The sequence below is a fragment of the Myxine glutinosa genome, chromosome 1 (genome assembly GCF_964187855.1).
Source record: "Myxine glutinosa chromosome 1, kmMyxGlut1.1, whole genome shotgun sequence".
NCBI classification, from domain to species: Eukaryota; Metazoa; Chordata; class Myxini; order Myxiniformes; family Myxinidae; genus Myxine; species Myxine glutinosa.
This window is the reverse complement of record NC_136261.1, coordinates 216,210,954-216,499,311: the sequence shown is the minus strand read 5'-3', so window position 1 is coordinate 216,499,311 and position 288,358 is coordinate 216,210,954. Positions and strand designations below refer to the sequence as shown.

General features: G+C 43.9%; 1 protein-coding gene across 1 annotated transcript; it reads right to left on the bottom strand.

Moving 5' to 3' along the window:
- Positions 1-51,462: 51,462 nt before the first annotated feature.
- LOC137435261 (contactin-associated protein-like 2) lies at positions 51,463-227,249 on the bottom strand. Its single transcript, XM_078773729.1, has 14 exons — positions 227,084-227,249; positions 226,819-226,969; positions 165,371-165,477; positions 162,640-162,759; positions 159,991-160,194; positions 130,569-130,725; positions 129,969-130,096; positions 123,062-123,232; positions 121,843-122,061; positions 92,068-92,307; positions 78,898-79,014; positions 78,694-78,807; positions 51,656-51,789; positions 51,463-51,549 (listed from the first exon to the last, which is right to left on the bottom strand). Exons 1-14 carry the CDS (start codon positions 227,247-227,249, stop codon positions 51,463-51,465), a joined length of 2,115 nt encoding a protein of 704 aa, XP_078629855.1.
- Positions 227,250-288,358: the final 61,109 nt, after the last annotated feature.

The following is a 288,358-nucleotide window of genomic DNA, read 5'->3' as shown; positions in this document are numbered from 1 at the left end:
GAGATATAGTGGTGCAAATTTTTCCCGTTTTTCCAAGATGGCGGCCGAACCACATGACCGATTGCATCATCATTAACATATTTTATTCCACATGGAGAGTTCTTTACAATGAGCCACGTCTCAATTTTTTCTGTTCAGCACTTTTGGAGATATAGTGGTGCAAAGTTTTGCCGTTTTTCCAAGATGGCGGCCGACCACGTGACATATGACGTCATCATTAACATATTTTATTCCCCACGGAGAGTTCTTTACAATGAGCCATGTCTCAATTTTTTCTGTTCAGCACTTTCGGAGATATCAAGGTGCAAAGTTTTTCCAAGATGGCGCCGAACCACGTGAGATATGACGTCATCATTAACAAATTTTATTCCCCATGGAGAGTTCTTTACAATGAGCCATGTCTCAATTTTTTCTGTTCAGCACTTTTGGAGATATAGTGGCGCAACGTTTTGCCGTTTTTCCAAGATGGCGACCGAACCACGTGACTGATGACGTCATCATTTACATATTTTATTCCCCATGGAGAGTTCTTTACTATGAGCCATGTCTCAATTTTTTCTGTTCAGTACTTTCGGAGATATAGAGGTGCAAAGTTTTTCGGTTTTTCCAAGATGGCGGCCGAACCACGTCACCGATGACTTCATCAATTGGGCACAGTCTATTCCAGGGCAAGACCAATATGTGTGCAAAGTTTGGCGATTCTACGTGCAACGGTGTAGACGCAGTGCTGCAAACAGACAGACAGACAGACAGACAAACAGACAGACAGACAAACAGACAGACAAATGAAAAATCGGTCAGAGACCGAGGACTTGCCGGAATGTACTTTTTTATCGGTCATTTAGGACAAATATGGAGGCCGAACCACGTGACCGATGACGTCATCATTAACATATTTTATTCCCCATGGAGAGTTCTTTACAATGAGCCATGCCTCAATTTTTCTATTCAGGACTTTTGGAGATGTGGAGGTGCAGAGTTTTTCGGTTTTTCCAAGATGGCGGCCGAACCACGTGACATCTGACGTCATCATTAACATATTTTATTCCCCATGGACATTTCTTTCCAATGAGCCATGTCTCAATTTTTTCTGTTCAGCACTTTCGGAGATATAGAGGTGCAAAGCTTTTCCAAGATGGCGGCCGAACCACGTGACCTATGACGTCATCATTAACATATTTTATTTCCCATGGACATTTCTTTCCAATGAGCCATGTCTCAATTTTTTCTGTTCAGCACTTTCGGAGATATGGAGGTGCAAAGCTTTTCCAAGATGGCGGCCGAACCACGTGACCGATGACGTCATCATTAACATTTTTTATTCCACATGGAGAGTTCTTTACAATGAGCCATGCCTCAATTTTTTCTATTCAGGACTTTTGGAGATGTGGAGGTGCAGAGTTTTTCGGTTTTTCCAAGATGGCGGCTGAACCACGTGACCGATGACGTCATCATTAACATATTTTATTCCCCATGGAGGATTCTTTACAATGAGCCATGTCTCAATTTTTTCTATTCAGCACTTTTGGACACATAGAGGTGCTAAGTTTTTCGGTTTTTCCAAGATGGCGGCCGAACCACGTGACCGATGATATCATCATTAACATATTTTATTCCCCATGGAGAGTTCTTTACAATGAGCCATGTCTCAATTTTTTCTATTCAGCACTTTCGGAGATATGGAGGTGCAAAGTTTTTCGGTTTTTCCAAGATGGCGGCCGAACCACGTGACTGATGACGTCATCAGTAACATATTTTATTCCCCATGGAGAGATATTTACAATGAGCCATGTCTCAATTTTTTCTGTTCAGCACTTTCGGAGATATGGAGGTGTAAAGTTTTTCGGTTTTTCCAAGATGGCGGCCGAACCACGTGACCTATGACGTCATCATTAACATATTTTATGCCCCATGGACATTTCTTTCCAATGAGCCATGTCTCAATTTTTTCTGTTCAGCACTTTCGGAGATATAGAGGTGCAAAGCTTTTCCAAGATGGCGGCCGAACCACGTGACCGATGACGTCATCATTAACATTTTTTATTCCACATGGAGAGTTCTTTACAATGAGCCATGTCTCAATTTTTCTATTCAGTACTTTCAGAGATATGGAGGTGCAAAGTTTTGCCGTTTTTCCAAGATGGCGGCCGAACCACGTGACATATGACATCATCATTAACATATTTTATTCCCCATGGGGAGTTCTTTACAATGAGCCATGTCTCAATTTTTTCTGTTCAGCACTTTTGGAGATTTCGTGGTGCAAAGTTTTGCCGTTTTTCCAAGATGGCAGCCCACCACGTGACCGGCGACGTCATCATTAACATATTTTATTCCCCATGGAGAGTTCATTACAATGAGCCGTGTCTCAATTTTTTCTATTCAGTACTTTCAGAGATATGGAGGTGCAAAGTTTTGCCGTTTTTCCAAGATGGCGGCCGACCACGTGACATATGACGTCATCATTAACCTATTTTATTCTGCATGGAGAGTTCTTTACAATGAGCCATGTCTCAATTTTTTCTGTTCAGCACTTTTGGAGATTTCGTGGTGCAAAGTTTTGCCGTTTTTCCAAGATGGCGGCCGACCACGTGACTGATGATGTCATCATTAACATATTTTATTCCCCATGGAGAGTTCTTTACAATGAGCCATGTCTCAATTTTTTCTGTTCAGCACTTTTGGAGATATAGTGGCGCAACGTTTTGCCGTTTTTCCAAGATGGCGACCGAACCACGTGACTGATGGCGTCATCATTTACTTATTTTATTCCCCATGGAGAGTTCTTTACAATGAGCCATGTAGCAATTTTTTCTGTTCAGTACTTTCGGAGATATAGAGGTGCAATTTTTTTTCGGTTTTTCCAAGATGGCCGCCGAACCACGTGACTGATGACGTCATCATTAACATATTTTATTCCCCATGGACAGTTCTTTACAATGAGCCATGTCTCAATTTTTTCTATTCAGCACTTTCGGAGATATGGAGGTGCAAATTTTTTCAAAGATGGCGGCCGAACCACGTGACCGATGACGTCATCATTTGGGCACAGTATATTAGAGGGCAAGCCAAATAAGTGTGCAAAGTTTGGCTATTCTACGTATAGAAAGATTCTACATATAGAAAGTTTTGCGGTTTTTCCAAGATGGCGGCCGAACCACGTGACCAATGACGTCATCATTAACATATTTTATTCCCCATGGAGAGTTCTTTACAATGAGCCATGTCTCAATTTTTTCTGTTCAGTACTTTCGGAGATATAGAAGTGCAAAGTTTTTCGGTTTTTCCAAGATGGCGGCCGAACCACGTCACCGATGACGTCATCAATTGGGCACAGTCTATTCCAGGGCAAGACCAATATGTGTGCAAAGTTTGGCGATTCTCCGTGCAACGGTGTAGACGCAGTGCTGCAAACAGACAGACAAACAGACAGACAAACAGACAAACAGATGAAAAATCGGTCAGAGACCGAGGACTTGCCGGAATGTACTTTTTTATCGGCCATTTAGGACAAATAGGGTGGCCGAACCATGTGACCGATGACGTCATCATTAACATATTTTATTCCCCATGGAGAGTTCTTTACAATGAGCCATACCTCAATTTTTTCTATTCAGGACTTTTGGAGATGTGGAGGTGCAGAGTTTTTCGGTTTTTCCAAGATGGCGGCCGAACCACGTGACCGATGACATCATCATTAACATATTTTGTTCCCCATGGAGAGTTCTTTACAATGAGCCATGTCTCAATTTTTTCTATTCAGCACTTTCGGAGATATGGAGGTGCTAAGTTTTTCGGTTTTTCCAAGATGGCGGCCGACCACGTGACTGATGACGTCATCATTAACATATTTTATTCCCCATGGAGAGTTCTTTACAATGAGCCATGTCTCAATTTTTTCTGTTCAGCACTTTTGGAGATATAGTGGTGCAAATTTTTGCCGTTTTTCCAAGATGGCGGCCGACCACGTGACATATGACGTCATCATTAACATATTTTATTCCCCATGGAGAGTTCTTTACAATGAGCCATGTCTCAATTTTTTCTATTCAGCACTTTCGGAGATATGGAGGTGCAAAGTTTTTCGGATTTTCCAAGATGGCGGCCGAATCACGTGAACGATGACGTCATCATTAACATATTTTATTCCCCATGGTGAGTTCTTTACAATGAGCCATGTCTCAATTTTTTCTGTTCAGGACTTTCGGAGATATGGAGGTGCAAAAATTTTCGTTTTTTCCAAGATGGCGGCCGAACCACGTGACCGATGACGTCATCATTAACATATTTTATTCCCCATGGAGAGTTCTTTACAATGAGCCATGTCTCAATTTTTTCTGTTCAGCACTTTGAGATATCGAGGTGCAAAATTTTTCGGTTTTTCCAAGATGGCGGCCGAACCACGTGACCGATGACGTCATCATTTGGGCACAGTATATTAGAGGGCAAGACAAATACGTGTGCAAAGTTTGGTGATTCTACGTGCAACGGTGTAGACGTAGTGCTGCAAACAGACAAACAGACAAACAGACAAACAGACAAACAGACAAATGAAAAATCGGTCAGAGACCGAGGACTTGCCGGAATGTACTCTTTTATCGGCCATTTAAGACAAATATGGCGTCCGAACCACGTGATAGATGACGTCATCATTAACATATATTATTCCCCATGGAGAGTACTTTACAAAGAGCCATGTCTCAACTTTTTCTATTCAGCACTTTTGGAGATATGGAGGTGCTACGTTTTTCGGTTTTTCCAAGATGGCAGCCGAACCACGTGACCTATGATGTCATCATTAACATATTTTATTCCCCATGGAGAGTTCTTTACAATGAGCCATGTCTCAATTTTTTCTATTCAGCACTTTCAGAGATATGGAGGTGCACAATTTTTCGGTTTTTCCAAGATGGCGGCCGAACCACGTGACATATGACGTCATCATTAACATATTTTATTCCCCATTGAGAGTTCTTTACAATGAGCCATGTCGCAATTTTTTCCATTCTGCACTTTTGGAGATATAGTGGTGCAAAGTTTTCCCATTTTTCCAAGATGGCGGCCGAACCACGTGACCGATGGCGTCATCATTAACATATTTTATTCCCCATGGAGAGTTCTTTACAATGAGCCATGTCTCAATTTTTTCTGTTCAGCACTTTTGGAGATTTCGTGGTGCAAAGTTTTGCCGTTTTTCCAAGATGGCGGCCGACCACGTGACATATGACGTCATCATTAACATATTTTATTCCCCATGGAGAGTTCTTTACAATGAGCCATGTCTCAATTTTTTCTGTTCAGTACTTTCGGAGATATGGAGGCGCAAAAATTTTCGGTTTTTCCAAGATGGCGGCCGAACCACGTGACTGATGACGTCATCATTATCATATTTTATTCCCCATGGAGAGTTCTTTACAATGAGCCATGTCTCAATTTTTTCTGTCAGCACTTTGAGATATCGAGGTGCAAAAATTTTCGGTTTTTCCAAGATGGCGGCCGAACCACGTGACCAATGACGTCATCATTTGGGCACAGTCTATTCCAGTGCAAGACCAATATGTGTGCAAAGTTTGGCGATTCTCCGTGCAACGGTGTAGACACAGTGCTGCAAACAGACAGACAAACAGACAAACAGACAGACAGATGAAAAATCGGTCAGAGACCGAGGACTTGCCGGAATGTACTTTTTTATCGGCCATTTAGGACAAATATGGCGGCTGAACCACGTGACCGATTACGTCATCATTAACATATTTTATTCCCCATGGAGAGTTCTTTACAATGAGCCATGCCTCAATTTTTTCTATTCAGGACTTTTGGAGATGTGGAGGTGCAGAGTTTTTCGGTTTTTCCAAGATGGCGGCCGAACCACGTGACATATGACGTCATCATTAACAAATTTTATTCCCCATGGAGAGTTCTTTACAATGAGCCATGTCTCAATTTTTTCTGTTCAGCACTTTTGGAAATATAGTGGTGCAAAGTTTTGCCGTTTTTCCAAGATGGCGGCCGACCACATGACATATGACATCATCATTAACATATTTTATTCCCCATGGAGAGTTCTTTACAATGAGCCATGTCTCAATTTTTTCTGTTCAGCACTTTTGGAGATATAGTGGTGCAAATTTTTGCCGTTTTTCCAAGATGGCGGCCGACCACGTGACTGATGACGTCATCATTAACATATTTTATTCCCCATGGAGGGTTCTTTACAATGAGCCATGTCTCAATTTTTTCTGTTCAGTACTTTCGGAGATATAGAGGTGCAAAGTTTTTCGGTTTTTCCAAGATGGCGGCCGAACCACGTCACCGATGACGTCATCAATTGGGCACAGTCTATTCCAGGGCAAGACCAATATGTGTGCAAAGTTTGGCGATTCTACGTGCAACGGTGTAGACGCAGTGCTGCAAACAGACAGACAGACAGACAAACAGACAAACAGACAAACAGACAAACAAACGAACAGATCAACATACTTGCCGGAATCTTTTCCGGCAAGTAACAAACGAACAGATCAACATACTTGCCGGAATCTTTTCCGGCAAGTAATGAAAAATCGGTCAGAGACCGAGGACTTGCCGGAGTGTACTTTTTTATCGGCCATTTAGAACAAATATGGCGGCTGAACCACGTGATAGATGATGTCATCATTAACATATTTTATTCCCCATGGAGAGTTCTTTACAATGAGCCATGTCTCAATTTTTTCTGCTCAGCACTTTTGGAGATATAGAGGTGCAAAGTTTTGCCGTTTTTCCAAGATGGCGGCCGAACCACGTGACATCTGACGTCATCATTAACATATTTTATTCCCCATGGACATTTCTTTCCAATGAGCCATGTCTCAATTTTTTCTGTTCAGCACTTTCGGAGATATAGAGGTGCAAAGCTTTTCCAAGATGGCGGCCGAACCACGTGACCTATGACGTCATCATTAACATATTTTATTTCCCATGGACATTTCTTTCCAATGAGCCATGTCTCAATTTTTTCTGTTCAGCACTTTCGGAGATATGGAGGTGCAAAGCTTTTCCAAGATGGCGGCCGAACCACGTGACCGATGACGTCATCATTAACATTTTTTATTCCACATGGAGAGTTCTTTACAATGAGCCATGCCTCAATTTTTTCTATTCAGGACTTTTGGAGATGTGGAGGTGCAGAGTTTTTCGGTTTTTCCAAGATGGCGGCTGAACCACGTGACCGATGACGTCATCATTAACATATTTTATTCCCCATGGAGGATTCTTTACAATGAGCCATGTCTCAATTTTTTCTATTCAGCACTTTTGGACACATAGAGGTGCTAAGTTTTTCGGTTTTTCCAAGATGGCGGCCGAACCACGTGACCGATGATATCATCATTAACATATTTTATTCCCCATGGAGAGTTCTTTACAATGAGCCATGTCTCAATTTTTTCTATTCAGCACTTTCGGAGATATGGAGGTGCAAAGTTTTTCGGTTTTTCCAAGATGGCGGCCGAACCACGTGACTGATGACGTCATCAGTAACATATTTTATTCCCCATGGAGAGATATTTACAATGAGCCATGTCTCAATTTTTTCTGTTCAGCACTTTCGGAGATATGGAGGTGTAAAGTTTTTCGGTTTTTCCAAGATGGCGGCCGAACCACGTGACCTATGACGTCATCATTAACATATTTTATGCCCCATGGACATTTCTTTCCAATGAGCCATGTCTCAATTTTTTCTGTTCAGCACTTTCGGAGATATAGAGGTGCAAAGCTTTTCCAAGATGGCGGCCGAACCACGTGACCGATGACGTCATCATTAACATTTTTTATTCCACATGGAGAGTTCTTTACAATGAGCCATGTCTCAATTTTTCTATTCAGTACTTTCAGAGATATGGAGGTGCAAAGTTTTGCCGTTTTTCCAAGATGGCGGCCGAACCACGTGACATATGACATCATCATTAACATATTTTATTCCCCATGGGGAGTTCTTTACAATGAGCCATGTCTCAATTTTTTCTGTTCAGCACTTTTGGAGATTTCGTGGTGCAAAGTTTTGCCGTTTTTCCAAGATGGCAGCCCACCACGTGACCGGTGACGTCATCATTAACATATTTTATTCCCCATGGAGAGTTCATTACAATGAGCCGTGTCTCAATTTTTTCTATTCAGTACTTTCAGAGATATGGAGGTGCAAAGTTTTGCCGTTTTTCCAAGATGGCGGCCGACCACGTGACATATGACGTCATCATTAACCTATTTTATTCTGCATGGAGAGTTCTTTACAATGAGCCATGTCTCAATTTTTTCTGTTCAGCACTTTTGGAGATTTCGTGGTGCAAAGTTTTGCCGTTTTTCCAAGATGGCGGCCGACCACGTGACTGATGATGTCATCATTAACATATTTTATTCCCCATGGAGAGTTCTTTACAATGAGCCATGTCTCAATTTTTTCTGTTCAGCACTTTTGGAGATATAGTGGCGCAACGTTTTGCCGTTTTTCCAAGATGGCGACCGAACCACGTGACTGATGGCGTCATCATTTACTTATTTTATTCCCCATGGAGAGTTCTTTACAATGAGCCATGTAGCAATTTTTTCTGTTCAGTACTTTCGGAGATATAGAGGTGCAATTTTTTTTCGGTTTTTCCAAGATGGCCGCCGAACCACGTGACTGATGACGTCATCATTAACATATTTTATTCCCCATGGACAGTTCTTTACAATGAGCCATGTCTCAATTTTTTCTATTCAGCACTTTCGGAGATATGGAGGTGCAAATTTTTTCAAAGATGGCGGCCGAACCACGTGACCGATGACGTCATCATTTGGGCACAGTATATTAGAGGGCAAGCCAAATAAGTGTGCAAAGTTTGGCTATTCTACGTATAGAAAGATTCTACATATAGAAAGTTTTGCGGTTTTTCCAAGATGGCGGCCGAACCACGTGACCAATGACGTCATCATTAACATATTTTATTCCCCATGGAGAGTTCTTTACAATGAGCCATGTCTCAATTTTTTCTGTTCAGTACTTTCGGAGATATAGAAGTGCAAAGTTTTTCGGTTTTTCCAAGATGGCGGCCGAACCACGTCACCGATGACGTCATCAATTGGGCACAGTCTATTCCAGGGCAAGACCAATATGTGTGCAAAGTTTGGCGATTCTCCGTGCAACGGTGTAGACGCAGTGCTGCAAACAGACAGACAAACAGACAGACAAACAGACAAACAGATGAAAAATCGGTCAGAGACCGAGGACTTGCCGGAATGTACTTTTTTATCGGCCATTTAGGACAAATAGGGTGGCCGAACCATGTGACCGATGACGTCATCATTAACATATTTTATTCCCCATGGAGAGTTCTTTACAATGAGCCATACCTCAATTTTTTCTATTCAGGACTTTTGGAGATGTGGAGGTGCAGAGTTTTTCGGTTTTTCCAAGATGGCGGCCGAACCACGTGACCGATGACATCATCATTAACATATTTTGTTCCCCATGGAGAGTTCTTTACAATGAGCCATGTCTCAATTTTTTCTATTCAGCACTTTCGGAGATATGGAGGTGCTAAGTTTTTCGGTTTTTCCAAGATGGCGGCCGACCACGTGACTGATGACGTCATCATTAACATATTTTATTCCCCATGGAGAGTTCTTTACAATGAGCCATGTCTCAATTTTTTCTGTTCAGCACTTTTGGAGATATAGTGGTGCAAATTTTTGCCGTTTTTCCAAGATGGCGGCCGACCACGTGACATATGACGTCATCATTAACATATTTTATTCCCCATGGAGAGTTCTTTACAATGAGCCATGTCTCAATTTTTTCTATTCAGCACTTTCGGAGATATGGAGGTGCAAAGTTTTTCGGATTTTCCAAGATGGCGGCCGAATCACGTGAACGATGACGTCATCATTAACATATTTTATTCCCCATGGTGAGTTCTTTACAATGAGCCATGTCTCAATTTTTTCTGTTCAGGACTTTCGGAGATATGGAGGTGCAAAAATTTTCGTTTTTTCCAAGATGGCGGCCGAACCACGTGACCGATGACGTCATCATTAACATATTTTATTCCCCATGGAGAGTTCTTTACAATGAGCCATGTCTCAATTTTTTCTGTTCAGCACTTTGAGATATCGAGGTGCAAAATTTTTCGGTTTTTCCAAGATGGCGGCCGAACCACGTGACCGATGACGTCATCATTTGGGCACAGTATATTAGAGGGCAAGACAAATACGTGTGCAAAGTTTGGTGATTCTACGTGCAACGGTGTAGACGTAGTGCTGCAAACAGACAAACAGACAAACAGACAAACAGACAAACAGACAAATGAAAAATCGGTCAGAGACCGAGGACTTGCCGGAATGTACTCTTTTATCGGCCATTTAAGACAAATATGGCGTCCGAACCACGTGATAGATGACGTCATCATTAACATATATTATTCCCCATGGAGAGTACTTTACAAAGAGCCATGTCTCAACTTTTTCTATTCAGCACTTTTGGAGATATGGAGGTGCTACGTTTTTCGGTTTTTCCAAGATGGCAGCCGAACCACGTGACCTATGATGTCATCATTAACATATTTTATTCCCCATGGAGAGTTCTTTACAATGAGCCATGTCTCAATTTTTTCTATTCAGCACTTTCAGAGATATGGAGGTGCACAATTTTTCGGTTTTTCCAAGATGGCGGCCGAACCACGTGACATATGACGTCATCATTAACATATTTTATTCCCCATTGAGAGTTCTTTACAATGAGCCATGTCGCAATTTTTTCCATTCTGCACTTTTGGAGATATAGTGGTGCAAAGTTTTCCCATTTTTCCAAGATGGCGGCCGAACCACGTGACCGATGGCGTCATCATTAACATATTTTATTCCCCATGGAGAGTTCTTTACAATGAGCCATGTCTCAATTTTTTCTGTTCAGCACTTTTGGAGATTTTGTGGTGCAAAGTTTTGCCGTTTTTCCAAGATGGCGGCCGACCACGTGACTGATGACGTCATCATTAACATATTTTATTCCCCATGGAGAGTTCTTTACAATGAGCCATGTCTCAATTATTTCTGTTCAGCACTTTTGGAGATATAGTGGTGCAAAGTTTTGCCGTTTTTCCAAGATGGCGGCCGACCACGTGACATATGATGGCATCATTAACATATTTTATTCCCCATGGAGAGTTCTTTCCAATGAGCCATGTCTCAATTTTTTCTGTTCAGCACTTTTGGAGATATAGTGGCGCAACGTTTTGCCGTTTTTCCAAGATGGCGACCGAACCACGTGACTGATGACGTCATCATTTACATATTTTATTCCCCATGGAGAGTTCTTTCCAATGAGCCATGTCTCAATTTTTTCTGTTCAGCACTTTTGGAGATATAGTGGCGCAACCTTTTTGCCGTTTTTCCAAGATGGCGACCGAACCACGTGACTGATGACGTCATCATTTACATATTTTATTCCGCATGGAGAGTTCTTTCCAATGAGCCATGTCTCAATTTTTTCTGTTCAGTACTTTCGGAGATATAGAGGTGCAAATTTATTCGGTTTTTCCAAGATGGCGGCCGAACCACGTCACCGATGACGTCATCATTGAGGCACAGTATATTAGAGGGCAAGACCATTATGTGTGCAAAGTTTGGCGATTCTCCGTGCAACGGTGTAGACGCAGTGCTGCAAACAGACAAACAGACAGACAAACAGACAGACAGACAAACAAACGAACAGATCAACATACTTGCCGGAAAATTTTTCCGGCAAGTAACAAACGAACAGATCAACATACTTGCCGGAATCTTTTCCGGCAAGTAACAAACAGACAAACAGACAAACAAACGAACAGATCAACATACTTGCCGGAAAATTTTTCCGGCAAGTAATGAAAAATCGGTCAGAGACCGAGGACTTGCCGGAATGTACTTTTTTATCGGCCATTTAGGACAAATATGGCGGCTGAACCACGTGACCGATGACGTCATAATTAACATATTTTATTCCCCATGGAGAGTTCTTTACAATGAGCCATGTCTCAATTTTTTCTGTTCAGCACTTTTGGAAATATAGTGGTGCAAAGTTTTTCCGTTTTTCCAAGATGGCGGCCGACCACGTGACATATGACATCATCATTAACATATTTTATTCCCCATGGAGAGTTCTTTACAATGAGGCATGTCTCAATTTTTTCTGTTCAGCACTTTTGGAGATATAGTGGTGCAACGTTTTGCTGTTTTTCCAAGATGGCGGCCGACCACGTGACTGATGACGTCATCATTAACATATTTTATTCCCCATGGAGAGTTCTTTACAATGAGCCATGTCTCAATTTTTTCTGTTCAGTACTTTCGGAGATATAGAGGTGCAAAGTTTTTCGGTTTTTCCAAGATGGCGGCCGAACCACGTCACCGATGACGTCATCAATTGGGCACAGTCTATTCCAGGGCAAGACCAATATGTGTGCAAAGTTTGGCGATTCTACGTGCAACGGTGTGGACGCAGTGCTGCAAACAGACAGACAGACAAACAGACAAACAGACAAACAGACAAACAGACAAACAGATGAAAAATCGGTCAGAGACCGAGGACTTGCCGGAATGTACTTTTTTATCGGCCATTTAGGACAAATATGGCGGCCGAACCACGTGACCGATGACGTCATCATTAACATATTTTATTCCCCATGGAGAGTTCTTTTCAATGAGCCATGTCTCAATTTTTTCTATTCAGCACTTTCAGAGATATGGAGGTGCAATTTTTTCCAAGATGGCGGCCGAACCACGTGACCGATGACGTCATCATTTACATATTTTATTCCCCGTGGAGAGTTCTTTACAATGAGCCATGTCTCAATTTTTTCTGTTCAGTACTTTCGGAGATATAGAGGTGCAAAGTTTTTCGGTTTTTCCAAGATGGCGGCCGAACCACGTCACCGATGACGTCATCAATTGGGCACAGTCTATTCCAGGCCAAGACGAATATGTGTGCAAAGTTTGGCGATTCTCCGTGCAACGGTGTAGACGCAGTGCTGCAAACAGACAGACAGACAAACAGACAAACAGACAGACAGACAAATGAAAAATCGGTCAGAGACCGAGGACTTGCCGGAATGTACTCTTTTATCGGCCATTTAAGACAAATATGGCGTCCGAACCACGTGATAGATGACGTCATCATTAACATATATTATTCCCCATGGAGAGTTCTTCACAAAGAGCCATGTCTCAACTTTTTCTATTCAGCACTTTTGGAGATATGGAGGTGCTACGTTTTTCGGTTTTTCCAAGATGGCAGCCGAACCACGTGACCTATGATGTCATCATTAACATATTTTATTCCCCATGGAGAGTTCTTTACAATGAGCCATGTCTCAATTTTTTCTATTCAGCACTTTCAGAGATATGGAGGTGCACAATTTTTCGGTTTTTCCAAGATGGCGGCCGAACCACGTGACATATGACGTCATCATTAACATATTTTATTCCCCATTGAGAGTTCTTTACAATGAGCCATGTCTCAATTTTTTCCATTCTGCACTTTTGGAGATATAGTGGTGCAAAGTTTTCCCATTTTTCCAAGATGGCGGCCGAACCACGTGACCGATGGCGTCATCATTAACATATTTTATTCCCCATGGAGAGTTCTTTACAATGAGCCATGTCTCAATTTTTTCTGTTCAGCACTTTTGGAGATTTTGTGGTGCAAAGTTTTGCCGTTTTTCCAAGATGGCGGCCGACCACGTGACTGATGACGTCATCATTAACATATTTTATTCCCCATGGAGAGTTCTTTACAATGAGCCATGTCTCAATTATTCTGTTCAGCACTTTTGGAGATATAGTGGTGCAAAGTTTTGCCGTTTTTCCAAGATGGCGGCCGACCACGTGACATATGACGTCATCATTAACATATTTTATTCCCCATGGAGAGTTCTTTCCAATGAGCCATGTCTCAATTTTTTCTGTTCAGCACTTTTGGAGATATAGTGGCGCAACGATTTGCCGTTTTTCCAAGATGGCGACCGAACCACGTGACTGATGACGTCATCATTTACATATTTTATTCCCCATGGAGAGTTCTTTACAATGAGCCATGTCTCAATTTTTTCTGTTCAGCACTTTTGGAGATATAGTGGTGCAAATTTTTGCCGTTTTTCCAAGATGGCGGCCGACCACGTGACATATGACGTCATCATTAACATATTTTATTCCCCATGGAGAGTTCTTTACAATGAGCCATGTCTCAATTTTTTCTGTTCAGTACTTTCGGAGATATAGAGGTGCAAATTTATTCGGTTTTTCCAAGATGGCGGCCGAACCACGTCACTGATGACGTCATCATTGAGGCACAGTATATTAGAGGGCAAGACCATTATGTGTGCAAAGTTTGGCGATTCTCCGTGCAACGGTGTAGACGCAGTGCTGCAAACAGACAAACAGACAGACAAACAGACAGACAAACAGACAGACAGACAAATGAAAAATCGGTCAGAGACCGAGGACTTGCCGGAATGTACTCTTTTATCGGCCATTTAAGACAAATATGGCGTCCGAACCACGTGATAGATGACGTCATCATTAACATATATTATTCCCCATGGAGAGTTCTTCACAAAGAGCCATGTCTCAACTTTTTCTATTCAGCACTTTTGGAGATATGGAGGTGCTACGTTTTTCGGTTTTTCCAAGATGGCAGCCGAACCACGTGACCTATGATGTCATCATTAACATATTTTATTCCCCATGGAGAGTTCTTTACAATGAGCCATGTCTCAATTTTTTCTATTCAGCACTTTCAGAGATATGGAGGTGCACAATTTTTCGGTTTTTCCAAGATGGCGGCCGAACCACGTGACATATGACGTCATCATTAACATATTTTATTCCCCATTGAGAGTTCTTTACAATGAGCCATGTCTCAATTTTTTCCATTCTGCACTTTTGGAGATATAGTGGTGCAAAGTTTTCCCATTTTTCCAAGATGGCGGCCGAACCACGTGACCGATGGCGTCATCATTAACATATTTTATTCCCCATGGAGAGTTCTTTACAATGAGCCATGTCTCAATTTTTTCTGTTCAGCACTTTTGGAGATTTTGTGGTGCAAAGTTTTGCCGTTTTTCCAAGATGGCGGCCGACCACGTGACTGATGACGTCATCATTAACATATTTTATTCCCCATGGAGAGTTCTTTACAATGAGCCATGTCTCAATTTTTTCTGTTCAGCACTTTTGGAGATATAGTGGTGCAAAGTTTTGCCGTTTTTCCAAGATGGCGGCCGACCACGTGACATATGACGTCATCATTAACATATTTTATTCCCCATGGAGAGTTCTTTACAATGAGCCATGTCTCAATTTTTTCTGTTCAGTACTTTCGGAGATATAGAGGTGCAAATTTATTCGGTTTTTCCAAGATGGCGGCCGAACCACGTCACTGATGACGTCATCATTGAGGCACAGTATATTAGAGGGCAAGACCATTATGTGTGCAAAGTTTGGCGATTCTCCGTGCAACGGTGTAGACGCAGTGCTGCAAACAGACAAACAGACAGACAAACAGACAGACAAACAGACAGACAGACAAACAAACGAACAGATCAACATACTTGCCGGAAAATTTTTCCGGCAAGTAACAAACGAACAGATCAACATACTTGCCGGAAAATTTTTCCGGCAAGTAACGAACAGATCAACATACTTGCCGGGAAAATTTTTCCGGCAAGTAATGAAAAATCGGTCAGAGACCTAGGACTTGCCGGAATGTACTTTTTTATCGGCCATTTTGGACAAATATGGCGGTCGAAACACGTGAACGATGACGTCATCAATAACATATTTTATTCCCCATGGAGAGTTCTTTACAATGAGCCATGTCTCAATTTTTTCTATTCCGCACTTTTGGAGATATGGTGGTGCAACGTTTTGCCGTTTTTCCAAGATGGCGGCCGAAACACGTGAACGATGACGTCATCATTAACATATTTTATTCCCCATGGAGAGTTCTTTCCAATGAGCCATGTCTCAATTTTTTCTATTCAGCACTTTTGGAGATATGGTGGTGCAACGTTTTGCCGTTTTTCCAAAATGGCGGCCGAAGCACGTGACTGATGACGTCATCAATTGGGCACAGTCTATTCCAGGGCAAGACCAATATGTGTGCAAAGTTTGGCGATTCTCCGTGCAACGGTGTAGACGCAGTGCTGCAAACAGACAAACAGACAGACAGATGAAAAATCGGTCAGAGACCGAGGACTTGCCGGAATGTACTTTTATATCGGCCATTTAGGACAAATATGGCGGCCGAACCACGTGACCGATGACGTCATCATTAACATATTTTATTCCCCATGGAGAGTTCTTTACAATGAGCCATGCCTCAATTTTTTCTATTCAGGACTTTTGGAGATGTGGAGGTGCAGAGTTTTTCGGTTTTTCCAAGATGGCGGCCGAACCACGTGACCGATGACATCATCATTAACATATTTTATTCCCCATGGAGAGTTCTTTACAATGAGCCATGTCTCAATTTTTTCTATTCAGCACTTTCGGAGATATGGAGGTGCTAAGTTTTTCGGTTTTTCCAAGATGGCGGCCGACCACGTGACTGATGACGTCATCATTAACATATTTTATTCCCCATGGAGAGTTCTTTGCAATGAGCCATGTCTCAATTTTTTCTGTTCAGCACTTTTGGAGATATAGTGGTGCAAATTTTTGCCGTTTTTCCAAGATGGCGGCCGACCACGTGACATATGACGTCATCATTAACATATTTTATTCCCCATGGAGAGTTCTTTACAATGAGCCATGTCTCAATTTTTTCTGTTCAGCACTTTTGGAGATATAGTGGCGCAACGTTTTGCCGTTTTTCCAAGATGGCGACCGAACCACGTGACCGATGACGTCATCATTTACATATTTTATTCCCCATGGAGTGTTCTTTACAATGAGCCATGTCTCAATTTTTTCCATTCTGCACTTTTGGAGATATAGTGGTGCAAAGTTTTTGCCGTTTTTCCAAGATGGCGGCCGAACCACGTGACATATGACGTCATTATTAACATGTTTTATTCCCCATGGAGAGTTCTTTACAATGAGCCATGTCTCAATTTTTTCTGTTCAGCACTTTTGGAGATTTCGTGGTGCAAAGTTTTGCCGTTTTTCCAAGATGGCGGCCAACCACGTGACTGATGACGTCATCATTAACAAATTTTATTCCCCATGGAGAGTTCTTTACAATGAGCCATGTCTCAATTTTTTCTGTTCAGCATTTTTGGAGATATAGTGGTACAAAGTTTTGCCGTTTTTCCAAGATGGCGGCCGACCACGTGACATATGACGTCATCATTAACATATTTTATTCCCCATAGAGAGTTCTTTACAATGAGCCATGTCTCAATTTTTTCTGTTCAGCACTTTTGGAGATATAGCGGTGCAAAGTTTTGCCGTTTTTCTAAGATGGCGGCCGACCACGTGACATATGACGTCATCATTAACATATTTTATTCCGCATGGGGAGTTCTTTACAATGAGCCATGTCTCAATTTTTTTTGTTCAGCACTTTTGGCGATATAGTGGTGCAAAGTTTTGCCGTTTTTCCAAGATGGCGGCCGACCACGTGACTGATGATGTCATCATTAACATATTTTATTCCCCATGGAGAGTTCTTTACAATGAGCCATGTCTCAATTTTTTCTGTTCAGTACTTTCGGAGATATAGAGGTGCAACGTTTTTCGGTTTTTCCAAGATGGCGGCCGAACCACGTCACCGATGACGTCATCAATTGGGCACAGTCTATTCCAGGGCAAGACCAATATGTGTGCAAAGTTTGGCGATTCTCTGTGCAACGGTGTAGACGCAGTGCTGCAAACAGACAGACAGACAAACAGACAGACAAACAGAAAAAATCGGTCAGAGACCGAGGACTTGCCGGAATGTACGTTTTTTATCGGCCATTTAGAACAAATATGGCGGCTGAACCACGTGATAGATGACGTCATCATTAACTTATTTTATTCCCCATGGAGAGTTCTTTTCAATGAGCCATGTCTCAATTTTTTCTATTCAGCACTTTCAGAGATATGGAGGTGCAATTATTTTCCAAGATGGCGGCCGAACCACGTGACATATGACGTCATCATTAACATATTTTATTCCCCATGGAGAGTTCTTTCCAATGAGCCATGTCTCAATTTTTTCTGTTCAGCACTTTTGGAGATATAGTGGTGCAAAGTTTTGCCGTTTTTCCAAGATGGCGGCCGACCACGTGACTGATGACATCATCATTAACATATTTTATTCCCCATGGAGAGTTCTTTACAATGAGCCATGTCTCAATATTTTCTGTTCAGGACTTTTGGAGATATGGAGGTGCAAAATTTTTTGGTTTTTCCAAGATGGCGGCCGAACCACGTGACCGATGACGTCATCATTTGGGCACAGTATATTAGAGGGCAAGACAAATACGTGTGCAAAGTTTGGTGATTCTACGTGCAACGGTGTAGACGTAGTGCTGCAAACAGACAAACAGACAAACAGACAAACAGACAAACAGACAAATGAAAAATCGGTCAGAGACCGAGGACTTGCCGGAATGTACTTTTTTATCGGCCATTTAGGACAAATAGGGCGGCCGAACCACGTGACCGATGACGTCATAATTAACATATTTTATTCCCCATGGAGAGTTCTTTACAATGAGCCATACCTCAATTTTTTCTATTCAGGACTTTTGGAGATGTGGAGGTGCAGAGTTTTTCGGTTTTTCCAAGATGGCGGCCGAACCACGTGACTGATGACATCATCATTAACATATTTTGTTCCCCATGGAGAGTTCTTTACAATGAGCCATGTCTCAATTTTTTCTATTCAGCACTTTCGGAGATATGGAGGTGCTAAGTTTTTCGGTTTTTCCAAGATGGCGGCCGACCACGTGACTGATGACGTCATCATTAACATATTTTATTCCCCATGGAGAGTTCTTTACAATGAGCCATGTCTCAATTTTTTCTGTTCAGCACTTTTGGAGATATAGTGGTGCAAATTTTTGCCGTTTTTCCAAGATGGCGGCCGACCACGTGACATATGACGTCATCATTAACATATTTTATTCCCCATGGAGAGTTCTTTACAATGAGCCATGTCTCAATTTTTTCTGTTCAGTACTTTCGGAGATATAGAGGTGCAAATTTATTCGGTTTTTCCAAGATGGCGGCCGAACCACGTCACCGATGACGTCATCATTGAGGCACAGTATATTAGAGGGCAAGACCATTATGTGTGCAAAGTTTGGCGATTCTCCGTGCAACGGTGTAGACGCAGTGCTGCAAACAGACAAACAGACAGACAAACAGACAGACAGACAAACAAATGAAAAATCGGTCAGAGACCGAGGACTTGCCGGAATGTACTTTTTATCAGCCATTTAGAACAAATATGGCGGCCGAACCACGTGACCAATGATATCATCATTAACATATTTTATTCCCCATGGAGAGTTCTTTACAATGAGCCATGTCTCAATTTTTTCTGTTCAGCACTTTTGGAGATATAGTGGTGCAAAGTTTTGCCGTTTTTCCAAGATGGCGGCGGACCACGTGACATATGACATCATCATTAACATATTTTATTCCCCATGGAGAGTTCTTTACAATGAGCCATGTCTCAATTTTTTCTGTTCAGCACTTTTGGAGATTTCGTGGTGCAAAGTTTTGCCGTTTTTCCAAGATGGCGGCCGAACCACGTGACCAATGATATCATCATTAACATATTTTATTCCCCATGGAGAGTTCTTTACAATGAGCCATGTCTCAATTTTTTCTGTTCAGCACTTTTGGAGATATAGTGGTGCAAAGTTTTGCCGTTTTTCCAAGATGGTGGCGGACCACGTGACATATGACATCATCATTAACATATTTTATTCCCCATGGAGAGTTCTTTACAATGAGCCATGTCTCAATTTTTTTCTGTTCAGCACTTTTGGAGATTTTGTGGTGCAAAGTTTTGCCGTTTTTCCAAGATGGCGGCCGACCACGTGACTGATGACGTCATCATTAACATATTTTATTCCCCATGGAGAGTTCTTTACAATGAGCCATGTCTCAATTTTTTCTGTTCAGCACTTTTGGAGATATAGTGGCGCAACGTTTTGCCGTTTTTCCAAGATGGCGACCGAACCACGTGACTGATGACGTCATCATTAACATATTTTATTCCCCATGGAGAGTTCTTTACAATGAGCCATGTCTCAATTTTTTCTGTTCAGCACTTTTGGAGATTTCGTGGTGCAAAGTTTTGCCGTTTTTCCAAGATGGCGGCCGACCACGTGACTGATGACGTCATCATTAACATATTTTATTCCCCATGGAGAGTTCTTTACAATGAGCCATGTCTCAATTTTTTCTGTTCAGCACTTTTGGAGATATAGTGGCGCAACGTTTTGCCGTTTTTCCAAGATGGCGACCGAACCACGTGACTGATGACGTCATCATTTACCTATTTTATTCCCCATGGAGAGTTCTTTACAATGAGCCATGTCTCAATTTTTTCTGTTCAGTACTTTCGGAGATATAGAGGTGCAAAATTTTTCGGTTTTTCCAAGATGGCGGCCGAACCACGTCACCGATGACGTCATCAATTGGGCACAGTCTATTCCAGGGCAAGACCAATATGTGTGCAAAGTTTGGCGATTCTACGTGCAACGGTGTAGACGCAGTGCTACAAACAGACAGACAGACAGACAAACAGACAGACAAACAGACAAACAGACAAACAAACGAACAGATCAACATACTTGCCGGAAAATTTTTTCCGGCAAGTAACGAACAGATCAACATACTTGTCGGAAAATTTTTCCGGCAAGTAACAAACGAACAGATCAACATACTTGCCGGAATCTTTTCCGGCAAGTAACAAACAGATGAAAAATCGGTCAGAGACCGAGGACTTGCCGGAATGTACTCTTTTATCGGCCATTTAAGACAAATATGGCGTCCGAACCACGTGATAGATGACGTCATCATTAACATATATTATTCCCCATGGAGAGTTCTTCACAAAGAGCCATGTCTCAACTTTTTCTATTCAGCACTTTTGGAGATATGGAGGTGCTACGTTTTTCGGTTTTTCCAAGATGGCAGCCGAACCACGTGACCTATGATGTCATCATTAACATATTTTATTCCCCATGGAGAGTTCTTTACAATGAGCCATGTCTCAATTTTTTCTATTCAGCACTTTCAGAGATATGGAGGTGCACAATTTTTCGGTTTTTCCAAGATGGCGGCCGAACCACGTGACATATGACGTCATCATTAACATATTTTATTCCCCATTGAGAGTTCTTTACAATGAGCCATGTCTCAATTTTTTCCATTCTGCACTTTTGGAGATATAGTGGTGCAAAGTTTTCCCATTTTTCCAAGATGGCGGCCGAACCACGTGACCGATGGCGTCATCATTAACATATTTTATTCCCCATGGAGAGTTCTTTACAATGAGCCATGTCTCAATTTTTTCTGTTCAGCACTTTTGGAGATTTTGTGGTGCAAAGTTTTGCCGTTTTTCCAAGATGGCGGCCGACCACGTGACTGATGACGTCATCATTAACATATTTTATTCCCCATGGAGAGTTCTTTACAATGAGCCATGTCTCAATTATTTCTGTTCAGCACTTTTGGAGATATAGTGGTGCAAAGTTTTGCCGTTTTTCCAAGATGGCGGCCGACCACGTGACATATGACGTCATCATTAACATATTTTATTCCCCATGGAGAGGTCTTTCCAATGAGCCATGTCTCAATTTTTTCTGTTCAGCACTTTTGGAGATATAGTGGCGCAACGATTTGCCGTTTTTCCAAGATGGCGACCGAACCACGTGACTGATGACGTCATCATTTACATATTTTATTCCCCATGGAGAGTTCTTTACAATGAGCCATGTGTCAATTTTTTCTGTTCAGTACTTTCGGAGATATAGAGGTGCAAATTTATTCGGTTTTTCCAAGATGGCGGCCGAACCACGTCACCGATGACGTCATCATTGGGGCACAGTATATTAGAGGCCAAGACCATTATGTGTGCAAAGTTTGGCGATTCTCCGTGCAACGGTGTAGACGCAGTGCTGCAAACAGACAAACAGACAGACAGACAAACAGACAAACAGACAAATGAAAAATCGGTCAGAGACCTAGGACTTGCCGGAATGTACTTTTTTATCGGCCATTTTGGACAAATATGGCGGTCGAAACACGTGAACGATGACGTCATCAATAACATATTTTATTCCCCATGGAGAGTTCTTTACAATGAGCCATGTCTCAATTTTTTCTATTCCGCACTTTTGGAGATATGGTGGTGCAACGTTTTGCCGTTTTTCCAAGATGGCGGCCGAAACACGTGAACGATGACGTCATCATTAACATATTTTATTCCCCATGGAGAGTTCTTTCCAATGAGCCATGTCTCAATTTTTTCTATTCAGCACTTTTGGAGATATGGTGGTGCAACGTTTTGCCGTTTTTCCAAAATGGCGGCCGAAGCACGTGACTGATGACGTCATCATTAACATATTTTATTCCCCATGGAGAGTTCTTTCCAATGAGCCATGTCTCAATTTTTTCTATTCAGCACTTTTGGAGATATGGTGGTGCAACGTTTTGCCGTTTTTCCAAAATGGCGGCCGAAGCACGTGACTGATGACGTCATCATTAACATATTTTATTCCCCATGGAGAGTTCTTTCCAATGAGCCATGTCTCAATTTTTTCTATTCAGCACTTCCGGAGATATGGAGGTGCAACGTTTTTCGGTTTTTCCAAGATGGCGGCCGAAACACGTGACCAATGACGTCATCATTAACATATTTAATTCCCCATGGAGAGTTCTTTCCAATGAGCCATGTCTCAATTTTTTCTATTCAGCACTTCCGGAGATATCGAGGTGCAAAGTTTTTCCAAGATGGCGGCCGAACCACGTGACCGATGACGTCATCATTAACATATTTTATTCCCCATGGAGAGTTCTTTACAATGAGCCATGTCTCAATTTTTTCTGTTCAGCACTTTTGGAGATATAGTGGTGCAAATTTTTGCCGTTTTTCCAAGATGGCGGCCGACCACGTGACATATGACGTCATCATTAACATATTTTATTCCCCATGGAGAGTTCTTTACAATGAGCCATGTCTCAATTTTTTCTGTTCAGCACTTTTGGAGATATAGTGGTGAACAGTTTTGCCGTTTTTCCAAGATGGCGGCCGACCATGTGACTGATGACGTCATCATTAACATGTTTTATTCCCCATGGAGAGTTCTTTACAATGAGCCATGTCTCAATTTTTTCTGTTCAGCACTTTTGGAGATATAGTGCTAAACAGTTTTGCCGTTTTTCCAAGATGGCGGCCGACCATGTGACTGATGACGTCATCATTAACATGTTTTATTCCCCATGGAGAGTTCTTTACAATGAGCCATGTCTCAATTTTTTCTGTTCAGCACTTTTGGAGATATAGTGGAGAAAAGTTTTGCCGTTTTTCCAAGATGGCGGCCGACCACGTGACATATGACATCATCATTAACATATTTTATTCCGCATGGAGAGTTCTTTACAATGAGCCATGTCTCAATTTTTTCTGTTCAGCACTTTTGGAGATTTCGTGGTGCAAAGTTTTGCCGTTTTTCCAAGATGGCGGCCGACCACGTGACTGATGATGTCATCATTAACATATTTTATTCCCCATGGAGAGTTCTTTACAATGAGCCATGTCTCAATTTTTTCTGTTCAGTACTTTCGGAGATATAGAAGTGCAAAGTTTTTCGGTTTTTCCAAGATGGCGGCCGAACCACGTCACCGATGACGTCATCAATTGGGCACAGTCTATTCCAGGGCAAGACCAATATGTTTGCAAAGTTTGGCGATTCTCCGTGCAACGGTGTAGACGCAGTGCTGCAAACAGACAAACAGACAGACAAACAGACAGACAGACAAATGAAAAATCGGTCAGAGACCGAGGACTTGCCGGAATGTACTTTTTTATTGGCCATTTAGGACAAATATGGCGGCCGAACCACGTGACTGATGACGTCATCATTACCATATTTTATTCCCCATGGAGATTTCTTTTCAATGAGCCATGTCTCAATTTTTTCTGTTCAGCACTTTTGGAGATATAGTGGCGCAACGATTTGCCGTTTTTCCAAGATGGCGACCGAACCACGTGACTGATGACGTCATCATTTACATATTTTATTCCCCATGGAGAGTTCTTTACAATGAGCCATGTCTCAATTTTTTCTGTTCAGCACTTTTGGAGATATAGTGGCGCAACGATTTGCCGTTTTTCCAAGATGGCGGCCGACCACGTGACATATGACGTCATCATTAACATATTTTATTCCCCATGGAGAGTTCTTTACAATGAGCCATGTCTCAATTTTTTCTGTTCAGTACTTTCGGAGATATAGAGGTGCAAATTTATTCGGTTTATCCAAGATGGCGGCCGAACCACGTCACTGATGACGTCATCATTGAGGCACAGTATATTAGAGGGCAAGACCATTATGTGTGCAAAGTTTGGCGATTCTCCGTGCAACGGTGTAGACGCAGTGCTGCAAACAGACAAACAGACAGACAAACAGACAGACAAACAGACAGACAGACAAACAAACGAACAGATCAACATACTTGCCGGAAAATTTTTCCGGCAAGTAACAAATGAAAAATCGGTCAGAGACCGAGGACTTGCCGGAATGTACTTTTTTATCGGCCATTTAGGACAAATATGGCGGCCAAACCACGTGACCGATGAAGTCATCATTACTTGTTTTCTAAACTAATTTATTCCTTGATGATGCTCAAGAAATTTCATCTTGATCGGATGAAGTTTTGTACTTGGCGAATTATGACGTCATAATGGAGGAACCTATGACATCATCATTAACATATTTTATTCCCCATGGAGAGTTCTTTACAATGAGTCATGTCTCAATTTTTTCTATTCAGGACGTTTGGAGATGTGGAGGTGCAGAGTTTTTCGGTTTTTCCAAGATGGCGGCCGAACCACGTGACCGATGACGTCATCATTAACATATTTTATTCCCCATGGAGAGTTCTTTACAATGAGCCATGTCTCAATTTTTTCTGTTCAGCACTTTTGGAGATATAGTGGTGCAAAGTTTTGCCGTTTTTCCAAGATGGCGGCCGACCACGTGACATATGACATCATCGTTAACATATTTTATTCCCCATGGAGAGTTCTTTACAATGAGCCATGTCTCAATTTTTTCTGTTCAGGACTTTTGGAGATTTCGTGGTGCAAAGTTTTGCCGTTTTTCCAAGATGGCGGCCGACCACGTGACTGATGACGTCATCATTAACATATTTTATTCCCCATGGAGAGTTCTTTACAATGAGCCATGTCTCAATTTTTTCTGTTCAGCACTTTTGGAGATATAGTGGTGCAAAGTTTTGCCGTTTTTCCAAGATGGCGGCCAACCACGTGACATATGACGTCATCATTAACATATTTTATTCCCCATGGAGAGTTCTTTACAATGAGCCATGTCTCAATTTTTTCTGTTCAGCACGTTTGGAGATATAGTGGCGCAACGTTTTGCCGTTTTTCCAAGATGGCAACCGAACCACGTGACTGATGACGTCATAATTTACATATTTTATTCCCCATGGAGAGTTCTTTACAATGAGCCATGTCTCAATTTTTTCTGTTCAGTACTTTCGGAGATATAGAGGTGCAAAGTTTTTCGGTTTTTCCAAGATGGCGGCCGAACCACGTCACCGATGACGTCATCAATTGGGCACAGTCTATTCCAGGGCAAGACCAATATGTGTGCAAAGTTTGGCGATTCTACGTGCAACGGTGTAGACGCAGTGCTGCAAACAGACAGACAAACAGACAGACAGACAGACAGACAGACAAACAAACGAACAGATCAACATACTTGCCGGAAAATTTTTCCGGCAAGTAATGAAAAATCGGTCAGAGACCGAGGACTTGCCGGAATGTACTTTTTTATCGGCCATTTAGAACAAATATGGCGGCCGAACTACGTGATACATGACGTCATCATTAACATATTTTATTCCCCATGGAGAGTTCTTTACAATGAGCCATCTCTCAATTTTTTCCATTCTGCACTTTTGGAGATATAGTGGTTCAAAGTTTTCCCGTTTTTCCAAGATGGCGGCCGACCACGTGACATATGACGTCATCATTAAGATATTTTATTCCCCATGGAGAGTTCTTTACAATGAGCCATGTCTCAATTTTTTCAATTCAGCACTTTCAGAGATATAGTGGTGCAAAGTTTTTCGGTTTTTCCAAGATGGCGGCCGACCACGTGACTGATGACGTCATCATTAACATATTTTATTCCCCATGGAGAGTTCTTTACAATGAGCCATGTCTCAATTTTTTCTGTTCAGCACGTTTGGAGATATAGTGGTGCAAAGTTTTGCCGTTTTTCCAAGATGGCGGCCGACCACGTGACATATGACGTCATCATTAACATATTTTATTCCCCATGGAGAGTTCTTTACAATGAGCCATGTCTCAATTTTTTCTGTTCAGCACTTTTGGAGATATAGTGGCGCAACGTTTTGCCGTTTTTCCAAGATGGCGACCGAACCACGTGACTGATGACGTCATCATTTACATATTTTATTCCCCATGGAGAGTTCTTTACAATGAGCCATGTCTCAATTTTTTCTGTTCAGTACTTTCGGAGATATAGAGGTGCAAAGTTTTTCGGTTTTTCCAAGATGGCGGCCGAACCACGTCACCGATGACGTCATCAATTGGGCACAGTCTATTCCAGGGCAAGACCAATATGTGTGCAAAGTTTGGCGATTCTACGTGCAACGGTGTAGACGCAGTGCTGCAAACAGACAGACAGACAGACAGACAAACAGATGAAAAATCGGTCAGAGACCGAGGACTTGCCGGAATGTACTTTTTTATCGGCCATTTAGGACAAATATGGCGGCCGAACCACGTGACCGATGACGTCATCATTAACATATTTTATTCCCCATGGAGAGTTCTTTACAATGAGCCATGTCTCAATTTTTTCTGTTCAGCACTTTTGGAGATATAGTGGTGCAAAGCTTTGCCGTTTTTCAAAGATGGCGGCCGACCACGTGACTGATGACGTCATCATTAACATATTTTATTCCACATGGAGAGTTCTTTACAATGAGCCATGTCTCAATTTTTTCTGTTCAGTACTTTCGGAGATATAGTGGTGCAAATTTTTCCCGTTTTTCCAAGATGGCGGCCGAACCACATGACCGATTGCATCATCATTAACATATTTTATTCCACATGGAGAGTTCTTTACAATGAGCCACGTCTCAATTTTTTCTGTTCAGCACTTTTGGAGATATAGTGGTGCAAAGTTTTGCCGTTTTTCCAAGATGGCGGCCGACCACGTGACATATGACGTCATCATTAACATATTTTATTCCCCACGGAGAGTTCTTTACAATGAGCCATGTCTCAATTTTTTCTGTTCAGCACTTTCGGAGATATCAAGGTGCAAAGTTTTTCCAAGATGGCGCCGAACCACGTGAGATATGACGTCATCATTAACAAATTTTATTCCCCATGGAGAGTTCTTTACAATGAGCCATGTCTCAATTTTTTCTGTTCAGCACTTTTGGAGATATAGTGGCGCAACGTTTTGCCGTTTTTCCAAGATGGCGACCGAACCACGTGACTGATGACGTCATCATTTACATATTTTATTCCCCATGGAGAGTTCTTTACTATGAGCCATGTCTCAATTTTTTCTGTTCAGTACTTTCGGAGATATAGAGGTGCAAAGTTTTTCGGTTTTTCCAAGATGGCGGCCGAACCACGTCACCGATGACTTCATCAATTGGGCACAGTCTATTCCAGGGCAAGACCAATATGTGTGCAAAGTTTGGCGATTCTACGTGCAACGGTGTAGACGCAGTGCTGCAAACAGACAGACAGACAGACAGACAAACAGACAGACAGACAAACAGACAGACAAATGAAAAATCGGTCAGAGACCGAGGACTTGCCGGAATGTACTTTTTTATCGGCCATTTAGGACAAATATGGAGGCCGAACCACGTGACCGATGACGTCATCATTAACATATTTTATTCCCCATGGAGAGTTCTTTACAATGAGCCATGCCTCAATTTTTCTATTCAGGACTTTTGGAGATGTGGAGGTGCAGAGTTTTTCGGTTTTTCCAAGATGGCGGCCGAACCACGTGACCAATGACATCATCATTAACATATTGTATTCCCCATGGAGAGTTCTTTACAATGAGCCATGTCTCAATTTTTTCTATTCAGCACTTTCGGAGATATGGAGGTGCTAGGTTTTTCGGTTTTTCCAAGATGGCGGCCGACCACGTGACTGATGACGTCATCATTAACATATTTTATTCCCCACGGCGAGTTCTTTACAATGAGCCATGTCTCAATTTTTTCTGTTCAGCACTTTTGGAGATATAGTGGTGCAAAGTTTGGCCGTTTTTCCAAGATGGCGGCCGACCACGTGACCGATGGCATCATCATTAACATATTTTATTCCCCATGGAGAGTTCTTTACAATGAGCCATGTCTCAATTTTTTCTATTCAGCACATTCAGAGATATGGAGGTGCAAAATTTTTCGGTTTTTCCAAGATGGCGGCCGAACCACCTGACATATGACGTCATCATTAACAAATTTTATTCCCCATGGAGAGTTCTTTACAATGAGCCATGTCTCAATTTTTTCTGTTCAGCACTTTTGGAGATTTCGTGGTGCAAAGTTTTGCCGTTTTTCCAAGATGGCGGCCGACCACGTGACTGATGATGTCATCATTAACATATTTTATTCCCCATCGAGAGTTCTTTACAATGAGCCATGTCTCAATTTTTTCTGTTCAGCACTTTTGGAGATTTCGTGGTGCAAAGTTTTGCCGTTTTTCCAAGATGGCGGCCGACCACGTGACATATGACGTCATCATTAACAAATTTTATTCCCCATGGAGAGTTCTTTACAATGAGCCATGTCTCAATTTTTTCTGTTCAGCACTTTTGGAGATTTCGTGGTGCAAAGTTTTGCCGTTTTTCCAAGATGGCGGCCGACCACGTGACTGATGATGTCATCATTAACATATTTTATTCCCCATCGAGAGTTCTTTACAATGAGCCATGTCTCAATTTTTTCTGTTCAGTACTTTCGGAGATATAGAAGTGCAAAGTTTTTAGGTTTTTCCAAGATGGCGGCCGAACCACGTCACCGATGACGTCATCAATTGGGCACAGTCTATTCCAGTGCAAGACCAATATGTGTGCAAAGTTTGGCGATTCTACGTGCAACGGTGTAGACGCAGTGCTGCAAACAGACAGACAGACAGACAGACAGACAGACAGATGAAAAATCGGTCAGAGACCGAGGACTTGCCGGAATGTACTTTTTATCGGCCATTTAGAACAAATATGGCGGCCGAACCACGTGACCAATGATATCATCATTAACATATTTTATTCCCCATGGAGAGTTCTTTACAATGAGCCATGTCTCAATTTTTTCTGTTCAGCACTTTTGGAGATATAGTGGTGCAAAGTTTTGCCGTTTTTCCAAGATGGCGGCCGACCACGTGACATATGACATCATCATTAACATATTTTATTCCCCATGGAGAGTTCTTTACAATGAGCCATGTCTCAATTTTTTCTGTTCAGCACTTTTGGAGATTTCGTGGTGCAAAGTTTTGCCGTTTTTCCAAGATGGCGGCCGACCACGTGACTGATGACGTCATCATTAACATATTATATTCCCCATGGAGTGTTCTTTACAATGAGCCATGTCTCAATTTTTTCTGTTCAGCACTTTTGGAGATATAGTGGTGCAAAGTTTTGCCGTTTTTCCAAAATGGCGGCCGACCACGTGACGTGACATGACATCATCATTAACATATTTTATTCCCCATGGAGAGTTCTTTACAATGAGCCATGTCTCAATTTTTTCTGTTCAGCACTTTTGGAGATATAGTGGTGCAAAGTTTTGCTGTTTTTCCAAGATGGCGGCCGACCACGTGACTGATGACGTCATCATTAACATATTTTATTCCCCATGGAGAGTTCTTTACAATGAGCCATGTCTCAATTTTTTCTGTTCAGTACTTTCGGAGATATAGAGGTGCAAAGTTTTTCGGTTTTTCCAAGATGGCGGCCGAACCACGTCACCGATGACGTCATCAATTGGGCACAGTCTATTCCAGGGCAAGACCAATATGTGTGCAAAGTTTGGCGATTCTACGTGCAACGGTGTAGACGCAGTGCTGCAAACAGACAGACAAACAGACAAACAGACAAACAGATGAAAAATCGGTCAGAGACCGAGGACTTGCCGGAATGTACTTTTTTATTGGCCATTTAGGACAAATATGGCGGCCGAACCACGTGACTGATGACGTCATCATTAACATATTTTATTCCCCATGGAGAGTTCTTTACATTGAGCCACGTCCCAAGTTTTTCTATTCAGGACTTTCGGAGATATGGAGGTGTAACGTTTTCCGGTTTTTCCAAGATGGCGACCGAACCACGTGACATATGACGTCATCATTAACATATTTTATTCCCCCATGGAGAGTTCTTTACAATGAGCCATGTCTCAATTGTTTCTGTTCAGCACTTTTGGAGATATAGTGGTGCAAAGTTTTGCCGTTTTTCCAAGATGGCGGCCGAACCACGTGACCTATGACGTCATCATTAACATATTTTATTCCCCATGGAGAGTTCTTTACAATGAGCCATGTCTCAATTTTTTCTGTTCAGCACTTTTGGAGATTTCGTGGTGCAAAGTTTTGCCGTTTTTCCAAGATGGCGGCCGAACCACGTGACCTATGACGTCATCATTAACATGTTTTATTCCCAATGGAGAGTTCTTTACAATGAGCCATGGCTCAATTTTTTCTGTTCAGCACATTGAGATATCGAGGTGCAAAATTTTTCGGTTTTTCCAAGATGGCGGCCGAACCACGTGACTGATGACGTCATCATTTGGGCACAGTATATTAGAGGGCAAGACCAATATGTGTGCCAAGTTTGGCGATTCTACGTGCAACGGTGTAGACGTAGTGCTGCAAACAGACAAACAGACAAACAGACAAACAGACAAACGAACAGATCAACATACTTGCCGGAAAAATTTTTCCGGCAAGTAACAAACAGACAAATGAAAAATCGGTCAGAGACCGAGGACTTGCCGGAATGTACTTTTTTATCGGCCATTTAGGACAAATATGGCGGCCGAACCACGTGACCGATGACGTCATCATTAACATATTTTATTCACCATGGAGAGTTCTTTACAATGAGCCATGTATCAATTTTTTATGTTCAGGACTTTCGGAGATATGGAGGTGCAAAAATTTTCGGTTTTTCCAAGATGGCGGCCGAACCACGTGACCGATGACGTCATCATTAACATATTTTATTCCCCATGGAGAGTTCTTTACAATGAGCCATGCCTCAATTTTTTCTATTCAGGACTTTTGGAGATGTGGAGGTGCAGTTTTTCGGTTTTTCCAAGATGGCGGCCAAACCACGTGACCGATGACATCATCATTAACATATTTTATTCCCCATGGAGAGTTCTTTACAATGAGCCATGTCTCAATTTTTTCTATTCAGCACTTTCGGAGATATGGAGGTGCTAAGTTTTTCGGTTTTTCCAAGATGGCGGCCGACTACGTGACTGATGACGTCATCATTAACATATTTTATTCCCCATGGAGAGTTCTTTACAATGAGCCATGTCTCAATTTTTTCTGTTCAGCACTTTTGGAGATATAGTGGTGCAAATTTTTGCCGTTTTCCCAAGATGGCGGCCGACCACGTGACATATGACGTCATCATTAACATATTTTATTCCCCATGGAGAGTTCTTTACAATGAGCCATGTCTCAATTTTTTCTGTTCAGCACTTTTGGAGATATAGTGGCGCAACGTTTTGCCGTTTTTCCAAGATGGCGCCCGAACCACGTGACTGATGACGGCATCATTTACATATTTTATTCCCCATGGAGAGTTCTTTACAATGAGCCATGTCTCAATTTTTTCTGTACAGTACTTTCAGAGATATAGAGGTGCAAAGTTTTTCGGTTTTTCCAAGATGGCGGCCGAACCACGTCACCGATGACGTCATCAATTGGGCACAGTCTATTCCAGGGCAAGACCAATATGTGTGCAAAGTTTGGCGATTCTACGTGCAACGGTGTAGACGCAGTGCTGCAAACAGACAGACAGACAGACAAACAGACAAACAGACAAACAGACAAACAAACGAACAGATCAACATACTTGCCGGAATCTTTTCCGGCAAGTAACAAACGAACAGATCAACATACTTGCCGGAATCTTTTCCGGCAAGTAATGAAAAATCGGTCAGAGACCGAGGACTTGCCGGAGTGTACTTTTTTATCGGCCATTTAGAACAAATATGGCGGCTGAACCACGTGATAGATGATGTCATCATTAACATATTTTATTCCCCATGGAGAGTTCTTTACAATGAGCCATGTCTCAATTTTTTCTGTTCAGCACTTTTGGAGATATAGTGGTGCAAAGTTTTGCCGTTTTTCCAAGATGGCGGCCGACCACGTGACATATGACATCATCATTAACATATTTTATTCCCCATGGAGAGTTCTTTACAATGAGCCATGTCTCAATTTTTTCTGTTCAGCACTTTTGGAGATTTCGTGGTGCAAAGTTTTGCCGTTTTTCCAAGATGGCGGCCGACCACGTGACTGATGACGTCATCATTAACATATTATATTCCCCATGGAGTGTTCTTTACAATGAGCCATGTCTCAATTTTTTCTGTTCAGCACTTTTGGAGATATAGTGGTGCAAAGTTTTGCCGTTTTTCCAAAATGGCGGCCGACCACGTGACGTGACATGACATCATCATTAACATATTTTATTCCCCATGGAGAGTTCTTTACAATGAGCCATGTCTCAATTTTTTCTGTTCAGCACTTTTGGAGATATAGTGGTGCAAAGTTTTGCTGTTTTTCCAAGATGGCGGCCGACCACGTGACTGATGACGTCATCATTAACATATTTTATTCCCCATGGAGAGTTCTTTACAATGAGCCATGTCTCAATTTTTTCTGTTCAGTACTTTCGGAGATATAGAGGTGCAAAGTTTTTCGGTTTTTCCAAGATGGCGGCCGAACCACGTCACCGATGACGTCATCAATTGGGCACAGTCTATTCCAGGGCAAGACCAATATGTGTGCAAAGTTTGGCGATTCTACGTGCAACGGTGTAGACGCAGTGCTGCAAACAGACAGACAAACAGACAAACAGACAAACAGATGAAAAATCGGTCAGAGACCGAGGACTTGCCGGAATGTACTTTTTTATTGGCCATTTAGGACAAATATGGCGGCCGAACCACGTGACTGATGACGTCATCATTAACATATTTTATTCCCCATGGAGAGTTCTTTACATTGAGCCACGTCCCAAGTTTTTCTATTCAGGACTTTCGGAGATATGGAGGTGTAACGTTTTCCGGTTTTTCCAAGATGGCGACCGAACCACGTGACATATGACGTCATCATTAACATATTTTATTCCCCCATGGAGAGTTCTTTACAATGAGCCATGTCTCAATTGTTTCTGTTCAGCACTTTTGGAGATATAGTGGTGCAAAGTTTTGCCGTTTTTCCAAGATGGCGGCCGAACCACGTGACCTATGACGTCATCATTAACATATTTTATTCCCCATGGAGAGTTCTTTACAATGAGCCATGTCTCAATTTTTTCTGTTCAGCACTTTTGGAGATTTCGTGGTGCAAAGTTTTGCCGTTTTTCCAAGATGGCGGCCGAACCACGTGACCTATGACGTCATCATTAACATGTTTTATTCCCAATGGAGAGTTCTTTACAATGAGCCATGGCTCAATTTTTTCTGTTCAGCACATTGAGATATCGAGGTGCAAAATTTTTCGGTTTTTCCAAGATGGCGGCCGAACCACGTGACTGATGACGTCATCATTTGGGCACAGTATATTAGAGGGCAAGACCAATATGTGTGCCAAGTTTGGCGATTCTACGTGCAACGGTGTAGACGTAGTGCTGCAAACAGACAAACAGACAAACAGACAAACAGACAAACGAACAGATCAACATACTTGCCGGAAAAATTTTTCCGGCAAGTAACAAACAGACAAATGAAAAATCGGTCAGAGACCGAGGACTTGCCGGAATGTACTTTTTTATCGGCCATTTAGGACAAATATGGCGGCCGAACCACGTGACCGATGACGTCATCATTAACATATTTTATTCACCATGGAGAGTTCTTTACAATGAGCCATGTATCAATTTTTTATGTTCAGGACTTTCGGAGATATGGAGGTGCAAAAATTTTCGGTTTTTCCAAGATGGCGGCCGAACCACGTGACCGATGACGTCATCATTAACATATTTTATTCCCCATGGAGAGTTCTTTACAATGAGCCATGCCTCAATTTTTTCTATTCAGGACTTTTGGAGATGTGGAGGTGCAGTTTTTCGGTTTTTCCAAGATGGCGGCCAAACCACGTGACCGATGACATCATCATTAACATATTTTATTCCCCATGGAGAGTTCTTTACAATGAGCCATGTCTCAATTTTTTCTATTCAGCACTTTCGGAGATATGGAGGTGCTAAGTTTTTCGGTTTTTCCAAGATGGCGGCCGACTACGTGACTGATGACGTCATCATTAACATATTTTATTCCCCATGGAGAGTTCTTTACAATGAGCCATGTCTCAATTTTTTCTGTTCAGCACTTTTGGAGATATAGTGGTGCAAATTTTTGCCGTTTTCCCAAGATGGCGGCCGACCACGTGACATATGACGTCATCATTAACATATTTTATTCCCCATGGAGAGTTCTTTACAATGAGCCATGTCTCAATTTTTTCTGTTCAGCACTTTTGGAGATATAGTGGCGCAACGTTTTGCCGTTTTTCCAAGATGGCGCCCGAACCACGTGACTGATGACGGCATCATTTACATATTTTATTCCCCATGGAGAGTTCTTTACAATGAGCCATGTCTCAATTTTTTCTGTACAGTACTTTCAGAGATATAGAGGTGCAAAGTTTTTCGGTTTTTCCAAGATGGCGGCCGAACCACGTCACCGATGACGTCATCAATTGGGCACAGTCTATTCCAGGGCAAGACCAATATGTGTGCAAAGTTTGGCGATTCTCCGTGCAACGGTGTAGACGCAGTGCTGCAAACAGACAGACAAACAGACAGACAGACAGACAAACAGACAAATGAAAAATCGGTCAGAGACCGAGGACTTGCCGGAATGTACTTTTTTATCGGCCATTTAGAACAAATATGGCGGCCGAACCACGTGATAGATGACGTCATCATTAACATATTTTATTCCCCATGGGGAGTTCTTTACAATGAGGCATGTCTTAATTTTTTCTGTTCAGCACTTTTGGAGATATAGTGGTGCAAAGTTTTGCCGTTTTTCCAAGATGGCGGCCGACCACGTGACTGATGACATCATCATTAACATATTTTATTCCCCATCGGGAGTTCTTTACAATGAGCCATGTCTCAATTTTTTCTGTTCAGCACTTTTGGAGATATAGTGGCGCAACGTTTTGCCGTTTTTCCAAGATGGCGGCCGAACCACGTGACTGATGACGTCATCATTAACACATTTTATTCCCCATGGAGAGTTCTTTACAATGAGCCATGTCTCAATTTTTTCTGTTCAGCACTTTTGGAGATATAGTGGTGCAAATTTTTGCCGTTTTTCCAAGATGGCGGCCGACCACGTGACATATGACGTCATTATTAACATATTTTATTCCCCATGGAGAGTTCTTTACAATGAGCCATGTCTCAATTTTTTCTGTTCAGCACTTTTGGAGATATAGTGGTGCAAAGTTTTGCCGTTTTTCCAAGATGGCGGCCGACCACGTGACTGATGACATCATCATTAACATATTTTATTCCCCATGGAGAGTTCTTTACAATGAGCCATGTCTCAATTTTTTCTGTTCAGCACTTTTGGAGATAGAGGTGCAACGTTTTTCGGATTTTCCAAGATGGCGGCCGAACCACGTGACCGATGACGTCATCATTAACATATTTTTATTCCCCCTGGAGAGTTCTTTCCAATGAGCCATGTCTCAATTTTTTCTATTCAGCACTTTCGGAGATATGGAGGTGATTTTTTTTCCCGTTTTTCCAAGATGGCGGCCGCACCACGTGACCGATGACGTCATCATTAACATATTTTATTCCACATGGAGAGTTCTTGACAATGAGCCATGTCTCAATTTTTTCTATTCAGCACTTTCGGAGATATGGAGGTGCTAGGTTTTTCGGTTTTTCCAAGATGGCGGCCGACCACGCGACTGATGACGTCATCATTAACATATTTTATTCCCCATGGAGAGTTCTTTACAATGAGCCATGTCTCAATTTTTTCTGTTCAGCACTTTTGGAGATATAGTGGTGCAAAGTTTTGCCGTTTTTCCAAGATGGCGGCCGACCACGTGACATATGACGTCATCATTAACATATTTTATTCCCCATGGAGAGTTCTTTACAATGAGCCATGTCTCAATTTTTTCTGTTCAGCACTTTTGGAGATATAGTGGCGCAACGTTTTGCCGTTTTTCCAAGATGGCGACCGAACCACGTGACTGATGACGTCATCATTAACATATTTTATTCCCCATGGAGAGTTCTTTACAATGAGCCATGTCTCAATTTTTTCTGTTCAGCACTTTGAGATATCGAGGTGCAAAATTTTTCGGTTTTTCCAAGATGGCGGCCGAACCACGTCACCGATGACGTCATCAATTGGGCACAGTCTATTCCAGGGCAAGACGAATATGTGTGCAAAGTTTGGCGATTCTCCGTGCAACGGTGTAGACGCAGTGCTGCAAACAGACAGACAAACAGACAAACAGACAGACAAACGAACAGCTCAACATACTTGCCGGAAAATTTTTTCCGGCAAGTAATGAAAAATCGGTCAGAGACCGAGGACTTGCCGGAATGTACTTTTTTATCGGCCATTTAGGACAAATATGGCGGCCGAACCACGTGACCAATGACATCATCATTAACATATTTTATTCCCCATGGAGAGTTCTTTACAATGAGCCATGTCTCAATTTTTTCTGTTCAGTACATTCAGAGATATAGTGGTGCAAAGTTTTGCCGTTTTTCCAAGATGGCGGCCGAACCACGTGACCTATGACGTCATCATTAACATGTTTTATTCCCAATGGAGAGTTCTTTACAATGAGCCATGGCTCAATTTTTTCTGTTCAGCACTTTTGGAGATATAGTGGTGCAACGTTTTTCGGTTTTCCCAAGATGGCGGCCGAACCACGTGACTGATGACGTCATCATTAACATATTTTATTCCACATGGAGAGTTCTTCACAATGAGCCATGTCTCCATTTTTTCTGTTCAGCACTTTTGGAGATATGGAGGTGCAACGTTTTTCGGTTTTCCCAAGATGGCGGCCGAACCACGTGACTGATGACGTCATCATTAACATATTTTATTCCCCATGGAGAGTTCTTTACAATGAGCCATGTCTCAATTTTTTCTGTTCAGCACTTTGAGATATCGAGGTGCAAAATTTTTCGGTTTTTCCAAGATGGCGGCCGAACCACGTGACCGATGACGTCATCATTTGGGCACAGTATATTAGAGGGCAAGACAAATACGTGTGCAAAGTTTGGTGATTCTACGTGCAACGGTGTAGACGTAGTGCTGCAAACAGACAAACAGACAGACAGACAAACAGACAAACGAACAGATCAACATACTTGCCGGAATCTTTTCCGGCAAGTAATGAAAAATCGGTCAGAGACCGAGGACTTGCCGGAATGTACTTTTTTATCGGCCATTTAGGACAAATATGGCGGCCGAAACACGTGATAGATGACGTCATCATTAACTTATTTTATTCCCCATGGAGAGTTCTTTTCAATGAGCGATGTCTCAATTTTTTCTATTCAGCACTTTCAGAGATATGGAGGTGCAATTTTTTTCCAAGATGGCGGCCGAACCACGTGACATATGACGTCATCATTAACATATTTTATTCCCCACGGAGAGTTCTTTACAATGAGCCATGTCTCAATTTTTTCTGTTCAGCACTTTTGGAGATAGAGGTGCAACGTTTTTCGGATTTTCCAAGATGGCGGCCGAACCACGTGACATATGACGTCATCATTAACATATTTTATTCCCCACGGAGAGTTCTTTACAATGAGCCATGTCTCAATTTTTTCTGTTCAGCACTTTTGGAGATATAGTGGTGCAAATTTTTGCCGTTTTCCCAAGATGGCGGCCGACCACGTGACATATGACGTCATCATTAACATATTTTATTCCCCATGGAGAGTTCTTTACAATGAGCCATGTCTCAATTTTTTCTGTTCAGCACTTTTGGAGATATAGTGGCGCAACGTTTTGCCGTTTTTCCAAGATGGCGCCCGAACCACGTGACTGATGACGGCATCATTTACATATTTTATTCCCCATGGAGAGTTCTTTACAATGAGCCATGTCTCAATTTTTTCTGTACAGTACTTTCGGAGATATAGAGGTGCAAAGTTTTTCGGTTTTTCCAAGATGGCGGCCGAACCACGTCACCGATGACGTCATCAATTGGGCACAGTCTATTCCAGGGCAAGACCAATATGTGTGCAAAGTTTGGCGATTCTCCGTGCAACGGTGTAGACGCAGTGCTGCAAACAGACAGACAAACAGACAGACAGACAGACAAACAGATGAAAAATCGGTCAGAGACCGAGGACTTGCCGGAGTGTACTTTTTTATCGGCCATTTAGAACAAATATGGCGGCTGAACCACGTGATAGATGATGTCATCATTAACATATTTTATTCCCCATGGAGAGTTCTTTACAATGAGCCATGTCTCAATTTTTTCTGCTCAGCACTTTTGGAGATATAGAGGTGCAAAGTTTTGCCGTTTTTCCAAGATGGCGGCCGAACCACGTGACATCTGACGTCATCATTAACATATTTTATTCCCCATGGACATTTCTTTCCAATGAGCCATGTCTCAATTTTTTCTGTTCAGCACTTTCGGAGATATAGAGGTGCAAAGCTTTTCCAAGATGGCGGCCGAACCACGTGACCTATGACGTCATCATTAACATATTTTATTTCCCATGGACATTTCTTTCCAATGAGCCATGTCTCAATTTTGTCTGTTCAGCACTTTCGGAGATATAGAGGTGCAAAGCTTTTCCAAGATGGCGGCCGAACCACGTGACCGATGACGTCATCATTAACATTTTTTATTCCACATGGAGAGTTCTTTACAATGAGCCATGCCTCAATTTTTTCTATTCAGGACTTTTGGAGATGTGGAGGTGCAGAGTTTTTCGGTTTTTCCAAGATGGCGGCTGAACCACGTGACCGATGACGTCATCATTAACATATTTTATTCCCCATGGAGGATTCTTTACAATGAGCCATGTCTCAATTTTTTCTATTCAGCACTTTTGGACACATAGAGGTGCTAAGTTTTTCGGTTTTTCCAAGATGGCGGCCGAACCACGTGACCGATGATATCATCATTAACATATTTTATTCCCCATGGAGAGTTCTTTACAATGAGCCATGTCTCAATTTTTTCTATTCAGCACTTTCGGAGATATGGAGGTGCAAAGTTTTTCGGTTTTTCCAAGATGGCGGCCGAACCACGTGACTGATGACGTCATCAGTAACATATTTTATTCCCCATGGAGAGATATTTACAATGAGCCATGTCTCAATTTTTTCTGTTCAGCACTTTCGGAGATATGGAGGTGTAAAGTTTTTCGGTTTTTCCAAGATGGCGGCCGAACCACGTGACCTATGACGTCATCATTAACATATTTTATGCCCCATGGACATTTCTTTCCAATGAGCCATGTCTCAATTTTTTCTGTTCAGCACTTTCGGAGATATAGAGGTGCAAAGCTTTTCCAAGATGGCGGCCGAACCACGTGACCGATGACGTCATCATTAACATTTTTTATTCCACATGGAGAGTTCTTTACAATGAGCCATGTCTCAATTTTTTCTATTCAGTACTTTCAGAGATATGGAGGTGCAAAGTTTTGCCGTTTTTCCAAGATGGCGGCCGAACCACGTGACATATGACATCATCATTAACATATTTTATTCCCCATGGGGAGTTCTTTACAATGAGCCATGTCTCAATTTTTTCTGTTCAGCACTTTTGGAGATTTCGTGGTGCAAAGTTTTGCCGTTTTTCCAAGATGGCAGCCCACCACGTGACCGGTGACGTCATCATTAACATATTTTATTCCCCATGGAGAGTTCATTACAATGAGCCGTGTCTCAATTTTTTCTATTCAGTACTTTCAGAGATATGGAGGTGCAAAGTTTTGCCGTTTTTCCAAGATGGCGGCCGACCACGTGACATATGACGTCATCATTAACCTATTTTATTCTGCATGGAGAGTTCTTTACAATGAGCCATGTCTCAATTTTTTCTGTTCAGCACTTTTGGAGATTTCGTGGTGCAAAGTTTTGCCGTTTTTCCAAGATGGCGGCCGACCACGTGACTGATGATGTCATCATTAACATATTTTATTCCCCATGGAGAGTTCTTTACAATGAGCCATGTCTCAATTTTTTCTGTTCAGCACTTTTGGAGATATAGTGGCGCAACGTTTTGCCGTTTTTCCAAGATGGCGACCGAACCACGTGACTGATGACGTCATCATTTACTTATTTTATTCCCCATGGAGAGTTCTTTACAATGAGCCATGTAGCAATTTTTTCTGTTCAGTACTTTCGGAGATATAGAGGTGCAATTTTTTTTCGGTTTTTCCAAGATGGCCGCCGAACCACGTGACTGATGACGTCATTATTAACATATTTTATTCCCCATGGACAGTTCTTTACAATGAGCCATGTCTCAATTTTTTCTATTCAGCACTTTCGGAGATATGGAGGTGCAAATTTTTTCAAAGATGGCGGCCGAACCACGTGACCGATGACGTCATCATTTGGGCACAGTATATTAGAGGGCAAGCCAAATAAGTGTGCAAAGTTTGGCTATTCTACGTATAGAAAGATTCTACATATAGAAAGTTTTGCGGTTTTTCCAAGATGGCGGCCGAACCACGTGACCAATGACGTCATCATTAACATATTTTATTCCCCATCTAGAGTTCTTTACAATGAGCCATGTCTCAATTTTTTCTGTTCAGTACTTTCGGAGATATAGAAGTGCAAAGTTTTTCGGTTTTTCCAAGATGGCGGCCGAACCACGTCACCGATGACGTCATCAATTGGGCACAGTCTATTCCAGGGCAAGACCAATATGTGTGCAAAGTTTGGCGATTCTCCGTGCAACGGTGTAGACGCAGTGCTGCAAACAGACAGACAAACAGACAGACAAACAGACAAACAGACAAACAGACAAACAGACAAACAAACGAACAGATCAACATACTTGCCGGAAAATTTTTCCGGCAAGTAACAAACGAACAGATCAACATACTTGCCGGAAAATTTTTCCGGCAAGTAACAAACGAACAGATCAACATACTTGCCGGAAATTTTTCCGGCAAGTAATGAAAAATCGGTCAGAGACCGAGGACTTGCCGGAATGTACTTTTTTGTTGTCCATTTCGGACAAATATGGCGGCCGAACCACGTGACCGATGACGTCATCATTAACATATTTTATTCCCCATGGAGAGTTCTTTCCAATGAGCCATGTCTCAATTTTTTCTATTCAGCACTTTCGGAGATATGGAGGTGCAAAATTTTTCCGTTTTTCCAAGATGGCGGCCGCACCACGTGACCAATGACGTCATCATTAACATGTTTTATTCCCCATGGAGAGTTCTTTACAATGAGCCATGTCTCAATTTTTTCTGTTCAGCACTTTTGGAGATATAGTGGTGCAAAGTTTTGCCGTTTTTCCAAGATGGCGGCCGACCACGTGACATATGACGTCATCATTAACATATTTTATTCCCCAAGGAGAGTTCTTTACAATAAGCCATGTCTCAATTTTTTCTGTTCAGTACTTTCGTAGATATGGCGGTGCAAATATTTTCGGTTTTTCCAAGATGGCGGCCGAACCACGTGACTGATGACGTCATCATTAACATATTTTATTCCCCATGGAGAGTTCTTTCCAATGAGCCATGTCTCAATTTTTTCTATTCAGCACTTCCGGAGATATTGAGGAGCAAAGTTTTTCGGTTTTTCCAAGATGGCGGTCGAAACACGTGACCGATGACGTCATAAATTGGGCACAGTCTATTCCAGGGCAAGACGAATATGTGTGCAAAGTTTGGCGATTCTCCGTGCAACGGTGTAGACGCAGTGCTGCAAACAGACAGACAGACAAACAGACAGACAAACAAACGAACAGATCAACATACTTGCCGGAATCTTTTCCGGCAAGTAACAAATGAAAAATCGGTCAGAGACCGAGGACTTGCCGGAATGTACTTTTTTATCGGCCATTTAGAACAAATATGGCGGCCGAACCACGTGATAGATGACGTCATCATTAACATATTTTATTCCCCATGGGGAGTTCTTTACAATGAGGCATGTCTTAATTTTTTCTGTTCAGCACTTTTGGAGATATAGTGGTGCAAAGTTTTGCCGTTTTTCCAAGATGGCGGCCGACCACGTGACTGATGACATCATCATTAACATATTTTATTCCCCATCGGGAGTTCTTTACAATGAGCCATGTCTCAATTTTTTCTGTTCAGCACTTTTGGAGATATAGTGGCGCAACGTTTTGCCGTTTTTCCAAGATGGCGGCCGAACCACGTGACTGATGACGTCATCATTAACACATTTTATTCCCCATGGAGAGTTCTTTACAATGAGCCATGTCTCAATTTTTTCTGTTCAGCACTTTTGGAGATATAGTGGTGCAAATTTTTGCCGTTTTTCCAAGATGGCGGCCGACCACGTGACATATGACGTCATTATTAACATATTTTATTCCCCATGGAGAGTTCTTTACAATGAGCCATGTCTCAATTTTTTCTGTTCAGCACTTTTGGAGATAGAGGTGCAACGTTTTTCGGATTTTCCAAGATGGCGGCCGAACCACGTGACCGATGACGTCATCATTAACATATTTTATTCCCCCTGGAGAGTTCTTTCCAATGAGCCATGTCTCAATTTTTTCTATTCAGCACTTTTGGAGATATGGAGGTGATTTTTTTTCCCGTTTTTCCAAGATGGCGGCCGCACCACGTGACCGATGACGTCATCATTAACATATTTTATTCCACATGGAGAGTTCTTGACAATGAGCCATGTCTCAATTTTTTCTATTCAGCACTTTCGGAGATATGGAGGTGCTAGGTTTTTCGGTTTTTCCAAGATGGCGGCCGACCACGCGACTGATGACGTCATCATTAACATATTTTATTCCCCATGGAGAGTTCTTTACAATGAGCCATGTCTCAATTTTTTCTGTTCAGCACTTTTGGAGATATAGTGGTGCAAAGTTTTGCCGTTTTTCCAAGATGGCGGCCGACCACGTGACATATGACGTCATCATTAACATATTTTATTCCCCATGGAGAGTTCTTTACAATGAGCCATGTCTCAATTTTTTCTGTTCAGCACTTTTGGAGATATAGTGGCGCAACGTTTTGCCGTTTTTCCAAGATGGCGACCGAACCACGTGACTGATGACGTCATCATTAACATATTTTATTCCCCATGGAGAGTTCTTTACAATGAGCCATGTCTCAATTTTTTCTGTTCAGCACTTTGAGATATCGAGGTGCAAAATTTTTCGGTTTTTCCAAGATGGCGGCCGAACCACGTCACCGATGACGTCATCAATTGGGCACAGTCTATTCCAGGGCAAGACGAATATGTGTGCAAAGTTTGGCGATTCTCCGTGCAACGGTGTAGACGCAGTGCTGCAAACAGACAGACAAACAGACAAACAGACAGACAAACGAACAGCTCAACATACTTGCCGGAAAATTTTTTCCGGCAAGTAACAAACAGATGAAAAATCGGTCAGAGACCGAGGACTTGCCGGAATGTACTTTTTTATCGGCCATTTAGGACAAATATGGCGGCCGAACCACGTGACCGATGACGTCATCATTAACATATTTTATTCCCCATGGAGAGTTCTTTACAATGAGCCATACCTCAATTTTTTCTATTCAGGACTTTTGGAGATGTTGAGGTGCAAAGTTTTCGGTTTTTCCAAGATGGCGGCCGAACCACGTGACCGATGACGTCATCATTAACATATTTTATTCCACATGGAGAGTTCTTTACAATGAGCCATGTCTCAATTTTTTCTGTTCAGCACTTTTGGAGATATAGTGGCGCAACGTTTTTCGGTTTTTCCAAGATGGCGGCCGAACCACGTGACCTATGACGTCATCATTAACATATTTTATTCCCCATGGAGAGTTCTTTACAATGAGCCATGTCTCAATTTTTTCTGTTCAGCACTTTTGGAGATATAGTGGTGCAAAGTTTTGCCGTTTTTCCAAGATGGCGGGCGACCACGTGACATATGACGTCATCATTAACATATTTTATTCCCCATGGAGAGTTCTTTACAATGAGCCATGTCTCAATTTTTTCTGTTCAGCACTTTTGGAGATATAGTGGCGCAACTTTTTGCCGTTTTTCCAAGATGGCGGCCGACCACGTGACATATGACGTCATCATTAACATATTTTATTCCCCATGGAGAGTTCTTTACAATGAGCCATGTCTCAATTTTTTCTGTTCAGTACTTTCGGAGATATAGAGGTGCAAGGTTTTTCGGTTTTTCCAAGATGGCGGCCGAACCACGTCACCGATGACGTCATCAATTGGGCACAGTCTATTCCAGGGCAAGACCAATATGTGTGCAAAGTTTGGCGATTCTACGTGCAACGGTGTAGACGCAGTGCTGCAAACAGACAGACAGACAAACAGACAGACAAACAGACAGACAAACAGACAAACAAACGAACAGATCAACATACTTGCCGGAAAATTTTTCCGGCAAGTAACAAACAGACAGATGAAAAATCGGTCAGAGACCGAGGACTTGCCGGAATGTACTTTTTATTGGCCATTTAGAACAAATATGGCGGCCGAAAATACCGTCTACAAAGCGGAAAATATGGCGGTCTCAATGAGCCATGTCATGTCAACATGAGCAATGTCATGTCAATGTTCAATGAGTGTCAAAGTTTTTCGGTTTTTCCAAGATGGCGGCCGAACCACGTGACCGATGACGTCATCAGTAACATATTTTATTCCCCATGGAGAGTTATTTACAATGAGCCATGTCTCAATTTTTTCTGTTCAGCACTTTTGGAGATATGGAGGTGTAAAGTTTTTCGGTTTTTCCAAGATGGCGGCCGAACCACGTGACTGATGACGTCATCATTAACATATTTTATTCCCCATGGAGAGTTCTCTACAATGAGCCATGTCTCAATTATGTCTATTCAGCACTTTCGGAGATATGGAGGTGTAAAGTTTTTCGGTTTTTCCAAGATGGCGGCCGAACCACGTGACCGATGACGTCATCAGTAACATATTCTATTCCCCATGGAGAGTTATTTACAATGAGCCATGTCTCAATTTTTTCTGTTCAGTACTTTCGGAGATATAGAGGTGCAAAGTTTTTCGGTTTTTCCAAGATGGCGGCCGAACCACGTCACCGATGACGTCATCAATTGGGCACAGTCTATTCCAGGGCAAGACCAATATGTGTGCAAAGTTTGGCGATTCTACGTGCAACGGTGTAGACGCAGTGCTGCAAACAGACAGACAGACAGACAAACAGACAAACAGACAAACAAATGAAAAATCGGTCAGAGACCGAGGACTTGCCGGAATTTACTTTTTTATCGGCCATTTAGGACAAATATGGCGGCTGAACCACCTGACCGATGACATCATCATTAACATATTTTATTCCCCATGGAGAGTTCTTTCCAATGAGCCATGTCTCAATTTTTTCTATTCAGCACCTTCGGAGATATGGAGGTGCAAAGTTTTTCGGATTTTCCAAGATGGCGGCAGAACCACGTGACCGATGACGTCATCATTAACATGTTTTAGTCCCCATGGAGAGTTCTTTACAATGAGCCATGTCTCAATTTTTTCTATTCAGTACTTTCGGAGATATGGAGGTGCAAATTTTTATGTTTTTCCAAGGTGGCGGCGGAACCACATGACTGATGATGTCATCATTAACATATTTTATTCCCCATGGAGAGTTCTTTACAATGAGCCATGTCTCAATTTTTTCTGTTCAGCACTTTCGGAGATATAGAGGTGCAAATTTTTTCCAAGATGGCGGCCGAACCACGTGACCAATGACGTCATCAATTGGGCACAGTCTATTCCAGGGCAAGACCAATATGTGTGCAAAGTTTGGCAATTCTACGTGCAACGGTGTAGACGCAGTGCTGCAAACAGACAGACAAACAGACAGACAGACAGACAGATGAAAAATCGGTCAGAGACCGAGGACTTGCCGGAATTTACTTTATTATCGGCCATTTAGGACAAATATGGCGGCCGAACCACGTGACCGATGATGTCATCATTAACATATTTTATTCCCCGTGGAGAGTTCTTTACAATGAGCCATGTCTCAATTTGTTCTATTCAGCACTTCCGGAGATATGGAGGTGCAAAATTTTTCTGTTTTTCCAAGATGGCGGCCGAACCACGTGACTGATGACATCATCATTAACATATTATATTCCCCATGGAGAGTTCTTTACAATGAGCCATGTCTCAATTTTTTCTGTTCAGCACTTTCGGAGATATAGTGGTGCAAAGTTTTGCCGTTTTTCCAAGATGGCGGCCGACCACGTGACATATGACGTCATCATTAACATATTTTATTCCCCATGGAGAGTTCTTTACAATGAGCCATGTCTCAATTTTTTCTATTAAGTGCATTTTGGAGATATGGAGGTGCAAAAATTTTCGGTTTTTACAAGATGGCGGCCGAACCACGTGACTGATGACGTCATCATTAACATATTTTATTCCCCATGGAGAGTTCTTTACAATGAGCCATACCTCAATTTTTTCTATTCAGGACTTTTGGAGATGTGGAGGTGCAGAGTTTTTCGGTTTTTCCAAGATGGCGGCCGAACCACGTGACCGATGACATCATCATTAACATATTTTATTCCCCATGGAGAGTTCTTTACAATGAGCCATGTCTCAATTTTTTCTATTCAGCACTTTCGGAGATATGGAGGTGCTAATTTTTCGGTTTTTCCAAGATGGCGGCCGACCACGTGACTGATGACGTCATCAACATATTTTATTCCCCATGGAGAGTTCTTTACAATGAGCCATGTCTCAATTTTTCTGTTCAGCACTTTTGGAGATATAGTGGTGCAAATTTTTGCCGTTTTTCCAAGATGGCGGCCGACCACGTGACATATGACGTCATCATTAACATATTTTATTCCCCATGGAGAGTTCTTTACAATGAGCCATGTCTCAATTTTTTCTGTTCAGCACTTTTGGAGATATAGTGGCGCAACGTTTTGCCGTTTTTCCAAGATGGCGCCCGAACCACGTGACTGATGACGTCATCATTTACATATTTTATTCCCCATGGAGAGTTCTTTACAATGAGCCATGTCTCAATTTTTTCTGTTCAGTACTTTCGGAGATATAGAGGTGCAAAGTTTTTCGGTTTTTCCAAGATGGCGGCCGAACCACGTCACCGATGACGTCATCAATTGGGCACAGTCTATTCCAGGGCAAGACCAATATGTGTGCAAAGTCTGGCGATTCTCCGTGCAACGGTGTAGACGCAGTGCTGCAAACAGACAGACAGACAGACAGACAAACAGACAAACGAACAGATCAACATACTTGCCGGAAAAATTTTTTCCGGCAAGTAACAAACAAACGAACAGATCAACATACTTGCCGGAAAATTTTTCCGGCAAGTAACGAACAGATCAACATACTTGCCGGAATCTTTTCCGGCAAGTAACAAACCAACCGATCAACATACTTGCTGGAATCTTTTCCTGCAAGTAATGAAAAATCGGTCAGAGACCGAGGACTTGCCGGAATGTACTTTTTTATCGGCCATTTAGAACAAATATGGCGGCTGAACCACGTGATAGATGACGTCATTATTAACATATTTTATTCCCCATGGAGAGTTCTTTCCAATGGGCCATGTCTCAATTCTTTCTGTTCAGCACTTTTGGAGATATAGTGGTGCAAATTTTTGCCGTTTTTCCAAGATGGCGGCCGACCACGTGACATATGACGTCATCATTAACATATTTTATTCCCCACGGAGAGTTCTTTACAATGAGCCATGTCTCAATTTTTTCTGTTCAGCACTTTTGGAGATAGAGGTGCAACGTTTTTCGGATTTTCCAAGATGGCGGCCAAACCACGTGACCGATGACGTCATCATTAACATATTTTATTCCGCACAGAGAGTTCTTTCCAATGAGCCATGTCTCAATTTTTTCTATTCAACACCTTCGGAGATATGGAGGTGCAAAGTTTTTCGGATTTTCCAAGATGGCGGCAGAACCACGTGACCGATGACGTCATCATTAACATATTTTATTCCCCCTGGAGAGTTCTTTCCAATGAGCCATGTCTCAATTTTTTCTGTTCAGCACTTTTGGAGCTATAGTGGTGCAAATTTTTGCCGTTTTTCCAAGATGGCGGCCGACCACGTGACATATGACGTCATCAGTAACATATTTTATTCCCCATGGAGAGTTCTTTACAATGAGCCATGTCTCAATTTTTTCTGTACAGTACTTTCGGAGATATAGAGGTGCCAAGTTTTTCGGTTTTTCCAAGATGGCGGCCGAACCACGTCACCGATGACGTCATCAATTGGGCACAGTCTATTCCAGGGCAAGACCAATATGTGTGCAAAGTTTGGCGATTCTCCGTGCAACGGTGTAGACGCAGTGCTGCAAACAGACAGACAAACAGACAAACAGATGAAAAATCGGTCAGAGACCGAGGACTTGCCGGAATGTACTTTTTTATCGGCCATTTAGAACAAATATGGCGGCCGAACTATGTGATACATGACGTCATCATTAACATATTTTATTCCCCATGGAGAGTTCTTTACAATGAGCCATACCTCAATTTTTTCTGTTCAGGACTTTTGGAGATGTGGAGGTGCAGAGTTTTTCGGTTTTTCCAAGATGGCGGCCGACCACGTGACTGATGACGTCATCATTAACATATTTTATTCCCCATGGAGAGTTCTTTACAATGAGCCATGTCTCAATTTTTTCTGTTCAGCACTTTTGGAGTTATAGTGGTGAAAATTATTGCCGTTTTTCCAAGATGGCGGCCGACCACGTGACATATGACGTCATCATTAACATATTTTATTCCCCATGGAGAGTTCTTTACAATGAGCCATGTCTCAATTTTTTCTGTTCAGTACTTTCGGAGATATAGAGGTGCAAAGTTTTTCGGTTTTTCCAAGATGGCGGCCGAACCACGTCACCGATGACGTCATCAATTGGGCACAGTCTATTCCAGGGCAAGACCAATATGTGTGCAAAGTTTGGCGATTCTACGTGCAACGGTGTAGACGCAGTGCTGCAAACAGACAGACAGACAGACAGACAGACAGACAGACAGACAAACAGACAGACAAACGAACAGATCAACATACTTGCCGGAAATTTTTTTCCGGCAAGTAACAAACAGATGAAAAATCGGTCAGAGACCGAGGACTTGCCGGAATTTACTTTTTTATCGGCCATTTAGGACAAATATGGTGGCTGAACCACGTGACCGATGACGTCATCATTAACATATTTTATTCCCCGTGGAGAGTTCTTCACAATGAGCCATGTCTCAATTTTTTCTGTTCAGCACTTTCGGAGATATCGAGGTGCAAAGTTTTTCCAAGATGGCGGCCGAACCACGTGACCGATGACGTCATCATTAACATATTTTATTCCCCATGGAGAGTTCTTTACAATGAGCCATGTCTCAATTTTTTCTATTCAGGACTTTTGGAGATGTGGAGGTGCAGAATTTTTCGGTTTTTCCAAGATGGCGGCCGAACCACGTGACCGATGACATCATCATTAACATATTTTATTCCCCATGGAGAGTTCTTTACAATGAGCCATGTCTCAATTTTTTCTGTTCAGCACTTTTGGAGATATAGTGGTGCAAATTTTTGCCTTTTTTCCAAGATGGCGACCGAACCACGTGACTGATGACGTCATCATTAACATATTTTATTCCCCATGGAGAGTTCTTTACAATGAGCCATGTCTCAATTTTTTCTGTTCAGCACTTTTGGAGATATAGTGGCGCAACGTTTTGCCGTTTTTCCAAGATGGCGACCGAACCACGTGACTGATGACGTCATCATTTACATATTTTATTCCCCATGGAGAGTTCTTTACAATGAGCCATGTCTCAATTTTTTCTGTTCAGTACTTTCGGAGATATAGAGGTGCAAGGTTTTTCAGTTTTTCAAAGATGGCGGCCGAACCACGTCACCGATGACGTCATCAATTGGGCACAGTCTATTCCAGGGCAAGACCAATATGTGTGCAAAGTTTGGCGATTCGCCGTGCAACGGTGTAGACGCAGTGCTGCAAACAGACAGACAGACAGACAGACAGACAGACAGACAAACAGACAGACAAACGAACAGATCAATATACTTGCCGGAAAAAATTTTCCGGCAAGTAACAAACGAACAGATCAACATACTTGCCGGAAAAAATTTTCCGGCAAGTAACAAACAGACAAACAGACAGACAAACGAACAGATCAACATACTTGCCGGAAAATTTTTTCCGGCAAGTAACAAACGAACAGATCAACATACTTGCCGGAAAATTTTTTCCGGCAAGTAACAAACAGACAAACGAACAGATCAACATACTTGCCGGAAAATTTTTTCCGGCAAGTAACAAACGAACAGATCAACATACTTGCCGGAATCTTTTCCGGCAAGTAACAAACGAACAGATCAACATACTTGCCGGAATCTTTTCCGGCAAGTAACAAACAGACAAACCAACCGATCAACATACTTGCCAGAAACTTTTCCGGCAAGTAACAAACAGACAGACAGAACGACAAACGCAACCGACCAATATACTTGAAAAATCTTCGATTTTACAAGTAATAAATAAATTTGAGTTCTCTTACAAGGAACTTCCATGCAGGTAATTCGGCCAATGAAGCCTGCACCTATAGTTGTTGTTTGTTGTTGTTGCCAACCAATAGTTGTTTGTTGGTGCTCTATAATTCTTAAATTCTGAGCATCAAGCAAGGAAGCAGCATGCACCATTTTAACGTCTTTGGCAAGACTCGGCCTGGGTTCGAACCGCCGTCCGCCCAGACTCAGAGCAGACGCTCTACCTCCATTTCACCAAGTCTGGTTTTCTTCAGCATGTGGAGATCTCCAAAGACTAGCTCCATGGACCACCACTCAAAAAGTCACATGTCTTTCAAAAAGATTACGTTAACATGGGATAAACAAGATGGTGCTTGCTGAGAATGGTGAATGTTTCCATGTTCCATGTGATTATGGTACCTGCAGGAAGAGCTGGCTGTAGCTGCGAGTAATATTGACTGCATGCGGTTGTCCATTAGCCAGACTCCTGCCCCCTGATCCCACCACCAGCCCCTCGTCGGGCCCACCCAGTTGATATCGCACCTGTAAGCTACCTGCAAACAGGAATTCGATGATAAATCAGGGTGAAGCATTGAGGTGGGGGAGACAAGTTGGGAAAGTAAGCGAAGAAAAGCAAAATTACAATGCAATGGATAGATTTTTAAACTTTGAATAGACTGCAGCACTTTTCTTATCAGTCACCACATATGTGTAAAAATGTCCATCTCCCTTTCTGTCTCCATCTTCTGAGCTATACTTTGGTCTTCCTTTGCTATCTTCTGGGTGCAATGAATGTGACGTGTGAGTGCCTGAATATTCTTCCCTGCCCATTTAATGTACTCTATAAAAAAAACGTTTTCTCTCAAAAAGTTTATCAAAGTCTCATCCTCTCGTCTTACTACAATTCACCAAATGTCTGTCCGTCCGTTCCCAGGTACCGCAAAAATGGCTGAACCGATCGCAACGATATTTTGGGTGGGTAATCCTGGGACCCCCTGGAGTAAAATAGGCAAAGGTGGGCACAGTTAATCAAAAAGTTAACTTTATTAACCGTTAATCCATTAACCAAAAAGTTAAATTCGATAACGTTAATCAGTTAATTCGTTTAAAATGTAACGAAAGTTATCGATAAACCGTTAACATTACTTTTTACGATAAAAAACCCCCGAAAAATCAGTTTTTTTGCTCTAAAACCACCTAAAAAGTGCCAAAACTATAAAATAAGCTTTTTTGGGTCTTTTAAAGGGCTTTAGAACATGGGCCGGCCTTACATGTTAAGGGGCCCGATTAAAAAAAAAAATTGCGGGGCCCACATACCACACTATAGCACAGCACAGAACAGCACATTACAGCACAGTACAGCACAATATGGCACAGCACAGTACAGAACAGCACACTACAGCACAGTACAGCACAGTACAGCACAGTACAGTACAGCACACTATAGCACAGTACAGCACACTATAGCACACCACAGCACAGTACAGAGGCGCGTTCATTACCATTCAGATTGATATCGCTCGCCAAGCCGATCGTTCCGAATCAAACTGTAATGTATGTTTGAAGTGCCTGCACCTGCAATTGAGAAGCAACTACATGGTTGTTGTTCTTGGTTGTTGGTTGTCCCGAGGGACCCAGAAAAATAAACGGAGTTCCGGCACGGACCGGAGACGCTGCCCGTGCTTAGATCCCTCCCACAAGCCGATTCCTCCCACAAGCCGATCCCTCCCACAAGCCGGGTAGACCATGAAATTTTTGGGTTAGCGGACTTGAGGTAACGGAAGTTAGTTAGTCCGATAATGATTTTCAAAGTTAACTTAAAAGTTAAATCGTTAACGAAAAAGTTAACTTCGTTAATTAACGATTAACGGATTAACGGTTTGGTGCCCAGCTTGAAAATAGGCTATATTGTTTTTCCAATTTTCAAAACACGATGGAATAATATTTACCGATATGAACAGTGATGTGGCTTTTATTGAAATTCAACAAATACTGTTTAGATTTTGATGAGAATTATGAACCTGCCGCGAATGCGAAAGTGGACAGATGACGGCAATGAGCGGGTTTGATAATATCCCAATACAACTGTCATTTAAAACAGTATTTTGTTAAAGTATCAATTGATGATTGGAATTGAGTGAATACAATTACGATTTTGAATTCGTAATTGTGTTCACCCAACCGTACGGAACTTCACATCAGGATTTAAATATTTGTTTATGTCACGAATGTTGTTAAAAGTTTATTTTTTTATATTAATGCTATTTAGTTTGTGATTGGAGTTATGCTGTTTGGAATCGCTCGTCGTCGCTCGTATGGAGTCTGATTGGCCAGGGCTCATTGTGAGTTAGTGACAAAGATTAGTGAAGCAGTTTTGATTATCTAAATATATTGATCACCAAAATATAAACCGACAATGTTTTAACTGGGCTATGGTGGTCAGGTTTACAGGTGGGACAGGCATGAGTGAAAATAACAATTGGCGAGCATGTTGTACAATACATAAAAATTGTTCGACTAGATCTATAAACTCAATGAATGAATGCATACACAACGTTAACCTGACATTCTAAGCAAGCTACAAATAATCTATTGCACAGCATTGAAGCTTTTTAAACTAGAATGGCACTCGGTGGAGCACATAGCACCGCCAGGCTGAACAGTTTGCGTTTTGTATCCCAATGATAGGCCGGATCGAGATCTTTACCAACATCAAATCAATTCGTCATTGTCACACACGCAAGCTGTCCACGAAGTTGCATCCAAATCCGTCCATAACTTTTTGAAACATCATGCTATGTATCACTTTTGGCTCTATCTCTCAATGGTGAAAAATCACTTTAAAATTCTTGTATCCGTATCTGGATCCGGATCTCCTCGAAAATCGAAACAATTCGTCCATGTTACACACCAAAACTGTCCACTGCGTTTCATCCAAATCCGTCCATAACATTGAGATTTCCTGCTCACAAATAAACAAACAGACAGACAAGGGTGAAAAACCTCTGCCTACCTTTGGTAGCGGAGGTAATTATTATTGCACAAAAACATAAGAACTAGAACGGCACTCAGTAGAGAGCATACCTCTGCCAGATGAACAGTTTACGTTTTGTATCCCAGAGTAGACCAGAAAATCACAATACAGAATCACATTTAATCAAAATCATCCGTCCACAACTTTTTGAGATTTTCTGCTATGTATAGTTTTTGGCCCGATCTCGCAATGGTGAAGAATCACTTAAAAATTCTAGTAGCCGGATCCGAATCCAGATCTTCACCAAAATTGAATCGTTCTTGTCAGACACCCAACCTCTCCACCAAGTTTCGTCCAAATCCATCCATAACTTTTTGAGATATCCTGCTGTGTATCGTTTTTGGCCCTATCTCGCAATGGTGAAGAATCACTTAAGAAATTAAATAATTCTCATATCCGAATCCATATTCAGATCTTCCCCAAAATTGAATCGATTCTTCCTTGTCACACACACAACCGGTCCACCATGTTTCGTCCAAATCCATCCATAACTTTTTGAGATATCCTGCTATGTATCGTTTTTGGCCCTATCTCGCAATGGTGAAGAATCACTTAAGAAATTAAATACTTCTCATATCCGAATCCATATTCAGATCTTCCCCAAAATTGAATCGATTCTTCCTTGTCACACACACAACCGGTCCACCAAGTTTCGTCCAAATCCGTCCACAACTTTTTGAAATATCCTGCTATGTATCGTTTTTGTTCCTATCTCCCAATGGTGAAGAATCACTTTAAAATTCTAGTAGCCGGATCCGAATCCAGATCTTCACTAAAATCGAAACAAATCGTTCTTGTCACACACCCAACCTCTCCACCAAGTTTCGGCCAAATCCATCCATAACTTTTTGAGATATCCTGCTATGTATCGTTTTTGGCCCGATCTCCCAATGGTGAAGAATCACTTTAAAATTCTAGTAGCCGGATCCGAATCCACATCTTCACTAAAATCTAATCATTTCGTGCTTATGACATATGCTACATCTCTGCCAAATGTTGTCCGAATCCATCCACAACTTTTTGAGATATTTTGTTCACAAACAGACAAAGAGATAGGGCTGAAAACATAACCTCCATCCACCTCTGGTGGTGGAGGTAACAAGAGAGGGCAGTGATTGACCACCACATTGAGTGGGTGGAAAGAAGAGAAAGATTAGATGAATTTGTGGAGGTAGATTTAGAGATGTGAGAAAATATAAATGAGGAACGAAGATTGGGAGATAGACTCATTTGGAAAGGCTAATAACGTGTGGCTCGCTGGATGATTGCATGCAATCTGGCAGGGCTGGGCAGGATGGGCTGGAGGTATGCACATTCACATCTCAGCCATCTAAGCTGGGCCCAGTTATAAACTGTCATTCTGGTGTCTCGTATGCAAGGTGAGGCATCAATGTGTGTGCCGTCCCATCTGCCTCCATTAGCTGATGGACGTTAAAGATTTAGACAAATTCCAAATTCCTGCCCTAAGACACAAGGGGCACTGCATCAGCGCCATGCTCTCAGCAATGGTACAATCAGCAGCCCAGGATAAATATGAAATATGATAATATTTCATAATAAAATGTGTGTATATTATAAATGATATATAAATTAAATAAATAATATTAAATAAATAAATAATTTTATAAATAATATACAAATTAATATATAAATAATATATAAATATATAAATAATAATGTAATAAAAATATATTATGAATAAAATATGAAATGAATCGAACTGACAGGGCAGGTGCTAAATATTATCAAAAATATAACTTGTGATGTCTACAATAAAACAAAACATTTTAAACGTTACAAAAATCAATCAAGTTACAAAAATCAGTTAGCAATATTGACACATTATCATGAAACGCACAATCGTGTGAGGTTAACTTTATGGCATAAATTTAACCTCAAAATTATTTTTATTTATTTATTTACAGGCTTCAGGTCTTGTGAAGGACCTGCGACACAAATCACGCACTCGTGCAGCCAGGTACAGGAGACTAGGAGAGAACGCCAGACAACTTTCACACAAACAGCCGCTGAGATTGGGGGAAGTGATGTCACTTCCCAGAGCACTCTGGGTACCAGTGACGTCATCGTTATGACATTACTCCAAAATGGTACTAAATTTGCTACAATGAATGGAAACGGGGGCAAGTCAGCCATAATTGTAACTTGTCTACCATTTGTGGATGAGCAAACTCGGCAATAATGACAACAACATCAGCATTAAATTACAGTAAGCAGTGATAAGTATCGTGTTGGGATATGAGATGTGATCCCAACAGAAAGTGCGTGTGGGTGAAAGTGCTTGTATATGTGTGCACAGGCTCAGATAAAAGCAATACATTGCCTAATGGACCATTTACATGCACTATCATCATTATTAATCTGAGAGTATGGCCACGAGGGGCATGGCACACTCACCTTCGAGGCTGTTTTTGATTCCCGGCGCAACTGCATAATCGGTCACCTTGGTGCTTCACAGGCCCGTCATTGAATTAATCAGTTATTCTGGAGATTTGTCTGCTGCATTGCACTTTAACGTCCCCAAAGTGTCCTTTTCAGAGTATAGGCCAGGAAGCTGACACTCTGGCAAAATTTAAAATTCTTACCAGAATTATTTCTACAAAGTCCAATCCCAGATTTAGGGTTCCGACACTCCTTCATCCACTATGGACCAATGGTCCAGTGTAGTCTAAACATGGCCAGGAAAAGTAACAACAATGATGTCATCATCATCATCATTTATCTGCCCAATAGGCCATATAGTACAATCAACCATAGCATAGGCCATAGTACAATAACCATATAGTAATATAGTATCCATATAACAATAATAGTAATAGGACAATAATCATAATATACAGTAATAGTAATATAGTAATAAGTACAATCAATCCATATAGTAATATAGTAATCCATGTAGTCATAGTACAATCCACTAAAGAGAACGAGAGCTGTCAAAGCAGAGTCGTGCACCATTGCTTGCGGCATTAGATTAGACGAGATCTAATAGATTTTCTATAGATCATTTAATAATATAATGGATTTTATAATCGAATTCATTTTCTTTAATAATACGGTCTCCACGTTTTTCGAAGTTAAGTCTGTTCACAATTGTATTTTGTCGAAACTGTATTTATCTTTCGGTGTGTGAAGTTATTGTGTGCAACTTTGGTTGTTTCTCGGTGTTTATCTTTCATAAATTGATCGTCTGTTTGCCGTGTCGTGTCTTGAGGCCTTGTACAGTGTGCACTGTACAACCTTGAGGCTTTGTTTTTCTCTCAGCGGTCCGTCTTTTGTGATCCAATAACTTTCGTTCTCTGTATTCCCAGGCTTTTCACCCATAGCCTACTTCCTTGTGTAAATCTCAACTCAACAACAAAAAAAAAAACAAAAAAAAAAAAACAAAAAACATTTTCCTTCTCTGTTATCATTCGTTTATTCATTCTTATTCGTTCGTTCGTTCTTCGACCACGTGTTTCTCCCCCATTTCCCCAGATAGTTTTCACTCATTAACCTTCAATGTTTACACTTTCCCCTCAAGTTATGTATTCCGTCATATTTTATAACACCTTTTTCTTCTTCTTCTTTAAAAGGCTGCTTTCGACTTGCTCACCAAATCAATTCATCCCAAAAAAAATATCCATCTCCTATAGTGCCTTTTTTCTACATTCCCTAAACTCTCCTGCACTCCATCCTCCATCCAGCGTCCTTAAACGTATTTTTAACTCGAAGGTCACAAGCAACTCATTTTGCAATAAATGTTCGTTTCCCATAAATCGTACACTTTCAAAAATCCAATCTCACCCCTCCCCTCCAAATCTTCCCCATAACCCCTCCCCTCCAAATCTTCCCCATCACCCCTCCCCTCCAAATCTTCCCCATCACCCATCCCTTTCAAATCTCCCCCCTTGCCCCCTCCCTCCTAAACGACCCCCTCACCCCTCCCCGCCAAGACGCCCCCTCGCCCCTCCCCTCCTAGACTCCTGCCTCACCCCTCCCCTCCAAATCTCCCCCATATCCCATCCCTTTCAAATCCCTCCCCTTGCCCCTTCCCTCCCAAACTTCCCCCTCACCCCTCCCCTTCAAATCTCCCCACCCTCATTGCTTCTCAATTTCCCCCCTCTCACTCCCCCTCCTCAAAGCGTCCTCCCCGCTTCTTCCCCCTTCAAACTCTCACCTCCATCTCCCCCAACCTTCTGCCTCGCTCTTCCCCCTCCTCAAATAACACCTCATTGTGGCTCACCCAATCACCATCAAACCTTTTGTCCGCCCCATCCTTCCCTTTCTCCGAGCTATTCTGAAATCTCTGACACACCTTCAACAGCTCTCCCTACCTCTTCCACCTCTTCCACATCTTACCCTACCCCTCCTCCCCCCTGTTCTGTATCTGATGCTCCCCCTTCCTCTTCATTAACGGTATGGACCTCAAACATCCGGGGCCTTCGTTCAAACTTAACTGATCTCTCCATACAGGTTGCTTCTGTCAAACCAGACGTGATCTGCTTAACAGAAACTTTCCTCCTTTATGATGTCTCTGATTCCATAGTATCTCTCCCGGGCTACTCCCTCCTCCGGTATGATAGACCTGAGCCTCGTCCTGGAGGCGGGGTTGCTATCTTTATCAAAAACTCTCTTCCTCACTCGCCCTGCACTGCACTCTCTCCACCTCACCCCCAGGAATACCTCTGGCTACGGCTTCCCCTTCGCTCCCACCTCTTGTTCATATGTGTGTTGTACCGTCCACCAAACAGTGATGACTCCATCTACATCTCGCTGTCTGATGATATGGACCAACTTCTATCTACTCATCCCAACTCTCTCTTCCTCATATGTGGTGATTTCAACTGTCATCATGCCAGTTGGCTGGGTGTGGGTACCTCTCTCACCAGCCATGGCTCCTCAGCAAAGGACTTCTGCGACTCACTGGGACTGACACAATCTGTCAATTTCCCGACCCGGATCTCAGTCAACGGAACATCTTCTCTTCTGGACTTGGTTATGACTAACTTCCCTGAAAATGTCTGCTGCTCTTCTTCTGCTCCGATCGGATCATCTGATCATGTCCTTGTTAAAGTGGACATCTCTCTGACCATCCTCAGGGAGCCTGCTCAGCGTCGACGAGTCTGGCATTTCACTCAGGCCAACTGGCACGGTCTTCAAGCAGCCATCAATCATCTGGACTGGTCTCCCATTTCTACCACCTCTGACATCAACTCATCCTGGGAATTCTTCCAAAGTAAATTGCTCTCTCTCATGCACAGATTTATCCCATCTCGTCTTCAGTTGTCTTACCCTTCCTCCCGTCCATGGTACACGGAATCTTGTGGTGAGGCTGTTGCCCAGAAACAACTTGCCTTCGTCTCCTGGAAAGCAAATCCAACGGAAGGAAATCTCATTTCCTTTCACAAAGCCCGAAACAAGTGTGTGTCCACCCTCAGGAGAGCCAGGAAACAATATCTCTCCGTTCTCAAGACCGAACTCTCTTATCTGTCTCCCTCTTCCAAATCCTGGTGGCGTGTGGTCAAATCCGTTTCTGGTGTTTGTTCCCCCTCCATCTCCTCCCTTACCTCAAACGGCTACACAGCTGACTCCGCACGTGAAAAAGCTGAATGCCTCAACTCTGTGTTTGCCTCTAAATCTTGTGTCCCAAACCCATCCCTCTCTGTACCCACCATACCCAGTCGTACCCTGCTGCTCCTGGACTCCGTGTCCTTTCCTCCTGACAAGGTGGAAAAGTTTCTGTCAACCCTCGACTCTGATTCTGCAACTGGACCCGACGGCATCAGCCCACGGGTCCTAAAATCCTGCTCTGCTGCTCTATCTCACCCTCTCTCTGTTCTCTTCACCCTCTCTTTTGCTCAAGGTCAACTGCCATCTGCTTGGAAATCAGCCAACATCACCGCTTTGCACAAAAAAGGTGCAAAAACAGATCCTAGCAACTACAGACCAATCAGCCTTCTCCCAATTATCAGCAAAGTCATGGAATCCATCATTGCTTCGGATATGAAATCTTTCCTCTTCTCCAATGGCTTGATCTCTGATCATCAATTTGGTTTCAGACCAGGTCACTCTACTCTGGACATGCTGCTTCTGCTGTCTCAACAATGGATGGAGGTCCTCAATGCCAAGCAGGAAATTAGAGCTGTCTCCCTCGACATATCACGTGCCTTCGACACGGTCTGGCACCCCGCTCTGCTCACCAAACTCTCCTCCTTTGGTATCCATGGAAATCTCCACGCATGGCTGGCGGACTTCCTCTCTAGTCGTCGTCAACGTGTGGCCCTGAATGGGTTTCTCTCATCTCCTCTTCCTGTTCAGGCTGGAGTTCCCCAAGGCAGTGTTCTGGGCCCCGTGCTTTTTCTGGTCTTCATCAATGATCTCTCTGACTCTCTCGAAAATCCTCTCTATCTCTTTGCTGATGACTCCACTCTCTGCCGATCCATTCCTCTTCCCTCAGATCGGCAGTCTGCTGCCTCCTCACTCTCTGAAGACCTGGACAAAATCACAGACTGGTCAAACAAGTGGAACATGTCTTTCAATCCTGACAAATCTCACACTCTTACTATGTCTCTCCGAAAAGATCGACTGGACAACCCTCCCATCTACTTTCTCAACAATCCTCTCCAAGAAGTTCTGTCGCTCAAGATTTTGGGTCTCACTATCTGCCATGATCTTTCTTGGGAAAACCACATTTCCAAGCTGGCCTCCAAAGCCAGTCGCCGACTGGGCATCCTCCGTCGTGCGAAGTCCTTCCTCGGCACACCTGAGCTCCTCACCACATACAAGGCTTTCATCCGCAGCTCAATGGAATACTGTTCTCCCCTATGGGCCGGTGCTCCTGCCTCACACCTAGCTCGGCTTCACGCTGTTGAAACCAAAGCTTTCAGAATTATTGGAATCTCCCGCGATGAAGCTATCTCTGAGGGCCTTTCACTCACTCACCGCAGGCAGGTAGGTGGTCTTTCTGTCTTCTACCGACTCCTCTCCGGCCTTGCACCCCCAGCTCTCTCTGTGCTCTGTCCCCCAAATATTCCTACAGGTCGCACAAGATCTGCCAGCAACCCTCTGATGGTTAAACTGCCGAAATCTCGGCTCTCTGCTCACCTTCACTCTTTCATTCCTCTTTTCTCCCGCCTCTGGAACAAACTCCCTCACTCCCTTCAATCCCACTCTTCCCTCCAGGTCTTTAAAACAGCTGTTCACCACCATCTCTTATCTTCCCCCATCCAAAACCTTGATCTTTTCTACCCCCGCTAATTCACCCCAGATCCACCTTGTTTGAAATTCCAACTTCTTTCCTGGAAGTCCTGGCAGTGTCCATATGTTTTATACCTCTCCCACCGCCCCCTTCCCACGCCCCCCCCCCCCCCCTAAAGCCCTCGCCCTCTCTCAGATCTCTCGATGTCTCCATGTCTCTCGGTCCCTGCTCTCAAATGTTGTGTTTGTGTCCTTCCCCCTCTCTCCCCATCTTGTCTACCGCTCCCTATGTTATATGTTTTATGTGTCGGTTTGTCTTTCTGTGTGATTAATGTTCGCTCTTTCACGAGCCTCGACCTTGTATACAACAAAAAAAAAAAAAAAAAAAAAAAAATACCCATATAATTTTCATATAATATAATTTTAAATAATTCATATAATATAATAAATAAACCATATAAATCAATCATATATAATCAGATGATAAATTTTCATATAATTATAATTAATAATACAATCGAATTTCATCTAATTCATTTTATAATCGAATTCTAATTTTATAATAATTTTATAATTTTATAATCTATATACAGTATTGAAGTGCGGTGCTACGCACACAACCTGCTTCCCAAAAAGGTAGGCCACAACGCGTTGGATAACCAAAAGAGTCTTTATTAGGAAAGCTCAAACTGTAGCACTGGGCGGGCTCGAGCTTGGAGCCCGCATATATGTGCCGGGGCCACACCTAGTCCCCGGGCGTGACCGATCGGTCGATAGGCGGGGCATGCCTTCCAGTTCCCCGCCTGGACGTTCGCACCACCTGCTGGTGCGTTGAATTCGTGTCCTGTTGCTTGTGTCCGCTACACGCGCCCCCCCAGATTTCCCGTGCACCTGAAGGGTGAGTTTGCGGGGAAGCCGGATGACCCGGCCGAAACGCCCCCTGGCGATGGGTGCCGGTCTGGGGGGTGGCGGGACGGCGGAGCTGGGGGGTGCCGGGGGTCCGACCGCCGGGGGTCCGACCGCCGGGGGGCGGCCTCGAAGCCGAGGAAGAGCTGCTGGCGGGGGTGCCGGGGGTCCGACCGCCGGGGGGCGGCCTCAACGCGGAGGCAGAGCCGCTGGCGGGGGGTGGTCCGGATCGAGGTGGGCCAGCTTGAGGCGGTCCACGGAAATGCGATCCGGGGCACCGCCGATGTCGACCATGAAAAATTTGTCCCCGGTCTCCAACACGCGGAAGGGCCCGTCATACGGGGCCGTAGCGGTGCCCGGTGGGCGTCATGCCGGATGAACACGTACTTGGCCGTGCGAAGCTCCGGGGCGACGTGGGAAGGCGGGCAACCGTGGTGTGCTATTGGCACCGGGGCGAACCTCCGGGCGGTCTCCTGAAGGGCGGAGCGCTGTTGTGCCGCGGACCAAGGAGCCGTGGAGTCGGGGATAAATTCACCCGGTACCCGCAGTGGTTGCCCGAAGACCAGCTCCGCCGAGGATGCGCGCAGGTCGTCCTTGGGCGCCGTCCTGAGGCCCAGCAGGACACAGGGGAGTCTGTCGACCCAGCCGCCGTCGCAGAGGCTGGCCCGGAGCGCGGCCTTCATGGAGCGATGAAAGCGCTCGCACAGGCCATTGGCCTGGGGTTGGTAGGCCGTGGTGCGGTGTTGTTTCACCCCGAGCCCTTGCGCCACCGCGGCCCAGAGCTCCGAGGTGAACTGGGGGCCGCGGTCGGACGAGATGTCCGAGGGGGCACCGAACCGGGCAACCCAAGTGGCGATAAAGGCTTGCGCCACATCAGCCGCAGACGTCGCCGCCAATGGGACGGCCTCCGGCCACCGTGTGGTGCGGTTGACCATGGTGAGGAGGTGGGTGAACCCTCGCGAGGAGGGCAGAGGTCCCACCAAGTCGACGTGCACGTGGTCGAACCGCCGCTCGGGCACCGTGAACGGGGCCAACGGTGCCTGAGTGTGGCGGTGGACCTTTGCGCGCTGGCACGCGAGGCACGTCCTGGCCCAGTCGCGGACGTCCTTCTGGAGGCCATGCCAGACGAACTTTGCCCCGACGAGTTTCTGGGATGCCCTCGCGCCAGGGTGGGACAGGCCGTGGATGGCGTCGTACACTGGGCGCTGCCAGCCAGCGGGCACGATGGGGCGAGGCCGGCCGAGGGAGACGTCGCATAGGAGGGCCGTGCCCGCGACGTCGAACGGCACCTCGGTGACGCGGAGGCCCGTGACGGCGGTCCGTAAGGCCTGGACGCCGGGATCGGCGGTCTGGGCCTCCGCCATCCGGGCATAGTCGACCCCGAGGTGGACCGCATGCACGGCGGACCGGGAAAGGCAATCCGCCACCGGGTTGTCCTTACCCGCCACGTGACGGATGTCCGTCGTGTACTCGGACACGGCAGAGAGGTGGCGCTGCTGCCGTGCCGACCATGGCTCGGCGACCTTGGCCATCGCGAACACAAGGGGCTTGTGGTCAACGAATGCCGTGAACGGGCGGCCCTCCAGCAGATGGCGGAAGTGTCGGACCGCCAGGTGGAGTCCGAGCAACTCGCGGTCTAAGGTGCTGTACCGGCGTTCGTGCGGGCGAAGCTGCCGGCTGAAAAACGCCAGCGGTTGCCAAGCACCACGCACCCATTGCTCATGCACCGCGCCCACCGCGTAATCCGACGCGTCGGTGGTGAGGGCGCCGGGTGCGCCAGCATGGTGGCGTCGGCCAGAGCCAGCTTTGCGCCTGCGAACGCCGCGGCCATCGGCTCCGACCATGCGATGTCACCTTTGCCCGGCTTGCCCCGGAGGGCCTCGTGCAAGGGGCGGAATAGCTGGGTGACGTGGGGCACGAAGCGGTGGTAAAAGTTCACCATGCCCAGGAACTCCTGGAGCCCCTTGACCGTGCGGGGCCACGGGAAATCCCTGACCGCCTCCACCTTGGCCGGTAGCGGGACGGCCCCGTGCTTGGTGATGCGGTGCCCCAAGAAGTCGATGGTGGTGACACCGAAACGGTACTTGGCAGGGTTGATGATGAGGCCATGCTGGCCCAGGCGTTCGAACAGCGTGCGGAGGTGGAGCAGGTGGTCTTCCCGGGATGCGCTCGCGACTAGGATGTCGTCCAAGTAGACGAACAGGAAAGGTAAGTCGCGCAAGACGTTATCCATAAGCCGCTGGAACGCCTGAGCCGCATTCTTCAACCCGAAGGGCATCCTCAGAAATTCGAAGAGGCCGAAAGGAGTGATGACGGCCGTCTTCGGGACGTCGACCGGTTGGACGGGGACCTGATGGTAGCCCCGGATGAGGTCCACCTTCGAAAACACGGTCGTGTTGGCCAACCGGGCGGAAAAGTCCTGAATGTGCGGGACCGGGTAGCGGTCGGGGGTGGTGGCATCGTTGAGCCGGCGGTAGTCCCCGCACGGCCGCCATCCCCCGCCGGGCTTCGGCATGATGTGCAGCGGGGAAGCCCAAGCGCTGTTGGAGGGCCGTACGATCCCTAGCCGCTCCAGTGTGGCGAACTCCGTTTTCGCCACGGCGAGCTTCGTGGGCTCGAGTCGGCATGCCCGGGCATAGACCGGCGGCCCGACCGTGGGGATGTGATGCTCCACCCCGTGTTTCACGGCCACCGCTGAAAAGGTGGGCCGCGTGAGGGCCGGGAAACTAGCGAGGAGGCGGGTAAAGTCGTCCGCTGCCGGAAGCGTGCAAGCTAAACTCGCCGGGACAGAACTCTCCAGCAAGCCGCTTGGCAAGCCGTTCGGTGAGCCGCTCAGTGAGCCGCTCAACGAGCTGCTCAGCGAACAAGCGAGCGAGCTAAAGGTTTCTGCCTGGACGAGCCGTTTGTGCTTTACGTCGACCAACAACCCATTCGCACATATATTCAGGTTCACTATGTTTTTTCGTTCAAAATTTTGGTAGATTAGCAAAACTATACATTTCTGGAATACTCAGAGCATGAGGAATCCAAAAATTAATGTTTGCATTTGCATAGACACGTTTGTGAAAATGACCCTCAGGACAGTGATGAAGATCTGTAAAAGCATATTCCTGAACGGTATAGACCTCGTAGATCCTGTGTATAGGACTTATAGTTCAATCTGATACTAACAAGGCTGCTTTCTTGCTTTATAATCCCATACCTATAACTTCAAAGGACTTGCAATATCATGTATTATGTAATACAGTTATATCACAAATATAAAGACAATGGTTTTCAATTACCTTTGTTTGTTGCTTTTCTATAATCCTGAGCACTATTTTGAGGCCTTTATTGGATTCCTTAACCCAGAAAACATAGGATTAGCATATTTAATTAAGTTTCTAGGTTGACTAGAAGCCGAGATAGCGCAAAATATGTATTTTATGGCGGCCATTTTGAAAATCCAAAATGGCAGCCATGCAGGTGTCTGTGCAAATGCCAACATTGATTTTCGGATTCTCCATGCTCTGATGATTCCAGAAATGTACAGGTTTACTAATCTCCCAAAATTTTGAACGAAATTATATTTGTTAACATTGTGAACCTGACTAATAGGAAGTCCGCACCGAGCAATGCCATCGGCACGCTGGCAGTCATGAACGACCATTGAAAGCGCTGCCCTCCGAACCACAGGGAGAGGCAGTGCTTCCCGAACGTGCGGATGGGTGTACCGTTGGCGGCAAGCAACGCGGGGCCCCGGCCCGCTTGTCGGACGTGTAGGCTGGGATGACGCTTACCTGCGCTCCTGTATCGCAGAGGAAACGGCGCCCGGACAAGGTGTCCGTGATAAAGAGGAGGCTGCCGGAATGGCCGACGCTCAGGGCCGCTACCGAGCGCCGGCTTGGTAGTTTCCCGACTTGTCAAACGAGCACGGCGGGCAACACTTCCTAGCCTTGTGGCCGAAACTGGCGTGGTAAGAGCACCAGGCTTGCGGCGGCGGGGGCTTCGGCGGCCGCGGTTTTCTCGGCGGTGGTGGTGGTGGGCGGGGCGTGGCAGCAGCCACGAGGGACGCAGCAGCATCAGCCTCGGGATCCACGACGGCCGCACCCTAACCCGACCGCGTGTCGCAAGCCGCGAAGAACTTGTCGGCCTCTGTAGCCAGGGCGCGGGGTTCTTTTATTTTGGAACCGGCCAGCGCGAGGCGTACCTGTGCGGGTAGCTGGCGTAGTAAGAGCGCCCGAAATAAGAAATCCGGGGCATGGTCACCCAGCAACGGCAGCATATGATCCATCCGCAAGGATGGTCGTGTGTCGCCGAGTTCGGGAAGGTCCAGGAGGCGGTCGGCCCGTTCGATCTCCGTGAGGCCGAACGTGGCGATGAGGAGACGTTTGAGCGCCCCGTACTTGTGGTCGACCGGCGGGTGCCGCAGGATGGACATGACTCGGGCGGCAGTGTCGGGCCCGAGGGAGGCGACCACGTGGTAGTAACGGGTCTCATCCGCCGTTATGCCTCGAAGCTGAAATTGTGCTTCAGCCTGCACGAACCACACATCGGCCTGTGCTTCCCAAAACTCCGAGAGTTTTACCGTGACGGCGTTGTTGGCCATGGCGCGTTCGGTGGACAGCAACGGCTGAACCAATCGGGGTCACCAGTGAAGTGCGGTGCTACGCACACAACTTGCTTGCCAAAGAGGTAGGCCACAACGCGTTGGATAACCAAAAGAGTCTTTATTAGGAAAGCTCAAACTGTAGCACTGGGCGGGCTCGAGCTTGGAGCCCGCATATATGTGCCGGGGCCACGCCTAGTCCCCGGGCGTGGCCGATCGGTCGATAGGCGGGGCATGCCTTTCAGTTCCCCGCCTGGACGTTCGCGCCACCTGCTGGTGCGTTGAATTAGTGTCCTCTTGCTTGTGTCCGCCACAGTATATTATAATAACAATATAATCTAATTTAATAATACAATTTAATAATATAATTAATTTTTAAAAATATATAGATAATAGATTTAATAGATAATAATAGATCTAATATATTAGATTAGATCAGACGAGAATAGACGAGAGCTATTAGAGTCGAGATTTGAAATGCAAATTACCAGATTGCAATGTAGAAGTGTTTTTGAAAACCAACGCAGAACACCTTTGACATTTATATGTACTTGTAGAGCGGGTGGCATCCCACGGCGATCTTGCTTCAAGCATGCAACATGTTATTCTGACACATTCCTTTATTTGGATGGTGTATGGGCAATTGGCAACTTCCTCAATCGCTCCCGAAAAAGAAATAGCCCAGGTTATGTGCATGAAGCAAAAACAAGCCTCATGCTAGTTATTCAAAACACCTCACTGCACTGGAAAACGTGGGGACAGGAATACTGCACTGCAAAGGATGGGGACTTGCAATACCTTCTCCTGTCTAGAGGTGGCGCCACACGATACACATTTACATAGAGAATTACATACTTCCCCTTACCTCTTCCAAGACCACAGACAAAGACAAAACACTCGTATTATACACTATTTGGGGTCATGCTGATTCTATGTATCAAGTCTGGATGTAATGGGACCAGAACTGCAGGAGTAGCCTGACAAACAAACACCTAAACACACAAACACCAGTCCATGAATTATAGTAAGGATGTATAAAAAAATGTCAAAACATTTAAACCATACAATAAATCTCCCTTTACTATATTTAATTACTCCATGCCCTTCCAACATAATTTTCCTATCCTCCTTCTCATCCCACAGATCCCCTATCTTTTGTCTATATTCTCCATCATTACCTCTGCCATTGAAGGTGGGTGGAGGTTATGTTTTCACCCGTCTGTCTATTTGTCTGCCTGTGAACATGATATCTCAAAAATTTGCAGACTGATTCGGACAAAACTTGATGGACAGGTTGGGTGCATGACAAGCAAGAATTGATTCAATTTTGGTGAAGATTCGAATCCAGATTCGGATCTGAGAATTTTTGAAGTGATTCTTCACCATTGAGAGATGGGTTAAAAAGATATATCGCACGAAATCTCAAAAAGTTGTGGACGGATTCGGACAAAAACTTGGTGGATGAGTTGGGTAGGCAACAAGAACAAACCGATTTCATTTCGGTTCAGGTTTGAATCCAGATCCAATCTATCAGAGGTGTACAAAACATAAACTGTTCAGCCTGGCTGCCGTCCCATCTGCCTCCATTAGTTGGTGGATGTTAAAGATTTAGACAAATTCCAAATTGCAGCCCTAAGCTACAGGGGGCACTGCATCAGTGCCATGCTCCCAGAAATGATACAATCAGCAGAGTATGCCCTCTACCAAGTTTTACCTTTTTCAGCACCGGGTTCCTTAAACCAGCATTGAACCTGTCGCTTCCCTGCCGGTAGTTGAACAACAACAAACAACACAACATGCATTTTAAGGCCATTTTCCCTGCTAGAGCGGGGGTTAGCCTTGCGTTGCCCAGGACAATCTTCTCCATTTTGCCATATTTTCTGCATCTCTCCTTGTTAACCCCCTTGCCCGCATTTCTTCTTCCACCACATTTAGCCAAGGTTTTCTCGGTCTTCCCCGTCCTCTAATTCCTTCTACATTCATTTCCATCACTCTTCTCAACCAGTCACTTTCATCCTTCCTCAACACATGACCAAACCATCTCAACCTGTTCCTCTTCACAGCATCAATCACAGGCTCTATTCCCATCATCTTTCGCAATTCATCATTTGTCTTCCTCTCTCTCAACGATACTCCACACATCCACCGAACCATTCGCATTTCCACCCTTTCCAGCCTTCGTTGCTGCTCTACGTTCATTACCCATGTCTCACTCCCATAAATCATAACACTTCTCACACATGCAGCATACACCTTTCCCTTCAGCTTCAATGACACTCCCCTCCTCATCAGCACACCACTCAGTTCCTGAAACTTCTGCCATGCACATCTCACTCTAGCAACCGTTGCCGAGTCTGATCCACCTTCTCCATTCAGCATGTCTCCGAGGTAGCAAAATGTTTTCACACCTTTCAGCTTCACGCCGTCTCCAAGATCCAACTCAACATTTCCTCCATCTGCAGCTCCCTCTGTGCACACCTTACATTTGAATGTAGCTGCCACACTGGTTAATGACCCTCTCAGACCACTGCATTTTTGATGAACCCACTCAGCGCACATTGTACATTGAATGGAGTTCACTCCGACACCCTTCCTGCACACAGCACATGGCCACTTCCCAGTTCTTTCCACCTCACCACATGCTTTATCACTTGCCATCACCTTCGTCTTTCCGATATTCACTTTCAGACCTTTTGTCTCCATACATTCCTTCCACTTGTTCATCTTTTCCTTCAGTCCATCCATACTTTACGCAATCAACACCAGATCATCTGCATACAACAACTCCCACGGTAAACCCTCCTTTACGTTCTGAGCCAGCACCTCCATCACAGCTACAAATAGTAGTGGTCTTAGTACCGACCCCTGATGCACTCCCACCTTCACCTCAAACTCACCACTGTTCCCGTCCTTCGTCCTTACAGCTGTGCGCGCTCTTTTGTACATTGCCATCACTACTCTGATCAACCATTTCTCCACTCCTAACTTCCTCAATGCCCATGTCAATACTTTGCGTGGAACCCTATCGAATGCTTTCTCCAGATCAACAAACCCAAGAAACAACTTCTTCCTCTTCTCCATGTACTTCTCCTGCAACTGCCTCACAATAAAGAGCGTGTCTGTCATAGTGGTAGTTGAACAACATAACTTGTATATGCTGCAGTAAAGTTTATTGACAGTCAATATTTGCAACTTTTTTTAATTCCAGAAACATTTTGTTTATTGCCAGCAACCCGGTGTTAATTTTAGTAATAGCCGGTGAAGCCGGTGTTGTGAATGAACGCGTACGTATTATGTTGAAAAGCCAGATTTTGCTGGATCCCTTGAGAATTTCGAAGCTTTGACGCACCAAATCGCTCAATGGAGGCCGCCATCTTGCGGATGCGGCAGTATGCATAACAAATTGAAAAAAGTTCAATCGGAGTTTGTTTCCCCCGTCTTTTTTTGATTCACAATCCTATGCACCTCTAATTTGTAATTAAAATACTTTAAGACCAACCTCGTTCCCCGGGCCCACACGGGCCCTGGTTATCTTCAACGAAAATCGTCACCAATTACCGGAACCAATGAGATTCGAGCATTTGAAATAATATTTCAAAAAAGCTTATTACTGCATTTCAGAGGCTGAAAACGGCATCAAATATTCTAAAATTGACGAATAATTATTTATTAGAAATCTCGCGGCCGTAAGGCATAGTTTTTCACGGCCGGAAATATCCGAAGTTGAGACGGAATTCACCGAATTAATCAAGAAGGAAATTTTATAAATTTTAATCTCATCCAGAATGCAAATGGTGTCATTTTGAACTAGGTACGGTACCTACTACACCTACCAACAACCAACTACCTAACCTATTGATGCCATAGTGATGGGTAAAATAGTGGCAAGAGGCTTTGGCTTCGCCGGCTCATTGCGGCTTTGCAGTCGGGTACTAGTATACACACTTATTCGCCAAAACATAACATTACTAGCGGGGTCACCCGTGGGAATCCCACGGGCATGGATGTGTGTGACATTTCGACATATTGAGTTATATGCTGCACATTCATTTTTACAAAATGGTTACTGGCAAGTCATCAGATCCAGAAATGGTGTGAATTTAGTTATTTCACATAATATGTGACCCCTCACTCCTCTCCACCTGACACTCTCCTGTCTCCACCTGACACTCTCCTGTCTCCACCTGACACTCTCCTCTCTCCACCTAGCACTCCTCTCCTCTCCAAACCCTCACATCCCTCTCCTTTCCAATCCCTCACCTCTCCAATCCCTCACACTCCTCTCCTCTCCAATCCTTCACACGCCTCTCCAATCGCGCCTCACACTCCTCTCCAATCGCGCCTCACACTCCTCTCCAATCGCGCCTCACACTCCTCTCCAATCGTGCCTCACACTCCTCTCCAATCGTGCCTCACACTCCCCTCCAATCACTCCTCTCCAATCGTGCCTCACACTCCTCTCCAATCACGCCTCACACTCCTCTCCAATCGTGCCTCACACTCCTCTCCAATCGCGCCTCACACTCCTCTCCAATCGCGCCTCACTCGCCTCTCCAATCGGCTTTCCCCGTCTCGTTTCTCTCCTTTTTCTCCCGTCTCGTTCTTTTTCTTGCTCCAAATCGGCCCGTCGGAATCGGAAATCGGCCCGTCTCGCCCGTCGGCCCGTCGGAATCGGAAATCGGCCCGTCTTGCTTTTGTGCTTGTGCGTAAATAAATTGTGTTCATGACACCATTTCTGGTGTTGGGCTAGCGGCTAGGGTGCCGGCTTAGGATCCTGGGTTCGAATCTCGGTCGATCGCCGAATTAATGCCAGGGGGGTTGACTCAGCCTGTCATCCTTCCGAGGTCGGCTAATTGAGTACCAGTTCACTGGTAATTCCCTGTTTGTCGTTGAAGGCGGCAAAAAGGGTTGGCGTCAGGAAGGGCATCCGGCCGTAAAACATTGCTTCAAAAAGGGGACAAAAAAACAACAACTACCACGGTCCCCGAAAAGGCCAACCCCCGCTTTGCGGGGAAAAATGGCCTCTAAACGGTGGTTTTTACACCATTTCTGGATCTGATGATTTGCCAGTAACCATTTTGTAAAAATGAATGTGCAGCATCTAACTCAATATGTCGAAATGTCACACACATCCATGCCCGTGGGATTCCCACGGGTGACCCCGCAAGTTTGCATTGACGTTCGTCGATGGACTCGTTCGCCCGTCTCATTCGTTTTCTTGCTGCATCCTGTTCAAGTCTGCGTTCTTCATCGATCGTCTCATTCATTTTGGAAATAGAAGTTTCCACGCAGCGCATGAATTGTCACGATCCTCAAGAGGAATTTGTCTCGTAATCATCAAATGATAAATGGCAAGTAAATTATATTGTGGAAAATTAAAGATTTCAAATAAACCTATTTAAAGTGTATTCGCACATAACTAATTTTAAAAAACGAAGAAATATCTCTCGGTAATTTCCTGAAACATATTTTACTTCCGGCTAATAATGTTGAATTAAATAAAAACGAAGAAATATATGTCGGCATCATTGTTGACGTTTTTGTGACGACTGTCATCAAACGAAAAAGTAATATATCTTAACGGAAAAGCAAAAGCGAATTTTTAATATATATCGACACGTTGCCGTCGGTGTCATGTTGGGCGGTGTATGATACACCATGACGCGATTTTTAAAAATATATCTCTGCATTTTCCCGCGTGTGTGGAATGTTCTCAATTATTGCTGACACCGAGTCCAAAACCATCGATAAAAATGAAATCATATGGTGAGTTAGATTGGAGATAAAGGCGTGAGAGAGACTCAATGGCCTTGAAGTTGAAGTTACAGGCGTTTGAGAATTCATTTCGTTCTATAAACGGCAACTTTCATTGGATTTCCTTCCCGTTTTTTTTCAACCGAGTCGAAAACTATGTTAGCGACTGTGAAAAATGAAATGATATATCGAATTTTTAATATGTATCGACACGTTGCCGTCGGTGTCATGTTAGGCGGTGTATGATACACCATGACGCGATTTAAAAAAATATATCTGCATTTTCCTGCGTGTGTGGAATGTTTTCAATTATTGCTGACACCGACTCTAAAACCATCGATAAAAATGAAATCATATGGTGAGTTAGATTGGAGATAAAGGCGTGAGAGAGACTCAATGGCCTTGAAGTTACAGGCATTTGAGAATTCATTTCGTTCTATAAACGGCAACTTTCATCGGATTTTCTTCTCGTTTTTTTTCAACCGAGTCTAAAACTATGTTAGCGACTGTGAAAAATGAAATGATATATCGAATTTAAAATAGATATCGACACATTGCCGTCGGTGTCATGTTGGGCGGTGTATGATACACCATGACGCGATTTTAAAAAATATATCTCTGCATTTTCCCGCGTGTGTGGAATGTTTGTGGAAAATTAAAGATTTCAAATAAACCTATTTAAAGTGTATGCGCACATAACTAATAAAAAAAACGAAGAAATATCTCTCGGTAATTTCCTGAAACATATTTTACTTCCGGCTAATATGTTGAATGAAATAAAAACGAAGAAATATATGTCGGCATCATTGTTGACGTTTTTGTGACGATTGTCATCAAACGAAATAGTAATATATCATAACGGAAAAGCAAAAGCGAATTTTTAATATATATCGACACATTGCCGGCGGTGTCATGTTGGGCGGTGTATGATACACCATGACGCGATTTAAAAAAATATATCTCTGCATTTTCCCGCGTGTGTGGATTGTTCTCAATTATTGCTGACACCGAGTCTAAAAGTAAAACCATCGATAAAAATGAAATCATATGGTGAGTTAGATTGGAGATAAAGGCGTGAGAGAGACTCAATGGCCTTGAAGTTACAGGCCTTTGAGAATTCATTTCGTTCTATAAACGGCAACTTTCATCGGATTTTCTTCCCGTTTTTTTTCAACCGAGTCTAAAACTATGTTAGCGACTGTGAAAAATGAAATGATTTATCGAATTTGATTTGAAATAAAACTGGGGGAGAGCAAGACACCACGGGCCTACAAAACAGGACTCAAAGCTATGCGAGTTAATAAAATGGTGGATATTTGTTTATAGCCACTCCCAGAATGGGTGGAGCTATGGGTGGAGCTACTCTGCAAACCGAGTAAGCCACACCCCGGACAGACACCCAACAGATAGACAGACAGACAGACAGAATCATCTACGGCTATTATAATATAGATTTGTAAAAATGAATGTGCAGCATCTAACTCAATATGTCGAAATGTCACACACATCCAAGCCCGTGGGATTCCCACGGGTGACCCCGCAAGTTTGCATTGACGTTCGTCGATGGACTCGTTCGCCCGTCTCATTCGTTTTCTTGCTGCATCCTGTTCAAGTCTGCGTTCTTCATCGATCGTCTCATTCATTTTGGAAATAGAAGTTTCCACGCAGCGCATGAATTGTCACGATCCTCAAGAGGAATTTGTCTCGTAATCATCAAATGATAAATGGCAAGTAAATTATATTGTGGAAAATTAAAGATTTCAAATAAACCTATTTAAAGTGTATTCGCACATAACTAATTTTAAAAAACGAAGAAATATCTCTCGGTAATTTCCTGAAACATATTTTACTTCCGGCTAATAATGTTGAATTAAATAAAAACGAAGAAATATATGTCGGCATCATTGTTGACGTTTTTGTGACGACTGTCATCAAACGAAAAAGTAATATATCTTAACGGAAAAGCAAAAGCGAATTTTTAATATATATCGACACGTTGCCGTCGGTGTCATGTTGGGCGGTGTATGATACACCATGACGCGATTTTTAAAAATATATCTCTGCATTTTCCCGCGTGTGTGGAATGTTCTCAATTATTGCTGACACCGAGTCCAAAACCATCGATAAAAATGAAATCATATGGTGAGTTAGATTGGAGATAAAGGCGTGAGAGAGACTCAATGGCCTTGAAGTTGAAGTTACAGGCGTTTGAGAATTCATTTCGTTCTATAAACGGCAACTTTCATTGGATTTCCTTCCCGTTTTTTTTCAACCGAGTCGAAAACTATGTTAGCGACTGTGAAAAATGAAATGATATATCGAATTTTTAATATGTATCGACACGTTGCCGTCGGTGTCATGTTAGGCGGTGTATGATACACCATGACGCGATTTAAAAAAAAATATCTGCATTTTCCTGCGTGTGTGGAATGTTCTCAATTATTGCTGACACCGACTCTAAAACCATCGATAAAAATGAAATCATATGGTGAGTTAGATTGGAGATAAAGGCGTGAGAGAGACTCAATGGCCTTGAAGTTACAGGCATTTGAGAATTCATTTCGTTCTATAAACGGCAACTTTCATCGGATTTTCTTCTCGTTTTTTTTCAACCGAGTCTAAAACTATGTTAGCGACTGTGAAAAATGAAATGATATATCGAATTTAAAATAGATATCGACACATTGCCGTCGGTGTCATGTTGGGCGGTGTATGATACACCATGACGCGATTTTAAAAAATATATCTCTGCATTTTCCCGCGTGTGTGGAATGTTTGTGGAAAATTAAAGATTTCAAATAAACCTATTTAAAGTGTATGCGCACATAACTAATAAAAAAAACGAAGAAATATCTCTCGGTAATTTCCTGAAACATATTTTACTTCCGGCTAATATGTTGAATGAAATAAAAACGAAGAAATATATGTCGGCATCATTGTTGACGTTTTTGTGACGATTGTCATCAAACGAAATAGTAATATATCATAACGGAAAAGCAAAAGCGAATTTTTAATATATATCGACACATTGCCGGCGGTGTCATGTTGGGCGGTGTATGATACACCATGACGCGATTTAAAAAAATATATCTCTGCATTTTCCCGCGTGTGTGGATTGTTCTCAATTATTGCTGACACCGAGTCTAAAAGTAAAACCATCGATAAAAATGAAATCATATGGTGAGTTAGATTGGAGATAAAGGCGTGAGAGAGACTCAATGGCCTTGAAGTTACAGGCCTTTGAGAATTCATTTCGTTCTATAAACGGCAACTTTCATCGGATTTTCTTCCCGTTTTTTTTCAACCGAGTCTAAAACTATGTTAGCGACTGTGAAAAATGAAATGATTTATCGAATTTGATTTGAAATAAAACTGGGGGAGAGCAAGACACCACGGGCCTACAAAACAGGACTCAAAGCTATGCGAGTTAATAAAATGGTGGATATTTGTTTATAGCCACTCCCAGAATGGGTGGAGCTATGGGTGGAGCTACTCTGCAAACCGAGTAAGCCACACCCCGGACAGACACCCAACAGATAGACAGACAGACAGACAGAATCATCTACGGCTATTATAATATAGATAAATTTGTTTTATGTTCCCAGGGATCAGACATTACGTGTTTTTTTTTTGTTGTTGTTGCAAAATGCAATTCTCATCGAGTCATGAATTATACACCACCGTACAGGCCTATCGCTAGACATAATGCTGTAATGACATCCCCAGATGTAACGCAATCTCACGACACCGCCATCTTACGACAGCGCCATCTTACGACACCGCCGTCTTACGACACCGCCGTCTTACGACACCGCCGTCTTACGACACCGCCGTCTTACGACACCGCCATCTTACGACACCGCCATCTTACGCCACCGCCATCTTAGGCCACCGCCATCGTACGACACCGCCATCGTACGACACCGCCATCGTACGACACCGCCATCGTACGACACCGCCATCGTACGACACCGCCATCGTACGACACCGCCATCGTACGACACCGCCATCGTACGACACCGCCATCGTACGACACCGCCATCGTACGACACCGCCATCGTACGACACCGCCATCGTACGACACCGCCATCGTACGACACCGCCATCGTACGACGCCGCCATCTTACGACGCCGCCATCTTACGACGCCGCCATCTTACGACGCCGCCATCTTACGCCACCGCCATCTTACGACACCGCCATCTTACGACACCGCCATCTTACGGAACCGCCATCTTACGACACCGCCATCTTACGGAACCGCCATCTTACGGAACCGCCATCTTACGGAACCGCCATCTTATGACACCGCCATCTTACAAAACCACCATCTTACTAAACCACCATCTTACTAAACCGCCATCTTACTAGTACCCGACTGCAAAGCCGCAATGAGCCGGCGAAGCCAAAGCCTCTTGCCACTAGTTTACCCATCACTATGGCATCAATAGGTTAGGTAGTTGGTAGTAGGTAGGTGTAGTAGGTACCATACCTGGTAAGACTTGGTAAAAGAGAGGAGCAGACAGTCCTCCCCAATACCTACATACAATAAATGTCACAAGAAGCTTAAGGAAGTAACTATACAATGTGCTAGCTTAAGGCCTATTTTAAGAAATTTTAACTGGGCTTAACATACGTTTTCACAGTATGTGTGTAGTCTTCTAACTTCAGTCGCTGTCAGGACTGGTTCTCTCTGGGCACTGCGGCTTCCCCCACCAGAAGAAGTTAGCTTGCAGTAAGATCAGTGCCGACAGGTCAGACGATAGCGCCCGTTTCAATGGCAATGTGTGACTGTCGTTAATCAAACCGTGTCGATGGCGCTGATTGGCTGACCTAAGCTGATCGCTGATTGGTCAGCTCACAAAATTTCGCTAATTCAGACCTAAAATGACACCATTTGCATTCTGGATGAGATTAAAATTGATAAAATTTACTTCTTGATTAATTCGGTGAATTCCGTCTCAACTTCGGATATTTCCGGCCGTGAAAAACGATCCCCTACGGCCGCGAGATTTCTAAAAAATAATTCTTCGTCAATTTTAGAATATTTGATGCCGTTTTCACCCTCCGAAATGCGTAATAAGCTTTAAAAATATATTTTTTCAAATGCTCGAATCTCATTGGTTCTGGTGTTTGGTGACGATTTTCGTTGAAGATAACGAGGTTGGTCTTAAATTATTTTAATTACAAATTAGAGGTGCATAAGATTGTGAATCAAACAAAGACGGGTGAAACAAACTCCGATTGAACTTTTTCGCAATTGTTTTATGCATACTTCCGCATCCGGAAGATGGCGGCCTTCATTGAGTGATTTGGTTTCTGAAATATTTTTTCAAATGCTCGCATCTCATTGGTTCCGGTGTTTGGTGACGATTTTCGTTGAAGATAACCAGGCCCGTGCGGGCGGAGGTTGGTCTTAAAGTATTTTAATTACCGTACAAATTAGAGATGCATTAGATTGTGAATCAAACAAAGACGGGTGAAACAAACTCCTATTGAACTTTTTTCAATTTGTTAGGCATACTTCCGCATCCGCAAGATGGCGGCCTCCATTGAGCGATTTGGTGCGTCAAAGCTTCGAAATTCTCAAGCCAAGGGATCCAGCATGATCTGGTTTTCAACATAATACGTACGCGTTTATTCACAACACCGGCTTCGCCGGCTACTAAACACGTCATCCCGATGCCCAGTGTCTTGCATTCAGCCTGTCGCCTACGGACGTCAGACAGTCAGATAGAATCAAATATATGGGTTATTGTGTTCAACTGCCATTGGAGAAGCTTGAGTAAGTTGAGTGCTGAATGCCGGAATAATGTTCACTTCCATTGAGGCCTAGCCTAACGCTGGCGTAACGTCATAATGACGTACCTGTGAAAAGTGTGTGATAGACGGAGACATCCGGCTACTTTAATACTGTATATAGATTATTTCCTTAGCACAAGAATATGGCCTCCAAGCACCTAAAACGTTCAGGTGTACTCACCATTAGTCTGCAGTACAACAGCAATGTAGGAGCCGACACTAGTTGTGACGTAGATCAACACAGAAGGCGCTCTCTTCGTGCTGAAGCTGAAACTTATGCTCTCCGCCAAGCTCCCTCCAGTACGCCACACCTTAATGTTTGACCCGTCTTCATCTGTGAGACCCCAAGATTCATCCCCGAGCCCCGTCATCTGTCCTGGCTGACCGTGCAGTTCCTCCTGGCCCTCGATCAAGACACGGGGCTGAGGTGGAGATGTTGTCGCGTGAAGTGCAGGCAGGGAAAAACGCACCCACGTACCAGCTTCGAAGAATGCACCCACCTCTGAGAGACACACAATTGGGCAAGGAAGGTTATACAGGTGGGAAAAGGTCCATTCCTCATCATCTATCGGGTCAAATTCTAAATACAGTAACCAGGATATGTCAATGATAAATTTCAATTGCAATGGATTCCAAAATGGATTTTACCGGTACAATTCTAATACAACGAGAACGGCACCCGGCACAACTGGAGCGCATAGTCTCGTCTCGCGCACTCATTCTGAACAAAAATACTGAAGGAGCTGCGCTCCAGGCGAGTCGAAGGAATTGACGCGACCAAAGACGGAATTCGTCCGAGTTGCTTTATTGAAACAAAACAGCTCAGGTATTCTGACAAGCCCGTTTATCGGGCAGCAATATATATACACATTTATGCCGGGGCGTTTGCCCGGGAAAACCGAGACCGGGCATGCCCGGGTGTCAAGGGCGAGTCCTGGAAAGGCGAGTCTGGACATGCCCGGGCGTCCTGGACGCGGCCTGGCAAGTCGAGGCTGGGCGTGCCCGAGCGCTCTGGGCGAGCCCTGGAAAGGCGAGAGCGGGCATGCCCGGACGCTCTGGGCGAGCCCTGGAAAGGCGAGTCTGGACATGCCCGGGCGTCCTGGACGCGGCCTGGCAAGTCGAGGCTGGGCGTGCCCGGGCGCTCTGGGCGAGCCCTGGAAAGGCGAGAGAGGGCATGCCCGGGAAAGACGAGACCGGGCGTGCCCGGGAGGTTCGGGCGTGCCCGGGAACAGCGAGTCCGGGCATGCCCAGGAGAGGCGCGTCTGGGCCCGTCCGGACGAGCCCGGCATGGCGATCGCGCCCTGGCCGCGTCCTGGCAGGTGCAAGGCGATTGTGTACATTCAGCGGGAACCGCTACACACGCCCCTCCAGAATCGACCTGCACCGGCAGGGTCAATTTAAGGGGGGTCCGGATGACCCGGCCGAAGCGACCCCTGGAGGGTCGGGGGGGGGGGGGGGTCCGATCCGGTGGTGGGTGGTCGAGCGGGGGGAACTGTAGATGGGGGGCGGCCTCGCCGCGGAGGAAGGGCCAACCGTGGTGGTCGGTCGACGTCCACGTGCGCCGGTTTGAGGCGGTCCACAGAGATCCGGTCCGACCGGCCGCCGACGTCGACGACGAAGGACTTGTCGCCCCGTCGCAGGACCCGGAAGGGCCTGTCGTACGGCGGCCGGAGTGGCCCCCGGTGCGCGTCATGACGCACAAAGACGTACTCCGCTGTGCGAAGCGCCGGGGGGACGTAGGACTGGGGGCCACCGTGGCGGGACGTTGGCACGGGGGCAAATCGTCGGGCGGCCTCCTGGAGGTCCGAGCGCTGGTGTGCGGCGGACCAGGGACTGGTAGCGTCGGGCACGAACTCGCCTGGGACGCGGAGCGGCTGGCCGTAGACGAGCTCGGCGGCGGACGCCCGGAGGTCCTCCTTGGGGGCCGTGCGGAGGCCCAAAAGGACCCACGGCAGCCGGTCGGTCCAACCGTCGTCCTGAAGGCCGGCCATGAGTGCGGCCTTCATGGAGCGGTGAAACCGCTCACACAACCCGTTGGCTTGGGGGTGGTAGGCCGTGGTGCGGTGCAGCATGACCCCCAACGAGCGGGCGACCGCGCCCCAAAGTTTGGACCTGAACTGTGGGTCGCGGTCGGACGAGATGTCCGCCGGTGCGCCGAAGCGCGCGACCCAGGTGGGCGATGAACGCCTGCGCCACGTCGGCGGTGGTGGTGGAGGTGAGGGGCACGGCCTCCGGCCACCTGGTGGTCCTGTCCACCATGGTGAGCAGGTGGGTGAACCCCCGCGATGGGGGCAGGGGACCCACCAGGTCCACGTGGACGTGGTCAAAACGCCGTGCAGGCACGGTGAAAGGTGCTAGCGGGGCCTGGGTGTGGCGGTGGACCTTCGCCCGTTGGCAGGCCGTGCAGGCGTTGGCCCAGTCGCGGACGTTCCGTCGAAGGCCGTGCCAGACGAAACGCACCGACACCAGCTTCTGAGAAGCTTTCCGGCCCGGGTGAGAAAGGCCGTGGATGGAGGCGAAGATGCGGCGCTGCCAGGAAACGGGCACGATGGGGCGAGGCTGGCCCTGGGAGACGTCGCAGAGCAGGCCGGTGCCCGCGAAGGGGATGTCGGCCAGGCGGAGGCCCGTGTCCGCCGCCCGGAGGGCCTGCACCGAGGTGTCGGTGGTCTGGTCGGCCGCCATGAGCGCGAAGTCCACGCCGAGGTGGACCGCGTTCGCGCTGGCCCGAGAAAGACAGTCGGCCACGGCGTTGTCTTTGCCGGCGATGTGCCGGATGTCCGTGGTGAATTCCAACACGGCGGAGAGGTGGCGCTGCTGGCGGGCCGACCACGGCTCCGTGACTTTGGCCATTGCGTAGACCAACGGCTTGTGGTCGACGAAAGCCGTGAACGGGCGGCCCTCCAGGAGGTGTCGGAAATGGCGAACGGCCAGGAATAGACCGAGCAGCTCGCGGTCGAACGTGCTGTATTTTAACTCGTTCGGCCGGAGCTGCCGGCTGAAAAAAGCGAGTGGCTGCCAAACCCCGTCCATCCATTGTTCATGGACGGCGCCCACCGCGTAGTTGGAGGCGTCCGTAGTGAGGGCGATGGGCGCGTTGAGCACCGGGTGAGCCAGCAGCGTTGCGTCGGCGAGGGCCCGTTTTGCGCTCGCAAAGGCCGCGTCCATGGCCGCGGACCAAACGATGTCATGCTTGGCCGGCTTGCCCCGGAGGGCCTCGTAAAGGGGCCGCATGAGCTGAGCAGCGCAGGGCACGAATCGGTGATAAAAATTCACCATGCCGAGGAACTCTTGTAGGGCCTTGATGGAACGGGGACGCGGGAACGTGGTGATGGCCTCGACCTTGGTCGGCAGCGGCACGGCCCCGGTCTTGGTGATGCGGTGGCCCAAAAAGTCAAAGGTCGTCGTGCCGAAGTGGCATTTGGCTGGGTTGACAATTAAGCCGTGCTCGCTGAGGCGACCGAACAGTGTTCGGAGGTGGAGGAGGTGCTCGGCGTGGGACGTGCTGGCGACGAGGATGTCGTCCAGATAGACGAAAAGAAATGGCAGGTCGCGCAGCACGCCGTCCATTAAGCGCTGGAACGCCTGGGCCGCGTTCTTGAGGCCAAACGGCATCCTCAAAAATTCGAACTAGCCGAACGGCGTGATGACGGCCGTCTTCGGGACGTCGGCCGCCCGGACAGGTACCTGGTGGTATCCCTGTATCAGGTCAATTTTGGCAAATATGACCCATCCCGCCAAACGGGCGGAAAAGTCCTGGATGTGCGGGATCGGGTACCTGTCGGGGGTGGTAGCGTAGTTGAGGCGGCGGTCGTCGCCACACGGGTGCCATCCGCCCCCCGGCTTTGGCACGATGTGCAGTGGTGAGGCCCACGCGCTATTGGAGCGCCGCACGATGCCGAGGTGCTCCAACGCGTCGAACTCGGCCTTTGCCACGGCGAGCTTGGCCGGGTCGAGGTGGCGGGCCCTGGCGTAGACCGGCGGGCCCGTAGTGGGTATGTGGTGCTCGATCCCATGCCGCACTGCGACGGCCGAAAACGTCGGCTGCGTGAGGACCGGGAATTCCGCGAGCAGGCGAGCGAACTCGTTCGCCGTCGGGAGGGCGCACGCCAGTTCAGTCGGCGCAGAGCTGCTCATCGTGCACGCCAGGGAGCTGAAGGTCTCGGCGTTGACAAGGCGACGACGTTTGACGTCGACCAGCAGCCCGTGCGCGCAGAGGAAGTCGGCGCCCAGCAAAGCCATGGGGACGCAGGCGGTCACAAAGGTCCACTGAAAGTGCTGGCTGCCGAAGCAGAGGGTGACGTAGCGCGGGCCGAAAGTGCGTATGGCCGAGCCATTAGCAGCGACCAAAGAGGGGCCGCAAACGGCGTCCCGCCTGTCCTGCTCGGAGGCGGGTATGACGCTCAGTTGGGCGCCGGTGTCACAAAGGAAACGCCGCCCGGACGCTTTGTCCCGAATAAAAAGCAAGTTGCCCGAGTGGCCGGCGCTCATGGCTGGGAATGAACGCCGGCCCGGCCGTTTCCCGACTTGCCGAAAGTGCACGGGGGTCGGCACGTCCGAGCCTTGTGTCCGAACCTGGCGTGGTAATAACACCACGCCTGGTCAGGTGGAGGCCCCGGCCGTCGTGTCGGAAGCGGTCGGCGCCGCGTGGCGGCCGCCAGTTGCACCGGCAGTTCGGCCTCCAACCGCGCAGGGCGCTTGGGCGTCGCCTCAGACGGCGGCAGGCTCCAGGTAGCCGCGCCGATGTGTTGGCCCGCCGAGGAGATCTTATCGGCTTCCCTGGCGAGGGCGCGGGGATCGGTGATCGACGTGCCAGCCAGGGCGAGGCGTACCGGGTGAGGCAGCTGGCGAAGGAACAGGTCGCGGAACAGAAAATCCGGAGAGTGCTCACCGAGCAACGAGAGCATATAGTCCATGCGCTCGGACGGGCGCGTGTCGCCGAGCTCGGGCAGGTCGAGGAGGAGCGTCGAGGAGGAGCGTCTTCAGCGCGTCATACTTGTTGGCAGCCGGTGGGTGCTCGAGGAGGCTCAGGGCGCGGGCCGCGGTGGCGGAACCGAGCGCTGCCACGACGTGGTGGAAGCGGGTGTCGTCCGCGGTGATGCCTCGCAGGGCGAACTGGGAGTCCGCCTGGGCGAACCAAACAGCCACGTGAGCCTCCCAGAAGGTAGGCAGTTTAAGAGTCACTGCCGTGTCCATGTCGGTAGGTCACCAGTGAAGGAGCTGCGCTCCAACGCGAGTCGAAAGAATTGACGCGACCAAAGACGGAATTCGTCCGAGTTGCTTTATTGAAACAAAACAGCTCAGGTATTCTGACAAGCCCGTTTATCGGGCAGCAATATATATACACATTTATGCCGGGGCGTTTGCCCGGGAAAACCGAGACCGGGCATGCCCGGGTGTCAAGGGCGAGTCCTGGAAAGGCGAGTCTGGACATGCCCGGGCGTCCTGGACGCGGCCTGGCAAGTCGAGGCTGGGCGTGCCCGAGCGCTCTGGGCGAGCCCTGGAAAGGCGAGAGCGGGCATGCCCGGACGCTCTGGGCGAGCCCTGGAAAGGCGAGTCTGGACATGCCCGGGCGTCTTGGACGCGGCCTGGCAAGTCGAGGCTGGGCGTGCCCGAGCGCTCTGGGCGAGCCCTGGAAAGGCGAGAGCGGGCATGCCCGGACGCTCTGGGCGAGCCCTGGAAAGGCGAGTCTGGACATGCCCGGGCGTCCTGGACGCGGCCTGGCAAGTCGAGGCTGGGCGTGCCCGGGCGCTCTGGGCGAGCCCTGGAAAGGCGAGAGCGGGCATGCCCGGGAAAGACGAGACCGGGCGTGCCCGGGAGGTTCGGGCGTGCCCGGGAGGTTCGGGCGTGCCCGGGAACAGCGAGTCCGGGCATGCCCAGGAGAGGCGCGTCTGGGCCCGTCCGGACGAGCCCGGCATGGCGATCGCGCCCTGGTCGCGTCCTGGCAGGTGCAAGGCGATTGTGTACATTCAGCGGGAACCGCTACAATACCATCATTAACTAAACACGCTACCATTATGACACTGCTATTTTGACCCGTATACCCATATCATCCATGCACCGAATTGTGTCACATAGTTTCTTGGCATGGGTTATGAATGTCATAAATTTAATTCTCCACTCACATTGGGTGATAGATCACATACATGAACTTTCAGATTTTTTGGATAAGGATTTCAATTCAACCAATTATGGCTGGAATACCACTTCACCAATAACGTCATCCTTATCACCCAAAACATATATCCCATGGGGAGTTGATGACATGTTTACATTTTTTTCGTTGAGTGGTTTCAGAGAAAATGATGTCCAAATTTCTTTCTTTAAGCTTATATGGCTGCCATACCATGTGACGTATGACGCCAGAATTAGCAATATAATATTCTCCATGGGGAGTCCATCCAATGTTTAATGTTTCGCATCGATCGGACAAACGGTTACAGAGGAAAACATTTTAAAGGTGAAAATATATGGATGCTCACACACACACAGATAGACAAACACTCAGACAGGGACATTGTATTGCAATAGTCTCGCATCCCCTTCGGGCGAGATAAATTAATGCTAATAATGATTTATAACATATTTACATAATACTTCAAAAATCATTGCAAACACCATACTGCATTACTACCAGATTTATATTAACTAGGGCATGCCCGTACTATATATATATATCTAAAATTATATCCCCCCCCTCTATTTACATGAAATGGTTTGGTCCAAAGCGAACGGCTTGCGAGTGGTGACAATCCCCCCCCTCTATTTACATGAAATGGTTCGGTCCAAAGCGAACGGCTTCCGGAGTTTGGTAAAGAAATCGCCATCGCGTACACAAACGCGCAGGAAAGCGAATGAATCGCAAATTCGTTTTTATTAGTTTTAAAACATCGTTTAACGCCAACATAGCGCCAACATAGTTTGCAAACGTGAAATAAATGAATACGCTCTCAAATGTGCCATCCGAGGCAGAGTGTGTCCGCCATCGCCACGTTCGGCACACGCGATCGTTCGCTGCTCTCTGATTGGTTGAATCGTTTTTTGGACATAGCTCGGTAAGTAATTGTCCGATTAATATGAAACCTTGAAAAGGCACATCCTCGGGTCCCCAGCAATATACCTGGCAAGTTAAAAGTATATCGGACCGGTAGTTGTCGAGAAACAGCGGTCACAGACAAACAAACAAACGTACAGACGTACAGACAGACAGACAGAGATTACTGGAATTATAGATAGATTACCAACAAAATACATTACTATATACAGGGTCCGTCAGGGAGGTGTGACGATTTTCAGAAAACTCATACACAGTTATTTTTAGTCGAATTTCCAATTTTTTTTTATTTAAAGACTACATATATAATGCCATTTAATACACTGTAACAAAGACATTTTAAAAATGTAATTCATGTTTGAAAAATGACATCATCTAAATGGCGGCCGTTCTTGTCCAAGCATTCTTGCAGACGCGCGGAAAAGTTCCAGCATTTCTCAGCACAGCAGCATCCCTCAGCAGTTCCAGCATTCTTTCTGCGAACGTAAACCACCATACGAAATCATTCTGCTGCAGTTCTTGAACCACCATGATTTTGTACGCATGATAATGAAGGTCCAAGTGCAAAATTCGACGAACTGATCTGTCTGACATCCGTAGAGCACGAGCGTGCCGTACCGCTGACCGACGAGGGCTGGCCTCCACAGCTTGTCGAACCCTTTCGATGTTTTCCGGGGTCCTAACGGTTCGATCACCTCCCCGAGCTGCTCCCGGCCTCACAGATCCAGTTGTCCTGAAGTTTTTTACCCACTTCAATATTGTGTTTCGAGACGGAACGGCGCCACGTCGACCAACATTGAAGTGAGTATGAAATCTGCGCTGTGTAAGCACCACCGAACTACCCGTTTGAATAAACGTCTCAACAACAAAGATGCGATGTTCAATCGTCCACAGCTCCATGGCTACTGAAATGGCGCCTAACAACGAGTAACCAACAGCCATCACGCATGCGCGAGACCCCCCACTTGCATTTTTATACCCAATTAAAACATGAATTACATTTTTAAAATGTCTTTGTTACAGTATATTAAATGGCATTATATATGTAGTCTTTAAAAAAAATAAAAATTGAAATTCGACTAAAAATAACTGTGTACGAGTTTTCTGAAAATCGTCACACCTCCCAGCCGGACCCTGTACAATATGCATTCATAGACTTACTAGACAGTAAATAGTTGAAAAGCTTCATGACGTCAGTGGGAAACATAGATGCAAGTATTGATGGTTATGATTGGAATATTTATTCTCACAAGTTCTTCATAATTTATGAAATTATTGCAAAAAGACAATTGACTTGCATCATATTTGGAATGCTTTTCCCAGAAGAAAAGTGTCTTCAGCCACTTCTTAAACTATAGAGTTCACAGAGCACGTTACCCCTGCAGTGTTCAATATACACTTCAATTTAAATAAAATGATGATTTTAAAGATCGTTAAAAAATTCCGGAGGTTTCGCGCAATTGAAGCAGTCTTATACAGCACCATTATACACTGCCCTATTTAACGGAAGGGTTTTGAAAGTGAAAATAAGGCGATTTGTGTATTTGTGTACCATAGTGTTCAAGTATATAATTCAATTTAAATAAAATAAAGATTGTAAAAGTGGTATAAATAAAATAATTCGGGAATTTACCGCCATTGACGCAGTGTCTATTACACCACCCTATCTAACACGTTACATTCATTATTCGTGCCTGTTGTTTGTGTCCTTCATAACGTCCTCTAAAACAGCGAGATTCTTGTTTGGAATGATTTTCAATTTTGTTTTACTGCCAGACAGACAGACAGAATTTTTTTTTTATCTCTCTCCTCTCTGAGCATGTGCAATCGGGACGAATTCAGAGACAACGTACTGTTAAACTGAAGGTTCATTTTCTAATTAATGTTCAAAATAAAACATTCAATTTAAATAAGTTGTTCCTCGATCATAAACTGACATTTTTAAACAGATGGACGGACAGACAGACCTGAACCAATTGCTTAAACCCACTTTTCATGTGTGTGGTGTAATGAATTTATGAAAAGTAATTGACTATTATGATCATTCAGAACAAAAACAAAATGTAATCCAAACGTTTTATTGGCACACACAATCCTCTTCTTTCGTATGCAGCACAAGGCTGCAGGGAAGCATCAGTGGCTGAGGGCGAGGCTGTCCCACTGATGCAAGGCCCCCTGTAGGTTAGGACAGGAATTTGGAATTTGTTCATGGTGCCGGAGATAGCTCGCCTATTCTTTGCAAAGGACACCGAGATATATTTAACGTCCACCAACTAATTCCGGCAGACGGGACGCCAGTTTAACCTCCATCCGAGGGACGGAACACACGATGATGAATCACGCTCCTTGTGAAATACCAGAAAAAATGAATGAATGATCGTTTTGAGGCCATTTTCCCCCGCTATAGCGGGGGTTGGCCTTGCGGGCCCCAAGACAATCATGGTTCCCTGTTTGAGGCAATGTATTTATGGCCGGATGCCCTTCCTGACGCCAACCCTTGGTCGCCTCTTACGATGCGCAGGGATACAGTGTACCTATTCTAAACCGGGGTACACACCGGGATCATTCATCCCAGCAAGCTGGTACTCAATTTGCCGACCTCGGAAGGATGACAGCCTGAGTCAACCCCGCTGGCGTTAATTCAACGATCGATCGGGATTCGAACCCAGGATCCTAGGATCTCAAGCCGGCACCCTAACCGCTAAGCCAACACCATGTGAAATACCAGGAAGACAGTTTATAGCTGTGATGGGATTTTAACCCAGGCTAGACAGCTTATAGAGTTGAGTGTGTGTATCTTTAGGCCAGTGATTCTTAACCTTTTAAAGTGCCCGTACCCCTTGAGTTTTCATAATATTTTACCGTACTCGTTGTCAAAAATGACTTAAAACTACAATAATAGATTAATTCTATATAAAAAGACATAAAAAAGACATAAAATTAAAATTAGCCACACTTATGGTTATTACTTCAGAAAATAATACGTTGTCATTTTTTTTATTGTAAGTGCTCATTCATATCTTTTTATAACATAATATTTGCCTGTAATTGAATAAAAATATATTTAAAAGATAAAATAATTATGAACACCGAAAGTCCTAAATTATTATTTTTTTTAAACCTCAAACCCTTGTAATTTTTGAACAAAAATATTTTAACCCTTGTAATTTTTAAACAAAAACATTTTAACCCTTGTAATTTTAAAATAAAAACATTTTAACCCTTGTATTTTTTAAATAAAAACATTTTAACCCTTGTATTTTAAAATAAAAACATTATAACCCATGTATTTTTTTAAATAAAAACATTTTAACCCTTGTATTTTTTTAAAATAAAAACATTTTAACCCTTGTAATTTTTAAATAAAAATATTTTAACCCTTGTATTTTTTTAACAAACATTTTAACCCTTGTATTTTTAAAATAAAAACATTTTAACCCTTGTAATTTTTAAATAAAAACATTTTAACCCTTGTATTTTTTTAACAAAAACATTTTAACCATTGTATTTTAAAAATAAAAACATTTTATCCCTTGTAATTTTCAAAAATAAAAACATTTTAACCCTTGTAATTTTTAAATAAAAGCATGTTAACCCTTGTATTTTTTTTTAACAAAAACATTTTAACCATTGTGATTTTTAAATAAAAACATTTTAACCCATGTAATTTTTAAATAAAAACATTTTAACCCATGTGATTTTAAAATAAAAACATTTTAACCCTTGTATTTTTTTAACAAAAACATTTTAACCCTTGTATTTTAAAAATAAAAACATTTTAACCCTTGTAATTTTAAAATAAAAACATTTTTATCCCTTGTAATTTTAAAATAAAAACATGTTAACCCTTGTATTTTTTTAACAAAAACATTTTAACCCTTGTGATTTTTAAATAAAAACATTTTAACCCTTGTAATTTTTAAATAAAAACATTTTAACCCTTGCGATTTTTAAATAAAAACATTTTAACCCTTGTAATTTTTAAATAAAAACATTTTAACCCTTGTATTTTTTTAACAAAAAACATTTTAACCCTTGTAATTTTTTAATGAAAACATTTTAACCCTTGTATTTTTTAATAAAAACATTTTGACCCTTGTATTTTTTAAATAAAAACATTTTTCCCCTTGTATTTTTTAAATAAAAACATTTTAACCCTTGTATTTTTTAAACAAAAACATTTTAACCCTTGTATTTTTTAAAATAAAAACATTTTAACCTTTGTAATTTATAAATAAAAACATTTTAACCCTTGTAATATTTAAATAAAAACATTTTAACCCTTATATATTTTTAACAAAAACATTTTAGCCCTTGTGATATTTAAATAAAAACATTTTAACCCTTGTAATTTTTAAATAAAAACATTTTAACCCTTGTAATTTTTAAATAAAAACATTTTAACCCTTGTAATTTTTAAATAAAAACATTTTAACCCTTGTATTTTTTTAACAAAAACATTTTAACCCTTGTATTTTTTTAACAAAAACATTTTAACCCTTGTAATTTTTAAATAAAAACATTTTAACCCTTGTATTTTTTTAACAAAAACATTTTAACCCTTGTGATTTTTAAATAAAAACATTTTAACCCTTGTAATTTTTAAATAAAAACATTTTAACCCTTGTAATTTTTAAATAAAAACATTTTAACCCTTGTAATTTTTAAATAAAAACATTTTAACCCTTGTATTTCTAAAATAAAAACATTTTAACCCTTGTGATTTTTAAATAAAAACATTTTAACCCTTGTAATTTATTAAATAAAAACATTTTGACCCTTGTGATTTCTTAAATAAAAACATTTTAACCCTTGTGATTTTTAAAGAAAAACATTTTAACCCTTGTAATTTTTAAATAAAAACATTTTAACCCTTGTGATTTTTAAATAAAAACATTTTAACCCTTGTAATTTCTTAAATAAAAACATTTTGACCCTTGTGATTTCTTAAATAAAAACATTTTAACCCTTGTGATTTTTAAAGAAAAACATTTTAAACCTTGTAATTTTTAAATAAAAACATTTTAACCCTTGTGATTTTTAAATAAAAACATTTTAACCCTTGTAATTTGTTAAATAAAAACATTTTAACCCTTGTGATTTTAAAATAAAAACATTTTAACCCTTGTAATTTTAAAATAAAAACATTTTAACCCTTGTAATTTTAAAATAAAAACATTTTAACCCTTGTATTTTTTAACAAAAACATTTTAACCCTTGTAATTTTTAAATAAAAATATTTTAACCCTTGTATTTTTTTAACAAACATTTTAACCCTTGTATTTTTAAAATAAAAACATTTTAACCCTTGTAATTTTTAAATAAAAACATTTTAACCCTTGTAGGTTTTAACAAAAACATTTTAACCCTTGTAATTTTTAACAAAAACATTTTAACCCTTGTAATTTTTTAATGAAAACATTTTAACCCTTGTATTTTTTAAATAAAAACATTTTAACCCTTGTATTTTTTAAATAAAAACATTTTAACGCTTGTATTTTTAAAATAAAAACATTTTAACCCTTGTATTTTTTAAAATAAAAACATTTTAACCCTTGTATTTTTTAAATAAAAACATTTTAACCCTTGTAATTTTTAAATAAAAACATTTTAACCCTTGTAATTTTTAAATAAAAACATTTTAACCCTTGTAGGTTTTAACAAAAACATTTTAACCCTTGTGATTTTTTAATAAAAACATTTTAACCCTTGTAATTTTAAAATAAAAACATTTTAACCCTTGTAATTTTAAAATAAAAACATTTTAACCCTTGTATTTTTTAACAAAAACATTTTAACCCTTGTAATTTTAAAATAAAAACATTTTAACCCTTGTAATTTTAAAATAAAAACATTTTAACCCTTGTAATTTTAAAATAAAAACATTTTAACCCTTGTAATTTTTAAATAAAAACATTTTAACCCTTGTAGGTTTTAATAAAAACATTTTAACCCTTGTGATTTTTAAACAAAAACATTTTAACCCTTGTAATTTTAAAATAAAAACATTTTAACCCTTGTATTTTTTAACAAAAACATTTTAACCCTTGTAATTTTTAAATAAAAACATTTTAACCCTTGTAATTTTAAAATAAAAACATTTTAACCCTTGTAATTTTTAAATAAAAACATTTTAACCCTTGTAATTTTTAAATAAAAACATTTTAACCCTTGTATTTTTAAACAAAAACATTTTAACCCTTGTATTTTTTTAAATAAAAACATTTTAACCCTTGTATTTTTTAAATAAAAACATTTAAACCCTTTTTTCTTTAAATACTGTAATACCCTTATTTTTTAATTGAAATTTATTTTGGGCGGCGTGTCTCGTACCCCCAGCTTGGAGGTTTCGTACCCCCATGGGGTGGGTCCAGGTACCCCTGGTTAAGAACCTCTGCTTTAGGCCATCCTGTCAGTCTGACAAACACAACTAACATGTTAGTTCATTAAGATTTATTTAGAAAGCCCAGGAGAGAGGCAGCTCAATGGGAAGGTACACTGCACCTCTTGTACAGAATGGTCCATCATAAGGTGTGTGCTTGCAGTCACAGGCATATCCATCATAACGCTCCATGCAGAGGCCACCGTTCCGACACAAAGAGCCGTAGCTAGAGCAATGACCGGTGCACCCTGGGTGCACCCCAGCCGTGACCTTGGCCTGCCCCTCAAGATCAAGCGCAGCACCATTAAGAGTCAGTGATCGAAGACAGCCCAGGAAACCATCCTGTCCAGATGCCGAGGCACCTGAAAGACACAGGGAGATCTCTACAGTCCACCTCCACAGACCATGAAAGAAGGGTGCTATGAAATAGTTACAACGACTTGTAAAGGTTTACAAACTAATATTAATAATAATAATAATAATAATAATAATAATAATAATCCTTCATTTCAGACACAAAGTTCATACATCAATCCTCACTGTACAGTATTAATATCACACGAAACGGAGGTCGTTCCACCTCTGCACAAGTGATGAGGCACGAAGGCCAACACCAATGATTGAATGATTTCATGACCATGTTGTCAATAGGAATGACACAATTTCTAAAGCTATACACTGACTTCCTGAGAAATTCTTGAAAAGACATCACCTTATGATTCACAAAAGTTTGGGAACACCATGCGGCTAGTAAGGCCCAGCAACCATCGAAAGGCATTATTATAGCAGACAGTGATTTTACGCATGGATGACTGAACAAAATTGCTCCAGAAAGTTGAAAAATACAGGTTGCAACAGTAGGATTTGAACAAATAACACTTAATTTCATCAGAGCAGATGAAAAACATAAAATTCAGCATATTTCCTCGCACACAGAGGGAGCGATATTGTCGCTTAATGTTGGTTGTGATCATCACTCATGTCATTACTGATGATGTGACCAATGTATGTGTATCTGTCAACATACTTCAATAGCTCACCACACAAGTAAAAATCAGGTTAAATGGTCAAACCTAACCTGTGGAGTCTGAAACACCGTACCTTTATTGCCACTGGTAACAAGTAACCCAGTGCTACCCGCCGCAGGGTCGGGTTGTCGGCGACTAAACCAACACCCCTCACTGGCTTTGCTTGTGGGGAGGATGACTGTGACACCTTGTCAGGACGAAAAACAACACCTGGCAAAAGGCGGATGAGCTCCCGTTAGGAGCCAACGGCCATCAAGTAAAGAGGTGGTGCCTCCTAAAAAACACCAATCTGGTTTGCACTGGTTCTAGTCATACCAAACACTTAAAAATGGTACGTGCTGCTTCCTTGCCTAAAAAGGATAGAGCACAGACAATCCTCATCGGTTGGCATCCATGGGGGGGAAGGGAGGAGGGGGAGGAAAATCCTCCTGATGAAATGTCCCGCTGAGTATGAGAAAAGCGGCGCCATTTTTATGACGTTGTCGCTGGTACCCAGAGTATCCCAGGAAGTGAGTGACGGCACTTCCCCCCAAGCTCAGTGGCTGTTACGTGTTTGTCTTGTCAGTATTTCCTTGTTTGTGTGTGTGTGTGTGTGTGTGTGTGTGTGTGTTACCTCTGCCATGAAAGGTGGATGGAGGTTATGTTTTCACCCCTGTCTGTTTGTCTGTCTGTCTGTTTGTCTGTCCGTTTGTGAACAAAATATCTCAAAACGTTGTGGACGGATTCGGACGAAATTTGGCAGGGAGGTAGCTTATGTCACAAGGACGAAATGATTCGATTTTGGTGAAGATCTGGATTCGGATCCGGCTACTAGAATTTTTAAAGTGATTCTTCACCATTGGGAGATAGGGCCAAAAACGATACGTAGCAGGATATCTCAAAAGGTTATGGATGGATTTGGACGAAACTTGTTGGACCGGTTGTGTGTTTGACAAGGAAGAATCGATTCATTTTTGGTGAAGATCCGGATCCGTGAAGATCTTTGCATCTCACCAAAGTCTAATCAATTTGTCCTTGTTACACACCTCACCTGTCCACCAAGTTTCGAACGAATCCGTCCACAACATTTTGAGATATCGTGCTATAGATTGGTTTTAGCCCGATCTCTCAATGGTAACGAATCACTTTGAAAAAATTCCAGAATCCGTATCCGTAATAGGATCTTCACCAAAATTGAATCAATTTGTCGTCGTCACACCCCCAACACCTACATCAAATTTCAGCCAAATCCATCCACAACGTTTTGAGATATCCTGTTCACAGGCAAACAGACAGGGGTGAAAACATAGCTTCCACCCAACTTCAGTGGCGGAAGTTACGAAAGAGTTCATAGAACATGATACCCCGTGCAGTGTTCAGGTCTATACAGGAGGGCTTGCTATTTGTGGGGGTTACATTCTTTAAAAGTCCCGTGAACCAGCGGAAAATAGGGTAAGGGACTTCAAATTAAAAATTTGTCCAAACTATGCCCTTAATTCAAATGTTTTGCATTGTTTTTGTGCTATTTATTTTCATGAATAAGAGAGTTATTAACAACATGAATAAAGTATATTTCTGTGTAATTATTATAATTTAATATGCAGCCTACAGCTGCTGGTTGCATCATTGCTGAGCTGGGAGCATGGGCTGTGCTGCTGATGCAGTGCCCCCGTTTCCAGTAAGCTGGTACCCATTTGCCAACCTCATAAGAATGACAGGCTGAGTCAAACCACCTGATGTTATGTAACAGAATGACAGGGGCTCAAACTCAAGACCCTACCTGAGATCTTAAGCCAGCCCCAAACCATCAAGTCAACACGAAGCTTATACTTTCCTGCACGAAGAGCATAAAAGAAAGTTTCTTTTCTTGAGTTATTAAGGTCATGAAACTTACCTTTAACAAAAATGGTGATAAACCTGATCCCGTAATACGATCGCGATTTTGATGATGGCTAGGATGAAGACGAGTTGATGAAGATGATTGGTACATACTATTATGTCTGTGGGTAGGGCATATATAGATTTAGGTAGATCTGTATAGGTATCATGCTCCGGTTGTCATGGGTAGCTTGAACCATCTCGATGTAAATAAGTAGAGGACCTGTCTAGACCGGATGTCTGATAAGTTGGGTATGTGTAGCTGCCTCTAGGGGGCGGGGCTTGTTAAGTAGCTTAGGGATTATGCTAATTCCATTGTGTGTCGTTCCCTCTGTGAACATCCCGGTGTCCCTTATGGCAATATATCCTGAAGACATTAACTTGGCCCAATAGCGCACCACATTAATTAATTCCCCCGCCGCCATAAGGACTGACCAGAAAGACAAGCAGGAAGCTGCCGAGTACAATGGCGCCATGGCAAGCATACATCGTGCAAGGCAGGCAATAGCCACGCCCAGCAGGACTCTTGATTGACAAGGGGGAGGGGCGAGCAACACCAAGAGCACCGATTGGAGAGTAAAGAAGGACTTGTGATTAGCCACCGACCAATGGCATGGGAGCAGGGCGCCAAGCGCTCGGCCAATGAGAGGTGACCAACGCGATCGGAAGATCCGAGAAGAGAGCTGACGTCAGAAGACGACCAGCAAAACGACTCGCTGACGGACATTTTCTCGCTTCTCCCCTGCCTGTCTTCGCATCCGCTTAGCTCTTCCCTTTGCCCTTCTCGCTTTGGCTTCGTTCCTGCCCGGACCTCCCTTCTGCCCTTGCCTTTCGCCCCGTTTGGATCTTTTTCCTGTGTGAACCGCAAATTACCTGCTGGACGACGGACGTTGGAGCAACGTTGGAGTGCCATCGATTCTCCTCCCTGGCGTTCACGTGCGAGCAAGGCTTGCCACTGGAGCAGGCGAGACCGGGGCGAGCGAGTGGCTCGGTGGCCTAGCAGTGTGCGAACGGGGGCGCATCGAGGCCTTTCTTCCCACCGACCGGAGCTGCGTCGGACGATGTGCTCGAGCCGGACGATTCCTGACAGACGCTACATCCAGACAGATAAGACGCACCACACAACGTTTTCTTTTATTCTCCATTCCCTAGTCTTGTATTTGAAGTGAAGTGTGGGAGCGCTCCATTAGAGGGGGTTAGGTTTTATCATCGCGTCCCATTGTTCTCGGGTTCCGTAATAAATATTTCCATTTTACCTCCGCCTCGGGTCGAGTTAATTTCCACAGGGAGAAGACATCTTCGGACCGACAGGTAAGCCGCGGCACCCTCCCCCTAACCCCCGGCTAGTGTATCGATCCGCCATTGAATTGATTGTCGCCTCGTTAAGCTCGATTCCATCCGTGGACGATCTGTCTTAATAGAGTCGTCCACACGACAATACCTATAACGGCAGAATCTTCACGTCAAAATCCTCGATCGGTACATTCTCAAAAAACATGCCACGTCTTCTAATACTATAGTGTACACCGAAAGTTTGCATCGTACTTGGAAGTACTATGAAGGACATTTGTTGAATAGAGTCTTCAAGTGGATTTTTTTTTTTTTAAATACAAGATCGAGGCTCGTGTAAGGGCTAACATTAATTACAAAAATGACAAAAAACAAACGGACACATGAGACGAAATAAAGGGAGCGGGAGACAAAGACAAGAAGGGGAGAGAGGGGAAGCACACAAGTACAACATTTGAGAGCAGGGACATCAGGAGAACTGTGGGAGGGAGAGGGCTTGGGGGCAGGAGGCATGGGAAAGGGGTGTGGGAGAGGTATAAAATACATGGACACTGCTAGGACTTCCAGGAAAGAAGTCGGTATTTGAAAAAAGTGGATCTGGGGTGAATTAACGGGAGTAGAAAAGATCAAGGTTTTGAATGGGGAAGATAAGAGATGGTGGTGAACAGCTGTTTTAAAGACCTGGAGGGAGGAGTGGAATTGAAGAGAGTGTGGGAGTTGTTCCAGAGGTGGGAGAAAAGAGGAATGAAAGAGTGAAGGTGAGCAGAGAGTCTTGATTTTGGCAGTTTCACCAGAAGAGGGTTGTAGGCAGATCTTGTGTGACCTGTAGGAGTATTTGGGGGACAGAGCACAGACAGGGCTGTGGGGGCTAGGCCAGAGTGGAGTCGGTAGAAGACATAAAGACCACCAACCTGCCTGCGGTGAGTGAGTGAAATAGTGTAGCTGCATAGCAAACCTGTTGTGCATTTTGTGATACAAGCACCAAATTTGGCACAAATGTACATTAATATGTTACGAACATTTTCAGATATTGGGCCACTTGAAATTCCGTAATTTTTTTTTTCAAATTTTTTCAAATTTCGTAATTTCAAATTTTTCGGGTGACACCGTCACAATTTCGGTCTTCGAGGCCGGCCGATATAGTGGGGCGGCTTAGCCCAAATATTCAAAAGAATTGTGCATTTTGTGATACAAGCACCAAATTTGGCACAAATGTACATTAATATGTTGCGAACATTGTGTGGTCAGCAATGAAGACGAGAGTCTGAATTACATGTATGCAAAAGACCTTGTGAACCAGTGAAGCAAATACACGGGTAAGCATGAATTAAATCTAGGGCATGATATAATTTCCATGATGTTTACCTCTACACTCAATGGTGGAAGGAGGTAATGTTTTGATCCCAGCTTGTCTGTATGTCTGTTTGTCTGTTAGTCCACAAAATTCCAGACAAAGCTTGTAGTAGTGGTAGTTGTAGTGGTAGTGGTGATAACAGAAATTGTTATATAGAACTGAACTTATATTATTATTATATGCAGAAAATAACTTCATTTCTATATGCCCTGCAGTGGACAGGTTAATTGGTTTATGCACTGAAGGGGTCACCCTGGTGTGCACTGCTGTGTTCTGCCTCACTGAGTTGTTCAGGTATGATGTACTCAGCACAAGCTTCCGGTCGGCCCGGAGGTGGGGGTGCGGGGCCTGTCACGGAACGTCAAAACAAACGGCCTGCCGGGGCCGCCCAAAAGTCGGGCGTGAGGGGCGCGTCCACTAATGGAACGCCTCTCGCTTCCCAGATCGAGGGCCACGTGGTCAGGAGAACCTCGTCCCTTCCGGTCACACTTTGCCTATCGGCCGGCCTCGAAGACCGAAATTGTGACGGTGTCACCCGAAAAATTTGAAATTACGAAATTTGAAAAAATTTGAAAAAAAAAATTACGGAATTTCAAGTGGCCCAATATCTGAAAATGTTCGCAACATATTAATGTACATTTGTGCCAAATTTGGTGCTTGTTTCACAAAATGCACAATTCTTTTGAATATTTGGGCTAAGCCGCCCCACTAAAAGGCCTTCACAATCAGCTTCATCGCGGGAGATTCCAATGATTCTGAAAGCTTTGGTTTCAACAGCGTGAAGCCGAGCTAGGTCTGAGGCAGGAGCACCAGCCCAGAGGGGAGAACAGTATACTATTGAGTTGCGGATGAAAGCCTTATATGTGGTGAGGAGCTCAGGTGTGCCAAGGAATGACTTCACACGACGGAGAATGCCCAGTCGGCGACTGGCTTTGGAGGCCAGCTTGGAAATGTGTTTTTCCCAGGAAAGATTATGACAGATTGTGAAACCCAAGACATTGAGTGACAGAACTTCTTGGAGAGGATTGTTGAGAAAGTAGATGGGAGGGTTGTCCAGATGGTCTTTTCAACGAGACATAGTGAGAGTGTGAGATTTGTCAGGATTGAAAGACATGTTCCACTTGTTTTACCAGTCTGTGATTTTGTCGAGGTCTGCATAGAGTGAGGAGGCTGCAGACTGCCGATCACAGGAAGGGGAGATTAGAGAAACCCATTCAGGGCCACACGTTGACTACGACCAGAGAGGAAGTCCACAAGCCATGCGTGGAGATTTCCATGGATACCATAGGGCATAGGAGGAGAGTTTGGTGAGCAGAGCTGGGTGCCAGACTGTATCGAAGGCACGTGATATGTCAAGGGAGACAGCCCTAATTTCCTGTTTGACATTGAGGACCTCCATCCATTGTTGAGACAGCAGAAACAGCATGTCCAGAGTCGAGTGACCTGGTTTGAATCCAAATTGATGATCAGAGATCAAGCCATAAGAGTTCATATGCAAAAGCTGATAAACGACATTCCTGTCAAAACTGAACTAAGCATGTCATGAAGAGCACCATCTTTGTGAGACCCAAATCGCTGTTTTGAAAAATTTGATATAACCCTACAGGCTCTCTAGTTTCCAGAAATTATGTTGTACTTTGCAAAATAGCTGCACAACATGTTCCTTTAATCATTTTTCCACCCTAAACTCACCCGAAAATAGTATAGTATCTCCATGAACCTTCAAATTGTTTGATTCTAGTGAGGAGAAATCACAATTGAGCCACATATACAGCTGTTTTCCTGTCGAAAATACCATGTAGAAGTATTCTGTGGCTGTTTTGGGGTTGCATTTATTATCAGGGGGACGGCCATCCCCAAAAAATTACATTTTGGCCCTTTTTCAGATTTTTTTTTGTCAAGAGTTTCCTTCCTGATTAGCTGTAAAAGGGTATAACAACGTGGATGTTGACTTCAAACGGTGTCACTGTTGTCTACTTTCTAGAAAAAAATCAGGCTTGGAATAAAGTTGTAACAATTACCATGACTTTCACCTTTAATTTCCAAAATAACAAAACACCGCGATTGTACACATTTCATCATTTTGTGACTTATTAAATTCGATGGTCGATGGAAAAATCGCACCCGTGTACGAAGGAAGCACACAGACTAGAACAAGTACAAATTTTTTTAATTAAAACAAAAGCCGCGTCGATGTTACACAATGCCTAGATGCAGCTGTGCCTATAACGTCGATGTTATAGGCACAGGACATTCCTATTGATTCGATTACTTGATGTTATTTTTGTGCAAAGTGAAAATATATCTCGGCAATTTCCCGTGTGTAGCGACGAATTTTTAATATATCTCGGCATTTTCCCGTCTGTTATTTCAGGCGGTGTATGACTGACCATGCCGCGATTTAAAAAATATATATCTCGGCAATTTCCCGTGTGTGGCGACACGTGAACGAAGCTATGCTCCTCTCTCCACATTATTGTGACGACGTATAAATTAAATATTTCATCGTGACGATTGTCATCAAATGGACGAATTTTTAATATATCTCGGCATTTTCCTGTCTGTTATTTCGGGCGGTGTATGACTGACCATGCCGTGATTAAAAAAAATAAATCTCAATGGACTTGAAGTTACAGGCCTTTGAGAATTCATTTCGTTCTATAAAGGGCAACTTTCATCCGATTTTCTTCCCGTTTTTTTTCAACCGAGTCTAAAACTATGTTAGCGACTGTGAAAAATGAAATGATATATCGAATTTGATTTGAAATAAAACTGTGAGAGAGGAAGACACCACGGGCCTACAAAACAGGCCTCAAAGCTATGCGAGTTAATAAAATGGTGGATATTTGTTTATATGAAGCCTCTCCCAGAATGGGTGGAGCTATGGTTCCCAGAATGGGTGGAGCTTTGAGGTTTTGTCTTCTCTGCAAGAACAAGAAGAAGAAGAAGAAGAAGAACAACAACAACAACAGCAGAGCGCACTCTATGACCAGCGTCCGCGACACGGCTAAAAATCGCACCCGTGTACGAAGGAAGCACACACAAGAAAAGGGCGGCGGGCTTGGGATCCAAAGGTCGTGAGTTTGAATCCCGTTGAATTAACGCCATGTGGGGTTGATTCAGCCTGTCATCCTTCCGAAGTCGCCAAAAAGAATACCAGACAATAATTGGTTATAGAGAGGCATTGCATCAGCAGCAGACACACCCACTGAAAATGATGCAACCAGCTGCAGGGTGGCTGCACACGAACCACAACCACCACCTCATTTCCGGTCTTGCACCCTCTGTTCTTTCCGTGGTTTACCAAACCCCACCACACTCCCTCTCCTCCCCCCCAACCCCACCACACACCCCCTCCTCCCCCCCCAACCCCACCACACTCCCCCTCCTCCCCCCCCCAAGTTTCTGCAGGGCACACACGGTCCACCAGATGCCTTTTCACCTACACTCATTTCTTCCTCTTTCCCCCACCTGTAGAGCCGGCTTCCACATCTGCTATTGGGGATGCCTCTTCGTAGTGGTTGCACACCCCAATGCAAGTCGGGGGCCAAATCTTCCACAATATTCCCTGCTGCCCGGATGGCGGATTTGTCTGGGCAGCGCGGTCATGGTCAGAGTGCTGATCAGTCCCCATGGACCTTCCAATGCCTCTCTATTTCCCTCTTGTCTCTGTCTCCTTTCTCTCTCCTTCTCTAACTCTGTCGTGCCCTTGACATTGTAAAGATGGGGGTACACCATCCTGGAAGAGGGGGATCTCTGGGTCGCTCCTGGGAGATCAATCGGCGGTCTCCGTGCTGCGGGCTTATTCAAGAGGACTTTCCGCGTCGATACAACAAAACAATGACAACAACAACGTCCACATTTTCAATCTCATTCTTCCCTCCAAGTCATCAAGACAGCTGCTCACCACCATCTCAGATTGTCCCTAATCAAAAACCATGATCTTTTCTACACCAAGCGTCCTCCCCTACCCTTCTTCATTCCTCCGCACACCGCTTATTAGTCCCCTACCGGTGTACACCGGAGGGGACTATAGGTTTGCACTCCGTCCCTCCGTCTGTCAGTCTGTCAGTCTGTCCGTCTGTCCGTCTGTCAGTCCGTCACGCAAAGAACAGTTTTCCGGACTTTTTTCCTAAACTCTTAATGTTAATGATTTCAAACTTGGTACATGGTTTCCTCATGATAAGTTACAGATCAAGTTCGAACTTCACGACGTTTCGATCATTTTTGACAAAGTTATGGCACTTTGAACTTTGGTAATTTACCCAACAGTTTTCCGGACGACAGACTGCCGGTAGGGGACATGTATTGCAGCGCAATACTCAGAATGCTTGTTTGTCCAAGTCTCCAAATATTTTGTCCTTCAACCCTGCTGTTGGTGTTTGCCTCCTTTCTTTCTGTTCTTTTTGTGCTGTTGCATCCTGATCTGTTCTGTATTCTCGCTCTTCCACGAGCCTTAAATTTGTATACAAAACCCCCTAAATTGTAGTGAAATACAAAACGTTTTTGACAAATAAAATACAAAGGGCGTTTATACATATAAATGGCGTCTTTACAATAAGAAACAGCAAGGTAAGTTTTAAATTAAGGTGAAGGTTGATCAAGAAAAGAAATTTTAAAAAACAATCAAAAGTTCTTGTTCTGACCACCCCTTTTCCTTTTTTTTTTGTATACAAGATCGAGGCTCGTGAAAGAGCTAACATTAATCAATAATCACACAAAAAGTCAAACCGACACATAAAACACAAAATAAGGGGAGCGGTAGACAAGATGGGCAGAGAGGGGGAAGGACACAAACACAACATTTGAGAGCAGGGACATCGGGAGATCTGTGGGAGGGAGAGAGCTTGGGGGGAGGTGGGAGGAGTATAAAACATATGGACACTGCAAGGACTTCCAGGAAAGAAGTTGGAATTTCAAAAAAGTGTATCTGGGGTAGAAAAGATCAAGGTTTTGGATGGGGGAAGGTAAGAGATGGTGGTGAACAGCTGTTTTAAAGACCTGGGGGGAGGAGTGGGATTGAAGGGAGTGGGGGAGTTTGTTCCAGAGGCGGGAGAAAAGGGGAATGAAAGAGTGAAGGTTAGCAGAGTCTTGATTTTGGCAGCTTCACCATAAGAGGGTTGCTGGCAGATCTTGTGCGACCTGTAGGAATATTTGGGGGACAGAGCACAGAGAGAGCTGGGGGTGCAAGGCCGGAGAGGTTCCTCGTGGATTGCCTGGTCATGTGTTCCCATGAATGAAAAAGAATAACCTTCCATAAAAGGAATCTTCAATCCAAGGAGACAATACCCCATTCCTTGACAAAAAAAAATCACCCAAAACTGCATAGTGTGAAATGAAGTTGAAAAATAGATGGAATATTCTAATGAGATATGGTATGAAGGTGGCTAACCCATTTATACGAAACTGTTGATGTCTGATAGCAGTTTTTCATAAACAAGTAAATATTAGGCTCAGAATATATGAAATATATCGTGAAATTTATATGCTGAAATTTTTCTTTTTGGCTAGAACTAGGGGCGATAGCATGGAGCAGGAGAAACAGCAGGCAGCGTGGCGATAAGATAGGGTTACTTGAGGCAGTTTCCCATTAATACGCATTTCAAAAAGGTGCCAGGCATGATGGGAAAGATAGAGTGGCGGACTTAAAATGAGAAGCGACTCGACACATTGACGGAGATGGAGTACACAGATGCAATCGAGAAAAGGTATGGTTACAAAGTCACTGCATTAATACACCCTTAATATTTTTTTATAGAGAGGTTGAGATTCCTTAAAGAGTTGACAAACAGAGAGAGGAAGGCCAACAAAATGATAGCAAGTTGGAGATGGACAAGTGATTTGTAAACTACAAAAAACCCAGTGAGTCGGTGAAGCTGATGGTCAATAGACGGGGGCAGGGAAGAATACAATCGAATAGCTCAAGAGTCCCAGCCAACATGAGAGAGCTGATAATATGCTGTCTTGAAAGACTACAGGAAGACTGTGATATATATATATATATATATATATATATTTGGAGAGGGAAACAAAGAACATGTGTGACCTAGTGGGGCTCGGGAGGGAACATAAGCAGAGTGGGTAAGAAAAGAAAGAATGAATGAATGAATGATCGTTTTAAGGCCATTTTCCCCACTAGAGCGGGGGTTAGCCTTGCGGGCCCCATGACAATCATGGTTCCCTTTTTGAGGCAATGTTTTTATGACCGGATGCCCTTCCTGACGCCAACCCTCAGTCACCTCTTACCACGCGCAGGGATACGGTGTACCTATTCTAAACCGGGGCACACACCGTGATCATTCATCCCAGCAAGTTGGTACTCAATTTGCCGACCTCGGAAGGATGACAGGCTGAGTCAACCCCCCTGGCGTTAATTCAGCGATCGACCGGGATTCAAACCCAGGATCCTAGGATCCCAAGCCGGCACCCTAACCGCTAAGCCAACACCAGAACAAAAGCACCAGAAAGCCACCTGTCTACGGAAGAAGTGGAGAAAGTCTTATGCCTCTACATTTAGCAGAGACACAACTATTAAGTGTGATGTTATTGAATTCACAGCCTTTCACAGATTAACATAATGCAGCAGCATATAGGTCCAGTTCGTAGAGGAGAGTGGTTCTCCATAATGTGCTGATAATGACAAAGAGAGGACTTATTTAGGCCGAGTAATGCAAGCAGTGACCAGTCCTGCAGTCCACATTGGTCATTCAATCAACTCATGAGCGGTTGCACCTAATGGTAGGGCCACAGGGAGCTCCAAAAATTGCACCTCTGATAGCATAACAAATTACAGAATCTGCCAATCCTAATGAAAAGGCGGAGTGCGAATATGCGACATGTCAGAGTTGAAAGTCAAGTTTAAAGGGTACACAAGGAATGAGTCTTAGTTCTTCTCCCATTTCCCCCCATTCTCAGAATTTCAAGCCGAGAAGCACCTGCAGCATGCTTGGCATTGAAGTGAGGAACTAATAAAGTAATAGCCAGATTGATTCAGTAGATTTTGGAGAGGAGTAGAGAGGAAATACCTGGATAATTAAATTAGATAGGTCTCACGATGGACGACATCAACCTCGAAGAGGTTGCTTAAGTGCACACAAAGGAGGTTTGCCAAGCAATGAAGGAAAGGAATGACACTGATGGATAGCACGTTAAGCGAGGCTGTGTGCAGACGGTGCTGTTCAAAGCTCAAGATGTCTAATGAGACTGAGAGTCAAATTAATGAGACTGAGAGACAAATGATTGGAATTTCTTTCTTAATGTTCAGAATATCCATCAGTTTCTGAGAGCGCAGATGGAGCAAGTCTAGAGTGGAGGTGCAAGGACAAAAGTAAAAATAGTAATAGAGTGAAAACTCTCAAATCCAAATTCCTTGGGACCAAACATCATTCGGATTACAGAATTTTTCCGATTTGAAAATATGGAACTTTTTTTGTTTACAAAGTCAAGACTGGTGGAAGAGCTATAGTACTGAATTGATCAGGATGCAACAGAACAAAAGGAACAATAGAAAGAGGGGGAAAACACCAATAGCAGGGTTGAAGGACAAAATAGAGGGAGAGTTGGATAAATGAGGAATTTTTGAGGAATGAGGGGTTGGAGAGGATGGCTTTGTGAAGAGGTTAAACTTCCACTTAAAGTTTGATTACAATGCTTTGTTGCCCTCTTACACATTTCCTGAAGAGTCATTTGTTTCATGAAGTTCAGTTTCTCCTTCATTCGTTTCTCTTGTGTAAGGTAAATATTCATTATTTCTTGTTTAGAGATAAAATTCATCCCCTGAAAGAAACATATACTTTTATCCAAGTTTTATTCCCTGATCAAAAGTCATCTTCTACTTTTTTTTTTCTTCACTCTCACTTTCACTGTCGTCATTATTATCTTCATTGGGGTTAATAACCATGTCAACAATCTCCATCTATCATCTGGCAGACCACAGGTGCTTCACTGTCACAATTCATCCACTCCACGATGTCATATTTCAACTTGCAGAATTTCAACTTTGTCTTTAATTGTAAGTTTAACATGCTTCCTTCTTGAACCACTAGAAGGAGCGGATGTGCGGAAGTTGATGCTTTTATCGAAGTTCAAACTTTTGTTCGGATTTTGTGATATTTCTGATTTTGGAATTTTGGATTTGAGCGTTTTCACTGTATATGAGGAAAGAGTTGAAGAAATTGCCTCTGACTTATATTCTTGGAATAAAACGCACTTATTCAAAGGTAAAGGTAGGTTGATCCCTGGTGTTGGGCTAGCGGTTAGGGTGCCGGCTTAGGATCCTAGGATCCTGGGTTCGAATCCCGGTCGATCGCTGAATTAACGCCAGGGGGGTTGACTCAGCCTGTCATCCTTCCGAGGTCGGCAAATTGAGTACCAGTTCACTGGTAATTCCCTGTTTGTCGTAAAAAGGCGACAAAAAGGGTTGGCGTCAGGAAGGGCATCCGGCCGTAAAACATTGCTTCAAAAAGGGGACCAAAAAAAAAACAACATACAGCCATGGTTCCCGAAAAAGGCCAACCCCTGCTTTGCGGGGAAAAATGGCCTCTAAAGGTGGTTTTTTAAATTTTATTTTATTCAAAAGAGCTCCGTCATGACTCCATACTTCATTGGAGACCGTTAAGAAGAGAAGGACTTTCCCATCACAGATTAAACCAGTTGCCAACATGTTTTGGAGGATGAAGATCTGACTTCAGGTGAGCTTGATTTTGAACTCTGGCCCACCTAAGGATGGACACATAATAGTTGTGCGACTTGTGGAGTGATTTTACGTTGGGAAACATTAATTCCCTCAAACTTCTTAACCTTCAGCCAATATGACAGCAATTTCTGAACTATCATCCAAAGTGAGCCATCGATCCTCCTTTTTGCCAAGTTCTTCATTGTTCAATGTAAAACTGTGGTAGGAGTGATGGAAGTCCATAAGAAGGTCTTTGTTCATAGTTCGATGGAACACTGCTTCCCTTGTGGGGCTGGTGTCCCAGATCACACCTGTCAATCCTGTAGAAACCAAAGCGTTGAGCATCATTTGTATCACTCACCAAAAGGATGAAGTACAAGACAGCCTGATCTTGCTCCTTGTGATCTTTCATCCCTCTTCTCCTCCCTTGCCTCTCTCGGTCACATGACTTCGTCTGGTAACACCCTCCTTGTTAACCTTGCAAAGTGCAGGCTTATAACTCGTCTCCACCTCTTTGATCCCCTTTTCTCAAACCTGTGTAATCAGCAATCTGAGTAAGTTTATTCACCCTCTTCCCTCCAGGGATTCAAAAGGCAGCTCACCATCATATATACCATTTTTACATCCTAGCTCCTACATCTACTACTCTTACATGAAAAGTTCCCTCTGTCAGTTCCTGCTCATTCGTGCATCCTCTTATTCTGGGTCTGCTACCTTACCAATGCTGTACCGCATGTCAATGCTTTGTTTTCTGGCCTCTTGCTTTTCCGCAAACCTTCATCGTATTCAGTTTGTGGATGCCCATCATTTACTGGCAGCCTTCATTTAAAAAATATATTAGCAACTGACCCAAAATGACTTTTCACAACAAACAGAATATAAATTTGCCTTTTACCTGCCTTGCTATAAACTCTATGTAATACGTTGAGATGATCCTTGCACATACAGAGCTGCAATTATAAACGTGATCAGATATGACATCGTTCTTCATTGTGAAAAAAAAACATCTAATGAGGATGCCACAACACAAAGCAAATGCTTTAGGTAAGCTGCGTAAGCGACTCAATGGGGCTTTGATACAAAATAATTTGATGACATTAAATATAAAGCTCATGATAGAACTTTAAGGGCACGAAGGAATTGTGGACGAACGCACTTGCATTGCACCGCTTGCTCTTAGAAGCTACGGAGATCAAGGCTTTGAAAATTATTGACATCACCCATAAAGTCTGTCCAGCAGGGCCTACTCCTTTATCAGCGTAGACTGGTTGGTGACTTTTTGATCTTCTGTTTTCTTTCTTCTGGTTTCGCTGCCACTGCCCTTTAAGCTATCTGCTTACGCCTCCCGAGGGCATTACTGGGGCAAGCAAATATATTCATTCAGCAACCCCCTCATTGTCACTATTTCGAATTTCAGGCTTCTTGCTTTCACTTGTCCTTCCATTTTCCCACCTGTGGAATCACCTTCTCGCTGTTTCAAGGTTACAGCTCACCATAATCTCATGTGACCCCCTCACCTCTCCCTCTGCCACCAAGAGGACTAAATAAACAATAACCAAACACATAATTAATATACGGCTACAGAGTGTTAAAGATGCCATACACATGACACAATAATTAAAGGGAACAATCAAATGTACACACAGGTTACTGTGAAACTTCCTCAACCAGAGAGTTCATAGGACACCTTACTCCGTGTAGTGTTCAAGTATATAATTCAGTTGAAATAAAATAAAGATTTTAAAGGTCGTATAAAAAAATTGTATTCTTGAAGTTTACCGCCGTTGACACAGTGTCTATTACACCACCTTATTTAACACGTTACTTTAGTTCTTCATGCCAGTTATTTGTCTCCTTTATGAAGTCTTTAAAAACAGTAATTTTCCTGTTTAGAATGATTTTCAATTGTTTGATTGTCAGGCAGACAGACAAAGGAAAAAATTATCTCGCTCCTCTCTGCCGCAGGTGCAATGGTGACAAATTCAGAGCCAAATTACTCGGAAACTACAGGTTCGTTTTCCCATTAATGTTCAGATTCGTGTTCAAAATATAACATTCAATTGAAATTAAGTTGCGCCTCAATCGTGGACTGACGTTTGTGGATTGACAGACGGATGGACAGGCAGAAGTGAACCATTTGCTTAACCTCATATGCCGCTTCGCATGTGCGGGATTATAACTTCATAGCATGCTGGTATAATATCAATGGTTTATAATGTCAATACAGGAGATAACTAGATGGTATTCATAGAATACTTTACCCTGCGCAGTCAACTTGGTGCGAGCCAACTCTTCTGTATTTGAAGTTTTTTTATATTTGATCCAATATGGCTGCCAGACCACGTGAGCGATGACATCATAAATTTACATTCTCTAATTCTAATATAATTGTTGCGTAAATCACGTTCAATAAATTTCAAACTGATCAGACTAAGCATTGCCCCTGTCAAATTATGACGTCATAATTAAGGCACCAACGACGTTAACATTTATTCCCCATGCGGAGCAATGGGTCACGCTTCAATTTTTTCCATGGAACAGTTTTGGAGATAGAGGTGCAACGTTCTTCGTTTTTTTTCCAAGATGGCGCCTGTACCACATGACCTATGATGTCATAATTATCATTAAAATATTCTACAGAAGGAGGATTTCAATATGGTGAAAATTTTTGTGTCAATCGGACCAACAGTTGTAGAGAAAAAGATTCATACTGATCGAATAAAGCATTGTACTTATCGATTTATGACGTCATAACAAAGGCAGTGATGACATCATCATTAACATATCTTATTCCCCATGGGGAGTACTTCGCAATGGGCCATGGTTCCATTTTTTGTATTGAGCGGTTTCAGAGATATATAGGTGTAACGTTATTCCAAGATGGCGTCCGTATCACATAACCTATGATGTCATAATTATGAATAAAAAAATGTACAGACGGAGGCGCTCCTATGATAAAATTTTTTGTCAATCGGACCAACGATTGCAGAGAAAATGAATTTTAAAAATAAAGACACGCACGTACGCAGCCGATTGGCTAACCCTGCTTTTAGTTTCGCGAGCGCAGGGTAAAACACATGGTAGGTGGCAGTGACATCATGCATCAGTTCTCAAATTTAGAGATAAGCATGACCTTTACAGGCATGAAATCTCGAAATCTCACAGAGCAATACAAAGATTGAGGTAAAAGCCCACTGTATGTGGCAACAGGTTGGCACCGATGTTATGACAGGAAGGTGAGGATGGGCTAAGGGATCCGGGCCCACCCACTTACAGATCCTAAAGTGACATAAAAAAGAAATGACAAATCGTTCAGTCGAAGTTAAGGACAATAATAATGGGAATAATAATAATAACAAGGTTGCATATCCTCATCGAGGATATAACAAGGATGCAAGTCCTCATGGGGCCAATGAATGTCTCATTACTTCTGTAAAATTTCTTGGGTTCTATAATATGAATTAGTACCAGTGGTACTCGTTTAGAACTCCCTTTATAGGGTCTCCTGGGTCCCGGTTTTGCGATGCTGGCCGTGCATTTATAGGGTGGATAGATATTGCCCGCACGTGTTTGGTGAAGATAGGAGACTTTATTTACGTCATTTTAAACCAAGTTTAGTATGAAAAATGGATGTAAGAAAAATGGTTTAAAACGAACGAAAAAATATAGCTGGCACTACTATTTATACTCCAACAGTGGTCACTGAAGAGGCCTAGATATTAATCGCTGAAAGAGTTTTTTTTTAATGAGCAATACCCACACCTAAATAAGTGGATGCCCTCCTTTTCCCCAACCATAGTGTGCATGCTGCCTCCCGGCCTGCAACAAGTTGACACACCATTCCTCAAGCTCTGATACAGGCAGGATTTCTCCAGGTACGAGATCTCACGAAGCAATACGCAGCCCCAAATACAGGCACGGGTTCACGCAAGAAAAACAAACATACAGCCGCTTTACAATGAGATTTGTCCACTGTCCATCATAAGAGTGCCCATGTGTTTTATACCTCTCCCCCCCCCCCCCCCCCCTTCCCATGCCTCCTCCCCCCAAGCCCCCAAGCCCTCTCCCTCCCACAGATCTCCCGATGTCCCTGTTCTCTGCTGTTGTACTTGTGTGCTTCCCTCTCTCTCTCCATCTTGTCTACCGCTCCCTTTATCTTATGTTTCATGTGTCCGTTTTTTTTTTGTGAATAATGCTTTAGCTCTTACACGAGCCTCGATCTTGTATACAAAAAAAAGAAAAAAAAAAAAAAAAAGAGGATAAATCAATCGTGCAATAAAGTGCATGGAACATTGGAACGGGTCACTTTGAAGTGCAGTATAAATGCAGTGCTGGGTAAACCACACCGTTTAATAAGTTGAATATGGCTCCAGATAAAAGTCACACTGCACTGGTACCGGAGTAACATGATAGCAGCACTGCAGCACCACCATGGCGCACAAAAACAAGATCGCTTTCAAGTCTAAAGAGTAATATGATGGCAGCACTTTATAACCACGATGGCGCATCTGCAATGGCATTCCTGTGATCTCTAGACCAGTAACATGACAAACAATGAGCCACTGAATTAATGGAGCCGGCGGGCTTCCATTTAGAGTTGCCATACATGTTCCTATTTGCTGTATGAAGCTTTTACGTAGCCAACATTGCTGTTCTCTTTGTTGTTGCTGTTTGTTGTGTCGAATTGCTTTGGGAGGTGCTGCACATTGTTCATTCTGGGAATACGGTTTGGCACCTTCAATCATGCTGCCTTGCTTTGGCAGTCTATTCAGATTAATTAAAACTAATTCATTTGGGGATTTTGACATCTGCTTCGATGAAGACGATTCCTTAAATAGTGCAGCAGCTCCTAAGTTCTATACCGTATACTGGGTGAGTATGGACAAAAAACTGAAAAGTGCATTTAAAACATCATTTCCTGACATTAACAAATACTTTACAATAACAACTATTCGAGGAAATGATCTGGAATCACATCATGACCTATTAGGTTAAACCTATAGTGTCAAACGGATGCGGTTTGAGTTGAGATTTAATTATTTAGGTTAACATAATTTTTTTTTAATTTCCTCTTTTTATGCCTCCGCCTCCGAGGAGAGGCATTATGTTTTTGGGTTGTCCGTCCGTCCGTATGTCCGTATGGGCTAAACCTCGTTTTTCTCAGCAACCATATGTCCGATTGAGACAAAACTTTCAGGGTAGAAGTGACACCTATGCAGAATGTTTTTGTGATAATTATGACATCATAGGTCATGTGGTATGGCAGCCATCTTGGATTAAAATCAAATAGGAAGTCCTTGGTGTCCTTGTGTTTTATACTTCTCCCTCCCCCCCCCCCCCCCTTCCCACGCCTCCTCCCCCCAAGCCCTCTCCCTTCCACACATCTCCCTGCTCTCAAATGTTGTGTTTGTGTGCTTCCCCTTCTCTCCCCATCTTGTTTTCCACTCCCTCTTTTTATATATTTTGTTTGTCTGGTTGATTTTTGTGAAGTAAATGTTAGCTCTTTCACGAGCCTCGATTCAGTATACAAAAAACAAAAACAAACAAAAATAATAATAATAAAAAAAATATTTTTCGGAAACCGCTGAATGGAAAATTTTTAAACTTGGCACATTGTCAAGTACTCCCAATGGGGAACACAAGCATGATAACGATGACATCATAGGTGAAGTGGTATACCAGCCAAAAATATTTTCATCGAATTCCTTATCCTAAAAATCTGAAATTGCATGCACATGATTTATGACCCATTTGTATTGAAATATTAAATTTATGACATCATAGGTCACATGGTTTGGCAGCCATATTGGATTTAACCTAAACCTTAAAAAAAATCTTCCCCCAAACCACCGAAGTGATCGACTCAACAATTTACATGTGTCATCGACGAGGCATTGGCAATTAAAAGTTGATCATGAAAACGTTATTGGTCACATGGTGTGGCAGCCATATTGGATTCAAGGACATATTAAATAATCATATCTCAGAAACCACTTACCCTATCGAAGCAAACTTTACAAATATCATCTAACACCATTGCTGCAAATAGTTTGAAAATGATGATGTTGTAGGTCACGTGGTTTGGCAGCCATCTTGGATAGAAAAACGAACCTTATCCGATCAACACGAAACTTCACAAACGTGATCCCCTGCCCATACATATGCAGAGTGTACATTTCTGATGTCATATGTCACATGGTTTGGCAGCCATATTAGCTTGAAAGGCGATATTAAAAAAAAAACCTTTTCCAAAACCACTTCACTGATCGATGTGAAACCAGCCCTGTGGTAAAAATGTGATACTTGAGAACAGCTGAAGGGATTTAAATCAAACTTGTTTATTTTTAGAACAGTCAATGAGGGCATCTCCCCATTGTCATGGACAGGGACTACGCGGAGGCATATTGGCGACGCAATCGCATTGCTCTAGTTTTCAGAAAAGCATGTGTCTGAGCCAGGGTCAATTGGGACAAGAAGCTGCAAACTCACAAACCAAATCCAAGTAAAAAAAAAAACAGACAAAAAGTCCAGCAAATATATAATATGAAAAAGGCCGTATCAGCAGTAAAGGAATGAGCTCCAGGAAAACAGAAGAGGATTATGGCATTCCACAAAACGTTATTTACAGACACCACAAGAATCTGGATACCAGACCTCAAGGGTTACAGATGGTTTTGAGTGCAGCGGTGGAGCAGCATGTCAGTAAGAGGATCCAGGCCTGTGCAAGTTGTGGTTTCCCATTCACACAATTGAGCTAAGGTATATTGTGAATAATTACCCAGATAAATGTAGCGTTGAAGAGGGAAAATTTCAAGGAGAACCATGTTATACAAGGATTTACAAGGAACTTTAGTGCAGGAGGACACTATTGGGCCCATCATACCTGCGCTATACATCATACCTGTGCTTGGCATAACTCCCTGTACCAGTGGCGCATCCAGACCTTGGCATCAAGGGGGGCAAAATCCTGCCAAATTGTATATGTCAGCAGGGAAGCATATATCGCATGTTCATTTGGGCAGGTGTTACCCTTATTGTTCTCAAGCATGAACCACCTCGGCTGCGGCAAAATAAAACCGTTAAGGAATCAGTACATTAATGTTGCTGTCTATCTAAATCTTCTATGTCTGAACAATCTAAAGATGTACTATATGGCATTATTTATATGGTAAATACAAATTCAACTTTGAACTGAGCATGACATGAAATCTTTGCACCTTTTGTGTATATTCCAGCAAAGCTGTCGATCACGATGAGTAATCTGCTCTTGATGCAAGATCCTCTTACAGAATAAACAATGTCAGCCCAGAAAGCCATTCTTCAGTCATTGTGGAGCGAAGATGATTCTCGATCAGTTTGACCCTGCTGAATGATCGCTCAGCTGTAGCTGTAGCTGAAGAAATTGGAAATGTCCTTATGATATGATCCAGTCTTGTAAGAGTCCCTATGATATGATCCAGTCTTGTAAGAATCCCTACAATATGATCTAGTCTTGTAAGAGTCCCTACGATATGATCCAGTCTTGTAAGAGTCCCTACAATATGATCCAGTCTTGTAAGAGTCCCTACGATATGATCTAGTCTTGTAAGAGTCCCTACAATATGATCTAGTCTTATAAGAGTCCCTACAATATGATCTAGTCTTGCAAGAGTCCCTACGATATGATCCAGTCTTGTAAGAGTCCCTACGATATTCTCCAGTCTTGTAAGAGTCCTTACGATATGATCCAGTGTTGTAAGAGTCCCTACAATATGATCCAGTCTTGTAAGAGTCCCTACGATATGATCCAGTCTTGTAAGAGTCCCTACGATATGATCCAGTCTTGTAAGAGTCCCTACAATATGATCTAGTCTTGTAAGAGTCCCTACAATATGATCTAGTCTTGTAAGAGTCCCTACGATATGATCCAGTCTTGTAAGAGTCCCTACAATATGATCCAGTCTTGTAAGAGTCCCTACGATATGATCCAGTCTTGTAAGAGTCCCTACAATATGATCCAGTCTTGTAAGAGTCCCTACGATATGATCCAGTCTTGTAAGAGTCCCTACGATATGATCCAGTCTTGTAAGAGTCCCTAGAATATGATCTAGTCTTGTAAGAGTCCCTACGATATGATGCAGTCTTGTAAGAGTCCCTACGATATGATACAGTATTGTAAGAGTCCCTACAATATGATCCAGTCTTGTAAGAGTCCCTACGATATGATCCAGTCTTGTAAGAGTCCCTACAATATGATCCAGTCTTGTAAGAGTCCCTACGATATGATCCAGTCTTGTAAGAGTCCCTACAATATGATCCAGTCTTGTAAGTGTCCCTATGATATGATCCAGTCTTGTAAGAGTCCCTACGATATGATCCAGTCTTGTAAGAGTCCCTACAATATGATCCAGTCTTGTAAGAGTCCCTACGATATGATCCAGTCTTGTAAGAGTCCCTATGATATGATCCAGTCTTGTAAGAGTCCCTACGATATGATCCAGTCTTGTAAGAGTCCGTATGATATGATCCAGTCTTGTAAGAGTCCCTACAATATGATCTAGTCTTGTAAGAGTCCCTACAATATGATCTAGTCTTGTAAGAGTCCCTACGATATGATCCAGTCTTGTAAGAGTCCCTACGATATGATGCAGTCTTGTAAGAGTCCCTACGATATGATCCAGGCTTGTAAGAGTCCCTACGATATGATCCAGTCTTGTAAGAGTCCCTACGATATGATCCAGTCCTGTAAGAGTCCCTACAATATGATCCAGTCTTGTAAGAGTCCCTACGATATGATCCAGTCTTGTAAGAGTCCCTACGATATGATCCAGTCTTGTAAGAGTCCCTACGATATGATCCAGTCTTGTAAGAGTCCCTACGATATGATCCAGTCTTGCAAGTCTCCCTACAATATGATCCAGTCTTGTAAGAGTCCCTACAATATGATCCAGTCTTGTAAGTCTCCCTACAATATGATCCAATCTTGTAAGAGTCCCTACAATATGATCCAGTCTTGTAAGAGTCCCTACGATATGATCCAGTCTTGTAAGAGTCCCTACGATATGATCCAGTCTTGTAAGAGTCCCTACAATATGGTCCAGTCTTGTAAGAGTCCCTACGATATGATCCAGTCTTGTAAGATTGGCATAAGCGCATCTCATGTGTTCTTGATCATGAATGTGAAGAATCCTTGTGGGTTTGTTATTTCAATACTATCGACATCATTCCCTTGTCGGTAAAGGGTTCAAAAGTTTTTGTATTCAGCCAGGAGTTGGCCCACTTCTGCTTCACTAATAATGAAGAAGTGCAAGGCCCGAAACAGCTTCACTTTTATTCATGACGGAGAAATTACCATTTAATGTATTTTCTTTATCAGGAGCAGGCCATGAATTCCAGCAGACAGGACGCCAGTTTAACGTTCATGGGGCACACACATTGATGAATCTCCCTGCCTGTGAAACATCAGGATGACAGTTTATAGCTGGGTCGGGATTCAAACCCAGAGACAAATTAGAGGAGAGGGTGCATACCTTTAGGCCATCCTGTCAGCAGTGAGAATGATCAAGAGCAGTGAGAATGATCAAGAGTAGCGAGAATGACCATGCGTAATGAGATTGAGCAAGTGCAGCGAGAACTAGATGTATATGATCACAAAGAGATAGCTAAAGGTACTTGCCTCTCCCGGCTTACCCTTGGCGATCGCTCGTGACTTATCCTTGGCCCACGATCCAATGATGGCCTATTTTGTTCGGACCGCCATATGACCTTGACCTTCACCATTTATGGATATAGTGTAAATTAAGAAAATTTGTCCTCATCTACAATCTATCCATAAAACTCAAAAGACCATGAAAACTGGGAGGAAAATTATTCAAGTTAAGATCAAAAAGGTATTTTTGAAAAAAAAAATTTTTGGGGATAAAAAGGTAATTGTTACAATCTGTGACAATTCCTCTTGACTTGGTCGAGTGCCTTGGTCGAGGCTATCTAGTGAGGGCAATTTCATTCTGACCAGACACACCTTAGGCAAGTTATGGCGGAAAATGTAAAAATGTCTGTAATTGGGTAATGACCTTAAAAATTAGGTCAAGGTAAAAAAAAAAAAACGATGTCATGCCTCCTTGCTTTTTATTCCCATTATTGATGCAAAATTTCATTGTGAAAGTCCCAGCCGGCTCCGAGCTTAGAAATCGATACAGTTTGGGAATTGGGAGTGTTGGGAGTGCAGGAAGAATTTTTTTCTAAATGGTGGTTTAGCGCTCTTATGGGTCTAAAAAACTGAGGAACCATTAAAATTGGGGGCAAACTCGAAATAAACCCTACAACAGCTATAAGCCTCCCCCTAACCTAAAAGGGAAGGCTTAACTATAACAGCACTCCATAGACCCTGCTATGTTTGCCTACTATGCCCAGTACATAGGCCAGGCTGACAAGTTTACCTTTTGTATCCACTGAAAGGCCAGATCTGAATCCGGACCTGAACCTAATCTAATTGGTTTGTTCTTGTCCCCGAACCAACTCGTCCAATTTGTTTCGTCCGAACCCGTCCACAACGTTTTGAAATATCATGCCAAATATCGTTTTTGGCCTCATCTCTCAATGGTGAAGAATCGTTCAGAAATTAAAAATTCTCAGATCCGGATTCTGATCTTCACCAAAATCGAATCGATTCCACCATGTCACACATCAACCTCTCCACCAAATTTCGCCCTAATCCGTCCACAACTTTTTGTGATATCCTGTTCACAGATGGACAAACAAACAAACAGACGAAAACATAACCCCCGCCCACCTTTGCTGGTGGAGGGAATAACAACAACAGCAACAATAACACAGAAGCTTTCTGCACAGTTTTGACAGAGGAGAATAATATAATTTTGTGCCGACCGAGTAACCTGGGGGCATTTTTCATGTCCTCCATAATGATTTCACCGATTTAAAAAATATATTGTTTTGCTATTTGTTGTATTGAAATGATAATTTGTCATTACGATTTGACAGGTTATTATAATTGCTGTATGTTGTAGTCATCTGGATCTTATATATTAAAAACGTAATAAAAATGTATGTGTATGAAAGCCTTCAAACCCATTGGCTTGACAGCTGGCCTGACTCCACCCACAAATGTCAGCAGGAAAATCATACGCCCACCATTTTAGTGTTCTGATATGTCGAAGACTTTTTTTTTTTTAGGATACAAGATCGAGGCTCGTGTAAGAGCTAAACATTGATCACAAAAAAACAAACGGACACATAAAACATATAATAAAGGGAGCGTGAGACAAGATGTGGAGAGAGTGGGAAGCACACAAGTATGTACAATATTTGAGAGCAGGGACATCGGGAGATCTGTGTGAGGGAGAGGGCTTGCGGGGAGGAGGCGTGGGAAAGGGTGTGGGGGGTGGGAGGGTGGGAGAGGTATAAAAAAAACACATGGACACTGCGAGGACTTCAAGGAAAAAAGTCGGTATTTCAACAAAGTGTATCTGGGGTGAATTAACGGGGGTAGAAAAGATAAAGGTTTTGGAAGGGGGAAGATAAGAGATGGTGGTGAACAGCTGTTTTAAAGACCTGGAGGGATGAGTGGGATTGAAGAGAGTGAGGGAGTTTGTTCCAGAGGCGGGAGAAAAGAGAAATGAAAGAGTGAAGGTGAGCAGAGAATCTTGATTTTGGCAGTTTCACTAGAAGAGGGTTGCTGGCAGATCTTGTGCAGATCTGTAGGAGTATTTGGGGGACAGAGCACAGACAGCGCTGGGGAGCTAGGCCAGAGAGGAGTCGGTAGAAGACAGAAAGACCACCAACCTGCCTGCGGTGAGTGAGTGAAAGGCCTTCAGAATCAGCTTCATCACGGGAGATTCCAATGATTCTGAAAGCTTTGGTTTCAACAGCTTGAAGCCGAGCTAGGTGTGAGGCAGGAGCACCGGCCCAGAGGGGAGAGCAGTATTCCATTGAGCTGCGGATGAAAGCCTTGCATATGGTGAGGAGCTAGGGTGTGCCAAGGAAGGACTTCGCACGATGGAGGATGCCCAGTCGGCGATTGGCTTTGCAGGCCAGCTTGGAAATGTGGTTTTCCCAGGAAAGATCATGGCAGTTAGTGAGACCCAAGAGCTTGAGTGACAGAACTTCTTGGAGAGGATTGTTGAGAAAGTAGATGGGAGGGTTGTCCAGACGGTCTTTTCGGAGAGACATAGTGAGAGTGTGAGATTTGTCAGGATTGAAAGACATGTTCCACTTGTTTGACCAGTCTGTGATTTTGTCCAGGTCTGCAGAGAGTGAGGAGGCTGCAGACTGCCGATCCGAGGGATGAGGTATGGAGCGGCAGAGAGTGGAGTCATCAGCAAAGAGATAGAGAGGATTTTCCAGAGAGTCAGATCATTGATGAAGACCAGAAAAAGCACAGGGCCCAGAACACTGCCTTGGGGAACTCCAGCCTGAACAGGAAGGGGAGATGAGAGAAATCGTTTCAGGGCCAAACGTTGACTATGACCAGAGAGGAAGTCCGCAAGCCATGGGTGGAGATTCCATGGTTACCATTGGAGGAGAGTTTGTTGAGCAGAGCGGGGTGCCAGACCGTATCGAAGGCACGTGATATGTCGAGGGAGACAGCTCTGATTCCTGTTTGGCATTGAGGACCTCCATCCATTGTTGAGACAGCAGAAGCAGCATGTTCAGAGTAGAGTGACCAGGTCTGAAAACAAATTGATGATCGGAGATCAAGCCATTGGAGAAGAGGAAAGATTTGATATCCGAAGCAATGATGGATTCCATGACTTTGCTGATAATTGGGAGCAGGCTGATTGGTCTGCAGTTGCAAGGATCTGTTTTTGAAGCTTTTTTGTGTAAAGCGGTGATGTTGGCTGATTTCCAAGCTGATGGCAGATGACCTTAAGCAAAAGAGAGGGTGAAGAGAACAGAGGGAGGGTGTGAAAGAGTGGCAGAGCAGGATTTTAGGACCCGTGGGCTGATGCCGTCTGGTCCAGTTGCAGAATCAGAGTCGAGGATTGACAGAAACTACTCTACCTTGTCAGGAGAGAAGGACACAGAGGCCAGGAGCAGTTGGGTTCGACTGGGTACAGTGGGTACAGAGAGAGACGGGTTTGGGACACAAGTTTAGGAAGTATCATATTCACAATCGCCATGCCCTATGACTTTTTTGTTCGGTGTAAAACGAAAACGACTGTTAAAAGGATCATCAAATATTGAAAGGTTGGAGCGGATTGGCATCACAGGCCTTGCAAAGTCGATGTAGTTCTCATACTTCAGGCCATAGGCTTCAGGCCTCTGGTGTCAGTTTATGGACCATTGCAATTACAATATATCTGAGCTATATAACCACAATGTATTTTAAATGCACATAAGCAGTAGGCATGTTTTGGTTTCATGTACTTAACCCGGGTTATTTTTATTTTCAGGAGTAATTGAGGCAGCGTTTTGTTGACAATACAACACCTAGATAATGGGATGAGCAATTTTAATAATAATTGAATCTTTTTGAACGTAATTTTGGTTTTTAGCACGAGTTGTCAAGGCTGAATAGTGAAATTGTTGCCTGCAGTAGTCGTTCGTTGATGATGCCGAGCGACCCTTCTGTATCGCACAGAAGGGTCGCTCGGCATCATCAACGAACGACTACATTTCAGGATCACACAAGACAGTGCTAATTCCCAGCATTGCAATGCAGCCAACTGACCAAGTCCTTCCCATTTCCTTGGCACTGACATCAGTTCTCAGTACAGCTTGCATATGGCATGACAATAAATAAGTCTCAAGGTCAAACTTTTTCAAACAGTTGGAGTGCACCTGCATCATCCAATTTTCACACTTCGCCAACTAAATGGTGTTGCTTCCCGCATTTGCCATCTACAAAATAGTTGGTTACTTAGTAACAGCAGAATTCATCCAACAAAACCAAAAACGTTGTATATAAGAGAAGTGCTTAGACTTTTTAGTGAAATCAAATTTTTGGTCGTAAAAATGTTTTAAAATATTTTGCATGCAACGCTGCAAGGAGCAGCCTAGTCTGCACTATAAAAGGAGCCATGCGTGCTTGCAAGTTCCAGACCCCTCTATACCTTGAGTCCTCTTCACACCCCCAAAGACCCTTTAATACCCCAAGACCGTTTAGAACATCACCTCCACTCATTTATTCCTCTCTTTCCCCACCTGTAGAACTGCCTTCCACACTCTCTTCAATCCAATTATCCCCTCCGGGCCTTCAACACAGCTGTTCAACACCATCTTAGGTGTGTGTTCAACACCCCCATCCAAAGCCATGATATTTTCCACACGCATTAAACCACCTCCTGCCCTCAAAATTTTGTTTGCGTACCATAAAGTGGGGTGACTTTGAACACAGCCGGGGTTTTTACGGTAAAAAAAATCATCCGAATGAACCTCGTAACAAGTGTTGAAAGTCACCCCGGCATTGAAAGTCACCCCACTTTACGGTATCTACCTTGTTCACCCCTTTTATTCTCCCCTAACCCTCATCGTTACCTGCATCCCTTGTTCGGCCGTCTCCGTATACCTTCTCCCTCTGCCCTGCTGTTGGCGTTTCCCCTTTCTCCTGCTGTTCCCTGTGTTATGTTGCGTCCTGATCTGTTCTGTGTCCTTGCTCTTCCATGAGCATAAAAAAAAAAAAAAAAACACCTTTAGAGGCCATTTTTCCCCGCAAGCGGCGGTTGGCCTTTTTCGGGGACTGTGGTTGTTGTTGTTTTTCGGTCCCCTTTTGAAGCAATGTTTTACGGCCGGATGCCCTTCCTGACGCCAACCCTTTTTGCCGCCTTTAACGACAAACAGGGAATTACCAGTGAACTGGTGCTCAATTAGCCGACCTCGGAAGGATGACAGGCTGAGTCAACCCCCCTGGTGTTAATTCAGCGATCGACCGAGATTCGAACCCAGGATCCGAGGAATCCTAAGCCGGCACCCGAGCCGCTAGCCCAACACCAGGGTTACTCTTCCATGAGCATAGACAATACATATTTAAAAAATCCTTAAGATCCCTTAAGCCGCACAAGACCCTTAAGACCCCCAAGACCCTTAAGACCCCCAAGACCATTTAAGACCCTTCATGCTCCAACACTCTTTCAAAACCCTTTTAAAACCTTGAGACCCTTTAGACCCGATTTATAACCCTAAGGCCCTGTAGACCCCTAAGATCCCCAATACCCCCAAGTACCCTTTAGACCCTTCAGACCCCTAAAGCCCACCTTTACTGTTAAGCCAACACCAGGCTCGTCTATAAGGTAATCACGTACCATGTGGCATGGCCCATATCATCACTTAACGTTGAATATTCCCGTTTCTACCAATACACACTAAAAAATTGCTCATTTGAGGTGAGACATATACGAACCTGTTGGAGACGGGTACCCTGCTAGTATATACTAATTATACCAGGGCTGTATGGTATTGTAAATGGGCATCTTGAGTAAACCCAGGAGTACCAAACTCGACTTGCAAGTAGAAATTTAGGACAATACGATTTTCTCTCACAAAATTATATTCCTTCAAAGATTAATTCTCAGCACACTATCACATTTGTGTAAAATTAAGGCATCCAAAGAAATTCTACAATTGCTGTGTAATTTGTGAAGAGAGTATTCTTCAATAAGCACACAGGGATAAAGTTAGGAGAGACGAACACGTGACAATTTGTCTTGAGTGCAGAGGTTAAACCCTCCTTTAGCAACTTTTCATCACTCTCCCTCACCTACAAACAGCTGACTACTGAGCAGCAGACGTGTGTGGCCATGGGTTGGAGCAGGTACCACACTGTGTGGCAGGGTGTCCACACGCAGCCAGGCCTCACGTAGGTTGCGCTCAGCACGCACACTGTGCCAGTGGTTGTCAGTGAGCGGATGCGGAGATCTTACCCGCACCTCCACTGGTCCGTTGCCCAAGTCGAACGAAAATGTGACTTCCCATGGAGCTGTTCATCATGTGAAACACCATCAGTCAGAATAACAAGATTCTCAAATAAATACAATTCAAAGACTTAAATCAGAATTCCATCAATATCCCACTCCACTTCTCATTTAAGTTACTAGGGCATGCCCGTACTATATATATATCTAAAATTATATCCCCCCCCCTATTTACATGAAATGGTTTGGTCCAAAGCGAACGGCTTGCGAGTGGTGACAATCCCCCCCCTCTATTTACATGCAATGGTTCGGTCCAAAGCGAACGGCTTCCGGAGTTTGGTAAAGAAATCGCCATCGCGTACACAAACGCGCAGGAAAGCGAATGAATCGCAAATTCGTTTTTATTAGTTGTAAAACATAATGCCCAATTATTCAATTAGCGCCAACGTATTTTGGCTGTTTGCAATTTAATCGCAAGGCAAAGTAGAAAGAGAAGAGGGAAAAAAAGAAAAGCCTTGCCTTGCTGCAAACAGCTGCTGCAAACAACAACAACAGGGAAGGCTGCACTGTCCGGAAGTTGGCATATCGCAGTTACGATTATTTTAGTGTTAATGGCCAATTATTCAATTAGCGCCAACGTATTTTGGCTGTTTGCAATTTAATCGCAAGGAAAAGTAGAAAGAGAAGAGGGAAAAAAAGAAAAGCCTTGCATTAACGCATTAACGCTTGCATTGCATTAACGGTTCGGCACACGTGATAGCTCGCTGCTCTCTGATTGGTTGAAGCGTTTTTTGGACATAGCTCGGTAGGTACTTGTCCGATTAATTTCAAACCTTGAAAAGGCACATCCTCGGGTCCCCAGCAATATACCTGGCAAGTTTCAAGTATATCGGACCCGTGGTTGTCGAGAAACAGCGGTCACAGACAAACACACAGACACACAGACACACAGACACACAGACACACAGACACACAGACACACAGACACACAGAGATTACTGGAATTATAGATAGATTCATCAAAACCCCCTTGATGTTTTACTTCGCAATACTCTACTTCCTTACATGTGAGTTGGAGACGCAGGAAGCTATGCAGACCCAGGCTCTCCAGGTATATCCCACCAGGAGCTGAGGTTTTAAAGTAAAAGGCCACATCGAAGCTGGTCTCCCCTCGGAGTGCCGGGTAGAGCAGATATGCCGAGCGGCTTGTGAACAGGGCCGCGTTCCAAAATACGCCTGCATGCATGATGGGCCAAACACAAGTCAACTGTTTATTTGAAATTGACAGGTTCAAATCCATTTGTCCTGAGTCTCTTTATAAATTAAATAAATACTTTGAGATCAATCAGCAAGTATGCAACATTCCAAAGTAAATGCAGTCCTCTGGTAGCATAATGTGGAAGCAGACTCAGGAAATTAGTCGTATGCCTGCCTATGAGGTGTGTGTTATAGGATTTGATGCCCTCCAGACACAAATTAAACTCCAATATCAGGTGCCTGATTGGATAATGCAGCAGTTATATGAACCCTTTAGGTGTGAGGGTACAAAAGCAGACATAATTGACCAACTGCCACCAGGCTTCGGAGGATGGTGAGAGACTTGAGGGGTTTGACTGTTGGTGAGCTTGATGTTAGACTATGCCTCCTCGAAGGACTAATACACATACGTAGGAACTTTAGGTTTTCTTAAGTTGGCTTGCCTTCGAAGTTGAGAATGCAAGCTGCTTTTTGTACGATTACCGAGCCTAATGCCTCAGTGTCCCAGGGTTGGGATGTTGAATCGCACAATCGAAGGCATGATGCCATGAACAACACTGGTGAAGGACAGAAAGCAGTCTTTTGAGGAAGGACTTTCAGATCTGTTGATATCAGGAACTGACGAGTCTGTGATGCACGAAACTGATTTCAGACCACAACAATCTGCCTTTCTGAACTGTCATAAATGTTGGCACCTTTGCGGCTCTCTGAAATGGCTGAGGAGACAAACACTTATGTAAGCATGTGATCAGAAGAGCTAAGAGAGTAGGAGGACTCTCATGCTATGTCCATATTTTTGTGTACTTTTAAAGGTCTACCAACGAGAACAATGCGAATTGTGTCACCAATATGCCTCCGCATAGTCCCACAACAGGTAGATGCCATCACTCTGCATATGTATGGGTAGGGAATCACGTTTGTGAAGTTTCGTGTTGATTGGATAAGGTTCGTTTTTCTATCCAATATGGCTCCCAAACCATGTGACCTATGACATCATCATTTTCAAACTATATGCAACAGTGCTGTTAGATGATATTTCTAAAATTTCGCATCGAAAGGGTGAGCGGTTTCAGAGATATAATTATTTAATATTTTTCTTCAATCCAATATGGCTGCCAAACCATGTGACCTATGACGTCATAAATTTAATATTTCAATACAAATGGGACATAGATCATGTGCATGCAATTTCAGATTTTTAGGATAAGGAATTCCATTAAAACATTTTTGGCTGGTATACCACTTCACCAATGAAGTCATCATTATCATGCTTTTGTTCCCCATTGGGAGTACTTGACAATGTGCCAAGTTTAAAAATTTTCCATTCAGCGGTTTCCAAGAATTTTTTTATTATTATCTGCTTTTAATCCAAGATGGCTGCCATACCACATGACCTATGATGTCACAATTATCATAAAAACATTCTGCATGGGTGTCACTCCTACCCTGAAAGTTTGGTCTCAATCGGACATGTGGTTCCTGAGAAAAACGAGGTTTAGCCCGTACAGACATACGGACATACGGACGGGCGGAGGCATAAAAACTATTCCAAGCATCATCTATTATTAAAGGTGATGTATCCATCAGTGTGTCCATCACGCTTTATTCGAAATGGTTCCTGCTGTCATATAATTATATATATGGGACCATTGTTAAGCTATTCGTCGATTTACTTTGAACAAAATTATGTGTCTGTTTAATCATAGCAATGCCTGATGTAAAAGCCTGTCTTTCCAGGAGGGAAGAATAAGCAGGAAGGAACTGGATGGAGCTTTACAGTCGTGGCCAAAAATATTGGCACCCTTGCACTTTTTTCAAATAATGCACCATTTCTTCCAGAAACTTGTTGAAATAAAAAAATATTTTGGTATCCACAAATGTATTTCTTTGGATTGCAGTGGAACAAAACAAAAAAGCTAAAAAATTACTAAATCTTAGGTTATTCCACACATAAATCCTACAATGGCCCGGACAATATTATTGGTATCTTTTAGGAGTTGTTAGAAATCATTAGATTTCAGGCAGGTGATTCTCCTTTCCTTTGGAATTGAACTCACCTGTGGTGGGTTGCAAGTGCCCGTAATATAAAAATCACTCATTCAACCAGTTTGAATAGGGAAAAGGAGTCATTCTGCTGTTTTGTGTCATTGTCTGTACCGCAATGAGCATGGAGAAAAGAAAGAAAACCAGAGAATTGTCTGAGGAGGTCAGACACAAGATTATAGCCAAGCATGTACAATCTCAAGGTTACAAGTCCATCTCCAGAGATCTTGATGTTCCTGTGTCCACCGTACGCAATGCTATCAGGAAGTCTAAGGCCATGGCACTGTAGCCAACCTCCCTGGACGTGGGGCAAGAGAAAACTTGATCGAAGATTGCAGCGAAGGATTGTTCGATTGGTGGAGAAAGTACCTCGATCAACTGCCAAATAGATTCAAGCTGACCTTCAGACATAAGGTACGACAGTCTCATCTCGCACCATCCATCGCCACCTCAATTAAGGGGGGTTCTATGGTAGGAGACCCAGGAGGACCCCAGTGCTGAGAGAGAGAGAGAGAGAGACATAAGAAAGCCCGACTGGAGTTTGCCAAAACACACCTGAACAAGCCAAAATGCTTCTGTGGACAGAGGAGACCAAATTAGAGCTTTTTGGTAAAGCACATCATCTCTGTTTACAGAAAACGAAATGAAGCCTTCAAAGAAAAGAACACCTTCCCTACAGTCAAACATGGAGGAGGTTCAGTGATGTTTTGGAGTTGCTGTGCTGCCTCTGGCAATGGGTGCCTTGAATGTGTGCATTAAATCATGAAATCAGGAGATTACCAAGGCATTTTGGAGCGCAATGTTCAACCCAGTGTTAGAAAGCTGGGTCTCTGTCGAAGGTCATGGGTCTTGCAGCAGGACAATGACCCCAAACACACTTCAAAAAGCACCCAGGAATGGTTCAAGACAAAACGCTGGACTGTTCTGAAGTGGCCAGCAAGGAGTCCAGATCTAAATCCCATTGAACACCTGTGGGGAGATCTGAAAACAGCAGTTGGGAGAAGGCACCCTTCAAATCCGGGACAACTGGATCAGTTTGCATAAGAAGAGTGGATCAAACTGCCAGTAGAGAGATGTAGGAAGCTCATTCATGGCTAAAGGAAGCGCTTCACAGTTATTTTGTCCAACGGCCGTGCTACCAAATATTAAGTCTCAGGTGTCAATAATTTTGTCAATGCCATTTCTGTTTATTTTCTGATTTAAAAGGACATATTAAGTTCTGAATCAAAAACAAAGGTTCTGTAACATTAACAGTGAAATAAAGAATTGTGGAGACCAAATGCTTACGTCAATTTAAACTTGTTTTTAGAGAAAATTGTGAGTAATTTGAGAAAATTGCAAGGGTGCCATTATTTTTGGCCACAACTCTAATGTTGCGATTCCAACAGTATCACAGCAGGCACTGTTTAGAAAAAAGTGTGACGGACGGACATGGAGGAGCACGCAGAATTATAGATTGTAATGTTTTTTAAGACATACAACCCCCCCACCCCAATGCAAGTCAGGAGCCAAATCTTTCCCATTCTTACCTGCTGCCCGAACTCGTCAGGGCAGCACAGTCATGGCTAAAGTGCCGATTGGTCCCCATAAACTGGCCCTTTCCCTCGTGTCTCCGGGTCTCTGTCTCTCTCTCCCTCTCCCTCTCCAACTCTAACTCTATCATGGCCTTGACTTCATGAAGGCAGGGGTACACCATCCTGGATGTGGGAGATATCTGGGTCGGTCTTGGGAGATCGATCGGCTCTCTCCTTGCCGCGGGTTTGTTCGAGAGAACGGTCTGGGGCTATACAACAACAACTACGTGTACAACTATTGGGGATGCCTCTTTGTGGTGGTTGTACCCCCCAACGCAAGTTAGGGGCCAAATCTTCCCCATTTTTCCCTGCTGCCCGGATTCGTCGGGACAGCGCAGTCACGGTTAGATTGCTGATCGGTCCCCATGGACTGGCCCTTTCCATCTTGTCACTCTCTCTCGACTCTCTTTCTGTCTGTCTTTGTCTCTCTCTTTCTGTCTCTCTCTGTCTAACTCTGTCATGGCCCTGAATTCATGAAGGCAGGGATACACCATCCTGGATGTGGGGGATCTCTGGGTTCTCCTCTGAGATTGATCGGCTGCCTACGTGCGGCGGGCTTGTTTGAGAGAACTGTCCGGGGCTATACAACAACAACCACAACAACTACAACTACAACAACTATGTGTTGTAAAACATTCTTTTTTCAGGTATTTATCTTCATTTTACATCATCATTGCGACTCACAGATAGACATGCAATAAGTTTGTGAAGTGCAACGTGCTGACTTTTGATTAAACCCAACCACAAAGCAATGGGCAGGTACAGCTAGTAATATAAAAGAGAAAATGTATATTAAATATAATAGGTGAGGTATGTCGTGCTTGTAATCTGGTTATAATTTAATATAATGGAAGACCTTTTACAAAAAGCACGTTTCATCAACCACATTTTATTTGAGGCAGTGGAGTTATTGAGATTCCCTGCCTCGGTTTTAGGCTCTGCTGACACTGCTCTAAAGTGCACCAGTAGGGCCATTACAGAGTGACTGCGAGGCTCAAATATGCCTGTTGAAGCACAATATTTGCCTAACTAATTTATTTCTGGTCCTGCAGTCCAAATCCACGAGTGGTCTCTCATTGCTGAAATAGTCCCAAGATTCCTTTCAAAAGGAAAATAATAATATAAGAGTGTGATTATTGTTTTAGCTTTGCAAAATTGGTGCTGTGGGATATACAAATTGCTATCAGGACATTTTATAACATGAAGGATGGTCATATAAGGAAAGGAAAAGTGCACAAAAATGCATGACATTTCAGATCACACATGAAAATGTTTGCTGAAAAAGTTGAAAAGCAGATATGATGATAACGGATGTCAATCAAGTTCCTAACTTGGAGCATGGAATGAAGGTATTGGAAAGGGTGTTGGAGAGGAGGATAATAATAATAATAATAATAATAATGTATTTATTTTATATAGCGCTTTTCAGGAAGCCCAAAGACGCTTTGACAGAGTGCAAAACATAATGCATAGCAAAACATAAAAACAATTCCTTATCCTTTCAAAGGATAAGGAAGAAAGTGAAGATTGACGAAATGCAGTTTGGATTTATGCCAGGAAGAGGAACGACAGATGCGCTTTTCATTATGAGGCAGTTGCAGAAGTACATGGAGAAGAGGAAGAAGTTTTTTCTTGGGTTTGTTGATCTGGAGAAAGCATTCGATAGGGTTCCCCGTGAAATAGTGACATGGGCATTGAGGAAGTTAGGAGTGGAGGAATGGTTGATCAGAGTAGTGACGGCAATGTACAAAAGAGCGCGCACAGCTGTAAGGACGAAGGACGGGAACAGTGGTGAGTTTGAGGTGAAGGTGGGAGTGCATCAGGGGTCGGTACTAAGTCCACTACTATTTGTAGCTGTGATGGAGGTGCTGGCTCAGAACGGGAAGGAGGGTTTACTGTGGGAGTTGTTGTGTGCAGATGATCTGGTGTTGATTGCAGAAAGTATGGATGGACTAAAGGAGAAGATGAACAAGTGCAAGGAATGTATGGAGACAAAAGGTCTGAAGGTGAATATCGGAAAAACGAAGGTGATGGCAAGTGGTAAAGCATGTGGTGAGGTGGAAAGAACTGGGAAGTGGCCGTGTGCTGTGTGCAGGAAGGGTGTCGGAGTGAATTACATTCAATGTACAATGTGTGCTGAGTGGGTTCATCAAAAATGTAGTGGTTTGAGAGGGTCATTAACCAGTGTGGCAGCTACATTCAAGCGTAAGGTGTGCACAGAGGGAGCTGCAGATGGAGGAAATGTTGAGTTGGATCTTGGAGACGGCGTGAAGCTGGAAGGTGTGAAAACATTTTGTTACCTTGGAGACATGCTGAATGGAGAAGGTGGATCAGACTCGGCAACGGTTGCTAGAGTGAGATGTGCATGGAAGAATTTCGGGAACTGAGTGGCGTGCTGACGAGGAGGGGAGTGTCGTTTAAGCTGAAGGGAAAGGTGTATGCTGCATGTGTGAGAAGTGTTATGATTTATGGGAGCGAGACATGGGTAATGAACGTAGAGCAGCAATGAAGGTTGGAAAGGGTGGAAATGCGAATGGTTCGGTGGATGTGCGGAGTATCGTTGAGAGAGAGGAAGACAAATGATGCATTGTGAAAGATGATGGGAATAGAGCCTGTGATTGATGTTGTGAAGAGGAACAGGTTGAGATGGTTTGGTCATGTGTTGAGGAAGAATGAAAGTGACTGGTTGAGAAGAGTGATGGAAATGAATGTAGAAGGAAGTAGAGGACGGGGAAGACCGAGAAAGACTTGGCTAAAGATGGTGGAAGAAGAAATGCGGGCAAGGGGGTTAACAAGGGGAGATGCAGAAAATAGGGCAAAATGGAGAAAATTGTCATGGGGACCGCAAGGCTAACCCCCGCTCTAGCAGGGAAAATGGCCTTAAAATGCATGTTGTTGTTGTTGTTGTAGTCAAGTTCCTAACCAAACCCAGCTGTAAAATAAAACATCTTGACATTCACTTGCTATTTTTGACATTACAGTATTCTTCAAAAGGATGGTGGATTACAGCATGTTGGATTTCAACTACATATTTGTCAGTTGTGCACCCTCAGACACTGCAATGGTTGTGTTTTGTGAACAACGTAAAAAGCACTCACGGTCGCCATGGCAACGTAGCGGCCCAAGGTTGATGCGCGCCATGGATCTGGGCCTGTTCGTATCCATGGCAACAAGCTGCATCACAGGCAAGTGCTCTTTGTAACTCAACAGGCCATCGTCTTGTTGCCTGGAAACAATCGTTTGCTGGTTAGCAAGACAGCAATACTACAATCATTGTTGGGTTGGGTGGGGAGTGGTTGGGAGGCAAATTGTGGGGGGTTGTTGTGGATGAGACAACAACCTGTCTCACAGCACAGGTGGAAACCGAGAAATAAATTCAATATATTTTCCTATCCATTTCCTCTGCTCTGAATTCCCAATTGCCTTCCTTTGTGTCTGAATTGCTAAATGCCTCTTATCTCACTTTTAGTCACTCCGATTTTCTGTGCCTTCCTCAGTCTCATCATTTAAAACCAACAAAATTCAAATTCTAAATCCCACTGTCCAGATTCTCAACACCCCGCCCACAATCTCTACCATCTCTTTATCCAGAACCTTCCATTCAAAGCTTTCATGACTACAGTTTGTACTTGACCAATTTCCCATCATCCTAAATCTCTGCTACCTCCCAATCCCTCTATCTGTTCGAGTTCACACACCAATCCTGAGAATCCGAATCACAGTTGCATTGGTGGTGCGGCGATGTGCAGTTCCTACGTAGACCACACGCACACCGTTGGACCCCAGGAGGGGAACCTCCCCAATAGAATTGCCGCTCTCCTCCTCGTCCAACCCACCATGCAAATGGCAGACCATCTAGAAGGAAAGAAAGAGGATAAAGACACCAGAGTTATCTATGCAGTGATGAAAAAAATCGCACCTGTATCCAAAGGAAGCGGTGCAGTTTGGAAGCATGTGTGCAATCCATGCAAGTTACAGGACTTCCAGATGCTGAAAACTTTAGAACCCTTTAGAATGCTTTCGAATTACTCTTTAGAACCCTTGAGAGAATTACCCTTTAGAAGCCTTTGGAATGACCCTTTAAAACCAAACCCTTTAGAATTACCCTTTAGAACCCTCTAGAATTACCCTTTAGAACCCTCTAGAATTACCCTTTAGAACCCTCTAGAATTACCCTTTGGAACCCCCTAGAATTATCCTCTAGAATTACCCTTTAGAACCCCCTTGAATTACATTTTAGAACCCTCTAGAATCACCCTTTAGAACCCTCGAGAATTACCCTTCAGAAGCCTTTGGAATGGCCCTTTGAAACCAAACCCGTTAGAATTACCCTTTAGAACCCTCTAGAATTACCCTTTAGAACCCTCTAGAATTACCCTTTAGAACCCCCTCGAATTATCCTTTAGAACCCCCTCGAATTATCCTTTAGAACCCCCTCGAATTATCCTCTAGAATTACCCTTTAGAACCCCCTAGAATTACATTTTAGAACCCTCTAGAATTACCCTTTATAACCCTCTAGAATGACCCTTTAGAACCTCTAGAATTACCCTTTAGAACCCCCTCGAATTATCCTCTAGAATTACCCTTTAGAACCCTCTAGAATTACCCTTTAAAACCCTCTAGAATTACCCTTTAGAAGCTCTAGAATTATCCTCTAGAATTACCCTTTAGAACCCTCTAGAATTACCCATTAGAACCCTCTAGAATTACCCTTTAGAACCCTCTAGAATTACCCTTTAGAATCCCCTAGAATTATCCTCTAGAATTACCCTTTAGAACCCTCTAGAATTACCCTTAAGAACCCTCTAGAATTACCCTTTAGAATCCCCTCGAATTATCCTCTAGAATTACCCTTTAGAATACTTTAGAATTAGACATGGTGGGTTACAAAGGTTCTTCTTCATTTTCGATGGATCTATGGACGTATGGAAGGAAGGACATAGCCAAATATTGAAGCAGCTTCCACGCTTAAAAAACATTGAAATTAAATTTGTGCAAATACTCCAGTCATCCTCATGAATTGCTGAAAAAGGTATTTGAATTTCTAAGTTATTGTGTGGTGAAGACAGGGAGGCATACGAGAGGCAATGGAGTGCAAGATACTTAACTAGAACCGCACGGCAGTATGGCACGGTCAAGGCCTAAGAGGGAAAAGGGCAGGTAGAGGTCGCACTGGCAGGGCAACAAGAGCGTTAATGAGGCTTTTATGGCAGCATTGACAGCCCGAAAAGAGAGAGAACTCGGAAACGATGACAGGTGAAGCAACAAAGGTTCAAAACTAGAACGGGCACTCGGTAGAGCGCATACCTTCGCCGCAGCTACTGTTCTGTACTTGGTAAAAATACGATTTTGACCTTTTCGTGACCTTGACCTTGACCTTTGACCCGATTGCTCCCAAAATCTAATCAAATGTGTCCCGTATAATAACCAATCATCCCACCAAATTTCATGCAATTCGGTTGAATACTTTTTGAGTTATGCGAATAACATACACACACACACACAGACATACAAATAAATACACAGCGATCAAAACATAACCTTCCGCTTTTGCGAAGGTAACCAAACAATTTGGAAGAATTTGAGCTATATTTGACGAGAAAAATAGAGCCTTGCCAACAAGAGCTAATACATCGCAGCATACACCGGCACTCCCTCCGCCAGTAGCATGGTAAAGTCAAAGACCAGCGATTATGAAAAATTCTGGCAAGGTTCAGGCTGGGCAGGTATGGGATTATCTGACAGCTTGGCATCTATGTCTGATCGTGCCACATGGCTCTTTTCTGCCTGGCAGAGATGATTGATCAAACTGGAAAGGCTACGAGAGCCGCTGAAGGGCATTTTAAAGGGCATTCTAGTTATTTTTGCCTTAATGGCTCTTTATCACGATGCTCACATTTCCCTCCTAGAATGCCAGACCTCGAAAATACATGAGGAAATTATTTTCAGCCATTTCAATTGATTTAACGGGATATGTTGCAGAAAGAAAACCTTGACATCCAAAGCAAGCAGTCTATATGTGACCTGATATTTTATCTTACACCTTGTATTTTTCATGTACCTTGTTTAAAGTTGAAGGTAAATTCTGGAATACAAAGGTACGACTCACATCAGACACAGGTACTTCCCATCTAACCTCTACAACCTACCCCCACACCACAAACCATCCTTGTGAAACCCCATCCTTTAAGCTATCCACCAAATCGATTCTCTTTCTGCCTCAAAGACAGCTCAGCAGACTCGAAAGATTAGTTGTTTGATGCGGTCGATTTTCACATCATTTTAGTTTCTGGTCGCTGAAGTGTCTTACAATGGACTTTCGCAAAACGCATTCTGTTGTTATTATTCTTCAATACGTATCAGCATCTTGTAATGCAGTTGCAGAATCTATTTCTTAAAAGCGTAATCATGTAAGAATGGTATCTTGCACAAGGCTTCACATCGACGAAGGTTGGAACGAATTTGGATTTTGGCAACGGCGTCGATGATATAGAAAGTCAGGAAAGGAAATGGCAAATTTGGTAGAATGTATAAGTTCTATATCTTATGAACACTTCAAAAACACTTTTCACTGCAAGGCGTCATGGGGACACACTTCGGAGCTCATGAAACCGACATATAGTATCTGGCTTTCAGTATACAGAGTGTGCTTTCGCTTTTCATTTTGATAGTACATCACAAACAGGTTATAGCAAGTGAAAATCAGAAGCATTACCATCAATGGATCAATGCGTAAACATCAAAGTGAAGCATTTTGGGTATAATCACATTTACACTGATGTCACTGATACCTGACAAGTCAAACTCTTGCTTGATGTTACCAATGACGAACAAAAGTACAATTGAACACTTAGGCTCATTCGACTTCAGAAAAGGTTCTAAAGAATTGGCAGAGAATGATAAAAACTATTATGTGAAGTAACAATAATGTGAAACGTGTAATTGATACAATAAATTAAGATATTTGGACAAATTTTCAAGATTCTGGACTGCTCGAAGAAGTTCACAAAATATAAGAGTTGTTTTAAAAGTTTGATAAGTTTAGAAAGTGTAGGACTTGTTGAAAAGGGTTTATAAATTGCAGCACTTTCTCAACAGTTTAATGAGTTTATAGAGTGTAAGACTTCCTTGAAAAATGCAATGCTATTTCCAAAGGAAGCAGCATCGTTTGGTTAATGAAAGGAGAAACAAGTAGAGATACATTCAAATTACACCGCCCCATGCCAAATATATAAACAACATATCCTCCAGCTCACGGCATTGCCGGGGCACCTTCGGCACCGAGCAATTTATTCAAATTACACCGCCCCATGCCAAATAAATAAACAACATATCCTCCAGCTCACGGCATTGCCGGGGCACCTTCGGCACCGAGCGATTTATTCAAATTACACCGCCCCATGCCAAATAAATAAACAACGTATCCTCAAGCTCACGGCATTGCCGGGGCACCTACGGCACCGAGCGATGCCGCAGTGCAGCACATGAAGACGGAATTGGGAGGGAGCGGTGTACAATAATCGTTTGATTAATTGCGTAATGAATAAAAATAAATAATAATCATAAAATAATTAATTTCTTAATCAATTGGCTAAAAGCATACCCCAACCACCACCGTTTCTTCCAAATCTGCAGCTTTTTGAAACTTAATTAATAAATCTAAAAATTAAATAATTAATCGATTAATTGATTAATCAATAAATCCAAAATACACTTTACAGCCAAATCACTTGGTCATCGTCATGTCCAAATATCAGCTGCCTAGATCAAAACGTGCCTGAGATATTGCCCAGATGAGAGAGAAAATAAATAAATACTCAATAAATTGATAATAATTAAGTAATTAAACAATTAGCTGATTAATTAACTATTGCTCACTATTGCGCCCAAATTTCAGCTTCGTAGCTCAAAGGATGGCTGAGATATCATCCGGAAAAACAAACAAAAAAGAAAACAAACAAACGGAGTGAAAACGGAGTACTCCCTTTAAGTGCGTGTCATCGCCGGGCCCCCACTAGGCGCCTGGCGATGACGTCATGCAGCGCCGGGAGATGGAATAGGAAAGGAGCATCAGAGCAGTCAGTGTACAATATAAATTTGGTACATATGGAGTTTCAGAGAGTTTTTAAAAGCCAGCACATTGAAAGTTATGGAGCACGTTGAAGGTGAAGGCCCAGGCATACTATGACGAGAACAGCTGATGACGATAGTTTCAATCACATCGCAGTGGTATTACGAGAGACGACGCTGACCAAACTAGGTGTGCCTTGACAATGGGGAAGAGGAAAATCAACATTTTAAATGACAGGGGAGAGGCTGATACCCAGAACTTAAGAACTTAAGGTAGGCCAAAGAAACCACGGATTGCTGTTTTGGAGATGCAGCAGAGCAGGACAGAAGCTACATAGCCGGCAGTAACATGTTGCTTCACTCAATGCTCCCAAGAACATAACAGATGGAAAATAAAAACAAGATTCTGAATGAGAGGGATAATACCTCACTGTGCAATTACTCCACGCAAAACAGATATGTTGTAAATTTGGAACAGCATTGTGGATCGCTGCTTTATGATAATTTGATAGGTTAAAAAGTGCTTCTCATCTCTGCCATTCCTAAGATTGATTCTTCACTGTCTCACTGCTTAATTATCTCTGAATACAATAGATAAAATATAGACCTCAATAAATACGCTTTGAATATCCACGTTAATATCGTTGTAAATGATTTGCATATCAGCAGCTGTTATGTCAATAAATACATCACTACTGCCGCAATATCTTAATATGACGATGATACAGAGATAATGGTGTTCTCAACTCCTTGAAACTCACATGTCGAAAATAATTTCGCATTTAACAGAAGCCACAAAATGAGCAAATGAGTAAATCAACTTATAGCTTGGAGGATTCATACTAAAGTGTGAAAGCACATGAAGGAATTGTTTAAGTCAGCGGTGTTCTCACTTTTAAGAATAAGTCAAGATTTATGGAATTGATTAATTGTTCCGTATCCATAATGACGACAATTAATCTATTTATTATGAACACAAAATCGTAAAAGTTCTGCAAATTAAGCACACACTGTATTATGGATGAAATGTATGAGTGCGATGCAAATTCACACACAGACCTCAGTGTGCATTCACCCAATTGGCAAACAGCAATGAAGCACTGCCTTCTCCAATGGGCAGCTCTCTGTAGCATCAAATACAGGCCATAAAAGCCTAATTATGTGCCACTAGCAAAGCCAGAAAAGAGAGAAGACAATCGTTGTATACATTCTTGTGTATATATATATATATATATATATATATATATAGGCTTCATCAGAGGGAATGGTTTTGTGGATGGTTCTGTGCAGAAGGCAGGTATACCAGGAACACCACGATGCATTGAACACTCGGCAATGGTCTGGCAAGTGTTACAGGAGGCAAAGAGGCAAAGGAAGGATGTGGCGGTGGTATGGCTGGATTTGGAGAATGCATATGGGTCAGTGCCGCATGCCTTGATCAGGTATGCCATGGATTTCTTTTGGGTGCCACGGAGATTTAGGGATTTTTTGATGGCATATTATGATCAGTTTTGGATGCGGTTTGCGACACAGTCCTATGTAACAGAGCGGCAGAAGTTGGAAGTGGGGATCCCGATGGGATGTACCATCTCCCCTATTTTGTTTGTGCTGGTTATGGAGTTGTTGATACGTGCGGTGAGTGGGCATGGGAAAGAAATGGAGCTTGCCCCTGGTCAGAGGTTGCCAGCAATGTTTGCTTTCATGGATGACCTGACAATTGTCCAACAGTCCGCTGATGCAGCAGTAGAGGTACTGGGACGACTGGAAAGGTTGATGCGGTGGGCAAGAATGGGATTTAAAGCAAGCAAGTCGAGGAGTGTGGTAGTGAGACGAGGAGTGGTGGATAACATGCACAGGTTTGAGCTCGGAGGGGAGGTGGTTCCATCATTGGTGGAGGCCCCTGTGAAGAGTTTGGGAAGATGGTATACAGTGGAGTTGAATGATGTGGGAAGAGTGGAGGAGGTCAGAAACAAGCTTTTGAGAGGTTTGAAGAGGATTGATGGATGTGGTTTGCCAGGTAAGTTGAAGGTATGGTGTTTGAAGTTTGGATTGATGCCACGAGTATTGTGGCCATTGATGATGTATGATATTGCGATTTGGCATGTAGAGAGGATGGAGGTTGTGGTGAGCGGGTTTGTGAGGAGGTGGTTGGGAGTGCCACGCTGTTTGACGAACATTGCCTTTTATGGTCAGGGTGGAAAACTCCAGTTTCCCTTGACATCATTAACCGAGGAGTTTAAGGTGGTGAGGGTGCGGGAGTTCATGATGTTGCGGGATTCAAGTGATGCAGTGGTAAAGAATGCTCTCCCAGAGAAGAAGGGAAGTCGGAAGTGGAATACAAGAGCAGAGGTGGACGAGATGGAGAAGCGATTGCAACAGGAGGAGGTCATGGGGATGGTACAGCACGGGAAGCATGGCTTGGGGTGGATGAAGCATGAGTGATGGTGAAAGGCATGTGTGAAAGAGAGGAGGAAGATGGTTGAGAGGGAGGTGAGAAGAAAGGAAGAGGAGGGGAGATATGTGAAAGCAGTCAGTCAGGCACAGCAAGGTGCTTGGACTAGGTGGGAAGGTGTGCGGGTGAGGGTGTTGAAGTGGCAAGAGATTTTGAGGATGGAGCCAATATTGTTGAATTTCCTGTTGCGGGCAATGTATGATGTGCTTCCATCACCAGTAAACTTGAGATTGTGGGGGTTGTTGCAGGAGGAGAGATGTTATTTGTGTGGAGGTGTGGGAACGGTGCAGCATGCACTGAGTGCATGTTCAGTAGCATTGGCAGCAGGACGATACAGGTGGCGACATGATCAGGTGCTGGCGGGGGTGGTGCAGATGGTGCAACAAGAGGTGCTGAGGTCGAGAGAGAGAAGAGTGGAGAAGGAGACTGATGGGGGAGAGGTGTGGTTTGTCAAGGAGGGCCAAGTGTTAAGAGGTGGAAAGAGGAGGAGGTGGAAAGCAAGAGGGCTGTCAGATGCTTGTGATTGGCAGGTGGTGGCAGACCTAAAGCCACAATTGGTATTCGCCGAGGAGATCTGTGTGACAAGGTTGCGGCTTGACATTGTCATTTGGACAGGTGCAACAAGACAGGTCATCTTAGGGGAATTGTCTGTACCTTGGGAAGAGAATATGGAGGAGGTGCACGAGAGGAAGAGAGGAAAGTACAGTGAGCTGGAGGCAGAGTGCCGGGAGAAGGGTTGGCGAGTTTCATGTCAGCCATTTGAGGTGGGGTGTAGAGGGTATATTGGAAATTCCTTTTCTGCATTTCTTGCTCGGCTTGGAGTGTGTGGGACAGAAAGAAGGAGGATGTGTGACAAGGTGGCCCAGGTTTCCTTGAAAGGCTCATTTTGGATTTGGAGGAGGTTTATGGAGGCATGTCGAATGGTGTAGGTTGAGATTACGGAATAGAAATGGAGGTGTGTGTGTGTGTGTGTGTGTGTGTGTGTGTGTGTGTGTGTGTGTGTGTGTGTGTGTGTGTGTTGCAGGAGTGGGTCATGAGTGGGTGTGGTTTTGCATGAATGGTTTTGCATGTTTGCATGAGTGGTGCATGTTGGTGTTGGTGTAATGATTTTCAGAATCATTGGAATCTCACGCGATGAAGCTAACTCCAAGGGCCTCTCACTCACCCACCACAGGCAGGTTGGTGGTCTTTCCGTCTTCTACCGACTCCTCTCTGGCCTTGCCCCCCCAGCTCTCTCTGGGCTCTGTCCCGCAAATATTCCTACAGGTCGCACAAGATCTGCCTGCATCCCTCTTATGGTTAAACTGCCAAAATCAAGACTCTCTGCTCACCTTCACTCCTCTTTTCTCCCGCCTCTGGAACAAACTCCCTCACTCTCTTCAATCCCACTCCACCCTCCAGGTCTTTAAAACAGCTGTTCACCAGCATCTCTTATCTTCCCCCATCCAAAACCTTGATCTTTTCTATCCCCGCTAATTTCACCCCAATTGCACTTTTTTGAAATACCAACTTCTGTCCTGGAAGTCCTTGGTGTCCTTGTGTTTTATACTTCTCCCACCCCCCCCCCCCCCCCTTCCCACGCCTCCTCCTCCCAAGCCCTCTCCCTCCCACACATCTCCCTGCTCTTAAATGTTGTGTGCTCTCAAGTGTTTGTGTGCTTCTCCTTCTCTTGTCTTCCGCTCCCTCTTTTTATATATTTTGTTTGTCTGGTTGATTTGTTTGTGAAGTAAATGTCAGCTCTTTCACGAGCCTCGATTCAGTATACAAAAAAAAAGAGAGAAAAAAAAAAAAAAGGGTAGGTGGTTGGTTGTGTGTGTTTTTTTTTTGTTTTTTTGTTTGTTTTTGTTACTATTATTATTTCTTATTTTGTGTATGTGAGTGAGTGAGTGGGTGAGGGTGTGTGTTTTTGCATGAATTAATTTTTGCATGAGTGTGTGTGTTTTTATATGTTGAGTGATGTAGGTTGGCAGGGTAGGTGGTTGGTTGGTGTTGTGTGTGTGTGTATGTGTGTGGATGTGTGTATGAATGATCTGGTGTGTTTTGTTGGTGAGTGGTGAAGGGTATAAAGGTGGGTGTTTGAGTGTTCCACCATGTTTGTTTGGTGCTGTGGATTCTGGATGTGGAGGTGTTGCTGTTGTAGTCTCCGTTCGCACTGGCTGGGAAGGGCCGAAACGGGATAATGCTGAGGACCTCGACTGAGGACCCGGTCAGTGCGGCACACTTGTGACCACATGTGTTTTTAACTTCATTTCAACAATATTGATAGATAAAGGTGATATAATATAACAAATATCATGAAACATTTACATTTTGTAGTCCATTGTATAATTTAAATAAACATAAATGCAAATTTCGCATGTGGAAAAAGTAAGTACAACCTTGGCTCTAATAGGTGGTATTGCCCCCTTTGGCAGAAACAACCTCAAGTAGGCGTTTCTTATAACTGTCTAGCAGTCTCTGACATCGACTGGGAGAAATTTTTGCCTACTCCTCCATGCAGAATTCTTTCAGCTGTGCGATGTTTGAGGGGTTTCTTGCATGCACAGCTCGTTTAAAATCCCCCCACAACATCTCGATGGGATTTAGATCCAGGCTTTGACTTGGCCATTCCAGAACCCTCCATTTCTTTATTTTCAGCCATTCCTTGGTGGATTTACTGGTATGTTTAGGGTCATTTTCATGTTGCAAGGTCCACCCTCGTTTGAGCTTCAACTTTCCGACAGATGGCCTCACATTATCCTCAAGCACCCTCTGGTACAATGAAGAATTCATAGTGGATTCTATGTGAGCTGCCCAGGCCCTGATGCAGCAAAGCTGCCCCAAACCATAATATTTCCACCACCATGCTTTACAGTTGGTATCAGGTTCTTGTGGTCAAATGCCGTCTTTGGTTTTCGCCAAACATGTCTTCTGGTACTGTGGCCAAATAGCTCTACCTTTGACTCATCTGTCCAGAGCACATTGTTCCAGAAGTGCTGGTCTTTGCCTAGGTGTTCATTGGCAAACTTTAGTCTTGCCCTGATGTTCTTTCTGGACAGCAAATGTTTCCTCCTGGCACACCTCCCATGTAGATCAAATTTGTGCAGCCTCTTTCTAATGGTAGACTCGTGCACTTTGACATCAACAGTGGCAAGAGCTACCTGCAGGTCCCATGATGACATTCTGGGGTTCTTAGAGACTTCTTTCAGCATCTTGTGGTCTGCTCTCGGGCTGAACTTGCTGGGGCGGCCTGGCCTGAACAAGTTGGCCGTTGTTTGGAATCTTCTCCACATGTAGATGATCTTCTGGATAGTCGAATGATTGATTTCTAATTGTTTGGAGATCTTTTAAAATCCCTTCCCAGACTCGCAGGCATCTATAACCTTCTTTCTGAAGACCTCAGAGAGCTCTTTTGATCTAGGCATGGTGACGCCGCACACTTCAACAACAAAGAGCAAACCAAACGAAATGTCTGAGGTTTAAATAAGACAGGTTCCTCCAAGATCCTCTCGAACAATGTTCTAATCATATGCACCTGAGCTGGTGCACCTGATTCTAATTTTAGTTATTTGTAGTGATAAATGGAGGGGTGTACTTACTTTTTCCACATACGAAATTTGCATTTATGTTTATTTAAATTATACAATGGCCTACAAAATGTAAATGTTTCATGATATTTGTTATATTATATCACCTTTATCTATCAATATTGTTGAAATGAAGATCAAATAGCTGTATGTTGAAATATGTTTAAAAAGTCAAAACTTTACATGGGGTGTACTTACTTTTTCACGTGACTGTATATACTGTATATATATATATATATATATATATATACTGTATATATATATACATACATACACACACTACATGACCGAAAGTATGTGGACACCCGAACATCGAACATCTCATTCTAAAATCATGAGCATTAATATGGAGTTGGTCACCCCTTTGCTGCTATAACAGCCTCCACTCTTCTAGGAAGGCTTTCCACTAGATGTTGGAACATTGCTGCGGGGATTTGCTTCCATTCAGCCACAAGAGCATTAGTGACGTCGGCCACTGATGTTGGGCGATTAGGCCTGGCTCGTAGTCAGCGTTCCACTTAATCCCAAAGGTGTTCAATGAGGTTGAGGTTAGGGCTCTGTGCAGGCCAGTCAAGTTCTTCCACACCGATCTCTAACAAACCATTTTGTATGGACTTGTGCACGGGGGCTTTGTCATGCTGAAACAGGAAAGGGCTTTCCCCCAAACGGTTGCCACAAAGTTGGAAGCACAAAATCGTCTACAATGTCATAGTATGCTGTAGTGTTAAGATTTCCCTTCACTGGAATTAAGGGGCCAAGCCCGAACCATGAAAAACAGCCCCAGACCATTATTCCCCCTCCACCAAACTTTATAGTTGGCACTATGCATTCGGGCAGGAAGCGTTCTCCTGGCATCCGCCAAACCCAGATTCGTCCGTCGGACTGCCAGATTATGAAGCGCGATTCATCACTCCAGAGAACACGTTTCCACTGCACCAGAGTCCAATGGCGGCGAGCTTTCCACCATTCCAGCCGAGGCTTGGCATTGCTCATGGTTATCTTAGGCTTGTGTGCGGCTGCTCGGCCATGGAAACCCATTTCATGAAGCTCCCGATGAACAGTTGTTGTGCTGACGTTGCTTCCAGAGACAGTTTGGAACTCGATCGTGAGTGTTGCAACCAAGGGCAAACAATTTTTACGCGCTACGCACTTCAGCACTCGGCGGTCCCGTTCTGTGAGCTTGTGTGGCCTACCACTTCGCGGCTGAGCTGTTGTTGCTCCTAGACGTTTCCACTTCACAATAACAACACTTACAGTTGACCGGTGCAGCTCTAGCATGGCAGAAATTTGCCGAACTGACTTGTTGGAAAGGTGGCATCCTATGACGGTGCCACGTTGAAAGTCACTGAGCTCTTCAGTACGGCCCATTCTACTGCCAATGTTTTTCTATGGAGATTGCATGACTGTGTGCTTGATTATATATACCTGTCAGCAATAGGTGTGGTTGAAACAGCCGAATCCACTAATTAGAAGGGGTGTCCGCCTACTTTTGGTCATGTAGTGTATATATATTATCCACATATTACCTTTTAACTGTTATTGAGCCATAATATATGTGCTACACCAGCACTTATTGCAAAGATCTTGATCAAGAGAGGGTGCCTACCATATATCCACCCTGTTTCAGAAAGCTTTTCTGCCATTACTTTTTCGCCTTTATTCGCTTTAAAATTTGTTTCCTCTGAACCACTTGAGCAATTGACACGAAACTTTCAACATCAGAGCATCAACCCCTGGATTTTTTTTAAACAAAGTTAAATGATAATTGGATGGAAAATGTGGCCGGCGTTCAAAAAAAATCAGTTTTCTGCAGGCGTGGGTTGCAGGGTGTTTTACGTATCAGGAATATATGGTCTCGACCTCGCTTCACTCGGCCTTGGCTTAACTATAGATGGGAAAGAAGATATTAAAGTTAAAATGAAACTTCAGGTCAAGTATCAGTCACCCTACACTCTTTGGAAGCCTTTGTGGCAATATCAGTCAACCAACAGAATGAAATGCATCCGCAGATTAATTTCTGGCTCACTGGCCATCATCAGTGCGGAGTGTATTACGTCCAAACATTGAGTTACCAAGCCGTGTGGGATTTTATCTGAATGACACCTTTTGTGCTGAAAGTTGCATTTTCATTTTAATATCTAGTTTCCCATTTACAATTCAGAAACATCATTAACAATGTCGTGGAGGTATAGGTTTTGGGGAACCATTTGATGAATTTTGGGTGTGAAGTGATTTGTTTCAGGGATTCTGCCATTGGTGGGAGGCAGTGGAGATTGTTACCCTGCACTCGCGAAGCGAAAATCAGGATTAAGCATTCGGGTGCGTACATGTTGCGTAGGTGTCTGCATTTAAAAAAATCATTTTCTCGGCAACCGTTGGTCCGATTGACACGAAATGTTACCATAGGAGCGCCTCTGCCTGTATAATTTTTTTATTCATAATTATGACGTCATAGGTCACGTGGTACAGAAACCATCTTGGAAAAAATTTAGACCTCTATATCTCCTAAACCACTCAATGGAAAAAGTTGAAACAACACTCATTGTTAAGTACTCCCCATGGGGAATAAGATGTGTTGATGATGATGTCATTAGTGCCTTCATTATGACGTCATAATTCGACAGGTACAACGCTTGATCTTGTCAGTATGAAAAATATTTTTTCGTCTGCAACTAAGTCTGATGGACATGAAATTTTCACCGTAGCGCTTCATCTTGCGCTTCATCTTGTGGAATATTTTAATGATAATTATGATATAATAGGCCACATGGTACAGGCGCCATTTTGGAATAACTGAAAAAAGTTACACCTCTATACCTCCAAAACCACTCCATGGAAAAAGATGAAACATGGCTCGTTGTAAAGAACTCCGCATGGGGAATCGGTGTTATTAACGACGACATCATTGGTGTTGTAATTATGACGTCATAATTTGACAGGGACAACGCTTAGTCTGATCAGTTTGAAATTCATTGAACATGATCTACACAACAATTATTTATAGAATATAAATTTATGATGTCATCGCTCACGTGGTCTGGCAGCCATATTGGATCAAAGAAAAAAAACGTTCAAAAACAGAAGAGTTGTCTCGCACCAAGTTGACGGCGCAGGGTAAGTATTCTATGAATACCATCTAGTTGTAGTAGAGTGACAGGCTAACTAGTGGTTTGAGATGTGGTGTGGGAAGGAGTACTTTGGGTTTGTGAATACCCATGTGGGGATACCTTCGTGGTTATAGTGGTTGTATGTAGACAGGTGATATGGATGGTGCTCAATAGACGGGGGCGGTGAGATTCACAACGGTTCTAGAGAACCTGAGGATGTGGTTGAAGGGTCTGGGAAGCAGGGGAGTGGTTGAAGGAGGGGAAAGGTTTAAAGGTATTTTATACAAATGTTGGGAGCTTGAATGAAAAGATGGAAGAGCTGAAAGCTAGTAGCTAGCTAGGGTTGATGGTAAAAAGTATAATATAGTTGCTGTAAGTGAAATGTGGTTTTGTGAGAAATCTAACTGGAGGACATGCATTCAAGGCTACAGGGTTTATATGTGGGATAAGAAAGAGAAAAGGGGAGGAGGTACGGCAATGTGGGTGTAATACAGTATTGTATCGAGAGAAAGGCATGACATTAAGGAGATAATTGATGAAGACTAGCATGGACCCGTGGAGCTCCTCCCTTTTTTGGGTGGTGTATAGGCAACGAAGATTTTAACTTTTAACTTAGCAGGGACAGAATGAGTCTGAGAACAGGGGCAAAGCAGAGTGGAGGGGAAGAGGTTGGGGGGCGGTGGGGTGATGCAGGTGTTAAACCTCTTTTTAAGCAATTATCTCGATATGGTGGAGGAGGTGGAGGTAGGGTCTTTGTGATCTTTGCAGTCCTTAAGGGTCGTTTGGGTCTTTGGGGTATTTTGTGACTTGGGGTGTCTTTTGGGTTTTTGTGACTTTGGGGTCTTTAAAGGTCTTTTGGGTCTTTAAAGGTCTTTTGGGTCTTCACAATTTTTAAGGGTCTTTTGTGTCTTCGGGGTATTTTAGGTCTTCGGAGTCGATTGAGTCTTCGGATTATTTTGGGTCCTCTGGGTCTTTAAGGGTTTTCGATTATTTAAGGGTTTTTTTGATATTAAGGGTCTTGGGGGACTTAAAAGGTCTTCAAAGTCTAATGGATCTCAGCAGTCTAAAGTGTCAAAATGTATATCACAACAGCAAGTAATTAATAGACAAGATGCAACCGACGTTCAAACAGTACGTAATTCATAGATATAGTCACACACACCCACTCACAGCTTCAAGGCCCGTGTTTTTCGGTTTTATATGAGTTTGTAGGAGAAGAAGACGTTTTGGTCACAAATATACATACATACATATACATACACAAACGATATATGTTTGCTACATTATAATAAGATTTACATCAAAGATTTGGATAGTGGGGTGAAGAGTCAGCTTTCTCAATTTTCAAATGACAAAGCTTCGAGGTAAGGTAAATAACAGTGGGCCAGGTGGGGTCAGTTTAACATGAATATAATTGGTAATGGGGATGGGTAGGAATAATGAAAATAGGGATTACATAACGCATGTGGCAGCCTTCAGTCACGGATCCGTGACTTTAGGTTATGGAGTGCTGTAAAAATTTTACATTACATTGAAAAATATAATTTCGCCGAGCAGAGAGAGGAACATTTTTTGCAGATGGTTCTTTTTGTCATAAATTCTGAAGACTATTCCAAATACAGACAAAGAATGCTCTAATAAACTTGAAAAGAAGTACAGACTCTAATGAAAAAGATTTTGCCTAAAACTCGATATTTATTTGAATTATTGTCTCATCATAAAAATCCCATTGAATAAAAAGCAGACATTGAATATAATGAAACAAATGATCAAAACAAATGAGTCTCCGATGTGTTGAACAAGGTTTGACATGGAAGTGACCTTCAATCAGAATTACTGTTTTGCCATCAGCTGAACATTTTCCTTCTTAATCTCGACTATGGGTTGTTAGGGTTATTCCTCAGCTGTGGCATGAGGCATATCGGGTGTGTGTTGTTTCAGAGAATGGAGTAAATACCTATTTGGGGGGGTCAAAAAAACCCCCGCAGTTCTCCTTTATGAGCACAGACTTTGATGTGGTCAATACCCGTCATTAGGCATCAGACATAAAGCTTGTGGTCAAGTTTAATCAAAATCAGGTGTGTAGTTTCAGAGGAGAGAGCGCATCCTTTTTTTTGTGAGGGGGGTCAAACATCCCCCACACTCTCATAATCCCCCTTAATGTGTAGATTTTGATGTGGTCAATACACTCATCAGGCATCAGGTATGAAGCTTTTAGCCAAGTTTCATCAAAATTGTGTGTGTAGTTTCAGAGAAGAGAGCACATCCTTTGGGGGGGGGGGGGGGGGCGGGGTCAAACATCCCCCACGCTCTCGTAATCCCCCTTAATGTGTAGATTTTGATACGGTCAATACACTCATCAGGCATCAGGTATGAAGGTTCTAGCCAATTTTCATCAAAATTGTGCGTGTAGTTTCAGAGGAGAGAGGACATCCTTTTGGCGGGGGGGGGGGGGGGGGGGGTGGAGGAGGGGGTCAAACATCCCCCACGCTCTCGTAATCCCCCTTAATGTGTAGATTTTGATGCAGTCAATACACTGTCATTAGGCATCAGGTATGAAGCTTCTAGCCAAGCTTCTTCAAAATTGTGCGTGTAGTTTCGGAGAAGAGAGCAAATAACTATTTTGGGGGTCAGCACCAGTCGTTTTGCCCCCGTAGTTCCCCTCAATGAGCGCAGAGCCAATGCCGTACTCCATATGTATCAATGCCTTACTCCTCACTCAGGCGTTGCACCGAAACACCCACGTCATGCTTCCACAACAACTCCACTTACTGCTTAATACTGAGTGATAAATTCTTCCTTTTCCAAGCACCACTAGCATACAGTCGTGGCCAAAAATATTGGCACACTTGCACTTTTTTCAAATAATGGACCATTTCTTCCAGAAAATTGTTGAAATGAAAAAATATTTCAGTATCCACATATGTATTTCTTTGGTTTGCAGTGGAACAAAACAAAAAAGCTGAAAAAATTACAAAATCTTAGCTCATTCCACACAGAAATCCTAAAATAGCACGGACAATATTGTTACGGCCCGGGATTCGGGTCTACAACGAGAAGGTTAGCCTCCATTCCCTCCTGAACTTACCGGACCTGAGGCTACCACGCATGAATAACTTCATACTTCGGCAGGTTGCGAACCAGCAACGACGAACGCCAATTGGTCCATTGCGCAATAGAAGGGGCCAATCGTCTGACACCGCTTACCTGTCCCACGTGACGGTTCCAATCGGGGAACGTACCCTCTGGCGGTATACCACGTTTGTTCCTGGATGGAAATTTAGACGGCCGAGCAACCGTTGGTACACGCCGGGGTGATGCTAATTTTGTTACGGCCGATCGCTACTCTCGGTGTGCGCAATGGTGGACCAGTGAAAGAAAGGACATTCACGGACAGTTGGAAAGGAAACATTTAACGATTCGATTTATTTACAAATATTTACAGTGCAACTTATCAATAGCAAAGAAAAAGGGACAATAGGCAGAAACGTAGCTTAATCTATGCCTTATGACGATCACTGCGAAGAAACACAACAAGGGTGCCCAGCACGCATTCATGGGGTAGGGGAGGGGAAAACGAATGTCGGGATCCTGTCAGCAAAATGGTTACGATGTTACCAGGACCTTGTTGTCTTGATTCACCAACGAGCACCACGCCGGCAAAGGGCAGTCCCCAGCGCGAACACGAAGAGGCAAAAAGCGTCGGGAGCTCGGCAGAGTGAGTGCATCGGGAACCATGCAGGTAAGAGCCAGTAACACATGGAGAGAGAGAGCACGTCGTGATCTCGTGCAGAGTATGAGTATGCCGTGGCCTCGTGCAGAAAGTCCGATGACCACGTGCAGAGTGAAACCGGCAGGCAGAGAGAACAAAGTCCAAGGCCTTTCTAGCCAGCAGAGAGCGTCATGTGGGCACGTGCAGAGAAAACAAAGTCCAAGGCAGCAGATAGAGAATCAAGTCTCTCTCTCAAGAATCAAGCGAGATCAAGAGAGAGAATCAAGAGAGAATCAAGTCGTGGCCTCGTGCAGAAAGAGAGTCCGTCGTGCACAGTGCACACGTGCAGCAAGAGGGAGCAGGGAGAGACTGGTCAAGAGAGCGAATCAAGTGTGCAAGGCCTTTTTGTCAGGCCCTGGCAAGGATGGGGGGGGGGGGGGGGGCTGTTTGAGGGCATTTTCTGGGCTGCCGATTGGTGGAGTGTCGCTTTCTCTGCCCCCACAAGCACTCTCCAAAGTTCCTCTGGTGTTGATTAGTGGCTCATTGTGTCACTCTGCCCCCACAAGCCCTATCAAATGGGGTTTTTACCTGGTGCATTTGAAAAGCTCCCTTTTTACAAAATGATGATGCTGGCATCCACCCTTGAGGCCTTTGGCCTGTCTTCTGTCCTTCAAGACTTTGAATCAATATCTGTGGATGTAATCTTTGTGCATCTGCCTGCCTTCCCCTTATGAGTGGAGGGCCTGTCTTTCCCTCCCCAACGCATAACGACATACTTACCCATCCAAGGGGAAGGGACTAAGATAATATTCTGCGATGAAATAACTATTGTAAGGGCCCTTTATGGTGGTTGCCATTACTTCTTAGCGGTTTCCCAAATCCACAACAATATTATTGGTACCTTTTAGAGGTTGTTAGAAATAATTCGATTTCAAGCAGGTGATTCTCCTTTACTTTGAAATTGAACTCACCTGTGGTAAGTTGCAGGTGCCTGCAATATAAAAATCACTCATTCTACCAGTTTGAATAGAGAAAAGGAGTCATTCTGCTGTTTTGTGTCACTGTGTGTACCGCAAAGAGCATGGAGAAAAGAAAGAAAACCAGAGAATTGTCTGAGGAGGTCAGACACAAGATTGTAGCCTAGCATGTACAATCTCAAGGCTACAAGTCCATCTCCAGACACCTTGATGTTCCTGAGTCCACCGTACACAATGTTATCAGGAAGTTTAAGGCCCATGGCACTGTAGCCAACCTCCCTGGACGTGACCGCAAGAGAAAACTTGATCGAATATTGCAACGAAGGATTGTTTGAATCATGGAGAAAGCACTTCGATCAACTGCCAAACTGATTCAAACTGACCTCCAGACACAAGATACGACAGTTTCAACTCACACCATCTGTCACCAACTCAACAAAAGGGGGTTCTATGGTAGGAGACCCAGGAGGACCCCACTGCTGGGAGAGACACATACAGTAAGAAAGTCCGACTGGAGTTTCCCAAAACACTCCTGAACAAGCCAAACTCCTTCTGGGAGAATGTGCTGTGGACAGTTGAGACCAAATTAGAGCTTTTTGTAAAGCACATCATCTCTATGTTTACAGAAAACAAAATGAAGCCTTCAAAGAAAAAAACACCTTCCCTACAGTCAAACATGGAGGAGGTTCAGTGATGTTTTGGGGTTGCTGTGCTGCCTCTGGCACTGGGTACCTTGAATGTGTGCATGGCATCAAGAAATCAGGAGATTACCAAGGCATTTTGGAGTGCAATGTTCAACCCAGTTTTAGAAAGCTGGGTCTCCATCGAAGGTCATGGGTCTTGCAGCAGGACAATGACCCCAAACACACTTCAAAAAGCACCCAGGAATGATTCAAGACGAAACATTGCACTGTTCTGAAGTGGCCAGCAACGAGTCCAGATCTAAATCCCATTGAACACCTGTGGGGAGATCTGAAAACAGCAGTTGGCACCCTTTAAATCTGGGAGAACTGGAGCAGTTCACACAAGAAGAGTGGGCCAAACTGCCAGTAGAGAAGTGTAGGAAGCTCATTCATAGCTATAGGAAGCGCTTGGCTGCAGTTATTTTGTCCAAAGGCCGTGCTACCAAATATTAAGTTTAGGGTGTCAATAATTTTGTCTATGCCATTTCTTTTTATTTTCTGATTAAAAAAGACATATTAAGTTCTGAATCAAAAACAAAGGTTCTGTAATATTAACAGTGAAATAAAGAATTGTGGAGACCAAATACTTTGGTCAATTTCAACTTATTTTTCATGAAAATTGTGAGTTATTTGAAAAAAGTGGAAGGGTACCAATATTTTTGGCCACGACTGTATATGTCGAGATGATGAAGGCTTTTTAGAGATGATTGTGATACAGGGGGTATTGCATAAACACAAAACTATATCGCACAATGTGGTGATGCTGAATCGGATGTACATGCCACTTCCCAAGCTGGTATTTGGTGGTTGCACGTCACTTCCTGGGCGATACGTTTCTGCTGCTAAATGATTAACTCTTCAGAGAGCTTGTGCAATGAAAGCGTTAAAAATTGTAAGACAGCGTGATTCAAAGTTTGCCAGTTTTTGGGTCTTATGGGTTTTTGGGTTGTCAGATAAGGGTGTAATCTGATTTCTGATTCGTACAGAACAACAACAACAACATGCATTTTAAAGGCCATTTTCCCTGCTAGAGTGGGGGTTAGCCTTGCGGTCCCCATGACAATCTTCTCCATTTTGCCCTATTTTCTGCATCTCTCCTTGTTAACCCCCTTGGCCGCATTTCTTCTTCCACCATCTTTAGCCAAGTCTTTCTCGGTCTTCCCCGTCTTCTACTTCCTTCTACATTCATTTCCATCACTCTTCTCAAACAGTCACTTTCATCCTTCCTCAACACATGACCAAACCATCTCAACCTGTTCCTCTTCACAGCATCAATCACAGGCTCTATTCCCATCATCTTTCACAATTCATCATTTGTCTTCCTCTCTCTCACCGATACTCCGCACATCCGTCGAACCATTCGCATTTCCACCCTTTCCAACCTTCGTTGCTGCTCTACGTTCATTACCCATGTCTCGCTCCCATAAATCATAACACTTCTCACACATGCAGCATACACCTTTCCCTTCAGCTTCAACGACACTCCCCTCATCATCAGCACGCCACTCAATTCCCGAAACTTCTTCCATGCACGTCTCACTCGAGCAACCGTTGCCGAGTCTGATCCACCTTCTCCATTCAGCATGTCTCCGAGGTAGCAAAATGTTTTCACACCTTCCAGCTTCACGCCGTCTCCAAGATCCAACTCAACATTTCCTCCATCTGCAGCTCCCTCTGTGCACACCTTACATTTGAATGTAGCTGCCACACTTTGTTAATGACCCTCTCAGACCACTACATTTTTGATGAACCCACTCAGCGCACATTGTACACTGAATGGAGTTCACTCCGACACCCTTCCTACACACAGCACATGGCCACTTCCCAGTTCTTTCCACCTCACCACATGCTTTACCACTTGCCATCACCTTCGTCTTTCCGATATTCACCTTCAGACCTTTTGTCTCCATACATTCCTCCCACGTGTTCATCTTTTCCTTCAGTCCATCCATACTTTCCGCAATCAACACCAGATCATCTGCATACAACAACTCCCACGGTAAACCCTCCTTTACGTTCTGAGTCAGCACCTCCATCACAGCTACAAATAGTAGAGGACTTAGTACCCCTGATGCACTCCCACCTCACCTCAAACTCACCACTGTTCCCGTCCTTCGTCCTTATAGCTGTGCGCGCTCTTTTGTACATTGCCATCACTACTCTGATCAACCATTCCTCCACTCCTAACTTCCTCAATGCCCATGTCAATACTTTGCGTGGAACCCGATCGAATGCTTTCTCCAGATCAACAAACCCAAGAAACAACTTCTTCCTCTTCTCCATGTACTTCTCCTGCAACTGCCTCACAATGAAAAGCGCGTCTGTCGTTCCTCTTCCTGGCATGAATCCAAACTGCATTTCGTCGATCTTCACTTTCTTCCTTATCCTCCTCTCCAACACCCTTTCCAATACCTTCATTCCATGCTCCAATAACTTTATCGCTCGGTACGAGCCACACTCCAGAGGGTCACCTTTCCCCTTGTATAGAGGGGCGAGGGTACTCAGTTCCCACCCACTGGAATGCGGCCTTCTTTCACCACCAGATTACAGATCTCTGTCATTCTCTTCACACCCCAACTTCCTGCTGCCTTCAACATATCTCCCACAACTCCCGTCGGCCCTCCCGCTTTTCTACCCTTCATTGCTTTTATCGCTTCCTCAACTTCCTTCTCAGTTATCTTCTCTGCCGGTCCTAAAACTGGGTTACTCTCTATGTTGGCATCCCATTCATTCTCTGTATTCAACAGCATTTCCATATATCTTTTCCATCTTCCTTTAATTCCATCTGGGTCGACAACAATTAGTCCCACTTCATCCTTCAAGCAACTCACCCCCATCACATCACACCTCTCTTTCGCTATCTGCTTTGCAATCCTGAATACTGCTTTCTGACCCTCTTCCGAATCCAAGCGTTCTCCGAACATTTTCCTACATGCCTCCTGCGCCTTTGCTACCTCTTTCTTTGCAGCCTTCCTGGCTGCCTTATAACTTTCATGCTCTGCTGTTTCTGCTCCCGTACCCTTCGCCTTCTGCCACTCCTTGAACTTCTTCCTCTTCTCGTCAATCCTCTTTCCAACTTCATCATCCCACCACCATGTTTCCGAGTGCCTCAGTGGTCCTTTTGTCCATCCACATACCTCACCAACGGCTCCCAACAGACTAGCTTTCATTGACATCCAACCACTTTCAAGCTCAACCACACCATCCTCTACCATACTCAGCCTCTCTTTTAATGCCTCCCTCACTGTCACCTCTTTCAACCTCCACACCTTCATTCTCGGTTGGTACTTCACCCGCCGAGCTCTCCTCGCACCTTTCACCCTTACGTCGCAGACAACCAAGTGGTGCTGTGAAACAGCCTCCTCCCCCGGGATCACCTTTGTGTCCCAGAGGTGCCCACTATCTCGCCTACGCACCATCAGGAAGTCAACGGTTGTCGTCGACCCACCTGACATGCATGTAACAAGCTTATTATCCTCTTTCTGGAACTGAGTATGACAAATCAACAAATCAGCTCCATCAGCAAACTCCAAAATCCTTTCACCTTCTCCATTTCTCACACCATATCAGTAACCCCCATGAACTCCATCAAAACCATCCATACTCCTTCCCACATGTCCATTTAGGTCTCCTCCTACCACAACAACTTCCTCATCTTTCACGTTTTCCATCAGCTTCTCTATCGCACACCAGAACTTGTCCTTCTCTTCATCGCTTCGACAAACCTGCGGAGCACCCAGAAGGCATGAATGGTGTTGGTGTCCTGTTTTCTGAGGAGTTTGTAGACAGTGTGGTGAGTGTGACGAGAGTGAGTGAAAGGTTGATGATGGTGAAAATGATGATTGGAAAGCTCTTGGTGAACGTCATCTCGGGATATACTCCACAGGTTGGTCGGAGCGATGAAGAGAAGGACAAGTTCTGGTGTGCAATAGAGAAGCTGATGGAAAACGTGAAAGATAAGGAAGTTGTTGTGGTAGGAGGAGACCTAAATGGACATGTGGGAAGGAGTATGGATGGTTTTGAGGGAGTTCATGGGGGTTACCGATATGGTGTGAGAAATGGAGAAGGTGAAAGGATTTTGGAGTTTGCTGATGGAGCTGATTTGTTGATTTGTAATACTCAGTTCCAGAAAGAGGATAATAAGCTTGTTACATACACGTCAGGTGGATCGACGACAACCGTTGACTACCTGATGGTGCGTAGGCGAGATAGGGGGTACCTCCGGGACACAAAGGTGATCCCGGGGGAGGAGGCTGTTTCACAGCACCACTTGGTTGTCTGCGACATAAGGTTGAAAGGTGCGAGGAGAGCTCGGCGGGTGAAGTACCAACCGAGAATGAAGGTGTGGAGGTTGAAAGAGGTGACAGTGAGGGAGGCATTAAAAGAGAGGCTGAGTATGGTAGAGGATGGTGTGGTTGAGCTTGAAAGTGGTTGGATGTCAATGAAAGAAAGTCTGTTGGGAGCCGTTGGTGAGGTATGTGGATGGACAAAAGGACCACCGAGGTACTGGGAAACATGGTGGTGGGATGATGAAGTTGGAAAGAAGATTGACGAGAAGAGGAAGAAGTTCAAGGAGTGGCATAAGGCGAAGGGGACGGGGGCAGAAAAGGAAGAGCATGAAAGTTATAAGGCAGCCAAGAAGGCTGCAAAGAAAGAGGTAGCAAAGGCGCAGGAGGAATGTCGGAAAATGTTCGGAGAACGCTTGGATTTGGAAGAGGGCCAGAGAGCGGTATTCAGGATGGCAAAGCAGACAGCGAAAGAGAGGTGTGATGTGATGGGGGTGAGTTGCTTGAAGGATGAAGTGGGACAAATCGTTGTGGACCCAGATGGAATTAAAGGAAGATGGAAGAGATATATGGAAATACTGTTGAATGCAGAGAATGAATGGGATGACAACATAGAGAGTAACCCAGTTTTAGGACCGGCAGAGAAGATAACCGAGAAGGAAGTTGAGGAAGCGATTAAAGCAATGAAGAGTAGAAAAGCGGGAGGGCGGCGGGAGTTGTGGGAGATATGTTGAAGGCAGCGGAAAATTGGGGTGTGAAGAGAATGACAGAGATCTGCAATCTGGTGGTGAAAGAAGGCCGCATTCCAGTGATTTGGGAACTGAGTACCCTCGTCCCTCTATACAAGGGGAAAGGTGACCCTGTGGACTGTGGCTCGTATCGAGCGATAAAATTATTGGAGCATGGAATGAAGGTATTGGAAAGGGTGTTGGAGAGGAGGATAAGGAAGAAAGTGAAGATTGACGAAATGCAGTTTGGATTTATGCCAGGAAGAGGAACGACAGACACGCTTTTCATTGTGAGGCAGTTGCAGGAGAAGTACATGGAGAAGAGGAAGAAGTTGTTTCTTGGGTTTGTTGATCTGGAGAAAGCATTCGATAGGGTTCCATGTGAAGTAGTGTGGGCATTGAGGAAGTTAGGAATGGAGGAATGGTTGATCAGAGTAGTGAGGGCAATGTACAAAAGAGCGCGCACAGCTGTAAGGACGAAGGACGGGAACAGTGGTGAGTTTGAGGTGAAGGTGGGAGTGCATCAGGGGTCAGTACTAAGTCCACTACTGTTTGTAGCTGTGATGGAGGTGCTGGCTCGGAACGTAAAGGAGGGTTTACCGTGGGAGTTGTTGTATGCAGATGATCTGGTGTTGATTGCAGAAAGTATGGATGGACTGAAGGAGAAGATGAACAAGTGGAAGGAATGTATGCAGACGAAAGGTCTGAAGGCGAATATCGGAAAAACAAAGGTGATGGCAAGTGGTAAAGCATGTGGTGAGGTGGAAAGAACTGGGAAGTGGCCATGTGCTATGTGCAGGAAGGGTGTCGGAGTGAACTCAATTCAATGTGCAATGTGCGCTGAGTGGGTTCATCAAAAATGTAGTGGTTTGAGAGGGTCATTAACCAGTGTGGCAGCTACATTCAAGTGTAAGGTGTGCACAGAGGGAGCTGCAGATGGAGGAAATGTTGAGTTGGATCTTGGAGACGGCGTGAAGCTGGAAGGTGTGAAAACATTTTGTTACCTAGGAGACATGCTGAATGGAGAAGGTGGATCAGACTCGGCAACAGTTGCTAGAGTGAGATGTGCATGGAAGAAGTTTCGGGAACTGAGTAGCGTGCTGACGAGGGGAGTGTCGTTGAAGCTGAAGGGAAAGGTGTATGCTGCATGTGTGAGAAGTGTTATGATTTATGGGAGCGAGACATGGGTAATGAACGTAGAGCAGCAACGAAGGCTGGAAAGGGTGGAAATGCGAATAGTTCGGTGGATGTGTGGAGTATCGTTGAGAGAGAGGAAGACAAATGATGAATTGTGAAAGATGATGGGAATAGAGCCTGTGATGGATGCTGTGAAGAGAAACAGTTTGAGATGGTTTGGTCATGTGTTGAGGAAGGATGAAAGTGACTGGTTGAGAAGAGTGATGGAAATGAATGTGGAAGGAAGTAGAGGTCGGGGAAGACCGAGAAAGACTTGGCTAAAGATGGTCGAAGAAGAAATGCGGGCCAGGGGGTTAACAAGGGGAGATGTAGAAAATAGGGCAAAATGGAGAACATTGTCATGGGGACTGCAAGGCTGACCCCCGCTCTTGCAGGGAAAATGGCCTTTTAAAATGCCTGTTGTTGTATTCAAAAACTGTATAAACTTTATGGAACAGCCTGTGTAATAGTTGCAAGGGTAAATAAATTTTATTTATGCATCAAGTTTTGAAAATACATATCTTTGTATTTTGAAAACAAGACTTGAAAAGATGATGAATTCTCAGGAATTAATAAAGTAGACTCAAGTAGATATGTTGAACTAATAGATGATGATTATAATTGGAGGGCACAGGTTGAAGGAAAAGTCTGAGAGCAACAACAAGGATAATTCAGCCTGTTTAGTATTCCAATATGAGCAATTGGCTCACGATGTGGATTTCCCTCAACCTGTGCGCTTTTGTTACAATCAACCTCCATTAATTGAAAGTATCAACCCGAGTGTACTTTAGCAATTCCTCTTTATACCTTGAACACTTCCTTTCATCTTCTCAGGTACATTTTTGTATACAAGTCAAGGCTCATGAAAGAGCTAGAACACAGAATGGATTAGGATGCAACAGAACAAAAGAAACAGCAAAAAAGAGGGTGGAAATACTAACAGCTGGGTTGAAGGACAAAGTAGAGAGAGACTTGGACAAATAATGGATGTGAGGAGAAATGGGAGGTAGGTGAGGACTCAGGGTGAACAAGATGGATTAAGAAGCAATTTCTCAGGAAAGAAAGGCTGGAAGTTTGGAAAGAGATTGGTGTGGAGTGGGGGTTGGGGTACAAGTTCATGTACACATTCATGCATGAGTCTGAGATCACTGTTAAAATTTGGGGCAAAGATTTTTAATTCTTAAATTTGTAAATGGAACAACTTTCCACATAGGGGAAAGTAGTAAGAAATGACTAGGTTTAAAAGAGAAATGGATAGTATCCATCCATTTCACAAAAGACAGAAGAATATTGTTGCGGATCCCGGGTTCGTCGACATACTAAGGGGGGTTTATGCCCTGCTCCCCTTCAAACTCTGGGTCCACTGAGGCCGCCGTGCACGACTAAGTTCGTGGTTGACGGATTGCTAAGCAATTCCGATCGCCAATTTTCCAGCTACGCGTCGAAGAGTTTGCTGGTCAATATTCCCAAATACTTTCAAGACACATGACTGGAGAAACCGGGGATCGAACCCTCACTTTCACACACCTTATTCAATTGCGTGCCGAGCGGATTTGCACGGTGTGGAAAGCTGCATTACCTCACGAGATTTATGGACCTGAATCTAGCCAAATTCAGTCTCGGATGATGCTAGGCCAATGGAGAAATGACGTACCGAACAGGTTGGAATGTAACAACGAAATGTACAGCCTTTTATTTAGAAGGCACAGAGAATAGACAAAAGATACAGCTTAACAATTCTTACCTAATAATAAACCCAGACTTGGCGCCTTCACTCACTCTCATACAGGGGAAGAGACACTGGTTATTGGCGTGCCGATGTACGTGATGGGATTCCTCGCAATTGGCCACGTGGTCTGGTGTGCGCAGTTCGGGCCTCACATGCAGCCTGGACGAGGTCAAGTCCGAAGGATGAACCGCCGCCTCGAAGTTGGCATGGACGAACTTCAGCGCAGGTGATGAACTTCAGCGCAGGTTGGACAAGCTTGCAGGTCAGCCGGATGGTGCAAGAGATCGGCGCAGAAGCGATGGGTGTCGACCAAGAACACAAAGGCCAAACACGTGTCGTGGGAGCTACGAAAAAGCAAGCGAGGTCTTGTCGTGGGCGTTGTGAAAAGGTCAAGAGCTCAGGTGTGTCCTCTGTGAAGTCCCAAAAAGCAAGAGAGATGTCGTCCTGTGCGCTGCGAAATCCAAGAGCACTATCGTCGGCGAGGCAGAGTCCAAGAGGGGTGTCGTCCACGTGGCGAGGCAAAATGCAAGAGTTCAGAACAGGAGGTCGTAGCGCAGCAAAGTCCAAAAGCAAAGATAATGATAATGCGCTGGACGGGGGTTTTATCAGACCCGCCCACGCCCTTCAAAATGTTCCACAGCCTCCCATTGGCTGAGGCTTGTCGCATCATGGTGACGGGTTCCCGGCTCGCCATTGGTCACCTGGGCCGTGCTTTTGGCCACGCCTTCCTGCTCATAGTAATGGCTTCCCTTAACCACACGGAGGTTTGACATCCTGCTTAACTTCAACGCCTATTGGTCTTGTTTACTACACAATGGGAAAGGGCTAATCTTTACATTCAATAAGACATATCTAACTACTGTAGGCTACATGTTGTCGTGCAACAAACTATAGGGGGTTTGCCTTTATGGCACAACCGCAACAATATCAATGTCTAAGAGAAGTAGAATGAGGTGGGGCTCCCCTCCACCACTACTTAAGTAACATCCTCAGCTGTGATTATATGATCAGCATCCAGAACGTCTACAGCAGAAGGTTCTGGCTGATGGTATAGTGGGCAATCTAAAATGGAAAAATGCTTATTACATTGGCCAAAAACACTGAGGAGCAAGAGAATGTATAGATACTTGGAGGTGGGATGGGGGTCTTTCAAACGTTTCCTGCCAGGATCATTCTGCCATACCTTGCCCTCTATCCTTGTACGTATTTATCATACGAGCGAAGAACCCGTTCTTAAAAATGGGTAAATCCCCCAGAATTACGGACAGGATAATTCCCCAGAATAACCCCCTGATCATTTGCCATCGTCATTTGTAAGATTTTTACGGCGTAGCCAGTTGGGTAATGCTGTCTGGAACTGTGTTTGTCTGTCCGTCCAGTGTATGTATACATGTCCCTCACAAACATCCACCAATAAGAGCTGAGGATCTAGTCAAATGACAGGTGGATAGCAGATCCAAGCCCGGCTATGCCATTCTTAGATTATCGGTATTGTTTGTTTTTGGATTACCAGTTGAGATAAAATTTCGATGTTTTATAACATAGACAATTAGTTATCTTGAATTTTGAATTGGTGCATTTTACTATGACTTGTAATACCTCCTCCAACCGGAATGGTACTTCATGAAACACATTTACATAAAGAGAATTGGGGTCCACCCCCAACCTGAACCCCAGAGGCTATGTATTTCTTTACTGCTTAAAATATCCACGTGCACACCCCGAGTACAACCTGAGGTTTTCACATCATTCTGTCCAGACGTTCAGCAACGCATATAAGTCAAACAATCACACAAAAACAGACACGTCTCGAATTATAGTATGAAGAAGAAAAAAGAAGAACCACCTTTAGAGGCCATTTTTCCCCGCAGAGCAGGGGTTGGCTTTTTTGGGGCACCACGGTCCCCTTTTTGAAGCAATGTTTTGCAGCCGGTTGCCCTTCCTGCCACCAGCCCTGTTAGTCTCCTCTTGCGACAAGCAGGGAATTACCAGTGAACTGGTACTCAATTTGCCGACCTCGGAAGGGATGACAGGCTGAGTCAACCCCCCTGGCGTTAATTCAGTGATCGACTGGGATTCGAACCCAGCAGGATCCTAGGATCCCAAGCTGGCACCCTAACCACTAAGCCAACACCAGGCTACTCTCAAATGAGAATTATAGTATGAGAGCACCTTTCGAGGCCATTTTCCCCACAGAGCAGGGGTTGGCCTTTTTCGGGCACCTTGGTCCCCTTTTTGACTTTTTCGGGCACCGTGGTCCCCTTTTTGAAGCAATGTTTTATGGCCGGATGCCCTTCCTGCCACCAACCCTGTTGGTCGCCTCTTGCGACACACAGGGAATTACCAGTGAACAGGTACTCAATTTGCCGACCTCGGAAGGGATGACAGCCTGAGTCAACCCCCCTGGCGTTAATTCAGCGATCGACCGGGATTCTAACCCAGGATCCTAGGATCCCAAGCTGGCACCCTAACCGCTAAGCCAACACCAGGCGACTCTCAAATGAGAATTATAGTATGATGAGAGTAATCCAGGATTATACTTCCTCTTTAAAATAAAGGTAATCTGGATAGCATGGTTGTCGTGAAGGCATTGTTCCAGATCTCCAATGCATGTCAAAAGCTTGAAAGGTACCGGGAGTGTTGAGCAATCTTGAATGTCTGCATCGGTAGATGAGGATCTGCTGGCAGCTCTGTGCTGCCTTGAGCAGTGCAGCAAGTTGGGCCGCACTCGCTCCATATGAGAAGTATGCTGTGAAAGGTTGTTCACGGCTTGAGCCATGCACCTCAATATCCCTGTGTGAGCCGTTGTGGGCCAGCTCAGTCCAAACACCATCCTCTGGGATATGGTGGGTGATATAGCAAGTCGTGCAGATAAATTACCAAAACACATTCACCTTCAATTACGAATCAAATATAGTCGATTAAAAAATGTTTATCATTACATTTTGGAAGAAATAAGAGTAGAAAAAGTTTTTCTTGTTTAATCGAAACTGCAATACATCAACATTCTACTTGTAGCACTTTCCCCAAATAGTCGATATAATTTTAAAGTTTTTATTTCAATTTAATGTTGACTCCATCTTGTGTTAGGGTTAACTTAACCAATAAGAGCTGAGGATATGGTTGTCCTATTTTGCTCTTAAGCATTCTATTGATCTCACTTGTAAAGTTGACAAACTCTGTACCTGTATAAAAATAAGTATATAAATCTAACTGACACCGGACGATTTCACCACCACTTAGTGTTGAGGTGCAGAATACGCGCTTCCGGAAGCACCTTCACGTCGTCCAGTGGACGAACTACACCCCCAGGACCTACTAGCAGAAATTTATCACATTGTCACCTGCGCTATGCGACAAACCAGCGAGGAACATGTAAGACTGTAAGAGAGAGGCAGAACTGATAATGGGACAAACATCAATGGAATGCAGAACAAACAGGATAAGACACATGATCCGCAACACAAAGTGTGTATCTGTCCTTAGAAGAGCAAGAACTCAACACCAAATTCAACTGAGATCAGACCATTCGGTCTATTCTCAATCTTCAAATACCTGGTATTAAATGGTTAAATCTGCATCAGGAACCTGTTCTTTCCATGTCCCTTCATTCAACAAGGGAGGGGTTACGATGGACACAGGTCATAATAAGGGGGAACACTTGAATCGTGTCTTTCCTGAAAAGGCTTGGTTCCCAATCCTCCCTTCCCTGTTCCATATCTGCCTCATACTCCAAGCAACTTTCTGGAGCAACTGAGCTCACTTGCAAAGTAGGCTCTTTGTCAGAAACCTGTCCAAGTGGCATTAGTTAAGTCCACCATTTGTCAGAAAGTCTTTCACACCAATGCCAGGCAGGCTGCAGCTACATCCTCATCCGTTTATGTGGACAAAATATGAAGATGATCAATCATCTGGAATATTCTATTCTCAACATGTTCAATGCTTCCAAGTTCAACATACTTACCGTTTCTAAATGATGACTGTAGGGCAAACCCTCCAGCTTACTTTTGCAACCAATCGATGGCACAAATGCAATTTTTGTAGCTCCTTGGATCAACAATCTGCCAGGAACTTTCCTGATTTGATCACATATCAAAGCTGTCTCCAGTGCAGAAAGGTGCTTTGGAATCCTACGCAGAACTAAGTAATTCCTCGGAGTTTCCAACAAGTGTACAAAGCCTTCATCTGCAGTGTCATGGAGTATGGATGTCTTCTGTGAGCACTGCAGCCACAATTTACTTTGTGCCCCTATAAGTGATATAATCCCCCTTCCCCCCTTCCCATGCCTCCTCCCCCCAAGCCCTCTCCCTCCCACAGATCTTCCATTGTCCCTGTTCTCTGCTGTTGTACTTGTGTGCTTCCCTCTCTCTCCCCATCTTGTCTCCCGCTCCATTTATTGAATGTTTTGTGTCGGTTTTTTTTTGTTTTTTTTTGTGATTGATGTTAGTTCTTACACGAGCCTCGATCTTGTATACAAAGAAATAAAAATAAAAAATAAAAAAAATAATCCAAGGTCTTTAGGTTAATTGGAGTAACCCAACCAGATGCTCAGATGCAAGGTCTCGTCCTTTCCCACCTCAGACAGGTTAGTGGTCTAGCAATTTTATATTGCTTAATTTCTCGTCATTTTCCATGAAATTTCATGAAATATACCAACCAACTTGGTTTCTCTATGAGTGGGAAAAAAAAGTTTGGTGAAGCTTCAATATATGCAAGCAATGCTCTGGCATAAACCACGGGAAATAGTACGGGAGTGGGATGGAGGACTGAAAATGTAACTGCAGGATCTAGAATATCCATTGCCTAAATGCAGATGAGACAACCAGCTTTACTCAATGAAGGGCAGCATGCTCCAAGATGCAGCACCCTGTGCTGGTACTGTAATAGAATGGGAGTTATTAGTTTAGCCAGTTGAATATTGAACCGAGATCAATTATGTTTAACAAACAGACTCCTTCGACTAATCATAAAATGATACATTTCGACTCCCACGTACGCTCCTCCAAACTTCACTCAATGAAGGAGGCTTGACCTAAGATGATCCATCAAAATACAGCACAACTCAAAACAGTCCAACAAAATAGAGTCTATCCCAGATCTAGCTTTCTCAGCTTTTCCTCTCTCGGCACTATATGGGACAAACTGACACTTCTAACTTTCGAGCCACAGTGGCCGTGGAGGTCCAAGCAAGATACAGAACTTGAAACCATATTGGCAATGATCTGAGCCCAAGGAGCCTCGAGTGGGAGTCATTATTGTCGATTATATTGAAGTCTCCTACCTGTCATGTTGCAGTACACTGGTACAGGAGCTAGAGGTCCACTGCCATCTACATCTATGAGGTATGTTCGTGAGGTCCTCCCCGCATGCTTGTATGCCTCACACGATCGCTCATACACCGCTGGCAGGGAATTTTGGGTAAGCAAAGAGGAATGAAAAAGAGAATCAAAGAGTAATAATCCTTATCCATTTAGATTTTTACACCGCCTAAAATCAACATGCACTTTCAAAATGATAACTTAATCTCTGCAAACAAGTGGGCATAATCTTAAATAATAATAATAACCATAATGAACTAAATGGCACTCATAGAGGGCATAATCTTGCCTTGCTCATTCATTCTGAACAAAAATCGTTAACTGAACACGCTACTATTATGGCCCACGTACCAGCATCATCCATGCACCCTATTATGTCACATAGTTTCTTGACATGGGTTATGAAGGTCATAAATGTAATTATTCACTCACATCGGGTCATAGATCAGATATGTGAAGATTCAGGTTTTTCGGATAAGAATTTCAAGTCAACCAATTAATTATGGCTGGAATACCACTTCTCCAATGATGTCATCGTTATCACCCGATATACCCCATGGGGGGAGTTGATGACATAATGTCAAGTTTAAATATTTTTTGTTGAGTGGTTTCAGAGAAAATGATGCCCAATTTTTCTTCCTGTACTAAAATATGCCCGTCATACCATGTGACCTTTGATGTCAGAATTATCAATAAGATATTCTTTTTTAATATGAAAATATTCTTAATAAACAAGGATTTTATGCAATTTACAAGTTAGGCAAGCCAGAACTTTCTTTCAAATATCAAAGGTAAACTTCTCGTCTCTGTGCATCAGCGGACAGGTATATAGCTATATTTATTTTTCTTTGCTTCATAAACATGCGAAACAAGTCATTCCCAATTAATTCCTTCAAAGTCGTAAGCTCTTTTCATTATTGTACTGGAGTGTCAGCTATTTTTTCAGAGTTGTTGAGTACGTTAAACGAAGACGTTGTCTATCTGGTTTATCAGCCATTTACGGCGCCATTACAGTATTTTCTGGGGAGTCATGATCGATCTGGAAGGCTATGAAATTAGATGGAACTTGATTTTTTAAGCTTCTCCTTGTTTCCCATGGCGGGCAGCATACCTCAATAAACGTACTGCTGATTCCATCCATTGAATCGAATGAATAGGCATTCATTTGAATGAATCAATATATAGGCATTCAATGAATGGAACGAATGAATCCAGTGAATAGGCATTGGTATATTGCTTCAGTACAGGTTGGCCGAAAATATGCTGTCACTTACAAACATACCTACAACGGTGCTCGGTAGAGCGCATACCTCCGCCAGGCTGAACAGTTTAAGTTTTGTATGCCACAGATAGGCCGGATCTGGATTCGGACCTGAACCAAAATCGAATCGGCTTGATCTTGTCAACTACCCACCCAACTCATCCATCAAGTTCGGTCCCAATCCGTCCACAACTTTTTGAGATATCGTGCTACATATCGTTTTGGTGCCATCTCTCAATGATGAAGAATCACTTTAAAAAATAAATAATTATCATATCCGGATCTGGATCTTTGCCAAAATCGAAGCAATTTGTCCTTGTCACACACCCAACATGTGCACTAAGTTTCGTCCAAATCCGTCCATGACTTTTTGAGATATCATGCTATATATCGTTTTTGGCCCGATCCTACCACTGAACGGTGAATAATGACTTAAAAAAATTATTGGATCTGGATCTTTGCCAAAATCGAAACAATTTGTCCTTGTCACACACCCAACATGTGCACTAAGTTTCGTCCAAATCCGTCCATGACTTTTTGAGATATCGGGCTATATATCGTTTTTGGCCCGATCCGACCACTGAACGGTGAATAATGACTTAAAAAAATTATTGGATCTGGATCTTTGCCAAAATCGAAACAATTTGTCCTTGTCACACACCCAACATGTGCACTAAGTTTCGTCCAAATCCGTCCATGACTTTTTGAGATATCATGCTATATATCGTTTTTGGCCCGATCCGACCACTGAACGGTGAATAATGACTTAAAAAAATTATTGGATCTGGATCTTTGCCAAAATCGAATCAATTTGTCCTTGTCTCACACACAACATGTCCAAATTCGTCGGGAACTTTTTGAGATATCCTGCTCACAGACAGACAAACAGACATGGGTGCAAACGTAACTTGCGTACACCTTCATGAAGGAGGTACCTATTTATTGAAACTTTACTGTGCGCATCTCACAACACCTTTTCCGTTATATACTTGCGATTGAAACAATCGTGCTCCCTACATAGAATGTGAGTACGAGGACAGTTAAACCTCCTAGTCAGAATAAAATAAAATGGACCAATGACAGCATCCTTTCATTAAGGATGAAATCAGCCATGTTGGAAAGCTGCATCTTGAACAGTGGAAAAGTGACAAGGTATGTAATGAACTGATATCAATAGTGAGGGTCTGCTTGGTTAAGTGAGTGCAATTATGAAGGGTTTCGGTGATGAAATTAGTCCAACTGAAGGATTGGGTAATGGAGTAATGACTCATGAGAGACTGTGTAATGATGTGACGCCTAATATGAGTCTGCATAATGCACTAAGGCCAAGTGAGATGCTGGAAGATGAGGAGGCGGGCATGCCCAGATCAAACTGAGTGATGAGAAGGTGTGGCATGACCGTAGGATTGGTGATGTGCGGGCGGGGAGCATACGGTCATGGCAGGTCTGTCCGCCGTAGCCTGTTCCTTGGCAGTGACAGGAAAATGAATTCCAGGTTTGACTGCACTGGCCTCCATGTTCACAGTAGTTTGGAAAACACCTGTCATAGACCACAAAAACCATTTGTTCAGACATGTTACATTTCACTGGCATATTTACTATGGCATAGGTTCTTCAATCCTATATATGAAATCCATAATTTACCTCTCACTCTTCAAAGATTGTGCCGTCTATAACATAACTTTCAAGAGCAAAGGTCTTTACTTCAAGCAAGCAGTGCATCGCCATCTCTTGTCATCCCTAATTCTGATGCATGATCTTTATTACCCCCATTAACCTTTCCTAACTCAACCATAACCAGACTTGGCAGAGTAATGGCGAGCGCGTCCACTCTGGGGCTGGGAGGTCGGTGGTTCAATCACCGTCCGAGTCATACCCAAGACTCTAAAAATGGTATGTGTTGCTTCCTTGCTTGATATAGCATTTAAAAGGATAACGCATGGACAAAACGCTGGGAAGGCAATGGCAAACCATCCAGTAACCCTCGCAATGAAACTGCTTCGGTAGCACCAATACTCGGTGAAGAGGTAAGGTCGGCAAAGACCAATACTCGGTAAATCAAATCATATCAAATCATCTCTACCATGTTACTTGTTAGTTCCAGTTTCCTACCCTCCTCCCTCTCTTCTTTCCCTGTTTGCTCATTCCCTTGATGTTTGTCCAACTCCAAGTTCTACCTTGCTCTTCCATGAGCCTCGATCCTGTAAAGAAAAATAAATAAACAAAAACAGTTTTAACAACACTGATATTGGTGCTCACCTTTAAATTTTCAATCTCCAATCGTTGCCGAATCCAAGTATGAAAAGCATTCTACAACTAGAGCGCACATAGAACACGATACCCCACACAGTGCTCATGTATATACTGCACTTCAATTTTAATAAAATGATTATTTTAAAGATAGTTTAGCAAAAATTTGGAAGTTTAGCGCAATTGAAGCAGTCTTGTATACCAACCACCCTTATGCCGTTTAATAAGACAACGTTGAGTTGCAGTTCAGAGGCGCGTGCGATTTGGTCTCTTCCGAAGACAGAAGCCTCTTCCGGAAGATTGCTTTGCGCCGAACAGGCAGAAGAGAAGCAAGATGGCGCCCAAACATGTATTACTCGCGCTCATGATGGAAGAATTAGACAAAGATGACACTACATCACAAGTTGATGCAAATATCCAGATTGTGTTTTCACTTGCAAGTTTTGCTGCGTAAGTATAACCTCTTCTCTTCCGCCTCTTCTTCCTCTTCCTCTTCTAACCGCCTCTTCTGCTGGATAACGGAAGAGGCAGAAGAGCTTCCGAGAAGAGAAGAGTCCAAATCGAACGACCGGAAGAGTCTTCCGGAAGTCTCTTCCTCTTCCAGAAGTGCAAATCGCACGCGCCTCAGGAGATGGAGGCTTTATTGATCACCACAGAACGCAGCGTCAATCAGCATCGTACATAATCTTCTTGAACCCGATACTTTTTTTTTTCCAAGGCGTTTTTCCAAGCCCGCTTCGAATAACAAAACTAACGATAATAGCCGGCGCATACGTATTATGTTGAAAAGCCAGATTTTGCTGGATCCCTTGAGAATTTTGAAGCTTTGACGCACCAAATCGCTCAATGGAGGCCGCCATCTTGCGGATGCGGAAGTATGCACAACAAATTGATAAAAGTTCGATAGCAGTTTGTTTCACCCGTCCTTTTTTGATTCACAATCTTATGCACCTATAATTTGTAATTAAAATACTTTAAGACCAACCTCGGCCCGCACGGGCCTGGTTATCTTCAACGAAAATCGTCACCAAACACCGGAACCAATGAGATTCGAGCATTTGAAAAAATATTGCAAAAACCAAATCACTCAATGGAGGCCGCCATCTTCCGGATGCGGAAGTTTGCATAACAAAATTGCCAAAAAGTTCAATAGGAGTTTGATTCACCCGTCTTTGTTTGATTCACCATCCTATGCACCTCTAATTTGTAATTAAAATACTTTAAGACCAACCTCGTTTCCCGGGCCCACACGGGCCCTGGTTATCTTCAACGAAAATCGTCACTAAACACCGGAACCAATGAGATTCGAGTATTTGAAAAAATATTTCAAAAAAGCTTTTTACCACATTTCGGACGCTGAAAACGGCGTCAAATATTCTAAAATTGACGAAGAATTATTTTTTAGAAATCTCGCGGCCGTAGGGGATAGTTTTTCACGGCCGGAAATATCCGAAGTTGAGATGGAATTCACCGAATTAATCAAGGACATTTTATAAATTTTAATCTCATCCAGAATGCAAATGGTGTCATTTTGAACGAGGTACGGTACCTACTACACCTACCTACCACCAACTACCTAACCTACTGATGCCATAGTGATGGGTAAAATAGTGGCAAGAGGCTTTGGCTTCGCCGGCTCATTCCGGCTTTGCAGTCGGGTACTAATAGCGTAATATTAAGGTTATTATAAAACAATATTAATACCAATAATATCCCACCTCACCAAGGGGGTTTCCCAGCGAGTCAACGTCTATAAATAGCTTATCATGGCGTTTCGTGGGAGCAACGGGCTCTACCAGAAGTAATGAACAGTAATGAACAGTAATGAATATTATGAACCACAAAACACGTATGATTAGCTTTTTAAACAGTCGCTAATGCTGTTTATAACACGAAATAAAGAAATTTGGAGGAATTTACTTGCAGTTTTACTTACAGAACTGAGTGAAGATCTACTGTACTCTATCTAGGTACCCCATAAGTGTTGGGTTAATAACATGGCCCTTCCTGGCGCTAACGTGGCGTTTTTCGTAGTGAACTTTTGCAAATCGCTCCTTCTGTTTAACATGAAACTGAAAGGGAGGAAGCCCGGGGTGTGCTCATCTACCAAGCAGCTAGCTAGCGCTTGCCCAGCCAGCCGTTCCTTAACGCTTTTGAATGAAGTGCTTGCTCGAATGCTTAAACCACTTGCCGATCTCTCCACAAGAATCTTGGTAAATGAACACACACCCAATATTCTTGAGACCCGACCATAGATCGACTGTAATCTATGTACCCCAAAGAGGAATGACCCTTTCTGCCCCTCCGGTAGTTAGCAGGTGCACTAGTGTGTATGTCCCTTCCGTTGAACTTGGGGCCGACTCAGAAGAAGACCTTTGTTGGTCGAAAGCTTGTCGACAATTAAAGATCGACGTCCTGAAGCTACGTCCGCGTCTTATTTAATCTAACGATTATTTATTCAATGCAAATGAGACGCCCTGCTCGTACTGTGGAGTTTCTACTATTTCTTACAGTTATATATATATATATATATATATATATATAGGGGAAGCCCTTAATCGTTTTCCTGTTGGGTAGCAAGCTGTCAGGATAACCATTTGCCCTTAACACATTTTGAAGATGGTCCACCTCACTGCGGGAGCTTTAAGCCCGATGGACGTCTGTGACATGCTTTCTACCTACCTCTCTTCCACCTACATTGTATTTAATGAGGTATATTACAAGCAGGTTTATGGCACCGCTATGGGTTCCCCGGTATCGGCTGTGATTGCCAACATGGTGATGGAGGATTTGGAGGAACGCACCATTCCAGCCCTGTTAGTGCAACCACGTGTTTGGTTCCGGTACGTGGATGACACATTTGTCATCTGTCACTCTGATGAGGTGGGCATCATACATGAGACCATAAATAAAACTTTTTCCTCCATTAATTTCACCATTGAAGAGGAGAAAAATGGAGCCCTTCCCTTCCTGGATACACTCGTAGCAAGGGATCCCAAAGGAGCCTTAAAGGTAACGGTGTACAGAAAACCTACACACACTGATCGCTACCTTGATTTCAAGTCTTGCCATCCAATGGAACACAAAAGATCGGTGGTGCACACCCTCTCAAAAAGAGCACGTGATTTACCATCCACCTTTGAAGACAAGATGAGTGAGGTGGACCATCTTCAAAATGTGTTAAGGGCAAATGGCTATCCTGACAGCTTGCTACCCAACAGGAAAACAATAAGGGCTTCCCCACACAACAGGCTGAGACCGAGAGAACAACCAAAGGGTTTGTGTGTTCTCCCTTTTGTACCGGGGGTTTCACAGAGGGTCGGCAGAATTTTGAAATCGGCAGGAGTGAGGGTGAGTTTCACACCGGTTTTCACCCTTCGCCAAGCCCTTATGAGGGTCAAGGACAAGCTTCCGAGGAAGGATAGGTCAGGGGTGGTATACGTGGTGCCCTGTGGTTGTGGAGCTGAGTATGTGGGTGAAACCGGGAGGACCTTAGGTCAACGTATTGCTGAACACCAAAAAGCATTTGAATGTAATTATCCTAGCAGATCTGCTATTGCCAAACACGGCCTTAATGAAGGCCACACACCTTTATGGGATAGGGTTAATATTTTGGGTTCCACACCCAACAGAAACAGAAGACATGTTTTGGAGGCTTGGCACACAGAAGAAACTGTTACCTCGATCACACAAGAGGTAGTTGACTTACCGGTAGCGTTTGACCCACTCTTGTGTAAACAAAGCAGGCATTCCATACTTTGAACAACGAGTCCACATAATATGTCACACAAGGTTTTTATTCGGACAATTTGCCCCCTCCCCCACTCCCTCCAAACCACCCCTCTCCCAACCCCCCCTCCACTTCCACCCCCCATTCTATCCCGCCCTATAACCCCCCCCATCCCGCATTCCCGTTTACCGCATAGGGCCACATGTGATGATCTTGATATTATGGCAATTTAAAAATTTTTTTTTTGCTTTCATATATTTGCAGTTTTAATTTAATTTACAATTTAATTGTTTACAAGTTTAACTTTTAATTACATGTAATTATTGTTCCTGATTTTCTAAACACTTGAGTTATAATCCAGCATTGCTTACAGGATTATTTTAAGCCATTAATATGCAGTTGATTTTTGAATTTGGTCAATAACGTCTCCGTTCACGAGAGCGGTGTGATACGGTTTCATTGGCTGTCCAGCTTTGCCCACCCACTTTGCATATACCCCGCCCACTTTGCATATAAGGGGATGTTGAGATGATTTTATCACTCTTGAGGAAGATTAACGGAGGCGTGTGGCTTCACATGTTGTTAATCGAAACGTTGAGTCATTGTTTGTTCAATTAAAGGTTGGAGATCTTACCATGGCGTCATTTGGATTTACTCCCAACCGCAAATCATTGCTTATATATATATATATACAAATAAATAAATATATATATGTATATAAATAAATAAATAAATATATATACATAGATATATATATATATATACACACATATATAATAAATAAATAAATAAAAAATATATATATATATATACTGAAACGCAAAAGAAACTTACCACCTTTGAAACCTTTAAATATCAACAATAACACTGCGTGTAGTAAATGTGTGAACTTATTTGTGGACAATAGTGTCCTCACTGTCAGACAAAACGGTCACGGATGGTCACTTGAACCTTCAATGGTCACTTCATAGCACAGCTGTTGAACAGCCATTTTGACTGTCAGTGATTAGCCAAGGGGTACGGGATGATTTTAATGAGCTGCACGTGATGTCTTGATATTGGCTTTAAAAAGGCCAGTGCAAAAATGGGCATTTCAATCAACATGCCACGATTGTCAAGGGATCAACGGCAGCATGCCCATGGCATGCTGCAAGGCGGACTGAGCTACCGTGAGGTGGCACGTCGCCTTGGCTGTTCACACAAGACGATATCGGCCCTGGTGGACAGAGACACCCTCCACAACTCTGCAGATGACAGACCTCGATCAGGGAGGCCAAGAGTCACCACTGCAAGGCAGGACAGGCAGATGGTCCGAAGTCACCTGCGGGATCGATTCCGTCCAGCATCCCGCACTGCGGCAGAAACTCCGGGGCGTGCAAACCCACGGATCTCCAATGATACTGCACGAAGACGACTGCATGACTATGGTCTGACTGCCAGAAGACCATACAGAGGCCCCGTGATGACGGCTGCCCATCGCCGCAACCGACAGAGATGGTGCCAGCAGCATCAGCGGTGGACCTTGGCGCAGTGGAACGAGGTCGCTTTCAGCGATGAGTCAAGGCTCTGTGTGGACAGTCCTGATGGGTGTGAGCGTGTCTGGAGAAGAACTGGCGAGCGATATGCCGATTGTTGCGTGCGTCTAGGCAACAGGTGGGGTGGCCCAAGTGTGATGGTGTGGGCCGCCATATCAGGCCGGTACAGGACGCCACTGGTGGTTGTGGATGGGAATCTTAACGCCCAGCGGTATGTGGATAACATCCTGCGACCTCATCTGCTGCCATTCCTGCTAGACCACCCAGAATTGAGAACCTTTCAGCATGACAACGCTCGTCCCCATGCTGCTCGCTTTACCACTGCATTTCTCCAAGGCGAGAACATCAACACCATGCAGTGGCCTGCGCTCTCCCCTGACCTGAATCCCATAGAGCACCTGTGGGATGAGCTTGGGAGACGCGTAGTTGGCAGGGCCAGGACACGGGCAGAGCTGCTTCAGACATTGAGGACTGAGTGGGACAGAATCCAGCAGCAATCCATCCAAAGACTGGTAGGCAGTATACGCCGACGATGCACTGCCTGTATCCAAAACAATGGTGGCCACACACACTATTGAAAGGGGACTGACATTGCACCCTGTGCTGTTCTGTACTGTAGAACAAACTGATGAGATGGTGTATCTTGGTCAAAAACTTGACATGTCATCAATAAAATGCCAATGTTTCAATTAGCAATTGTTGGTTTGTTTTATTTTGAACTGTTACAATTTTATTACATTTCAAACAAGTGGTAAGTTAGTTGCATGACTGCAATAGTCATGCAGTCGTCTTCGTGCAGTATCATTGGAGATCCGTGGGTTTGCACGCCCCGGAGTTTCTGCCGCAGTGCGGGATGCTGGACGGAATCGATCCCGCAGGTGACTTCGGACCATCTGCCTGTCCTGCCTTGCAGTGGTGACTCTTGGCCTCCCTGATCGAGGTCTGTCATCTGCAGAGTTGTGGAGGGTGTCTCTGTCCACCAAGGCCGATATCGTCTGGTGTGAACAGCCAAGGCGACGTGCCACCTCACGGTAGCTCAGTCTGCCTTGCAGCATGCCCAGGGCACGCTGCCGTTGATCCCTTGACAATCGTGGCATGATGATTGAAATGCCCATTTTGCACTGGCCTTTTTAAAGCCAATATCAAGACATCACGTGCAGCTCATTAAAATCATCCCGTACCCCTTGGCTAATCACTGACAGTCAAAATGGCTGTTCAACAGCTGTGCTATGAAGTGACCATTGAAGGTTCAAGTGACCATCCATGACCGTTTTGTCTGACAGTGAGGACACTATTGTCCACAAATAAGTTCACACATTTACTACACGCAGTGTTATTGTTGATATTTAAAGGTTTCAAAGGTGGTAAGTTTCTTTTGCGTTTCAGTATATATATATATATATAACTGTAAGAAATAGTAGAAACTCCACAGTATGAGCAGGGCGTCTCATTTGCATTGAATAAATAATCGTTAGATTAAATAAGACGCGGACATAGCTTCAGGACGTCGATCTTTTATTGTCGACAAGCTTTCGACCAACAAAGGTCTTCTTCTGAGTCAGCCCCAAGTTCAACGGATATATATATATATATATATATACATATACATACATATATATCATAGTCCCTGGAAGTATTATGAAGGTGATTTGTATTCAACATTGTTCAAGTATATAATTCAATTTAAATAAAGGATTAAAGCGGTTTAAAGGTGTATAAATAAATAAATAAATAAATTTCAGCGTGGACTACACCATCCTATCGAACACATTACATTAGTTCTTCGTATCACCTGGTGTTGGCCTAATGGTTAGGGTGGTGGGCTTGGGATGCTAAGGTCCCGAGTTCGAATCCTGTTGAACCAACGCGAGGTGGGGTTGACTCAGCCTGTTATCCTTCCGAGGTCGGCAAAATGAGTATCAGATGTCTGGTTGTAGAGAGGCATTGCATCAGCAGCAGACGTGCCCACAGAAAAATGATGCAACCAGCAGCTGGTTGGCTGCACACGAACCACCCACCAGTTCTTCGTGTCTGTTGGTTGCATCCTTAAACAGTGAGTTTCCTGTTTGGAATGATTTTCAATTTTGGTCGACTGCCAGGTAGGCACACAGAGTAAAAAAACATTACGTCACTCCTCTATGTGCATGTGCTATCGGGACAAATTCAAAGCCACAGTACTGCTAAATGGCAAACTTGTATTCCCATTCATGTTCCAATTCGTGCTCAAAAAATAACACTCAATTTCAATAAGAGGTTTCTCCATCATAAACTGATGACCATAACCGGATAAGACGGACAAATGGACCTAAACCAATCGCTTAACCCCGCTTTTCGCTTGGCATGCGTGGTGTAATGACCAATACAGCTTCGCAGAACAACTACACTGATCATAAATGTTTTTTTTATCTTCAATATTGCCAACGCATGGTTGCCTTGTATGGCATTACAAGGAAGTAGTGTGGGAGTGGCATAAGCAAAAATCTATAATGTAGTTTTTATCAAACGCTATAGCCTTGTGGTTTATATACCATTAAACTGGAATGTCAGAGGCTATATATATATATATATGCCTAGAGGTACGCAAACTTGGCCCTGTGCCGTGTAGGCTGAGTTTGAATCTTGGCCTAGTTATAAACTGCTATCCTAGTGTTTTACAAGTCGGTTAATTCATCAATCTGTGTGCCGTCCCTGGGATGGACGTTAAACTGGGCATCTTGTCTGCCAGCATTATTTGGCGGACGTAAAAAATCCCACGGTATCCTTTGCGAAGAGTAGGCGAGCTATCTCCGGGACCCTGAACATTTTCCAAATACCTGCAAAAATATTCGAGGGGCAGCACAGCCATGCCCCCAGCAAATAATACTATCTCACAGCCATGTGCTGCATACGAAAAAAGAAGAAGTCAAAGACTGTGGGGACAAATCCTGAGCATGGTATATTACCCCTTCCTGGAAGGGCATTGGTCAGCATTCTGATGCCAGTACAAACACTGCCGTTTATTTTTATTGAGTTCAGGTCCATTTAGGATTGGTGCTCAAATGCTACTGTACCTATGCAAATGCAGTGTCACCCATAGTCCCCCTAGCTGAATTAAATAATAATAAAAAACTCGAGTAGGAATTTTTGATAACTTCTCAACCGATGCGGTGACAGGAAAAATTAATAGCACCGCAAAGCAGGCGTAACCCCTCAGCCCGTGCATGGTGGAAACCAATTTCAAGATGGCTGCCGTGGCGGCCATATTGAAAATCGCAGCGCACCCATGAACCCTCCTCTACTCAACCCCAACACACACTGCAAAAATGGATTTAATCGGACAAGCCGTTCTGCTTGAAATTAACGGAAACCAATTTCAAGATGGCTGCCGTGGCCGCCATATTGGAAATCGCAGCGCGCTCATGAACCTTCCTCTACTCAACCCCAACAAACACTGCAAAAATTGATTTAATCGGACAAGCCGTTCTGCTCGAAATTGACGGAAACCAATTTCAAGATGGCTGCCGTGGCGGCCATATTGAAAATCGCAGCGCGCCCATTTTCGAAAGGAACCTTCCTCTACTCAACCCCAACACACACTGCAAAAATTGATTTAATCGGACAAGCCGTTCTGCTCGAAATTGACGGAAACCAAAAGTTGACGGACGCCCGGGCGACAATACCCCTTAGCCCAATTTGGGCTGAGGGGTGAAAAGTGAGAAAACCGAGTGAAACAGAAAAAGCGTACAAGGTAAATCATGGATGATACAGAAGAACCAAAGAAGGCAAGTGTGGAAAACAGCTGAGTAAACATCTTTGGCATTCGACTGCTTTCTAATACGGCAGTGTGGTCTTTTCACCTTGAAATGCACCTTTAAATAATTAATAACGCTCTATTCTCCTATGTGTTGAAATTGTGTAGTTTAGGGATTAAAATAATGCCCAGGTAAATCGAGAGAATTCGGGTGTGGAGCAGAGGAGAAGGAAAGGAGTCCAGGAAGTTTGAAGCATGCCCCTTCTCCTTTTCAATTCTACCAAAGAGTTTCTTAGGCATCCGAGGAGTACTAAACCACCATTTAGGTTTTTTATTCTCATACAGTCGTGGCCAAAAATATTGGCACCCTTGCACTTTTATCAAATAACTCACAATTTTATCGAAAAATAAGTTGAAATTGACAAAGGTATTTGGTCTTCACAATTCTAGTTCACTGTTAATAATCCAGAACCTTTGTTTTTAATTAAGAACTTACTAGAGCGGCACTCAGTATAGCGCATACCTCCGCCAGGTGAACACTTTACGTTTTGTACCCCACTGATTGGTCAATTTTATCGAATATCAATTTTATCAATTTCAACATCAACATCAACATCAATTTTATCGTATCTGGATCCAGACCTGAACCAAAATCGAATCAGCTTGTTCTTGTCACCTAACCAATTTATGCACCTAGTCTTGTCATAACTTGTCCATGTTAGAACTCGCCCATAAGTTTGAGACATCCTGCTATATATCGTTTTTGGCCCTATCTCTCAATGGTGAAGAATCACTTAAATCCTTCTATCTATATCCAGATCTTCACCAAAATTGAATCGATTCTTCCTTGTCAAGCACACAACCTCTCCACCAAGTTTTGTCCAAATGCGTTCATAACTTTTTGAGATATCCTGCTATATGTTGGTTTTAGCCTATCACTCAATGGTGAAGAATCATTAAAAAAATTAAATAACTATCATATCCGAATCCATATTCAGATCTTCACCAAAATCGAATCGATTCGTCCTTGTCACACACAAAACCGGTCCATCAAGTTACGTCCAAATCCGTCCACAGCTTTTTGAGACATTCTGCTATTTATCGTTTTTGGCCCTATCTCCCAATGGTGGAGGATCACTTAAAAATTCTACTAGCCGGATCCAAATCCGGATCTTCACCAAAATCTAATCAGTTCATCCGTATCTCACACACTACCTCACTGCCAAATTTTGTCCGAATCCGTCCTCAACTTTTTGAGATATTTTGTTCACAAACGGACAGACAAACAGTCTAGCATTTTGTCTTGAACCATTCCTGAGTGCTTTTTGAAGTGTGTTTGGAGTCATTGTCCTGCTGCAAGACCCATGACCTCTGATGGAGACCCAGCTTTCTGCCACTGGGTTGAACATTGCGCTCCAAAATTCCTTGGTAATCTCCTGATTTAATGATGCCATGCACACATTCAAGGCATCCAGTGCCAGAGGCAGCACAGCAACCCCAAAACATCACTGAACCTCCTCCATTTTGACTGTAGGGAAGGTGTTCTTTTATTTGAGGCTTCATTTTGTTTTCTGTAAACATAGAGATGATGTGCTTTACCAAAAAGCTCTAATTTGGTTTCATCTGTCCACAGCACATTCTCCCAGAAGGATTTTGGCTTGTTCAGGTGTGTTTTGGCACACTCCAGTCGGGCTTTCTTAAGTCTCTCTCTCTCAGCAGTGGGGTCCTCCTGGGTCTCTTACCATAGAACCCCCTTTCATTGAGTTGGTGAAGGTGAAGGATGGTGCGAATTGAAACTGTCGTATCTTGTGTCTGAAGGTCAGCTTGAATCTTTTGGCAGTTGATCGAGGTGCTTTCTCCACCATTGGAACAATCCTTCGCTGCAATCTTCGATCAAGTTTTCTCTTGCGGCCACGTCCAGGGAGGTTGGCTACGGTGCTATGGGCCTTATACCTCCTGATAACATTGTGTATGGTGGACACAGGAACATCAAGGTCTCTGGAGATGGACTTGTAGCCTTGAGATTGTCCATGCCTGACTACATTCTTGCGTCTGACCTCCTCAGACAATTCTCTGGTTTCTTTCTTTTCTCCATGCTCATTGTGATACACACAGTGACAAAAACCAACAGAATGACTCCATTTTCTCTATTCAAATTGGTTGAATGAGTGATTTTTTTATATTGCAGGCACCTGGAACTCACCATAGGTGAGTTCAATTCCAAAGTAAAGGAGAATCACCTGCTTGAAATCGAATTATTTCTAACAACTTCTAAAAGCTGCCAATAATATTGTACAGGCCATTTTAGGATTTCTGTGTGGAATAAGCTAACATTTAGTATTTTTTTCAACTTTTTTGCTTTGTTCCACTGCAAACCAAAAAAATACATACAGTATGTTGACACCAAAAGATTTTTTTAATTTCAACAATTTTCTGGAAACAAATGGTGCATTATATGGAAAAAGTGCGAAGGTGCCAATATTTTTGGCCATGACTGTATCTGGCTGGGACATTTGGTATGAAAATTTGCATCAATAATGGGAATAAAAAGTATACAGGTTGACTTTTTTGACCTAGACCTAACTTTTATGGTCATGACTTAATAGAAAAATTACCATTTTTCACCACAACTCGACTGAGGTATGTCCGATAAGAATGAAATGGCCATTTCTAGATAGCCTAGACTAGAGGAAGGTGCATCTACAATTAATTGACATCATACTTCTCCGGGTTAAAGGTCAAGGTCAAATAGAGGCCTGAAAAAAAAACAATGCTTTTTTTTTTTTTGTCATCACTCAATTTTTCCAATGCGGAATCTTAAAGACCGCTCGCTTGGCCTTCCAAGATGTTCTTGCATCATAATAGTGTACCAACAATGAAGTTGTGCACCTGATGTTTGATTCGTGTCCATGACTTACGTTTTTCAGATTGTGATCAAATTAACAAAAAACACCTTTTTGATCATAACCTGAAGAATAATTTTCCTCCGATTTTCATACTGTGGGGTTTGTAAATAGACTGTAGATGGGGGCACATTTTCTGAACTTGTACTCAATCCCTAATTTTTGAAGGTCAAGGTCATATGGTGGTCCAAAGAGAATATGGCCATCAATGGATTTTTTTGTTGTTATACTTTGTCGAGTCTCGTATAAGAGCTAACACACATAACATATAACAAAAGAAGCAGGAGACAAGAGGGGGAGAGAGAGGTAAGCATAACAATAGTAGGGAACAGCGACATCAGGAGATCTGTGGAAAAGAGAGGGCTGGGGCAGGGTACACGGGATTAAACCATATGGACACTACAGGGGATTTCAGGAAGGAAAATGGAATGTGAAGGAGGTGGGTTTGTGGTGGATTAACAGGGGTAGAAGAGATCAAGGTTTTGGATGAGGGAAGATATGTGACGGTGGTGAGCAGCTGTTTTGAAGACCTGGAGGGAGGAGTGCGATTGAAGAGAGTGTGGGGGTTTGTTCCAGAGGCAGGCAAAAAGAGGAATGAAACAGTGAAGGAGAATAGAGAGTCTTGATTTTGGCAGTTTCACCAGAAGAGGGTTGCTGACAGACATTGTGTCCTGCAGAAATATTTGGGGGACAAAGCACAGACAGAGCAGGAGGAACTAAAACAGAGAGGAGTCGATAGAAGACAGAAAGACCACCAACCTGTCTGCGGTGAGAGAGTGAAAGGCCCTCAGAATCAGCTTCATCGCAGGAGATTCCAATGATTCTAAAAGCTTTGGTTTCTACAGCGTGAAGGCAAGCTAGGTCTGAGACAGGAGCACCAGCCCAGAGGGGAGAGCAGTACTCCATAAAGCTGTGGATGAAAGCTTTGTTTGTGGTGAGGAGCTCAAAATTGCCAAGAAAGGACTTTGAATGACGGAGGATGCCCATTCAGCGACTGGCTTTGGAGGCCAGCTTGGAAATGTGGCTTTCCCAGCAATGATCATGGCAGATAGTGAGACCCAAAAGCTTGAGTGACAGAACTTATTCAAGAGGATTGTTGAGAAAGTTGATGGGCGGTGGGGTGGAGTCAAGGGTGGAGGGGCCGGGGGAATTGTTTTCCAGACGGTCCTTTCGGAGAGACATAGCGAGGGTGAGAGATTGTCAGGATTTTTTTTTGTATAGTAAGTCAAGGCTCGAGTGAAAGTTAACATATAGAGCATGTTCCAAGATTGAAAGACATGTTCCAAGTGTTTGACCATCTTATAATTTGTGGACGCTGATTGTGGGCACTGGAGGAGGCATATCCTTGTCGATCGCTTTATGATCGCAGACATGTCATTTTAATGTGTTGGTGTGCAAATTATTATGAGTGGGGATGTTACATTATCATTCCGCACCTACAGTGTTGGGCATTTTGATTTTCTTTTTACTTTCTTCTCAGGCAGGTGAACACTCACCCCTCATAGATTATAGTCGGGTCAGGAATTAAACCCAGAAGAGACAGTTCAAAAGTAAGTGCACCACCTCTGCACCATCATGTCAGCACTCAATCCAATTGGGTACATATACAGACAATGTTTTGTTCACAACAGTCGAACAAATGCGGACAAATATATATATTGCATGCAAACGTACGAGTGTATATCATGAGTAACAAAAAAATTTCCTCAACAACTATACGTAATTACATATTGAAAACAAGAAAGAGTAATCAGAGATTGCAGACCCTCGCCAGGACGTATTTGTGAGGTGTATTTTATCGGGTGTTTTTTTTTTTGAGAAATCACTTAAAAATTTTTTTTTGTTCAAAATGTAATTTGTTGTTGAAACCAATGTGGCGGCCGAACCACGTGACTGATGGTCATTATTATTTTTTTCTCCACAAATTTATCCCGAGATGACGCTCAATAAATTTTATCTTGATCGGATGAAGTTTTGTACTTGTCGAATTATGACATCATAATGGAGGCACCTATTACATCATCATTAACATATTTTATTCCCCATGCAGAGTTCTTGACAATTAGACATGTCTCAATTTTTCTATGCAGTGCTTTTGGAGATTTTTTCAGGTGCAAAGTTTTTCAGTTTTTCCAAGACGGTGCCCATACCACGTGACCTATGACGTCATAATTATTTTTTAAATCGACAGCAGGAGATGCACTTATGGTGAAAATTTCCTGTCAATCGGACCAATGGTTGCAGAGAAAATCATATTTATTCTGTGTGGACAAACAGACAGACAAACAGTCAGACAGACAGACAAACAGAAAACAAACAGACAAACAAAAGGACCCAAATGCAATACCCTCTCCTCTGGTGAGGGTAATAAAGAAATGTTGGTATATTTTGGAATATTGTAAGTACCGTAAAAAATTTTTTTTTTTTTGTATACAAGATCGAGGCTCGTGAAAGAGCTAACATTAATCACACAAAAAGACAAACCGACACACAAAACACAAAAAACAAGGGGAGCGGCAGACAAGATGGGGAGAGAGGGGGAAGGACACAAACACAACATTTGAGAGCAGGGACATCGGGAGGACTTGGGGGGAGGTACGTGAGGAATAAAACATATGAACACTGCAAGGACTCTGGGGTGAATTACCGGGGGTAGAAAAGATCAAGGTTTTCGATGGGGGAAGATAAGAGATGGTGGTGAACAGCTGTTTTAAAGACCTGGAGGGAGGAGTGGGATTGAAGGGAGTGGGGGAGTTTGTTCCAGAGGCGGGAGAAAAGGGGAATGAAAGAGTGAAGGTGAGCAGAGAGCCTAGACTTTGGCAGTTTAACCATAAGAGGGTTGCAGGAAGATCTTGTGCGACCTGAAGGAATATTGGGGGGACAGAGCACAGAGAGAGCTGGGGGAGCAAGGCCGGAGAGGAGTCGGTAGAAGACAGAAAGACCACCAACCTGCCTGCGGTGAGTGAGTGAAAGGCCCTCGGAGTTGACTACATCGCAGGAGATTCCAATGATTCTGAAATCTTTGGCCTCAACAGCGTGAAGCCGAGCAAGGTGTGAGGCAGGAGCACCAGCCCAGAGGGGGGAACAGTATTCCATTGAGCTGCGGATGAAAGCCTTGTATGTGGTGAGGAGCTCAGGTGTGCCAAGGAAGGACTTCGCACGACGGAGGATGCCCAGTCGGCGACTGGCTTTGGAGGCCAGCTTGGAAATGTGGTTTTCCCAAGAAAGATCATGGCAGATAGTGAGACCCAAAAGCTTGAGCGACAGAACTTCTTGGAGAGGATTGTTGAGAAAGTAGATGGGAGGGTTGTCCAGTCGGTCCTTTCGGAGAGACATTGTAAGAGTGTGAGATTTGTCAGGATTGAAAGACATGTTCCACTTGTTTAACCAGTCTGTGATTTTGACCAGGTCTGCAGAGAGTGAGGACGCTGCAGACTGCCGATCTGAGGGATGAGGAATGGAGCGGCAGATAGTGGAGTCATCAGCAAAGAGATAGAGAGGATTTTCCAGAGAGTCGGAGAGATCATTGATGAAGACCAGAAATAGCACAGGGCCCAGAACACTACCTTGGGGAACTCCAGCCAGAACAGGAAGGGAAGATGAGAGAAATCCATTCAGGGCCACACGTTGCCTACGACCAGAGAGGAAATCCGCAAGCCATGAGTGGAGATTTCCCTGAATACCATAGGAGGCGAGTTTGGTGAGCAGAGCTGGGTGCCAGACCGTATCGAAGGCACGTGATATGTCAAGTGAGACAGCTCTGATTTCCTGTTTGGCATTGAGGACCTCCATCCATTGTTGAGACAGCAGAAGCAACATGTCCAGAGTAGAATGACCTGGTCTGAATCCAAATTGATGATCAGAGATCAAGCCATTGGAGAAGAGGAAGGATTTGATATCTGAAGCAATGATGGATTCCATGACTTTGCTGATAATTGGGAGCAGGCTGATTGGTCTGTAGTTGCAAGGATCTGTTTTTGCACCTTTTTTGTGTAAAGCGGTAATGTTTGCTGATTTCCAAGATGCTGGCAGATGACCTTGAGCAAAAGAGAGGGTGAAAAGAACAGAGAGAGGGTGAGATAGAGCGGCAGAGCAGGATTTTAGGACCCGAGGGCTGATGCCATCTGGTCCAGTTGCAGAATCAGCGTCGAGGTTTGATAAAAACTTCTCCACCTTGTCAGGAGAGAAGGATACAGAGTCCAGGAGCAGTTGGGTTCGACTGGGAAAGGTGGGAACAGAGAGAGATGGGTTTGGGACACAAGATTTTGAGGCAAACACAGAGTTGAGGCATTCGGCTTTGTCACGTGCGGTGTCAACTGTGTAGCCATTTGAGGTAAGGGAGGGGATGGAGGGGGAACAAACACCAGAAACGGATTTGACCAGACGCCACCAGGATTTGGAGGAAGGAGACAGGTTTGAGAGTTCAATCTTGAGTGTGGAGAGATAGTGCTTCCTGGCACTCCTGAGGGTAGAAACACACTTGTTTCGAGCTTGGTGGAAGGAACTGAGATTGCCTTCAGTTGGATTTGCCTTCCAAGATGCAAAGGCAAGTTGTTTCAGGGCAACTGCCTCACCACAAGATTCAGTGTACCATGGACGGGAGGAAGGGTAAGACAACTGAAGACGAGATGGGATAAATCTGTGCATGAGAGAGAGCAGTTTGCTTTGGAAGAATTCCCAGGAAGAATTGATGTCAGAGGCATTAGAGATGGGAGACCAGTCCAGTTGATTGATGGCTGCTTGCAGACCGTGCCAGTCGGCCTGAGTGAAATGCCAGACTCGTCGACGCTGAGGAGGCTCTCTGAGAATGGCCAGAGAGATGTCCACTTTAACAAGCACATGATCAGAAGAACCGATTGGAGCAGAAGAAGAGCAGCAGATATTTGCAGGGAAGTTAGTCATAACCAAGTCCAGAAGAGAAGATACTCCATTGACTGAGATCTGGGTCGGGAAATTGACAGATTGTGTCAGTCCCAATGAGTCGCAGAAGTCCTTTGCTGAGGTGCCATGGCTGGTGAGAGATGAACCCACACCCAGCCAGCTGGCATGATGACAGTTGAAGTCGCCACATATGAGGAAGAGAGAGTTTGGATGAGTTGATAGAAGTTGGTCCATGTTGTCCGACAGAGAAATGTAAATGGAGTCATCACTGTTTGGAGGACGGTACAGAACACATATGAACGAAAGGTGGGAGCGGAGAGGAAGCCGTAGCCAGAGGTACTCCTGTGGGTGGGGTGGAGAGAGGGCAGTGCAGGGAGAGTGAGGAAGAGAGTTTTTGATAAAGATAGCCACCCCACTACCAGGACGAGGCTCAGGTCTATCGTACCGGAGGAGGGAGTAACCAGGAAGAGATATTAAGGAATCGGAGACATCTTGAAGGAGGAAAGTTTCTGTTAAGCAGATCAAGTCTGGATTTTCAGAAGCAACCTGAATGGAGAGATCAATCAGGTTTGAGCGAAGGCCCCGGATGTTTGAGGTCCATACCATTAGTGAGGAGAGAGGGGGAGCATCGGGTGCAGGACAGGGGAGGGGAGGGGTAGGGTCAGATGAAGGGTGAGAGGGGGATGTAGGAAGAGCAGTTGATAGTGTGTCAGAGATTACAGAAGAGTTACAAGAAAGGGAAGGATGAGGAGGATGAAAGGTTTGATGGTGATGGAATGAGGCACAGTGAGAGTTTGTTTGAGGGGGGGCCGTCCTTAAAATGTTATCAAGCCCCCACGCCCCCCCCTTCATCCATTGGTGTATACAGTACATACATACGCAAAAATATGGGGAATTTATGACTTAAAATGCATTCTGAAAATCCCGATAAATTAAAAATCTCTTGCATCATGACAAAGACCATCTACTGATTACAAATACAACAAGAAAAAGAGCAATCAGAGATTGCAAACCCTTGCCAAGATGTATTTTCAGTGTTTTTTAAAGCTTTTGTGCTAAAACAAATATGGCGGGCGAACCACTTGATCGATGACGTCAGCATTATTTTTTTCTCCACTAATTTATTCCTAGATTATGCTCAAGAAATTTCATCTTGATCGGATGACGTTTTGTACTTGTCGAATTATGACGTCATAATGAAGGCACCTATGACATCATCATTAACATATTTTATTCCCCAAGGAGAGTTCTTTACAATGAGCCATGTCTCAATTCTTTCTATTCAGCGCTTTCGGAGATATAGAGGTGCAATTTTTTTTCGCTTTTTCCAAGATGGCGACCGAACCACGTGACCGAACAAACAGACAAACAGACTGACAGACAAACAAACAGACAGACAAACAGACAAACGGACTCAAATGCAATACCCTCTCCTCTGGCAAGGGTAAATATGGTGGAATTTTTTTTTGACGTCCCCACTATGTTCCATTAATGCCCCTTCCCTGATTTCCTCCCCCTTACACATTTCTCTCCTTCCTCATTTCGCCTCCAAAACGTCTTTCCCTTCTCTCCCACTTCCCCTACAATGCCCTACCCTTGTTTCCTTATTCATGTCATTCAATTAATTGAAGCACTGAGTCAAATCACATGGTGGCAGACAAGTCATTCTCAATACATTCCTTGGACATTCTGGGCTCTCATCATTATTGTACTGGTGTCAGCTTTGTTTTTTAGAGTTGTTGAGTCGGGTAAACGAAGACATTATCTATCTGGTTTGTCTGCTATTTACGGCACTATTACAGTATTTTCTGTGCAGTCATATCGATCTGTTGGGCTATGAAATTACATGGAACTTGCCAAAGCATGTTAATATCGACAACCAATGAGGTCAATCTTTATTTGAGTATCTGTGATTTAATGTTGGTTCTATAATGACTGGTGTTCATTTGACATACCTCTGCACTGGCATACACCTTCAATGTCAAAGTATATGTCACATACAAAGGGCAATCTGATTGGACAAAGATATAGACACTACAATTGACCGATTGTTGGAAAACTTCCATGCTGAGGGGATGTAACGATGCGATTATTACATGAATAAAAAACGTGATAGCTCGTTGTTGTTACACACACTTTTAGCATGCTTTGTCCTGGCAAGTCAATGGTCCCCACAAGTGAAATGATCGCTTTGTCCCGGCAAGTTGAATGCAAACACAAGGTCAGTAAATGGTCAAAATATAGATGAAATTGCCAAAACAAACAAACATCTAATCAAACTAATTTTATTATTCCCTGTGTTTCTGTGTTGCCCTGGTGGCGAAAGACAACAACCAGTACAAATATACCTGCACTGCCGAGGAAGAAGCACCTCTTAATGTTGCCGAGCAACCAATTAGAGTGTATAAAATAGTTTTATTTTATAATAATAATAATACATTTATTTTATATAGCGCTTTTCAAGAAGCCCAAAGACGCTTTGACAGAGTACAAAAAAACAAGTGCAAAAAGACAAAAATCAACAGGTAAATAATCAAAGCAAAAGGAAGGAGAAGGAGAAGAGATAGTCAGGGGTTAAATCACTGAACTATAACACTACGTGGAACGGACGGTGCCCGTGATCCGCTGAAGCCACCGACATGTATGGCGCCCCCTATCGTATGCACCCAGAAAAATGAATGCCCCCATAGCCTTTGTGGGTAGGTGTACGTTTTCCAAGATAAATTTTGCCATTATTTTCATCGCAAGAACGTACTAAAAATATTGAATCCATGATTATCAATGTTACACACATGACTAAAGATAGAACAAATTTGGTTTTATTTTGGCCTGCACATCTGGAGAAAAAAAACAACCATTTTCATGACAGTCCGTGTCCATTACCAGCTTGTCTCGAGCGTTCATTCTTGTGTAGTACATGTTCAGTGCTATTGGGCATTCAACAGATGTAATAGTGTTCAGTATTTTAATTCTTTGACAGATGTTTCTATTTTATTAGATGGAATTTGATACCTTATTGTTTTATCTTTTATTATTTAACATTTATGCCTTGGACTATTTGGGCATGTACGGTTGTGACAATGTCTATTTCAAAATTTGTCATCTTAGGGATAACCGTTTTGTACGTTTTGGGGAGCTGATAAATTATCTATCTATTGCTGCTGTTTAATTCGCGTCTGACACAATAATTTTCACTATCATTAAGATCATACATGTCTTTGAAATATCTGGATGTTGTATGCTAATAAAAAAAAAAATCCAATTTATTATCATTTTCTACATAATATAAAGTCCATGTCTACTGATGACGAAACAAAATTGTTTTGGCTAGGAGCTTCCTTACTTTGGGCCCGGTAGCAGCATCTGTTTTTACCCTTCCTAAGTGGTAGAGCTTGATCTGTCCATACCGTGATGCAATTTTCTTGATCAGGCTGTGAATGTGGTTGTTGTCAATTGTAGTATCAAACTGGTGACGGTGCAACTGAGGAAATAAGTTCATGTGGCTTGTGTTCTCCAGAACTGAGGAAGAGATAGCAGATGTCACTCCACGGCCTTGAGGAAGCTTTCCTTGAGTTATTCTTAGAAGTCGCTGGAAACATTTCTCTGTTTCTCTACATACAGATACTACGCTAGCTGATGGCCTCTGCAGCCTCCCGCGATCTTTCATGGTGACAAAGTCATGAGCATTGCCATCAGAAGATGACATTGCATTGGCACATTCCATACAGTCCATATGCAGCCTAAGAGATTTCACAATGTATCCACTGATGTAGTTGACAGCCGCATCCTTATATTCTGATAAGGGCTCAATATGTGGCATGTCACTGTAGTCATGATCTGTCTTGCTGGGTTGTCTGGGAATGAGATCATACTTTCGAGTAATGTTCATAGTTGTGACATCATTGACGCTCTCAGTGTGAAGAATGGCTGTGTCATCACGAAGAATACAGTTCCCAGTGCCATTTTTTATGTGATGTCTCATCAACAGGCGTTTGTATGCAGCTTTGAACTGTCTTGCAGTGGGGTTGTTGTTGAATCCTCCACGTGCTCTGAGGGCGGAAAAGAACAATTCAATGTGATCCTGAGAGAATTTATACGTTAGTAGGTATTTGAGTGGGGCATCGGTTGGTGCGACAAGTTCTTGATACATGTTTAAAATGCTTCTGATGCTAACAACGAAGCCAACAAAACCAGTCTTTCTTGGTCCTTCACACATTTTCCTACCAGATCCATCTTTGAGACCGAGAAGGAAGACTTCAGCATCATGCAATCGTTGTTGAATGGATGCATGGTTGTCCCCTTTCAATGGTGCTTTCAGCCCCCTTCCAAACGGATTTCTGCTGTTTAAAGCATCGAAGGCTGAATCAACATGCCGAAGAAACTCTATAGTTGCACTGCAGCCCTGGAATTGTGGAAGTTGAAGTTTTTCTTCGCAATATTGCAGAGCATCAGCAACACTGGCACTGAATATTTGTGCTGCCAGGTTCACTGCCAGGTTTCTCAGACAAAACTACGGACATCAATATTGTTTTGTACACCAGAAAATGGTGTGATTTCATGTTAAACTTGTCACATCTCTCCTTCTTTGATTACCATTCTCCACACAACAAACACCAAAATATATGGTTGGGACTACACTGCCTGTAAATTGGCGTTTCCTTACCTGTGAAATGTCAACCCTTTCTCGCGATTTTCACGAACATCTCGATTCGTGCAGTTGATTGCAGAACAGGATGGCATTCTGTTTTACTCTAGTATCATGTCACCGAAGTGAAACAACTAAGAACAAATGTGCAATTATGAAAGAAATCTCTATATAAATCTTGCAAGATGTGTACGTCGTTCAATCACAGCGATACAAAAGCAATACGCTTTTTGCGTGACTAAATCCCATAATGCATTGCGATCCCGTGGCTTCATGTAAAACTCACTGCCTATGGGCCTTTTGTGTGTGTGTTCGCAGACTGTCCGTTCCACGTAGTGTTATAGTTCAGTGGGTTAAATGCTGTGGGTTAAATGTTGAATGCAGTGTTGAACAGGTGGGTCTTGAGTGATGTTTTGAATGTGGTGAGTGAGGAGGAGTCTCTGATGGTGTGAGGTAGTGAGTTCCAGAGGGTGGGAGCAGCGATGGAGAAGGCCCTGTCCCCCCAGGATCTGAATTTGGTCCGCATGGGGGGGGGGGGGGGGGGGGTCAGGAGGTTGGTACCAGCAGAGCGGAGGTTGCGGGTGGGAGTGTGTCTGGAGAGGAGGTCAGTCAGGTAGGATGGGGCCAGGTTATGGAGGGCTTTGTAGGTCAAGAGGAGGATTTTGTACTGGATTCTCTGGGGGATGGGGAGCCAGTGAAGCTTGTAAAGGACGGGGGTGATGTGGTCACGGGTCCGGGAATGGGTGAGTAGATGGGCAGCGGAGTTCTGAATGTATTGGAGTTTATTGATGATTATTGAGGATGAACCAAAGAGGAGGCTGTTGCAGTAGTCCAGACGGGAGGTGATGAAGGCGTGGATTAGGGTTTCTGCAGCCGTGGAGGAGAGGGATGGACGGAGACGGGCGATGTTTTTCAGGTGAAAGAAGGCTGTCTTTGTGATCTGTTTAGTGTATTTGTCGAAGGAGAGGGTTTGGTCAAAGATGATGCCAAGATTCTGGATGTGAGGGGAGGTGGATACTGGGAAACCGTCGATGTTGAGGGCAAAGTTATGGGTGGATTTGGTGAGCGTTATTGGGCCAATGATGATTATTTCAGATTTATCATAGTTAAGTTTGAGGAAGTTGATTTGAAGCCAGGATTTTATTTCAGTGATGCAGTTTGTCAGGATAGAGTGGGTGGCGGTGGAGATGGACTTGGTTGAGATGAAAAGCTGGATGTCATCGGCGAAGCAGTGGAATTGGAGACCATGACGGCAGATTAAGTGACCAAGGGGGGACAGGTACAGGATGAAGAGGAGTGGGCCAAGAACTGAACCTTGGGGGACACCTTGGGGGAGGGGAGCAGTGGGGGATTTGCAGTTATTGATGGAGATGAACTGGCGTCTGTCGGAGAGGTATGATTTGATCCAACAGAGGGCAGTGCCGGTAATGTTAAAGGTGGTTTCAAGTCGGGTGAGGAGGATGGTGTGATTGATGGTGTCAAAGGCGGCGCTGAGGTCGAGGAGGATGAGAATGTTGAGGTTGCCAGCGTCAGAGGAGAGGAAAAGGTCGTTGGTGATTTTGAGGAGAGCAGTTTCAGTACTGTGGTTGGAGCGGAACCCGGATTGGAATGTTTCATACAGGTTATTGGCAGAGAGGTGATGTTTAAGTTGAGTGGCTGCAGCGCGTTCCAAAACTTTTGACAGAAAGGGTAGGTTGGAGATGGGTCTGAAGTTGTTTAGGGTGTCAGGGTTGAGTCCAGGTTTTTTCAGAATGGGGGTAACAGCAGCAATTTTGAGGGATGGTGGGACGATGCCTGTAGACAGGGAGGAGTTTATTGTTGCAGTGATAAGTGGAGAGAGAGCAGGAAGGGAGGCCTTGACAAAGCTGGAGGGGATGGGGTCAAGAGTGCAGGTGGCAGTTTTCATTCCTATGAGGAGTTCAGAGAGGTCAGTAGGGGAGACTGGGGAGAACTGAGACAGGGGTTGGCAGGATAAGGGGGGGGGGGCAGATGGTTTGAGGGGGAGCAGGTGCAGTGGTGGTTAAGCTGCTGTAGATGTTGTCAATTTTGCTTTGGAAGAATGAAAGGAAGGAGATGCAGTTGTCTACTGTGAATGACTGGGTGGTGGTGTCCAGGGGGCTGAGGAGTTTGTTTATTGTAGAGAAGAGTGCTTTTGGGTTTCCAGAGCCAGAGTGGATAATTTGAGAGCAGTAGGCGGAGCGGGCGCGGGAGAGGGCATCTTTGTAGTGTTGTAGGTGGTCCTTGTAGGCTTGGGAGTGAATTGTGAGACCTGTTTTATTGCGGAGTCTTTCAAGTTGGCGAGCACGAGTTTTCATCAGGCGGAGTTCAGGGGTAAACCAGGGAGCAGAATGGGTGAAAGAAACTGTTTTGGTTTTCACGGGCGCAAGCTGGTCAAGGCAGGAGGAGAGAGTGTGGTTGTAGTAGTCAGTGAGGTCAGAAGGGGTGTGGAGGTCAACGAAGGGAGAAGTGGACATTTTTTCAGAGAGGGTGGATGAGAATGAGGAAGGTGAAAGAGTGTTTAGCTTACAGAAATTGATAGTGCGATAATGCCTTGGTGCTGGGGTGGGGATGTTGATGGTCATAGTGATGGCTAAGTGGTCAGAGAGGGTGAGGTCAGAGCCAGAGAGATGGTGCAAAATTAATCCAGTAGAGCAGACAAGGTCCAGAATGTGCCCACGGTTATGGGTAGGAAAGTTGACATGTTGAGTGAGGTTAAAGCAGGTGAGTAAATCAGTGAAGTCAGTGGTTATTGTGGAGTCAGTGGAGTCTATGTGGATATTGAAATCACCGAGGAGGAGGATTGAGGGGGAGAGGAAACAGAGCTGTTTCAGAAAGTAGAAGTCAGACAGGAATGATGGGTGTGGTTTGGGAGGGCGGTAGACGACTGCCATGACTGACTGTGTGTGACCAGAGAGTTTAAAAGCCAGGTGTTCAAATGATGGAGCAGATGAGATGGAGATGAGGCTGGTCTTGATGTCCTGTCGGTGAATTACGGCAATTCCACCACCTCGGCCCTCCGAGCGTGGTTTATTGATGTAAGAATATCCATTGGGTGTAATGAGGTTGAGTGAGAAGTAGTCCAGAGGTTGTTGCCAGGTTTCAGTGAGACAGAGAAAGTCCAGTTTATTTTCCAGAATTTATAACTTTTTATGTTTTTACATTAAAAACTACACCTGCAACAACAACATGCATTTTAAAGGCCATTTTCCCTGCTAGAGCGGGGGTTAGCCTTGCGGTCCCCATGACAATCTTCTCCATTTTGCCCTATTTTCTGCATCTCTCCTTGTTAACCCCCTTGCCCGCATTTCTTCTTCCACCATCTTTAGCCAAGTCTTTCTCGGTCTTCCCCGTCTTCTACTTCCTTCTACATTCATTTCCATCACTCTTCTCAACCAGTCACTTTCATCCTTCCTCAACACATGACCAAACCATCTCAACCTGTTCCTCTTCACAGCATCAATCACATGCTCTATTCCCATCATCTTTCACAATTCATCATTTGTCTTCCTCTCTCTCAACGATACTCCGCACATCCGTCGAACCATTCGCATTTCCACCCTTTCCAACCTTCGTTGCTGCTCTACGTTCATTACCCATGTCTCGCTCCCATAAATCATAACACTTCTCACACATGCAGCTTACACCTTTCCCTTCAGCTTCAACGACACTCCCCTCATCATCAGCACGCCACTCAATTCCCGAAACTTCTTCCATGCACATCTCAATCGAGCAACCGTTGCCGAGTCTGATCCACCTTCTCCATTCAGCATGTCTCCGAGGTAGCAAAATGTTTTCACACCTTCCAGCTTCACGCCGTCTCCAAGATCCAACTCAACATTTCCTCCATCTGCAGCTCCCTCTGTGCACACCTTACATTTGAATGTAGCTGCCACACTGGTTAATGACCCTCTCAGACCACTACATTTTTGATGAACCCACTCAGCGCATATTGTACACTGAATGGAGTTCACTCCGACACCCTTCCTACACACAGCACAGGGCCACTTCCCAGTTCTTTCCACCTCACCACATGCTTTACCACTTGCCATCATCTTCGTCTTTCCGATATTCACCTTCAGACCTTTTGTCTCCATACATTCCTTCCACGTGTTCATCTTTTCCTTCAGTCCATCCATACTTGCCGCAATCAACACCAGATCATCTGCATACAACAACTCCCACGGTAAACCCTCCTTTACATTCTGAGCCAGCACCTCCATCACAGCTACAAATAGTAGTGGACTTAGTACCGACCCCTGATGCACTCCCACCTTCACCTCAAACTCACCACTGTTCCCGTCCTTTGTCCTTACAGCTGTGCGCGCTCTTTTGTACATTGCCATCACGACTCGGATCAACCATTCCTCCACTCCTAACTTCCTCAATGCCCATGTCAATACTTTGCGTGGAACCCGATCGAATGCTTTCTCCAGATCAACAAACCCAAGAAACAACTTCTTCCTCTTCTCCATGTACTTCTCCTGCAACTGCCTCACAATGAAAAGCGCGTCTGTCGTTCCTCTTCCTGGCATGAATCCAAACTGGATTTCGTCGATCTTCACTTTCTTCCTTATCCTCCTCTCCAACACCCTTTCCAATACCTTCATTCCATGCTCCAATAACTTTATCGCTCGGTACGAGCCACACTCCAAAGGGTCACCTTTCCCCTTGTATAGAGGGACGAGGGTACTCAGTTCCCAATCCACTGGAATGCGGCTTTCTTTCACCACCAGATTACAGATCTCTGTCATTCTCTTCACACCCCAACTTCCTGCTGCCTTCAAAAAACTACACCTGTAAACTGTTAAATAAAGAGCTCATGATGCATCACAAATTCTTAATTTACTTGATTTATTTAGCTGCTTGCAGAATGCAAGCACAATTCACTTCATCAACAATATAAGGCTCCTTCACAATTTACTACATCAAATATCAGAGAGTACGCTAGTATTCTCCATGTAGGGATGGCGTGGAAAAAAATGACGCTCCCATCTGCTACATACAAAACTAAAGTTGGAGTATCTTCATACTAAAATACGCCATTTCGTGTCTGTCTGTCTGTCTGTCTGATGAATTTTTGACGTCAATACATTCTGTCATTACTTATCCAATCTCAACCGAACTTGACAGGATGACGAAGGGTTACATAATGAAGGTTGTAGCACAACAATCAATTAAAGATTCTGCGCATGCGCAAGATTGGAGGTCTCGTCTCTTCAAAGCTGTCCATGCACGCTCGCTTTCGAAGTTAAGTAACTTTTCACAATTGTGTTTTTGTCGAAACTGGTCTTGTATGTACCTATTGGGGTGTCTTTAATAGTATTCTTGGCGTTGGTTTTTCATACCTGTGTACAGAATCGTCTGTCTTTCTCATCGTGTATTCTGAGGCCTAAGTGTAGTACTAGGCTACTGTGTCCAACCTTGGCTTTAGGCTTTGTTTTTGTCTCAGCAGTTCTCCGATCACGCTGCAATTTTTTTCCGGTCTCTGTTTTTCACGGTCTTTTCATCCCATACTTCCTTGTTTTAAAATCTCAAAAAAAAAAAAAAAAAAAAAAACCCAAAAACATTTCCTTCCGTTTTTATTCGTTTATTCGTTCTTAGTTGTTCGTTTGTTCAATCTTCGACCACGCTGTTTGTGATCACGTTGTTAAAAAATGTCTCATCTGAACCCTGAAGACCTGTATTCTGTCATATTCTATAACAACTTTTTCTTCTTCTTCTATAAAAGGATGCTTTCGACTTGCTCACCAAATCCATTCATTCCAAAAAAAAATTCCATCTCTTATAGTGCATCTTTCATTCATTCCCTAAACTCTCCAGCACTCCATCCTCCCTCCAGCGTCCTCAAACGTATTTTTGACTCGAATGTCTCAAGAAACCCATTTTGCAATAAATGTTCGTTTCCCATTAATCGTACATTTTTCAAAATCCCATCACCCCAAAATCCCATTTCCCATCACCCCTCCCCTCTAAATCTACCCCCTTGCCCATCCCCTCCAAATCATCCCCATCACCCATCTCTTTCAAATCTTCCCCCTTGCCCCTCCCCTCCAAATCTTCCCAATCACCCATTCCTTTCAAATCTCCCCCCACACCCCGCCCCTCCGAGACTCTCCCTCGCTCCTCCCCTCCTATACTCCCCTCTCACCCCTCCCCCTCAAAGCGTCCTCCCCGCTTCTTCCCCCTTCCAACTTTCACCTTCATCTCCCTCAACCTTCTGCCTCGCTCTTCCCCCTCGTCAAATAACACCTCACTGCGCCTCTCCCAATCACCATCAAACCTTTTGTCTGCCCCATCCTTCCCTTTCTCCGAGCTATTCTGTAATGTCTGACACACTTCTTTCCTGGAAGTCCTGGCAGTGTCCATATGTTTTATACCTCTCCCACTGCCCCCTTCCCACGCCCCCCCCCCCAAAGCCCTCGCCCTCTCTCAGATCTCTCGATGTCTCCATGTCTCTCGGTCCCTGCTCTCAAATGTTGTGTTTGTGTCCTTCCCCCTCTCTCCCCATCTTGTCTACCGCTCCCTATGTTATATGTTTTATGTGTCGGTTTGTCTTTCTGTGTGATTAATGTTCGCTCTTTCACGAGCCTCGATATTGTATACAAAAAAAAAAAAAAAAACGCCTTCAACAGCTCTCCCTACCTCTTCCTCCTCTTCCACATCTTACCCTACCGCTCCCCCCCCCTGTTCTGTATCCGATGCTCCCCCTTCCTCTTCCTTAACAGTCTGGACCTCAAACATCCGGGGCCTTCGCTCAAACATGTCTGATCTCTCCATACAGGTTGCTTCTGACAAACCAGACGTGATCTGCTTAACAGAAACTTTCCTCCTTCATGATGTCTCTGATTCCTTGGTATCTCTCCCAGGTTACTCCCTACTCCGGTATGATAGACCTGAGCCTCGTCCTGGAGGTGGGGTTGCTATCTTTATAAAAAACTCTCTTCCTCACTCGCCCTGCACTGCCCTCTCTCCACCTCACCCCCAGGAATACCTTTGGCTACGGCTTCCCCTTCGCTCCCACCTTTTGTTCATATGTGTGTTGTACCGTCCACCAAACAGTGATGACTCCATCTACATCTCGCTGTCTGAGAATATGGACCAACTTCTATCTACCCATCCCAACTCTCTCTTCCTCATATGTGGTGATTTCAACTGTCACCATGCCAGTTGGCTGGGTGTGGGTACCTCTCTCACCAGCCATGGCTCTTCAGCAAAGGACTTCTGTGACTCACTGGGACTGACACAATCTGTCAATTTCCCGACCCGGATTTCAGTCAACGGAGCATCTTCTCTTCTGGACTTGGTTATGACTAACTTCCCAGAAAATGTCTGCTGCTCTTCTTCTGCTCCAATCGGCTCTTCTGATCATGTGCTTGTTAAAGTGGACATCTCTCTGACCATTCTCAGAGAGCCTCCTCAGCGTCGACGAGTCTGGCATTTCACTCAGGCCAACTGGCACGGTCTTCAAGCAGCCATCAATCATCTGGACTGGTCTCCCATCTCTACTGCCTCTGACATATATTATTCCTGGGAATTCTTCCAAAGCAAACTGCTCTCTCTCATGCACAGATTTATCCCATCTCGTCTTCTGTTGTCATACCTTTCCTCCCGTCCATGGTACAAGGAATCTTGTGGTGAGGCTATTGCCCAGAAACAACTTGCTTTCGTCTCCTGGAAAGCAAATCCAACGGAAGGAAATCTCATTTCCTTTCACAAAGCCCGAAACAAGTGTGTGTCCACCCTCAGGAGAGCCAGGAAACAATATCTCTCCGTTCTCAGGACCGAACTCTCTTATCTGTCTCCCTCTTCCAAATCCTGGTGGCGTCTGGTCAAATCTGTTTCTGGTGTTTGTTCCTCCTCCATCCCCTCCCTCACCTCAAATGGCCACACTGCTGACTCCGCACGTGAAAAAGCTGAATGCCTCAACTCTGTGTTTGCCTCTAAATCTTGTGTCCCAAACCCATCCCTCTCTGTACCCACCGTACCCAGTCGTACCCAGCTGCTCCTGGACTCTGTGTCCTTTCCTCCTCACAAGGTGGAAAAGTTTCTGTCAACCCTCGACTCGGATTCTGCAACTGGACCTGACGGCATCAGCCCACGGGTCCTAAAATCCTGTTCTTCCGCTCTTTCACTCCCTCTCTCTGTTCTCTTCACCCTCTCTTTTGCTCAAGGTCATCTTCCATCTGCTTGGAAATCTGCCAACATCACCGCTTTGCACAAAAAAGGTGCAAAAACAGATCCCAGCAACTACAGACCAATCAGCCTTCTCCCAATTATCAGCAAAGTCATGGAATCCATCATTGCTTCAGATATGAAATCTTTCCTCTTCTCCAATGGCTTGATCTCTGATCATCAATTTGGTTTCAGACCTGGACACTCTACTCTGGACATGCTGCTTCTGCTTTCTCAACAATGGATGGAGGTCCTCAATGCCAAACAGGAAATTAGAGCAGTCTCCCTTGACATATCACGTGCCTTCGATACGGTCTGGCACCCCGCTCTGTTCACCAAACTCTCCTCTTTTGGTATCCATGGAAATCTCCACGCATGGCTGGCGGACTTCCTCTCTAGTCGTAGTCAACGTGTGGCCCTGAATGGGTTTCTCTCATCTCCTCTTCCTGTTCAGGCTGGAGTTCCACAAGGCAGTGTTCTAGGCCCTGTGCTTTTTCTGGTCTTCATCAATGATCTCTCTGACTCTCTTGAAAATCCTCTGTATCTCTTTGCTGATGACTCTACTCTCTGTCGCTCCATTCTTCATCCCTCAGATCGGCAGTCTGCTGCCTCCTCACTCTCTGCAGACCTGGACAAAATCACAGACTGGGCAAACAAGTGGAACATGTCTTTCAATCCTGACAAATCTCACACTCTTACGATGTCTCTCCGAAAAGACCGACTGGACAACCCTCCCATCCACTTTCGGAATAATCCTCTCCAAGAAGTTCTGTCACTCAAGCTTTTGGGTCTCACTATCTGCCATGATCTTTCCTGGGAAAACCACATTTCAAATCTGGCCTCCAAAGCTAGTCGCCGACTGGGCATCCTCCGTCGTGCGAAGTCCTTCCTTGGCACACCTGAGCTCCTCACCATATACAAGGCTTTCATCCGCAGCTCAATGGAATACTGCTCTCCCCTCTGGGCTGGTGCTCCTGCCTCACACCTAGCTCGTCTTCACGCTGTTGAAACCAAAGCATTCAGAATCATTGGAATCTCCCGCGATGAAGCTAACTCCAAGGGCCTCTCACTCACTCACCGCAGGCAGGTTGGTGGTCTTTCCATCTTCTACCGACTCCTCTCTGGCCTTGCCCCCCCAGCTCTCTCTGGGCTCTGCCCCCGCAAATATTCCTACAGGTCGCACAAGATCTGCCTGCAACCCTCTTATGGTCAAACTGCCAAAATCAAGACTCTCTGCTCACCTTCACTCCTTCATTCCTCTTTTCTCCCGCCTCTGGAACAAACTCCCTCACTCTCTTCAATCCCACTCCACCCTCCAGGTCTTTAAAACAGCTGTTCACCACCATCTCTTATCTTCCCCCATCCAAAACCTTGATCTTTTCTACCCCCGCTAATTTCACCCCAATTCCACTTTTTTGAAATACCAACTTCTGTCCTGGAAGTCATTGGTGTCCTTGTGTTTTATACTTCTCCCTCCACCCCCCCCCCCTTCCCATGCCTCCTCCCCCCAAGCCCTCTCCCTTCCACACATCTCCCTGCTCTCAAATGTTGTGTTTGTGTGCTTCACCTTCTCTCCCCATCTTGTTTTCCGCTCCCGCCTTTTGTGTGTTTTGTTTGTCTGGTTGATTTGTTTGTGAAGTAAATGTTAGCTCTTTCACGACCCTCGATTCAGTATACAAAAAAAAAAAATACAAAAAAAAAAAAAAACCCCCCCTCCGCAAGGGGTTTTTCTCCCCCCGAGCGAGTTTGCCCGCCATTGCCGTCAATGGGGTTGCACGTTGAGGTGTATATCAATGTTAAATTAGCTTTATCGTGGCGTCTTTCCAAAGAGGATTTATCATGGCGTCTTTCCAAAGAGGATTTATCGTGGCGTTTTTCCAAAGACGCTTATCTATCTATAATTCCAGTAATCTCTGTGTGTGTGTGTGTGTGTGTGTCTGTCTGTGTGTTTGTTTGTCTGTGACCGCTGTTTCTCGACAACCACGGGTCCGATATACTTGAAACTTGCCAGGTATATTGCTGGGGACCCGAGGATGTGCCTTTTCAAGGTTTCATATTAATCGGACAATTACTTACCGAGATATGTCCAAAAAACGCTTCAACCAATCAGAGAGCAGCGAACTAGCGCGTGTGCCGAACGTGGCGGACACACTCTGCCTCGGATGGCACATTTGAGAGCGTATTCATTTATTTCACGTTTGCAAACTATGTTGGCGCTATGTTGGCGTTAAACGATGTTTTAAAACTAATAAAAACGAATTTGCGATTCATTCGCTTTCCTGCGCGTTTGTGTACGCGATGGCGATTTCTTTACCAAACTCCGGAAGCCGTTCGCTTTGGACCGAACCATTTCATGTAAATAGAGGGGGGGGTTCTGTGGTCGTTGCGAATGGACCAAACCATTCATGTAAATAGAGGGGGGGGATTGTCACTGTACTCGCAAGCCGTTCGCCGTTCGCTTTGGCGTTGCGAATGGACCAAACCATTTCATGTAAATAGAGGGGGGGGATATAATTTTAGATAGATATATAGTACGGGCATATATATAGTACGGGCATGCCCTAGTAATAACAAAAGTAACTTGATAAATAATCGCATATTGTTAATGTTATTACAAAACAATATTAATATTAATAATGTCCCGCTTCCCCAAAGCGTTTTTCCTCCAGTGATAACGTGTATAAATAGCTTATAGTTATAATGGCATTTCTGTGGGAGCAACGGCTTCTACAAAAACAACAACAACAACATGCATTTTAAGGCCATTTTCCCTGCTAGAGCGGGGGTTAGCCTTGTATTGCGGTCCCCATGACAATCTTCTCCATTTTGCCCTATTTTCTGCATCTCTCCTTGTTAACCCCCTTGCCCGCATTTCTTCTTCCACCATCTTTAGCCAAGTCTTTCTTGGTCTTCCCCGTCCTCTACTTCCTTCTATACACAAATAATTAAGTTAAGCACCCCTACACAAAGAATTAAGTTAAGCACCCCCTAATCCTGTCCTGAACCTGAACCCCCTCGAGCACGTTTGGGACATGTTGGGACGACAAATTGCGAAGATGGTCCCTCCAATAGCCAATCTGGATGAATTGGAACGTGCATTACATCGGGAATGGAACAACCTGCCACAGCAACGCATACGACGGCTTACAGGGTCTATGAGACGTAGGGTTGAGTCAGTGATCCGATCACGTGGGTCCTACACACGTTATTGACGCAAAGATCGCTAGAGGTCTTCTCAGAACAATGACTGTACGTTAGAAAACATAAACGTCATCCACACTGTCCGTGATGGACCTATAGCTCCATACTTAAATTGAGGTGAAAATATGCCTAAAATTCCCAAAAAATTTCACCTTAAATTATTCAGAATAAAATATTGAAAACGGCATGATTGTTATGTTTTTATGTGACCATAATATCACTTCTCCAGAAAATATAGCAATATCATGGGTATATTACACTGTTTTGACGACAACAAACTTGTAATGTGCGAGGTTGTAAAAAAACGGGGGGGGTGCTTAACTTAATTCTTTGTGTATACATTCATTTCCATCACTCTTCTCAACCAGTCACTTTCATCCTTCCTCAACACATGACCAAACCATCTCAACCTGTTCCTCTTCACAGCATCAATCACAGGCTCTATTCCCATCATCTTTCGCAATTCATCATTTGTCTTCCTCTCTCTCAACGATACTCCGCACATCCACCGAACCATTCGCATTTCCACCCTTTCCAGCCTTCGTTGCTGCTCTACATTCATGACCCATGTCTCGCTCCCATAAATCATAACACTTCTCACACATGCAGCATACACCTTTCCCTTCAGCTTCAACGACACTCCCCTCCTCATCAGCACGCCACTCAGTTCCCGAAACTTCTTCCATGCACATCTCACTCTAGCAACCGTTGCCGAGTCTGATCCACCTTCTCCATTCAGCATGTCTCCGAGGTCGCAAAATGTTTTCACACCTTCCAGCTTCACGCCGTCTCCAAGATCCAACTCAACATTTCCTCCATCTGCAGCTCCCTCTGTGCACACCTTACATTTGAATGTAGCTGCCACACTGGTTAATGACCCTCTCAGACTACTACATTTTTGATGAACCCACTCAGCGCACATTGTACATTGAATGGAGTTCACTCCGACACCCTTCCTGCACACAGCACATGGCCACTTCCCAGTTATTTCCACCTCACCACATGCTTTACCACTTGCCATCACCTTTGTCTTTCCTATATTCACCTTCAGACCTTTGTCTCCATACATTCCTTGCACTTGTTCATCTTTTCCTTCAGTCCATCCATACTTTCCGCATTCAACACCAGATCATCTGCATACAACAACTCCCACGGTAAACCCTCCTTTACGTTCTGAGCCAGCACCTCCATCACAGCTACAAATAGTAGTGGACTTAGTACCGACCCCTGATGCACTCCCACCTTCACCTCAAACTCACCACTGTTCCCGTCCTTCGTCCTTACAGCTGTGCGCGCTCTTTTGTACATTGCCATCACAACTCTGGTCAACCATTCCTCCACTTCTAACTTCCTCAATGCCCATGTCAATACTTCGTGTGGAACCATATCGAATGCTTTCTCCAGATCAACAAACCCAAGAAACAACTTCTTCCTCTTCTCCATGTACTTCTCCTGCAACTGCCTCACAATAAAGAGCGCGTCTGTCGTTCCTCTTCCTGGCATAAATCCAAACTGCATTTCGTCGATCTTCACCTTCTTCCTTATCCTCCTCTCCAACACCCTTTCCAATACCTTCATTCCATGCTCCAATAACTTTATCGCTCGGTACGAGCCACACTCCAGAGGGTCACCTTTCCCCTTGTATAGAGGGACGAGGGTACTCAGTTCCCAATCCACTGGAATGCGACCTTCTTTCACCACCAGATTACAGATCTCTGCCATTCTCTTCACAACCCAACTTCCTGCTGCCTTCAACATATCTCCCACAACTCCCGTCGGCCCTCCCGCTTTTAACGGTGGGACATCAACGGCTTCTACAGGAAGTAAAAATATTATACACCACAAACACGTATGCTTAGCTTTTTAAACAGTCGCTAATGCTCTTTATAACACTAAATGAAGAAATTTGGAGGAATCCCAACATCCGTGAAGTAAGGTTTACTTGCAGAACTGAGCGAAGATCTACTGTACTCTATATAACCCACAAATGCATGCATGGTAATCAAGTACTGTTCTAACCAGTGGAGTGTTTGTTGAAGCTTGAAGCAATAACTGATGAAGTGTAAATGAGGCAGTGATGTCGGGATTGTTATGTGATGGCAATACTGTTAGCTACTCTCTAAACCAACATCATCCCTATCTTGTTTAGGATCTTATTTAGACTGTAGTTTGTCATCCCCACATTGCCTTTTTAATGTAGCATGCATTTTTTCAATTCACTTGTATATATAGAGCTTGTCTGCATTATAAAACAGGAGTGTTTGTCTATCCATCCGTCCCGAAACTCCACCCTCAGTTTTGGGGGTCGTACCGCCAAACCTTCTGTGGAACATTTTGGGGTCCTAGCGGCTGTCCTAAGGTAGGTGGGGAGGTTTCATAAATTCCTCAATAAAATTATGATTTTCATTTTGTTTGTTTATCTTCTTTAGGTTAAGTGATGTTAGTAATATGACTAATTTTGATAGTGTTCGAAGTATATACCTGATTACTGGGGGGAAAAAAATAGTAAAACAATTTGTCATATGGTTGAAAAGGACATCAAGCTGCGTTCTCCTCCGTGATTAGATTTTTTAAAAACCTCATATCAACATTAAATGTCAATGCAAGTTAAAATGCACACGACAATGAAAGTTCCGAAAGAAACTTAATGGTCGTGATTTTCACTACTGATACAAATAATTTGGAAGTTTCAAATCAAAATCGCCATCACAGTCGCAATCAAAAACACATCTAGGGGTGTTTTGACCATAACTTTTTGAATAGTATCCTTGGCTGTTGGGGGCAATCTATTTATAGAATCCACAAATATAATACTCATACATCATTAACTGCCACCATCCCACAATCTTCTGTGGTGGACTGTCACAAAGCCATAAAGTTCTTGAATCAATCAATATCCAACTCATGGTAAGTGGGTGAAGTCTAAACCTGTGTTTAAACCTGTAACCTGTGTTAACAGATAAAGCACAAGCGATACACACAGCACTTCAACGTGGTGTTGTGCACAGCTAAACAACTTTGACTGGTTTTTATTCTTCTCGTTCTCCCCTTTCATTCTGCTTCCCCAATCACATATACTCAGAGCAACAAACTTTGTGAAAGCCCTCCCTCTACAAACTACTAATATTTACTAGACGATTATATATCCCTGCCCATTCACAAGTGTATCCAAGGGTAAAAGGTGCTATTTATACACATTTATTATTGTTATTATTATTGTTATTATTATTAATATTTCCAAATAATATTTCCAAAAATAACCAGAAAATCTCCAAACTCTGGCAATCATTAAGCTTTATGTACAGTATAACGACAATATTATAACTTATCATTATTTTACTCTACTCAAAATTTAGCATAAAAAATCACACCCCAACAAACATTACATATTCATGTATAACAAACAACTGGTTCCATATCAAATTATTGTAGGCATAAAAGTGTTAACATTGCACAGTATCAATACACCATTTTAGCCACTCAAAAATAATTTGTGACATGGACCAAGTTTAAAGGTTAGCCCATATCTTTCACAAACGAGCTGGCCAGGCCTGACGTGGAATTTGGCAGAAATTTGGAATTTGTTCAGGGTGCCGGCAATAACTCATGAACTCTTCCTGAAATACAAGAAAAATGGAGAACATTTTAACCTTCACCACCCACATTGTATTATACATCATGCACTGGCCCCCCTTACCCTACCCTTCCCCACATACTATAATAAGTATAGTCATTGGTCATGCCCTCGCTAGGGCACATATGAGACCACTTAACGGTTGCGTACATATGACAATACATTTTCTATCCTAATTAAGCATGATTTAGAGCTTGCATTTTCCCAAACAGAATGTTCTTAAATAAAAGTGAATCAGAATTGCTCTTGAAATGAATGCAGGTTTCACCTATGAACTCCTCCATTCTCCCCCAAAACAGATGAAATGTAACTCACATTCAGAGATTACTATGAGGAAGTCACTGATCGCTAATAACTAAATTCAGAAGGAGTTGAGTGATACCAATGAGGGATGGTGGAGAGGAGATACGTATATGCAACTCGAATGACCCTAGCTGATGTGTCAAATGTATGAGATGTTGGGTAGCTTAGATTCATTGCAAGAATGGGATTAGTGTATAGAAGATAAGTCAATTGATAGAATTAATATTGTCAAGTCCATAGCCGATGAACACCAGCCTTGGACGGATAGCCAGACGGTCCTTAATTTCTGAGGCAAACGGCCGAATTATTGGTGGTACTTTTTGGCGCGTGCGGGACGGAAGGTGGTGAGGTGCTTACCTGAATGAAGCACAAGGGGTTTATTCTTGGAACAACGAACAAAGAAACACGCATGACAAAGAAAATGAAGCAATAATGAATTTAATGAAATCAAACACGGCAAAATAAAGGTCGAGGTAAAATAAATAATTGATACTTTGAGAGACCCTCCACGCAGACACAAAAACACACAAAGGGAAAGGTAAAATAAAATAAATGGTTTATTTTATTCGGCTGGCACTCAGCTTGCTCAACGAGATCGTTGCATGAAGTCGGCAGTACCAGGTGGCCAAGTCCAATGTGTCCCGTGCCTGAGCACCCAATATGGTGCCGAGCCGACGACGGCAATGCCCACAGAGCCGTCGAGTGAGCTGTGAAGACGGCCCTCTTTCTCTCTCCGTCTGAAGCGCAAGAGCCCTGTAAACCGCTGCCTTATTGCTCCTCTTCACGATCGCAAAAGTTCCACACCGCTCCCTCTCAGCCCCAGCGCATAGAAAAATCCCAGCCACAGTCGAGTGACCAGAGAGACAAAGACAAAGCCAGAGACGCCTTCTTCTTCCTTGATTAAAGCTTCTCGCTCTGATGTCACACAGCCAATCCAGAGCGCGATTGGATTACCCCATCTCCACGACCAATGACGAACTTTGGGGCGTGGCCTGCTGGCTTTGCTTGGCGTGAGCGCGATTAAGGCCTGGCTTACTCGCCGATTGGCAATGTCCGGCACTGTCGGCGATGGTGGTGATTCAATGGACGTTTTGCATGGCCGGCCTTGTAAATGTAAAAACGTAGGGAGAGCCACGGGGGGCAATCACGAACTGTGGAAACTAACTTTAATCCCTACCTAGTTATCATAGCTTCACCCCTCGTGTGAAGACATGTAAACAGCTTAAGCTCCGGTTTATCTTTTTAAAACATCGAGATGTCTCCTACTCGTCCACGGTCCATGCTATACCTATACGATCCTATCTGTTCTATAGGATTCCATCATCTACCCCCACAAACATAACAATATTATGAAAAATGGCATTTTAGTTCAATTACCCTTCATTATGCATTTCCTGTTTTTTAAAGGGGTTTTGAAAGGTATAATCGTACATACAAGCACACATTAATAATAATCCGTTGATCCAAAAATATTAATCACAAAGACAATTTAAATCCTTATTCTGATTAATTAATTGTTGATAAAAAATATATTTCCCATTCTCTAAATCAATGCGCAGAGAAATATAAACAGAACACAAATGACACAAATAGAGAAAGAGACATGAAAGTTAACGTTGGGACCTCACATTAAATATTAACCTTTTTCATCTAGACTGAGCTGGCATTCGAGGAGATTTTCAAATCAACGTGTGCACACTGCGCTGAACTGAGGAAAAGTGAGTGACAAAGTTTATTTGATGAAAAATAGCGACAATCTTGGTTCTGGCCATGGCCTTCCCCTTGCTGTGCTCCTTGACTCCTTAACACTGCTCATGGGGTTCTAGATTGACCTGATTTCTGTTACGATCTCATCCGAGTTCAGCTCTAGTTCCAGGTGGTTGAACTCGTCTTGTGTTGTGCACAATGCTCTATAAATACAGAACGTTGGTTCTGCAGAAGCAGTTTTTTTGGCTGGGGTTACAATCCCTGGATGGGTTGCCACTCCGATGGAGGATACTTGACCGAGTGTGCAGGAAGTTGGAATTTAGCCAGGAAGCTGGCGACAGACTCCCTGGAGCACTCGCATGTATGCCAGCATAGCCATAACTGCCCAGATCATTGTCACCTTCATGCCATGTGTTCTACGACTCAGTCATCTATGACTCCATCATCTACGACTCTGCCATGGCAACATTTGGTAGGTGGCACGTACCAACAACACAACTGTGCCATTGCAGAGGCAAATATTTACCCATATGATAAAGTGTCAGTGGTTCTGCTGTGCTTTCAACCCTCCCAATGCTTTCATACAGTTCTTCCAGTAACCTCTTCCTGGTTAAGCTTCCAAAATCTAGGCTGACTGCACACTGCACCTCTTATGTTCCTCACTTCTTTTGTATGTGGAACTCGCTGAATGAGGCCATTCGTTCCCACTCTTCCCTCCAGGGGTTCATTTCAAGATGGTGGTGCATTGCTATCTCATGTCACTCCTTGTAAGCACATATAATGTTTCTTACCCTCATTGACACTATCAGACTCCTACTTGCAAATTTCTGCATTTCCTCCCCTACTTTCCCTCCTCTTTCCTGTTCATTGTTCATCTTGCTGATTGTGTTCAATTGTTTTCCCACTGCCCAACTATCAGTTGATATCCTCTGTCATGTCACTCTTCCATGAGCCATGATGTTTTAAAGAAAAACCAATTGCTAACGATGAATCATATGGTGGGGGCTGAGTCGGCCATATACAGTGCATTCAGAAAGTATTCAGACCACTTCACTTTTTCACATTTTGTTATGTTTCAGCCTAATGCTGAAATCCTTTAAAATCATTTTTTCCCTCATCAATCTGCACTCAATACCCCATAATGACAAAGAGAAAACAGGATTTTAGAAAGTTTTGCAAATTTATTAAAAAGAAAAAACTGAAATATCACATTGACACAAGTATTCATACCCTTTGCTATGACACTTGAAATTTAGCTCAGGTGCCTCCCATTTCTCTTGATCATCTTTGAGATGTTTCTACACCTTGATTGGAGTCCACCTATGGTAAATTCAATGGATTGGACATGATTTGGAAAGGCACACACCTGTCTATATAAGGTCTCACAGCTGACAATGCATATCAGAGCAAAAACCAAGCCATGAGGTTGAAGGAACTGTTTGCAGAACTCAAAGACAGGATTGTGTCGAGGCACAGATCTGGGGAAGCCTTCAAAAAAATTTCTGCTGCATTGAAGGTTCCCAAGAGCACAGTGGCCTCCATTATTCTTAAATGGAAGAAGTTTGGAACAACCAGGACTCTTCCTAGAGCTGGCCGTCTGGCCAAACTGAGCAACCGGGGGAGAAGGGCCTTGGTAAGAGAGGTGACCAAGAACTCAATGGTCACTCTGGCTGAGCTCCAGAGATCCTGTGTGGAGATGGGAGAAACTTCCAGAAGGACAACCATCACTGCAACACTCCACCGATCTGGGCTTTATGGCAGAGTGGCCAGACGGAAGCCAAACAGTTCAATCTTGGTTTCATCAGACCACAGAATCTTGTTTCTCAGTCTGAGAGTCGTTTATTTGCTTTTTTGCAAACTCCAAGCGGCTTTCATGTGTCTTTCACTGAGGAGAGGCTTCCGTCTGGCCACTCTGCCATAAAGCCCAGATCGGTGGAGTGTTGCAGTGATGGTTGTCCTTCTGGAAGTTTCTCCCATCTCCACACAGGATCTCTGGAGCTCAGCCATCGGGTTCTTGGTCACCTCTCTTACCAAGGCCCTTCTCCCCCAGTTGCTCAGTTTGGCCGGACGGCCAGCTCTAGGAAGAGTCCTGGTTGTTCCAAACTTCTTCCATTTAAGAATAATGGAGGCCACTGTGCTCTTGGGAACCTTCAATGCAGCAGAATTTTTATTGTAGGCTTCCCCAGATCTGTGCCTCGACACAATCCTGTCTTTGAGTTCTGCAGACAGTTCCTTCGACCTCATGGCTTGGTTTTTGCTCTGATATGCATTGTCAGCTGTGAGACCTTATATAGACAGGTATGTGCCTTTCCAAACCATGTCCAATCCATTGAATTTACCACAGGTGGACCCCAATCAAGGTGTAGAAACATCTCAAAGATGATCAAGAGAAATGGGAGGCACCTGAGCTAAATTTCAAGTGTCATAGCAAAGGGTATGAATACTTGTGTCAATGTGATATTTCAGTTTTTTCTTTTTAATAAATTTGCAAAACTTTCTAAAATCCTGTTTTCTCTCTGTCATTATGGGGTATTGAGTGTAGATTGATGAGGGAAAAAATGAATTTAAAGGATTTCAGCATTAGGCTGCAACATAACAAAATGTGAAAAAAGTGAAGGGGTCTGAATACTTTCTGAATGCACTGTAATGTGTGAGATTTGGTATCTCATGAACAACATCCAGGAGAAGTCAGTAACAAGAACTGTAATTCCCTGCATTTTACATTTACTTTTCTTTTAGTTTATGCATGATGATATTCAGCCAATAACAAAAAACAATACAAAAATAAAAACAGAAAATACAAAAAGCATGCTAAAATCTCATACAGCAAAAATATTAAACAACAAGTACAGATATATTCAAAGTACACCGCCCCCATGCCAAATAAATAAATATCCTCCAGCGTGGCATTGCCGGGGCGCCATGCAGCTCATCGAGACTGCATTGGGAAGGAGAGGTGTACCATAATTGATTGATTAATTGCATAATTAAAATCAATAAAAAATCATCATAAAATATTTTCTTAATCAATTGGCTAATAGCATACCTAAACCACCAGTACTTCAACCAAAGCTGCAACCTTTTGAAAAATAATTTAATAAGTTTAATGAATAAAATAATTTAATAATAATCGAGAAAATTAAATAATTAATTGATTAATCAATAAATAATTAATCGATTAATTAATTAATCAAGAAATCAAAAATACTGTTTACAGCCAAATCACTTGGTCATCGTCATGTCCAAATATCAGCTTCCTAGCTCAAAAGGTGCCTGAGATATTGCCCAGATGAGAAAGGAAATAAAAAAGTACTTAATTAATCGATAATAATTAAATAATTAATCGATTAGTTGATTAATTATTTTTAAAAATAGCCTTTACAGCCAAATCACTTGGTCATCGTCGTCCAAATATCAGCTCGCTAGGTCAAAATGTGCCTGAGATAATGCCCAGAGGAGAAAGGAAATAAATAGGTACTTATTTAATCGATAATAATTAAATAACTAATCAATTAATTTTTTTTTTTTTTTTTTTAAAGCCTTTGGTGCCCGGCAATGACGTTATGCAGCACCTGGAGATTGCATAGGAAAGGAGCGGTGCACAAAAAGTTAGACAAAGAACAACCACTTTTTGATCATTTTCTAAGCATGATTAATTTTTTTCCACATTCACTCATGCCTTTAAATTCTTCTTTTGTGTCAGATGGAATTCATTACTTCCAAAATGAATGGGAAACAAGTCCATTAGTTTTATACCAATAATAAGAAATGTCAGGCAGATGGACGGAATGCATAATGCGAGCGACACAACATCAAAATTGCAATATTAATATAAAAATTAACAAACAGGCAATATTGCATTACAACATCAGCATCCACACAGTCAAAATAATTATACATCAAGTGCTGTATTATCCTAGGATATGACATTTGGGAAACAATTGTCTTAACAATACACAATGTGACAGAATGAAAATCAAATTGTTTCCAAATTATACAATCATTTTTACTCTTTCTGTTCATTTGGTCTACAGTAAATCGATTTGTTCAAGACTTTAAGCCAATTACGGCAGTAAAAAGCTTCCAAAAGATATGATAATTTGATTCTGTGCACAAACCTAACCCTAATATTTGAAGAATTTAGTAAATCATCGTCTTTCATGTGATGTAAATCAATATGCTTCCTGACTCAGATGCTATAATTTGCTGATGTACAGTCACGTGAAAAGGTAAGTACACCCCATGTAAAGTTTTGACCTTTTCAACATATTTCAACATACAGCTATTTGATCTTCATTTCAACAATATTGACAGATAAAGGTGATATAATATAACAAATATCATGAAACATTTACATTTTGTAGTCCATTGTATAATTTAAATAAACATAAATGCAAATTTCGCATGTGGAAAAAGTAAGTACACCCTTGGCTCTAATAGGTGGTATTGCCCCCTTTGGCAGAAACAACTTCAAGTAGGCGTTTCTTATAACTGTCTACCAGTCTCTGACATCGACTGGGAGAAATTTTTGCCCACTCCTCCATGCAGAATTCTTTCAGCTGTGCGATGTTTGAGGTGCGATGTTTGATGTTTGATGCTGTGCGATGATGTGCTTGCATGCACAGCTCGTTTCAAATCCCCCCACAACATCTCGATGGGATTTAGATCCGGGCTTTGACTTGGCCATTCCAGAACCCTCCATTTCTTTCTTTTCAGCCATTCCTTGGTGGATTTACTGGTATGTTTAGGGTCATTGTCATGTTGCAAGGTCCACCTTCGGTTGAGCTTCAACTTTCCGACAGATGGCCTCACATTATCCTCAAGCATCCTCTGGTATAATGAAGAATTCATAGTGGATTCTATGATGGTGAGCTGCCCAGGTCCTGATGCAACAAAGCTGCCCCAAACCATAATATTTCCACCACCATGCTTTACAGTTGGTATCAGGTTCTTGTGGTCAAATGCTGTCTTTGGTTTTCGCCAAACATGTCTTCTGGTACTGTGGCCAAATAGCTCTACCTTTGACTCATCTGTCCAGAGCACATTGTTCCAGAAGTGCTGGTCTTTGCCTAGGTGTTCATTGACAAACTTTAGTCTTGCCCTGATGTTCTTTCTGGACAGCAAAGGTTTCCTCCTGGCACACCTCCCATGTAGATCAAATTTGTGCAGCCTCTTTCTAATGGTAGACTCGTGCACTTTGACATCAACAGTGGCAAGAGCTACCTGTAGGTCCCGTGATGACATTCTGGGGTTCTTAGAGACTTCTTTCAGCATCTTGTGGTCTGCTCTCGGGCTCAACTTGCTGGGGTGGCCTGGCCTGAACAAGTTGGCAGTTGTTTGGAATCTTCTCCACTTGTAGATGATCTTCCGGACAGTCGAATGATTGATTTCAAATTGTTTGGAGATCTTTTTAAATCCCAGCCCAGACTCGTAGGCATCTATAACCTTCTTTCTGAAGGCCTCAGAGAGCCCTTTTGATCTTGGCATGGTGACGCCGCACACTTCAACAACAAAGAGCAAACCAAACGAAATGTCTGAGGTTTAAATAAGACAGGTTCCTCCAAGATCCTCTCTAACGATGTTGTAATCATTTGCACCTGAGCTGGTGCACCTGATTCTAATTTTAGGTATTTGAAGTAGTGATAAATGTAGGGGTGTACTTACTTTTTCCACATGCGAAATTTGCATTTATGTTTATTTAAATTATACAATGGACTACAAAATGTAAATGTTTCATGATATTTGTTATATTATATCACCTTTATGTATCAATATTGTTGAAATGAAGATCAAATAGCTGTATGTTTAAATATGTTGAAAAAGTCAAAACTTTACATGGGGTGTACTTACTTTTTCACGTGACTGTATATATACAGGGTGAGTCAAAAGTAGCGCCCGCGCCCGATTTCTGTTTTTTCGGCTGTCAGATTCTTTCTGGGATGTCATGATGTTAATAATTGTCTTGCAGATTATTAATTTTCTGAATTTATTTATTTATTTATTGTTTTGCAGGTTATTGCTGAGAGTTTGGAAAGTTACTGAAGTTGCACCAAATTGAACCATGAATTACCTTTCAATGAATCAACGCGGCCGTGAAACATTACTACAAATGTCATGAACAACCAACGATGGCGGCACGCCGTTGGGCACAGGAATTCGATATTAACCCACTCCAGGGAAGAAACATACGATTGACTGTCGAGAAATTTGAAGCAACAGGGTCGGTAGCCACTGCAAAGAAGTCCGGTCATCAGAAAACGGCAACGAATGTCGCTTCGGGTTTCCCCGTAAATAATTTTCCCCCGAATAAATGGTTAGATAAACATGTCATTCATTTATTTCTACCTTCTTGTACACTGTAATACAAATGGCAAACAATCAACTGACAGAAATATATATATATATATATATATATATATATATACAGAAATCGGGCGCTACTTTTGACTCACTATATATATATATATATATATATATATATATATATATATATATATATATGTATATATATATATATATATATATGTATATATATATATATATATATGTATATATATATGTAGGGAGCTATTATGCCCCTCCCCCTTTGTTATTATGCTGCTTTACCAATTACCAAGTATAACCAATTATATGTTCTGTTTTCCTTATTACTGAACTCTTTATAATACTTAAGTTCTTTCTTGTGCTTTGAGGATGTGTAATATCCTAATAAGGAGTTCTTTCCTGTGTGCTCTTAGCCTGTGTGGGCACAATCTTTCAGTTCTCCTCAGCTGGCCTTGGCTACAGTTCTTATCTCTTCATGACTTTTCCAATATCCTGAATGTTGACACTTTTATGAGTATTCATGAGTATTCACCCTCCCTTTGTTCTTTCTCAACCAAAGTTCTATACAGAAAGTTGTAAACAGGTTGCCACAGATGGCTGACCATCTCCTTATCTGAGTTAACCTATGAGTGGCCTTGATGAGCTTCCTCTAACTAACTGAACAACAGGATGGGACTATGGTGGGGGGACCGATGAGCCCATTCTGGGACCAATGAGCCCATTCTATCTCTGTATCTTGTGAGCTAACCCCACCCCTGATATTCCTTATATAAAGCAAGGTTTAATTGATTTAATTCAGAGCATCTTGTTGTACTGTTGGTCATTCCTTGTGAGTTTCAATGCAACTTTGCTGTCCTCAAGCTTGAGTACTCGAGTTCCAATAAATATATCCGTTGCTCCTTTCTTCTGAGTCCCAAGTCCTAAGTCTCAATTCCGACAACTGGTGGCAGCGGTGTCGATCAGTCTGTGCAGTCCGGGACGCGGTCCCAGGCAAGTGAGTGGTGAGACCAGCTAGCAATTGATCCGGGTCAGGTGAGCTGTGGGTTTTCTTTTGTTTTTTCCTTTATAGCATGGGGGTCAGTCCAAATTGTAACCCACTCTCTTGCTCGGATGCCGTTTGTTCCGTTCCCTGCTCGAACCTGATCCACGAACCTAAATTTAAATACGGACCGCTTGGGTCCCGGAGCAACTGACTGTTTATGGACTCGTCAGGGTAACGTTACGTAAGGGGGGTGCCCACGTTGGGCGCCCGAGGTTAAGGGGTAATAGATCTCTGGGTTGTGAGGGTAAGGATAAGGGCGGTGTCCCGATCCGAGGCCTACCCGGGAGACGTCGGAATTATAAGTAAGATTAGAAGTATTATAAGGGCGTAGGACGCCAGGAGAGTACAGTAAGGGTAGGTTAGAAGGCCGTACTTCGCGAGGCGGGCGAACCTCACGGGTACAAGGCTACGGGTCTCTCAGAGTTAGGTAGAAGGCCGTACTTCGCGAGGCGGGCGAACCTCACGAGTACAAGGCTACGTCGGTAAACTAAATTTTCCTAGGATGGGGAACTGGATGGGTAATAAGACTGTAAAGGCAGGTGAACCTCTTAGAAATACCCCAGCATTTTTCATGTTTCGGAGGTATGGCTATGATGCTGCGAGACCAGGGAAGTCATGGGTTGCGCTGACTAAGGATCTAGGTGAACCGTGGCCCAAAGGAGGGTCTTTTGCGCTGGAAAAATTGGACGTGTTGTATGGGGCATTAGAAAAGTTAGAACAGGACACGAAACACTTCCCACCTGACTATTGGAAAGTCTTTGGTTGATGGAAGGAAGAAGCGATGAAGTGACAGGCAAGATCGAAACAGGCCAGCCTGGCCGGTGAGGTATTAAAACTCAAGGGCCTGAGGAAACAGGTGAATAAAATGCAGGATGAAGCGGTTAAGGAAATAGAGAGGCAGGCTAACGAGTGACTGATGCCGCTCGTTGAAAGTCAAGTCCCCGTGGGAGGGTCAGGCAGATACCAAACCCCTACCCTCCCAGCCCTGAGCTCTGTCCCGGGGTTCCAGGCAACACCACCCTCCCTGCCCCACCCTTTTCACCCCAACTCACCCTTTCCACCCCGGTCTAAGAATCCCCTTTCTTTTGAATGATTGAGACATAAGGCGTTGTACACGACCCACTCAGGTCGTTGTGCTGTGAATTTTTGCGACTGTTCACACTGCTGAATGTGCGCAGTGGTTTGAAATGCGAGCTGGCTTGTCAGTCACGTGGTATGGAGAATGTATAGGGAAACGCATGATTTAAAATGCGTTGCCTAGGTTGGCAGGGGAGTGGCTGTTGGAGGTGCATGGTTGGAGTCGATCCGGTGTTCGCGCGACGTCTGAGAGACTCATTGGTATATGAATGAATGAATAAATGTATATATGGATGTCTGTCATTGAAGTATGTATTTGTGTCCATTGTGTGTGCCATGTGTCATTGACGCATGAAAGGGTTTCTTGTATTGATTGGTATTGGCTACTTGTGCGGTATGTATGGATGTGTGAGGTGTATTAGGCATGAATGACGTGGGAAAATAGTAAAGAAAATCTTGCTGAAATTAAACTATTGTGAGTTTTAAAAGGTTGCATAGAAAGCTTAGAAATAGTTAAGGGGGCGTAGAAACACTTACTCGGATATTTTCTCCAACCTGACGGTGTTGGAGAGTAGGTTGGAGGTTTTTGTATTTCTCCTGTGGCCTGTGATCCGACTGACAAGGTCCCAATGTATGATGTCATGGAGGAAAGACGTGTCTGCCTGTTTGTCTGATCGTAAGTCTGTGGTGTGATTTCACGGAGGGCCAAGGTTTAATCCAGTAAATGGGAGTTTTATGTTGTGGCAAGTGTGCGAGGGGGCACATCGGAGCACGCGAGTGGGGGTATTTGCGGGAGTGCACACCCGTGGTGAGTGTTACAGGGAAAGACATATGGGAACTTTTTATTTTCAATAAACAGACTAGGTTATTTTCTTGTTTATTTGTTTATTTACGAAAAATAAATAAATAACAGGGGGAGGTAGGTTAATGGTGGTTTGTTATTGTGAAGCTGCACATGGCTTGACAGGACATGGGAGCCAATGAGCTGTGTAATGAGAAAGATTAAAATTATGTCATGGTGTGAAATGCCGTAGAGGTGTGAAATACACACCTTTGGCCTGGAGGGGAGTTCTTTTGGTAACTTACTTCCATGATTTACGTTCCATTGGAAGGGGAATAGGAAAATATGGGAATAATATGGAACAAATCGACAAGACAAATTGGGGTACAAACTCACCATGGAAGGAGAATGGAGGTTATAGTTTCATTGTTGTGTCTGTCTGGCTGTCTAGCAGGCCATGGAGTTATATTTCTGAAACATGGATTTCGACAGTAAAGACAGGTGTGTACCCTGAGAAAATTGTGGGTTGTGGAGTGGGCACTTTGATGGGCAATGGGGGACAGATGTTGTGTGCAACAAAGGTAAATAGATTGGATTTTGGCAAGGTTGAGTGAGATATGTGATGGATGGGGTGTGAAGGCGAGTTATGGCAGCTCCAGGGAGCAGTCCTGGTGTTGGGTCTCATATAATTATGGTTAAAGTACATGTGCAGACAGGTGTGCTTCGGTTTGTATTACTGGCAGAGAAAAGACAACAAAGTGGCAAAGGTTACAGTTCCACAGAAGGAGAGCGAACAAGGAAAGTGGCTGGGCTGTTGATAAAACCGCTGGGTTTTATGTTGATTTAAGTTGTTGTGGATTTATGTTCAATTTTAATTTTAATTCCTATAGTCTAGTGCATATGGGACGGGGAAAATGGGAGATGACGTCAGTGTGCTCCGAGTATTGTAGTGATGGGGGAGCGCAATAATATAAGGGGTGACTGCAAAGCGCATGTTTCAGAAGGGAGTAGTTAGATCAAATGACGCTGTGTGTGTGTGTAGAAGAGTATTGTCTATTGAGCAGAGTATTGTGAGTGGGGGTGAGTGCATTGTATTGAATGAAGAAGCCTGGAGTCAGTGTGTGGGCACAGGTGTGCAAACCCAGGTGTATGGAGAATGGTTGTGTGAAATAACTTGTATGGAATGGATGGCTCGCTCGCTGACAGCTACAATCCATGTGGATTGTGACCGACGCTAACATTTCTATGAATGTATAAATGGAAAATAGTTATTTAAATAGATATTGTGTCATGACACAAAAGGTTGAACGTGCGATTCCAGGAATGAGCAAGTATTTTTGATATAAGCTGATGTTTCAAGTGACGATTTGAAATGTTGGAAGCTTAGATCAATCTTAAAGATACAAGCTTTTCATCTGTGAGCCGGAAGTCGACCATTTGTTTAATTTTAGATACTATACCTAATATTTACATGTAAATGCATGACTGGTCTGGATTTGGACTGCTCTGTGAGTTTTTGGGAAAACGGTATGTGTAGCTGGATTAAGTTTGAGTGGTTGTTTCATATACTCTGGGTACATGTGACTTAAAGGACGAATTGGACTTGCTGTGAACAGTGTAGATGCAAGAAGAGATAGACAGGGACACAATGAGCTGCTAGGTGAGCCATTGAGGTGGATTGGATGTTTTGTTGTTGTTTTTGGAAGTTCGGTTGTTGCATTGCCAAAGGTTTCTGTGTGATGTGGTATCTGTTGAAAGTGGATCACCTGTTGTCTTGTGTGGCATGAGCAGGGATGTATGTAACTGTATGTAACTGCCTGGGTTCAGGAAAATAACTTCAGTTGCAATTTGGTTTAAATTAAAGGTTAACGTTAGCTGGAAATTGGACAAAGTCAAAAGTTTGACCAAAACCAAAAGTGGTGGTTGGACCAAAAGTCCAAAGTGGAAATTGTCAAAAGTGCTTTAAAAAGCTACGTCCAATTTCATTTTGCCATTTGTAGAAGAAAATTCACTGCATTTAACATGCGTTTCCTTTAAACGGGCTTGGTCGGGCCAGCGTACATTTCAGCCAAAGTCTTATCTGGTTCACTCCCACACCAGGCCCGACTCGTGCTGCGACCTTGGTTGAACTGTCGGTTTAATTTGCACAGGAAATGAAATAAGGGGATTATAATGGGAGAAAGTGAACATTTGTGGATCTGAGGACAAGCTGGTTTGAATGTGTACCTGGGGTTTTCTGTGTGTCACAGTGTCTGTGTCTGTCTGTCTGTCACACTGGACTCTTGGATGGGTTTTCATGAGACGAATTTCAGACAAAACCCTCTTTGTTATTTCAGAATTGATCTGCACCCCACCTCACTGTGAAATGGACAGGTTGTGTGTGTGTCTCAGAGGTTTATGGACAACGGGGAGTGGCTGGTGCGAAGGGAGTGGTTGGGAAAGATGGACCCCCTTCACGAATACCCGTGGATAGTAGTTTAAAATAGGTAGAGGGTACAGGTAAATTGTGGTGGATATGGGCTGTGGTGCGCGTGGTAGAATTGGAAGGGCTACTCCAAAGCATTTTGCTTCCCCGCGCTATTGCGGTGATAAATGTCGCGGCCATCAAAGGGCGGACACTGACGTTGTTCGGGGCAATGCAAGGGCGGACGAGACGGCAGGAAAAGCCGCCAACCAAAGGATGGACAGGTACGATAGTAAAGTAGATATTGACCGCCTTGGCAATAGTCCTTGGAATCGTGGTTTGTTGTGTACTAATCGAGGCTTTAGTCCTTGCGTGTGTGAGAAAGTTTACCACAGGATGGACACTGAAGACGACACCAGAAAAGGCCATGGTGATGACCGACAAGCTGACCGTGGGTCCAGATGACACACCAGCCGTCGACGCAACTGCAGATCGCGGATCCTGGAACGACGACCCGAACGAGTCACTGGGCTGCGACAATGAGATCTCCGCTTCCGAAGATTGTTCTTCCATTGTTGATATTACTGATAATAATGTCGATTACACATTTGCAGACCTTGAAGCATTTCAGGCTGCCAGAAGGCCGATTCCTCTGGGCCCCAACGCGTCGCATGCAGACGTCAACGAGTTCCTAAAGGACTCCTCTCATTTCTTCTCGATGTGTACGGCTATGACTGTTGCTGACCGCCGACGCCGCAAGCCTACGCCACCTGAGAATAATGTTACTGATGATGTTACCGGTGATGATGGGGGCCACATGCAAGGGCCCCCGGCTGATGTTTATGTCTCAATGCAGGCTTTGCCTCTTTATGTATCACGAGCTCATCTTCATGTCTCACAAGCCCACAGTGAGTCAAACGCCACTGACCCAGTCCGGGATTTGGACCCTGCTGCTATCCCAAGCCCGGATGGAGAGGAACTCGATCATGAAGATACTCCGAGTTCCGAATCTGATTGTTTTGGAGATACGCCCGTGAATAACAGCGCTGAAAGCAGCATCGCCTCGGACGATCTCGACTTTGACCCAAAGGAAGTTGCTCTCCCTCCTTTGGACCGTTTTGCATTGTTTTATGGCCATAGGTTTGAGCCACCTGATACTGACGATGTTGTGTCTTCCCCAGATCACCAGCATGTAAGGGACCTCATGAACATGAATATCGATTGAGCGCTGACGATTTCCAAGGATTTCTCCTGGGGAAGCCTGGGCGAGCTCCAGTCGGGGAGGAGTCCGGCCGCACCTCTGTGGACCAAGGGTGGGTCAGGAGATCTTCCTGGGTGTGGACCCCGGTGGAACCAGAGGTCTTCGTTGGGGATCTGACACGCTATTCGATCTTCATGTCTCTACGGTCTCACCTCATACACCCATCTACACCCGACTTACATCATACATCCACTAACACCCACTTGCACCCAGACGCCCACGGATCTTCCTGCTGAGTGCGCTGTGCGGTACGGGGTACGAGACATGCTCACTGGGAGGCATCCGTGTGGTATGTTTAGTGAATCTTTTACACTGTCTGTTTTGCCTCACTTGGAGGTTTTTCCTTTATGCCATTTGTTCACCCTGCTTCTACGGCCTTACAGTGCATACTCACATACAGACGCGAATCATCCTACTGGGTACTGTGTGGTGCTTTGCGTGCGGGACATGCTCACCGGCTGCCTTCGCGTGATATGTTGAATGGCTTTTCTGATTTGATTCATTTCTGCTTTGTTTTGAAATAAAGGCCTTTGATTGGCTCATAGATAACTTTGTATCTTAGATCCAAAAGGGCGGTATGTAGGGAGCTATTATGCCCCTCCCCCTTTGTTATTATGCTGCTTTACCAATTACCAAGTATAACCAATTATATGTTCTGTTTTCCTTATTACTGAACTCTTTATAATACTTAAGTTCTTTCTTGTGCTTTGAGGATGTGTAATATCCTAATAAGGAGTTCTTTCCTGTGTGCTCTTAGCCTGTGTGGGCACAATCTTTCAGTTCTCCTCAGCTGGCCTTGGCTACAGTTCTTATCTCTTCATGACTTTTCCAATATCCTGAATGTTGACACTTTTATGAGTATTCATGAGTATTCACCCTCCCTTTGTTCTTTCTCAACCAAAGTTCTATACAGAAAGTTGTAAACAGGTTGCCACAGATGGCTGACCATCTCCTTATCTGAGTTAACCTATGAGTGGCCTTGATGAGCTTCCTCTAACTAACTGAACAACAGGATGGGACTATGGTGGGGGGACCGATGAGCCCATTCTGGGACCAATGAGCCCATTCTATCTCTGTATCTTGTGAGCTAACCCCACCCCTGATATTCCTTATATAAAGCAAGGTTTAATTGATTTAATTCAGAGCATCTTGTTGTACTGTTGGTCATTCCTTGTGAGTTTCAATGCAACTTTGCTGTCCTCAAGCTTGAGTACTCGAGTTCCAATAAATATATCCGTTGCTCCTTTCTTCTGAGTCCCAAGTCCTAAGTCTCAATTCCGACATATATATATATATATATATATATATATATATATATATATATATATATATATATATATATATATATTGTTGTGGATATGAGAATGTTTATTTATTTTATTGTTGTGTAATGAATTGTGGTAAAATGTCACCTTCCTTCCTGCATTTGTTGTTGTATAAAGATCAAAGGGCGTTCCCGTAGTTAATTCCATAAAGCATACACGAAGGACACCAGTTTGAGTACCAGTTCACTGGTAATTCCCTGCTTGTCGTTAAAAAAAGGCGGCAAAAAGGGTTGGCGTCAGGAAGGGCATCCGGCCGTAAAACATTGCTTCAAAAAGGGGACCGAAAAACAACAACAACCACAGTTCCCGAAAAAGGCCAACCCCCGCTTGCGGGGAAAAATGGCCTCTAAAGGTGGTTATACACGAAGGACACCATATATATTTGTTGACAGTTATTTCCTTATTATGTGTATTAGGGTAAGGCCTTGTCTTCCATTAACTTAATACTCCATTGCACTGAATTACATAAAATAGATCCCCTTTCAATTCCCTCAAAGCCTCCATTACCAACTGCATTCCCCTTTTTGCATCCTTTCCGACTGAATTGGGCGGTTTGCTGCAATTGCCACCATTGAACATGTGCTCGGGTCGGGGAAGAAAGGCGTGTCCCCACCTCGTCATAAAGGGGAGGAGTGAGTCAGCCCCACTCAACCAACCAAGAACAAGGGGTTGGACTTGGAGAGGGTGTGGAGAGAAACATCAAGGAGGTTCGCGAAGGTTCAGGGGCGTGGCATATATAACCCGCAGAAGACGCCCCCACCTCAGACGAGTCCTGAAAAAAGCACGCGACGTCCACACAGCGGCACGAGCAGACGATTGAGGCAGCAGATGAGTTCGGAGAAGTGCGAGAGAAGTGCGGGGAAGCCTTGACAGAAGTGCGAAACAAGAAGCGCGGGGAAGCCTTTGACAGAAGTGCGAAGTAAGAAGTGCAACGAAAGAGTTGCGCCCCACCAGTAGTTTTGGCTCCACCAGCAGTTGACTCCACCAGGCCGCTTCGACCCGTTACCCCGCGGGAACCAGATTGCGGTGGCATCGGTGGCCGTCGAGGTCCAGCCCGACGTCCCATGCGGAATCAAGCCTGAACCATCTGCCCCAGCTGAACCTTCCCATTCCTCCTTCCAGCATTCATTCCTGCCATTCTATCCTTCTTGTGTACGTGAGTTTGTTTTGTTTGTTCTGTCCCTGGGTTAATTAAGACTGCTATAGGTAAGCTAGGAATTTGCACTGTGTCCTTCTGGTCCACCCCTCTTTCTGTTTTATTTTCTTATCTTTCCTCCTCCTTGGTTTTGTTTGATTGTGTAAATAGTAATAAATTATATTCGTATGTCCACCCTTTTGCTTTGGTGTTCTTCTTCTTCACATCCTTCGCTTTAGTCTTTTCCCCATTGAATATCTGTGGCGCGATTTTGGCCAACGTTCAGGAATCGGGTTAGTCGGGGTCCCTGTTCGGGCGCAGCGGCCATCCGCTTGGCCAATCAACATCCTAGGCCGCGTCCGTAACAAGTGGTGTCAGGAGTGTCGGATTCGGACCTGAAGCGCTTAGCGCGCTCAAATTACGAGTGGCCCAAAAATTGTATTTTATAAAATCCTAAATTTGAAAGTCGCGCCATGGCTGGTCAAGGCGACGGGATGCCGGTGGGAGAGATAGACGGGGTAGAATCGACCCAGGACCTCGGGGAAATGTATGTGGAGGAAAGGGAGGAGGAGAACAATGGCAATGTGGTTGAGGGGGTTTCAGGCACGCAAAATGGCGCCCTCGCGCACAAGGTTTCAGGCGCGCAAAATGGCGCCCTCGCGCACGAGGTTTCAGGCGCGCAAAAAGGCGCCTCGCAAGAGCGCGCGGTAGCCGCGCCCGCTGCACCAATGGGGGTGGTCCAAATGCAGGCCCTCATGGAGCAATTTATGACGCAAATGCAGGCGTCCCTCAACCTGCAGAGGGACAAGATGAGGGCTAATAGTCAGCAATTGGGGAACCAGATGGATGCTCAGGGTCAGCAATTGAGGAGTCAAATGAGGGACGAAGCAAGGGGTACCAGTGAACGGTTAGACAATAAATTTGAGAAGATAGACAGCAAATTTGAGAGGCTAGGAAGCAAAATGGAGCGAATCGGCAAAATTGGGGACAGAATGGGTGACCGCATGCAAAAATGTGGGGAGACCATGGATCGCATGGTGGGCGAGAGGGTCCCAAGGGTGCACGAGGAGGTAACGTGGGTCGAGAAGCGCTGGTTGAGCGAGGCGGAGGAAAGCGTGGGTACAATGACGGGTATAGAGATCGCGACCCGGGGTATGGGACAGCCGGCGACTGCTGAGGTAGGAGAGAAAATTTTATTAAAGCCAGCGGTCGTCGAGGCGAATAAGGAAAAAACAGTAATGAGTATAATTGAAATTGTAGAAACGACAGACGTAGAAGAGCAACAGTCGGAGGGAAGGAATGGAAATTGCTCAAAGTCTGAATGCACATCCTGATGCCGTACTTGCTAATCCTTATAAAGATTTGCAGGTGCGCGTGGAGAAGGGAATCCCCCAGGTGAGTCGTGCTGTGTATTGTGCGGGGAGATTTTGCAGGAGGATGTTTGACGACAAGAGAATTGTCGCGCGATTGGAATTGAGGAAGCACCCGGGCGTTGGTGAAGGGTCGCGTGTGGAAAAAAAGTGTGCGTCAAGGGGTGAGCGTGTTACGAAGCGCGAGTGTGATACCGAGTGCGAGCGAGAATGCACGTCGGGGTGTACGGAGTGTGACACAGGGAGAGAGAGCGATACGGAGTGTACGTGTGAGGGTGAGTGTGACACGGAGAGTAAGGTGGTGGTGGAACGTGTGCGAGGAAGCACACCTGAGTTGGTCGTGGCGCAGGTGTGGGAGAGCCAATCTGAGCACGTTAGTGGGTGGATGCAAGAGTGCACGCCCATGGTGAGTGGTACGGAGTACGTACCGAGGGAGAGTGCGCAAGACGGTGCGCGAGGTGTGTTAAGGGAGTGTGCGAACGGCGAGTGTGCGCGAGAGGTGTGGTGTGTAACAGGGAGTGCGTTGGTGGAATGTACGGATGGCGTTGGAACGCCGGGTTTTGTGAGTGTCAAAAGGGTCGCGTGTGCGTGTGGGCATGCGAGTAAAGCATCGACGTTGAACGGGGCAGCGTTTAGGGCGACGGATAGCCGATGCGAGCACTCGGGGCGCTGTGCGCTTTGTTGGATGCCAGGCCCGGCGCGGATCGATGCTGCGTTGCTTCTCTTCGAAGCGTCGTTGCCGATTCGGGCTTGGCCCCGCCCTGCACGGTCGAGTCCGGGCCTTGTCGGGCGAGGCGACCGGTCCGGTTTAAGGGTGAGTGGGAGGAAGCGGAACAGTGCCCCCTGGCGGGGGCGGGGTTCCGACCGGGCGAGCCTTGGTCATCGGGCCCGGGACCGCAAGGTACCGCGCCGAGATGGTGCGTGGAATCTCGGCCCGACCAAACCACCTCCCTTGAACCGAAAGCCGGACGGATTCAACCTGCAGGCGACCAAACCACCCGCGTTCATTGTTCGGCTTTGCGAAGCCGAGTTTTAATGATGTGACGACGCACCGAGGCTCAGATAAAGCGGACTGTGAGGATGATGATAGTGATAGTGTTTTGGACCCGAAATTAGAAAAACAAAATTTGATGATTGGCAAAGGATTGGCAGAGTGATAATTGGTAATGGTAGAGTGATTGGTAGTGATTGGCAACATTTTAATTCGCTGGAATTTGGTGTGCAAAATTGGTAGTGGAAGATACCCGATGTGGTGGGATGGCAACTCTGCCATCTCTCACAGCGGGGGCAAAGGAGCAATAGATTTATGGGGTTGGCAGTGAAAACTAGCCCGGGAGGGTTAGGATATAGTGTGTAGGGATCTAGAAAAGATTGACCTTAGGTAACGGTAAGGTTTAGGTAGTGACAATGATACCTGTAGTGGGGACGCAGGTAGATTAGAGTGGATGATAATGACGTGGTATGTGCTTAGTTTAAAGGGAAGATGGGGAGCACTAAGTTAGCAGGGCAACAGGTAGTTCAGATGATGCCGTGTGTTTGAGGATCAGAAGTGTATTGAGCAGGGTATGAGTAAATGATTGTGAGTTGTAGTGTGATTGCACAGGTCTGCAACTGAACAGGTGGATGGAGCAGTTTATGAGTGAGTGATAGTGATGTGAGTTGTGCTGACCAAATGGTCCAGGAAGGAAGGAGGGTGCAGGTAGCACCAGGTGTGATTGCAAAGGTGTGCAACAACAGGTGAATGGAGAACCGGTGTGTGGAATATATGGAGTATTGGAATGGATGGTCGTGGGGTGAGTATGGTGGAAACTGTGGAGTGGAGTGGATGGTGCGAAGGTGTGAATGGGGGAAGGATGGACCCCATCACGAATACCCGGGGAGGTTAGTGTAAGTGTTAGGTAGAGGGTACAGGTAAATTGTGGTTGGATATTGGCATCTGTGGTGCATGGTGGAAGAATGGTATTTGGATGGGTGCATTAGTGACGTGGAAATGGCTGGGCATGTAGCCTGTTAGTGTGTGTAGTTGGTTTGGGCACTCCACCACTGTGAGGGTGTCGGCCAGGTGAGGCCGCAGGTGGGCTCTGGGAGCCGGTAGTTGTTGTGGATGGGGCCCGAGGATCCGGAGGATGGACCCGGGTAGCCCAGTGCCAGAGGGCACCAAGGGGTGACAGAGCCAGGAGGGGCCTTCCCCAGTTAGTTAGGTTAGGGTGAGGAGCTAGGTAAGCTCGGGTGGCAACTGCAGTGGTGGAGGTGTGCAGGTGGGTAGACCTGCTGGGAGAGCTACACGCCCCAGTCCTGAAATTGTGCAAGGGCACAGGGAGATGAATCGGGGGAGTGAGACCCCAAATTGAGAAGCACCACAGTTTGGCCAATGGGAATTGGTTTTTAGAACCCATAGTGTAAGTTGGCCAATGGATTGGCAGGGAAAGACCCCGGGTAGTGTAAAGTGTGTTAATGTCATTTAGAGGATAGTTAGGATTAAGAATCTCCTCGCACCATCTGCATCCACTCACCTGGGATGACGTACCTCCACACCATGCCAGGTTGTTTTTATTATTTTTATGATGCAAATGTTTTGGATTGAGACGCATCATGACGTGGGTGTGACATTGTGCTTTGTTGTTCCATCTCTCCCTCCTTATGAGGATTGATGATGAATTGGGTGATGGCAAATTTTGGTTAGAGGGATTGTGGAGACGAATTTGGTATAGGGGAAATATGGGGAAGATGTGACATTGGCGACGAATTTGTAAAGGTGTAGATTTTGTAAATATGGGGTAAGGGCAAGGGTAGAGTAGGTGACAGGGGGGGTGACGTACGGTAGGGACGAGCTTTCTCACTTCGCTCTCCGTACGCACTTCGCCTTGCATTGCCTGTATTGATGTGTACCCTTGTGACCTTACCCCTCGCTCATCTGTCTTTTCCCCCCTTTGTCTCCCACATGAGGACCTGTGCGCCACTGGGCGCCGAGGGGAGCGTGCATGAGTCCGCCATTGTGCGCCCGGAACTCCCAGAACCAGCTGTCTGCATCGATGCACCACCTTATGGACCACATGTCTGTGGCCGAGCACCACTTATGGACCCCATGGGTTGGGGCAAGGCCCCTCTGCTGGAACCGGCCACGATGGCCCAAGATCTTGCTTGCGGACCCGGTGAGGTGGCACCAAGCCCACAGGTGAACCACTCATAGTCGGCCCCTGTGGGCCACAAATAAAAATGGACACATTTTGTGCACTTTTATTTCCACCAAATAGGCAGCAAAACACAAGTTGACAACAACTGGAAGAAACCAAAAAGCCAGCAGAGGACGCCGAAGAGCAAGAGACCACCAGCAGGGTTAGGGGTTGTTTAGTTATTTTTATTATTGAACTGTGGTGACTGTGCACCGATTGGTGCTTGAGGGTGCTTTGGTGCTTTCTGGTGCGTCGATGCAGGGCAGACTGTCTCCCCCCCCCCCCCCCCCCCCCAGAAAGAACAATCACAGGTCCTGGGTTGGGTTTTGTAAATAAAGTAACGTCATTGTAAATAATGCTCCCCACCGTAAATGTGTAGTTTGAAGACAATTCCGCAATTCGGTTAGCTGTGGGCGTGAGTCTGTTAGGTAGGGTGCAATGGAGCAGCGGGACATATTTATTGGTGTTTTAAAACTGTCACACTCAGGGTCAGGTTAAAAGTAGAGGGAACTACACCTATGTGCCACACTAAGGTAAAAGTTATAGGCCCGGGCCGTGCCTAAGGGGAGGAGGGTGCAGTGTTGTGGATATGAGAATGTTGTTTTTTTTATTGTTGTGTAATGAATTGTGGTAAAATGTCACCCTCCTTCCTGCATTTGTTGTTGTATAAAGATCAAAGGGCGTTCCCGTAGTTAATTCCATAAAGCATACACGAAGGACACCATATATCTTTGTTGACAGTTATTTCCTTATTATGTGTATTAGGGTAAGGCCTTGTCTTCCATTAACTTAATACTCCATTGCACTGAATTACATAAAATAGATCCCCTTTCAATTCCCTCAAAGCCTCCATTACCAACTGCATTCCCCTTTTTGCATTCCTTTGCCGACTGAATTGGGTGGTTTGCTGCAATTGCCGCCATTGAACATGTGCTTGGGTCGGGGAAGAAAGGCGTGTGCCCACCTCGTCATAAAGGGGAGGAGTGAGTCAGCCCCACTCAACCAACCAAGAACAAGGGGTTGGACTTGGAGAGGGTGTGGAGAGAAACATCAAGGAGGTTCGCGAAGGTTCAGGGGCGTGGCATATATAACCCGCAGAAGACGCCCCCACCTCAGACAAGTCCTGAAAAAAGCACGCGACGTCCACACAGCGGCACGAGCAGACGATTGAGGCAGCAGATGAGTTCGGAGAAGTGCGAGAGAAGCACGGGGAAGCCTTGACAGAAGTGCGAAGTAAGAAGTGCAACGAAAGAGTTGCACCCCACCAGTAGTTTTGGCTCCACCAGCAGTTGACTCCACCAGGCCGCTTCGACCCGTTACCCCGCGGGAACCAGATTGCGGTGGCATCGGTGGCTGTCGAGGTCCAGCCCGACGTCCCGTGCGGAATCAAGCCCAAACCATCTGCCCCAGCTGAACCTTCCCATTCCTCCTTCCAGCATTCATTCCTGCCATTCTATCCTTCTTGTGTACGTGAGTTTGTTTTGTTTGTTCTGTCCCTGGGTTAATTAAGACTGCTATAGGTAAGCTAGGAATTTGCACTGTGTCCTTCTGGTCCGTCCCTCTTTCTATTTTATTTTCTTATCTTTCCTCCTCCTTGGTTTCTTTGATTGTGTAAATAGTAATAAATTATATTCGTATTTCCACCCTTTTGCTTTGGTGTTCTTCTTCTTCACATCCTTCGCTTTAGTCTTTTCCCCATTGAATATCTGTGGCGCGATTTTGGCCAACGTTCAGGAATCGGGTTAGTCGGGGTCCCTGTTCGGGCGCAGCGGCCATCCGGTCGGCCAATCAACATCCTAGCCGCGTCCGTAACAATATATATATACATATATATATATATATATACATACAGCATATAATCTCAAAATAATTCATGCTGTGTTCTCCAACCTTCAATTGAAACAAATAAATGATTTAATGTATCGTACCTCAACTAACGTATCTCAAGAGTGAAAGGTTGGTGGAGGCACGTCTTGTTGCATGTTGGTAACTGAAATGTTGTCATTTATTTGTTTCAATTATCATAAATATTGGAGAACTCAGCATTGATTCATTTGATTTTACACCCAACCGAAAATCTTCACCTGGTAAATGTCGAAAAAAAAACTCAACGTGAAATGTTTATACGAGAAGTATGAAATAAACATGGCAATAATGTCTCAGCAAGGAAAGTATGATGCTCGAGCAAAAACAAACAGGTAGCTAGATATGAGTACGCATCCTCCTGTGCCTTCCCTCTTCAAATGCATGCATGGAACATCCAATTATCCCACTCACAGCAGTTCCCAGCTCCCCTACCTGTCCACAATGCTGCACATATCACGCTGCACCCCTGAGCCATTTCCAAGCAGGTCAAGGCCTGCAAACTGGTGGTTCAGCTGCACTGAGCGCAGGCAGCCCAGAAAGGTCGGGCCGAGTGCCCAACAGCTACCAACAGCAGGAGGACATCCTTGGGGAGTAGTATAAATGAGCAAAGTATCGTCTCAAGGACATGATAAAAGTTTGATCAAGCTTATCACATGCCAAGATAATGAGAGGTGAAATGGTATGGTATTGGGCTCACCACCAAGATAAACAACATCCCCGGTCGTGATCTCGAGTGAACTCATCGAGCGTACAGATGATGGTTCATCACCATCCACCATCAGAGAGGCAAAATTTCGACGCAAGAGAACCTCAACAGTATGCCACTGGCCGTTCCCGAGACCAGATCCTGCAGTACACCACATTTCCTGCACATTCGCAAGTTGTGCAGCACATTTTCCCAAAAAAAGTAAATTGTCCTCAACAATACACAGCATGATCATAATTTTTTTTAATGCACCATCATCATCGAAAGTACTTTTGTTCTGAAATATTTTAGAGAGAAAAAGGGTCTACAAAGTCTAATTTTGAAATCTGCTAAGTTTGACAACTTTCCATAAGTTTTGAACCATTAAAGAGGTCCATGTAAATATTTCCCCTGCATTATAAATTATTATTACCCTGTACTCCATGTGAACATTTCACTGCAGCAATGAATTTATACGATTCAAATGTTTGGATGTTATAATGGGCTTGTTTTTCAGTTGCAAAGGATTTTGAAACATGAAATTATTTGGCATAATGTCAGCAATACAGTGCCTTCAGAAAGTATTCACACCCCTTGACTTTTTCACATTTTGTTGTGTTACAGCCTGAATTTAAAATGGGATAAATTGAGCTTTTTTTGTCATTGATCTACACATACTACCCCATAATGTCAAAGTGGAATTTTCTTTTTTGAATAACATGTTTTCACTTAGTCATTATGGGGTATTTTGTGAAGATCAGTGACAAAGAAATTGAAGCTTAACCAATGTTAAATTCAGGCTTTAACACAACAAAATTTGAAAAAGGGGTGTGAATACTTTCTGAAGATACTGTACAGTGTACATGCATGGTGCTTAATTAGTCCAACAAGCAACACCATCAAGATCAGAGATACAAGGTTATGGGTTAGCTAAAAATACAATATATCATGTCTGTAATCTGAGATGCCGTCGAAATATGATTAGCCTATATGAGATTCAAAGCCACATGAGCGAAGTAATGCACAGAACGGGCCGCAACATAAATTTGGGGAATCTCAGCAATGATTGCTATAGAGAAGAATAGGAAGAGACAAGGCCATTACTGCAGACTCAAAGGGCAGTATGCAATGGAAAAATCACCTAATTTTAATGTTTCGGGGCACAATGGCTGTAAAGCCAGACACAAGAATACTAAATAGACTATACATATGCTTACAAGTAGAGACAGCAGTAAACGATTGGAATATACAAAATAAAAGAATCAAAAGTCCATGGACAGTGTTATATATATATATATATGTATATATATATATATATATATATATATATATATATATATATATATATATATATATATATATATATATATATATATATATATACAGGGTGCTTCAAAAAAAATGTTACCATTCAAATAATGTGCATACAAGACGATAGTCCCACACAAGTGTTAACATTTCTTTTAAGCACCCTGTATGTACAGTCACGTGAAAAAGTAAGTACACCCCATGTAAAGTTTTGACTTTTTCAACATATTTCAACATACAGCTATTTGATCTTCATTTCAACAATATTGATAGATAAAGGTGATATAATACAACAAATATCATGAAACATTTACATTTTGTAGTCCATTGTATAATTTAAATAAATATAAATGCAAATTTCGCATGTGGAAAAAGTAAGTACACCCCTAAATTTATCACTACTTCAAATACCTAAAATTAGAATCAGGTGCACCAGCTCAGGTGCAAATGATTAGAACATCGTTAGAGAGGATCTTGGAGGAACCTGTCTTATTTAAACCTGACATTTAGTTTGGTTTGCTCTTTGTTGTTGAAGTGTACGGCGTCACCATGCCTACATCAAAAGAGCTCTCTGATGCCTTCAGAAAGAAGGTTATAGATGCATACGAGTCTGGGAGGGATTTAAAAAGATCTCCAAACAATTTGAAATCAATCATTCGACTGTCCGGAAGATCATCTACAAGTGGAGAAGATTCCAAACAACTGCGAACTTGTTCAGGCCAGGCCGCCCCAGCAAGTTCAGCCCGAGAGCAGACCACAAGATGTTGAAAGAAGTCTCTAAGAACCCCAGAATGTCATCATGGGACATACAGGTAGCTCTTGCCACTGTTGTTGTCAAAGTGCACGAGGCTACCATTCGAAAGAGGCTGCACAAATTTGATCTCCATGGGAGGTGTGCCAGGAGGAAACCTTTGCTGTCCAGAAAGAACATCAGGGCAAGACTAAAGTTTGCCAATGAACACCTGGGCAAAGACCAGCACTTCTGGAACAATGTGCTCTGGACAAATGAGTCAAAGGTAGAGCTATTTGGCCACAATACCAGAAGACATGTTTGGCGAAAATCAAAGACAGCATTTGACCACAAGAACCTGATACCAACTGTAAAGCATGGTGGTGGAAATATTATGGTTTGGGGCAGCTTTGCTGCATCAGAGCCTGGGCAGCTCACCATCATAGAATCCACTATGAATTCTTCGTTGTTCCAGAGGGTGCTTGAGGATAATGTGAGGCCATCTGTCGGAAAGTTGATGCTCAACTGAAGGTCGACCTTGCAACATGACAATGACGCTAAACATACCAGTAAATCCACCAAGGAATGGCTGAAAATAAAGAAATGGGGGGTTGTGGAATGGCCAAGTCAAAGCCCAGATCTAAATCCCATTGAGATGTGGGGGGATTTGAAACGGGCTGTGCATGCAAAAAACCCCTCAAACATCGCACAGCTGAAAGAATTCTGCATGGAGGAGTGGGCAAAAATTTCTCCCAGTCGATGTCAGAGACTGGTAGACAGTTATAAGAAACGCCTACTTGATGTTGTTTCTGCCAAAGGGAGCGATACCACCTATTAGAGCCAAGGGTGTACTTACTTTTTCCATATGCGAAATTTGCATTTATGTTTATTTAAATTATACAATGGACTACAAAATGTAAATGTTTCATGATATTTGTTGTATTATATCACCTTTATCTATCAATATTGTTGAAATGAAGATCAAATAGCTGTTTGTTGAAATATGTTGAAAAAGTCAAAACTTTACATGGGGTGTACTTACTTTTTCACATGACTGTATATATGTACATATATCTGCAACTCAAGGTTAAACTGCACTCTTTGTTCAGGGTAATCAAAATGGATAACTGGTTGACTGAAACGGTGTAGAGAGGTAGTGGCAACATTTGGCAACTGCTGTGTGAAGTGATATCAAAGCTCATGTGCAAAGCATTCTGGACACATTATGGTATTGAACAGCATATTGTTACATATTTATGTGAATGTATGTGAATTACCATGCAGGTGTTTGCTTCCGTGTGTAGTATATTAAGTTGTTGTGTAGTTGTTGTGGTTGGAGGGTCAGAAGCCCTTCTGAAAGAGTGGCAGGAAACGGAAGTGGCCGGAAGCGGAAGTGACGGGAAACGGAGGAGAAAAGACACGAGGGAAAGGAAGGCTTCTTCTTCCTCGCCCCGCGACGACGAGAAGGTGGAATCGACCTTACGCTGCGCGGAAAACGCGCCGTTGCGAAACGTCTGGCGAGAGGAGTTACCTGGGCGGTAAATACCTTTGGACACGTCCAGTCACTGTGAGTTCGTGCACGAAACCAAGCGTCCGGGACAGTTTGCCCCGTCTACAAAGACGCGTACGGGTCCGCACGTCGGGCCTCGCTCGCGTCGGAAGCCGCGCTGGGTTTTGCCCCGTCTACAAAGACGCGTACGGGTCCGCACGTTGGGCCTCGCTCGCGTCGGAAGCCGCGCTGGGTTTTTGCCCATCTACAAGGACGCGTAAGAGTCGCCCTTGGGGCCTCGCGCACGTTGGACGCCGCGCTGGGTTTGCCCCGTGGCTTGGCAAGGAGGTGCGCTGCAGCCGCGGCCCCAGTCCGAGACGGCACGTTTAGAGCACGTCCGCCCGGGGCTCGTTCAACCGCCCGTGTGCGGAGAGGAGAGACATTGACCACGGAGGGAGTCAGGAGTGGGGCTCACGTGAGGAATGTATAAGATTAAGATGGCCATCTTAGAGTTTGTGTAGATGAGTTCACATGGTTGTAATATTGATTGTGCATTGTTGATGGTTGTTGATTGCTCAGTGAATATATTATTGATTATTCCGGATCCTTGGTGTGGGGTTTCTTCTTGACCGGAATTCATATTGATTGCGTTACGAAAGCGTATAAACCATATATCTTTCTGGCGGGGTCCCTCCCACGGTCCGGGGGTCACCAAGACCAGGTAGTTACCGGGAGGACCACGTAACAGAATTGGGGGCCCGTCCGGGATCTAAAAGTGTATAAAATAATAAAATAATAATATTTTTGGTAATTAAAATTTATTAATTAATTATTAATTGGTAATATTTTTTTTTGAGAAATTGGGGAAAGTCTTGGGGTGAAGGTTAACAGGTGTTAACGATAGGCACCATGGCGTTTGTGGCACAGAACTTTGGGGTAACCCCGAGTGAGGCACAGTTCCGAGCGTTGCTAAAGTCGGATCTCTTGAAATTGGCCAAACATTTTAACTTGGAGGTCCGAACTAATTTGAGGAAGGCAGAGTTGCAGGCCACGGTGATACAATCTATGGTGGGATTAGGAACATGGGACGAGTTAGCCTGGGAGTGGCTACCCGAAGAACCAGAAGACGTGGAGCTCCGGAAACTGGAGTTGCAATTACGGAGCCAGGAACGGATCAAAGAAGAAGAAAGGAAAGCAGAAAAGGAAAGATCAGAAGAGGAAAGGAAAGCAGAAGAGAGGAGAGAAGAGAAACAAGCAGAGGAAAGGAGAGTGGAACGAGAACTCCAGGAAAGGTTAAAAGAAGAGGAAAGGAAAGCAGAAGAGAGGAGAGAAGAGAAACAAGCAGAGGAAAGGAGAGTGGAACGAGAACTCCAGGAAAGGTTAGCAGAAGAAGAAAGGAAAGCAGAAAAGGAAAGAGCAGAAGAAGAAAGGAAAGCAGAAAAGGAAAGAGCAGAAGAAGAAAGGAAAGCAGAAAAGGAAAGAGCAGAAGAAGAAAGGAAAGCAGAGGAGAGGAGAGAAGAGAAACAAGCAGAGGAAAGGAGAGTGGAAAGAGAACTCCAGGAAAGAAGAGAAAAGGAACAAGCAGAGGAAAGGAGAGCTGCAAGGGACCTCGAAGCAGAGGAGAGAAAAGCGGAAAGGGAATTAAAGGAACGTGACATGCAGCTTCAGCAAGAAATCAAATTCAAGGAGCTGGAGTTAATGAGAGAACGGGGAGAGGCACCACCCTTGCTGACGGGGTCGACACCTAACCAGAAAACCTGGGATGTGGGCAGACATGTGAGGCTGGTTCCACCGTTCAGTGAAAAAGAAGTCGCGAAATTTTTTCCACACTTTGAGAAAGTGGCTCGACAATTAAACTGGCCGGAGGAGGCATGGACCATACTCGTGCAAAGTGTGCTGGTGGGGAAAGCTCAGGAAATTTATTCGGCGCTACCAATGGACCAATGTGCAGATTATGAGGTACTGAAGAAGCACATCCTCAAGGCCTATGAGTTGGTTCCGGAAGCTTACAGGCAAAAATTCAGGAATGCCAGGAAGAGGGAGAGTGAGACCCATGTGGAGTTTGCCAGAGTGAAAGAAAACATGTTTGATCGGTGGTGTGAGTCAAAAGGAGTCGGGAAAGACTTCGAGACATTGCGGGACTTGATCCTGGTGGAGGAATTCCAGCAGTGTGTCCACGAGGACATCAAAGTGTACCTGCAGGAAAAGAAGGTACCAAAGTTGTGGGACGCAGCCACCATGGCAGATGATTATGCCTTAACCCACCGAATAGGGGTCCACGAACCTAACTCCTCGCCTAGATCTCCGCAGGGGAGGTGGGGAACCGCAGGTGCGGAGAACGACCATACATGGCGGCGGCCTCGAGATGATTATGGGGACAACTATGATACCCCACCGGTTCGAAATCAGAGGGATGCGGGCCCAAGACAAACTTATAGTTCGGGGGGCCCGAGGCAGACCCCGAGTTTTTCCTCCGGGCCTACTTGCGCGTTTTGCAAAAAACCTGGACACTTGATGTCCAGTTGTTACCTCATGAAAAGGGACAACCCAGAGCGGAGTCCGACTATTACAACTCCGAATGCGATGGCTAGCGTAAGAAATCGCCATCAAGAGGGTTACCAACCATTTGTTTCCGAGGGGTTTGTGTCACTGGATGGAGCCTCGACTAACCGGAGACCGGTTAGGATATTGAGAGACACAGGGGCCCATCAATCTTTAATGCTTGAAGGCATTTTGCCATGGTCCGAGGAGACGGCAACAGGGGATAGTGTTCGTTTACAGGGGATCGGGGGCGGTGTTAGTGCTCCCCTTCAGGTCATCCAGTTGGAGTCCGATTTGGTGTCAGGACCGGTCACCGTCGGTTTACAAGCCACGTTTCCTGTAGAGGGTGTATCTGTGGTTCTCGGGAATGATTTGGCCGGGGGTCAAGTTTATGGTAACCTGAGGGTTGAGAAAGAGCCCAGCAGGGAAAATAACACCACACCAGCTCGGGATGGTGACAAAAGTGCCAAGTTATTTGTAGGGGGACTGAACTTCAAAACAGAGGAAGAAGTTCTGACCTCTGTCTTCAACAGATATGGGCCGCTGGTGGAAGTGCGGTTGGTAAGGGACTGGGAAACGCAACAGTCAAGAGGGTTCGGCTTTGTCACGTTTGCCAGCACAAAAGACGCCAGAGAGGCAGAGAAGAATTGGAATGGCAAGGATTTGGAGGGTCGGACCATAACAGTAGGGAAGGCATTTCGTAGGCGTCGAGAGGTCTACAGGAGAGGACAACTGGGCGGTAGTTTTGGTGGTGGCCGCAGTCAATATTATTATGGAGGCTCCCTGAGTTACGGCCGCTCCCGAAGGAAGAATTGGCAAAGTAGTGGCCGAGAAGAAGACCGGTATTCAGGGGACTACAGGGACCAGTGGTCCCACCCTAATTATTAGGGACGTTCCGAGAAGTTGAAGCACTGAAGGCGGCGGAGCCGCCGAGCCAAGATTCCTACACGAATTAACCGTGAACGCCGTTCCTAAAGGCGCCCATGTAGAGAACTTTCCTGCACGGACTAACCGTGAACTCCACGTTCCTCAAGGCGCCCATGTAGAGAACTTTCCTGCACGGACTAACCGTGAACTCCGCGTTCCTAAAGGCATCCATGTAGTGAATACTCGGCTTGGCCTCCCGGAAAAGTGCTATCGAGTGGCTTAACTGGCTTTATTTTTAAGTGATAACTGTGCCCGGGGGGGAATTGATAATGTGGGGGGGTTGAGTTATCTGGTTTATTTCTCCAAATTGGCCGGCAAAGAAAGTTTTCGCTGGGTTCAAACTTTCTTTCTTGAAGGGGGGGAGTGTTACATATTTATGTGAATGTATGTGAATTACCATGCAGGTGTTTGCTTCCGTGTGTAGTATATTAAGTTGTTGTGTAGTTGTTGTGGTTGGAGGGTCAGAAGCCCTTCTGAAAGAGTGGCAGGAAACGGAAGTGGCCGGAAGCGGAAGTGACGGGAAACGGAGGAGAAAAGACACGAGGGAAAGGAAGGCTTCTTCTTCCTCGCCCCGCGACGACGAGAAGGTGGAATCGACCTTACGCTGCGCGGAAAACGCGCCGTTGCGAAACGTCTGGCGAGAGGAGTTACCTGGGCGGTAAATACCTTTGGACACGTCCAGTCACTGTGAGTTCGTGCACGAAACCAAGCGTCCGGGACAGTTTGCCCCGTCTACAAAGACGCGTACGGGTCCGCACGTCGGGCCTCGCTCGCGTCGGAAGCCGCGCTGGGTTTTGCCCCGTCTACAAAGACGCGTACGGGTCCGCACGTTGGGCCTCGCTCGCGTCGGAAGCCGCGCTGGGTTTTTGCCCATCTACAAGGACGCGTAAGAGTCGCCCTTGGGGCCTCGCGCACGTTGGACGCCGCGCTGGGTTTGCCCCGTGGCTTGGCAAGGAGGTGCGCTGCAGCCGCGGCCCCAGTCCGAGACGGCACGTTTAGAGCACGTCCGCCCGGGGCTCGTTCAACCGCCCGTGTGCGGAGAGGAGAGACATTGACCACGGAGGGAGTCAGGAGTGGGGCTCACGTGAGGAATGTATAAGATTAAGATGGCCATCTTAGAGTTTGTGTAGATGAGTTCACATGGTTGTAATATTGATTGTGCATTGTTGATGGTTGTTGATTGCTCAGTGAATATATTATTGATTATTCCGGATCCTTGGTGTGGGGTTTCTTCTTGACCGGAATTCATATTGATTGCGTTACGAAAGCGTATAAACCATATATCTTTCTGGCGGGGTCCCTCCCACGGTCCGGGGGTCACCAAGACCAGGTAGTTACCGGGAGGACCACGTAACAATATCATGTGCTGTGAGACGGCATTTTCAATGCAGTTTTTCCGACAGTTCAGAAAAAAATTGCCTTAAATGCAGGAGTGGGGTAAACTGGTAAAAAAAAAACGTTTAAAATTGGACCATAATCATTTCCGTAATGGATGACAAAAATGCTCACATTCAACTACGTAACTCTTGCATATCCTGTAACAAAGACCTGTGTTAAGGAGTTGATTTGGCACAATCATTTTTTGTTAAGTTGTTGCAGACATATTTTACATATATTATCTGTACAATATTATAAGCTTCATGTTGGCTTAACAGTTAAGGTGGCTGGCTTGAGATCTTCAGGTCTTGAGATTGAGCCCCTGTCGTGCCATTAAATACCACCAGGTGGGTTGACTCAGCCTGTCTTCCTTCTGAGGTCAGCAAAATGAGTACAAGTTCACTGAAAACAGGGGGCACTGCATCAGAGACACAGCCGCATTTTCAGACTTGATGCAACCAGCAGCCGTAGGCTGCATACAAAATAATAATAATAAAAATAATAATAATATAATGATAATAATAATAATAATAATAATATTCTACTGTCGTACCTTGACTTTCATGGTCTCAACATTCGTGGACCCCGCATATTCGCGGTTGATGGAATGTGGCCTGCTTCGACATTCAAGGTCCTGTGCTTCGCGTATGCGCGGTTTTTCGCGTGTTTTCATGGGATTTATGATTTTCCCTTATGAACCCCCCATCTATTTTCTGAACAATCCTCTTGAAGAAGTTCTGTCACTCAAGCTTTTGTGTCTCACTATCTGCCATGATCTTTCCTGGGAAAATCGCATTTCCAATCTGGCCTCCAAAGCTAGTCGCCGACTGGGCATCCTCCGTCGTGTGAAGTCCTTCCTTGGCACACCTGAGCTCCTCACCACATACAAGGCTTTCATCCGCAGCTCAATGGAATATTGCTCTCCCCTCTGGGCTGGTGCCCCTGCCTCACACCTAACTCGGCTTCACGCGGATGAAACCAAAGCTTTCAGAATCATTGGAATCTCCTGCGATGAATCTGATTCTGAGGGCCTTTGACTCTCTCACCGCAGGCAGGTTTGTGGTCTTTCTGTATTCTACAGACTCCTCTCTGGACTTGCTCCCCCAGCTCTGTCTTTGCTCTGTCCCCAAAATATTCCTGCAGGACAGACAAGATCTGCCAGCAACCCTCTTCTGGTGAAACTTCCAAAATCAAGACTCTCTGCTCACCTTCACTCCTTTATTCCTCTTTTCTCCACCTTTGGAACAAACTCCCACACTCTCTTCAATCCCTCTCCTCCCTCCAGGTCTTTAAAATAGCTGTTCACCACCATCTCTTGTCTTCCCCCATCCAAAACCTTAATCTTTTCTACCCCCGTTAAAACGCCCCAAATCTGCCTCTTTAAATCCCCAACTTCTTTCCTGAAATTCCTAGAAGTGTTAATTTGCTTTATCCCGTGTACCCCTCCCTCCTCCCACAGCCCTCCCCCTTCTAAAGATCTACTGACGTCCATGTTCTCTATTGTTGTTGTGCTTGCTTCGCTCTCTCTCCCCCTCCTGTCTTCCGCTCCTTTTCATTGCATGTTTTCTGTGTCTGTGCATGTTTTTCATGTTCAATGTGTTAGCTCTTACACGAGCCTCGATTCTGTATACAAAAAATGAAAAAAAAGAACCATGTACCACTGGGAACCTACCGTCTCTCCCCCTTTTCCCCATTGAAACAATGCCCCCATATTCACGGATTCGACATTTGTGGCATTTTCCAGAAACGTATCCCCCGCAAATGTAGGGGTCCGACAGTATACAATTAGCTGCAATTGTATGGCAAGGATGACCTGTCAAAGACATCCATAATAGAGCATATCATTTAAATATAGAGTATATCATGTCAAAGTGCACATAATGAACCAAAAAACTTCAAGACCGACCACATTGATCAACAACCCAAACATCAAGCATGTTAGAGGATCTCGTTTTGACTCACCATTGAGTTTCTGTTCATCACATCATTTCAGAGGTGACCATTAGTGTTGATAACATTGAGTTCATCATTCAAAATAAATGAAACTCCCAAAAGGTCAGTGTGTAATGAGGTACCAAAATAATATGAAGTTTGATGAAAAATAATTGTGAATCATATTTTATTCAGAGTTTTCAGCTCAATTCAGTCAACAAGGGCATTCATTTTTGAAGTCACATGTGACCTGTGACAAAGCCGGGATGCACGACCACCCTGAAATCTCCATCGGGGAAGAAATTCAAAACTCAACATTTTGCCAGTAAGACTACAGTGTCTCTGTCATTGGAAATAAATCTGTCCATTGATTTCCTTGAAGACAGTAGAAACTCAATGTATGATACTTCTGTGATCTACTCCATGGCTGTAGGTTAAGCCGTCAATAAGAAGTGACCCCGAGTCTTTTACCGAATGACATCATTATTGTCAATGGCAGTGCTCACTCACAAACGGCACAGCCAATGACAGCTACTTTGAAGAACATTGGTTGGGAGATCCCACCACATCTCTGTTGCAGTTCAGATTTGTCACCTTGTCACTTTTTTTTTTTTGTATACAGAATCGAGGCTCGTGAAAGAGCTAACATTTATCACACAAGCAAATCAAACAAACAAACAAAGTATATAAAAAGGGGAGCGGTAGACAAGATGTGGAGAGCAGGGGAAACACACAAACACAACATTTGAGAGCAGGGACATCGGGAGATGTGTGGGAGGGAGAGGGCTTGGGGGGAGGAGGCGTGGGAAGGGGAGGTGGGGGGGGGGGGGGGTGGGGGGGAGAAGTATAAAACACAAAGACACCAAGGACTTCCAGGACAGAAGTTGGTATTTCAAAAAAGTGGATTTGGGGTGAAATTAGCGGGGGTAGAAAAGATCAAGGTTTTGGATGGGGGAAGATAAGAGATGGTGGGGAACAGCTGTTTTAAAGACCTGGAGGGAGGAGTGGGATTGAAGAGAGTGAGGGAGTTTGTTCCAGAGGCGGGAGAATAGAGGAATGAATGAGTGAAGGTGAGCAGAGAGTCTTGATTTTGGCAGTTTAACCATAAGAGGGTTGCAGGCAGATCTTGTGCGACCTGTAGGAATATTTGGGGGACAGAGCCCAGAGAGAGCTGGGGGAGCAAGGCCGGAGAGGAGTCGGTAGAAGACGGAAAGACCACCAACCTGCCTGCGGTGAGTAAGTGAAAGGCCCTCGGAGATAGCTTCATCGCGGGAGATTCCAATGATTCTGAACGCTTTGGTTTCAACAGCGTGAAGACGAGCTAGGTGTGAGGGAGGAGCACCAGCCCAGAGGGGAGAGCAGTATTCCATTGAGCTGCGGATGAAAGCCTTGTACGTGGTGAGGAGCTCAAGTGTGCCAAGGAAGGACTTCGCACGACGGAGGATGCCCAGTCGGCGACTGGCTTTGGAGGCCAGATTTGAAATGTGGTTTTCCCAGGAAAGATCATGGCAGATAGTGAGACCCAAAAGCTTGAGTGACAGAAGTTCTTGGAGAGGATTATTCAGAAAGTGGATGGGAGGGTTGTCCAGTCGGTCTTTTCGGAGAGACATCGTAAGAGTGTGAGATTTGTCAGGATTGAAAGACATGTTCCACTTGTTTGCCCAGTCTGTGATTTTGTCCAGGTCTGCAGAGAGTGAGGAGGCTGCAGACTGCCGATCTGAGGGATGAGGAATGGAGCGGCAGAGAGTGGAGTCATCAGCAAAGAGATAAAGAGGATTTTCAAGAGAGTCAGAGAGATCATTGATGAAGACCAGAAAAAGCACAGGGCCCAGAACACTGCCTTGGGGAACTCCAGCCTGAACAGGAAGAGGAGATGAGAGAAACCCATTCAGGGCCACACGTTGACTACGACTCGAGAGGAAGTCCGCCAGCCATTCGTGGAGATTTCCATGGATACCAAAGGAGGAGAGTTTGGTGAGCACAGCGGAGTGCCAGACCGTATCGAAGGCAGGTGATATGTCAAGGGAGACAGCTCTAATTTCCTGTTTGGCATTGAGGACCTCCATCCATTGTTGAGACAGCAGAAGCAGCATGTCCAGAGTAGAGTGACTTGGTCTGAAACCAAATTGATGATCAGAGATCAAGCCATTGGAGAAGAGGAAAGATTTCATATCCGAAGCAATGATGGATTCCATGACTTTGTTGATAATTGGGAGAAGGCTGATTGGTCTGTAGTTGCCAGGATCTGTTTTTGCACATTTTTTGTGTAAAGCGGTGATGTTGGCTGATTTGTAAGCAGATGGCAGATGACCTTGACCAAAAGAGACGGTGAAGAGAACAGAGAGAGGGAGTGAAAGAGTGGAAGAACAGGATTTTAGGACCCGTGGGCTGATGCCGTCAGGTCCAGTTGCAGAATCAGAGTCGAGGGTCGACAGAAACTTTTCACCTTGTCAGGAGGAAAGGACACAGAGTCCAGGAGCAGCTGGGTACGACTGGGTATGGTGGGTACGGAGAGGGATGGGTTTGGGACACAAGATTTTGAGGCAAACACAGAGTTGAGGCATTCAGCTTTATCACGTGCGGAGTAAACTTTCACTTATTTACACCTTTTAAACAGCAGTTTGGGGGCAATGCACACATATATTACCTCTGCCATCGAAGGTGGTCGGAGGTTATGTTTTCACCCCTGTCTGCTTGTCTATCTCCCCTGTTTTAAAGTCTAAACATGTCTGAGCTGTTTTAAAGACCTGGAGGGGGCAGAGGGATTGAAGAGAGTGTGGGAGTCTGTTTTCTGTTTGTGAATAGGATATCTCAAAAGGTTGTGGACGGATTCAGATGAAACTTGGTGGACAGGTTGGGTGTGTGACATGGAGGGATTGATTCAGCTTTGGTGAAGATCGGAAACCCGGATCAGAGAATTTTTAGTGATTCCTCACCATTAAGTGATAGGGCTAAAACCGATATATAGCACGATATCTCAACAAGTTATGGACGGATTCGGCCGAATCTAGGCGGAAGAGTTGTTTAGGTGACAAGAACAAGCAAGTTAGATTTTGGTTCAGGTCTGGATCCAGATCAGGCCTATCAGTGGGATACAAAACATAAACTGGTCAGCCTGGCAGAGGTATTCTCTCTACCGAGTTCCGTTCTAGTTGACAAATGAAGCCATTACGTAATGATGTCTGACACATGTCCTAAATATTTTTACACTGAAGGCACATGAAGGTTTCCACCTTGTTTGGACAAGCATGTGTACAAATATGGTGAATACCTTGAATAATAATGAATCATTTTTCAAGTATACTTAGCAGCTTAGTTATAAAACAAAGGTCCAGGTAAAATGTAAACTACCTGCATATTTGTATCGATATGCATACATGTACATGAAAGCAATACTTATTGAGCAAAAATGTTGACCAATTTGAATAAATAAGTCATTGAATTGATACATAGATTAAAGAAAGGTAATTGTCATTTATATCATATTATCATATGTCAATGTCATTTTATGTGAATAGATAGGCTGAGATGATGTAAAGGGACATGGGTCAAACAAGGAAAGACAAACAAAACTAGAGGTTCCAGGGAACCTGAACTCAACTGGTCTATATCAATATGGTTAGAATATGCATAATAGAACCACAAACGATATAGTTTATATGTGCGTTTATATGTTTATATGTGCGTTTATATGTGTGTTTTAAAATATCTTTAAGTGGCAAAAGGCACAAGTTTCATCAAATTTGAACAGTATTTGTGACTTTTAGAGCTTGGACGTCATCCAAACTGATGGTTATGGGTCAAGTCATGTCATAGGTCACGACGACGTCATTTTTCGGACATCGTCAAAACCCGTAATATATGTGTTGAGGTTTGTTACATACTGTCTACACACCAAGTTTCAGCCTTCTAGCTACATGAGGAAGTACCAGATTGACAAAAATGGATTTTTCAATATGGCCGCCCTGCAGCGCCCATTTTTGGGCGTGCAACGCCCAAATGCAATCCCAAACTAGTTTATGTCTTAAAGATGCCGCATAACAAGTTTCATCAAAATTAATCAATATTTGTGACTTTTAGAGCGTAGACGTCGAATTGTTTACAGACGACAGACAGACAGACAGACAGACGGGCACTGGGTGTCGACAAAAACTCAGCTGGACATAGTCCAGTTGAGTTAACAAACGGAAAAACAACAAATAAGGAAAGAAAGATTCACACATGAATTCTCTGAGTACCATTCATTTATCAGTATTTTCACCTTTTAATCCTTATGGGAATCAAAGGAGAAAAGGAGATAAAATAACGAGGGAGTGTGTGTGTGTGTGTGACAAAGAGCATTTCTAGCACGTTATGCCTTTTTCTTTCGAGAGGGAAAATTGCATCAGGCAGGGGGGCTGGCAGGATAAGAGGAGCATGCTGAGAAGGGCGTTGGTTGAAAGTGAGGCTGGGCTGTATTTAAATGAAGGCAGCAAAGGAGTGTGGAATTCTGCTGATTGCAAATGGAGCATAAGAATGCATTTCAGAAGCAATCCCCAGAATATAACGACCCCAATTTAATCATGCAAATTAGTTGGGCCCAAATAACAGCATCTAACGCAGTTTCAAAGAAATGTGGCATGAGGAGCATGCTCATCCATGCATGGTTCAGGCACGTATTATAAATGCAGACGAGAACAGAGCAATTTGAAAAAAGGGAAAACGTATTTATTTTTTTTGTATACAAAATAACATTTACGCAAGAGTGAAGGAGAGCAGATGGACAAAAGCAAGGAAAAGGGTGAAGAGGAAAAAAGGAGAGAGTTAGGAGGGAAGAAAACAACAGCGTGTAAGTATAAGATGGTTGGGTTCGTTGGGTATAGAAAGCAATTGAGGGTATGGACAGGGGATGAGAAGAGATGTTGTAGCACTACTTGCCTAAGGCCTCGAGGGAAGTGTACAATTGAACCGTCTCCGACAGTTAGTGCCCAAATGGGAGAAAAGAGGAAAACAAAAGAGTAGAGGTCACCTATAAGCTTGGATTTTGGGAATTTAACTAGGAGGAGGTTACTGGAAACAGCATGCGTCCTGAAGGAGTGGGAGAAGGCCGAGTGTACAGCAGCTTTTTTTTTTTTACCGGAAGAGAAGCGGTAAAAAAAAGAAGAGGTCACTGACTTATCTGTGATGTGAGAGCAACCAGCATTGTGCGTCAGCTTCATCAGTGGATATGTTTAAAATGGTGAGAAGTTTAGACTCAACAGAATCTAGGAGAGAGTATGTGATGCTGAGGCACCAGCTCATGCAGTAGAGTAGTTATACTTTTCAACTCTAGCCAAGTTCTACTTTGTTGCTTGTTGGTCTTGCTTGTTGGACTAATTAAGCACCATGCATGTACAGTATCTTCAGAAAGTATTCACACCCCTGGACTTTTTCACATTTTGTTGTGTTAAAGCCTGAATTTAAAATTGATTAAACTTCAGTTTTTTGTCACTGGTCTACACAAAATACGCCATAATGACGAAGTGAAAACATGTTATTCAAAAAGAAAATTCCATTTTCACATTATGGGGTATTATGTGTAGCTCAATGACAAACAAATCTCAATTTATCCCATTGTAAATTCAGGCTGTAACACAACAAAATGTGAAAAAACTATAGCCAAATTCTACTTGTATGCTGCGAGTAGTTCTACTTTTCCAAGGAATGACTTGGAGGATGCCGAGTCTCCGGCTGGCTTTGGAGGTCACCTTTGCTATATGGTTGCCCAAAGAGATATCATGGCTGACAGAGACCGAGAAGTTCAAAATACTTTTTTCAAAATACCATTTTTCAGTGGCTGATCATCATGTTATATTGTGGGTTCGTTTTATGATCCTTCTGAAGTGAAAAGGTGAGGTTGATATTTTCCCAAATTGAAAAAAGATGTTTCATCTATCAAAGCAGCATCTAATGAATTCCAGATCAGCGGAGAGTGAGGTTGCTGTTAACTGCCTGTGAGTATAATTGTGTCCTTCGTCAAGCTTTTGTAGGACACATTATTAAATCATATGCAAAAAGGAAGAAAGGGCTTCCCAGAGCATTTGAAAGGTCATTTAGGTAAATGAGGAACAAGACTGGGCCCAAAATACTGCTGTGAGGCATTCCCAGGGAAGGGGAGGGTACCACGTTGACTGGTTGAGTGGAGGAATTTAGAAATCCAGGAAGGAAGGTGGCCTTCTATGCTACACACTACACACTTCTATGCTACACACTTCTATGCTCCTTGACTGTGTCAAATGCTAGATATACAGTCACGTGAAAAAGTAAGTACACCCCATGTAAAGTTTTGACTTTTTCAACATACTTCAACATACAGCTATTTGATCTTCATTTCAACAATATTGACAGATAAAGGTGATATAATATGACAAATATCATGAAACATTTACATTTTGTAGTCCATTGTATAATTTAAATAAACATAAATGCAAATTTCGCATGTGGAAAAAGTAAGTACACCCTTGGCTCTAATAGGTGGTATTGCCCCCTTTGGCAGAAACAACCTCAAGTAGGCGTTTCTTATAACTGTCTACCAGTCTCTGACATCGACTGGGAGAAATTTTTGCCCACTCCTCCATGCAGAGTTATTTCAGCTGTGCGATGTTTGAGGGGTTTCTTGCATGCACAGCTCGTTTCAAATCCCCCCACAACATCTCGATGGGATTTAGATCCGGGCTTTGACTTGGCCATTCCAGAACCCTCCATTTCTTTCTTTTCAGCCATTCCTTGGTGGATTTACTGGTATGTTTAGGGTCATTGTCATGTTGCAAGGTCCACCTTCGGTTGAGCTTCAACTCTCTGGCAGATGGCCTCACATTATCCTCAACCAACCTCTGGTACAATGAAAAATTCATAGTGGATTCTATGATGGTGAGCTGCCCAGGCCCTGATGCAGCAAAGCTGCCCCAAACCATAATATTTCCACCACCATGCTTTACAGTTGGTATCAGGTCCTTGTGGTGAAATGCTGTCTTTGGTTTTCACCAAACATGTCTTCTGGTACTGTGGCCAAATAGCTCAACCTTTGACTCATCTGTCCAGAGCACATTGTTCCAGAAGTGCTGGTCTTTGCCTCGGTGTTCATTGGCAAACTTTAGTCTTGCCCTGATGTTCTTTCTGGACAGCAAAGGTTTCCTCCTGGCACACCTCCCATGTAGATCAAATTTGTGCAGCCTCTTTCTAATGGTAGACTCGTGCACTTTAACATCAACAGTGGCAAGAGGTACCTGTAGGTCCCGTGATGACATTCTGGGGTTCTTAGAGACTTCTTTCAGCATCTTGCGGTCTGCCCTCGGGCTGAACTTGCAGGGGCGGCCTGGCCTGAACAAGTTGGCAGTTGTTTGGAATCTTCTCCACTTGCAGATGATCTTCCGGACAGTCGAATGATAGATTTCAAATTGTTTGGAGATCTTTTTAAATCCCTTCCCAGACTCGTAGGCATCTATAACCTCCTTTCTGAAGGCCTCAGAGAGCTCTTTTGATCTAGGTATGGTGACGCCGCACAGTTCAACAACAAAGAGCAAACCAAACTAAATGTCTGAGGTTTAAATAAGACAGGTTCCTCCAAGATCCTCTCTAACGATGTTCTAATCATTTGCACCTGAGCTGGTGCACCTGATTCTAATTTTAGGTATTTGAAGTAGTGATAAATGTAGGGGTGTACTTACTTTTTCCATATGCGAAATGAGCATTTATGTTTATTTAAATTATACAATGGACTACAAAATGTAAATGTTTCATGATATTTGTTATATTATTTCACCTTTATCTATCAATATTGTTGAAATGAAGATCAAATAGCTGTATGTTGAAATATGTTGAAAAAGTCAAAACTTTACATGGGGTGTACTTACTTTTTCACGTGACTATGTCCAGAGAAAATGGCCGAACCTCTTGTTTGAGATTGAGGGCTTTTAATCATTGCTGCGAGAGAAACAGCACCATGTCCATAGTTCAGTGAATGGAACAGAATCCAAATCTATGGTCAGAGATATGATTTCATTTGACCAAATTTGACAATTAATATTTGACAAAATTAAGGAAAGATTATCGAAACATTAGTGTAGCTCTGTCATCCTCACTTTTGCTTGGTTTTAAGCGGAAGAGGTGACAGAAGTAATGTGTTGATTTTATTTTGATTGTTGTTCACATGAACATGGTGTCCTTCGCGAAGCGTAGGCAGGTTATAGCTGGCACCATGACCAAATTCCTGGGCTAACCTTAGTTTAACGTCAGGCCTGGCCAGCTGGTTTGTGAAATGACTTGGGCCAAGCTTCACCTGGCCAACCCCACAATAATGCGGGAATAATTGTGGCCATTCAAATATAAGATTTGGTCCCACAATAATGCGGGAATAATTGTGGCCATTCAAATATAAGATTTGGTCAAATGAATGATGAAGGCTTCAGGAAAGATTTTTTTGATTTTTTAAGAAGGAACTCTATCAACTGAGCTATGGTCGTCTTTTGAAAGAACCACCTTTGGAGGCCATTTTTCCCCAGCAGACCAGTGGTTGGGCTTTTTTGGGCACCTTGGTCCCCTTTTTGAAGCAATGTTTTACGGCCGGATGCCCTTCCTGCCGCCAACCCTGTTGGTCACCTCTTGCGACACACAGGGAATTACCAGCGAACTGGTACTCAATTTGCCGACCTCGGAAGGATGACAGGCTGTGTCAACCCCCCTGGCGTTAATTCAGCGATCGACCAGGATTCGAACCCAGGATTCGAACCCAGGATCCTAGTATCCCAAGTCGGCACCCTAACCGCTAAGCCAACACCAGGCTTGGTCGTCATATGAAAGGAAAAAAAATTCAACACATTTGCTTGCCTGTGTTTAGAAGCAGACTGTCTTTGTGATGTTGCGTAATATTGGCCCAGACTGTTCCGCCAACCAGCCTGAGTTCCATCCCTGTGCCAAGGTGATGCCAAGGAGCCAGCAATAGCAGTCCGTTGCTGTCCCAGCCACGAAACTGCAACTCAACCCAGAACCAATCGTTTCCAGGGCTTGTTGGTAGCCCCAGCCAGGCTCCAGATGCTGGGAATGTAACTGGTGAAAGACGTGGTTCTGTACAGCCAAACGTCATATTACCCTGTGAAGCAGAGATATATATTATAAAAAATAATGCAGAACCAATGAGTAGTTAAAACTCTCATTGTTTTACCATGGACTTTGAGAGCAAATGAAACATAAACAGAGAACTCACTCTGCCAACTCCTCAAACTACATCATTCTGCCTAGTGGTTCACCTTGGCCTTTTAGCTTAGTCAACAATGCAAATACTAGCACGATAAGTGCATGGCACAGGTGCCCCATTCCAGCAACATCTGACGGTTGCCTAATGTGTTTTGCTGAGTGTGACCAGCACGTATCGATTGGCATCTTGCATGGCACATAGCAGCTGTCTTCCAACACATAGTGAGACTCCAAATCTCTACACTCTATTCTCAGTTGGCAAACTCCAGCAAAAGAATCGGTGCATTTAAAATTGGTCTCCTTCCATTTCAGAATTGATTATGTTTCGTCTCTGAACAATTTGTTGTACCATGCCTGTTTTCCTTTTCCGCCATTCTGGAAGCTGAAGTTCTGAAAAGTTATAAAAAGTTATAAGAAGTTACAAGATGAAATGGTAGTTTATAAATACAGTCATAAATGCTCTTGCTGGGAATGGGTCGTCTCTGTAAAATATAGTTTATTTGACGTTATGAAAACCCCATGCACTCATTCTAGTGCCCATTCTGTTATTACTTTCTAAAGAATTCCCTATTCGCACTCCCTTCCACTCCCATCCAACACTCCCCTCCACAGTTGCTCTACAACTTTTCATTTTCACTTTTCCTCACCCGAACGTTCACTTAAACGATGGCAGGACTTTTGAGTTCCATAATGTCTCTGCCCAACACTCAACAGTTTATCACGTGGATACTTTCTTCTCTGCAGAGAGCAACTTTATTTTGCCCTTTTTAAAGTTGAGCTCTTCCACATCATTTTCTAAACTCATGTTCTGCAGCCAAGCCTTCTCATGTGAAATATGAATCACCATTTTTAGCTTTCAAAAGCCACTGTTATTCTTTATCGAAGGACACCATGGGATTGTTAATGTCCACTAGCAATCAATGCTCGTGGACAGATCCCCAAGCTTACCATCGCATGCAACAGATGGCACACTTTTGGTATAGCACCTTATTTGGAAAGCACTAGTCTGACAGTTTTTTTAATATATAATAGCCGGCGAAGCCGGTGTTGTGAATGAACGCGTACGTATTATGTTGAAAAGCCAGATTTTGCTGGATCCCTTGAGAATTTCGAAGCTTTGACGCACCAAATCGCTCAATGGAGGCCGCCATCTTGCGGATGCGGAAGCATGCATAACAAATTGAAAAAGTTCAATCGGAGTTTGTTTCACCCGTCTTTTTTTGATTCACAATCTTATGCACCTCTAATTTGTAATTAAAATACTTTAAGACAAACCTCGGCCCGCACGGGCCTGGTTATCTTCAACGAAAATCGTCACCAAACACCGGAACCAATGAGATTCGAGTATTTGCAAAAATATTTCAAAAACCAAATCACTCAATGGAGGCCGCCATCTTCCGGATGCGGAAGTATGCATAAAAAAATTGCGAAAAAGTTCAATAGGAGTTTGTTTCACCCGTCTTTGTTTGATTCACAATCCTATGCACCTCTAATTTGTAATTAAAATACTTTAAGACCAACCTCGTTCCCCGGGCCCACACGGGCCCTGGTTATATTCAACGAAAATCGTCACCAATTACCGGAACCAATGAGATTCGAGCATTTGAAAAAATATTTCAAAAAAGCTTTTTACCACATTTCGGATGCTGAAAACGGCGTCAAATATTCTAAAATTGATGAAGAATTATTTTTTAGAAATCTCGCGGCCGTAGGGGATAGTTTTTCACGGCCGGAAATATCCGAAGTTGAGACGGAATTCACCGAATTAATCAAGAAGGAAATTTTAAAATTTTAATCTCATCCAGAATGCAAATGGTGTCATTTTGAACTAGGTACGGTACCTACTACACCTACCTACTACCAACTACCTAACCTACTGATGCCATCGTGATGGGTAAAATAGTGGCAAGAGGCTTTGGCTTCGCCGGCTCATTGCGGCTTTGCAGTCGGGTACTAGTATTTTATATATACATTTTTTATTATTATAAATAGGACAAGTTTGCTGCCGCTGCACCTCCCTGCAGGAAACTGACACATACTTTGAATAGTGTCACAAGGATTGCTGACAGTGCTTCCGCAACTTGTAACTGTAGCTAAGTCACCGAACAAGTTCACATGAAATAAACATAGCTGAGTTACTTTTAAAATGGCAATATCAGCCTTCATGGTACCATTTTGAAACCAAATGGTGAGCCACAACAGGGGATACAGAAAACACCAATCAATGAATGCCAAAGTGTTTTTCACACTGCATTTTGTTTGAGTAGATAAAAACACTTGCAGAAAAAAAAAATCCATCAAATTCTAACTCGTTCACAGAGTCAGATGATGTCAGTTTTGGGATTCAGGGAATAAGAATCAATATGCAAAACCTCAACTGCCTTTTACTCAAGCCAGCACTGTGGGCTTGATGAAACCTGCACAAACATGCTCGTGGATAAGTTTCAAATGGGAAAAGGGAGAATCAGGCTGGTGTTTATGCAAAATATAGAGGGGGAGAAGGGAGAGGGAAAGAGGACTGCATTTCCCAAAACACTTTATAATCCATTACATTGATTATTTAATCTCTAATCGTTCTATATTATTGTTCTTTATGAGGTCATAGAAAGTTGAAGGGGAGGAAGTCTTGAGTAAGCCAAGACATACAAGTCACAGACAAGAACAGGTGTTTACAGGACTTGAGAATCATAAATTGTTGAGTTGGCCTGTTAGTGTCCTCATCTGAATCCCTGGATCATGATTTGGGAAATGCAGATTCAAATTCCATTTACCGCATCTGTCCATGGATGACTGTGTAAAAGTACACTGATGTCAGCACATGTGTTTGTCCTCCAGATTATATGAACAAGTTCTACTCTGAGCCTTAGGCCAATGTTAAGAAAAATAAGTTTGCCCAAGTCAAACAAAAACCGCATAGGTAGCAATTCCATGACATAACACTGAAAGAAGGTAAAGAAAACTTTACAAAATTTTCTCTTTCAAAAGAATGTAAAAAAACCCTAACATGCCGGTACTAGTAAATCACCCCTAATTTAATTACAGTGTAGTGTGAAATACATTTAAGACCATAAAACAACAAAGTAAATACATAAACTATACATAAGTTTGTAAACTGTCCTACGAGCAGTGGATTCCAAAATGATAAGTTTGTAAAATAGGTGCCTTGATGGAAAATCATTAGTTCTGTAAAGACACACACACTTGTATTTTTGCTAGGAAAACAAAACACTCATCAGTGAGTTCATCGCAATAGCTAAATGCAGCACTTTTGCAACAAGATTTTAGTTTATAAATTGCCAAAATCCAAAATTTACAAAGATGTGGATGAAACTTGGTGGACAGGTTGGGCGTGTGACAAGGACAACTTGATTCGATTTTGGTGAAGATCCGAATCCAGAAACAGACACCAGAATTTTCCAAATGATTCTTTGCCATCGAGAGATAGGGCCAAAAACTATATGGAACATGATATCTCAAAAAGTCATGCACCGATTCGGATGAAACTTTGTGGCCAGTTTGGCTGTGTGATAAGGACTAGTCACCCTCTAGTTTGTCTGTCTGTCTGTCTGTCTGTTTGTACACAAAGAATAGATATTATTTTTTCTGTTCCTTCCTACTTCGGAATACAACACAACCGTTGGTCGGATTGACAGAAAATTTTCACCATAGGTGCACCCCCTCCTGTAGAATGTTAAAAATAATGATGATGTCGTAGGTCACGTGGTATGGGCGCCATCTTGGAAAAATCGAAAAACTATCCACCTTTATGTCTCTGAAAGCGCTGCATAGAAAAAATTGAATCATGGCTCATTGTAAAGAACTCTCCATAGGGAATAAAATATGTTAATGATGATGTCATAGCCATAATTCGACATTACGCCATAACTCCATTATTATGCCATAATTCGAGAAGTACAAAACTTCATCCGATCAAGATGAAATTTGTTGAGTGTCACCTAGGGATAAATTGGCGCAGAATTTTTTTTTAATGATGACGTCATCAGTCACGTGGTTCGGCAGCCATATTTGTTTTAACACAAATTCCTTAAAAAACACTAAAACACGTCTTGGCGAGGGTCTGCAATTTCTGATTGCTCTTTCTAGTTTATTAGATTTTGATTAAGATCCGGATCCAGAGACGAGAGTTTTTAAATTTTTAAGTTATTCTTCACTATTGGTGAATGGTGACAGTGCTGTGGAGAAGAACCACTTTAAAAAACGACATATCGCATGATATATCACAATAGGACCAAAAACGATATATAGCATGACAGTTATGGATGGATTCCGCCGAAACTTGGTGGGCAGGTTGGGTGTGTGATTAGGACCAGTTTATTAAATTTTTTATTAAGATCCGGATCCGGAGATGAGATATAAGAAATTTTAAGTTCTTCTTCACCAATGGTGAATGGTGACAGTGCTGTGGTGAATAATAACTTTTTTAAAAAACGATATATAGCATGATATATCACAATAAGGCCAAAAACGATATATATAGCATGTCAGTTATGGACAGATTCGGACGAAACTTATGGATGAGTGAGTAGGTGACAAGAACAAGCCGGTTTAGATGTTGGTTCAGGTCCAGCTGCAGATCGGATCTATCAGTGGGATACAAAACATAAACTGTTCAGCCTGCGGAGGTAAGCGCCATTCCGAGTGTCATTCTGGTTGAGGTTGCATTCATCCAAAAGTGATAAATTCTCCAAAGAAATCGAAAGAGCAAATGTTTCTTTTTGTGGTGATGCAGTAATAACTTTTTTTTGCCTATTTGTAGACGGAGCTGGATGTGTGGGTGCATGGGGGTTCTTGTTAACAACCACCAGCGAACGGCAGAAAAAAGTGAGCTCCAGCCTGAGCACAGAATTTATGAGTCGATTACTGCAGTTACCTGTGCAACGCACTGCCACTAGCATTCCACCTGCGGGGAGCTTGCATCATTTAGGCAGACGACTGCTTTTGTGAGTTTTTCGCATCCAGTTGCCAGGGTTGGAATGCGCAAGGATCCATAATTCTTGGAGCAGTGATTCTCCCTATTAACTCTTACCATATGTATCTGGACCATGATGTAATGGAGGCAAATGCAACTATATGGACCCGTTTCGAACTAAGTCGACTTTCTGAACTCATAAGTATAATAAAATTCTCCTTTTAAACAAGGGAAATGCAGGTTTTATTGTTACCACAACTCTGATTTGGGAGGTACAAAAACAGATTCATGGGCTTGCATATCACACACAGCCTACAGGAATTGCAATGATCCTTGTACTATATCATACTTTCAGTTTAAAATGCCTGAATATTCCATCTTGTTTTGCTCTATTTTTGTTTACTGCTATTCCAATAGCTCCAACTTGTATGTTATATTCCCAATTTATTGCTGCCTGTTGCCTTTTGGGCTTCATTAATGAACCGTGGTGTGCGGACGGTTGGAGAGTTCTGCTGGTTCAAGATTACTGGTGTATGTCAAGCATCAGGCTCTTGAAAACCGATCTGCAGTCCATCCTGTATTTCCGGCTGATGAGTGGCTATTCCAACAATCATTTAATGACATGGTTTGAAATGTGATGGAACTCACCCTTTATAACATTGAGTCACCCTCCATTTTTTTGTGAAGAGTATCATCTATTTTCTGGATTGCTTTTGCATAGCAAGAGTCGTGCCCATTTTTCCCACCTTTGATGCAACTTAATTTGACTCATAATAATCTGGTTGATTGGTTGAGAAGAAGAGAGGAGGGAAGAGGGAGAAGCCATTTTTTCAGCCTGAAGTGTGAAGAAGTTGACTGTCCATGTGCATAGGATTTCCTGCATTATCTTCACTCATTAGCTATCCTCGTTAATGTCTGCTTTCAGAAGGAGATAATTAAAGCAGTCAAGTTATTATCTTAGCAAAAGTCTTCCTGGTTGTTGTATCCAGACTTGGGGAAAAAAAAGTTTAATTATTGCACAAATGAGTTATCACAGATGTAGATGATATGTCCCCTTTTTACGGTTTAATTCTCTGTCCTGTTAGCTCATTCCTGTATTCACAGCGATGTTGCTCAATTCCTGCCTCATTACGCCTTTTTGCTTTCATCTCCTGGAAATAGCAGTTCCAGAAGCCATCCAATTGCTTGTCACTTACTGCAGCTGGTTTGTTTTGTCTCAATTTGCTTGTTTGTCTTTTATGCTACACGTATGCTCTTTTGTTCGGCATTCTCTTCTGTAAACACAATGATATGCTCATACACTGCAGATTTTGAAGAAGAAAAAAGAAAGAACTGTGGACCTTTACGTTCCCGAGTAGTGCAAGCAAAAAAGACAGGTAGTTTGGTCTGTTCACCAAATAATTACCTCCGTCACTGAGGGTGCACAGAAGTCATGTATTCACCCTGTTTGTCTGTTTGTTACTTGTGAAATTGAAAATTCGCAAGTATATTGGTTAGTCTAGTCTGTTATGCTGTCTGTCTGGCTGTATGTCTGGCTGTATGTCAATCGCCTACAGGTCGCATTTTAACTCCAATATTCACAAAACGTAACCACCTGGTAGAGGCAGTCACAAGCAAGAAGCCTATTGTGTTTGAGGTCAATAGATCAAAAGGTCAAAGGCCAAGGTCAGACAAGGTGAAGCCTTGGTCGACCCTTGTGAGTGTGTCTATTAATTATGTACTATTTGAACATGAGTTGGACCGTGAATACGTCTATTAATTGCGTATTGTTGCGTGAGAGGTGTGGATCGGATCCATAGCTCGACTGTGGTAAGTGTAACATGGACCGTGTGTTTCAAGTAGGTTAGATTGCCATGTAAAAAGGGTAAATGTTAGAGTATGTCATTTGTAAAACATACAGAGGAGGCAGTGAGTGTGAAATTGCAGGTAGATAGAGTAATGTTGTAAAATGTCTGACCTTCTGTAAGGCAAGGCCAGGTGAAGAATTGCATGTTTCACGGCACATGGAAGGGCCATGTGCCTTCCAACGACCGACCATGATCTGTCTGGCCAGTGTATGCAAGTCATGGCAGCGAGATGTGCTGTAGGGCCCGGAAGAGGCGATGGACTTTTATTTTTATTGGTGCTGCTCCATGAGCGGAAAGGCTGGGAGGATGGGCTTCCCTCAAGAAGCGGGCAGCTAATCATAGGACAAGCAGCAGGAAAAGGCTATCTTAAAAAGTTATGGATGGATTCAGACGAAACTTGCTGGATAGGTTGGGTGTCTGACAAGGACGAATAGATTCAATTTTCTTGAATATCCGGATCCGGATGCAGATATGAGAATTATTTAAGTGATTCTTCACCAAAGAGAGACGGTGGCAAAAATGATATCGAGAACAATATCTCAAAAAGTTGTGGATTGGTTACGGCAAAACTTGGTGGATGAGTTGGGTAAGTGACAAGAACAAGTCCATTAGCATTTGGTTCAGGTCTGAATCCAGATCCGGCCGATCAATGGATAGAAAACGTAAACTGTTCGCCTGGCAGAAGTATGCTCTCTCCTGAATGCCCTTCGAGTTACTCTTGAGTTACCACACGATGCAGATACAATGACACATTATAATGGGAAGTAGTCAGATTTACTTGTAAGGGACTTCTTCAAACTTCAAACTTCTGCTAGTTAACTTCAAACTCAAAAAAACATTGGTTATTGTAGTTAAAGTTAAATCAACCAGCCATCCTTGCTCACATCACAATTCATAGATGTCATTCTCCTTTCATTTCACGATATGGTGGCAATTCTCACCAACATTGAACGTCGACGTGTAAGAGGTACTTACCATTACATGAATGGAAGGTTTTCCTCTCTGTACAAGGTCGAGAACATTGATTCCATTGTAGTGGACACTCTCCAGGCAGCCATGAAAGCTCTTCTTGGTGGATCCAGTTTTTCCCGGTGACAGAATTCCACCAAACATGAGCTATGTGAGAAAGGCATGAGCAACAGATTCAGAAATAATGATGCAAATCAACGTAGATTTTTTCATTGACATAGCGTTTTGGAGATTTTCAAATTGTCATTTCATATGGTTTATAAGAGGAAGATCCACACAATACTAACTGTGGCCTGTCCATAATAATTGTCCCCTCCACCATGTAGATTTTTTTTTTTTTTTAACAGAAAAAGGGATAAGAAAATGTATTTCTTGAAAAAAGAATAAATATAACAACCTAAAAAAGATTTTATATATATATATAATATATATAAATATGTGACCGGCTCTGGCAAAAGCAGACACTTGGGGGCATTTCTCTTAGCGAGAAAAAGCCGAAGAGAGTCAAAATATGACCACAGGGACCAAATTGAGAACTTTATATGGATAGAAAGAGTAACTTCTCCAGATTATTATGCACCAAAACATTTTTCCAACAAACAACAGAAAAGTTGTAAAATTCGACGAAGAATCTAAAATGTCATTTAGTGGGGCGGCTTAGCCCAAATATTCAAAAGAATTGTGCATTTTGTGATACAAGCACCAAATTTGGCACAAATGTACATTAATATGTTGCGAACATTTTCAGATATTGGGCCACTTGAAATTCCGTAATTTCTTTTTTCAAATTTTTTCAAATTTCGTAATTTCAAATTTTTCGGGTGACACCGTCACAATTTCGGTCTTCGAGGCCGGCCGATAGGCAAAGTGTGACCGGAAGGGACGAGGTTCTCCTGACCACGTGGCCCTCGATCTGGGAAGCGAGAGGCGTTCCATTAGTGGACGCGCCCCTCACGCCCGACTTTTGGGTGGCCCCGGCAGGCCGTTTGTTTTGACGTTCCGTGACAGGCCCCGCACCCCCACCTCCGGGCCGACCGGAAGCTTGTGCTGAGTACATCATACCTGAACAACTCAGTGAGGCAGAACACAGCAGTGCACACCAGGGTGACCCCTTCAGTGCATAAACCAATTAACCTGTCCACTGCAGGGCATATAGAAATGAAGTTATTTTCTGCATATAATAATAATATAAGTTCAGTTCTATATAACAATTTCTGTTATCACCACTACCACTACAACTACCACTACTACAAGCTTTGTCTGGAATTTTGTGGACTAACAGACAAACAGACAAGCTGGGATCAAAACATTACCTCCTTCCACCATTGAGTGTAGAGGTAAACATCATGGAAATTATATCATGCCCTAGATTTAATTCATGCTTACCCGTGTATTTGCTTCACTGGTTCACAAGGTCTTTTGCATACATGTAATTCAGACTCTCGTCTTCATTGCTGACCACACAATGTTCGCAACATATTAATGTACATTTGTGCCAAATTTGGTGCTTGTATCACAAAATGCACAATTCTTTTGAATATTTGGGCTAAGCCGCCCCACTATATCGGCTGGCCTCGAAGACCGAAATTGTGACGGTGTCACCCGAAAAATTTGAAATTACGAAATTTGAAAAAATTTGAAAAAAAAAATTACGGAATTTCAAGTGGCCCAATATCTGAAAATGTTCGCAACATATTAATGTACATTTGTGCCAAATTTGGTGCTTGTATCACAAAATGCACAACAGGTTTGCTATGCTGCTACACTAATTCTCAAAATGTGCTCAAAAAGATACGAAGATCATGAAATTTTTACGAAAATATAATTGTCATTAAAATACCATAACTTCGTTAATTTTCATCCAATTAACATAATGTATAAATCAAATGAAAGACAAAAGCATGGGGAATCAGATGATATCAGTCTCAATTTTGATTTTTGCCCCCAAGTGTCTGCTTTTGCCAGAGCCAGTCACACATATATATATATACACAAAGAATTAAGTTAAGCACCCCCCCCGTTTTTTTACAACCTCGCACATTACAAGTTTGTTGTCGTCAAAACAGTGTAATATACCCATGATATTGCTATATTTTCTGGAGAAGTGATATTATGGTCACATAAAAACATAACAATCATGCCGTTTTCAATATTTTATTCTGAATAATTTAAGGTGAAATTTTTTGGGAATTTTAGGCATATTTTCACCTCAATTTAAGTATGGAGCTATAGGTCCATCACGGACAGTGTGGATGACGTTTATGTTTTCTAACGTACAGTCATTGTTCTGAGAAGACCTCTAGCGATCTTTGCGTCAATAACGTGTGTAGGACCCACGTGATCGGATCACTGACTCAACCAATCACTTTTTTTCACTTTGATCACTCAATTTCATCAATGGATAATTGCTAATGTCATACCAATCATTATTTGATCTCACATACCTTAGAATATATGCCAATGTATACATATACACAAAGAATATATATTAGGGGGTGCTTACCTTAATTCGTTGTGTAGGGGTGCTTAACTTAATTCTTTGTGTATATATAACAACCCAAGACAAATGGTCCATCCAGCAGACATTTGTGATATGCACCAGCTGCCAACGATGAAATGACAAGTGATATATTTGTGACGATTGTAATCCAGGCCAGTGGTCGATAGCGACTGACGCCTTCATCATAACCTGCTTTTAGTTCATCATAACCCTGCTGTTCGGTTCAAATTTCCTCCCTTGCTTTCTTTGTATGTAGGATGCAAGTGGAAACACATTAGATGAGAAAACAGGGAAATGCTAATATGAATTTAGAAGGAGCGAAAGGTGCTCCAAGTGATAAGTGCCTGTTTTGATTAATCACATAAGTTGAGGAGGAAAGAAAAAGAGAAAGAGGGAGAGGGAGAGGGAGACGGAGACGGAGACGGAGAGGGAGAGGCAGAGAGGCAGAGAGGCAGAAAGACAGAAAGACAGTAAGAGAAAGAGAGATGACCTGTCATACTAGGCAAAAGTTTGAAGTCCACAATTTCTCCGCTATCATGTCAGAACCCAACCCTGCTCCTACACCAACACCACCCCATCATTACGTTTTCCTCACCAAACACAGCAATTTGATCAAATGGCCCTGTCTACCATTGCCAATTGGCGATCAATTTTGTCTGTCATTTTCACTCCTTCCTTCCCATGCTGCAAACAACGAGAAGAAAAGGGAGGTTGAAAATAGGGGAAGAAAAAAACCTCGTGAAATTGCTGCAATAGTGGTTGGTTGCCTTGTCTTGCGACATTTCCATCCGATTATTTGCCGAGCTGATGGGGCACTCAGGGTAAATAATACTGTCAAGTCCCCATGTGGGTTACTAAGACCGCCAACTACGCCACCATGACAGCAAGCAAGGTGTTCTGGCCAGAGAGAAATGAAGAGGGTGAAACTTACCAAGAATCGGGGAAGGATCATGGGCACCAACTCAAATTTGAAAAACAACATTGCCATGCTGTGTGGACGTCCTGCCCCACACCTGTTATGCATTAACGTTCAAATGATGCCAAGTGTGCTGCTTTGATGTCTTTCATTATCAAGTGTATGAGAAGTACCAAAATGAATGCTTATTAAAGAATTCTACAATGTCATGATTTGCGTTTAAGCGTAGCAACAGCCGCTGTTGTTGGCACTCCACAAAGACGATGATGAGCGTCATTGTCTTTGGTATTCCGCAAGGTGAACAGGTCCTCGGTATAAACGTAATTAAGTGACATTGCCGTTGTCAGCCAAGGAAACGCGTTTTAGCAACGGTCACCAGGAATGCAAATTACCATAAGTTTGGCTTCAACAGGATACTTGGAGCAGATTTTTTTTCTTTTTAGAATGATCATCATGTTGTGGATGAATATATTTAAGATGTTTGAACAACACAACTGTTTTCATTTCTGCCACAATGAATAAAAAAATTAATAACTTTTGCACACTAAATGGCCATTATTGATGTCAGAAGGTGCCTCTGCTATCACTAATAACAAGAGAAATGGAAGTGAAAGTGCATTGCAGCCTGAACACCCCATAGATTCTTAGGAGCTTTGTGCCTAAATGTTTTTAAAACGTGAAAAATACCGCAATAGATCGAGATTAACACTTAATTCAGTTTTATTCCCCAATGTTGTCATCCACATAATTTACTCTTTACATTGACATTTCCTATTGTTGTCGTTTTGTATGCAGCTTGTGGCTGCTGGTTGCATCATTATTTGATAAAAATGAATGACAACCTGACACCTTAAGTGATTGAACGGAGGAAAGAGCACGCGCATAATATGGACGATGGTTCCAGATAGAGTAGAAAAGTAGGACAAAGAAATTGTAGTGAGCAGTTAACCTTGATTTACATTGATAAAACTAGAAAGAGCAATCAGAGATTGCAAACCCTCGCCAGGATGCGTTTTCAGTGGTTTTTAGGGCGTTTGTGTTAAAACAAATATGGCGGCCGAACCACGTGACCGATAACGTCATCATTATATTTTTCTCCACCAATTTATGCTTACATGACACTCAAGAAATTTCATCTTGATCGGATGAAGTTTGTACTTGTCGAATTATGACGTCATAATGGAGGCACCTATGACATCATCATTAACAATTTTTGAAATGCGACCCAGTGGTCAGACAGCTGCCAGACCACACCCACATCTGTCACTTGACTCCACCCACTATAGCACTGAGACAAAATGACGGTAATCAAGTGTTGCATTACGTAGTCAAGCATTATGTGAATTACTAAAAAAAAAAACTATTGCTAACTTTTTTTTTTTTTTTTTTTTTTTTTTTTTTTTTTTTTTTTTTTTTTTTTTTTTTTTTTTTTTTTTTTTGTTTTTTGTTTTTTGTTTTTGTTGTATACAAGATCGAGGCTCGTGAAAGAGCGAAAATTAATCACACAGAAAGACAAACAGACACATAAAACAAATAACATCGGGAGCGGTAGACAAGATGGGGAGAGAGGGGGAAGGACACAAACACAACATTTGAGAGCAGGGACCGAGAGACATGGAGACATCGAGATATCTGTGGGAGGGAGAGGGCTTTGGGGGGGAGGCATGTGAAGGGGGGAGGCATGTGAAGGGGGGGAGGCATGTGAAGGGGGGGGGGGTGGGAGAGGTATAAACATATGGACACTGACAGGATTTCCAGGAAATAAGTTGGAATTTCAAACAAGGTGGATCTGGGGTGAATTAGTGGGGGTAGAAAAGATCAAGGTTATGGATGGGGGAAGATAAGAGATGGTGGTGAACAGCTGTTTTAAAGACCTGGAGGGAGGAGAGGGATTGAAGGGAGTGTGGGAGTTTGTTCCACAGGCGGGAGAAAAGAGGAATGAAAGAGTGAAGGTGAGCAGAGAGCCGAGATTTCGGCAGTTTAACCATCAGAGGGTTGCTGGCAGATCTTGTGCGACCTGTAGGAATATTTGGGGGACAGAGCACGGAGAGAGCTGGGGGAGCAAGGCCGGAGAGGAGTCGGTAGAAGACAGAAAGACCACCTACCTGCCTGCGGTGAGTGAGTGAAAGGCCCTCAGAGATAGCTTCATCGCGGGAGATTCCAATGATTTTGAAAGCTTTGGATTCAACAGCGTGAAGCCGAGCCAGGTGTGAGGCAGGAGCACCAGCCCATAGGGGAGAACAGTATTCCATTGAGCTGCGGATGAAAGCCTTGTATGTGGTGAGGAGCTCAGGTGTGCCGAGGAAGGACTTCGCACGACGGAGGATGCCCAGTCGGCGACTGGCTTTGGAGGCCAGCTTGGAAATGTGGTTTTCCCAAGAAAGATCATGGCAGATAGTGAGACCCAAAAGCTTGAGTGACAGAACTTCTTGGAGAGGATTGTTGAGAAAGTAGATGGGAGGGTTGTCCAGTCGATCTTTTCGGAGAGACATAGTAAGAGAGTGAGATTTGGCAGGATTGAAAGACATGTTCCACTTGTTTGACCAGTCTGTGATTTTGTCCAGGTCTTCAGAGAGTGAGGAGGCTGCAGACTGCCTATCTGAGGGAAGAGGAATGGAGCGGCAGAGAGTGGAGTCATCAGCAAAGAGATAGAGAGGATTTTCCAGAGAGTCAGAGAGATCATTGATAAAGACCAGAAAAAGCACAGGGCCCAGCACACTTCCTTGGGGAACTCCAGCCTGAACAGGAAGGGGAGATGAGAGAAATCCATTCAGGGCCACACGTTGACTACGACCAGAGAGGAAGTCCGCAAGCCATGCATGGAGATTTCCATGGATACCATAGGAGGAGAGTTTGGTGAGCAGAGCTGGGTGCCAGACCGTATCAAAGGCCCTTGATATGTCAAGGGAGACAGCTCTGATTTCCTGTTTGGCATTCAGGACCTCCATCCATTGTTGAGACAGCAGAAGCAGCATGTCCAGAGTAGAGTGACCTGGTCTGAAACCAAATTGATGATCAGAGATCAAGCCATTGGAGAAGAGGAAAGATTTCATATCCGAAGCAATGATGGATTCCATGACTTTGCTGATAATTGGGAGCAGGCTGATTGGTCTGTAGTTGCAAGGATCTGTTTTCGCACCTTTTTTGTGTAAAGCGGTAATGTTAGCTGATTTCCAGGATGCTGGCAGATGACCTTGAGCAAAAGATAGGGTGAAAAGAACAGAGAGAGGGTGAGATAGAGCGGCAGAGCAGGATTTTAGGACCCGTGGGCTGATGCCGTCTGGTCCAGTTGCAGAATCAGAGTCGAGGTTTGACAAAAACTCCTCCACCTTGTCAGGAGAGAAGGACACAGAGTCCAGGAGCATTTGGGTTCGACTGGGAAAGGTGGGAACAGAGAGAGATGGGTTTGGGACTAAGGATTTCGAGGCGAACACAGAGTTGAGGCATTCGGCTTTGTCACGTGCGATGTCAACTGTGTGGCCATTTGAGGTAAGGGAGGGGATGGAGGGGGAACAAACACCAGAAACGGATTTGACCAGACGCCACCAGGATTTGGAGGAAGGAGACAGGTTTGAGAGTTCATTCTTGAGTGAGGAGAGATAGTGCTTCCTGGCACTCCTGAGGGTAGACACACACTTGTTCCGAGCTTGGTGGAAGGAACTGAGATTTCCTTCAGTTGGATTAGCCTTCCAAGAGGCAAAGGCAAGTTGTTTCAGGGCAACTGCCTCACCACAAGATTCAGTGTACCATGGACGGGAGGAAGGGTAAGACAATTGAAGGCGAGATGGGATAAATCTGTGCATGAGAGAGATCAGTTTGCTTTGGAAGAATTCCCAGGAAGAATTGATGTCAGAGGCAGTGGAGATGGGAGACCAATCCAGACGATTGATGGCTGCTTGAAGACCGTCCCAGTCAGCCTGAGTGAAATGCCAGACTCGTCGACGCTGAGGAGGCTCTCTGAGAATGGCCAGAGAGATGTCCACTTTGACAAGCACATGATCAGAAGAACCGATTGGAGCAGAAGAAGAGCAGCAGACATTAGCAGGGAAGTTTGTCATAACCAAGTCTAGAAGAGAAGATACTCCATTGGCTGAGATCCGGGTCGGGAAATTGACAGATTGTGTCAATCCCAGTGAGTCACAGAAGTCCTTTGCTGAGGTGCCATGACTAGTGAGAGAGGAACCCACACCCAACCAGGTGGCATGATGACAGTTGAAGTCACCACATATGAGGAAGAGAGAGTTGGGATGAGTGGATAGAAGTTGGTCCATGTTGTCAGACATTGAAATGTAGATGGAGTCATCACTGTTTGGGGGACGGTACAGAACACATATGAACAAAAGGTGGGAGCGGAGAGGAAGCCGTAACCAGAGGTACTCCTGCGGGTGAGGAGGAAAGAGAGCAGTGCAAGGAGAGTGAGGAAGAGAGTTTTTGACAAAGATAGCCACCCCACCACCAGGCCGAGGCTCAGGTCTATCATACCGGAGGAGGGAGTAACCAGGAAGAGATATTAAGGAATCAGAGACATCTTGAAGGAGGAAAGTCTCTGTTAAGCAGATCAAGTCTGGATTGTCAGAAGCAACCTGTATGGAGAGATCAGTCAGGTTTGAGCGAAGGCCCCGGATGTTTGAGGTCCATACCGTTAATGAAGAGAGAGGGGGAGCATCGGGTACAGGACAGGGGAGGGGAGGAGTAGGGTAAGATGAAGGATGAGAGGGGGAGGTAGGGAGAGCAGTTGATAGTGTTTCAGATGTTGCAGAAGAGTTCCAAGAAAGGGAAGGATGAGGAGGATGAAAGGTTTGCTGGTGAAGGGATGCGGCACAGTGAGGGGTTGTTTGAGGGGGGGGCAGAGGAAAGTAGAAGGTTTGGGGGGGGTGGAGGTATGAGATAGAAGGGAGACGAAGTGGGGAGGAGGCAGCTTGGAGGAGGAGGGTGGAGGAGAGAGAATTGGAGAGGAATGGTATGGGGGGAGAATTGAATGGGAGGGATTGGGGGGGAGTTTTGAAGGGGAGGAGTGAGGGGGGAGTTTAGGAGGGGAGGGGCAAGGGGGGAGTTTTGGAGGGAAGGGGAAAGGGGGGAGATCAGGAGTGGAGGGGCAAGGGGGGGGATTAGGAGGGGAGGGGCAAAGGGGAAGTTTAGGAGGGGAAGGGCAAGGGGGGAGTTCAGGAGTGGAGGGGCAAGGGGGGAGTTTAAGAGTGGAGGGGCAAGGGGGAAGTTTCGGAGTGTAGGTGCAAGGGGGGGGATTTGGATGGGAGGGGCAAGAGGGGAGTTTAGAAAGTGGATGATTAATGAAAGACGAACATTGATAACAAATTGGGTTTGTTGTGATTTTCAAGTTAGCAATCCGGTTCAGGATGATGGAGGAGGGATGGAATGAATGTGAATTTAGACCATGTAGTGAGGGAGACGTATAAGATATTGAATTTCTTTTTTTTGAAGTGGAATGAGTTGGAGAGGAAATTGAGAAAAGCCTTTTAAATAGGAAGAAAAACAGCGTGTTGTAATATACCACTGAATAAAAAACAGAAGGGGAAAGGTTAAACATATTTAAAAATATTTAAACAGAACTATGAACAATCTTATATGCACAAAAATACCAACGGGGGGAGAGCCGAGAGGGACCACCACGAGTCACGTGAACAGGGCAAACGGTGGATGGCAAGGAGATAATGGGGGTGGGGCGAACAGCACACCTGGACAGAAAATACAGGATGAGACAACAGTACACGTGGAGAAAATAAAATAAATGTTTTTGTTTTTTTTTGTTTTTTTTTGGGGGGGGGGGGGGGGGTGGGGAATTAGAACGTTAGACAGTATTATGTTCGGGGTAGAAGGGAAAAAACCAAGAGCCAAGCAAAACACACTTAAGTTAACAAAACACCGACGGGGGTACAACTACAAGGCCACACACAAGGGCAGAAAACGATTAATTAATTACGAGTTACAGGAAATTCAAACCAAAACTAACTATAATCAAACAATATCACATGGACGATAAAATAACGAATTGAAATTTGACAATCTATCTGGGGAAATGGGGGAGAAACACGTGGTCGAAGAACGAACGAACGAATAAACGAATGAGCACAGAGAAGGTAGTCTTTAGTTTTTTGTTTTTTTTGAGTTGAGATTTACATAAGGAAGTAGGCTTTGGGGTGGAAAGACTGCGAAAACAGAGAACGAAAGTTATTGGATCACAAACGACAGGCGCTGAGAGAAAAACAAAGCCTCAAGGTTGTACAGTGTACACTGTACAAGACCTCGAGACGACACGAATTAACGCGATTTTCAATACAGGTATGAAAGATTTGCACCGAAAATCTTTGACGGGACAATAAACGTACATACACCATAAAAGAAATACAGTTATAACGAAAATACAAATTGGAACAATGACTTAACTTCGATTTCGATGGAGAGCGTGGAGACCTGCGAAAAAACGAACCGTCGCCAGCAAGCGACGGCCATAATTTGTGTTTTACTAAACAATAACTATACTATCATGGCCATAATTTGTCGTTTAAAAATAGCGTTATGTAATTTTTGTACAGCACAATAATGGGGTCAAGCAATTTGTAACCATGCGACGAATCAGCTTGTTCTAATATAACAACCATAGGGAGGGTGTCCTGGACACGAGGTGTCGGGTTAATCTTTTAATAGCGCATTAAATGTGTTCATGCTGTTCAGCTTAGTGATTTAAATGCGTGTTTCCCAATCGGACTGCTACCGGATTTTGTCGCAGGTTGTGACTACAACGATCATTCTTGTAAATGCCTTATATATTGTGAGTAGTTGAGGTGCAGCAAGGAATGGCCTAAATCTGCAGAGGATGTTGAGGTTGGATCTGCCTCTGAAAGACAGCTTTGAAATTAGATTTGCCTTGGACAGGTCATGGTTGATAGTGAGGCTAAGGAGCTCCATTGATTTTACCTCTGTGAGTTGATGGCCAGAAAAGAAGATTGGGGCATTTAAATCCTGATCTTTTCTGTGAAATCCTTTAAGGACATGAGACATATCTCATTTGATGAGAATGTTCTATATGTTGTTTTTTTATGTTGAAGGCTCCAGGCACACACTATATAGTCTCAGGCCTTAAATAAAAGAGCTGCATTGATAGAAAAATGAAGAAAGAGATTGGTCTATGAGTTTTGAGAAATCTGCATTTTGAAAAGGGGAAGGTCATAAGTGTTTGGAAAGACATGAGAAGGCAGAGTTCCAGAGTTTGGCAGTGGAGGGGAAGAAACAAAGATCATAACGGCCCACCCTTGAGTTGCCAATGGCTACACAATATATCTAAGACAAAGGTAATTCATGAAAATCAGAAAAGGTATTGAACCAAGAATACTTCCATAGAGAACAGCAGTGTCTAATGGCAGAGTGGAAGAGAAGAGACTATGGAGAGCAATGCATTGCTCCACATGCGGAAGAATTGATGAGAGGTTGCAATCTCAGATAACAAACCACAATAGCTTGGTGAGCAGAGCTGCCTGCCAAGCTGTGTCAAACATATGAAACGTATCTATAAAGGCTGTGCTGACCTCCTGTTTAATGTGTTGGGCCTCCATTTATTGTTGGGTCACGAGAAGATGTATTATCTGCCCTTAAACCAAATCGATTTGTGAAAAGCAAATTTGAGAAGATGAAAGACATCGTGTCTGCAGCAACAATTGTTTCCTTTTTTTTTTTTTACTTTAAATGACCGGGTAGAAGGTTGGCCAGTCTCCAGTTGAGAGGACATTTGTTTTGTTGCGCCTTTTATGAACTTTTTTTTTTTATTGAGGTTGAGGCTCATGGAATAGATGAACAACAGAGGGATGTGCGCAAAACATCTACCATGAAGCAGAGTGCACAGGCAGACGAGTGATGGCAATAAACTAAGAAGGGCATACTACATAGAAACTAGGATAACATTGGTCATCTTCCATGTAGATGATAGACACCCACAGGTGAAGGCTTTTGGTAAGAAGTAGGAGAGAGAAGACAGTTCAGCAGAGCAAATATTGAGGACACAAGCACCAATTGTTTGTGTATTTGTAGCTGAGGTGTGTTGAAGCTGAGCAGGAGCCTCTGCACCTTGCTAGTTGGAGAATATTGCATTTGAAAGGGTGCACTCAATGAGGTGGGATACACAATGTAAACTGTATGGAAGGTACGAGTTTAGGGATGGATTTGGAATGCAAACTTCCTCGAGCATTCCCATTGATGTCAGGATGTGAACCTACAATCACCAGATTACATTACATAAGCTCAGCACATTATGGCAACGTAGAACCCCGACTATCTACTTCATAATTACCTCTGCCACCTAAGGTGGGCAGAGGTTATGTATTCACTCACGTTTGTCTGTCTGTTTGTGAGCAGGATATCTCAAAAAGTAAAGGATGGATTTGGCCAAAACGTGGAAAGCTTTGTGGTGTGACAAGGCCAAATTTATTAGATTATGGTGAGGATCCAGATCCCAAAACTAAAATTTTTAAAAGTGATTCTTTACAATTGAGAGATAGGGCCAAAAACGATACATAACACAATATTTCAAAAAGTTGGTGGCAGATTATGACAAAACTAGGTGGATGAGTTAGTTAGGTTATGAGAACAAGCCGATTAGATTTTGGTTAAGATCAAGATACAGATCCGGCCTATCAGTGGGATACAAAATGTAAACTGTTCAGCCTGGCGGAAGTATGCACTCTCCCAAGTGCTGTTCTAGCTAATTACTGTTTTGCATCGTTGTAAATGTCCATATCTTTCAGGCTTAATATGGACACAAGCTTCCTACATGAGCCTTGGATGGTGTAGAAAAATGTGATGAAATACTTGGAAAATTACATCCCACCCAGTGCCTACTCTGAGCAGACACATGGAAATTATGGCATTTATTTGCCATCAAAATTGGAGTTTGCTCAAAAACACACTTTACGCCCATGAAAGTTGTACCAACTCAGACTAATTGAATGACAAAAAGGCAAGTAGGTGCGTGCACATAGCCAATTTTGCTGCGGTACGTTTCCACAAAACAAGCTTTTGTCTGTCGCAGGCTCGTAAAGCCGATTTTCGATTGAAAACAACTTTATATCGAGTTGGAAGCTTAGCCTTCAAAGCAAACTCAGCACTTTGAGTTACCACGAGGCAGGAGTATATGCATCCATATGAATGTTCTGGTCGGTAATGGAGCATGAAACAGCATTGCGGCATCAGGTATTGCAAGCAGCAGGAGGCTGGCGTCTCTTGCATTCACGGGACACAAAGCATGATAAATAAATACAGCTTAGGACGAAAGGGGAGGCAAGGGTGTTGCAAGAGCGGGTTTAAACCACGACACTTTCTTGTGTTCATCAGCTTATTTGAAAAAGTTTCCTTTTGAAGTTGTCAGATTTTCTGGTTTCCATATGCATCAAGAACCTTCATAGAAACCTTGAAACAAGTGACAAGTACAAGTGGTGGCGTGACAAGTATAAGTGGTGGCGTGACACCATTAAGTAATGCCCCTACCTTATAGCAAAAGGCCTCCACGAGGATACAGGTAAATCTGAGCTGATTTCCCGATGGAGGCTCAATATTCAACAAGCATTATTGTCCTGTCACAATGGTTTTAGATGAGGAGAGTTCCATTGAGGCGAGGTACTTGGCTCTACAGTCTACAAGCAAATATACAGGGGGAAATAAGATGCAGGCGAATAGTTGTTAAATCCATCACGATGGTATTGCATCCTCGGTCTAATCCTGCACAGAGAAAGATGTAATAAAGTCAGGAAAAATCATCTCGGGCTGCTTTAAAATCATATCCTTGAAACGAACGATCATCGAGAAGCAATCTACAAGGAACGAAGAATGCAACATCTTCATCAACGGTCACAAGTACATTTACAACATGATCCAACGACAACGGTACTGGAAATAATTGCGAACCTACTAGTGTACATGTACAAGTGATCAGCACTAAAATGTTCTGCACCTTCCACTTTCTAAGTCTGTTAATCCACAGGTCGCTCATGTCGCACCTTTGTTTTGCGTTAAAATTAATTTAACGAAATTCTGACACACGGTACCTTAAAATGCTGGATATGACACGTGGAAGATAACGAGCAAACTACATGATTAAGTGCGAATTAAACACATACTGCAAGGTGGCATGTTCATGCGTAGTCACAGAACATTTTGGCGTTCAAAGAGAATAACAGCAAAGTTTCAGTAATTCTATAATGACATCGGCAGTGCATGACGGTGTGCATATGACACAACTTCTTTTGCTCATCCACCCTGACAGGGTAGTTCAGAGATAGTGTACATGTGCCTTTGGGCTGGCTCGACAGAGTTTAATCCCCATCGCCATAGGACCTGAATGCAAACTATCGGTTGCATGCTCCAAAGGCAGGCATTTGCATCATGGAAGTATGATGTTCTTTCAGTGAAGGAATGTTAAGCCAGCTGTCCCATCTGTTCGTGCTTGTCTGCAGACGTTAAAGCCTCACAATACATTTATAAAAGACGACACCATTCTGTGCTGCCACCCCAAGGCCAAATTTCAAATTCTTGCTGACTACTACTGGGAAGTAAATGGCAAACCTCCCGACAAACTATTTCTGCAACATAAATTCTCCAGTTTAGGAGCATGGTATGTGGATGAATGGACTTGGCTATCCAGAACTTCCTCCAAATACAGAGACATGATGATGATGATGATGATGATGGTCTGAGTCGTCGCTTTTAACGAATCTCTTCCCTTCATTGGCGTGCTCACTAAGCATTGTGCATTGCGTGATGGCTGCATAGTCCAATGCGGGACCCACAGGGTCTACCACCAAAAAAAAAAAATGGGTGGTGGGTAGGTTAGCAGATAACCTGGTGCCAATGAAGGGGAAAAAACCTGCACAGCGAAGCGACAAAAGTGATAGAGGTGTGTGCTATCCCTCTCCCACTCATTATTCTTATGAGCATCGTTGGCTGCAGGTGCAGTAAATGCAACGTGGAGTCTGATGCACATAAACCCTGGTGTTGGGCTAGCGGCTAGGGTGCCAGCTTAGGATCCTAGGATCCTGGGTTCGAATCCCGGTCGATCGCTGAATTAACGCCAGGGGGGTTGACTCAGCCTGTCATCCTTCCGAGGTCGGCAAATTGAGTACCAGTTCACTGGTAATTCCCTGTTTGTCGTAAAAAGGCGACAAAAAGGGTTGGCGGCAGGAAGGGCATCCGGCCGTAAAACATTGCTTCAAAAAGGGGACCAAAAAACAACAACAACCACGGTCCCCGAAAAAGGCCAAAAATGGCCTCTAAAGGTGTTTTTTGTTTTTTTAGTCTGATGCACATAGGCGCACAAGACTGGCCAGGTCGTCACCGGTATGATGACGGCTGCCCTTGATATCCAAAGGGGACACAGCTGTCTGCATCATCCTTCCGAGGTCGGCAAATTGAGCACCAGTTCACTAACACTAATTGAGCACCAGTTCACAAGAGGTGACTAACAGGGTTGGCGCAGGAAGGGCATTCGGCAAAAACTTTTTTTAAAAGAGTGGGTAATCGGGAGTTCATCGAGGCAATGAGAGTCAAATGCAAATCCGAGACTCAAGGATACAAGTCAGAGTAGTACGTCAAGGTCGTGAGGTTTTGAGTCTGAATAAAAGTTTGAGGCCATGTCCTAACGTCTAATTGAATACTGTAAAAACCTGAAAGTAGGAATGTACACATTTTGTCATAGATTGTTTTGTTATCAGGTTGTTGCTCATGTTCAATTCCTCAAAATAGTTTCCATTTCTCACAAATTATTTCAGGATGGGCCTACCTTGTCTATTTTCGATTGCCTTAAACTAAAACCACAGATCAGGTTCTTATTTTCAGAGGAAGATGCTCCTAAAGATGTGAAGTAGGGCGCCCCGTTTCGCTGTGTCGCCCTAACCCTAAGTAGGTGGATCACATGACATGCAATCAAAGTTGAGCTAATACATTTTTTTCTTTTGCAAATCAATTCAGAAATAATTACCAGATATTAGAAGAAGAAGAAGAAAAAAAAAAAGCAAAGATCGAAGGCAATTCAAAAATGACAAAATGATGGGTGGATTTTGAGCAAGCATTGAAGTACTGTGGATAATTACACAAAATAGGCTTCAGATCGAGATTTTCCATTTTCAAAGGCTGCATTGAAACTTGATTATCAACATCAAGCCTTTGTCCTCATTACAAATTTTACATTGGTTTATCTTCGGGCTTCTTTCGAACAATATACAGTGGAACCTTGACTTACGAGTGCACCAACTTACGAGTTTTCCGAGATACGAGCCGTCGCTCGGGCGGTTTATTGCTTTGAGATGCGAGCCGAGATCTGAGTTACGAGCTTACGCCAGCCGCCACCAGGTGGGTTCCGGTCACGTGGTTATCTTGCCGTGCAAGCATCTCTGCCGTATATCGCTGCTGCTTTGTTTTCGCATGTTGGTTATTTTGGAGCTTACGCCAGCCGCCACCAGGTGGGTTCCGGTCACGTGGTTATCTTGCCGTGCAAGCATATCTGCCGTATATCGCTGCTGTTTTGTTTTTGCATGTTGGTTATTTTGGAGCTTACGCCAGCCGCCACCAGGTGGGTTCCGGTCACGTGGTTATCTTGCCGTGCAAGTATATCTGCCGTATATCGCTGCTGTTTTGTTTTCGCATGTTGGTTATTTTGGAGCTTACGCCAGCCGCCACCAGGTGGGTTCCGGTCACGTGGTTATCTTGCCATGCAAGCATATCTGTCGTATATCGCTGCTGTTTTGTTTTCGCATGTTGGTTATTTTGGAGCTTACGCTACCCGCCACCAGGTGGGTTCCGGTCACGTGGTTATCTTGCCGTGCAAGCATATCTGTCGTATATCGCTGCTGTTTTGTTTTCGCATGTTGGTTATTTTGGAGCTTACGCCAGCCGCCACCAGGTGGTTTCCGGTCACGTGGTTATCTTGCCGTGCAAGCATATCTGCCGTATATCGCTGCTGTTTTGTTTTCGCATGTTGGTTATTTTGGAAAATTTCTTAGTTTTAACCATGGGTCGTAAGTAATTGAGTGCCAAGGGCAGTACTGAGAAGAAGAAGAGGATGATGTGCTTGGATATAAAACACGCAATCGTCGAAAAACATGAGCGAGGTGTGCGTGTTGTCGACTTGGTGAGGCGGATGTGAAGGCAGCTGAAGATTTTATTATAACTTTTGCCGAACTGATAGAAGCCGAACGATACATCCCCCAGCAAATCTTCAACTGTGACGAGACAGGGCTCTTCTGGAAAAAGATGCCGAGGAGGACGTATATAGCGGCAGAGGAGAAGAGCATGCCAGGCCACAACTTGTTCAGAGTGCCGGCGATAGCTCGCCTTCTCTTTGTGGAAGACACGGTGAGATCCTTAACATCCAACAACTAATGGGACGCAAACGGGGCGCCCAGTTTAGCGGTACACACATTGATGAATCACCCTGCCTGTGAAACACCGACATGACAGGTTATAGCTGGGTCGGGATTCAAACCCAGGCTGGACAGTTTAGAGTCAAGTGTGCGTACCTCCAGTCCAGGCCATCCTGCCAACTTGGATGCTGCATACAGGTGAAATATAAAGCGCGAGATATTTTTATATATACTGGATATTAAAAAAAAATTGGTGTGGTTTTTGGCGGGCTGGAACGGATTAATAGCATTTCAATGCATTTTAATGGGGAAATTTAATTTGAGAAACGAGCAATTTGAGTTACGAGCTCGGTCACGGAACGAATTAAACTCGTAAGTCAAGGTTCCACTGTATTTCAACAAGTGCATTAAAACCTTCAACTGCCTCGTCCAGTTTGCACCAGCTCTATCGAGGCTGTGATTATGACAAACACGGGTACAGCGATACTTTAGAAACAGTTCTTAATAAAAGGATAACGCATGAAGCGTTTCCCATGACGTGGAAATGGTTAGCCGAGGATGCAGATTGAACTTGCATCAACTCTGCAATGCAGTAATACAAGTATTTGGACAGGGAGGAAATACACAGGGTTGTTAATTCATAAAAGCTTATTCGATTTCCCAAAAGGTGTTGGTCCGCCTTTGGCGACAAGCTCAGCAAATGTCCTATCATGAACACTATCCACCAAATTTTCAGTCATTAGATGCAACATTGCACCATTCCATGTTTTCAGCTTCTTCCGCCCAGGCGAGTTTATGATTTTCGCCTGGCTGTCATATTTTCAGAAGGCATGAGTACGACCTTTTGTCGGTAAGCTTTTGTCGACAAGGAAATTACTCACAGTCGACTTTGGAAGGCCCATTATGACTGCAATGTCAAAAGATGCTGATATTGTTGGTATTGAACATGCATTCACACCGATGGTCAGTAAGCTCTTCCGGTCATGGTGTCTTGATTACAACTGAGTTTCATTACATGCTGCACACCTTCATAAAGCACATGCTACTTCGCAGTGTGGGGAGAATAGCCAGATGCTAGTTGGGAGGGTTCATGTCGAGTTTGGCTTGCTTCCTCAATACCTTTGCTTATGTACCTTGCTTTATCGAGGCTGATTATAACAAAAATGGAATTCCAGTTGGCTTCTTTGATAAGTGTTTCTAATGGCTCATGATGCTGGGAATCCTGCAGGTTCAAATCCTATGTTATGTGCATGTCTACTAATGCCTTCACAACTCGTATTAGAGTACACTCATATCTACGAATGTCTTTGTCCTGCATATGATTTATGTACAAGCTTCACTCAGTCTTACATCAATATTAAAAAAAAAAAAATTGTGTGAAGTGGACCAATATTTTTTTTCAGTGTACTGAACGTTTTCATTTTATATTGCCCATTATACCATCAGCAAACAGAACCCTCTTGCATGGATGGTCACTGGTCAGAATACTGAACATATAAACAGGAACAATGAGGTAATGCAGGGTGGTGAAGGAATTAATATCACCTTTCCGAGCAGGGGCATCTTGCTCCAGCTTCCTCTACAAGGTAAATAGTCAATGCACAGGTAAATTTGTATATCTTGTATTTCGAGAAAACGGCTATCGTTAGATGGTTTCTGTGTTAATATATAACGACAATACTTTAGCACCAAGTTGTAATTTCTGGTAGTTGGCTGAGAGCAGACACGAGTTATTGTGGTGGTGGGTGGGTGGGTGGTTCGTGCGCAGCCACCCGGCTGCTGGTTGCATCATTTTTCTGTGGGCGCATCTGCTGCTGATGCAATGCCTCTCCATAACCAGTTATCTGGTACTCATTTTGCCGACCTCGGAAGGATGACAGGCTGAGTCAACCCCACCTGGCGTTAATTCAACAGGATTTGAATTCAGAACATTATGATCCCAAGCCCGCCGCCCTCACCATTAGGCCAACACCAGGTAATAGTTATTGTGGTAAAACAGATGGTTATATAATTTTCTATTTTTTTTATATCTGAATGAAGGCAGACCATACGATAAGAGATAATTGTGTTTATAATCAAAACTAGATGGTATTCAAAGAATACTTACCCTGCACAGTCAACTTGGTGCAAGCCAACTCTTCTGTTTTTGAACGTTATTTTTTTCCTTTGATCCAATATGGCTGCCAGACCACGTGAGCGATGACATCATAAATTTATATTCTCTAAATAATTATTGCATAGATCACGCTCAATAAATTTCAAACTGATCAGACTAAGCGTTGTCCCTATCGAATTATGACGTCATAAATATGGCACCAATGACGTCATTGTTAACAACACCTATTCCCCATGCGGAGTACTTTACAATGGGCCACGTTTCAATTTTTTCCATGGAGCGGTTTGGGGAGATATAGAGGTGCAATGTTTTTCGGTTTTTCAAGATGGCTCCTGTACCACGTGACATATGATGTCATAAATATCATAAAATTTTTTACAGGAGAAGGCACTCCTATTGTACTAATTTTGTGTCCATCAGACTAACAGTTGCAAAGGAAAAAAAAAATTTCATAGTGATCAGATCAAGCATTGAACTTGTCGAATTATGACGTCATAATGAAGGCACTGATGACATCATAGACATATCTTATTCCCATGGGGAGTACTTGACAAAGCCTTTTTTCAACTTTTTCCATTCAGCGGTTTGGGAGGTATAGAGGTGCAGTTTTTTTTTCCAAGATGGCGTCCATACCATGTGACCTATGACATCATAATTAGGAATAAAAAAATTATCCAGGTGGAGGCATTCCTATGGTAAAATTTTGTGTCAATCGGATCACCTAAAGGTGGACCAACGGTTGCCGAGAAAATGAATTTAAAAAATGCAGACATGCAACACGTACGCACATACGTACACGCAGCCGAATGCCTAACCCTGCTTTTCACTTCGCGAGCGCAGGGTAATTACTCATGTAAGTCATCATCACAAGCCTTGAAATTTCAATTTTATAACCACACACTATATATATATATATGTATATATATATATATATATATATATATATATATATATATATATATATATATATATATATATATATATATATATGTATGTATATATATATATATAAATATATATATATATATATATATATATATATATATATATATATATATATATATATATATATATATATATATATATATATATATATATATATATATATATAGTTATATATAGTTATATATATTTATATATATATTTATATATATATATATATTGTATATATATATATATTAGCAGAAGTACCAGGCATTGCCGGGCGGGGGAGGGGAGGGGAACGGGGGGTTGGGGAGAAGAAGAGGGGGGGAGGGGAGAAAAGGGGGGGAGGGGAGAAGAGGGGTGGGGAGGGGATAAGAGGGGGAGGGGGAGGGGAGAGGGGAGAAGAGGGGGAGGAGGAGAGGGGAGAAGAGGGGGAGGAGGAGAGGGGAGAAGAGGGGGGAGGGGGACGGGGAGGGGGAGGGGGAGGGGGAGGGGGAGGGGGAGGGGAGAGGGGAGAAGAGGGGGGGCTGGGGAGGGGGAGGGGGAGGGGGCGGGGGAGGGGGAGTGGGGGGAGGAGGACGGGGGAGGGGGAGGGGGGAGGTGGAGGTGGAGGTGGAGGGGGAGGGGGAGGGGGAGGGGGAGGGGGAGGGGGAGGGAGAAGGGGGAGGGGGAGGGAGAAGGGGGAGGGGGAGGGGGAGGGGGAGGGGGAGGGAGAAGGGGGCGGGGGAGGGGAGGGGGAGGGGGGGAGGGGGAGGGGGAGGGGGGAGGGGGAGGGGGAGGGGGGAGGGGGAGGGGGGAGGGGGAGGGGGGAGGGGGAGGGGGAGGGGGATGGGAGGGATGGGAGGGGGAGAGGAGTGGGGGGGAGGGGGAGGGAGGAGGGAGAGGGGGGAGGAGGAGTGGGGGATGGGGGAGGGAGAGGGGGTGGGGAGGGGGAAGGGGGTGGGGAAGGGGTAGGGCAGAAAGGAAGGGGTAGGGGGAAAGGGAGGAGCATGGGGGAAAGGGAGGGGGAGGGGAGGGGGAGGGGGATGGGGAAGGGGTGGGGTGGAAAGGAAGGGGTAGGGGGGAAAGAGGGGAGGGGGGAGGGGGATGGGGAAGGGGTGGGGCGGAAAGGAAGGGGTAGGGGGGAAAGGGAGGGGCATGGGGGAAAGGGAGGGGAGGGGGAGGGAGGAGGGGGTGGGGGAGGGGTAGGGAGGAGGGGGAGGGGTAGGGGAGGAGGGGGCGGGGGAGGGGGAGGGGGAGTGGGAGGTGGAGGGGGAGGGAGAAGGGGGAGGGGGAGGGGGAGGGAGAAGGGGGAGGGGGAGGGGGAGGGGGAGGGGAAGGGGAGGGGGAGGGGAGGAGGAGAGGGGAGGCGGAGGGGGAGGGGGGAGGGGGAGGGGAGGGGGAGAGGGGAGGGGGAGGGGGATGGGAGGGATGGGAGGGGGAGAGGAGTGGGGGGGAGGGGGAGGGAGGAGGGAGAGGGGGGGAGGAGTGGGGGATGGGGGGAGGGAGAGGGGGTGGGGGAGGGGGAAGGGGGTGGGGAATGGGTAGGGCAGAAGGAAGGGGTAGGGGGAAAGGGAGGAGCATGGGGGAAAGGGAGGGGGAGGGGAGGGGGAGGGGGATGGGGAAGGGGTGGGGTGGAAAGGAAGGGGTTGGGGGGAAAGAGAGGAGGAGGGGTGGGGGAGGGGGGAGGGGGATGGGGAAGGGGTGGGGCGGAAAGGAAGGGGTAGGGGGGAAAGGGAGGGGCATGGGGGAAAGGGAGGGGGAGGGGGAGGGAGGAGGGGGTGGGGGAGGGGGAGGGGGGAGGAGGGGGGTGGGGAAGGGGTAGGGCAGAAAGGAAGGGGTAGGGGGGAAAGGGAGGAGCATGGGGGAAAGGGAGGGGAGGGGGATGGGGAAGGGGTAGGGTGGAAAAGGAAGGGGTAGGGGGGAAAGGGAGGGGCATGGGGGGAGGGGAGGGGGAGGGGAAGGGAGGGGAGGGGGCGGGGAGGGGAGGGGAAAGGGGAGAGGGTGGGGTGGAGGGGGAAGGGAGTGAGAAGGGTAGGGGGAGGGGAGGGGGGAGGGGAGGGGGGAAAGGGAGGGGGAGCGGGAGGGAGGGGTAGGAGAGAAGGGGAGGGGAGGGATATAGATGGTTACTGGCAATTGATCACATCCACAAATGATGTAATCCACACAATTTATGTACTTTACATAACGTTAATAGGAATACATGGCCGTGTAGATGGGAAATACAGTTTGTTTGAAATAAATCACAAATATCAGTTGAAAGTGAAAAAAAACCTATGTGGTGTGAATGGCAATGTTCCTCGCTGAAATGTGAAAAAACTGAATTACGTGCGAATGCATAACTGTGAGAGTATGGTGGCAAAGTTGGAACATCACGTGATCGCTCTGAGCGAATCAGCACGCTGCTCTGCGACCAGCTGAGATTCCGTGTTTAATGTTCCTCGCTGAAATGCGCTGAGGTAAATATGAATAAAAAATTCGATATATTTCCACTTTTACGTTTTGGCTAACTCGCTCGCGAACCTGACGAAGATCCTGAGCAAGGATCGCTACGTTATGTCTAACGCTACGTTAGCTACGCTACGTTCGCTACATTATGGCTAAAAATATGGATCTAAAGATGAAAGAAAAAAAAACCTATGTGGTGTGAATGGCAATGTTCCTCGCTGAAATGTGAAAAAGCTGAATTACGTGCGAACGCATAACTGTAAGATTATGGCGGCAAAGTTGGAACATCACGTGATCGCTCTGAGCGAATCAGCGCGCTGCTCTGCCATTCCGGTCATAATATTCCTCGCTGAAATGCGCTGAGGTAAAAATATGGTTTAAAAATATTATGAAATAAATTTTTAGGTCGACTATGGTCGTACCAGGCTCAATGGCCATGTTTGTGCCAAATATCAAGTTCGTGAGCCTCTCCGTTTAGGAGTCTATCGGTAACATTACACACACACACACACACACACACACACACACACACACACACACACACACACACACACACACACACACACACACACACACACAAACTGTGTTTTATATATATATATATATATATATATATATATATATATATATATATATATATATATATATATATATATATATAAGATATAAGATGTGTATATATAAGATATAAGATGTGTATATATATATATATATAAATATATATATATATATATATATATATATATATATATGCAAAGATTTGCGGTTGGGAGTAAATCCAAATGACTCCATGGTAAGATCTCCAACCTTTAATTGAACAAACAATGACAACGTTTCGATTAACAACATGTGACAAAGCCGTTGTGAACTCAAGAGTGATAAAATCATCTCAACATCCCCTTATATGCAAAGTGGGCGGGGTATTTGCAAAGTGGGGTGGGCAAAGCTGGACAGCCAATTAAACCATTTCACACCGCTCTCGTGAACTGAGAACGTTACTGACCAAATTAAAAAATCAACTGCATATTAACGGCTCAAAACAATCCTGTAAGCAATGCTGGATTATAACTCAAGTGTTTAGAAAATCCGGAACAATCATTACATTTAATTAGAAGTTAAACTTGTAAATAATTAAATTGTAAATTAAATTAAAACTGTAAATATATTAAAGTAAAATTTTTTTAAAGATAAAATAAAATTGCCATAATATCAAGATCATCACATGTGGCCCGATGCGGACAAGGGGAATGTAGGGGGTGGGGTTATAGGGGGGATAAAAATGGGAGGGGGGGGCCGGAGGGGGGGGCGGAAGCGGAGGGGGGGTTTGGGAGAGAGGTGTTTTGGGAGAGGCGTGTTTGGGGGGGAGGGGGAGAGGGCGAATTGTCCGAATAAAAACCTTGTGTGACATATTATGTGGACTCGTTGTTGAAAGTATGGAATGCCTGCTTCGTTTACACAAGAGTGGGTCAAACGCTACCGGTAAGTCAACTACCTCTTGTGTGATCGAGGTAACAGTTTCTTCCGTGTGCCAAGCCTCCAAAACACGTCTTCTGTTTCTGTTGGGTGTGGACCCCAAAATATTAACCCTATCCCATAAAGGTGTGTGGCCTTCCTTAAGGCCGTGTTTGGCAATAGCAGATCTGCTGGGATAATTACATTCAAATGCTTTTTGGTGTTCATCAATACGTTGACCTAAGGTCCTCCTGGTTTCACCCACATATTCAGCTCCACAACCACAGGGCACTACGTATACCACCCCTGACGTATCCTTCCTCGGAAGCTTGTCCTTGACCCTCCTAAGAGCTTGGCGAAGGGTGAAAACCGGTGTGAAACTAACCCTCACTCCTGCCGATTTCAAAATTCTGCCGACCCTCTGTGAAACCCCCGGTACAAAAGGCAGAACACACAAACCCTTTGGTTGTTCTCTCGGTCTCAGCCTGTTGTGTGGGGAAGCCCTTATCGTTTTCCTGTTGGGTAACAAGCTATCAGGATAACCATTTGCCCTCAACACATTTTGAAGATGGTCCACCTCACTCATCTTGTCTTCAAAGGTGGATGGTAACTCACGTGCTCTTTTTGAGAGGGTGTGCACAACCGATCTTTTGTGTTCCTAGGATGAAGGTGGGGGTAGGTATTAGGTCTATTGATTGAATGTCTATTGAAGGTGTTCGGTCTATTGATTAGACCCTTCCACCCCACTTTGCCAATACCCCGCCCACTTTGCATATAAGGGGATGTTGAGATGATTTTATCACTCTTGAGAAAGTTAATCGAAACGTTGAGTCATTGTTTGTTCAATTAAAGGTTGGAGATCTTACCATGGAGTCATATATATAAATATATATATAAGAGTGCTGTCAAGATGGTGTCCCTCCTCTTTTTGAAAACGTTTTAATTCCATCAATGGAGTTTTTCAATATGTTCACAACATGCCTAAAATAATACGATTGTAACTCTTAAGAGAAATATGTGTTAAAGGAAATTTGCAACTATGCTTAGGCTCCCTTGCTTGGGAACAGGAACTCCACCACTTCTGCTGAAGGCATCAGATTTTTGTTTGTATTCAAATATATGGATGTATAGACGAAGAAGGATGATATGAAATTGTTTTATTTTCCAAAATTATAAAGGTATTTATTTCATTAAGCCCAGTTGCTTTTCCATTTTTTATAACTTTAAGAAGATCCTTAAAATTATTCCATCGTGAAAGTTTCAGTACTTATAGGTACTGTAGGTCTTGATCACTATTCTTAACTGTTGAAAATGATTTTTTTCCATAAGTGTAGCCAATCTTTAAGGCCTTCAGCATTAATCCTATTGTATTTCAAGATTTACTCCTGTAATATAATTGATAAACTTCCAGGCATTACTTCCATTAATAAATATATTTACGGAGACATTCCTCAAACATATCATCTTGGTGGTAGCTTCAGCATTCAAATATGCATATTTTAGCTCTTTTTTTCAATAGATTTAATTTTACTTCATGTGGAGTGACCTTCATTTTTTCCTCTCTTATTTTGACAATTTCATCATAATAAGCATCGAGACTGCTGACTGTTTATTTTCTTTTTGCCATAATCTCAGAAGCTTTTTCATAATTTGCTCTTGCAAGTAATGAATATTCGTCAGCACGGTTGCTTATATCTTGTTCGCTACATTAAGCCTAAAAACGATTTCTAACTTCAGTTCTGAAATGAGTCTTTATATCTTAATTTGAATCGAGAACTTTCCAGTAGACATTTCGCCTATTAGTGATATTTGATTCTGGTGCACATAGACCAACTTTGATGTAAAAATACGAAGGTCGGAGCCAATGCTCTTAAAATAATAATATGCCTCTGTATTTGTAATTCCATTTTCCCATTTTAATCTCATAATAATATAGTTCAGTTAGTGCTTTGTATCCTTGCATTTCCATTTTACCGTTCTTAGTGTGCGGTGTTTTTGTTGAACATTAGATTAGCTGTTAATAATCTAAATTCGTTAAAAAAAATAAACAAGATATTGACCATTATGATTAGTTTCTGTGAAATGTGTTTATGAAAGGCAAACCTAGTTTAGCAGCGACACCACCACCAATTAAACAAAAGTTGTGTTGAGGAACACGAGTCATTTCCTGACTTTTTCCTTTGTAAAACTATTTTACCTCACTCTCACCTGATGTATTTGTTGGGATATAACAGCTAGGATATCTCAGTTAGATCAGGATTTCCATGAATTGTTGCTCTTAAGATTCTTGAGGTATAATTTTCACAGCAGTTTTTATTGACTTTGCTGTGCATGGACTAAGAAGCATCCCAACTCGACCAATCATGGTATTGCATTGATTTTTTTGTTGGCAGATGATGTATTAAGCTGCCATCCGTCATTGAGTTCTGTGTATAGAATGTCTTCATCATGAGTGATACGGTGCTCTTGGATGCAAAAAACCTGCAATGGTATTTGAGAAATATATCTTAGCTCATCAATCAGAATAGCTGTTGTTTAAAGTTATTGTGCTTATTACCTCTGCCACCAAAGGTTATGTTTTCAACCCTTTCTGTCTGTCTGTTTGTTTGTGAACAATATATCTCAAAAGGTTGGAGATGGATTCCGACGAAATTTGTCAGAGATGTAGCGTATGTGACAAAGACTAAATGATTACATTTTGGTGAAGATCCGGATTCGGCTAGTATAATTTTTTTTAATGATTCTTCACAATTGGGAGATTGGGCCAAAATCGATATATAGCAGGATATCTCAAAATGTTGTGGACGGATGATTTTGATTAAATGTGATTCTGTATTGTGATTTTCTGGTTGTATTAATGTTAAGGTGTCTGAGACATTTATTAGGTTTGGGTTTTGAGTCATCTTACTATAATTCACCAAATGTAAGGTACCACAAAAACGGCTCAATCGATCGCAACGATATTTTGGGTGGGTATTCCTGGGACCCCTGGGAGTAAAATAATGTCGGCTATATTGTTTTTCCAATTTTTCCAAGTTTCCAGTTTTTCAAAACACTGTGGAATAATATTTACCGATATGAACAGTGATGTGGCTTTTGTTTAAATTCTACCAATACTGTTTATTCTTCGTACCAGGAGAGAGTAGATCGACTCCTGACGAACTCTTCCTATATAAACGTGCAGCTCCGAAGTAACATGGCAGCTTGTGCAAAGCGACTGAGAAACAGGTGTAGTGGCTGCTTCCGTGTTACAGATTCGGCGCGCACTCTTCACAAATAAACGTGCGACTGAGAAAGACGTGCAGTGGTCGCTTCCGTTTTGCAGAATTCAATCTTTTTTTTAAAATGGGCGCCATGTACTGTTTAGATTTTGATGATTTGCGTGTGATATGATTTAATGGATGTTTATATGAATTGTTTAAAATAAAATAAAAGCCTTCAATTTCTGATATTTTGCCTTTTCATTTGGGCCTCCCAATTGAAGCCCCGCCCATAGGGCGTGTACCGTTGCTCGTAGCTATAATACTGTTTCAATGCCACTGACTGGCCATTGTAAATGCCATTGGTGTATACTGTTTGCATGCCTTTGATTTGGGGTTACACTATTCGAGATTGGTTGCCTGCCTAGTCTTAAGGGTCTCATTAAGGATTTGAAATCAGTTTCCCTTCTCCTCGGTGAGCTACCATGGAAGGTTAAAGAGTCCCACCAGCCAAGAGTTTTTGTTATGACAGCTCAATTTCATCAGATATCCTCTTCATAGGATATCTGTGGGAATTTCAATGGGGTCTCTTTTGACTATTGATTAGGCCAAGTTTTGTTTGGATTGGTTAATGGACTCTGCAGACCAGAAACCTTAATTGTGACCAAAATTGACCTTTTGCCGCTTTGAAATTGAAAAAAGCACACTGGATGGTATCATGGCAAGGTATCATTTTACCAGTTGTGTGGAATGGGTGAAATTGAGGCAAGACAAGACAAAAACCTAAATTTTGTGAGCATTTTTGACATCGACCTTTGTAAAATATTGAAAACAACTATTAATCCAAAGCATGTACTTATAGAGGCTCTTTGAAAGCACATTTGTTCCACTTTCACCTCTCGACTCAAATCCAGTACAATAGAATGGCTAGGCAAAATGGGCGATTGTTTAGTGTTTCACCTTTGACCCCTTAAAATCAGAGCAAGGGCCTAAATCTAAAAAATAAAAAGGAGGGTCTGTCTGGGTGCATATGATAAAGGTACCTCCACGTCAAATTTGGAGAGCATTTTGCTCATAAATGAGGGAACGGTGCATAATTGTATTTGTCGGAAAGAGAGAAATAAAAAAAGAAAGATGAAACATAAAAATTCCCTTCCCTATTGGAAGGAAGAGACATTAAAACAAACAAAAAAACAATAACTAGATGTGCCACTTTACAACTGCAGGCAGTTATGTCCGGATTCCAAGCCACCCCACTTTGATCAGAGACACAAAAAAAAACAAAAAAAAAAACACATGACGTCTTCTTTATAAAATCGAATTAAAAAAATTAAACTAAAAACCTCATGACTTCCTCTTTATAAAACTGAATTCAGAATCGGATTGAAAATGCAATTTAAAAAAAATTAAAAACAATAAATGCAGATTCAAAATAATTTAGAATGGCTGCCAGACCATGACCTTTGCCGTTCAAATTATCAAACTATATTCTTAAAGACTCGTTGAATAATAATAATAATAATAATAATTATCCCCGTGGGGGACTGACGGCTATTTCTCCATGGTTTCTGAGAAGAATTTAAAAATAAATTACCTGAATTTGAAGCGAAACCCCACTTTGGGGCAAAACCCCCCTTTCACCTCCTTCAAATGGGTGGATCCAGATGGGAGGCACAACCCCATGAGACCTTACTGTCCTGATGCATTATACCAAATTTTGTCCATATCGCTCAGGTAGTTGTGGAGAGCTTGTTGTGGAGGTAGTTTTTGTGAAAATGAGGAATTCTGGGAGGGGCCTGTGATCCCTTTCCATACATATATACATACATACATACATACAAACATATATATACATATATATATACGTATGTATATATATATATATATATATATATATATATATATATATATAAAAAATATAGATACTGTATATATTGTTGCGGAGATGAGGACTGTATATTTTTTGATTATGTGCTGTACTATTATTATTATTGGTTATTCTGCGCCCCCCTACCTCCGGAGCTGTGTAAAGGTGAAAGGGCATCCCATAATTAGTCCACAAGCATACACGTCAGCCAAGTAATAGAATACCCCTGTTGATAGTTATCTCTTATTCTGTGTTCTAGGGTAAGGCTGTGTCTCCCATTAATTGAAGTACTCCATTGCACCAGTGAAAGAGAATAGATCCCCTTTCATTCCCATCCCCAAAATCCCCATTTCCTTCACATCCCCTCTCGTCATTGCCGAGCCTCGATTGCCCATATTACCTCCCCTCCCAAACCACCATTGACCATGTGCTCGAATCGGAGAAGAAAGGCGTGCCCGCCCGTCATCATCAAGGGCGGAGCCAGAGGGTCGCGCGACCAACCAGGGCCGAGGTGAGCACCCCGATGGGCGTGTCCAAAAAGGCCGGCGGTTTAATCGCTGGAGGCGCTATAAAAGGCGCGAACGGAAGTGAGTTGTGAGTTGGTCTGAGTTGGTTGAGAGTCGGTTGCCAGAGAGAGTTGGTCACAAAGAGTTGGTCACAAAGAGTTGGTCGTCAAGAGAGAGTCGTGAAGAGTCAGTCAGTGGAGTCGGTGGTCAGTTGGTTGCGGTGGGGAGTCGGTGGTGGCGGTCAGTGGTTGCGTTGGTTGCGGTGAGGAGTCGAGGAGGGAGGAGATCAGAAGACAGGAAGGCCTTGAGTTGGACTAAGCAAGAGAGGAAGTTGTTGGACTGGGTGGGACTAAGGAAGGAGAGAGAACCCGTCACACCAATCCACCAAGCTCCGCGTTGGCTCCACCAAGCGTTCACCTCCACCAAGGCTCCACCAAGCTCCGCGTTGGCTCCACCAAGCGTTCACCTCCACCAAGGCTCCACCAAGCTCCGCGTTGGCCCCACCAAGCGTTCACCTCCACCAAAGCTCCACCAAGCTCCGCGTTGGCTCCACCAAGTGTTCACCTCCAGCCATCCACCTCCTGCCATTCCTGTCATTCCCCGCATGAGTCTGTCTTTTGTTTGTTCTGTCCTGGGTTAATTAAGACTGTAGGTAAGCTAGTATTTTCCCTGTGTCACCTGCGTCTTATGTGCTTGTAAATAAACGTGACTGCTTTCTTTTTGCTTATGTGTGTAAATAGTAAATAAATTTAGTAGTATTTCCAACCTTTTTGTCTTCGTTTTCCTCTTTGCATTGCGTCGTTTTCGTCTTTTCCCTCATTGACTAGCTGCGGTGCGATCCGGCCAACGTTTGGGTGGAATCGGGTGAGTCGGGGATCCTGTTAGGTCGCGGTTAAATACACCACCGCTCGGTCATCATAACATCTAAACCGCGATCTGTAACAATTGGTGTCTGGGAGTGAGATTCGGGGCCCGAACCAAATTTTTAAAACATCTAAAAAAAAATTTGGTCAAAATTTGGAGCGGACGAAATTTGGTTTGTTTTAAAGCAAAACCCGAATTTTGAAATTCGCGCCATGGCTGGTCAAGGCGACGGGATGCCGGTGGGAGAGATAGAGGGGTTAGGAGTAACCCAGGATCAAATGGAGGGGAGCAATGAGGAGGCGGTTGAGGGAGTATCAGACGCACAAGATGGCGTCCTCGCGCACGTGGGTGTAGCGGCACCAAATTGCGCTGCGCCCGTGGTCGTGGCAGCCGAGCCAGAGATGCCAGAGTACATGCGAGTCTTTATGATTCAAATGATGGCAAAAATGGATGCCCAAAATGATAAGTCCACCCGAGAGCGAAGAGAAATGGGTGAGCGGTTGGGAAACCAAATTGTGGGAATGAGGGCTGATAGTGAGCGATTGGAGGGCCAAATGGGGGTAATGAGGGACGAAGCGAGGGGTACCGGTGAGAAGTAAGACAATAATTTTGAGGGGATAGACAACGGGATAAAAGAGGTGAAAAATGGGTTAATGGGGTTAGAAAATAGGATGGAGGACAAATTGCGGGAAATAGGGGAACAATCTGCCCGGGAAATCAAACGAATGGGGAACCAGATAGAGGAGGTGCAAATCGGGTTAGAAAGTAAACTGGATGCTCAGAGGGATGAATTGGGACAGATGAGGGTGGCATCTACAAGGGAGATGGAGGAGATACGACGAGGTGTGAGTGAGGAGGTTTCGGGGCTACGCGAGGAGGTAAAGCGAGGTGAGAAGCGTATGGAGAAAGAGGTGAGGAATAATACGGCTAGGTTACAAGGGGGAATAGAAGATCTGACGGAGGAGGTGGAACAGCTGACGGAGGGACAAAAAGAACTAGTGGAGCAGGTTCAAAAGAACACTGCGGTACTAGGAGGGTTAAAGGCGACACAAAAAGAAATTAAAAACGAATTAATAGCGACACAGAGGCAATGTCAGATGGTACGTGAGGAACTGACAATGAGGGTGGACGAGGTGACAGAGATAATGGAGACAAAGGACCGGCAGGTGAGGATGCAAATAGAGACGGTCACGGTAGCCTTAGAGGACGAACTTGAGGAGACGCACCGAGAAATAAAAGAGGTTAAACAAAAATTAGAGGAAGTGGAAGAAGAGGTGAGTGAAATTAAGAAGGGACGGACAGAAACTAAAAGAGAAATCCAGGAGGAGGTGATGGAATATGTACAAGGTCGGTGCTCAACTCATAATGTGATGCTCACTAACCAAATAAAAAGTTTGCAGGTGGCAGAGGAGGTGCGACGACGAGGTACGGAGGTGAGTGGCAATGTATATGATGTGAGGAAAGCTTCAGTCGGCTTGGGGATTGGTTTGGATCCGGGTGTTCGTGAGAGGCCGTTGGTGAAGTGTGCGACAGGTCTGGTGTGCGAAAAAAGAGGTGTGCGAGAATGTCCGACCATGGGGTGTGTGAGGAAAAAGTGCACGCCGAGGAGTGAGTGTGATGTCAGGAGTGAGTTGGTCGAAGCGCGTGTGCGAGGGGGTACATGGAAGCGCGGTGTGGTGAGTGTTACGGAGGAAGTAACGAGAGAGTGTACACCTGTGGTGAGTGTTACAGAGGATGTAACGAAAGAGTGTGCGCGAGAAGATGCGCGAGAAAGGTGTGTAATGGACAGGTGCATGAGGAAAGAGTGCGCTGTCGAGAGTAAGGGTGAGTGCGTTGTCAAGAGTGGTGGTGAGAGTAGTGAGAGTGGCACGGAGCGTGAGTTGGTTGTGACAGGTGAGCGAGGATGCACACCTGGAATGGAAGAGCGTGTGTGGGAATGCACATTTGAGTTGGTCGTGAGGCACGTGGTTGGGTGTGTGAGTGAGAGCACACCTGTGATTGTCACAAAGGAGGTGACCGAGAAAGGGGCGCGAAGAGGTGTGTTGGTGAGGTGTGCGAGCGACGAATGTGTGCCAAGGTGTTCGGTGGTCAGGTGTGTGACCAAGTCGGTGAGCGGAATGAGTGTACCGAGGTGTGTAAGAAAAGGTACGACGAGGAGCATGGAAACGGCTGCATGTATGAGCAAGAAAGGGGTAGCGTATGCTTGTAAGCATGCAGGTGAAGCATCGACGGTAACCGGGTTAGAGGTTAGAACGACTTATAGCCGAATCGGGCCCTCGGTGCGCGTCTGGCAGCTTCGCGTGCCGCGAGGACCAGCGGGGATCCGAACCACGGCGGTTTCGAAAGAACCGCCGTACGCGATCCACGCTGTGCCTCGCTTGGAACGGCCGCGTCCGGGCTCGACTAGGCGGAGCGGGCAGCTCGATAGGAAGGGTCGTCATGGCGACCACTTGCTATTGAGACATGCCGGCAGGTCGAGATCGGGACATTGGATGGCTCCACGCCGAGGTGGTGCGTGGGATCTCGGCTCGGGTAAGCCCCCGTCCCTGCCCCGAATGCGGGACGCATCCAGCCGCCGGCACAAAAGAACCCGCGTTCATGGCTCGGCTGTACGAAGCCGAGCTCTAGTAGACGTGAATTGGCGCACCGAGAGGATGTAATAAGTAGACGGGTGATGAGGATAGTGTTTTGGCCCCGAAATTAGAAAAAAAAGCAAGATTTTATAATAGTGGGTAGAATTGGCAGTAAATGGAAAATTTTTGAATTGGTTGAAATTTGGACGAACAAAATTTATAGTGAGAGACCCCCGATGTGGTGGGATGGCAAATCCACCATCCCTCACAGAAGTGGGGCAAATGCGCAATAGCTTATGGGGTTGATGGCAGTGAAAACTAGCCCGGGTGGGTTAGGATATTGATAGGGATCTAGCGAAGATGACATTAGGTAACGTTAAGGTTAGTTAGTGACTGATACCTGTAGTGGGGACGCAGGTAGATTAGCGTGGATGATAATGACGTGGGAGCGCAATAGTTTAAAGGGACAACTGGGAAGCGCAAGTTTCAGAGGGGAGTAGTTAGCTGAGATGATGCCGTGTGTTTGAGAATTGAACAGGTGTGATTGCACAGGTGTGCAACTGAACAGGTGTGTGGAGCAGTGTATGAGTGAGTAATGGTGATGTGTGTTGTGTTGACCAACTGGTCCAGGAAGAGGAGGAGGGTGCAGGTGGCACCAGGTGATTGCACAGGTGTGCAACAACAGGTGTATGTGGCTGTGTGGAATAAATGGAGTATTGGAATGGATGGTCGTGGAGTGAGTATGGTGGAAATTGTGGAGTGGAGTGGATGGTGCGAAGGTGTGAATGGGGGAAGAGTGGACCCCCATCACAGATACCCGGGGCGGGTAGTGTAAGTGTTAGGTAGAGGGTACAGGTAAATTGTGGTTGGATATTGGCATCTGTGGTGCGGGTGAAAGAATGGTCTTTGGATGGGTGCATTAGTGTTGTGGAAATGGCTGGGCGTGTAGCCTGTTAGTGTGTGTAGTTGGTTTGGGCACTCCACCACTGTGAGGATGTCGGCCAGGTGAGGCCGCAGGTGGGCTCTGGGAGCCGGTAGTTGTGGATGGGGCCCGAGGATCCGGAGGACGGACCCGGGTAGCCCAGTGCCAGAGAGGGCACCGAGTGGGGAGAGCGCCAGAGGGCCTTCCCCAGGTAGATAGGTTAGGGTAAGGAGCAGGTAAGCTCGGAGGCAACTGCAGTGTGGGAGGTGTGCAGGTGGGTAGACCTGCTGGGAGAGCTACACGTCGCGGCCCAGAAATTGTGCGAGGGCACCGGGAGATGAATCGGGGGAGTGAGACCCCAAATTGAGAAGCACCACAGTTTGGTCAATGGGAATTGGTTTT

Excerpts from the sequence above, each read along its gene's own strand:
- LOC137435261 (XM_078773729.1), bottom strand. The coding sequence starts at position 227,249 with ATGTGGTGTACTGCAGGATCTGGTCTCGGGAACGGCCAGTGGCATACT. Across the intron at positions 165,478-226,818 it reads ATGTGCAGCATTGTGGACAG|GTGTTTTCCAAACTACTGTG; the intron begins GTAGGGGAGCTG and ends GGTCTATGACAG. Across the intron at positions 123,233-129,968 it reads GCTACGTTGCCATGGCGACC|GCGTATTTTGGAACGCGGCC; the intron begins GTGAGTGCTTTT and ends TCATGCATGCAG.